Consider the following 285,865-nt stretch of genomic DNA (forward strand, 5'->3'; position numbering starts at 1 on the left):
CTTCCACCATGATTGTGAGGCCTCCCCAGCCACATGGAGCTGTGAGTCCAATAAACCCCTTTCTTTGGTAAATTGCCTAGTCTCCGGTATGTCTTTATCAGCAGGTGAAAATGGACTAATACATCTTGCTTCTAGGCAAGCAAGAGAGGCATTTATACTCCCTCCTGGACCAGTCATTGGATGTAGGATGCCTTTGGGAAGGGGACTTGATCTTGGGCAAAGCAACATTCTTCAGCTGAGCTGGGGTGGCGAGTGCCTCAGTCTCTGAAGTAGGGGATTCTGAGAGACTATCACAGTATCCTCCACAGAGTATGTCTTCATACCGATGGGCAGGCTTTCCCCATGCATTTTAAATGTTAGCCTCTTGCCAGTTTTAGACATTGTGAATATCTTCTTTCAGTCTATCATTAGCCTGTTAGCTTTCTCTTAGTGTCATTTCTTTTTTTTCTTTGAGACAGAGTCTCGCTCTTTCACCAGGCACCAGGCTGGAGTGCAGTGGTACCGTCTTGGCTCACTGCAACCACCACCTCCTGGCTTCAAGCAGTTCTCCTGACTCAGCCTCCCCAGTAGCTGGGACTACAGACACGCGCTACCACACCCAGCTAATTTTTGTATTTTAGTAGAGAAGGAGTTTCACTGTGTTGGCCAGGATGGTCTCAATCTCTTGACCTCGTGATCCACCCGCCTCACCCTCCCAAAGTGCTGGGATTACAGGCGTGAGCCACTGCACCTGGCCAGTGTCATTTCTTGGAACAGAATTCTTTAATTTTGATGTAACTAAATTAATAAATTTTCCTCCTTAAGGATTTGCGCTTTGACAGTTTTGTTTAAAAGATCCATCTCCAGAAGGATGTGGTGGCTCATGCATGTAATCCCAGCACTTTGCAAGGCCGAGGTGGGTGGATCACTTGAGGTCAGGAGTTCTGAGACCAGCCTGACCAACATGGTGAAACCCCATCACTACTAAAATACAAAAATTAGCGAAGTATGGTGACCAGTGCCTGTAATCTCAGCTCCTTGGGAGGCTGAGGCAGGAGAATCCCTTGATTCCAGGAGGCAGAGGTTGCAGTGAGCTCAGAGCAGGCCTCTGCACTCCAGCTTGGGTGACAGAGGGAGACTCCGTCTCAAAAAACAAAACAAAAAAATCCGTCTCCATTCTCTAGGCCATAAAGGTATCCTCCTATGTTAATCCTTGCTCTGAATATATATTTATCTTTCACGTTTAGGTCTTTAATCCTTCTGGAGGTCACTCTAAATGTGGATATTAGCCAATTTTCTTCCCTTTTCCTGTTATGAACCAGTTTCCTCTACTTGTCTTCAACTCTCTGCTCTCTGGTTTCTGCTTCTACCACTGTCTTAAGATACTACATCTGCAGAGAATTGCACCCTCTTCATATTCCTATTCCACAGCTTTAAAAAAAATTCTCCTTCACCTCTCCCCGTCTGCAGCATGGGGCACATTCAACCATCTCCCTTTCTTATAGCTCTGTGTGCAGCGCCCTTTCTGAACTTATTATCCTTGTTTGCTTTTTCTCCTTTTATCTCTTCCTCCTCTTTCATCCCTGGGCCTTTCCCAGCTTAACTTTCTCTTGCAGCTCCTAACAATCGGTATAATTTAAGACGATGCTTGTCTCTTTTCATCCCTCAAAACTCCACCCTCTCTGAGAAATCCTCAAGATTTCCGTCCCTCTAGGTGGGTGACTTCCCTATGAGTAAGTCCAGCCGTGACCTCTCTTGTGAATGCTGGTGACCGAGCAGTCTGGGGTTCACAGGAAAATTAAGCAGAAGATGGCCAGGCACAGTGGCTCACACCTGTAATCTCAGCACACTGGGAGGCCGAGATGGGATGATTGTTTGAGCCCAAGAGTTCGAGACCAGCCTGGGCAACAAAGTGAGACCCAGTTTCTATAAAAAAAATTATCCAGCTGTGGTGGTGGATGCCTGTAGTGCCAGCTACATGTGGGACTGAGGCAGGAGGATCACTTGAACCCAGGAGGTTGAGGCTGCAGTGAGCCAAGATCCCAAGATTGTGCCATTGCTCTACTGCCTGGGCAACAGAGTGAAACTCTGTCCCAAAATTTAAATAAATAAATAAATAAATAAATAAATAAATAAATAAATAAATAAATTTAGAAGAGTTTAATGGAAGAAAGGAATTTCCCATCTACCCCGTTCCCTAACACATACTCCATTATCAACATCCCCCACCAGAGCAGTATATACGCTACAGCTGATGAATCCATATTGACACATCATTATCACTCAAAGTCCAGAGTTCACATTTGGGTTCACTCTTGATGCTGTGCGTTCTGCGGATTTGGACAAATGTATAATGATGGCCAGATGCGGTGGCTCATGCTTGTAATCCCAACACTTTGGGAGGCCAAAGTGGGTGGATCACTTGAGCCCAGGAGTTTGAGACCAGCCTGGACAACATGGCGAAATCCTGCCTCTACAAAAACCACAAAAATTGGCAGGGCGTGGTGGTGCATGCCTGTAATCCCAGCTGCTTGGGAGGCTGAGGCTAGAGAATCGCTGAAACCCAGGAGGCAGAGGTTGCGGTGAGCCGAGATCACATCACTGCACTCTAGCCTGGGCAACAGAAACTCTGTCCCCGCCCCCAAAAATGTATAATGACATGTACCCCCCATAAAAGTATCATATAGAATATTTTCACTGTCCTAAAATCTTCCGTGCTCTGCCTATTTTTCCCTTCCTCCCTGCAACACCTGAACACCACTGATCTTTATACTGCCTCTCTCATTTTTTTTTTTTTTTTTTTTTTTTTTGAGACAGAGTCTCACTCTGTCACCCAGGCTGGAGTGCAGGCAGTGGTGCAGTCTTGGCTTACTGCAACCTCCGCCTCCAGGGGGTTCAAGCAATTCTTCCTGTCTCAGCCTTTCGAGTAGCTGGGATTACAGGTGCCCGCCACCACGCCTGGCTAATTTTTGTATTTTTTAGTAAAGATGGGGTTTCGCCATGTTGGCCAGGCTGGTCTTGGACTCCTGACCTCAGGTGATCCGCCCACCTCGGCCTCCCAAAATGCTGGAATTACCGGGGTGAGCCACTGCGCCCGGCCCGCCTCTGTGGTTTTTGCCTTTTCTAGAACATCATATCGTTGAAGTCATATACCATGCAACCTATGCAGATTGGCTTCTTTCATTTAGCAATATGCATTTAAGCTTCTTGCATTCAGCTTTAAGCTAAAGACAGATGTGTGTGAGCCCTCAGGATAAACGGTCCCTATTAGGAGCATCCTGTACAGCCAAAGGGGAAAGTCAGGCTGAATATCTTATTAATCCACACAGCATCCCTAAGCATCTGTGAAATAGGTGGAGAGAACTGCAGCTGTCTTTTCTTTACAGATAAAGAATTTGAAGGGCCGGGTGCCATGGCTCATGCCTATAATCCCAGCACTTTGGGAGGCTGAGGCAGGCAGATCACCTGAGGTTCAGAGCTCAAGACCAGCCTGACCAATATGGTGAAACCCTGTCTCTAAAATAATAATAATAATAATAATAATTTTTAAAAAAGAATTTGAATTATCAGCCCGGTGTGGTGGCTCACGCTTGTAATCCCAGCCCTTTGTGAGGCCGAGGTGGGCAGATCATGAGGTCAGGAGTTGGAAACCAGCCTGACCAACGTAGTGAAACCCCATCTCTAATAAAAATGCAAAAATTAGCCGGGCGTAGTGGTACGTGACTGTGTACAATCCCAGCTTCTCGGGAGGCTGAGGCAGGAGAATCGCTTGAACCTGGGAGGCAGAGGTTGCAGTGAGCTGAGATCGCATCACTGCACTCCAGCCTGGGCAACAGAGCAAGACTCAGTCTCAAAAAAAAAAAAAATTTGAAGTACCAGGCACCATCGCAAGAACATCAAATGAGTACTTCCTATAGCTTTACAGTTTACAAAGGCTCAGAACTCAGGCTTTCATGAAGGGGGCTTACTCTTAACTAGAGATGGCCATGGAGGAAAGAGCATCAGGCTGTCCAACCACCACAATCCCTTGAAATGACCTGAGCAGCATATTTAAGTCAGTGTAGGGGTGAGATTTAAAGTTGCCACAAAAGACCTGGATTGGTGGCTCATGCCTATAATTGATGGCTCATGCATCACTTGAGGTCAGAGGTTCAAAACCAGCCTGGTCAACTCGTGAAACCCCGTCTCTACTAAAACCAAAAAATTAGCCGGGCATGGTGGCACGTGCCTGTAGTCTCAGCTACTCTGGAAGCCGAGGCAGGAGAATTGCTTGAACCCGGGAGGCAGAGGTTGCAGTGAGCCAAGATTGCACCACTGCACTCCAGTCTGGGTAACAGAGTGAGATTTCATCTCAAAAAAATTGAGAAAAAAAGAAAAAAGTTGCCACAAACATCCCCAGCTTGTCTCTGGAATCCTCCCAGACTACCTCCGTGTTTTTCCACCCTGCTACCCCTTGTTCATAAATTTCTTGGTTCTCAGCTGTCTTTGTCTTGGCTTTACATTATGGTTTCTGTCCTCCACCCATGTCTTTGCTGGATGGTCTGCTGGGCTTGACTCATTCTTCTGGCTCTCAACAACCATATGGATCCACGCCACTGCCTTTGGTTTCTGTTCTTCAATCCCCCACATTGCTCCCAGAGGGAAGAAGTAGTTCATCTGTGGGATCCACTTGTGTGTCATCTCACCTCTCACCAGGACCATGAGGGGCGTGGTGACCTGCCAGTTTCAAGACGGCAGAATAAAGGCATTTCTGCTACTGTCTTTAAAAATCACCCCAAAATAAGCAGTGCAATAAATTTAAAAAGTATTGTTTAGGAAATCAGATGACAACAGCAGCCCCGATCATACTAGTTGGAGAGGGAAAGGACAGAGCATACCAGATGGTTCTGATAATGGTGGATTGTAGGGTATTTAGACTAGACCTTGAAAATGGAGAGTTCTTCAGTGTTTCTGTATTCCCAGAGCTTAGAATAGAACCTGGCCAAATCAAGTTCTCATCAAATACTTGTTGAGTGAATTACATCATTATATATATTTATATCCTGTAACAGTTATCAGCACATGAAAACATTTTACTATAAGGAGAACCGTTAGCAATGTTTGCTACATTGCGGGGCTTCCGTTCTTTCTCTCGGAGAGAGGACCCTTCTACAACAACAGACTGAGGAATAGAACTCTGACCAACACCTTTGCCCTGATGGTCAACATTTCATTGCTTCGATTTTTAAAAAAAATTCACAAAATCTGCTCTTTCATTGGCTCCGTTTTAGTAGTTCATTATTTTAACGTGAACTTGGCTCTTATGGAGGTCAGGACTTGATAATTACATTCAGCCCTTTGCAATTATTGGTAAGAAACCAGGTAAGAAACCACTGACATTTAATATTTAATTGTTTTTGATCAGCATTAATTAATCACAGATGCGCACCAGATTCCCATTTAATTAAATACTCTTGGGAACATATTGTGAGCTCAGGGATTCTAACCACATCAAAAAATAAATGCTCAACTTTAAAACTTGGACCCCAGAGACCCAGGCATCCATGGAGAGGAAATTCCAGATGTCTAGCATTCTCCCTTTTCTTAGAAATTAACCTCCTACTTCTAGCCCTCTGGAATCAAAAGTCTCGGCATTTCTTTTTTCTTTGTGTGTGTGTGTATGTGTGTGTGTGTGTGCGTGCGTGCGTGCGTGTGTGTGTGTTTTGAGACAGTCTCCCTCTTTCACCATGGCTGGAGTGCGGTAGTGCGATCTCGGCTCACTGCAGCCTCTGCCTCCTGGGTTCAAGTGATTCTCCTGCCTCAGCTTCCAGAGCAGCTAGGATTACAGGCACTCGTCACCAAGCCCGACTGATTTTTGTAGTTTTAGTAGAGATGGGGTGACACCATGTTGGCCAGGCTGGTCTCAAACTCCTGACCTCAAGTGATCCGCCTGCCTGAGCCTCCCAAAGTGCCGGGATTACAGACGTGAGCCACCGCACCCAGCCAGTCTCAGCGTTTCTGTTGGAAACTCCCAGGAGGCACTCATCTCCTCTCTTTTCTTGCATCATCAGTTTTACGCTCTTTACTGAATCATTCCCATCCACATACAAACATGAGCAAGTTCTCTTATTCTAAAAAACCCACTGCCAAGCCCACCCCTTCTCAAGCTATTGCCCTTTTTCTTTGTCCCTTTTTGGAGATAAAAAGATTGTGCTCACTTACAGTCCAGTCCCTCTCCTCCTAGTCTCTCTCAAACACACTGCTTTAGGGGTTTGGCTCCAACTATTCCACGGAGACCATCCTTGTCAATGTCACTAAAATTACTTCCCTGATGTTAAAAACCAATGGTCACTTCTCCACCCTCTTTCATTTGGCCGAATTAATCATGTTGTCTTTCTTGAAACACTTACTTCATTTGGCTTCCAGGAAACCATGTTTTCTTGGTTTTCCTCCCATCCATGTTCATTCCTTCTCATTTTTCTTTGCTGATTTACCCTGATCTCCCTAGCCTCTAAATGTTAGGTGGTTTTAGCAATGCTTTTAACTCCCATTTGACCTCCCTGTTTACTCTGCATTTCCACTTGAATGTTGACTTAACCTGGGTTCCTTAGACATCAGAGCCTGAGGCAAAGCTTACAGCACTCTTACTCTACTAGAGAAGAGCTAGAGAAAAGGAAATAAGGCAGGGAGTGAGGGAAAGTAAACACGAGGTGGTGCATTGTTCAGCTAGCCAAAGATTCACAAGAAAACACAGCGAGTTGCTTGGTCACATGGGAACACCTCCAGAGAGGCGGTGGAACCACAACACCTCAATGCTGCCTCTTGGGAAGGAGAAAGTTTATTTCTGGCCTGAAGAACAAAGTGGAATTCATCTGTTAACTCCTCCTCTCTTGTCTTTCAATGTTAAAAGTTTACCTCTGCACTTCTCATTTGTGTTCTTTGGTCTCTTTGGGCTGCATTGGGATGATAGCTCCCTCAGCCCTGGTTTAGAATTTAATCGGGGCTCAGAAGTGGTGCGAGGAACTGTAGCCTTGGCTGTCTAATCCCCAGAGCTTTTGGAGTTCCTGTTGCTGCTCACGATAGGGGCAAGCTGGAGCCTGGCATTCAGCCTGGGAGAGACTGAGGCAGTCTTCGATCTCAGCATAGGAGGCACTTGACTGTGCTGGCCAGGGCTCTTCTTTGAGTAAACAGTCAAGGGAGGGTCCAGGCTTGGGGCAGGAGAGAGGATTGAGAAAATAAGGGGCAACATATAAGCTGGGTCTAACCGGCATCTCTGAACTTAACCTACCCAAAATTGAACCGACTCCAACCTCTCCCATCCAAACTTCTTTCTCCTACTTTTTCCATCTCAGTGTCAACTCCGTCCTTCCATTGTCTCACACCAATGTATCAGCAAATCCTATCTCAAACCTCACATCCAATGTATCAGCAAATCCTATCAGCTCTACCTTCAAAATATATCGGCCAGGCGCGGTGGCTCAAGCCTGTAATCCCAGCACTTTGGGAAGCCGAGGCGGGTGGATCACGAGGTCGAGAGATCAAGACCATCCTGGTCAACATGGTGAAACCCCGTCTCTACTAAAAATACAAAAAATTAGCTGGGCATGGTGGCGCGTGCCTGTAATCCCAGCTACTCAGGAGGCTGAGGCAGGAGAATTGCCTGAACCCAGGAGGCGGAGGTTGCAGTGAGCCGAGATCGTGCCATTGCACTCCAGCCTGGGTAACAAGAGCGAAACTCCGTCTAAAAATATATATATATATATATATATATATATCCAGAAGCCAACCTCTCCTTGCCACCTCCTTTCCCATCATTCTTGGATCATTACAAGGGTCTTCTCTCTGGCTCTCTTGCCCTTGCCCCCAGCATTCTATTTTCAATGCCATGGTCAGAGTAGTTCTTGTAAAAAAAATAAATGAATAAATAAGACAGATGGTGCCATTCCTCCCCTTGAAACCCTCTAGGGCCTTCCCATCTCACTTACAGTGAAACCAAAGTCTTTGCCATGGCCTACAAGGCCCTACACTATCTGAATCCACCACACCTCTAACTTTATTTCCTGCTGTGTGCTCTGTCCATCCACTGTGCCTCTAAAAGGCCAAGCAGGCTCCCGCCCCAGGGCCATTGTGCTTGTTCTGCTCTGCGCCTGCAAGACTCTCTCTCCAGTTACCAACAAGGCTTCTTTCCTTAATCCTTCCAAGCCCTTAACCCCTATGCTTGTCTCCGTCTCCGTCTCCGTCTCCGTCTCCCCGTCTCCCCGTCTCTCCGTCTCTCCGTCTCTCCGTCTCTCCGTCTCTCCGTCTCTCCGTCTCTCCGTCTCCATCTCCGTCTCTCCGACTCCGTCTCCGTCTCCTTCTTTTGGTTGAGACAAAGTCTCCCTCTGTTGCCCCAATGGTACAATCTTGGCTCACTGCAACCTCCACCTCCCAGACTCAAGCAATTCCCCTGCCTCAGCCTCCCGAGTAGCTGAGGCTACAGGCGCACGCCACCACACCTGGCTACTTTTCTGGGTTTTTAGTAAAGACAGGTCTTCACCATGTAAACCAGGCTGGTCTCGAACTCCTGACTTCAGGTGATCTGCCCACCTCAGTCTCCCAAAGTGCTGGAATTACAGGCATGAGTCATCACAACCGGCCCTTGACTGCTTCTTATCATCCAGAAAAAAGCTCAATGGAAGAAGAAGAAGCTGAAGGATGGAAAAGAGAATGAAAATAGGAAGGAAAGAGTAATCTCTTCAGGAGCTTATTGGAAAGCCCAAAGCTTTCCAGAAACAGTTTCACCAAGAAGGAGACTTTATGTGTGGGAGAGTAGCAAAAGAGATGAGAAGAAAGTGAAAGCATTCTTAAAAGTTGAGGAGCTGGGGTGTTTATTCTATGAGTGCAGGTTATCCAACTGAGAATCAAAGTTAGTTCACTCAAATTTCCACTGAAAAATGTCTTCCAACTAGGGCCTCTGGATCAGTGGTAGTTCTGGTGGTCTAAACATGTTCTTGAAAGAAGCAAGAGACATCAGGATTGACGAAGGAGCAATAAAGCTTGGAAAGATATTTGTCTCTGTGAAGAATGTTCCAGGTCCTTTCAGGAAGATGAGGGGAGAAGGTGATCTTTCTCAGAGTCACTGCTTGAGAGCCTATGCATCCCATGATGTGGCAACTGGGGCTGAAAATGGGATTTCAAGACCAACCCAACAGGAAGAACAGGGGAAGGTCTGAGTTGTCTTTTGGTGCCCTTGGGTCAGATCTACCTGGCTCAACCTTTCCAAGCTTTTGATAACCAGTATTACAAGGTCAAGGAGGTCGGCGAATGTGGGTGCCACTGCCCTCTGCTGGAAGGACTGGCATCCTCCCAAGACCTATATTTGGCTCTTGGTCAATGGGTCTTTACCTTTGGATTTGGGTCCCTTTGAGAAGCTGAATAAAGTGATGGAGTCAAAGAAAAAAGACATGCATTCTTATATAAGATTTGCACGGAGTTTCAGGGATTCATGGACAGACCCTCTGAAACCCATCCATCCACCTCCCAGGTAGAGCTGTGGCTTTAGAAGCAGATAGACCTAAGTGCCACTTCAGAACCGAGATACGTACTCTTCCTCTGTAAGACAGAAAAGAAATCAAGAAGAGGCTACCCAACCTGTTTCTTGCCAAAAATGCCTTTTCCCCTATTTGAACCCCATGTTTAGAAATATTTTCTAGGTATAGAGCAGCAGTGCATAGCTGTAGTCTCAGCACTTTAGGAGGCTGAATTGGGATGATTGGGAAGGCTGGGAATTCAAGACTAGCCTGGGCAACAAAGTGAAACCCTGTCTCTACAAAAAAATACAAAATTAGCCATGTATGATGGTGGGCACCTGTAGTCTCAACTACTCAGGAGCCTGAGGAGGGAGGATCCCTTAAGCCCAGGAAATTGAGGCTGCAATGAGCTGAGAATGTGCTACTGCACTCCAGCCTGGGAAGTAGAGTCAGACTCTATCTCAAAAAATACACACACACACACACACACACACACACACACACACACACATATATATATTTATATATTGAAAAATAAAATACATATTCTTTATGGAGTGCAGTGGCACAATTTTGGCTCACTGCAACCTCCTGGGTTCAAGTGATTCTCCTGCCTCAGCCACCTGAGTAGCTGGGACTACAGGCACACACCACCACACCTGCCTAATTTTCGTATTTTTAATAGAGATGGGGTTTCACCACCTTGGCCAGGCTGGTCTCAAACTCCTGACCTCAAGTGATCCACCCATCTCGGCCTCCCAAAGTACTAGGATTACTGGTGTGAGCCATCATGCCTGGCCACTCTAATTTTTATTTATTTATTTTTACGCCTTTGGATATGATTTCTTTTTTTTTTTCTTTTTTTTTTTTTTTTTTGAGATGGAGTCTTGCTGTGTCACCCCAGCTGGAGTGCAGTGGTGCGATCTCAGCTCACTGCAACCTCTGCCTCCCGGGTTCAAGCGATTCTCTTGCCTCAGCCTCCTGAGTAGCTGGGACTACAGGCAGGGGCCACCACGTCTGGCTAATTTTTTTATTTTTTAAATTTTTAGCAGAGATGGGGTTTTGCCATGTTATCCAGGATGGTCTCCATCTCCTGACCTTGTGATCCACCTACCTTGGCCTCCCGAAGTTCTGGGATTACAGGCGTGAGTCTCCGCCCCTGCCCATATGTATGTATTTATTTTGAGAGATGAAGTCCTGCTGTGTCACAGGCTGGAGTGCAGTAGTTATTCACAGGTGTGATCGCAGTTCCCTACAGCCTCAGACTCCTGGGATCAAGCAATTCTCCTGTCTCTCAGCATCCTGAGTTGCTAGGACTACAGGCATATGCCACCGTGGCTGGCATTCCAATTTGTTGTTGTTGAGACAGTGCATTGTTCTATCACCCAGGCTGGAGTGCAATGGTGCGGTCACAGAACACTGCAGCTCCGACCTCCTAGGCTCAAGCGATCCTTCCACCTCAGCCTCCTGCATAGCATGGGCCACAATGCCCAGCTAATGCTTTTTATTTTTTGTAGAGATGAAGTTTCTCATGTTGCCCAGGCTGGTCTTGGATTCCTGGGCTCAAGCAATCCATCCACCTTGGCCTCTCAAACAGCTGGGATTACAGGCATAAGCCACTGAGCCCAGCTTCTAATTTTTTTTTTTTCTTTTTTTCTTCTTTTTTGAGATAGAGTCTTGCTCTGTCGCCCAGGCTGGAGTGCAGTGGTGTGATCTCTGCGCACTGCAACCTCCACTTCCCAGGTTCAAGTAGTTCTCCTGACTCAGCCTCCCAAGCAGCTGGTACTATAGGGGCATGCCACCACACCCAGCTAATTTTTGCATTTTTCGTAGAGAGAAGGTTTCACCATGTTGACCAGGATGGTCTGGAACTCCTGACCTCAAGTTATCCACCTACTTCGGCCTCCCAAAGTTCTGGGATTGCAAGCATGAGCCACTGAGCCTAGCTTCTAATTTTAATTAACCCACTTTGGTTCTCACTCTCAAGCTTGTCTCCTACACTGGGACCTTCTGGCCTCAAAAGTAAGGCCATGTGAGAACATAGAACATCAGTTGAAGCTCAGCACAGTGGCTCATGCCTGTAATCCCAGCACTTTGGGAGGCAGAGGTGGGCAGATCGCTTGAGGTCAGGAGTTCGAGACCAGCCTGGTCAACATGGTAAAACCTCATCTCTACTAAAAATACAAAAATTATTGGCCGGGTGCGGTGGCTCAAGCCTGTAATCCGAGCACTTTGGGAGGCCGAGGCGGGTGGATCACGAGGTCAAGAGATTGAGACCATCCTGGTGAACATGGTGAAACCCCGTCTCTACTAAAAATACAAAACATTAGCTGGGCATGGTGGCACGTGCCTGTAATCCCAGCTACTCAGGAGGCTGAGGCAGGAGAATTGCTTGAACTCAGGAGGCGGAGGTTGCGGTGAGCCGAGATCGTGCCATTGCACTCCAGCCTGGGTAACAAGAGCGAAACTCTGTCTCAAAAAAAAAAAAAAAAAAAAAAAAAAAACAAAAATTAGCCAGGCATGGTGATGTGTGTCTATAATCCCAGCTACTCAGGAGGCTGAGGCAAGAGAATTGCTTGAACCCAGGAGTCAGAGGCTGTAGTGAGCCAAGATCACACCACTGCATTCCAGCCTGGGTGACAAAGCAAGACTGTCTCAAAAAAACAAAACAAAATGAAAACACATCAGTTGAAGAACACTGAATACCTGCCATGGCTAATACTAAAGTTGTCAAAAAAAGATATAATTTCTGCTCTCAATTCATTCATTCAAGAAATATTGATTAAATGCCTACAATATACCAGACACTTCAAGGAACTAAGAATATAATGATAACAGAACTGATGAAGTCCCTGCCTTCATGGAGTTTACAGTCTGGTGGGAGAAACAGGGGGTGTGGGAGGAGTAACAAATAGAAGTGATAATTGCAAATTGTGATATGCAACGTGAAGAAAACTGAAGAGAGGGACTAGGGAGGGAATGGGGCAGGGAAGGGACCTCTCATAGATGTAGCATGCAGGGTCCTGGTGGGAAACAGGTGGCACGTTCAAACTGGGAAGTGTTTATTCCTGAAGGGCATGGGAGAAGAAAAATAAATACATGTATTAATAGATAATTAAAAATACAAATGAAATGGAGGAGAGGCAGGGCACAGTGGCTCACACTTATAATCCCGGCACTTTGGGAGGCTGAGGCAGGAGGATTATTTGAGTCTAGGAATTTGAGACCAGCCTGGGCAAGATAGTGAGACCCAGTCTCTATAAAAAATAAAAATAAGTGGCTTTTGGTGGTGGCTTGCACCTATGGTCCCAGCTACTCAGAAGGCTGAAGTGGGAGGATCACTTGAGTCAGGGATGTTGAGGTGCAGTGTCAGTGAGCCAAGATTGCACCACTGCACTCCAGTCTGGGTGATAGAGTGAGACCCTGTCTCGATAGATAGATAGATAGATAGATAGATAGATAGATAGATAGATAGATGATAGATAGATAGATAGATTCACAGATACATAGATAGGTACATAGATAGGCCAGGTGTGGTGGCTCACACCTGTAATTCCAGCACTTTGGGAGGCCAAGGTGGGCAGATCAACTGAGGTCAGGAGTTCAAGACCAGACTGGCCAATATGGTGAAACCCTGTCTCTACTAATAATTCAAACAATATTAGCTAGGCATGGTGGTGCACACCTGTAGTCCCAGCTACTTGGGAGGCTGAGGCAGGAGAATCGCTTGATCCCAGGAGGCGGAGGTTGCAGTGAGCCAAGATTTTGCCACTGCACTTCAGCCTGGGCAATAAAGAGTGAAACTCCATTTAAAAAAATAAATAAATAAATAAATAAATTAAAGAGAAAAATGGATGAGAGTTTAATCAAAGGGCTATGTACAAGCAACGAGGAATGGTGCAGTATCCTGGGGAGCCCTTCCTAGCCTGAGGCTTGAGGGTCCAAGGGGAGGCAGCAAGCACAGCCATGTGTCACTTAAACATGGGGACACAGGCTGAGAAACGTGCTGTTAGGCGGTTTTGTCATCATGCAGACATCAGGAAGCGTACTTCACGTACTTCACGGGAGAGCCTACTACACACCGACGCTATGTGGGTCAGCCTATGGCTCCTAGGCTACAAACCTGTACAGCACGTTACTGTACTGAACACTGCAGGTAATTGTAACACAATGGTAAGTGTGTATGCAAACATATTTAAACATGGAAAAAGTACAGTAAAAATACAGGTTTGTTTTTTTTTTTTTGGAGAGAGAGTCTCACTTTGTCACCCAGGCTGGAGTGCAGTGGCACCATCTCCACTTGCTGCAACCTCTACCTCTTGGGTTCAAGCGATTCTCCTGCCTCAGCTTCCCGAATAGCTGGGATTATAGGCATGGACCACCACGACGAGCTAATTTTTGTATTTTTAATAGAGATGGGGTTTCACTGTGTTGACCATGCTGGTGACCTCAGGTGATCCACCCACCTCTGCCTCCCAAAGTGCTGGGATTACAGGGGTGAGCCACCACACCCAGCCATAAACATATATAAATATAGAAAGAGTGCAGTAAAAATACAGCATTATAATCTTATGGAACTTGATAGAAATATTATTATGTGGTGCATGACTCACTATACAAGAATATAAAGAGGCTGGGCTTGGTGGCTTATGCCTGTAACCCCGGCATTCTGGAAGGCTGAGGCAGGAGGATCACTTGAGCCCAGCTTGGGCAATGTGATAAAACCTGGTCTGTACAAAAAAAAAAAAAAAAAAAAAAAAAGGCAGGTGTGGTGGCTAATGCCTGTAATCCCAGCTACTTGGGAGTCTGAGGTGGGAGAAGTGTTTGAGCCTGGGAGACAGAGGTTGCCGTGAGCCAAGATCATGCCACTGCACTCCAGCCTGGGCAACAGAGTGAGACTCTGACAAAAAAAAAAAAAAAAAAAAAAAAAAAAAAAGAGGCCGGGTGCTGTGGTGGCTAATGCCTATAATCCCAGCACTTTGGGAGGTTAAGGCGGGCAGATCACAAGGTCAGGAGTTTGAGACCAGCCTAGCCAACATCATGAAACCCTGTCTCTACTAAAAATACAAAAATTAGCTGGGCATGGTGGCAGGTGCCTATAATCCCAGCTACTCAGGAGGCTGAGGCAGGAGAATTGCTGGAATCTAGAAGGCAGAGGTTGCAGTGAGCCAAGATCGTGCCACTGCACTCCAGCCTGGGAACACAGTGAGACTCCATCTCAAAAAACAAACAAACGAACAAAAAATGAACAAACAAAAAAGAATCGAAAGAGATGAGTCCACAGAAAGGCCCACATGACAAGACAGGAGTGGCCACATGTACAGAACAGGCAGTTTACAGCGGGGTATGGACTGGGCTGCAATTCTCATGATCTCCAGTCCAGCGTGCTCCCTGCTGTATTAGTTCTCTCAAGATGTTATAACAAAGGACCACAAACTGGGTGGTTTTGAAACAACAGAAATATAGTGTTTCTCAGTTCCGAAGGCTGGAAGGCCAAAGTCAAGGTGTCAGGAGGACTGATTCCTTTTGGGGGCTCAAAGTTAGCATCTGTTCCATGCCTTTCTCCCAGCGCCTGGTGCTTGCTGGCGATCTGTGGTCTTCTGTGGCTTATAGCTGCATAAGCCAAATGTCTGCCTGTGTTGTCACATGGCCATCTTCCCCGTGTCTGTTTCTGTGTCTCTTCTCTTCTTATAGGGACACTAGTCTTTTTGGTTTAGTGTGCATCTCACTTTAGTATGAGCTAATCTGTTTGTTTGTTTGTTTGTTTTGAGACAGGGTCTCACTGTCGCCAGGCTGGAGTGCAGTGGTGCAATCTTAGCTCACTGCAACCTTTGCCTCCTAGGCTCAAGTGATCCTCCCACCTCAGCCTCCCAAGAAGCTAGGACTACAGGCGTGCACTCCCATGCCTGGCTAATTTAAAAAATTTTTTGTACAAACAAGGTCTCACTATATTTCCCAGGCTGGTCCCAAACTCCTGGACTCAAGCAATCCTCCCACTTTGGCCTCCTAAAGTGCTGGGATTATAGGTGTAAGCCACAGCACCTGGCCTAATTTTAACTAATTACATTTTTTTTTTTTTGAGATGGAGTTTTGCTTTTATCATCCAGGATGGAGTACAGTGGTATGATCTCGGCTCACTACAACCTCTGCCTCCTGGGTTCACACAATTCTCCTGCCTCAGTCTCCCTAGTAGTTGGAATTACAGGTACCTGCCACCAAGCCCAGTGAATTTTTGTATTTTTAGTAGAGATAGAATTTCACCATGTTGGCCAGGCTGGTCTCGAACTCCTGACCTCTGGTGATCTGCCTGCCTTGGCCTCTCAAAGTGCTGGGATTACAGGAATGAGCCGCCATGCACCAACTAATTACGTTTTCGACAACCCTATATCCAAATGAGGTACCATTGTGAGGTTCTAGGAAGGACACAAATTTGGGGGGACACTATTTAACCGAGCACACCTACTTCAAGTTGACAAGGCATTACATTAGCAAAATGTCTCCATCATCTTCCCTTCTCTTTCAGGGCCCCTTTGATTTGATTGGAATTCCCCAGTCCTGCTATATTATATATTCAGAGTACATGACTAGTGGCTCACTTACAGGAAAGAGCAAGGATTAATGAGATACTACTGCACACTCACCAGACTGGCAACAATGCTGAAGCCATTACAAACCAACTGTTGGCGAGGACGTGGAGTTACAGGAATAGTCAGTCGTACACTGTTGGGGATGATATAAACTGGTACAATCACTTTGGGATAAAATTTGGCCATATTGAGGGAAGCTGAAGGTATGCACACCCTATCACCCTCCTGACTTATATATTCTATAAAAATATATGCCAATTGGCCCAGGCATGGTAGCTCACACCTATAATCCCAGCACTCTGGGAGGCTGAGAATGGTGGATCCCTTGAGCCCAGGAATTTGAGACCAGCCTGAGCAACATAGCAAAACCACGTTTCCACAAAAAAATACAAAATTAGCTGGGCAGGGTGGCATGCACCACCTGTGGTCCCAGCTACTTGGGAGGCTGAGGTAGAAGGATTGCCTGAGCCTGACGGGTCGAGGCTGCAGCGAGCCTGCTATTCTACTGCACTGCAGCCTGGGTAACAGAGTGAGACCCTGTATATGTATATATCAATGCCAGTGTGTATCAGGATATACATACAAGAATGAGAAGACGTGTTGGCAATAGTCTCAAGCTAAGACCAGGCACGGTGGCTCACACCTGTAATCCCAGCACTTTGGGAGGCCCAGGTGGGCGCATCACTTGAGGTCAGGAATTTGAGACCAGCCTGGCCAACATGGCTAAACCCTGTCCCGATTAAAAATACAAACATTAGCTGGATGTGGTGGTGGATGCCTATAGTCTGTGCTACTTAGGAGCCTGAGGCAGGAGAATCGCCTGGATTCAGGAAGCAGAGGTTGCAGTGAGCTGAGGTCATGCCACTGCATTCCAGCCTGGGCAACAGAGGGAGATTTGGTCTCAAAGGAAAAAAAATAGTTTCAAGCTGGAAACAACCCAAGTATCCATGGACAGCAGAATAATTACATTGTGGACAGAATATAATGAAATATGATATAGCAATGAAAAATGATGAACTATAGTTCCATACAAAAGCATGGATACTGATGAGGAAGATAAACTGAATACCACCACATATAGATGATATGATTTCATTTAAGCAAAGTTCAGAATTAGGCAAAATTAAGCGCTCTCTCTCTCTCTCAATATACATATAAAATTATTTTATATATAAAATAAATATTTATTTATTTATTTGGAGATGGAGTTTTGCTTTGTCACCCAGGCTGGAGTAGAGTGGTGTGATCTTGGCTCACTGCAACCTCTGCCTCCTGGGTTCAAGCGATTCTCCTGCCTCAGCCTTCCAAGTGGTTGAGACTATAGGCGCATGCCACCATGCCGGGCTAATTTTTTGTATTTTCAGTAGAGACAGTGTTTTCACTGTGTTAGCCAGGATGGTTTCAATCTCCTGACCTGGTGATTCTCCTGCCTCAGCCTCCCAAAGTGCTGGGATTACAGGAGTGAGCCACCATGCCCTGCCATTTATACTATATTGCTTAAGGATATATAACCAGGTAGTAACACTTCAAGAAAAACAAGCAAATGGTTAATATGAAACTCAAGATATACCAGGTGCGGTGGCTTACTTCTATAATCCCAGCACTTTGGGAGGCTGAAATAGGAGGATCACTTGAGCCCAGGAGTTCATGACCAGCCTGGGCAATAAAGCAGGCCCTGTCTCTACAAAAAGTAAAAAGCAGAAAATTAGCCAGGCATGCTGACACGTGCCTGTAGCCCCAGCTACTTGGGAGTTGGAGGTGGGAGGCTTGAGCCCTCAAGGTCGAGGCTACAGTGAGCCTTGATTGTACCATTGCACTCCAACCTGGGCAACAGAGTGATACCCTATCTGGAAAAAAAAAAAAAAAGTCAAGATAGTGGTTACGCTATCCTCCCTTGCAATAAGGGAGCAGTTTGGATCTGGCGAAGAACACACAGAGAAAGGGCTTCTGGGGTGCTAGTAATGTTCATTTTACATCAATTTTTGAAGATGTATTTATGTTTTTTATCACTTTTCTTTTGATACAAGGTCTTGCGCTGTTGCTCAGGCTGAAGTGCAGTGGTGTGATCATAGCTCACTCTAGCCTTGAACTCCTTTACTCAAGGAATCCTCTGGACTCAGCCTCCCGAGTAGCTAAGACTACAGCCACCTGCCACCACACCCAACTAATTTTTAATTAATTAATTAATTTTATTTTTTTGAGGCAGGGTCTCACTCTGTCACCCAGGCAGGAATGCTGTGATGCAATCAGGGCTCATTGCAGCCTCAACCTCCTGGGTTCAAGCTATCCTTGTGCCTCATTTTTTGATTTTTTTTTTGTAGAGACGAGGGCTGGTTTCGAACTCCTGGACTCAAGCAATCCTCCTGCCTTGGCCTCCCAAAGTGTTGGGATCACAAGCATAAGTCACCATGCCTGGCCATGTTTTCAGCACTTTTCTGAATGTTTGGAATATTTCATATATACACATACATTAAAAAGGGGAGGGGGTCCCTGGGCTTTGGAACCAAACAAAGCAGTTATATAGTAGATTTTGACTCTGAACATATTCCTGAAGGAACAACATGATATAGTACCCCTCCTGGAAAAAGAAGAAATGAAATACAACAACAAAAAAAATGTGACTCTTCTTTAAGAAAAGGATTAGGGTTTTCTTTTCTTTCTCCTTTTCCTTTTCCTTCTTCTTATTCCTCCTCCTTCTTTTTTTTTTTTTTTTTTTTTTCTTTTTTTCAGACAGGGTCTTGCTCTATCATCCAGGCTGGAATGCTGTGGCTTGATCACAGCTCACTACAACCTTGACCTCCTGGGCTCAAGTGATCCTCCTGCCTCAGCCTCCCAACTAGCTGGGACTCCAGGTGTGCACCACCACACTCAGCTATATGTTTTTATAATTTGTAGAGATAGAGTCTCCCTATGTAGCCCAGGGTAGTCTTAAACTTCTGAGCTCAAGTGATCCTCCCACCTTGGCCTCCCAAAGTGCTCAGATTACAGGCATGAGCCACTGCACCCAGCCGAAGAAATTAGTTTTTAATTGAAGAGAACCCATGAAAAAAGTCACTGGCATCTAAAAGACCTGTATTTATCCAGGTGCTGAGGTATAGAACATTCTAATTAAGCGATATTAATGAAGTTGAATTTACAACCTAGTAAACTAAACAAAGAGTTTATGTTTAGTTGATTAACCAGTTGAGACTAAAGTCTAGGCTATTTATGTAACAGTTTTTGGTTTTTTATTTTTCTTCAATACAGTGTAAAAAGATGTTGGCTCTCTTGCTATTACAGGAGTCTGTCTTTACTCATTTGAAATGTAAACTTCTATCTTTGTGAAACCTGTTCCAGACAATTAAGAGAAGTGTTATAATAATAATGAATTACAAGAATTCCAGTTAGGAGCCAAGCACTATTTTAGGCAGTTTGTAGTTACTGAAGAAGTTTGGGCTAGGCGCGGTAGCTCATGCCTATAACCTTAACGCTTTGGAACGCTGAGGTGAGAAGACGGCTGGAGCCCAGGAGTTTGAGACCAGCCTGGGCAACATGGTGAAACCCTATCTTTACAAAACATACAAAAATCAGCCAGGTGTGGTGGCATGCACTTGTAGTCCCAGGTACTTGGGAGGCTGATGTAGAAGACCGCTTGAGCCTGAGAGGTGGAGCTTGCAAGATTACACCACTGCATTCTGACAGAGAGAGACTCTGTCTCTAACAAAGGGCCAGGTGGTATGTGCCTATAGTCCTAACTACCTGGGAGGCTGAAGTGGGAGGATTGCTTGAGCCCAGGAGTTTGGGGCTGCGGTGACCTATGATTGTGTCACTGCACTCCAGCCTGAGCAACAGAATGAGGTTTTGTCTCTAAATAACATAAACAAATAAAATACTTTGACATGTCACTCTCTTGTCTGCGTATTTTCTCATCTTTATTATATTAAATACCACGAGGTCATACTGACACTTACAATTCCAATCCAACAGCTCAGAGTTCTTTCTAGCTTTCCTCCTTTTCATGTTTGTAATCCCAGCAATGAGAAACATATTTTTAATCATTCTGAATGTAACTAAAAAAAAATTTAATAACTAAGAGGCCTATAATGAGTGTATTGCTGGTTTTTTAAAAAAAGTATTTTTCCCCACTTGTATTAATCTTTGTTCTTCAAGGTGTATAAAAACTCCAGAGTTTTCATTCATTTTATTCATTCAACCAACAAATATTTATCAAGCAATCACTATATGTGTGATAATGTTGTAGGGCTAGGGACACAGCAGTGAACATAACATTGTATTGGGGAATGAATGGTGGGAAAAGAGAATAATAGAGAGAAGGTTAGGAAATGGGGAAGCTGGGATCTGCACCCAGAGAGCCTGGCTCCAGATTCATGCTATCACATCTGCCTCCGATTGCTTTTGCAATTTGCTCTCTACCTTCTGCAAGAGTTTACAACTCTCTTGAATCCAATAAAAATGTCTTTGTCAGTTTTAAATCGACACAATGCAGAGCCTCGTGCATCTTCTGTGTTGCTTAACTTCTCGGAGACTCAGTTTCCAAATCTGAAAATGAAGAGACTAATCTCAACCTGCTGTGAGGATAAATGAAATTATGCGAAGAGCCTGGAGCTATTTATGACACATCATATGTATTCTTTATTTATTTAGAGAAAGAGTCTTGCTCTGTCGCCTAGGCTGGAGTGCAGTGGCACCATCATGGCTCATTACAGCCTTGACCTCCTGGGCTCAAGTGATCCTCCCACCTTAGCTTCCCAAAGTGGATTACAGGCATGAGCCATTACACCCAGCCATGTTATAGGTATTTTGGTGAAGTTTATTTTCCTTTTCTTTCTTTCTTTCTTTTTTTTTTTTTTTTTTTTTTTTTTTGAGACGAAGTCTTACTCTGTCATCCAGGCTGGAGTGCAGTAGTGTGATCTCAGCTCACTACAGCCTCCACCTCCGGGGTTCAAGCAATTCTCCAGTCTCAGCCTCCGGAATAGCTGGGATTTCAGGTACACACCACCATGCCCAGATAATTTTTGTATTAGTAGAGATGGGTTTTCACCCTGTTGGCCAGGCTGGTCTCAAACTCCTGACCTCAGGTGATCTGCCTGCCTCAGCCTCCCAAAGTGCTGGGATTACAAGGGTGAGCCACTATGCCCAGCCTTCCTTTTCTTTTTCAATACAAATGTTACACTATACAGTTTACCCAGAAAAGGGACTTTTTCTCTTTCTGATTCACTAAATCATTTGTTGATATATTTATTCATTTTTATGTCCATCCAACAAGTATTTATTGAGAATCCAGCATATACCAAGCTCTCTGCTAAGCATTAGGGCTACAGAAATGGCACAGCCTCCGTTCTCAATTTGCTCACAGCCAAAATCCAAAAGACACGCAAATAATTACAATTATTAAAATAAAAAATAATTATTAAAAACACAAATCATCTGGTAAGTAGCTCTGATGAGAATTAGGAGAAGGGGCCAGACGTGGTGGTTCCTGCCTGTAATCCTAGCACTCTGGGAGGACAAAGCAGGAGGACGGCTTGAGCCCAGGAGTTCGAGACCAGCCTGGGCAGCATAGCAAAACCCCACCTCTCTAAAAAAGAAAAAGCAAACAAAAATTTAAGAAATAAGAGTAATTGGGCCAGGTGCAATGACTCACACCTGTAATTCCCGCACTTTGGGAGGCCGAGGCAGGCATATTACCTGAGGTCAGGAGTTCGAGACCGGCCCGGCCAACATGGCAAAATGCCATCTCTACTAAAAATACAAAAATTAACTGGGTGTGGTGGCACGTCCCTGTAATCCCAACTACTCTAGTGACTGAGACAGGAGAATCGCGCTTGAACCTGGGAGGCAGAGGTTGCAGGGAGCTGAGATTGCGCCACTGCACTCCAGCCTGGGTGATAGAGCGAGACTCAGTCTCAAAAAAAAAAAAAAAAAAATAATAATAATAAAAAAGAGAACTAGGAGAATGGAGGTCATAGAAGAAGTTATCTTGAAGGAAGAGACTGTCCTAGCAAAGTCTCGTGCAACAGAGTTTTGCTGTTAAATTTGCAAATAATAAATAGTTAAACAGCACCTGTAATCCCAGTACTTTGGGAGGCCGAGGTGGGCGGATAACTTGAGGTCAGGAATTTGAGACCAGCCTGGCGAATATGACAAAACCCCATCTCTACTAAAAAAATACAAAAAGTTAGCTGGGTGTGGTGGTGGGAGCCTGTAATCCCAATTGCTTGTGAGGCTGAGGCAGGAGAATTGCTTGAACCCAGGAGGCGGAGGTTGCAGTGAGCCAAAATAGAGCTACTGCACTCCAGCCTGGGCGGCAGAGTGCAACTCTGTCTCAAAAATAAACAAATAAATAGGTGAATGAATTCAATTCAGTTCAACAAATATTTCATAGAAGACCTTACTGTCCAAAGCAGGGTGCTCTGACTGGAAGTGTGAAGACGAAGGGGCAAATTCTAGCAGATAACATCTGTAGCCAGATGTTTCAGTACTAGGTAGAGAATTCAATGTGGGTAGGCAGACTAGTGGGAAAATGAAAAGAGGGAGGCAGCTCTAAGCTCTACCTGAGTAGGCTTCCTAGAATCAGTGCAGTGTTGAAGCTTGAATAGATCCAGTGTGTGCATGGGAGCCATTGACAGCTTTTTTTTTTCTTTCTTTCTTTTTTTTTTTTTTTAGATAAAGAGTCTCATTCTGAGGCCCAGGCTGGAGTGCAGTGGCATGAACATGGTTCAATGTAGCCTCCACTTCCTGGCTCAAGTGATCCTCCCACCTCAGCCTCCCAAGTAGCTGAGACTAAAGGCACACACCACTATACCTGGCTAATTTTAATTTTTTTTTGGTAGAGACAGGGGTCTCACTATGCTGCCTAAGCTGGTCTTGAACTACTGGCCTCAAGCAATCCTCCCACCTCAGCATCCCAGAATGTTGGGATTACAGGTGTGAGCCACTGCTCCTGGCCCTCATTGACGGCTTCTAATCAGAGGCATAACATGGCCAGATTTATATTTGTTGGTAGGATGGAAGACTAAAATCAATGACACTGGCCAGTAGGCTGGATATATATACACTTCTCTCTCGACAGCTGTGGGCATTTGGTTCCAGGATCTTGCAGTTACCAAAATTCAGGATGCTTAAGTCCCATATATAAAATGGTGTAGTATTTGCATATAACCTACACACATGCTTCCATATCCTTTTAAACAATTTTTTTTTTTTAAGAGATGAAGTCGATCTCCTAGTCTCAAGCAATCCTGGAATCTCAGTCTCTCAAGTAGCTGGGACTACAGGCGTGTGCCATTGCGCTGGATCCCATATACTTTAAATCATCTCTAGATTACTTACAATATTTAACACAACGTAAATGCTACATAAATCGTTGTACTGTATTTTAAATTCTTAATTATTTTTTATTTGATTAAAAAGTATTTCTGGTCCATGGTTGGTTAAATCCATGGATGCGAAACCCACAGATACAGAGGGCACCCTGTGTGTGTGTGTGTAAATATATACATGGATAGGAAGCCTGAGGTAGACGTTTTACCTGGAGGTATAATTTGGTAGTGTTTGCAATTACTCAGGGAGAGTCTGCAGGGTGAAAAAAGAATTGACGGCAGCTTAGGAACTAACACTCCTTAAACAGCTGACAGAGAAAAAGCCGCCCTGGAGGAAACCGAAAGACAACAACAGAGGTGGGGAGAAGGAAAGTGCGGGGTTATGCGAATGAAATGAATAGAGGAGGAGCGAGGGCGGATCCAGAGGGAGGGACAATTATGTGGAATGCTGCACGGAGGTCAAAAAAAGCGTCTATTTGATTTGGCGGCAGGTGACCTTGGCCAGAGCAGATGCGGTGTTAGTGGTGCAGGCGGGAATTCCGATGCAAAAAAACAGTGAATGAATGAGTAGGGAAAGTGAAGGTGAGTACGTTAATGAATGAATAAATCAAGCACTGTGCCCTCTGTTGCCCGGGGGATTTCCTGCCCGGGGGACTGGGCCAATGCCGCGCGTTGGTGTGGAGGAAAGGGCTGGACAGGGCTCGGGGTGATGCCTAGGAAACTGTCAGCCTCGCAATTCTGAGGCTCAGCCCCAAGGTCAGGGTCACCTCGAGCCTCCAAAGGCGACTCGTCACCCTGACGACCAACTGAAAAAAAAACAAAAAAACCGGAAGAGAGTGAAACAGCGAATTATCTCGCGATATCTGGAGCATCCGCGCCGGCCTTCCCGGCCTGGAACTTGTTTCCAGCTCTCGCGAGACTTGCGGGAGTGAGAGCGCGGGGGCAGGTTGAGAGGAAAGCTGGAGGTGCTGGTGGGGAACATGTCGGAGTCGGAGCTCGGCAGGAAGTGGGACCGGTGCCTGGCGGATGCGGTCGTGAAGATAGGTAAGGGGCTTCTCGCCCCGGCACGCCCGGCCGGTTTCCGAGCTGCCGGCTCCAGGCTGAGCTGCCCAGGAGGGCTGAAGGGAAGCCTCACGGGAGGTCAGGCCACCCGGCCTGTTCCGGCCCCTCCGGCCGAGGCGAGCCGCCCAAACCCCGGCGGGAGGTCACTCGGGCGGCGGGCACAGGCCCTAGGAGCCGGGGCAGCCGCCCTGGTGGGAGTGGTGGGGGTGGAGTTGCAGCCCCGAGGAGGTGGTCGGGGTTGGCAGGTGGGTCGCAGAGCTCTTGAATGGAAGACAGTGTCGGGGCACACTCTCGTGCCAGAGCCTCGGGGTTCTCCTCCCGGGGGCTGCCTCCCCTGGCACGCGGCGGGGAACCGGCTCCGGAGCCCACGCTGACCCCCGGCGGAAACCAAAGTGCCTTCTGGAGAAGGTCACCTGGAGCGTTTCATAGACACCGCCAGGCCCTGATGCGAGTAGCTGTCATTCCCGACCTGTCACCTGTTTTATTTGCATCAGAGTAGTCTGGGGCCTGGACTTAGAGACAGAGGGATGACGATCTGGAATGAGAACTGCGCCGGGAAGTAAGCAGTTGTTCACGTTCAGTCCTTAATGGAACTCTGCGTGGTCCTTTAACACGTGCTCAGTGACGGCACAAATTATGAAGTCACTGTATGGCGGGGAGGAGAGAGGAAACTCGTTTATTGAGCGTATATTGTCTTCGTTGTGCGAAATAATCTTTTCACAGGTTGTGAAATGGAGAGTCAGGTGAAGGAATTTGCCCACAGTCACATCTAACAAATGGCAAAATTAGGGATTTAACCCCACTTTTTTGGGGTCAAGTCCCATGCTCCTTCTTCAATACTATATTTTTATTATCCAAATGTGATATTTTTGTGTGGTAATCTTAGGGTATTTAAGAGGATTTAGGATTGTGTCTTTGAATGAATATATTGAGAAATAAGATTGCAAACTCCATGAAAGCAGGGATGTTTTCTGATTTCGTCACTGCTGCATCCCGGCCCCTAAAAGAGTGCTTAATAAAAATTGTAGAGTGAGTCAATAAATGAAACAGTTTATCACTTACCATTTCACCTCTGAATTCAGCACTTACCAGTCAAAATTGCCCATGATTTGGGCATGTTATTTAACGTTTCTGTGCCTGTTTCCTATTGGGAAGTTGGCAGTAATAATTATCACTGTGTCAGAGTGTTGGAAGGATTAAATGAGTTAGTTTGTGTAAAGGCTTGAATATGGATCACTTAGGTGTGGGTTATTTTGAAAGCAGCTAAACCGTCACTTTTGTTTTGTTACTGTTAACAGACTGCAGTGCAGAGAGAAGACTTAACACCTAGATATGAAATGACCAAAGTAATTACTAGACGATATCATGTAGTTAAGAATGGGGTTTGAGCTGGGTGAAGTAATCCCAGCACTTTGGGAGGCTGAGGCGGGCAGATCATTTGAGATCAGGAGTTGGAGACCAGCCTGGGCAGCAAAGTGACACCCTTCTTTTAACAAAAAGAAAAAGGAGGAGCTTTGGAGGTAGACAGAGCTGGGTTCAAATCATCCACTCTCTCTCTCTTTTGCCCATCCTTACTATTTTTGTAGCTTTGGGTAAGGTCTCTTTCTCAACTGTGAAATGGTAATAAAAAGAGACTTAACTAAAAGCATTAGAAAAAGTAAAGGACAGAAAAATACACAAGCTACTTAGTACAGTGCCCGGCACTTTATGTATTCAGTAAATGGTAGTCATAATAACTGGGTTTTTTACGTTTTGTATGTATTTTATTTATATTTATTTTAAATTTTTATTATTTTTTTAAATAGAGGCAGGGTCTCCCTATGTTGCCCCAGGTTGGTCTCTTAACTTCTGGGCTCAAGTGATCCTCCTGCCTCAGCTTCCCAAAATGCTGGGAATACAGACACGAGCCACTGCGCCAGACTCATAATAGTTGTTATTTATTTTTATTTTTTGAAATAGGGTCTCACTCTGTCACTCAGGCTGGAGTGCAGTGGTGGGATCTTGGCTCATAGGAACCTCCATTTCCTTGGGCTCAAATGATCCTCTCATCTCAGCCTCCCAACTAGCTGGGACTGCAATGTGCACCACCATGCTCAGTTAATTTTCGTATTTTTTTGGTAGAGATGGTGTTTTGCCATGGTTCTCAGACTGGTCTCAAACTTCTGATCTGTCTCCTCAGCCTCTGCCCTCCCTGTGCTGGGATTACAAGCCTGAATCACTGCACCCAGCCAGTAGTTGTTGACATTAATATTGTTGTGCCACTCAAGACCACATGAGGCAGTAAATAGTGTCACACTGTCTCCCGTGAGTGGAACATTGGTAGGGATGTGGCATATACATGTGGAGTAAGTAAATGAGGCAAGGTAATATATGATTTCAGTTATAAGTTAAAATGAGTGATTCAGACTCTTTTGCTGTAGGGTTGAATATTAAGTGAGTGGAGGGATGGGCTCAAGTCATTCAGTAAGAGTGTGGAAGGGCCTTCAACTGACCTTTGTAGAATGGCTTGGGATTGAGTAGTCAGGATGGAAGAAGAACTGGAGCAAAGGCCAAGTTGGATTTTTATGAGGAGTAAATCGAAGTGCAGAGGGGCTAAATAGCCAGAAGTGGAGGAGCCAGGCTTAGAACCCACGCATCCTAATTTCAGTGCAAAGAGGGCTGATTTAGGTGGAGTCAGAACTGTGAAATGTCTTAGAGAGCTTCCATTTTATCTTAGAGGTGTTTGAGTTGCCTGTTGACTTTTTCACATGCATTCTGCATGTCAGCACCTCTGCCTTAAAAATTTCCTTCCAGGGCTCACTAGGCATAGGCTAGTGGGGAATCGTGGGATGGTTTCAAGCAACAAATATTTATTGAGCTATGCGTCAAGTCAGTGGGCAAATAGAGAAGCTTAAGGCATTTCACCGCCCTCAACAGAATTGATGTGATGTATTAGGTTGCCATTAAAAAAAAACCAAAAAACAGCAAAGACTGCAATTACTTTTGTGCCAACCTAGTAAATGAAATTTTGGTATGATTGTTCTGGCAGAATGAATTTGGAGTGTAGAAAACTAGTGGTACTGTGATTGTGAGGTGATAAAGGTCTGACCTGTTAGGCTGGAATAAATGGGTATATTTGAGAAATTTCAAACTTTTTTTCCTATCTGTGAAATAAGGGAGTTGTCCTGTTGGTGATGGCCTGAGAGAGGGCAGAAGAGAGAAGAGGCAGGGGAGGCTTTAGTCTGAGTGGTCTTTGAGACCATGAAGGTGGATGCTCTTCTACAGTGAGTGTATTGCTTCCTGTTTTCTCTAGATAGTGAGGTTCTGGAACTCTTTAAACCTCTTTGGCTGCTTGCTTTTCTGGTATTTCAAAAGAGAGATGGAGACTCAGGGAATGGCAGCCTATCCTAAGATAGATAAGAGGTTTGGTGGAAGAGACAGACAGGAAGAAAAGGCCAATGCAGGCTTTCAGCTCCATCTTAATAATTTCATTGTGGGTTTTGTTGTTGTTTTTAAGACAGGGTCTCACTCCGTCACCCAGGGGAGTACAGTGATGCCATCATGGCTCACCACAGCCTTAACCACCAGGGCTCAGGTGATCCTCCCACCTCAACCTCCTGAGTAGCTAGTCTATAGATATGCACCACCACACCCATCAAATTTTTATATTTTTTATAGAGATAGGATTTTACCATGTTTCTCAGGCTGGTCTTGAACTCAGGGTCCAAGCAATCTACCTACCTTGGACTCCCAGCATGCTGGTATTACAGGCATGAGCCACCACACCTGGTCCATCTTGATAATTTCATACTCTGGCTTGGCAGAGGCTGAAGGGAAGGCCATGGTGAATGGACAGCAACTTCTCTGAGTCCTTCACTGTTTGGTTGTCTTATACCTAAAGTGTTTTGCTTCCAGGGTTCACCAGGGTTATTTTCCTACCAGTTTGCTGTAAGATGACCATTATAATCACTTATGTTTAGCATAGATATTGTATAGCTGAGTTAAATAGCTTTCTTAAGCATTTACTTTAGGCGCTGGTTCTTTAAAAAAGTATTCTTCAAGGATCTTTTCACCTGAGGCTTGAATAATATCTTAATAGAAAGTTATCATATGATTTTGTCCTGTAGGAAGAGATACATTTATTTATAAATATCCTTGCCCCCATTACTACCTTAAGAAAAACAATTCTAGGCCAGGTGCAGTGGCTCATGCCTGTAATCCCAGCACTTTGGGAGTCTGTGATAGGAAGATCTCTTGAGTCCAAGAGGTGGAGACCAGCATGGGCAACATGGTTAGATCCCATCACTGCAAAAAATATATATATTAGCCGGGTGTGGTGGCATATACCTGTGTACCAGCCACTTGGGAGGCTGAGGTGGGAGGATCACTCGAGCCTAGAGGTTGAGGCTGCAGTGGGCTGTGATCACACCACTGCTCATTCCAGTCTGGATGACAGAGCAAGACCGTATCTCAAAAAAAAAAAAAAAAAAAAAAAAAGACAAAAGCAGTTCTATTTTACCTGTCAATTCAGGTTTTAAAGTATCTATTTATTTTGTATCAAATAGTGTGGACAAATAGGTGATTTCTAGTATGGTTTGACCTGATAAATTAAGCCAGTGGATCCAAAAACAACAGCAAAAATTAAAATCCGTATTGCCCTCTTCTTGGAAGGGAGCTCTGAGTGATGGGCACAGTGCGCCCTTATTTGTTCCACATCTGCTTTTCTTTTTCCTTTCTTTCAGCCCTTGGTCCTTTCTTTTCCTTTATTCCTGTCATATTTTAACCCTTCTTTTTGACCTCTGTCCTTGTTCCTGCCACTGCCAGCGCATGCATTGATTGCCTAGTTCATCTATAGAAGTTTGACATTGATAGGTCTTTTTTCCTTAGTAACCCTGTTAGCATTTAAGAAATTCCTAGGTTTCCTATTTATTGTTTATCACATTTTTCTTAATAGCATGTTTCACCATTTGAAATTTGTAATTGGTTTCTTTACTTGAGTGTTCCTCCTCCGTGGAATGTAAACATCCTAAGAACCAGAGGCTGTCTTGTTCACTGTTGATCGGCTAACTGCTGGTTTAGAGGAAGAAATTATTGTTAAATGAATGACATGTATTGCTGAGAATTTTGTAGACTGTTCTCTGCGCATATTTGCTACTTAGCGTGTGTTTATTTTTATTTTTTATTTTATTTTTTATAAATGATAAGGAGTTTCTCCATGTTAGCTGGTCTTGAACTCCCAATCTCAGGTGATCCACCCACCTCGGCCTCCCAAAGTGCTGGGATTACAGGCGTGAGCCACCACGCCCAGCCTCAGTGTGTGTTTATTAACTGAATGAATTAATATTTAATTCAAAAAATCCCAGTAAAGTAGATTTCTGCCAGTTCACATGTTTGATCATGTATCGTTGTGTTCTTGGGACTTATACCAACTTTTAATTTCATCTGGGAATGTAAATTACTGTCAGTAGATCTTAATAATAAAGTAGTATTAAAAATGTTGGGGAGTAGTCAACTGAGAAACATAAACCAGAGAGCACTTTGTATTTAAAAAAGTAGAGGGATGATGTTGGTTTAAGTGGTAGTGCCAAAGTCTCATTGCAGGAAATTAAAAAGGAGTGAAGAATATTACCTTTTATGAATGGCATGTTCCGTTAGTTTTATGTGAATGCGTCATTAATGGGTTTTGCTTATTTTATGGATTTACTTTTAAGTTTTATCAGATTTATTGAATGTTCTGGCTTTCTTTCTTCACTCAGTTCAAGAGCTGTGGTATTTATTTTCCTTGTATGTATGGGTAATTTGTCTTTGTACCCATGAGCATGAATAAGTCACACATTTCTTGTTAGTGAGACGAGAAGACATAGTGTCTTATCAACATAGGAGAGTTAATAGTTCTGGTCTCCACAGAGCTGATGTCCTCAGCTTGGGCTTGTCACCCTGGACTGGATGGGAAGTTACGTCTGTTTTCAATTTCCCAAGGAAAATAAGATTTTAGGAGATGAGAAAAGTCACAGACTTCCAGGGGCTGCTTCCCTGTGGTTTGAGAATTTATGAGCCCCACAAGTGTGGGTCGCAGAAGCCCTGTCAGAAGCCCTGTCATTGCCCTCAGAGTCCTGGTACAACTTACTCTTGAATGCCGAAGGCTAGTACTGGCAGGCTGTGTACCTCTTGACCAAGTTAATGTTGCTTGTGTGACAGCAGCCAGGCCTCACACTATGGATTTGCCAGAGGATGCTTTGAGGACAATCTGATTCCAGTACTTTGTGGATTCATACGGAGGTCCTGGGAATCCCTAATGGGACTTGGAAAGCTTTAAAATTGGCTATGTCTCTTTTCCCATTGTTTTGCTCCAATGTGAGACCAGAGTAAGGAATATCTAGTCTTACCAATCCACGTATTACCCTGGAATTCTAGTTTATTCTAAAAGAAGTCAGGTTATGTGGCAGTTCTGTGTTTTAGCATTTGAAGAAATTCATTGAATGGTAAGCTAAAGAGTGACACAGTTGAATTTTTGATGTCAGAAAAATCATTGATGAGAATGAATCAGAGGACTAGCTAGGATGAAGGCAGGGAGGAGATGTCATGGTGGAGGGAAACTCCCAAAGCGATGAGAGTTTCCTGAAACAGGCTGTCCTGGCAAGCCAGGTGTGTCAAGCACAACAGTGTTTTCCATTATCTTAGTAGCAAGGAAAACAGCAAGCCATGGACATTTCCAGGCAGCCCCTAGAATGTATTGTTCAGTGAACCGTGGCAGCATACACAGGCATTTTTTTTTCTTTTCCTCATTTTTTTTCATTAGAAATAAATGTACCAGTAAATACCTCTCAGCCTCAGTTTTCTTATCAATAAAATGATAGTACTTGCCCCAGAGGGTTGTTGCAAGTGAGGATAAAATGAGATAATCTCTTTAGAGCAGTTAAGACATTCCCTGTACTTAATAAATATTAACTGGAAGCTGGGTGCAGTGGCTCACGTCTGTAATCCCAACACTTTGGGAGGCCAGGAGTTTGAGACCAGCCTGGCCAACATGGCGAAACCGTCTCTACTAGACATACAAAAAATTAGCTGAGTGTGGTGGTGCACACCTGTAATCCCAGCCACTCGAGAGGCTGAGGCATGAAAATTGCTGGAACCCGGAAGGTGGAGGTTGCAGTGAGCTGACATTGCTCCACTGCACTCCAGCCTGGGCAACAGATCAAGACTCTGTCACAAACAAATAAATAAAAACTGGAGGCTGTAGCTGAAGAGTAGAGCTAAAAGAGCTAAAATAATTAACACATTTACCCTGATCTTGGCTATTGTGGGTTATAGGTGCGTTTTACTGTGGGTCTTGGCTATTGTGGGTCTGACAATCAGTATTCAAGTTTGTATATATAATAGTAATCATTAGTGTATACTTCTTGAAACAATTTAATACCAGGTGTTTTGCCTTGGCAGGGGGTGGCATGCAGGTAAATAGGCAGTGGCCCTACCCTGGAGGGGCTTATTACCTTGAGAAACCTGAAAAGGATGAAGGACATTTGAGCCCCATTTGGGAGAATTTGTAGACATTTAATAGATGGAGTAGGTGGGGGAGGGTGTTTCAAGCTTTGGAAGTGTCCCAGAAGAGAGGGATACTTTGGTCCCTTCTGGGAATGATGAGAATGACCATCACTTGTGGAGCACTTAGCTGCATGCCAGACACAGTGCTAAACATGTTATATTTTACATCATTATCTCATATCGTTGTAAGGTATTTTCTCCATTTTACAATGGAAGTTCACAGTGGCAGAATCCCTCCTTTAGGATCACAGGCTACAGCTGCAAGGGTAGGAAGGTGAACCCCATTCTTGTAGCTATCACATGTTAATGCAGGAGATTTCATCTATCCTTTAGGGGCTAAAAGACTTATGTGGGGAGGGGCAAAAGATGAGGCAGGAAAGGCAGAAGGGGTGCAGGAAGTTACGGAGATTCTTTAAACTACTTTGTTGAGATATATTTCATGCCATAAATTTTCCTATTTAAAATGTACAATTTTAGTTTATTGACCAAATTGTGTAATTATCATCACAATCTAATTTTAGAATATGTTTAGCTTCCCCCCAAAAAAACACTGGACACAGTTGCTCCTGTTTCCAAATTCTCACTCCTACTTTAGTCCCAGGCAACCACCAATCTACTTTTTGTCTCTGTGGAATTTCCTGTTCTGGACATTTTACCTAAATAGAATTATATAATATGGAGTCTTTTGTATCTGGCTTCTTTCACTTAGGTAATGTTTTCAGTATTCATCCATGTTGTAGCATTTGTCTGCTTTTGTTACCAAATAATGTTGTGTGGTATATTTGTACTACATTTTGTTTATCCATTTGTCAGTTGGCGGACATTTCGTTTGTTTACACTTTTTAATTTTATGAATAATGCTGCTGCCATCAAGTGTACATGTTTTTGTTTTGTTTTGAGATGGGATCTGTATTGCCCAGGCTAGTCTCAAATTCCTGGACTCAAATGATCCTCCTGCCTCAGCCCCCTGAGTAGCTCAGATTACAGGTGCACGACACAGTGCCCAGCCCTCCAATTTTTAGGTGGCCGTGTTTTCATTTCTCTTGGATATATACCTAGGAGTGGAATTGCTCGGTTGTGTGGTAACTCTGTGTTTAGCCTTTGAAGAAATTCACTGAATGGTAAGCTGAAAAGTGACATGGTTGAATTTCTGATTTCAGAAAGATCACTGAAGTGACGAGAATGAATCAGAGAGTGCTAGGATGTGAGGGCAGAGAGACAGTTCAGTATATTATTGCAAAATCTTTCCAAAGATGAGATGATCAAATGAGGAGAAGCATGAGCTAAGATGAGAGCAGCAGGAGTGGAAAAGAGAGAGATAATGGTGCTAATACAGAGGTTGTATTTCTAGAACTTGAAATGCAGGCTCAGGAGTGGGAGGAGCCTGGTGATGCCAAGCCTACATAAATGAGCATGGTGTTGCTTTTGACAAATAGGAGAGGCAAGGGGGGTAGTAAAATTCTGTAGTTTCTTGATTTCTGGTATGTCTTGAGATAGGCCACTAATTATATGCAGCTCAGTTAAGAGAGACGAAAGTTACTGGTTTGTCATGTATTCGTCTTCATGAAAAGAAAGGATTTGGCCTTGCTTCTTCCTTGTTAAGAAAGTACATGTGGGCGGGGCGCAGTGGCTCAAGCCTGTAATCCCAGCGCTTTGGGAGGCCGAGGCGGCTGGATCACGAGGTCGAGAGATCAAGACCATCCTGGTCAACACGGTGAAACCCCGTCTCTACTAAAAATCTAAAAAATTAGCTGGGCATGGTGGCGCGTGCCTGTAATCCCAGCTACTCAGGAGGCTGAGGCAGGAGAATTGCCTGAACCCAGGAGGCGGAGGTTGCGGTGAGCCGAGATCGCGCCATTGCACTCCAGCCTGGGTAACAAGAGCGAAACTCTGTCTCAAAAAAAAAAAAAAAAAAAAAAAGAAAGAAAGTACATGTCGTGGCTCACACCTGTAATCCCAGCACTTTGGGAGCCTGAGGTGGGTGGGCCACCTGAGTTCAGGAGTTTGAGACCAGCCTTGCTAACGTGGTGAAACCCCATTTCTAGTAAAAATATAAAAATTAGCTGGGTGTGGTGGTACATGCCTGTAATCCCAGCAACTCGAGAGGCTGAGGCTGGATTGTTGCTTAAACCTGGGAAGGGGAGGTTGCAGTGAGCTGAGATTGTGCCATTGCACTCCAACCTGGGCAACCGAGTGAAACTATGTCTCAAAAAAAAAAAAAAGAAAATAGGACAGTAAAAGACTTAGCAACCGACTTGCCTTAGAATTAGAATTAACCAGCAGATTTTGTGTATTCATTCGATAAGCAAGTATAGTGAAATCGCTTGAAGCCATTTTAGTGTTTAAAAAATACTAAGAGAAACCATTGAATAGTCATGGAAAAAGAAAGCAAATTATTGTTTTTCTTTAAGTATCAGTTCATCTGATAGATGTGGGTTACCACAAAGCATTGGTGGCTCACCAAAAATTGCCTGTTGGTAACCTGTGTTTGCAAACTGATACCTCTCTATTTCATGAAGTGATATCAATTAGGTTATACTTAAATACTTCAAAGGCCTTTGGTTGTTTATTGGTTTGGTTTTAAATTAGTACATGTTAATTGTTGAATTGGGTAGCGACATTTTGTTTGCTTTATGTATATTTAAACAATGTGACCAAAAATACTTTTTCCATTTGCAGCAGCAATGTGAATAATGGAACATCATGACCTTCTAGAGAAGTAATTTCTGTTCTTATTATAGAATAATGTAATTTAGCACTATATGGAACTTGAAAACATACTTAAATTTTTGTTCTGGCTGTGGTTTTATGCTTTCCTAAAATGTGGCCTGTAACAGTTTATTAGTAAATATGTTGAATTGCTTTCTTTGGCAAGTGCATGTCGGTATTGAATCCAAGTGAAAACACAAATATTTACTTATAAAAGTCGTTTGGTGTAGTAATATTTTTACTATGGCCACTGACCCACTAGTGAAATGTTAGGGCATTGCTAGATTGGATCCTGTTTATTTAAAGGCCAAGAGAAGGAGAGAAAGAGAAAGCTAACATTAATTGAATGCCTATTAATGTACCATCATATATGGTACACTGTTACCTCTTTTTTGCTTTCCCAGCAACTCAGGAAGTTTGTATTTTCTCTGTTTTTCCAGCAAGAAAAGTAATGCTCAAAGAAGTTTATAGAAATTGAGAAAGTGATTTCTAAATCTCTGAAAATGTAACAATCCAAAATAGCCAAAGCAATTTTTAAAAAGAAACAAGGCTGAGATTCTTTTTTTTCTTTTTTGAGATGGAGTCTTGCTCTGTCGCCCAGGCTGGAGTGCAATGGTATGATCCTGGTTCACTACAACCTCTGCCTTCTAGGTTCAAGTAATTCTGCCTCAGCCTCCTGAGTAGCTGGGATTAAATGTGCGCACCACCATACCCTGCTAACTTTTTAGTTGAGATGAGGTTTCGCCATGTTGGCTGGGCTGGTCTTGAACTCCTAATGTCAGGTGATCTGCTCGCCTCAGCCTCCCAAAGTGCTGGGATTACAGGCTTGAGCCACTGCACCTGGCTGAGATTTTTATATTAGCTGATTTTAAGACTTACAGTGAAACTACAGGACAATGTTGAAGAGATGCACATATAAATCAGCAGACTAGGATGAAGTCCAGAAACAGACCCATAAATATATAGTCAATTCATTTTTGACAAGGCAGTTTAATGGAGAAGGAAAATCTTTTCAACAAACCATGCCAAAACAACTAGGTATCCATATAAAGAAAAAAATGAGCCTCACTAAAAAGGATCATAGGCCTAAATATAAAAACTAAAACTATAAAATCTCTAAGAGAAAATCCTTTATGACCTTGGGGTCCAAAAAGATTTTGGGGGATACAAGTGGGGTGCAGTGTCTCACACCTGTAATCCCAGAACTTTGGGAGGCTGAGGCAGGCGGATTATGGGGTCAGGAGTTTGAGACCAGCCTGGCCAACGTAGTGAAACCCCATCTCTACTAAAAATACAAAAATTAGCTGGGCATGGTGGCGCATACCTGTAGTCCCAGCTACTTGGGAGGCTGAGGCAGGAGAATTACTTGAACCTGGGAGGTGGAGGTTGTGGTGAGCCGAGATTGTACCACTGTACTCCAACCTGGCCACAGAGTAAGACTCCGTTTCAAAAAAAAAAATTGGGGGGGGGGGATACAAAAAGTAAAAGTTTTAAAGAAAAAACTGATATGCTGGATTTGATAAAAATAAAAACCTTTGCTATTTGAACGGCACCATTAAGAGAACAAAAAGACAAGCCACAGAATGGGAGAAAATATTTGTAGTACATATATCTAATAGAGGGCTTAGAATACATATAAAGATCTCTTAATTTTAATTTTTCTTTTTTTTTTTTTTTTTTGTTGGTAGACTCAGGGTCTCACTATATTGCCCAGGCTGCTACTTCTGGTCTCATGCAATCCTCCTGCCCCAGCCTCCCAAAATTTTGCAATTAAGATGTGAGCCACTGCTCCCAGCTTTTTTTTTTTTTTTTTGGAAATAGAATCTCATTCTGTTGTTCTAGCTGGAGTGTGTTGGCACAGTCACAGCTCACTGCAGCCTCAGCCTCCCACTTCAGCTTCCTAAGTAGCTGGTACTACAGGTGCATGCTACCACATCAGGTCAATAAATAATAATAAATTTAATCATAAGAAGTCAACACATTGGTAAAATTATACCAGTGGCAGATAAGCACACAAAGAAATACTTATCATCAGTGGCTGTTAGGGAATTTCAAGTTAAAATCATGAGGTAAACCTACATACCCATTAAAATGGCTAATGTTTCTTTTTTCTTTTCAGACCGAGTCTCGCTCTGTTGCCCAGGCTGGAATGTAGTGGCTCGATCTTGGCTTACTGCAACCTCTGTCTCACTCGTTCAAGCACTTCTAACTGTTTGACAGTTTCTTATAAAGTTAAGCATATGATATAGCCATTCATAGCAGCTTTATTTGTAAGAGTTAAAAACTGGAAACAACTCAGATATCCATCAGTTGGTTAATGGAAAAACAAAATGTGGACAGTCTTTAAAAATCAGTAATAAAAGGAAACCAACTACTGTTACATACAACATGGATGCATTTCAGAATCATTTTGTTGAGTGATAGCAGCTGGACACAAAGGAATATATACTGTGTGATTTCATTTACATATAAATTACTAGGAAATACAAACTAGTCTAATGAAGTAAAGGAAAGGGGGTAAAAACAGAATAAATAGAATGACTAAAGAAAGCATAGCCCAGCCAGGCACTGTGACTCATGCCTGTAATCCCAGCACTTTGGGAGGCCAAGGTGGGTGGATCACGAGGTCAAGAGATAGAGGCCATCCTGGCCAACATGGTGAAGCCCTATCTCTACTAAAAATACAAAAATTACCTGGGTGTGGTGGTGCGTACCTGTAGTCCCAGGTACTCGGGAGGCTGACGCAGAAGAATTGCTTGAACCCGGGAGTCAGAGGTTGCAGTTGCGCCACTGTACTCCAGCCTGGCGACAGAGCAAGACTGTCTCAAAAAAAAAGCATAGCTCATAATTCTTAGGTCTTGTAAACTTGTCATTTTTTAAAAAATAGAAAGTAGAGAATGTTTTAAAATGCTCTTTAGGTAGATAGCACGAAAGAAACAAGAAAGAAAGGATAAATGAGTACAAATCAGAAAAAATGTTGGAGGTTCTAGATAAATGAGGAAGTGGTCTAAGAAAGCAAATCGAAGCCACCCCTTTGCCCCTACCACCACTGTTTTGTTTGTTTGTTTTTGAGACAAGGCCTTATTCTGTTGTCCAGGCTGAAGTACAGTGGCGCAGTCGTGGCTCACTGCAACCTCTGCCTCCCGGGCTCAAGTGATCCTACTGCCTCAGCCTCCTAAACAGCTGGGATTATAGGCTTGCAGCACCACCATGCCCAGCTAGCAGATTGACCTTAATGGATACTGAGAGATGAGGTGTATTTGGGAGAAATTGAAATCCAGTGCTTTTACTTCAATTTTCTTTTCTTTTTTCTTTCTTTTTTTTTTTTTTTTAAGATGGGGTTTCACCATGATGGCCAGGCTGGTCTTGAACTCCTGACCTCAGGTGATTCACCCACCTCGGCATCCCAAAGTTCTAGGATTACAGGTGTGAGCCACCTCGCCTGGCCCTACTTCAGTTTTCTTTATCCAACCTAAGCCATTAGGATGGTTAGGATAATTTACAATTATCGTAGCACTCTGACATAATTGTCGACAGATTTGTAGACTTACCTTACTTTGACAAATGTTTACAAGTTAGAACAAATGTTTCTGATTGTTTGTCAGAACCTGCACATATAAACCACTCAGAATTCCTGTTTGATAGATTTTAAATGATTAACTAAAGCAAATGATTTAAGCAACATAATTTACTTTTTACAGGAAAGTAGTCTTAAGAAAGCTACTAGTTTCTTGGCATCATTTCAAATGACTAAATTGAAATTCATTTGCTGTAGGAATTTTTTTCTTTCTTTGTTTCTTTCTTTCTTTTTTTTGAGACAAGGTCTCACTCTGTCACCCAGGCTGTACGGCTAGAGTGCAGTGGCACCTTCTTGGCTTACTGTAACCTCCACCCCCCAGGTTTGAGCAATTCGCCTGCCTCAGTCTCCCAAACAGTTGGTATTACAGGTGCCCACCACCATGCTGGCTAATTCTTTTGTATTTTTAATAGAAACAGGGTTTAGTGTTTCACCATGGTGGCCAGGCTGGTCTCAAATTCCTGACCTCAAGTGATTCCCCCCGCCTCAGCCTCCCAAAGTGCTGGGATTATAGGCATGAGCCACTGCTCCCAGTCAGAAATTTTTATTTCTTTACTATTTCAGGATAGACCTGTATGTGAAAAACCATGAGCTTGTGAGCTCATAAATATCCTATTCTGATTAGAAGCAAAAATATATTACTGTTTCAATCTCATATTTTGTCTTGACACTAAAACAAATTCTACTAATTCTGTGTATTTCCAGAAAATATTATGAAGAACTTACCTTTCTCTTTATTACAGCTGCCACTTGATTTTTTTTTTTCTTTTTGAGACAGGATCTTACTCTGTCACCCAGGCTGGAGTGCAGTGGCACAATCCCATCTCACTGCAGCCTTGACCTCCTAGATTCCAGCAACCTCCTGCCTTGCCTTCTCAAAATGCTGGGATTACAGGTGTGAGCCACCATATCTGGCTTCAACTTGAAATTTACTTTAGCTTATAACTTTTACTTTAGAAGATGTTTTTAGGCCAGATGCGGTGGCCCACACCTGTAATACCAGCTCTTTGGAAGGCCAAGGTGGGCAGATCACTTGAGGTCAGGAGTTCAAGACCAGCCTGGCCAACATGGTGAAATTCTAAATCCTGTCTCTACTAAAAATACAAAAATTAGCCGGGCATGGTGGCATACGCCTGTAGTCCCAGCTACTCGGGAGGCTGAGGCAGGAGAATCACTTGAACAGGGAGGCAGAGGTTGCAGTGAGTTGAGATTGTGCCGCACTCCAGCCTGGCGACAGAGCAAGACTACATCTCAGAAGAAAAAGGTGTCTTTTTCTTCACTCAGTTTATGAAAGCTAAATTTTTGGTTTTCTAATGCATGCATGTCCAGGGATTTGGAGAGGGGTTTTTTGGTTTTGTTTTGTTTTGTTTTTTGATACGGAGTCTCGCTCTGTCGCCCAGGCTGGAGTGAAGTGGTGTGATCTTGACTCACTGCAACCTCCACCTTCTGAGTTCAAACTATTCTTCTGCCTCAACCTCCTGAGTAGCTGAGATTATAGGTGTGCGCCACCATACCCGGCTAATTTTTTGTATTTTTTAGTACAGATGGGGTTTCACCATGTTGGTCAGGCTGATCTCAAACCCCTGACCTCATGAGCCACCATGCCCAGCCCAGAGAGGTTTTTTTATGGGGTTTGGTAGAGTAGTGCAGCCTTTAAGAAAGACTAGCCAGTCATGGTGGCTTACGCCTGTATTCCCAGCACTTTGGGAGGCCAAGAAGGCAGGTGGATCACTTGAGATCAGGAGTTCAAGACCAGTCTGGCCAACATGGTGAAACCCTGTCTCCATTAAAAATACAAAAATTAGCTGGGTGGGAGGCACACGCTTATAATCCCACCTACTTAATTGGGAGGCTGAGGCCTGAGAATCACTTTAACCCAGGAGACGTAGGTTGTAGTGTGCCAAGATCACACCACTGCACTCCAACCTGGGCAACACAGTGACACTCTGTCTCAAAAAAGTAAGATTCTAGAGTGCCACTGTACTATCATATCAGCTAGGTGCTGCTTTCTGACCTTACTGTCCTTGCTAGATGTTAGCAGGCTCTCAGCCTGAAATTCAGGCACATTCTTTCGACACCTTTTCAAATGCTGACTTGGGATATCATCATTTCTATCAACATATCTTAAATGCAGAAACGTGGGTATACTTAAAAATATTTGACTGCCTTTTCTGTTTATCTTCGTCCATGAGGCTTCCCAATATACTCTTTCCTATGGATCCCTGACCTACGCATTGTCATTAAGTGTGGTCATTTCCCCTTCTCAGAAGTTTCTAGTCCTGGTCAGGCCCTTGCTTTTACCTCTACTGGTTGTCTTCTATACCATCTCTTTCATTTCTGCCTATGATGGAATACAGGAAAGGTGGAGGGAGGGATGTTCAGAGGCCACAGGATACACGGTGGTACCATTTCCAGTCAGATGATCTGAGAAGAGTCTGAAGTCTGCACCCTAGCTCCCACTTGCCATTGCTTTGGGGATTCAGAAGCCAACTGATGTTTTCCTCTCTGATGGAGGCTTCTTCAGATTTGGACTCATTGCTGCCAGAGTGAACTGCATAAAGTACACATGTGATGCATAGCTTCTCTATTTAATTCCCTCTGTTGCTTCCTTATTGCTTACAGGGTAGAGGCCACAATCCTTAGCATGGATGACGTAAAAAGTTGTCTTGCTGTATCTCCTACCTCACACTTGATAATTTGGCAGCAAGGAGCTTGTAGCTCCTATCTGTTGCCACCTTCCCTCCCTCTTCCTTCTCTAACCCTCCAGGACAGTTTGGACATCCTCCGTAGTGTTCCTTGTACATCTGTTTCTGTCATTGTACCTTGTACTTTGTGGGTCTAATTATCAGTTGGTTCCAACACTAGAACGGTGACCTTAGTGTAAGAGCTTAATCGTTCCCTAGGGTTCAGCATAGTGCCTGACACACAGTAGGTACACAGTTTGTGTAATTAAGGAAATGTCCACACATAGCGTTGGCCAGAAGGAAGTTTGGAAGATGTTTAGTTTTCCTGTGGTAGGTTTAAAATTTATTATAATAGCTTCACGTGTCTGTGAGGAGGCCGTACTGGGAGCAGTATAGCGCGGGGATGAGGCATCATGCCTCTGGAGTCGGGCTGCCTGGGCTCATGTCTCAGATGCCTGATCTGAGGCAAGTGATTTCACCTTTCTGTGCCTCAGTATCTCTGAAAATGGGGCTTATAAAGTAAGTTTACTGTGAAGATTAGATGAGAAAATTTAATCCTTGAGTGTGCTTAGTGATTGCTATTCCCTTTATTTACTATTCCAAGAAACAATGTAGATGATATTTTATTAATTTATTTATTAATTTATTTTTGAGGCAGAGTCCTGCTCTGTCACCCAGGCTGCAGTGCAGTGGCATGATCTCAGCTCACTGCGACCTTTGCCTCCCGGGTTCAAGAATCAAGTTATATTTTAGGTTAAGGGAATTTAGTGTTAAAAGATTATCTGATGTCTGTTATAAATAGCATCAGTGTTTTTTAATTATCCAGGTAGAACTTCTCAGCTTTTTTCTTTGACAGTCTTCTCCCACTGACCTCACCTTATAAAAAAGCCCAGATAAACACATAACACACACATACCCCCCCATACACACACTCTCACTCTCACACACACACTTTCACACACAGATTCACTCTCCTCTCTCTTAGACACGCACGCACACACACACACACACACACTCTCTCTCTCTCTCTCTCTCTCTCTCTCTCTCTCAATCTCTTAATTGTTAAGTCCTATAAATTCTACCAACAAAATGCTCTTCCTTTCCAGGCAATCCTACATACCTTAGAAGAATCTTCCTAGAGCAGAGCTTCAGTCATGTCACTCCTCCTAAAACACTCTTTAGGGAAGCCCACTGCTGACTGAATGAAGTGCTGCAGACTCAGCTTCTGGTGTCTCCTGCAGAATGGCCCAAGATTCCTTTGTAGCCTCCTTTCCTGCTGTCCTCCAGGATGTGCCTCCTGCTTCGGCTTGATTGGGCCACTCATTTACCTGCACAGCCCTGCTTTTCTGCCACTGAGTGGATTGTGTTCCTGTCCCCGCAAACTGGCTGTTAAATGTCTGCCCTTCCTCTGAGACAACTCAAATGACACCTTCTTCTTGAAGACTTGAAAAAAAATAAATCTTCTTAGCCAAAAGTGTTCCCATCCTCCTTCTCTGAACCCACAGAACACTGTCCTCTCATGCACTGAGGTTTTTGCTTTTGGTAAGTTTTTTGGGTAAAATGGGCTTCTGACTTCTTAAACTTCTTGATCACAGGCTCCCCAGGGAAGAGACTGTCTTGTTTTCTCTCTGACCCTTGCTGAAGCCAGTACTCTTGCCCTTTAGTGCTCAGTAAATATTTGGACTTTTGGTTTGTTCTTGAAATGTTTTTTGTGGGGGAAGAAGATGAATCACAGTTACTATGTGCAATTTACTGTTCTTCCAGGTGTTTTACACATCTCATGTGGTTTCATCCTCACTATTCCCCAGTTAGAGATGGGTACTGTTAGTATTATTCTTTGCCATATGCAGAAACTGACACATAGAGAAGTACTGAGAAACACAGATAGTGAATAATCTAACAGTATTCACAATGGTTTCAACCTGTCCCAAATCCACATAATCTCAGAACTGAAGAATAATCATTGTACAACACTTGCCTTTTTCTTTTTTTTTCCAAGACAGGGTCTCACTCTGTTGCCCAGGTTGGAGTACAGTGGCACAATCAGGGCTCACTGCAGCCTTGACTTCCCAGGCTCAAGTGACCCTCCCACCTCAGCATCCCCTGATGGGACTACAGGCGTTCGCCACCACGCCCTGCTAAACTTCCCATTTTGCAAAGTATAAACACTCTGTACTGGACTGATACTCTCCAAGGATAAAGGAAATCTTCCCCAGTGCCTTTTACTTAATAAATGTTAATCAAGTCAATGTGTGTAAGGGAAATACATTATTGGTACTGTTTCTCCATTGAATTTTTTTTTTTTTTTTTTTTTTTTTTTTTTTTTTTTTTTTTTGAGATGGAGTTTTGTTCTTGTTGCCCAGGCTGGAGTGCAGTGGCGCAATCTTGGCTCATCGCAACCTCCACCTCCCAGGTTCAAGTGATTCTCCTGCCTCAGCCTCTAGAGTAGCTGGGATTACCATGTGCCACCACACCCGGCTAATTTTCTATTTTTAGTAGAGACGGGGTTTCTCCATGTTGGTCAGGCTAGTTTCGAACTCCTGACCTCAGGTGATCCACCCGCCTCGACCTCCAAAAGTGCTGGGATTACAGGTGTGAGCCACCACACCCAGCCACTCTCCATTGACTTTTTGACTTGAATCATAGGAATAGGCAGCAACAAAATAGCTATAATGATGTATACATAGAATAGAATGAATCCCCGATTCTTCTATTTAATTTTACAAAGATGAGAATCCACTTACTGGTGGCATGGATGAGGAGGAGCTTGAGATGTAGGAGATATTAGGGGAAAAGAGACTCCATATACCCTTTTCAGCAGTTTATAGGCCTCAGCCCACTTGGATTCATTGTATCTCCAGCCAGTGCACAGAGGGGAGGAAATATTTTCTGCTTGATTTGTTGACTGTTTCTCATTGATTTTAAGTAATTCAGGTTTTTGTTACCACTTCTATAAGTCAACCATTTGTAGTTTCTGTTCCTTGAGGAGCTGCAGAGTAACAGTCATGAATTAACCAAGGATAGTGTTAAAAATCCAGAGAAACACATTGTTGTCATATGTAATGAGAGACAGTCCTCTTGCTGCTCTGCTGACCTCTCCATGAGGTCTACCTTTGTGTAGGAAAGAGCCATGACTTAGAGTCAGACAACCTGGGTTTGAATTCTACTTTTTATAGGTTTTCATAAGGTTTCATCATAATATGAGGTTTCCATAATAAGCTTTCTAATGTGGTACACTACCTGACACTACATATGTTAATATCTCTAAAGCACAATCCCCCCAACAAATGTGATGTCTTTTATTGTGTTTATCTAACCTTAACAATTTTGTATCTTTTTTTCTCAGCTTCCCTTTAATAATCTTCAGAGCTTCTTCTCATTTTCCTACATACTGTACTCACATGTGCATTAACTAATTATATTTCAGTAAAATGTCTCCAACTATGTTTCTTGTTGTATCCGTTCTTGGAAATTGTATGGCTGTCAGAATTCTGAACGTTGAACTAAGAGCTATACACACTCATTTAAAAGGACCCCTTTTTGAGTTTGGCTTTTCTTGAGCCAGAGCACATAAGTAATGACTCCACAGTTACCTTTCATATCTTTGTTTATTTCCATTGCCTGGTTTGTTTGCTTGTTCTAATCAGAATCCTGGTAACTGATGTCCACCGGAGAAATCCCTGCAGATGTTCCAGCCCCTATCTAGTCCACATAGCTACAGGAAGAGTAGGGTCTTGTAAAATAGTCATCTTCTTAGTATGTTTCCTAAATACCCAGTGGCAATGTTGACTTTTAAGAAGCTGATTAATACAGACTAAATTTACCATCTCTGGGTCTTTGGTCTGGCACACTTTCTTGGTTAATTCACATGACTTGGCATTTAGATGTGGACACCTGGGACAGTCTGTCTTTTCCTCAAAGGATTAAGTAACACAGTTTGAAGCTGACTTAAAACCATTTTTTCCCCCTTATTAATGGGGCCCTGAGCATCTTTCATAAATCGGGATTTATGTGTCTTGGAAATGTAATTCTCACTAAACAAAGTTCCAAGAGTATTTTCTTTTTTCTTTTTTTCTTTTTTTTTTTTTTTTGAGACGGAGTTTCACTCTTGTTACCCAGGCTGGAGTGCAATGGCGCGATCTTGGCTCACCGCAACCTCCGCCTCCCGGGTTCAGGCAATTCTCCTGCCTCAGCCTCCTGAGTAGCTGGGATTACAGGCACATGCCACCATGCCCAGCTAATTTTTTGTATTTTTTTTTTAGTAGAGACGGAGTTTCACCATGTTGACCAGGATGGTCTCGATCTCCTGACCTCGTGATCCACCCGCCTCGGCCTCCCAAAGTGCTGGGATTACAGGCTTGAGCCACCGCGCCCGGCCTCCAAGAGTATTTTCTATAAAAGCACGTTCTTGTTTGTTCTGTCACAACACATGCATTTGGTGATTGTAATAGCGTTGACAGAAACATGATTGAACAGGAAGCATGCCCATTATAAATAGGTCAATTTGATATAAATTCATGTTCAAAGCACAAATACAGCTTTATTAGACACAAGACAACTCAAGGAAAATACTGATTACATTTTAAAGCAAAATGGTCTAGTTCGGCAGTAAGTCTGAAAGGATCGTCTATTAAAAAAATTATACACACACACCGAAAAATTGCTTAAGTTGATGAAATATAGTCAGCTGTGCAAAGGGTAGGAAAAAACCTATTCTGATTTTCAGCTGTGGCTCATCCACAGTGTGATCCTACGCAGCCAGTGAGTTGTATTTTAATAAAGGATTAGCTATTATAGTATACTTTTTTTTTTTTTTTTTTTGAGACGGAGTTTTGCTCTTGTTACCCAGGCTGGAGTGCAATGGTGGGAACTCAGCTCCCCGCAACCTCCGCCTCCTGGGTTCAAGCAATTTTCCTGCCTCAGCCTCCCTAGTAGCTGGGGCTACAGGCACGTGCCACCATGCCCAGCTAATTTTTGTATTTTTAGTAAAGACAGGGTTTCACCTTGTTGACCAGGATGGTCTCGATCTCTTGACCTCATGATTCCTCCACCTCGGCCTCCCAAAGTGCTGGGATTATAGGTGTGAACCACTGTGCCTGGCCCTGCTTTTTTTTTTTTTTTTTTTTTTAAAGCAAGGTCTCTGTTGCCCAGGCTGGAGTATAGTGGTATCATCATGGCTCACTGCAGCCTCAGACTCCCAGGATAAAGTGATCCTCCCATCCAAGCCTCCTTAGTAGCTGGGAGCACAGGCATGCACCATCATGCCTGGCTGATTTTTATTTATTATTATTATGTTTTGTTATTGTTGTTTGTAGAGATACAGTCTCATTATGTTGCCTTGGCTGGTTTCAAACTCCTGGGCTCAAGTGATCTTCCCACCTCAGCCTCCTAATGTGCTGGGATTACAGGCATGAGCTGCTGCACACGGCCTATATTAAGCTTCTGACATTTTCTATCAGGGCAGTGGCAGAACTTTCTTCCATTTAGTGAGTTCCATCTTAGACACTATTAGAGACTTTCCATTTTTCTAATATAGCAACACTGTAAGGTCATTTTCACTCTACAGATGAACAGGTTGAGGCTGGGCAGGGTTGACTCAGAGCTGACTTGTAGGGCCTGGAGCAGCGGTTTGGGCCCAGCCTGTCTTACTGTGGCATCAGTGCTCTGGCCACTCACTCAGTAGGAGAGTATATCCTGCATTTTTTTGGAAATTAGATCTTCTCTTTCAGACATGTAAGAATGAAGAATTGACTTGCACAAGGCTTCTAGGATCTTAAAGACTAGTAATTCCTATAGCTCCTTTTATTTGTGAACTGCCAGTGAATATGGTACTTAAGTTTTTGATTTTTGCTCATGCATCTTGACATAAGTTACACAAAATAAAATGGAGTTATTTTGCTATTTTAATCTTTTAGACGTACATTAAAATTTAGCACTGATGACTATACCTTAGGCTTATGAATATAGGAACCTTGTTTAAAATGTTATGTGTAAGCTGAAGTGAGGTCTTAATAATTGCCATAGGTTATTGATAGATCAAATAGTTCTATAGTCTTTTTTCCCCTGTGATCTTTTATAGACATGTTTGAGTTTCTGTATTTTTTTTTTCCTCTGTTCCTATTCAGTGAGTTGTTCTTCCTTCATTGAAAGTCCATAGGCAATTGCAGAGTTGGTTGTACAGGAGCATATATGACCACAACTTGTTCTATTAGGGGCTAACATCCAAAATACATTGCTACCCAAAGACTGCAATCAGATTTTATAGCCTGCTTGTTAATTCCTGCTGATTATGTTTGCTTCTAATTATATGCAGTGAAGTAAAGCTTTATGATTAGTGGCATGGTGAGAACAAAGATTTTTCTAAGTATAAAGTTGCATTGAGCAACTAGAAATTGTCCATAACTGTAATGGCCAACAACATACGTTTTCCCCCCTTTTCTTACCAAAAGGTGGCTTAAGGTGTACTGTGCCTCCATTGGTTGTTCTCCTTTTCAATTTGTAAAATTATCTTAGGCATAAGGTAAGGCCTTGTATTTTATGTATCTTATCAGTATTCTATATATAGTTCATGGGCGCAGAGTTCTCTGTTCTTTTTATTGCTAAAATAGCATCTGATGAAATGTTAAGGAATTGCTCCTTAAAAATGTAAGTTTATCTACTAGCTGGTTTTATGATGTTCTGTCAGGCACTAAGCATGCATTAAATTGCATGGTTAGATTGATTCGGAGTAATTTCATTTTAGAGGAATATGTGCCAATTCTTTTTCTTCTCCAAAAGACATGGTTTTAGAGCATGGCCCTGTGCCTAATGTTAATTCCATAAGGCTCCTTTGTTGTGTTCCCCACCCCCCACCACACGCCCGCAACTGGTCTTTGCCATGAAGAAGATGTGTACCTATAATCAGGCATTTCTTTACTTTAGGGTTATTTGTCATTTCAGACAGCATGGACTTTTGAGAACAGGCTTAAGTTGGGGAAGGCAAAGTTACATAAACTGTATTCATTGTTAAATATTTGCTTCCAGGGAGGGTGAAAAATACTTTGTACTTTTTCCTTTGGCTTTTTTCCTTCAAAAGAGCTTGTCATGCAACAACAACAGAAAGTGGCCAAGGGCAGAGAAAACTCTTCTCTCCTCCATGTTGGTTTGTTTTTATTGTAAGACAAACCTTTCATGTTTTATTGTTACGAAGTTTAAACCTGGCCTAGAGGTGCCAATCTTTAGTGGAAACAGCTGCAGAGTTGGTGTCCCCTGATCAGGTGGGACTTCTTTGAAGCAACATGTTGCCTTTTAAAAGAGAATTGTGCATGTGAGAACTTGAATCTGTAAAACTCATCAGCGGTTCTACCATTGTTTATCTTTTAAGTAACTGAGATAGCTAACTTTAAGTAAAACATTGCAATTAAAAATTTTTCTGAATTATTTTTTTCTGAAGAGAATAGTCTTATTACTTTTTGTCTTTTAAATATAGAAATGAGGGAAAAATCACCCTTAAGAATTGAAGATATAGTAACCTAGTTAGTTAAACTGGGCTGCTAAGACCATAGAGCACATTTCTTTGATAACTCCTTTTTGCTGGACTGAACTGTGATTTTTATTTCATATTTATACTTGCAGGTAAATGCCTATAATAGGAGCAAAACTGGGTAGTTGGGCATATTTCTGAATTCTAGAGATTGAAGATTTTCTACATGATATTGATTGATGTGGAAGCATTGCTCATCTTTTTGATTGAGTGATACTGTTAGCAGTGGAGTCGGCATCATTCTTGGTCTACTGCTAGGAAAAGTTGAGCACATCAGAGAGCTTTTTCTCCTTGGGGGAAAATAGAAGAGACAGGCGTGGAGTCAGAGGGACAAGAAAAATGCTGAAATATTTTCCTTTGGGGCTTTTGATTTCTTTGCCAAAAAAATTGCCTCCAGATGGAGAAGAGCAAAAGCTCTGATTGTAAGCCATTATGTTTTTACTGGCCTATCTCCTCATCCCATTGCCTGGTTTGGAATCTGTAAGCCAGTCCAAATCCTTTACCTCATTTTCTAGTACCGAAATTCTGTCTTACTCATCTTACAGCTGCAAGGAATGAGACAGGTCGCCTTAAAGTTGAACCCTGTGCCATTTTATAAACCAAGCAACAGCAGAGTCTTGCCAAGGTATCAATATCAATGGCTTCCATGTCTCTGAGGTTCTTGAATCACACCTACCAGGTTGACTTCTTATGTCTGTGACTTGTGCGGTAGGATTAGTCTGGGAATGAATCTGAACAGGCCCTTTTGGCTTTGTGAAGACTTGTTACTACCCGGGTTGTCTAGCATTCTGAGCTATATGGGGAGCACAGTCATGTTTTGGCTGTTATTTCACTGGCAGTATAACATTCCAATTTCCCTTGAGGGGTAGTAATCATTTAGGGGTTGAAACTGTAGAGGAATCCAACGTCTGGACATGGTGGGTACAGTGGCATTGGAGTCTGACAGACTTGAGCCCAGATCACTGTTCTGCAACTAACTAAACAGTATTCTTGGGCAAGTCACTTTCTTTATCTGAGGCTCTGGAGGGACGTCTTTCTCTTCTGTCTAGAGGTTCTGGCTTGTTTGATCGCACAGGCTTTAGGAATTGTTCTGGATCTCTGCTTTTTATCCTCCTCAAAAAAGTAGCCATCACTCCAAGTGCCAAGGTGACAAAGGGAGCTTCCTGTTGACACTATCTCACATTTTGGCTGTGGTATCCCTCTTTGAGGTTGGTAGGAGAGCGCAGGGTGCTGGAGGCTACTTGCTAGTATAGAGAGGGTTGACTCTAGAGCAGTCTCCTGGCTTGTTCCCCTGCCCCACACCCTGCAACTTGTCTAGACAGAATAGGGAGTCAAGTGTTTATTTCCTGCTGGGCAGGAGAACCAAAGGCATCTATACAACCTCTGACAAATAAAGACAGTTAGAAATTAGAAAATTAATTCTCTGCCAAATTATGAAAAAATCTGTTTTATAATGTTTACATTTAAGCAGTGTTAATGTTATCGTTGTGAAGTTACTGTTATGAGATTTGTCATTTTTTTTCTCTTTGTAGGTACTGGTTTTGGATTAGGAATTGTTTTCTCACTTACCTTCTTTAAAAGTAAGTGTGACTCTTACTGTCTTTTCAACACGGTGTTGTAGTGTATACGTGTATGTAGTAGGGACGCTTCCAGGGGACACACTGGAACCCATCCATTTATGGGGTTAGGTAGACCATTATAAAATGAGTTAGATAAAGAATGTGGACTTGAAAGAGGTCAGAATGGGTCAGGCAGCTCCAGTATTCCCCCTGGGCACTGAGGCAGGGAGCCTGTTATCCTAAATATGATATCATTGCAGAAGCCCGTACTTGATGCCAGTGAGTCATTTGGCCAAGTCTACATGCTCAACTATTTCTAATTAATTGTAGTTTTTTCTAGAGGAATTGAAAATGCAAATCCTGTTGTTAATAGAAACAAGTAGACCAGAAGTACACATACTTCTTGATCAAAAATTCTCCTAAGAAAAAGGCAGGCAATATTCTTTTCATTCTGTGGAAGAACCTCTGAAGTTTGGATATTGAATAGATGCCAAAGGGATCATTTTGACCTCTTCCCATGAAGAACTAGTGGGAAATACTTGACTAGAGAATCATACTTAACACATAATGCTGGTATGAAAGAATCATGTACAGAGTGGCTTAAGTAAACCCCATGACTTACTATTATAATCAAAATATGTAAATATTGGGAAAATGCTTACATCTTTTTAGAATTCATGCATCTTATGGCTATGAAATTAGTTAAAACGAGCAGATGATTAGAACTGATATAAAAAAGTTAAAAGGTTTATCTACTGTTTTAATATTTTACTAATTTTCCTCAAACTTACCAGCATAGGCATTTAACAAATATTTGCTAAATTAAGAACTTTACTAAGTTATACCTCCTCATTTTTGGGGCTATTAATGAAACATTGATAAAAATGTATGGTTATTATAGTCATTAATATGATGCATGTTGAGTATTTATTGAACCCTAAGTGAAATGTATTTAAGAGGATGGGGAGCTTTATCTTCTCTTAATAGTTCCCTATTGGGATTTTCCCTTTTCTGCTCACTAGGAAGAATGTGGCCATTAGCCTTCGGTTCTGGCATGGGATTAGGAATGGCTTACTCCAACTGTCAGCATGATTTCCAGGCTCCATATCTCCTACACGGAAAATATGTCAAAGTATGTACAGAATATATATTTCTCTTTCTTTCAGAAGAAAAGGAGATTTCTCCTGAGCCCCTGAAGAATTCTTTAGACTGTGTGTAATGAGTAAACCATGTGTTGCATTGTGGCACCACTCAGATACTAATTGCTCTTTGGCCTTCAGTGATGTCATCACTGCTTTGGTGCTAAAGTCTCCCCTGTGCCTTCAGATGCATATGTGCATTCAGATATATACTCATATGCTAGCCGATTGGAATTAGGGAACCTGCTTGAACGTGTATCATCAATGGTAAGGTAGATTGTGTTAACTATCTGTAAGTAGCACTTTTTGTTTAAGATATCAGAGTGCCCTGTAGACATCTCACATGTACTTAAGCTAAACACAAAGACTTCCAGAACTCAGCCATGATTCTGCTTTTTATTAGTTTTTTTTTTTTTTTTTTTTGAGATGGAGTCTTGCTTTGTCACCCAGGCTGGAGTGCAGTGGCGCCATCTCGGCTCACTGCAACCTCCACCTCCTGGGTTCAAGCTTCCCAAGTAGCTGGGATTACAGGTGCCCACCACCATGCCTGGGTAATTTTTGTACGTTAGTAGTCACCACGTTGGCCAGGCTGTGATTCTGCATTTTAATTGAAGAAGGCAGTCTTGTGTGTAAGTCTCACATGATTCTGCCGAAGTCCTGTCTTCAGCTGGATTTTATTTTATTTTATTTATTTACTTGGAACAGAGTATCACTCTACTGCCAAGGCTGGAATGGAGTGGCATGATCTTGGCTCACTGCAGCCTTGGCAAGTAGCTGGGATTATGGGCATGCGCCACCATGCCCAGCTAATTTTTGTATTTTAGTAGATACAGGGTTTCACCATGTTGGCCAGGCTAGTCTCGAACTCCTGACCTCAGGTTATCTGCCCACCTCAGCCTCCCAAAGTGCTGGGATTACAGGTAGGAGCCACCTCGCCCAGCCTTCAGGTGGATTTTTAATGCTGCACACAAGCTGAAAACTTCTTACCCACGCCTCCAAAGGGAATAGGGCAGCAGGCTTCCTCAGGGCTTCATATGTTGCCGTCTTTCCCTTTGCCTTACTTGATGATTAGTTACTATGGGATTTAAGTGACAGGATCATGGGAAGCTGGATGCTCAAGGACAGAGTTGGCACTTATTTTGTATTCCCAGGGCCTAAAACAAAATAATCACTCAAATAAATGTCAAATGAGTGAATGAAGTCAATTATTCTATTAGAGGTAAGTGCTGATGCCCTCAGGCTTCCTAAGGCATATAGCCTTTGCAGCAGCAGCACCCTTTTTGGTGAACAGCTTCACATTCCCTGCATGCACAGAACCCTCAGCTTTTCAAGTGACTTGTGAACAGGGCAGCAGCAGGACTAGTGGAAAGGGCACAGAAGCCAGGAGACCTGCGTTCAAGCCAGTCACTTGCTTCTTGTGTGATCTTAAGTCGTTTCACTTCTGAGCTTCCATTTTCCTCCGTAAAATGAGGGTAATAATTTCTACCTACAGTGTTGTTGTGAGAATTAGACACGAAAATGTTTTTAAGCTGTGAGGTGCTAAATACACAGAAACATTGGTGGTTATAGATAAGGCCAGCCCAAAAAGGGTGATTGACTTGTCTATTGTTCCACTGTAATAACAAGTAGAGTGGAAAATGTGGTACAAATGCATGTCCCAATTCTAGTCAGGAGTTGTTGCCACAAGGGCCACCAAATCTCAAGTAGCAATATCCTGCCACAGCCCTGCACCTGCCATTTTAGAACCTGCTCACACCGTCAGCTGCCTGCAGCCAGCTCATGTGTGCTGGACTGATGGGAGCAGGGGAGCCATCTCTGCACCAAAGCAAGAGTGAGGTCATCACCAGGGACAGTGCAAGGAGAGGCGCAGCTGTGTGGCATCGAAGCCAGCAGCCCGCCTTTTCCACCCCTCCCTGGCTCCTCACTTTCCTGGCACCAGAGCTGATTGTGGAGAGAACCAAAAGGAGCAGAGAGAGAAGCTTCAGGTCTTTTGCTTAAAACATTTCCATTGTTCCAAACTGTGTTGTCAGGGGTAATGGCTCAGGGGTGATTATATGCATATTATGTATTTAATGGCTGGGAGTTACTGTGGAAAATATTGTTCCATTTTTTACATTTGTGTGTCCTGCTCCAAATGGCCTTGTAACTTTATCTGAACTTGAGTCTGTGCCTCGATGTTGTCATCCTCTGCTCCCTGAAAAATGGAGCAAAATCCCAACTTGGGCTTATTCAATGCAGTCCTATTATGATAAGTGCTTCTTGAGTCCCTGATCTGCCCCCAAAACCATCCTGCTTGCTTTATCTTTAATAATCTTTCCCTCTGGACCCCTCAGTGGATTTGTGAGAGGTGTCACTGTCCTCATTCAGCTGATGAGAAAGCAGACTCTGTGTTTTGTTTTTTTAAGAGATGAGGTTTCTCCATGTTGGCCAGTCTGATTTCGAACTCCTGACCTCAGGTGATCCGCCCACCTTGACCTCCCAAAGTGCTGGGATTACAGGCGTGAGCCACTGTGCCCGGCTGAGAAAGCAGACTCTTAACCAGGGTTGAGAAACTTGGCAAGGCCCTGTAGTTCGCAGGCTGATTAGAACCGTGCTCTCCCCACTCCCCTGAGATGCCTTAGACAGGTTTTAGGAATTGTTATCCAGCTCATGGTGGTTTGGCCTGTTCCATTCATTTCCTACTCTTCTCCCTGTAAGATTGGGACTTGGGGGGCACTCTTAGGTGGGGTGTACATAGTCCTGATGTGATACAGTTTTAACGTAACACTGTGATCAGGTTTTGGCCTCTGGCCCTTTGGGTCTGACCTGACATAGCAGAGAGGGTTGTCAGAATGCCGTCTGACTCGCTGTCTGCCGAGTTTTAAGTTGAGTGTCCTTGCTTTACAGGAGCAGGAGCAGTGACTTCACCTGAGAACATCCCAGTGGGAGGACAAGAGATACCATGTTTATTCCTCAGGAATACTGAAGTGCCCTGGAGTAAGCTGCCATTCTTCTGTAACAATGTTATCAGTGATGCTTCAAACTCCAGCACCTGGTTATGTATTTGAAACCAAGTCTGTTTCTTGTTTTGTATTTTCTCTCTGGAAATTGTAAGGAGGTGGTCTTAAATAAATTAAACAAAAATAGGAAGTCCGCTGCCTGGCCTTTGTTTCTTCGGCTTTGGTCTCTGAGCATGAGGAGGACTGTGCGTGAACTGCCAGCAGCTGGAGCCGCCTGCTCACAGCCTCTCTGAGAACCCCCTGAAAGCAATCATTGGGTATTCCTTCCCACTTCCCCCTCATGCATAGTTTTCAGAACTCCTTCCACCTCGTACATCAGAAGTTGAAGATTGCTGCCGCCTGGCCTGATGGAGATGACTGATGTCTTAAGGCGCCTTTCCTTCTGTGGCAGCTCTTCGTGTGTTCTCACCTGGGACCTGGCAGGGCACATCTCAGCTGCGCCTACTGCGAGGAGGTCACACTGCTGCTGTATTAGCAGGGGAGGAAACCTGGCTGTGTGGATGGCCCACTCCATTGATACCAAGTCCTGCAGCTTCGTAGAGCTTTATACAGTTCAAGCTTCAGCTCTGGAGGGCGGAGGAAAGCTCATGGCTCACCCACCTGGCTGGAGGGGCCCGTTTGGGGTTGATTTTATCTTCGTGCAGCAGCTGAGGTTTGAGGACAAAAGGGCCACTTCTAATGTCCCTCTGAGTTTGTTCCTTTGGTTTCACTTGAACCAGGAATGCTAGATGCAAAAGTCATTTCAGCAATTTCTTCAGACAACGTACGGAACCCCAGAGCTCAGCCTTTCTTATTTCTTTTTCCTTATCATAGAATTAAGATAGGCAGGCCCCCATCCCACTTGCCCCTGTATCCTGTAGATGTTGATTGAGCATCTACTATACGATAGGCACTGTTGTAAGCAGCAGAGATTAAATGGATAAAAAGACAGGCTTCTGCCTTTGAGGAGCTTAGAGTCTGACAGAAAGACAGACATGCAAACGAAACTCTGAAGTGTTCTAACGGAGAAGAGAGGTGTGGCCAAAGTACACTGAGAACAAAGGAAAAGGAGCAGCTACGTCTTCTTAGGATGGCCCCACAGGCGATGGAATACCTGCACTGAGACTTGAAGTTGACTGGGGAATCCCGGACAGAAGGAGGGTAGCCTCTGTGCTGGCTCAGGATCACGTAATGTGTGTTATAGCTGGGAAACCGCAAGCAGTTCAGCATAGCCAGGGTGTGCAGAGGCAGGGGAGAGGCGTGAAGGGGGAGGCTGGGCAATAGGGTACAACTCATGTCTGCCTCCAGTTCTGGAACACTGATTAGACCTTAGTTTTTTTTAAAGAGATTTTTTAGAAATAATTTTATTTACAGAAAATTCACAGAGGATTGATAAAATGTCATGAATATAATTATGTTTGCAATAATTAGCAGAATCAGAGCAGATTAATATATAAGGTCACATGGTATATTAGTAATACAAACTAAAGATTAGACTTTAGTTCTTTTTTTTGAGACGGAGTTTCACTCTTGTTACCTAGTCTGGAGTGCAATGGCGTGATCTAGGCTCACCACAACCTCCACCTCAAGCAATTCTCCTGCCTCAGCCTCCCAAGTAGCTAGGATTAAAAGTACTATAGGAAGTATATTCAGGGTAGCAAATGCCCTCTTTCATCCTCCCCACTCCCTTTTCCAGAAAGGTCTGCTAGGCTCTGCCCTACAAACTGTCCAGGCTTCTCTCCTCTCGGCTTGTTTTCATCTTTGGATCATGTGAAGTCCAAAGATGGTCTTAGCCCTAGTCTGGAAGTCATGGCTATAGCCACTTGGCTTGCCATAGCCACATGGCTGTTTTTCACTTGGTCCTCTTCATTCCATGATTAAGACAACCCATGTAATTAAAAGAAAAATAAGGTGCAACCTGTTTCATCCCTTGCACTTGTTTTCTCCCTATTTGCTTTAAAAGTATTTTCCTGGCTGGGCAGAGTGGTTCACACCTGTAATTCCAGCACTTCGGAAGTCCGAGGCAGATGGATCACGAGGTCAAGAAATCAAGACCATTCTGGCCAACGTGGGTGGTCAGCAAACCGAGGAAACAGAGAAACCCTGTCTCTAATAAAAATAAAAAAATTAACTGGGCATGGTGGCACACACCTGGAATGCCAGCTATTCAAGAGGCTGAGGCAGGAGAATTGATTGAACCCGGGAGGTGGAGGTTGCAGTGAGCCGAGATCATGCCACTGCACTCCAGTCTGGCGACAGAGAGACTCTCTCTCAAAAAAAAAAAAAAAAAAAAAAAAAAGTATTTTCCTTCCCCAACTTTTCTGTCATTTTTCCATGAACAAGGTGGCCACAAATTCCCTAGACGTGTTAGCAAAATATGGAGTGGAGAGGGACATTGGAATCAAACTTCTCTATCTCATTAGCTGCTAGGTTTTAGACATTTATTTGGATGGACTTTGGCACCTTGGAAGCACCACTGAAGTGCCCTGGGAAATGGGTCAGCTCTCTGAGGGAATAGTTCTCGACTGAGGCCAGTCTATGGAAGCACTGGCCACTTGCTGTAGTTCTAGAGTGCTTTGTATTCCTGCCTTGTAGCCCTTAGCGGAAGCTGGCCAGAAGCACACTTGATCTTGTCCCCACTCCCTGCCCCCATTTCAGATCAACCTTCAGAAAGTCCCAGCTGGTTGGCAAAGGCAAACATTCTGTGTTACTCTGAAGTTTCATTAGTAATTCAAGTCTTCTGGGGCCCTGTTCCCTTGTGGGCTTGTGCAACTGACTTTGTTTCTTGTCTGCCTTTCTGGAACCAAATCCAAGGAAATTCATGGGATTGGGGAGAGTGATGGGAACCCAGCAGGGCACAGGATGCTAGGATGAAACTGTGGCGCCCCAAATGTGGGCTGCTCTGCCAACATACATAAATACATACAGTCTGAGCTTGACACTGTATAATTTGGCCCAGAACAATATGTATTTTGAGCTCATTTAGGTGAATGACTTTGGAATTCCAAGTACCCACTGGGGAAGCCTTTATCAGGCTGCGTTTGCCTTATGCAGAAGTATGCCTTTGTTCTGAGAAATGGCCTCAGAACACACTCTGTTGAGCTGTCTCCTTTAGTGAGTGTCATCCTCTCCATTTCGAAAGATCCCAGATTCAGACTTGAAGTCCTGCTTGTAGAAAATGCAGGGGTTGGGAATGGAGGAGATGACTGTGTTGGTTTGCTTTTAGTTTTCCCAAACCTCACTGTTTACATTTTTGAAAAATGTAACCAAGCCATAATTGCATTTTACTTGTCGTGGTTCGATCTGACTGTATTGTTGAAGGACTATTTTTGAACCTGTCCAAATAAACTCTGCAAAGTATTTCCACAAGGATATGACTCCATGGCACTTGGACAGCCTTCATCCTGAATGGTACTGAGACACAAATGGTTTCCTGTTGCATGCTTTCTAATTCCCCAAATGCAAACGGGGTGGAAGAGAGAAAGTGGAAATTCTAAGTACCGAAAGGAATGTTAAATTTAGAATAATAAGCTCATCTGGAAGCTATCACCACTTTTTTCTTTAAGTGCGCTGCAAGCATTGCTTCCCCTTGGACACCAAAGCTTGGTATTGGGTAAAGACAGACTTGGACAGGAGCAGGGGAGAAGCCCCATGTCTAATGAGGGCCTCTGTGTGGAGCAAGAGTGAGAGTCAGTGACAACTGCTCCTGCTGTCAAGTGCCTGGACGAGAGGAACCAAGGGAGGGACAGGGCTGTAAAAACAGCAAGGGTGTAAGATTTGGAGTCAGGAGAGTGGATCTAAGTTCCTACTCTACCACTCACTTGCCATGGGACCACAGGAAGTTTCCTTAACCTAAGGGGTTGTTGCAGGCTTGGCCCAGTGGCTAACACCTATAACCCCAGCACTTTCGGGGGGCCGAGGCAGGTGGATTGCTTGAGCCCAGGAGTTCTACACCAGCCTGGGCAACATAGTATGATCCCATCTCTACAAAAAACGCAAGTATTAGCCAGGCATGGTGGAAAACACCTATAGTCCCAGCTACTTGGGAGACTGAGGAGGGAAGATTACTTGAGCCCAGGAGGTTGAGGCTGCAGTGAGCTGTGATCATGCCACTACACGCCAGCCTCGGCGACAGAACGAGACTCTGTCTTCAAACAAAAAACCACACACACACACAAACACACACACGCAGAGTTATTTACTGAGCACATGGTCTTGGAGGGAAGAAGGGGAAAAGACACTGAAGAAAGAGAACTCAAGGAGCTTCCACCTGGGTTGCATAGAACTATTACTGAGCATTTGCATTCAGCATAATCGGCTTCAATTGTTTGACCCTCACTTAAGCAGTTCAGAGCCAGAAGGTGGAGGTGGAGGAAGATGTCAAGAATTCTTGAAGGAGGTGTGAGCAGGGTGATGAATCTTTAATAGGGAAGAAATTGGGGCTAGAAAAAAAGAGCTCATTATCAACTGTCAATCAAGTAAGTCATCTTTATTCCTGGTCTATCCAGTTTGAAATAGGCAGAACATATATCATGAGGCTTAATTTTTACAAGCCTATGATAGAAGTACTATTATCCTCATTTTAAAGATGAAGAAACAGATTTTGGAAGGGCAAATTAACTTGCCCAAGGACAAGTAGGTGAGACGATGCAGGTGTAATTTGAATCTGATTCCGGAGGCCAGACTCTTACCTACTTTCTATGCTGGTCAAAAATCTGTTTGAAGTGGAGGGTCATTTCAAAGGAAAGCAGTTTGATACAGTTTAAACCTGATTTGAGATACTTACACTAGTTAAAATGGATCGGAGCCAGTTTCATTGAGTTTAAGTTAGTAAGAATAAGTTGATCCAATTAGAAGTCAGCTGTATTTGTTTAAAAAAGTAATTCTGGCCAGGCCCGGTGGCTCACGCCTGTAATCCCAGCACTTCGGGAGGCCGAGGCAGGTGGATCACCTGAGGTCGGGAGTTCAAGACCATCCTGACCAACACGGAGAACCTTCATTTCAAAAAAAAAAAAAAAAAAAAAAATACAAAAAGTTAGCCAGGCATGGTGGCACATGCCTATAGTCCCAGCTACTTGGGAGGCTGAGGCAAAAGAATCGCTTGAATTAGGAGGCAGAGGTTGTGGTGAGCCGAGATCGCATCATTGCTCTCCAGCCTGATGACAGAGTGAGACTCTGTCTAAAAAAAAAAAATAATAATAAAAAAAATAATTCCTATGTCTATTAATCAGAAACATAATTGTCACTCAGACCTTTGGGTTACTGATGAGTTTGGCTAAGTCCTTACAAATGTAATAAAGCATCATGACATTTTATTTGCTTACACATCTTAAAATCTATACACTTTTCAATTAGATAATTAGACTTCTTTTTCTTTTTTTCCTTTTTTTTTTTTTTTAAGACAGGGTCTTACTCTGTTGCCCATGTTAGAGTGCAGTGGTGCAATTTTGGCTCACTGCAGCCTTGACGTCCAGGGCTCAGGTGATCCTTCCACCTCAGCCTCCTGAGTAGCTGGGACTACAGGTGCACCCCACCACACTAGGCTAGTTTTGTTTTTTGGGTTTTTTTTTTTTTTTAGACATGGGGTTTCACCACGTTGCCCAGGCTGGTCTTGAACTTCTGGGCTCAAGCAATCCACCTGCCTCAGCCTCCCAAAGTGCTGGGATTTCAGGCATGAACCACTATGCCTGGCCCTGAATTTACTATTTCTTATTATGTGACATTCTATGAGAAATAACTTTCCCTTCTCCCTCATCTATTTAGTCGTTTATCTATATCAATATGGACTCATGGATTCTCATTTTATTCAATTTATTACAATCCATTATTATTAATATTTATTACTCAAATTGTATAGATTTGTCCAGCAGGATCTCTTTCAAATGGGTGTCTGTATCCCTTTGACATATCCACTCCATTCTTGGAACACGAGCTATCACAGACTCTCCATGTATTTGCCCTACCCTAGCCTTGAAATCAGCAATTTCTCCAATTCCTTTTGGTGGGAAGCGGTAGTTAGAAACCAGGCTCTCTAGGTGTGCTCGTTGCTGTTGCTTAGACACACCAATAACTTTGTCCACCTTATAGCCGACAAAGCTACAAAATACGCGAGTCTACGTGTGCGTGTGTATGTGACCTTGATTTCACGCTATCTTAAGTCTAAAACCGAGGGTTTAATTTAGCCTTCCTGCCATCCGTATTTGTAACTCCCTTATCTAACAGTGAGACATGTGGCTCTAGGGATTTGATTTTGAAGGAGCAGTATCTATAAATGAGGTCTCCTTGGCTTCTGTGTGTGTGTGTAAGAGTATAAATGTGCTGTGATTCCCCTCCAGTCTCGGTCTTTGTCTGTCTGCACGTGTATGTGTCTTCCTGTTTCCCATCACTCTTTTCCTTCTAGCTTTTCTGCTGTCTGTATCTCTGATTGTGATCAAGACCTAAAGTACCTTTTTTTTTTTTTTTTTTTTTTTTTGAGACAGAGTCTCTTGTTCTGTCCCCCAGGCTGGAGTACAGTGTCACAATCTCGGCTCACAGCAACCTCCACCTCCCAGGTTCAAGCGATTCTCCTGCCTCAGCCTCCTAAATAGCTAGGATTACAGGCTCCCACCACCATGCCCAGCTAATTTTTGTATTTTTAGTAGAAATGGGGTTTCGCCATGTTGCCCAGGCTGGTCTTCAACTCCCAACCTCAGGTAATCTGCCCACCTTGGCCTCCCAAAGTGATGGGATTACAGACGTGAGCCACCGTGCCCGGCCTAGAGTATATTTTTATTATAATAGTTATGGAGTAGTTTTATTCTATTTTTCAGTTAGGTAGTTGAGTTTAATGTTTTCTATATTTTTATTTTTATTAGTTGTTATAAGTAATGTTTGCTATATTTTTAAAGCCCTTAAATCAACTTGCTTTTTAAGTGGGTGGCTCTGACTGACTGATCATTCCATGGGTCAGTGACTTTCAATCAGAAGAAAGGCTTCCCCAAATTCTTACTATAGAGCACGCACTGTTCCCATCTGAGCTTCCCTGGGTCACTGTGTAATCATGAGAAAGTCACTTGATCTCTCTGGGCCTCATTGTAAGATGGTTGTAATGACCCCTATCCCTTCCTTCCACGTGGTCCAGATGTGAGGTCAGGCACCCTGTGCTTGAGGAGAGAAGTAAAATAACCAGATAAAGAGTTCATTTTGTAATGTAATCAATTATATAATAAATTATGATGGAAAGAATAATCTCCCATCTAAGTGGGAGTATATCCATTATAGTATCACGTGATAGGCTCTTCATACCACAGAAATTAAAGACTCGTCACTGTTCCAGACGTGACCTCCTCTTCTCCCCATGGAAGCAGACTTCATGGATAAAACTCAAATTCTACTTGGTTTACAGGAGAAGTCCTCCTGTCAAGGAATAAAAAAATGATTATAGATCTTCTCTTCATCAGTTTGGATATGTCTCTTGAAGACTAGGAGATAAAGTTACAGAAGGTAATGCTAGAATTTGTCAGTCAGGAGCCACATCTATTAGGGTTTCCTGAAACCTCCACCTGGGCCCCCAAAACCAACCATAAAACTTCTTTCTGGTCTGGACCTGTTATCTGTAAAGCCTCAGTTTGATTGAGGGTGGGGAGCCTTGAGGGATTTCTTTGACCTTGCCAGAATCTCTGCAAGTCTTCCAACTGGACTTCCGGCTTTCAATCTCTCCCTCTCCTACCAGTCTTGGCAATATTTTAGGCACGTTGTTTTCTGCTCAGAAATTTTCAGTGACTCCCCGATGGGCACAGAATATAGGTCTCAATTTCTTTTCCTTTTTTTTTTTTTTTTGTTGAGACGGAGTCTTGCTCTGTCGCCCAGGCTGGAGTGCAGTGGCGTGATCTTGGTTCACTGGAACCTCTGCCTCCTGGGTTGAAGCGATTCTCCTGCCTAAGCCTCCCGAATAGCTGGGACTACAGGCACGCCACCATGCCCAGCTAGTTTTTGTATTTTTAGTAGAGACAGAGTTTCACGATGTTGGCCAAGATGGTCTGGATTTCTTGACCTTGTGATCTGCCCACCTTGGCCTCCCAAAGTGCTTGGATTACAGGCGTGAGCCACTGCGTCCGGCCGTAGGTCCCAATTTCTTAGCGTAGTCTTCGAAGCCATTTAACTCCTATTTCTACCTCACCCCATGTGGAGCAGGAAGAGGCTAAGAGCAGGAGGCTCTGGAGTCAGATGTGTGGGTTTTGAATTCCAATTCTTCCGCTTATTAGCTGTGGGTTCTTGGAAGTTGTTTACTCTGTCAATGCCTTAGTTTCCTCATCCACAAATGGGAACAACCATAATAATACCTGCCTCAAAAGGTTATTACCTGCATGAGAATTAATTAATATTTGAAAAGCCCCTTCATCAGTAACTGACATATACTAATGTTAGACCATTGCCCCCCTCCACATTCTTTTTAATGGAGTCTCCACATGGCAGCCAGTGTTAAACATAAGTTGGATTATGTAATTTCTCTGCTCAGAATTCTCCAATGGCTTCTCATCCCATTTGGAGAAAAAGTCAAAGTCAATACAGTGGACCGCAGGACTCTGCAAGACCTGGCCCTCTTGGTATGTCTCTGACCTTGACCCCCACCCACCCCTCCCTTGCTCCTCTGTCCCAGTCCTCCTGTCGCTGCTGTTCCTGCACACACGGGCCCATTCCCAACCCTGGGCCTTTGTACTTGTTCTTCTCTGCATAGACCTCTCCTCCCCTAGAGATCCATCCATGCAACCTGCTTCTTTGTCTCCTCCAAGTCTTGGCTCAGATGTCACCTCTGCCAGGCATGGTGGCATGTGCTTGTAATCTCAGCACTTTGGGAGGCTGAGGTGGGAAGATCACTTGAGCCCAGGAGTTTGAGACCAGCCTCGGCAACACAGGGAGAGATCCTGTCACTACCAAAAATACAGAAATTAGCTGGGTGTGGTGGCATGCGCCTATAATCCCAGCTACTCAGGAGGCCAAGACCAGAAGATTAGTTGAGCCCAGGAGGTCAAGACCAGCCTGGACAACATGACGAAACCCCATCTCCACAAAACATACAAAAATTAGCCACGCCTGGTGGCACGCACCTGTAGTTTCAGCTACTGGGTGTGGAGTCCGGGGAGGCTGAGATGGGAGGATCGCTTGGGTTGCAGTGAGCCAAGATTGCCCCACTGCATGCACTCCAGCCTGGGCAACAAAGTGAGATCCTGTCTCAAAAGTAAAAAAAGAATGTTGTCTCCCCAGGGAGATCTTCCCTGAACACTTCGGTTTTTCTAACCCTCCCCCTGTCTTGACACACGCAGACCCTAACTCCCTTTCCTGCTTTCTTTTTCTCTGTGGGATTGTATTTACCTATTTTGTTTGTCTGTGTTCTCCCACTAGAACGTAAACTCCCTGAAGGCAGAGAGTTTCATTGGTTTTGTTCACTGCGTTATCCTTAGCACCTACACAGAGCCTGACACAGGCAGGCACTCAGTAAGCATTTGCTGAGTAACTGAATATTCGTATATTAACTCTATTTCAATCAAACTACATATTGATTTATGAAACACCCCTTACGTAGGGGTGACGACTGCATTCAAACAAGGAAGTTCCATTTCTTAGCATGGGCTGCTTTCTTGATGTGCCCAAGTCTTGCTCATATCTTGAGCCCCTGCTCAAATCCCACCTTTTCCAGCAATCCTGTTCTTTTTCCCTTTTTCTTTTTCTTCCTCATCTTTTTTTTTTTTTTTTTTTTTTTTCTTTTTTTGAGACAGAGTCTTGCTCTGTCACCCAGGCTGCAGTGCAGTGGTGCAGTCTTGGCTCACTGCAACCTTCCTGTCCTGGGTTCAAGTGATTTTCTTGCCTCAGCCTCCCAAATAGCTGAAACTATAGGCGCACACCACCATAACCAGCTAATTTTTTTTTTTTGTGTGTGTGTATTTTTATTAGAGACGAGGTTTCACCATGTTGGCCAGGCTGGTCTTGAACTCCTGACTGCAAGTGATCCTCCCGCCTTGGCCTCCCGAAGTGCTGGGATTACAGATGTGAGCCACTGTGCCGGCCCAGCAAGACTTTTCTAGCCACGCCAGCCCCCTGGGAGTTCTTCCTTCTCTGAGCCCCCACGGCTCACATGCCTGGGCACCCTCCTTGTCAATAAGCCTGCCCTTTGCTGATTCATATGCCCGCCCTTCTCCCTTAAAGGGCAGCTCTTAGGCCTTTTCCTGTCTCTAGTACCTTGCACTGTGTTGAATGCTTAGCAAGTAGTCTAAAAAACACTGTTGCTTTAGTCAAAAATTTTTAGGAGGCAAGTAACACATTCCTTCGAGTCAGCTTGAGATTGTGAGATCCTTAAGAAGCTCACAGAATCCAAGGTGAAGAAGAACACTGAGGGGGCATTGGCAAGAACCAAGCCCTCGTCAGCTCCTACAGCAGCAAGTTCTCAAGAATTCTGCCCTAATGGGTTGCAGTTGTCCCATATGGTCCCTATGCCTCTCAGTTCAGAAAGATAGCTTGATAGGCCCAGCCTGGGTCAGGCATCCTCTCTGGTCCAATCACCTTTGTTTAAAATTTTTTTGTGGAGCAGGGTCTCACTAGGTTGTATAGGCTGGTTTTGAACTCCTGACCTCAAAGTGATCTTCCTACCTCAGCCTCCCAAAGTGCTGAAATTACAGGCATGAGCCACTGTGCCAGGCCTTGATTTCTCTTCTTGATTTTTGCTCTCTCACCCTACCTACAAATAGTGTTTTTATTTATTTATTTATTGAGATAGGGTCTTGCTCTATCACCCAGGCTAGAGTGCAATGGTAAGATCATAGCTCACTGCAGCCTCAAATTCCTGGGTTCAAGTGATCCTCCAACCTCAGCCTCCCAAGTAGCTGGGACTACAGGTACATGATGCCACATCTGGCTAACTTAAAATTTTTTTGAGACATTTTTGCTCTTGTTGCCCAGGCTGGAATACAATGGCGTGATCTCGGCTCACCACAACCTCTGCCTCCCAGGTTCAAGTGATTCTCCTGCATCAGCCTTCCAAGTAGGTGGGATTACATGTGTGTGCCACCATGCCTGGCTAATTTTTGTACTTTTAGTAGAACTGGGGTTTCTCCATGTTGGTCAGGCTGTTCTCAAACTCCCAGGTGATGCAACCGCCTCGGCCTCCCAAAGTGCTGGGATTACAGGCATGAGCCACTGCACCTGGCCAATTTTTTAAATTTTGTTGTAGAGACAGGGTCTTGCTATGTTGCCCAGGCTGGTCTCAAACTTTTGGACTCAAGTGATCCTCCTGCCTCAACCTTCCAAAGTGCTGGGATTATAGATATGAGCCACTGTACCTGGCCCTACAAAGAATATTTTACATTTTTCCATGGGGCCAATGAACCATGGAGTCCTTGGGGCCTCGTTCCTGCTCTCCCATCCAGGCCAAGGCCCTCTGTAGCCCTTGAGAGGACAGACTCCAAACTGCAGAACCCATAGCGCATGGCCACCTTTTCCTTCTGCGTCTTCTTCTTCTTTTTTTTTTTTTTTTGAGACGGAGTTTCGCTCTTGTTACCCAGGCTGGAGTGCAATGGCATGATCTTGGCTCACCGCAACCTCCGCCTCCTGGGTTCAGGCAATTCTCCTGCCTCAGCCTCCTGAGTAGCTGGGATTACAGGCACGCGCCACCATGCCCAGCTAATTTTTTGTATTTTTAGTAGAGACGGGGTTTCACCATGTTGACTAGGATGGTCTCGATCTCTTGACCTCATGATCCACCCACCTCGGCCTCCCAAAGTGCTGAGATTATAGGCTTGAGCCACCGTGCCCTGCTCCTTCTGCGTCTTCTAGGCCCAAGATGGGGCCCGAGGCTTCCTGAGCAAGGAGGAAGAGGCTAGAGGACACAGCCCAGAGGGGTGGGCGAAAAATCAGAACACCTGATTCTGGTCCTGGATCTTCCGCTGACTTGCTGAGTGGACTTGGGCAAATCCTTTTTTCCTCTATGAGAAAGGATAATATGGCCAGGTGTCGTGGCTCATGCCTATAATCCCAGCACTTTGGGAGGCCAAGGTGGGAAGATTGCCTGAGGTCAGGAGTTTGAGACCAGCCTGGCCAACATGGCAAAAACCTGTCTCTACTAAAAATACAAAAATTAGCTGGGTGTGGTGGCATGCACCTGTAGTCCCAGCTATTCAGGAGGAGGCTGAGGTGGGAGGACCGCTTGAGCCTGGGAAGCGGAGGTTGCAGTGAGCAGAGATTGTGCCTCTGCACTCCAGCCTGAGTGATAGAGAATCCACCTCAAAACAAAAACAAAAACAAAAACAAAAAACCCACCATAGTAACTGCCAGTTCCTGAGAGCCAAGCATGTGCCAGGCTCTGTGCCTCACATTCACGTCTCTTAGTGAATCCTGGGGATTGGTCCTATTACAATTCCTGTTTTCCAGACGAGGAAACTGAGGCTCAAGAGGTGCAATACTGGAGTAAGGTGAGAACGCTTTGTGCTGAATCCTGGATTTGATCCAGAGCATCTGACTCCAGCGCCTTTTCTGAACTATATATATGAAACCTCCCTGAAATAGCTTTCATTTTATGGAGCACGTGCTGTTTTCCAGGAACTGTGCCGAGCGCTTTGCGTCCATTTATCTTCTTGAATCCTGGCTCCATCTCATCATAATCTCACCTTAAATGTCACCTCGTTGCAATGTTTTCTGTGGCTTCTCAGTAAGTTCATGTCCCCCCACCACATCGCCCACTCTTAGTTCCTTCATAACACCTTTTCTCCTTTTTTTCTTTTAAATTATTATTATTATTATTATTATTATTTTTCAAGATGGAATCTCATTCCATCACCCAGGCTGGAGCGATCTGGGGTGATCTCAGTTCACTGCAAACTTCGCCTCCCAGGTTCAAGCAATTCTCCTGCCTCAGCCTCCTGAGTAGCTGGGATTACAAGCATGTACCACCACGCCAGGCTAAGTTTTGTATTTGTAGTAGAGATGGGGTTTCACCATGTTGGCCAGGGTGGTCTTGAACGCCTGACCTCAAATGATCCACCCACCTCAGCCTCTTAAAGAGCTGGGATTACAGGCGTGAGCCACCATCTTGGGCCAACAGTTCTGTTTTTTTTTTTTTTTTTTTTAGCTGGAGTCTTGCTCTGGTTGCCCAGGCTACAGTGCAATGGTGTGATCTTGACTCACTGCAACCTCCGCCTCCTTGGTTCAAATGATTCTCCTGCCTCAGCCTCCTGAGTAGCTGGGATTACAGGCATGCGCAACCATGCCTGGCTAATTTTGCATTTTTAGTAGAGTCAGGGTTTCTCCATGTTGGCCAGGCTGGTCTTGAACTCCCAACCTCAGGTGATCCATCCACCTTGGCCTCCGAAAGTGCTGGGATTACAGGTGTGAGCCACTGCACCTGGCTCCTTTAAATAAATATTAAACAACTGAACCTGGAACCTTCGTAACACATTATGTGAGACCCACTCATCTGTTTGTTACACAGTCTGCCTCCCTGTGGCAGAACGTAAACTCCTTGGAGGCTGGGACCTTATTGGTCTAGTCTCTTGAGTCCTCAATACCTCTGTGCATGTCTGGCACATCATAGGAACAATAAATATTTGTTGGATAAATGAATGAATCCCAACAACAAATCTAATCTCTGGGAGTACACAGAACTACGAACTGCATTTCATAGATAAGGAAACCAAGGCCCAGGTGTGAAACAACTTTCTCAGGGTCAGAGGGCGATGCAGTAAAAATTTAAACCCTGGGCCTCCCCTGATGAGTCGGAAGGGCTCCTCCCAGCTCCAAACCTGGAAATGTGAATGCTCTTGTCTTTATCGTAAAAAGAGAGGGACTGTGTAGCAACCCTCTGATTCAATGGGCTGGACTGGGAAGGCAGGCCTTTTGCTGGTTTTCATTCTCTTGCTCCAGCGAGAGTGCAGAGGTTTGGACCCCTGTCGAGGCCAGACTGACAGGATTAGAGGAAACAGCTGGCCTGAGCCCGTGCCCTGCAAGAGGGAGCTCACATTCACAGACTCTGGGAGAGAGCAGCTCCCCACTGCTCAGTCACATTCCAGGTCGGTCATTTTCCTGAGCCCAGATGTTTGCTAATGAGCGGGGGAGAGGGGCTTTCAGCCCTGAGCCCCAGCTCTGGGCCCCATGTTACCTCGGCCCCAAGAGGCTGGCTCAGGGCCAGGAGGCTCTGGCCTTGGGCCCATGCCCTGTGCCAGCCAGGCCTGTAGGGGCAGCTGGAACACTACTGCCAACCAGGTGCATCTGCTGGAGCTGCGAGACTCTGACATGACAGGTTCTGCCTTTCCTGCTGGGGCCCCACCACCCTGGATCTCATCATCAGAGCAACATCCCGGCTGCAGCCTGACGGGGAGATGCACTGGGGCAGCTGAGAGGGTAGAGGGGGTGTGGTGTGCACAGAAACATGGACTTTGGTGTTGACAGGTCTGAGCTCAAGTCGAGGCTTTGTCAATCACTAGCAGTGTAGTCTTGAGCAGGTCGTGACACTTTCTGGTGCCTTGATTTTTCTCACCTGTAAAATGGGAACAATGATGGGACTGTAGTAAGGATTAGAGATGAAGCAGACGGAGTGCCTAGTATCATGCCTGGCACAAAATGTAGCTATGGATAGACATTATTACCAAGTGACCTACTAGGCCCCCTGCCCACACGGTAGCTTTCCTGTAGTTATCAGCAAACAGATGGTGACTCAACTCCAAACCCTCTGTCCCTGATTAGGGGGTTGGTGTTCTTGAATGTCCCCGTGTTTGAGAGATGGTGGGCTGCCCCGTGGAGGGCACTGGCTGGAAGTTGCGACTTCTACTCCTGGCTCTGTGTGTAATCTGACAAGCTCATCAGGCTCCACAATTAGCTTTCTGCAGTGTGGGAGTGGATTCTTTCAAGATACAGAACTCCACTTTCCATACTGCTCAGGGTATGCGTGAAAGATGGTGGTGGTAACCTTTGGCTGTAAAACGGTAAACATTTCCTACGTGCCTACTGTGTACAGTGCAGTGAGGGTGGTTTCTGCAGTACATGGTACATGGCTATCCAACAGACATTAGCTGGCATGGCCTCTTACTGTGTGACTTTAGGTGAGTTACTTAACCTCTCTCTAGACCTTCTTTTTTTTCACTTTTTTTTTTTTTTTTTTTTTTTTTGAGACAAGGCCTTGCTGGAGTGACAAGTTCATTAGGCTCCACAATTAGCTTTCTGTAACATCACCCAGGCTCGAGTACAGTGGCACAGTCATAGCTCACTGCAGCTTCAAACTCTTGGGCTCAAGTGATCTTCCTGCCTCGGGATTTTTTTTTCACTTTTATTATTTATTTTACTTTATTTATTTATTTTTTTTGAGATGGAGTCTCACTCTGTTGCCCAGGCTGGAGTGCAGTGGTGCTACCTCAGCTCATTGCAACCTCCGCCTCCCAGGTTCAAGTGATTCTCCTGCCTCAGCCTCCCAAGTAGCTGGGACTACAGGCACACGCCACCACGCCTGGCTAATTTTTGTATTTTTAGTAGAGACAGGGTTTCACCATATTGGCCAGGCTGGTCTAAAACTCCTGACCCCAAGTGATCCTCTTCACTCGCCCTCCCAAAGTGCTGGATTACAGGCATGAGCCACCGCGCCCAGCACTTTTAAAATAAGAGACAATACTTACCTCACAGGTTTATTTTGAGAGTAGTGAGGGCTGGCAATGGGATGAGGCACATGGTAAGGTGCTCAACACACGTGAACTATTATAACGGTTATAGTAGTTACCATTAAGAGAAGACCTATCTGTGCTACATCAGTGGGGGATAATAATTACTTTATTCGCTGGGCATGGTGCCTTGAACCATTGCATTTCAACCAGGGCGACAAGAGCAAAACGGTGTCATAATAATAATAATAACGTCATTCAACCAAATACATTGTACATCTCACCTGGCCTGCCCATAAGCACTGGAGATACTGAAATAAACACATGATTCCTGCCCTCAAGGTCTAATGGAGGAAAGAGATGTACACAGCTATTCTAGAGGGAAATTGACAAGAACAGAAGTTCCTATCCCGCGCTCCAGGATCACACTGGAGGAGGGAGATGCTCCCAGAAGGTCTTGGGAAGGTTTTCCAACCTGGTGCTGGAAAAAACATTTGCCAGGAGTCGAAAGGAGGGGAAGGGAATTCCGGGCAGAGGGAAAGGTGCAGGCAACAGCTAGGAGGCACAGATGCAGGCTGGTGTGGAGGGTGCGGGTAGGCTGGAGTACACCAGGGAGTTCCCAGCAGGCCACTAGGAGCCACGCAGGATGCTTGGCAACCACATGAGTCAGATGACCAGGGCTGCGTCCATCTGGAAGTTTCCAGCCAAGGTGGGTAAAGCACATGGACACAGGTAACTATGCTGTAAAGCAAAATCCCCGAGTCCCACAATCGTGTCCCACATGGTGTCCCTGGGCCACCACTTTTCAGTAGCAAGTTATTTTCTCACCCCGTTGTTAAGCATACAGAGTAGAGAAGGCGCCGCCGCAACCCACCCAAGTGCCCACTGATTGGATGGGAACCCCTGAGGTGAGGCTGGACGCTGGGGCCAGGCGCTCCGCTCTTCCCAGGAGCCAGAGAAGTGAGTCCATTTGCTGCCGTTCTGGTTCCTAATAGTCCCTGGGGCTTCTCGGGATGCTTAAGCCAAGTGCCTGGAGCCGACTGGAGGTCGAGAGCGACACTACGATGACACTGGGCGAGGCCGAGCAACCCAGGCTACCAACAGCACGAACTTGAACCGGGTCGAAAGCCGGAGCGGACTGGATGGGGTGCACCACAGAACTGCGGAGTGAGGACGGACTCCCGGTGCGGGACGCGGCGGGCTGGAGCGCCCCACTCTCGGAGCAAGTCTGCAGTGCCCGGTGCCCACAAAAAGGACACCTCCATCTTTGTCACCCCGAGGCATGGCACGGCCTGACAGTCCAGGCTCGGGAAAAGTCGGGCGGAGAGAGTGGAAGCGCAGAGACACCCAGGGAGGGCTCTTGAGAACGGGCCGGGGCTCCCGGCGGGCTGCCGTGGCCCTCGGGCGCCGGCCAGGCGTCCAGGCAGCCCCACGCGCCGTCGGAGCGCGCCGAAGCCCGACCCGGGGCGGGCAGAAGGCGGCGAGACGGCCCGGGGCCCCGGCGCCCCCTCCTGCGCACCCGGAGGGAGAGGCCGCGCGCGCCCGCCCGCTCTTTCTGCGCGCGGCCCTCCCCGCTGCCCCCGCCCTCGCGCCCTGTTTGGAGGGAGCCACCCTGACGTCGGAGCCGCTCCCCCGCGCCGCGCGCCCGCCCGGGGCCGCAGACGGCGCGCAGCGCAGCCCAGCCGAGCCTCGCGGGGCCGCCCCCAGCCCTGCCGGCCGCCTCGCCGAGCCTCCCGGGGCGCCCGGGCCCGCGACCCCCGCACCCAGCTCCGCAGTAGCCGGCGGGCGCGCGCGGTAAGTCCCGCCCGGGCCGGTACGCGGGCACCCGGCTTCCAGAGGCTTCGGCGGCGGGGGCAGCACCGCGCCCCCGGCCCAGAGCTGCGGCCCCGGGCGCGTCCGGCGGCCGCGGACAACTGGCGGAGGCACCGCCGCCGAGCCCGGGAGCCCTGGGGGGCCCGGCGGGCGCCTCCGGACGCCGGCTCTGGGGACGTGGGCGCGGCACGGGGTGGCCGGGGGGCACCGCCGCGCCCGGAGCCCGTCCCCAGACTCGCCCCGTGGTTCCGTTGCTCTCTCGGAGTTTCCGCGGCCGGGAGAGAGAGGGAGCGAGGGAGGGAGATGCGTGGCCGGGCAGGGGCCGGGGCTCGGCCGCCGGGCTCGCGTGTCCCCCGGCCGTGCCCGGGCCTCGCCGCGCCGAGCCTCTCGGCTCTGGACGTTTCCGCCTCCTGCGGCCCCCTCGGCTTCGGTCCCTACGTCTGTGTGTCTGTTTCTCCTTCGCTCCGTTTCCGCCGCTCACTCTCCCCGGGTCTGCCCGGTCTCTTTCCGTTCCCCGCCCGCCTGCCTCCGTGTTCGGCCGCCCGCGTTTGTGTCTCTGCCTCTCGCTTTTCTCTCCCTCCCTCTGTCTCTGCGCTGTCCTCTGTGGGGTTCTCGCCGTGTGTCTGCGCGTCTCCCTGACCCCCCGCCCTCGATCCAGACAATCCCCCCAGTGTCGGAGGCTCGCCCTCCCCCAGCGGGGTTCACGAATAGTTTCCTAGACCGGGTGCGCCAAGCCCTCCCCCTGCCTCCCGCTGGCCCCGGGGCCTGGCCCGGGTCATCTCCCTGGAATTGAGTCTGGGGCAGGGAGAGCCAGCCTTTCCCGGGGCTCAGTTTCCTTTAAGAATTCCACCCCCGCGAGGTCGGCTGGACGACAGGCCCTGCTTCGGGCCACCTGCCCGGCCCGTTCCCAGGGCGGGGCGATTCTGGTCTTTTACAAGCGGCGGCAGAGGGGGCAGCCGCCTGCCTTGGCGTGACCAGAGGTTGGCGGGCATCAAGGAGGAAGGCCACACTTCAGGCTTTCAGAGGCCCTCGCTCCCCCAGCTGGACGCCACCAGTCTGTTACTAGGGGCACCCCTGGAAAACAGAGGTCAGGGCTGGAGGCCAAAGACCGGACGCTGGCCGGGCATGGAGGAGGGGAAGCAATTTGTCAACAAGGAGCCCCTCACCCTTTGTTACTGCAGAATGGGGCCTCCCGAGACTCCCCCAGATGCTGGGGCTGTTTGGGCGTGGTTTGCCCTGAGTTGGGGCCAAAGAAAAGACGAGGCTGCCGCGTTTCCTCGGTGACCCCCACCCCTCTCCACCCACCCCTGCAAACTGGACTTCTCTCTCCTGGGGCCTGTGTTTTGGAGGGGTGGACAGGGTGTTCTGCCTTGGCCAGGAATATGGCCTCAATATTTTAAAGTGAAATTTCAGGCTGAGTTTAGCTGCTTCCCCCCACCCCCAACCCCAAGGGTCGGAGGCTGGCGGAACGGGCAGGGTTGATGGTGAGGTCTGTAGTGGGACTTCTGCTGAGCAGATGTGCAGCCCGGCCCTGCAGCAGCTCATTAGTATGGATTTGTTTTGGAGACTGTTTTTGGTCTGCGGGCAGGAGGGTCTGCGGTAAGGAGGGCCATGGCCTGGGATGGGGGGCTGGCACAGAGGTGGCCAGGGCTGGAAGGTGTAGGCAGGCCTGGGTGGCACCGGCTCGGCCCTGTGTGTCCGCCCCCTGGACAGCTGATTCATGCTCTGCCTGGCCAGAGCCTCCCCAGTGCTGAAGGAAGGAAGGAAGCCACCCTGCAGTGAGATGGGGTCGTGGAATCACAGTGGCCTTAAGCAGTATGCTGGAGCCAGGCTCCTCCCTGGGGGATCTGCTGAAATGGGCGTTCCCAGGCCAGGCTGCCCATTTTACGCTTGCAAACATGAAGCTTAGGGAGGGAGCACAAAGGGTCAGTGGCCCGAGCTATAACCATTGGACTCTCCTGACTCCAGGCACACAGAGAGCCAATGTATGAGCTTTGGCCAGAATGCATCCTCAAACCCCAGGGTGAGCCCAGAAACCCCATCTGGCTGACCAGAGCCGGGGCCCTACCTGAGTGAGCAGGGAGCCCAGGTGTGACACTGCCTTGCCCCTTCACAGAGGAACATTTTCAGTTGCACCATTCAAGGAAGTCCCTGTGCTCATTCCAAGACCTGGAGCAATTGCCCCGCCCTTGCCAAGCCCCAAGCCTAGGGCTGCAGGCCAGCCGCCCTCCACACCCTCTGCGCCCAGCAGCATGCTCAGCCTGGTGGCAGGGCAGAGCCTGTTTTCTTCAAGTTGGATTCTGGAGGAGGCTGGTGTCTCCAGGACCCTGTCTTAGAGTCTGCGTGGGATCTTCCTCCCAGTTCCTGCCCTGGCAGGGAATCATATTGGGCAGCCCTTGACAGTTTGTAAAATCCATTCCCAGCTGTCATCTCACTTGCTTGAGTTTCACCTTGAGATTTTCCCTAAATCCAGTTTCACTGGGGCAGATGCAGCCCAGACTGAAATAGCCTCAGGACCCACCCAGGATCCTGTGGGAGTGAAGGGCAGAAGGGAGCAGGCAGAGACCCAGGGAGGGTAAGAAGCCAGGGAGGGTCAGAGGCCCAAGCTAGCACTGAAGGCGACATGGACTGAGAAATTAACTATGATGGACTGTCTCTCCAGAGGTTTCCATGTATTCTTCGGTTTAATTTTCACAGCTGTCCTGTGAACTGGATATTAGCACTATCCCCACTTTGGCAGATGAGGAAACTGAAGAACAGAAAGGTTAAAATGGGGCCAAGTGATCCCAGTGCTTTGGGAGGCTGAAGTGGGAGTTCAAGACCAGCCTGGGCAACAAAGGGAGACCTCTTCTCTACAAAAAATACCAAAAATTAGCTAGGTATGGTGATGTGCGTCTGTACTACCCAGCTACTCGGGAGGCTGAGGTGGGAGGATTGCTTGAGCCCCAGAATTTGAGGCTGCAGTGAGCTGGGATGGTGACAGCACATTCCATCCTGGGCAGCAGAGTGATAGCCTGTTATAAACAAAAACATACAAATAAAGAGAAAGATTAGGATGACTGAGCTAAGATTTGGAGCCGAGTCTGTCATAATTGCGGAGAATGGAGGAGGAGGACCAGACCGTGCCCTTAGTGTGGGGGGAGAGGAGAGGTAGGAGAGGCAGGGAAGGGGGAGCGTCTGGTGTGAAAGCCACCAGCCACAAAGGCTGCGTGCTTGTGTGTGTGTGGAGCGCAGTGTCACGTGAATGCTGAGCCCACAGGTAGTATCGTCCATCCCCATCAGCTGGGTCCAAGTGTGGGAATGTTCCCAGAGGAAGTTCTGGAAGCAGGAGGTGAAGACGGGGAGGGAGAGCCCGCCTTTCCACCATGGATTCACCAGGCCTGCCCTCCGTGGCTCTGCACTGACTGATTGCTGGAACGGGTAACAGGAAAGGTCTGGTTGTGTGTGTGTGTGTGTGTGTAAGAGAGAGAAAGAGAGCAGGTACTTGGGCAGATGAGCATTTTTGTATGTATATAGGCACACTTGCGTATGTATGTGTGTGTGTTGTGTTTTCATAGGGGCACAGGTGGTTTGGGGTATGCCTGCTTTTGAGTGCGTGTGTGGGTCTGGGGTGAGTGGATATACTCTACCCTGAAAATTCTGGTATATCTGGCCTTGAGCGACCCTGAATATTCAGACTTAACCCAAAAGAGGAATTGGGGAGGATGGTTCACTTGTTATACTAAAGCTGATCCGCTCTACAAAGGGTTTTGCGGTGGGCAGGAGTCAGGAGGAGGTGTTCCTTGAAATCTAGGCTGCTCTTGTGTATTTAAGGGGCATTTCGGATGCCTTTCCAGGTCCTAGAATCCAGGCAGTGGTGGCCGGGCGCGGTGGCTCACGCCTATAATCCCAGCACTTTGGGAGGCTGAGGCGGGTGGATCACGAGGTCAAGAGATCGAGACCATCCTGGTCAACATGGTGAAACCCCGTCTCTACTAAAAATAATACAAAAAATTAGCTGGGCATGGTGGCGCGTACCTGTAATCCCAGCTACTCAGGAGGCTGAAGCAAGAGAATTGCCTGAACCCAGGAGGCGGAGGTTGCAGTGAGCCGAGATCGAGCCATTGCACTCCAGCCCGGGTAACAAGAGTGAAACTCCGTCTCAAAAAAAAAAAAAAAAAGAATCCAGGCAGTGGGGCTGGGGGCGTGCCAGCAGCAGTGCTGTTAATCAAGGCCCCTTTCCTGGGGGCTGGGAGGCTGTTGCTCCTGGCCTGGCTGGGTCTTGGAGTCCCGTCGCGAGCATATTCAGGTACCCAGGCCATGCCTCAGATGTGGGGGGGGTCACACGAGGAGGGCCGGGTCTGGCGTCTTCAGTTTTGGCAGGCATTTCCGAAAAGGGGCTCTGCAGGCCTGACCCCGAAGCTGGCCTTGCTGGGGACCCTCTGGACCAAGGCTTCCAGGAAAGCAGCTAGGGTAGGGCTGCTGTGTATGTTCTCTGCCCTCTTCCCCAGAGTGGGAGCTATGGGTAGGTCACTTCCTGGGCCCGTGCCTCAGTTTCCACAGTGCCAAAATGGGTCTGCTGCTGTCACCTCCCAGGGAACTTCCTTTCTGTGTGGGTGGCAGCTCAGAATGTACCAGGCATTTGCAGGGGGCTGCTGAGGAAGTGGAGGGCTTGGATTTGGGAGTGGTGGGTAGTGGGTTGGGAAGAAGGCACTCACCTGTGCTGAGGACACCTCCTTCAAAGCCCCACAGCGCCCCTGGGAGGAAGGATAGTGTCACACATACCTTTACCAGGGCTCCAAGAGCCAGGGTCGGTCATGGCTACCAGATGGTCGGCTAGGGAGTCGGGAGTGGGATTTGAATTCTGGTCTATGGAGCCCCCAAGCTTCCAGCCCAGGCAGTGGCTGAACACCAGGGCGCTAACAAGAATGAGAGGCATAGTCAGCTGGGGCAGTGGCATGAGCTCCAGGCCTCGTCCTGACTCCCGATTCCATCCTTTCTTGCTTCTTTCTCTTCTGTCAACCTTTCTCCTGCAAGGGTGGCTGGGGCTTAACCTGCTACTGTCCAGGTTCAAATCCTGATTCTCCTGTTTCCTAACGGTGTAAGTCCAAGCACATTTCTTAGCCTCTCTGTGCTTCAGTTTCTGCATCTAAAAATGGAGGAAAGAATAGGATTAGGCAGTTGTTGCAGGACAGAATAAATTACTATCCGGGCCAGGTGTGGTGGCTCACACCTGTAATCCCAGCACTTTGGGAGGCCGAGGTGGGCTGATCACCTGAGGTCAGGAGTTCAAGATCAGCCTGACCAACATGGTGAAACCCTGTCTCTACTAAAAATACAAACCTAGCTGGGCATGGTGGCGTATGCCTGTAATCCCAGCTACTCGGGAGGCTGAGGCAGGAGAATTGCTTAAACCTGGGAGGCAGAGGTTGCTGTGAGCCAACATTGTGCCATTACCTTCCAGCCTGGGCAACAAGAGCAATACTCCGTCTCAAAAAACAAAAAATTCATACCCAGTCACACACCGCGTAATGATGAACCACATACACGATGGTGCTGCCATAAAATTATTATTATTATTATTCTGAGTTGGAGTCTCACTCTGTCCCCCAGGCTGGAGTGCAGTGGTACCTGTAGCTGGGACTACAGGGGTGCACCACCACACCTGGTTAGTTTTTGTATTTTTAGTAGAGATGGGGTTTCACCATGTTGGCCAGGTTGATCTTGAACTGACCTCAAGTGATATGCTCACCTTGACCTCCCAAAATGTTGGGATTACAGGCCTGAGCCACTGTGCCTCGCCTCCCATGGGATTATAATACCATATTTTTACTACACCTTTTCTTTCTTTCTTTCATAATGATACCATGAAAGATGGTACGATCCTGGCTCACTGCAGCCTCAACCTCCCAGGCCGTAGTGATCCTCTTACCTCAGCCTCCCAAGTAGCTGGGACCACAGGCACATGACAGTACACTTGGCTAGTTTTTAAAATTTTTATAGAGATGGGATTGCCTTTTGTTGCCCAGGCTAGTCTTGACCTCCTGAGCTCAAGCAATTCTCCCACCTTGGCCTCCCAAAGTGCTGGGATTATAGGTGTGAGTCACCATGCTTAGCCTACTCTACATTTTCTATGTTCAGATGTCACTCACCATTGTGTTGCAGTGGCCTGCAGTGTTCAGTACAGTCACCTGTGGTCCAGGTTTGTAGCCTAGGAGCAATAGGCTATGCCAAATAGCCTAGGTATGAGTAGGCTAGACTCTTCAGGTTTGAGTCCACTCTATGATGCTCACAGACCGACAGAGTCACCTAATGGTACATTTCTCAGAGTGCATCCCCATGGCTAAGTGACGCATGATTGTAATTGCGCTTATATTTAATTCAGAGTTAAGAATCTCTGTTCTCCTCCTGAGAGCCATCTCTTACTGTCCCGACTCAAAACAACTGCCTCCTGTTTACCCACATCCCTGGACCTCCCCTCAGGGGAGTGCCCGGGTGGGCATAGGGTCTGGGGCCTCAGCTCCCTGCCCTCCTAGAAGCGACCCCTGCCCTCCGAGAAGTGAGTGAGTGAGTATGGAACTTCAGGGAGCTGAACAGCCCAGGGCAGGGCATTGCTTTGCCTGACTTGCCGGAGGCCTTGGGACAGCTCCCTTGCAGAGCAGGGGGATTTGGCCTGGGACATCTCCAACTTCCCTTCCTGCCCTTGCTTTCGGGGAGTCCTGTGACTTGTTGTGTGACCGTTAGGGTGGGAGGAAGGGTTGAGAATCTGGGTGAGGCTCTCAAGGCTCAGGAAGGAAAGTACGATGGATGGCTGTTTAAAAAAAAGAAAATAGCTGAGTTGCTGCGTGAAAAAACAAAAAAGCATAAACCAACAAAAAAGAGAACCTGCTAGCTAAGAGCCCACCCCACCAGTGGGGGGCAGCCTGGGCTCTTTGGGGCTGGGCAGGCGGGCTGGAGGAGGTAGGCGTGTCTGGATGGCAGCCGTGTGGGAGAGACTTCACCTGGCGTCCTCGCTGTCTTCTGTTCCGGCCCAGCCTTGGCTCTGATACTGGCCCAGCCTTTCCTGTGATGCTCTGGGGGTTAGAGAGCGGACCTTAGTGGGTGCCTCCTTGATGCTGAATACCTTCATTTCCTCTTCCCAGTGCTTCTCCAGGGAAGGCACAATGCTCCCATATTAGGGTTGAGAAAGCTTGGTTCTGAGGAGTGAACTTATTTCTGGGAGTCACACAGCTCTTAAGGGGTGGGGGCTGCAGTTCAAATATTGGGAACTGCAGGGTCCACGCTTCTGGTTGGGGGGCGGTGCCCGTAGAGAATGCTGGAGCTCCACGCTGCTGGCCCGGGGAGGCCGTGGCCCCAGCGCCCTGCCAGTGCCTGTTGGGTTGGGTTACTGCACCCCTCTGTGGGCACAGCTGGCCCTGTGGTGCACTCAGCTGTGCACTGGCAAGGGTGGAAGGGAAGGAGGGACCTTCCACCTTAGTTCATCTCATTTTCTCCTAATCTCTGCCCCAGCCTGACCCTGATAACCAGTTCCTGGTCTCTGGGCCTCCTCCCCAAATTCCCCTTACTCCGTCTCCCAGTAAGCCTTCATTAGCCTCAGCTGCAGTCTCAACACTCGCTTCAGCCTGGTCCTGACCCACAGCCCCAGTTGTGACCTCTCCTCGTTCCGGGTGCTCATCCCGACCTCCCTCCCTCTGTTGGATCCTCCCTTTCTGCTTTCCTCCCTTCCTTTCTCTTTTCTTTCCTGTCCTTCCCCCCCCCCCCCTTTCCCTTTCCACAGGTTCTTGCTCTGTCACCCAGCCTGGAGTGCAGGGGCACAGTCACGGCTCACTGCAGCCTCAAGCTCCTGGTCTCAAGCCTTCCTCCCGTCTCAGCCTCCCACATAGCTGGGCTACAGGTGCACATCACAACGCCTGGCTATTTTATTTTATTTTTTTTTAGAGACCAGGTCTCACTTTGCTGCCCAGGCTAGTCTTGAGCTCCTGAGCTTAAGCAATCCTCCTGCTTTGGCCTCCCAAAGTGTTGAGATTACAAGTGTGAGCCATGATGCCTGGCCCAGGCTACTTTCATTACAACCCCAGTCCCAATTCCACATCCACAGCACTTCCTGCCCTAGGCACCTCCTTGCGTCCTGTGACCCATTGTTCCTGAGGAAGCAAGGTGGGGTCAGATTCAGGAGGACAAGAGTCCCTGGACCTCTCCAAGGGCCTAGGGGGCCAGTCCAGCCCAGAGAGGACCCAGGGAGTCCTGGCCTTAAAGGGACCTGCAGGGCCTTTCAGGTATGCTGTGGGTAGACCCTGACTCAGGACTCAGGAAGCCTCCTGCATGCCAGGCTTGTTGAAAAATTCATCAGGTTGCCAGTTAGGAAGGAATCCATTCTATTTTGTTAGGATGTGGTTGTACTGGAAACATGGGCTTTGTCAGTGAGACCGGAAATGCGTGGGTGAGAGCCTTGTGACAGGAACTCATCTGGGATGGTGTGTGGTGGGGCAGCCTGTCCAGCCTCACTTCCAGCTGCCCTTCCTCCCCAGGGGGCTGGGAGTGGGGCTCATCCCAGCATTGGGGTCCCCTGAGATGGAGACCTGCAGGAGAGGGGCAGGAGCTGGGGGAGCATGCTGGATGGGGAGCAGAGTGCCAGGGGGGTGGTTACAGCCCTTGCAGGAGCCATGCCCAGCCAGCCCTCCTTGAGACCCCTGCTCCCCAGACACGTTATAAGGTACTTGGCCCTGGGCCCAGCGCAGTGGCTCACACTTGTAATCCCAGCACTTTCGGAGGCTGAGGTGGGCAGATCACTTGAGGTCAGGAGTTCCAGATCAGCCTGGCCAACATGGTGAAACCCCATATTTACTAAAAATACAAAAGTTAGCTGGATGTGGTGATGAGTGCCTGTAATTCCAGCTACTCTGGAGGCTGAGGCAGCAGAATCGTTTGCACCTGGAGGCGGAGTTTGCAGTGAGCCTAGATCACATCACTGCACCCCAGCCTGGGTGACAGAGTGAGATCTGTCTAAAAAAAAAAAAAAAAAAATAGATGAATAAATAAAAATAAAATAATAAACTACCTGGCTCTGCCATCCCCACGGTCCATAGTAGGATTGTCCTCAATGGGATGCCCAGTCCCAAGCCACCTGACTCCTGGTGCTGGGCTTTTATGGAGCCAGTGGGACCAGGACCTATCCCTCCTGATTCAGCCTTACTTTATCTTTTACAGGGACTGTCCCTAAATAAAGAATGCTTGACCGAGTACAGAGCTGCTGAGGAAGCCTGATCGAAATGCAGACTCCTCCCCACCCTAAAACTTTTAGTCCAGGAATCCCCAGGGAATTCTGATCATTTGCCATGTTTGGGAACCATGGGCTGGGTCACTGTACTCACTTTAAGGTTGTGAGGAAACAGGCCTGAGTGTCCCGGTCACAGGCACATGTGGATACATGCCCCTTCTCCACTCTCCTGTCCTCTGTGGGTTAGGGGGTCTCCTCAAAGAAGGGACTACCCTCATCTCTGAATCTCTCTGAAGCCTCCCTCCCCTGTGCTTTTTGCAGTGGGTGAAACTCGCTGGCGTGTCTCCAAGCAGAATCCTTTGACACACACTGCCCTGCAGCACCACCTTTTGGCAGATCCTGGTATTGTTTTAGTATCTCACTCCATCCTGTAGCGGGGCAATTTGCAAATAGCCAGGTGCTTGGCTTTGATTGGCTCCCGCTTGACTCCAGATGGGGCTGGGGGTAGTGATCTGCGTGGACTTGTGGATTCGAGTTTCTGGTGAGGCATCTTAGCAAGCAATACTGGCCGGGCGTGGTGGCTCACGCCTGTAATCCCAACACTTTTGGGAGGCCGAGGTGGGCAGATCACGAGGTCAAGAGATTGAGACCATCCTGGCCAACATGGTGAAACCCCGTCTCTACTAAAAATACAAAAATTAGCTGGGCGTGGTGGCACGTGCCTGTAGTCCCAGCTGCTAGGGAGGCTGAGGCAGGAGAATTGCTTGAACCTGGGAGGCAGAGGTTGCAGTGAGCCGAGATTGTGCCACTGCACTCCAGCCTGGCACCTGGCGACAGAGTGAGACTCTGTCTCAAAAAAAAAAAAAAAAAAAAAAAAGCAAGCAAGCAATACTGTCTGGTTCAGGGTCAGTTTTTTTTTTTTTCGTGAGCTCTGGCCAGCCTGGGTGGCCCACGAAGTCACTGCAGGCCAGGTGCGGTGGCTCTCGCCTGTAATCCCAGCACTTTGGAAGGCTGAGGCAGGAAGATCACTTGAGCCCCAGGAGTTTGAGACCAGCCTGGGCAACATAGTGAAATCTGTCTTTACAAAAATTAGCCGGGCACGGTGGTGGACACCTGTATTCCCAGCTACCCGAGAGGCTGAGTTGGGAGGATCACCTGAGCCAGGGAAGTCGAGACTGCAGTGAGCCATGATCATGCCACCGCATTCCAGCCTGGGTGACCGAGTGAGATCTTTTCTCAAAAAACAAAAACAAAAATCACAGCAATGCAAAAGTTAAGGCTAACTTTTCAAACGTCAGAATCCTGACAGCCGTTGCAGCAGCTTTCCAGGAGACGTGGTGTGTGGCCAGCCCCTCGAGGGCTGTGTGGATGACTTTTTGTGCGTTTTCCTGGATGACCCACAGGGTCAAAGGGAGAAAGGTAGCAGTTGTTCAACACTTGACACGTGCTTGAACACTTCGTGACTGCAATCCTTCGCTGTGTAGTGGCACCATCTCCCCTTTTTAGATGAGGAAACCAAGGCACCAAGATAAAAAGTAACTTGCTCAAGGCAACATAGGAGGTTATAAAACCAATAAACACATAGGGAATGTGCCTATCTGCTAGGCTGATTTAATATCTCTTTTGACCTTCCAGATACCCATCTGATGTAGGTACCACTCCCAGCTCCAGTTGTAGGATTCAGAGTGGAGAAATAACTTGTCCAAAGTCGTACTTGGTTAGTAAGTAGGAGGGCTGGGGTTGTGCCGTGGAGTCAGATGCCAGAGCCCGTGCTGTAACACCACTGCCAAGCCCCGTCCCCCGGGCCCTGCTGTGCCTCAGGTGGCACCTGTGCTCTGTTCCAGGGCTCTGGAGGCCACGGGCATGATGCTTCGGGTCCTGGTGGGGGCTGTCCTCCCTGCCATGCTGCTGGCTGCCCCACCGCCCATCAACAAGCTGGCACTGTTCCCGGACAAGAGTGCCTGGTGCGAAGCCAAGAACATCACCCAGATCGTGGGACACAGTGGCTGTGAGGCCAAGTCCATCCAGAACAGGTGGGACCCAAGGGGTAGGTGGGGGGATGCGGATGGGGGCCCAAGGAGGGAGAAAGAGGGACCAGGGCTGCCCATCCCTGCCTCCCCAACAGTGACACACATGGTGCCCTCTCCTCCCACAGGGCGTGCCTAGGACAGTGCTTCAGCTACAGCGTCCCCAACACCTTCCCACAGTCCACAGAGTCCCTGGTTCACTGTGACTCCTGCATGCCAGCCCAGTCCATGTGGGAGATTGTGAGTACTGCCGGCTTGCCCCACCCAGCCTTGGCCCAGAGCCTTCCCTGGCCTTGGCCTTTCTCCCCAGCCTTCTGCATTCCAGCAGGTGGCCACAGTGGTGTAGCAAGGCTCCACTGTGTGCAGGGTAAAGGGCTGGGAGTACAGACGTGGGCCCCCCACAGGATGGCTCAGAAGTTTGACACCAACTTGTACATGGACAGGGATCTTCCCGAAGCTCCATTCTGATGCCTCTCATGGGCTGAAGTTCTTTCAAGGGCTTCCTGTTGTTACAGGATGAGACCAAAGTCTTTGCCCTGCCTCAAGAGCCTGGCATGGCCTGGCTCAGTGGCCTTTCCAGCCTCCTCCTGCTTCCTGCCCTCCTCACTAGCTTGTCACTTGACACAGCTGCCTCCGCTCAGTCCCTTGCCCCTGCTTTGCTCACTTGTACCCCAAGGCCCTTGCCCCTGTCCTTTACCCTGCTTGGAACACCTTCTTGCCCCTCCTCCTTACCTAGTTCACTTCTATTCACTGTTCTGCTCTTGTCCCAGGCAGCATTTGCTCAGGGCCCCTTTCCAGGCCCCCTGACTGGGTCACACCCCTGCACCGTTGGCTCTCAGAGCACAGCGTGCCTCCGCTTTAAGCACCTGTCACATCTGCAGTCTTCCACCTGCATTCGGGTGATTTTGACAGGTCTCTCTGCCCTGCTAGACTCTGATTTCCTTGGGGGAAATGTGTCTCTGTGTCCTCAGAGCTGGCACAGGGTAGGCACTCTGTGGAAGGGAGGGAGGAAGAGAAGAACGGAGGGAGAAGGAAAGAAGGTACTTAGGTGGGTGATGATAGGGGCAGAGTAAGAGGCAGATGGGGTTCCTGTAGCGCGATGCTCAGCTGGGCTGGGGCTCTGGGGTGGGGCTCTTTTGAGGAGGTAAAGTCTGAGCTCAGATTCAAAGGCACAGTTGGGGGCAGGTGGTAGTGGGGTGGGTTCCTTCCAGGCAAAGGAACAGCATGTGCAAAGCCCTGAGGCAGAGCTAAAGCACAGAATGGTTGAGAGTGGCACAGGGCCAGGGGTCGGGAGGCCAGCCAGCCGGCAGCACCCGAAGGCCCTGGGTGGCCTTAGTGAGGGGTCAGGGTTTGTCTCCAAGTGCAGGGGGATGGGGACAGTGAGGGGATTTTCGCAGGGGTGGGCCACACTGGATTTCCCTGTGGCTGCTGGTGGGGACTGGGTGGGAAGGTAGCAGGTCTGATGTGAGGAGACAACTCTGGTGGCTTGTGCATGGTTCAATTTCCCCCTCCCCATGGGACCCTGGAGCTAACTGGGGCATCACAGGTGGGCTCTGGGGTTCTTGGTCCCATGAGGAGGTATTACCCTAGGGGCTTCCTCCCCAGGCCTCTGGAAGCATCCCTGCTCTTCTTTCTTTCCCTCTGCAGGTGACGCTGGAGTGCCCAGGCCACGAGGAGGTGCCCAGGGTGGACAAGTTGGTGGAGAAGATCCTGCACTGTAGCTGCCAGGCCTGCGGCAAGGAGCCCAGTCACGAGGGGCTGAGTGTCTATGTGCAGGGCGAGGATGGGCTGGGCTCCCAGCCCGGTGCCCACCCTCACCCCCATCCCCACCCCCACCCTGGCGGGCAGACCCCTGAGCCCGAGGACCCCCCTCGGGCCCCCCACACGGAGGAAGAGGGGGCTGAGGACTGAGGCCCCCCGACTCTTCCTCCCCTCTCATCCCCCTGTGGAGTGTTGGGTCTCACCTTCCGGGGAGGAGTCCGGGGAGAGGCTGAAGCCCCCCTTTGGCACTGGATGGACTTGGATTCAGACTCGGACTTGGAATGCTGCCTGGTTGCCGTGGAGATCTGAAGGGGAGGGGTTGGAGGCAAGCTGCACAATTTAATATATTCAAGAGTGGGGGGAGGAAGCAGAGGTCTTCAGGGCTCTTTTTTGGGGGTGTCTCTTCCTGTCTGGCTTCTAGAGATGAACCTGTGGGAGAGGGAGGAAGTTGGCTGAGCCGCTGAGTCGGGGGAAGGCCATCCAAGATGGCATGAACCAGGGTAAGGTGTGTGGGGGTGCAGATGGTCCTGCTGAGGTTCGGGGCCTAGGGTGAGCATCTTGCAAGCCTCAGCCTTGAGGGAGGGGCTGGGCTAGAAAGATCGCTGGCAGAAACAGGAGGGTCCAGCCCCACGGGCTTCCCCCAAGGCCGCTCACCCCACTCCCCATCCCCAGAGAAGCACGGCCCCAATGGCACTGAAGTGGCCCTTCCTCAGCGGAGGGGTTTGGGAGTCAGGCCTGGGCAGGACCCTGCTGACTTACGGTGCTGGAGCTGGGTGCCAGGCTCTCTGGGCCTTTCTCTGGCTTCCTTGGCTTGCCTGGTGGGGGAGGGAGAGGAGAGGAAGGAGTCTTCCAAGGCCAGAGGGAGGGGGATGACCCCCCAGACAATCCCTGAAGATGCGTATCCCCTTCCTCTCCCTGTTAGAAACGTTAGTGCATCCCCACTGTCCCCCAAGTTTTAGGCCCCCCTCTCCCAGGGATGCTCTTTCTAAATATCGGATGGGTATGAGAGTGAGGGGTTACTTCCCTTGCCCCAAGGTTCCAGAGGCCCTGGGTAGGTTGGGCTTGGGCTGAGCCTCGAGGAACTCCAGGACGAGGACGATGGCCAGCTTTCGTGGACGGCCAGGGTTCACTCGGGCTCTCTCTAGCTCCCCAGTTCTGCCCGCCTCCTGCCTCCCAGCTGCACTTTAACCCTAGATGGGTGGGGACCTGCGGGGAGGGGCAGGGCAGACAGGCCGTGAAGAAAGCCCCTCTGTGCCCAGAACTGCCTGCGTCTGCTCTTCTGTGCCAGCCCACCGCCTCCTGCCTGGGGTGTCCCGGCCCTCCCGGCTGTTGCGACCCGGGCTTCTGGAGCTTGTCACCATTGGACAGTCTCCCTGACGGACCCTCAGTCTTCTCATGAATAAATTCCTTCAACGCCCGTGTTCTCCTGCTTACTGACCGGCTCTGCCGATGCAGGTTTTCTGCAGGTGCTGGCCGTGAGGCCCGGGGGAGCGGGGCCTGGGCCCAGGCAGGGGATGCTGAGCAGACCTGCCAGCCCCTGCAGCACTTGTCTCTGCATCCTGGTCGCCCTGTCCCCGTCCTGCCCTGTGTACCCTGGCCCCCGATCCTCCGTCTCCTTAGCTCCTGCCGCTTTCCTAGGGTGCCAGTTTCTGGCCTCACATACACCTTGGGTGGGCCTCCAGAACCAGACTTGGTGGATTTTGACCTGTCTCCTGGGCTTGCCTCGTGCCATCTCTCTTCACCCACACAATGGCGTAGCATCAGCCCTCGCCTGGGCTTGGCCTGCCTGGGCCCTGGGAGTTGGGGAAATGGACAAAAGGATTGGTTTTACAGGGCCGGGCGCGCTGGCTCACGCCTGTAGTCTCAGCACTTTGGGAGGCCAGGGCGGGTGGATCACTTGAGGTCAGGAGTTCAAGACCAGCCTGGCCAACATGGTGAAACCCTGTCTTAAAAATTTTTTCTTTTTTTTTTAAAGATTAAAAAAAAGTCTGGGTTACAAATTAATATATAAAGCTGGTTCCTGTGCTGGGTCCTCACCCAGTCCAACCACCTCCTAGTGATGTGGATATTGTCCTCATTTTATAGATCAGGCATCTGAGGTGCAGACGCTGGCAATTTTCCCAGAGTCATGTGTTGAAGAAATGTCACCAACAGGACTTGAACCCAGGCATCGGTCCAGTGCCCACACCAAGCTTGGGGACACCAGCACTCATTTATCATTCAGCAAGTCCATCGTAGGACATTTCACATTTGTTTATTTTTTTTGAGACAGAGTCTCGCTGGAGTGCAGTGGCTTGATCTCGGCTCACTGCAACCTCTGCCTCCTGTGTGCAAGCGATTCTCCTGCTTCAGCCTTCAAATAGCTGGGATTACAGGCACCTGCCACCAGGCCCAGCCAATTTTTGTATTTTTAGTAGACACAGGGTTTCACCATGTTGGCCAGGCTGGTCTCAAACTCTTGTTCTCATGTGATCTGTCCACCTTGGCCTCCCAAAGTGCTGGGATTACACCACCCCCGGCCCTCATTTGTTCTACAGGGTGGGAAATGAGGGCTCTGGAAGCACAGGTGACTCATATAAGCTCACAGTTCCCTTGATTCCTGGCGTCACACCACACCTAATGGCAGCACAGTCTTGGGCAGGACCTGCCTCCGTCGTGTGTCTGGAACAAAGCTGGGTATACATTCATAGGTACATAAAAGAAATAAGGGCTGGATGCTGTGGCTCGTGCCTGTAACCCCAGCACTTTGAGAGGCCAATGCAGGAGTATTGCCTGAGCAACAAAAAGTGAGATCCTGTCTCTATAAAAAATGAAAAAAATTAGCCAGGTGTGGTGGCATGTGTCTGCAGTCCCAGCTACATGGGAAGTTGAGGTGGGAGGTTTGCTTGATCCCTGGAGGTTGAGGCTGCAGTGGGTCATGTTCATGTCACTGCACTCTAGCCTGGGTAATAAAGTGAGACCCTGTCAAAAAAAAAAAAAAAAAAAAAAAAAAAAAAAAAAAAGGAAAGGAAGGGGCAGGGGAAGGGTAGGAGGGGAGGGCAGGGCAGGGCAGGGCAGGGCAACTTAAAAGGGTCTGTTGGAAATAGGAAGGTGGGTTGGTCTGGCTGGTGCAGCCAGGAATGCCAGCCAGAGTTCAGACTTCATTCCCTTTGCACTGAGGCACCCTGGAGGTGTCTGTGCAAAGCTGGGTTTCAAGAGACTAAGCTGGGTTGGAGGGAGATGTTGAGGCCATCAGGGGTGACTGCAAGTGTGCAGGCGGCAGAGGATGGGGCCGGTGAGGTCGTTAAATGGGGTTGGAGAGGTGGGGCTGTGAGAGGCGCTGCTGATTGGATGTGGGAACCCAGCGAGAGGGAGGAGCCTGGCTTGAGAGACATCAATTGAGAAGCGTCCCTAGTCGTGCCAGCTTTCGGGGATGGAGGGTATTGCATCCTCTCCCAATGAGGGGAGACCAAGTCTTTCCAAGGGATTAGTACTGATAGCAGCACAGACAGCAACGCAGACCCTTCTCTTTCCACTTTTCCTGTATGGAGCCAGCTTTCAGCTGGTTTTCTTCCTCTGCTCCCAGCCTTTGAGGAGATCGAGTCTGCTTGGGTTCAAATCCTAGCTGGATCACTTCCTGATTACAGACTTGAGCGAGTCACATAAGATCTCCGAGGCTCAGGTTTCCTATGTGCAAAATGGGGAATAATAGTCATACTCCTCTCACTCTTAGGGTCGCAGTGAACATTACGAGTCAACACACATGCAGAGCTTGGAACACGCCTGGCCTTAGTAAGACCTCAGTGGATGTCGGCTGTTATTATGACTGAGAATGAATGATTGGCCCATGCTGCAGGCGGTCACGCTGATAGTTTTGTACATTTATTCATTAATTGATCAGATATTTATTGAAAGCCTAATACATGCCAGCGATCCAGCTGTGAACCGGACAGACAGGTCCCTGCCTTCAGGAAGTTTACCCAGTTGGTCATTGCCTCCTGGCACAGAGCAGCTTTGGTCAGGCCAGGCAACTTCCTTGGGGGCCTCGATTTCTCTCTCTGTGTCATGAGGAGCTTGCCCCAGTTCTCTGTGTACTGACAGGCATGGATGTCTGGAGCTGACGACTCCTTAAAACAGCTGTTCCATAGTGACACCTGCTATCTCCTCTGGGCAGGAACCCCTCCTGGCTAGAAGTAATCAAGCGAAAGCTGAGGATTCTTGAAAGTCCCTCTTGGCCAGGCACAGTGGCTCATGCCTGTAATCCCAGCACTTTGGGAGGCTGAGGCAGGTGGATCATGAGGTCAGAAGTTTGAGACCAGCCTGGCTAACACAGTGAAACCCTGTCTCTACTAAAAATACAAAAAAAAATTAGCAGGGCATGGTGGCAAGCGTCTGTATTCCCAGCTACTCCAGAGGCTGAGGCAGGAGAATCGCTTGAATCCTGGAGGTGGAGGTTGCAGTGAGCCAAGATCACACCACTGCACTCTAGCCTGGGTGACAGAGTGAGACTGTCTCAGAAAAAAAAAAAAAAAAAAAAAAAAAGTCCCTCTTTACCCTGAAATGTTAAGAGGTCTAGGACTTCATTATTTCATGACCCAAATGACAGTTATAGGAGCACACATATGAAGCGTTTGTAAAGGTCTCAGCGAGGTGTGGGGCTCATGCCTGTAACTCTAGTGCTTTGAGAGGCTGAGACAGGAGGATCACAGGATCACTTGAGGCCAGGAGTTTGAGACCAGCCTGGGCAATACGAGAAGACCTTGTCTCTACAAAAAAACAAAAAATGTAGCTGGGTGTGGTAGTGCACACCTCTAGTCCTAGCCACTTGGGGAAGATAGCTTGAACAGAGGAACGCGGGGTTAAAGTGAGCTATGATAGCATCACTGCCTCCAACCTGGGCCACAGAGCGAGACTCGTCACTAAAAAAGAAAAAAAAAAAAATTAAAGTTCAAGATAATAAGAGTATGGCCACAAGGTGGCACCATGACCCTGGCCCAATCTTAAAAACCTTAAATGAAGCCAGGTGCGTGGCTCATGCCTGTAATCCCAGCACTTTGGGAGGTGGAGGTGGGTGGATCACGAGGTCAGGAGTTCGAGACCAGCCTGGCCAATATGGTGAAACTCTGTCTCTACTAAAAATACAAAAATTAGCTGGGCGTGGTGGCGTGCGCCTATAATCCCAGCTACTCCGGAGGCTGAGGCAGGAGAATCGCTTGAACCCAGGAGGCGGAGGTTCCAGTGAGCTGATATTGTCCCATTGCACTCCAGCCTGGGTGACAGAGTGAGACGCCATCTCAAAAAAAATTTTTTTAAAAAAATGTTAGTACCACCATATTATAATAAACATCAGTGGATCCATCACCCAGAATGAACAAATGTCAAAGTTATTGCTGGGTTTCCTTTAGTTGTTTGTCTGTTTGAGATGGGTTCTCACTGTCACCCAGGTTGAAGTTCAGTGGCTATTCACAGGTGTGATCATAGCTCACTGCAGCCGTGAACTCTTGGGCTCAAGCAATCATCCCACCTAAGTCTCACAAGTAGCCAAAACTAGAGTCGTGCACAACCACGCTTGGCTAATGTTTAAGTCTTTTTTAAAAATAAAAGATACCAAGTATTGTGGGAAAAGTGAAAGGAGAAAGACTAATATTCTAAGCACTACATACAGGTTTTTACGAAGCAAACATTTATCAGGCGAAACTGTTTACTCATCCCAGTCACATCTCCACTGCCTTGTTTTCATAGCAGCAGAGTATTTCAGAGGCTTTGCACAACCTCACAGAGCAAGTGGCAGACTCTGGATGATGAACTCAGGTTGCTGAACTCCAAAATTCTTCCACACAGCACCTCTCAGGGTGACAGTCGTCCATGTCAGGAATCCCTGGGCTTAAGGAATAAGCACAGAGCTGAATGTATTATCATTGTACAGATGGGAACACTAAGGCCAAGAGCTAGCCCTTTGTTTATTTTTGTTTTTGAGATGCAGTTTCGCTCTTTTTACCGAGGCTGGAGTGCAGTGGCACAACCTCGGCTCACTGCAACCTCCGTCTCCTGGGTTCAAGTGATTCTCCTGCCTCAGCCTCCTGAGTAGCTTGGATTACTCCACTACACCTGGCTAATTTTTATTTTAGTAGAAACAGGGTTTCACTATGTTGACCAGGCTGGTCTTGAACTCCTGATCTCAGGTGATCCCCAAAGTGCTGGGATTACAGGCGTGAGCCACCACACCTGGCCACCTAGTGTTAACGTAGTACCAAAGACACAGATTACATCAGTGTCATTTCATCCCCTCAGCAACTCTGTGAGGTGGTTGCTGTATTGTTCTGCTAACTATTGCAGAAGAGAAAAATGTGACTTGAAGAGATGGAGCCACTGGCCCTGGATCCCAGAGCTGGGATGGAGCTGGGGTCCCAATCCAGGTCCTTTTGACTCTCTGCCCAGGCTTGGTGTACTACACCCTGTTCCTTGGGGTCATGGCAGAAATTGTCACAGTGGTGCAGTGTGGTGGCAAGGAGGAAGGACAGGCCCCCTCTTCTGCTTAAAAGATGTGCCTATGGGCAAGACTGAGGCTCTGAGCACCAAACAGCAGCTTAGAGTTGTCGGTGGGGCGGGGGTGGTGGCGTGCTGGAGGCTGTGAGGTACCTGCGGGGAGGTTTCTGACCATCTGTAATGGGTTCTCTTTGCCATGGGCATCAAGCAGATCTGGGTTTCGGTTCCCACTTCACCACTTGTTGCTGGTAATCTGGGGCAAGGCCCTTGGCCTCTCTGAAGCCCAGTTTTTTTTTTTTTTTTTTTTTTTTTTGAGACGGAGTCTCACTCTGTTGTCCAGGCTGGAGTGCAGTACCACAATCTCGACTCACTGCAACCTCTGCCTCCCGGGTTCAAGCAACTCTCGTGCCTCAGCCTCAGGATTACAGGCTTATGCCACCACTCCCCGCTAAATTTTGTATTTTTAGCGGAGATGGGGTTTCACCATGTTGGTCAGGCTGGTCTTGAACGCCTGACCTCAGGTGATCCCCCTGCATCGGCCTCCCAAAGTGCTGGGATTACCTGAGTCAGCCACTGTGCCTGGCTGAACCACAGTTTAACATCTACCTCTCAGTATTCTTGTAGGGGTCTGAATAAACTGGAGGAGTAGGAATCATAGAACAAAGCCCCTGGGGACATAACAGCAGCCTTCAATGTGGAAAGGATTATTTTTCTGTTTCTGTGAAGGAAAAATGATCCCTCACCCCATTCTCTTTATACTGCATTTTCTTCTTTCTGTTTTTTGGAGTCTTGCTCTGTCACCCAGGCTGGAGTGCAGTGGCTCTGTCTCTGCTCACTGCAACCTCTGCCTCCCAGGTTCAAGCAATTCAAGAGAACTGAATTCTCTTCCTTTTGCCGAGTGGCTGGGACTACAGGCACCCACGACCATGCCCGGTGAGTTTTTGTATTTTTGATAGAAATGGGTTTCACTGTGTTGGTCAGGCTGGTCTCCAAATCCTGACCTCAGGTGATTCGCCGGCCTTGGCCTCCCAAAGTGCTGGGATTACAGGTGTGAGCTGCTCCTGGCTGACTTTGCATGTTGATTATGTATTTATTTTCTGTTTCCTTCCACCAGAATGTAAACTCCATGGAGGTGCAGATCTATTTTGACCACTGTAGTGTCCTGATGGGTCAAAACAGTGCCTGACATCTAGTGGGTGCTCCATAAATATCTGTTGAATGAGTGAATGAATGGAGTCCACAGTATCAACCTGCACAGTAGGGTTAGGCAGAGACTCTTAGCCAGAGGGGAGAGATACAGAGGGAGGCCACACCCAGGGGACACCACAGCCCACGCCTCTGCCTGCAGTGACTCTAACCCACCTGACCTGGGTATTCTCAAATCTGTTCATGCTCTTTTAGACTAGGAGTGCCACCAGCTCAGGGACTTCATCCACAGTACCTGGCCTCTTCGGGGATCGGGAGGGTTTCTGCAGAAAAGACCCGGGGGGAAGGTTAGCCTCTTGCTTAAACTAGCGGGGAAGAATGCCCAGAATTACTAACCCTCCTTTTTTTTTTTTTTTTTTTCTTTTTTGTAAAAAAGAATGCTATTTTACAGATATAGCAACTGAGGCCCAGAGGGGTGTAAGGCGATTTGTCCAATATTGTCCAACTCCTGGCTCCCCTGAATGCCCGGTGACCCCGCTGTGAGTGGACAGGCACGCATCAGTGAGCAAGCAGTCCATGGATAAAGGCAGGTCACAACCCCCTGTTCCGAGTTCTGTCTGCGCCGCCGCCCCGTTTGGGCTGGGAGGGGCATCCGGGGGTATGGGGGCTGCCACAGCCGGGTAGGCAACCTCGCGCAGTTGGAGCGCTCGGATCTTCGGCCCACAGGCCCGGGGTACCGGGAACCCGCCCGCCTGCAGGGCCCGGGCTCGGCTCTCCCCGCCCACCGCGAGGCGGGGCGCACGTTCCGCGGCGCGGGGACCGCGCGCTCCAGGCTGCACCCTGCCGCTCTTCCACGCGTGAGGGCCCCTCGCGGCGTCTCCCGGGCTCGGGAGCCCCTGGCCCGCCTCCCGCCCGGCCAGCGGCCGCCTCTTCCTTTTGCAGCACCGCGGCGCTTGCCGCAGTCGCAGGCGGCGAAGCAGCCCGATCGCCCCAGGTACCAGTGAGGGCGGGAGGCGGAGGCGACCCTGCGGCCGGGTGGGGAGGGGGGCGCCGCGCGGCTGCTGCCCTCCTCTGCCCGCGAGGCCTGGCGGCCCCAGCGAACCCGCGTGCTGCACTGGCCGTGTGCGCCAGATCCCGGTGCGCCAGATCCTGAGACCTGCCTTTCCCCGGGGGTCTTTGCTCCCGCCCCTAGGCCGCCACCCTGCGTACCCGCCCTGGCGCCCAAACGCCCACCAACCGCGGGGAGCCTGCTCCTGCCCGAGAGCGCTCATTCAACCCCAGCTCTCACCTCCCAAGCTCTGCCCCTGGCCGGACTCCCCTCCCCTATCTTGCCGCCAGCCCCCTTCAGGAGGCTCTGCTCCCACCCCACGGCGCCCAGGCTTCCTCCTGCCTCTTCCTTTAGGGGCCTCGGCTCATCGGGTGCCCCTCCCCAAACTTCCAACTAGTTTGCTCCAGGTGTCCCTGCCCTACCCCCGAGGGCGCCCCAATAGTCACTCTGCGCCCTGCTGTGGTCGCTGCCCGCTGACCTAGCGGGACCCAGCGCCTCCGCCCACGTCCCCAGACCCACCTCCCCCGGGGGGCGTGGTGAGTCGTGGTCTGTTCTCACTGACAGTGCCTGTCCCGTCTGTGCTTCGCCGCGCCCCGCGCCTGCCTTCCCGCCACCCGATCACGCCCTCGCCCTCGACCCCCGGTCCCCATGGTCCCAGAGCCGGGCCCCACCGCCAACAGCACCCCGGCCTGGGACGCAGGGCTGCCGTCTGCCCCGGGGGGTAGCGGCTGGGTGGCGGCCGCGCTGTGCGTGGTCATCGCGCTGACGGCGGCGGCCAACTCGCTGCTGATCGCGCTCATCTGCACTCAGCCCGCGCTGCGCAACACGTCCAACTTCTTCCTGGTGTCGCTCTTCACGTCCGACCTGATGGTGGGGCTGGTGGTGATGCCGCCCGCCATGCTGAACGCGCTGTACGGGCGCTGGGTGCTGGCGCGCGGCCTCTGCTTGCTCTGGACCGCCTTCGACGTGATGTGCTGCAGCGCCTCCATCCTCAACCTCTGCCTCATCAGCCTGGACCGCTACCTGCTCATCCTCTCGCCGCTGCGCTACAAGCTGCGCATGACGCCCCCGCGCGCCCTGGCGCTCGTCCTGGGCGCCTGGAGCCTCGCCGCGCTCGCCTCCTTCTTGCCCCTGCTGCTGGGCTGGCATGAGCTGGGACACGCGCGGCCACCCGTCCCGGGCCAGTGCCGTCTGCTGGCCAGCCTGCCCTTCGTCCTCGTGGCGTCGGGCCTCACCTTCTTCCTGCCCTCGGGTGCCATATGCTTCACCTACTGCAGGATCTTGCTGGCTGCCCGCAAGCAGGCCGTGCAGGTGGCCTCCCTCACCACCGGCATGGCCAGCCAGGCCTCGGAGACGCTGCAGGTACGCGGGATGCGCAGGGAGACCCGGGCTGTGGGATGGAGAGGGATGAGCAGTCCAGCAGTCCCTGGGGATCCCCTGGGCACCTCCACTTAGCACACATTTGCTCATGGTCCTGCGTGGCTGTTGTGAGCGCCCACCTTTCTTCTGAACTCCATACTCAGTGCCTGACCCACCTACCACAGGATAGCTCCCTCAGGATGAGGGGCAGGCTTCTCCGAGGTACCGTGTACAACCGGAAATTTATGATGGCCCAACTCTCCATCTTTGCCTGGTAGCATCGTCGCGCTGGGTTCTTTTGTTGTTGTTGTTGTTGTTGTTATTGTTGTTTTTTAAGAGACAGGGTCTTGCTCTGTCACCCTGACTGGAGGGCTGGAATGCAGTGGCGTGATCATAGCTCACTGCAGCCTAGATACGATCACAGCTCATTTCAGCCTGGAGAGCTGGAATCATAGCTCACTGAACTCTAGGCTCAAGTGATCCTCCTGTCTCGGCCTCCCAAAGTTCTGGGGTTACAGGAGTCCCTGGGTTCTTAAAAAGGAGCATTTCACAAGCTTCAGGCATTCAAGAACTGCCTGGGATATCTACCTTACTGCCTCTCCCACCACCACCTCCACATGCACTTAGCACTTCATTTATTTATTTATTAGACACAGGGCCTCACTAGTTGCCCAGGCTGGTCTTGAGTTACTGGGCTCAAGCAATTCTCCTGCTTCAGCCTCCCGGGTAGTTGGGAATTGCCAGTTGCCCCTCTGCCTGGCTTTCTTAGCATTTTCTTTAAATCATCTCTTTAATCTTTTTACTTCCATTAATTTGTTTAGAAAGAAAACTTCGTATCTCTTCTAGAAATGGAAGATCTGTATCCCTTGCTATAAATAGAAGGCGATCACAAACACTACTTCAGTGAAGTTGAAGAAGCCCCGCCCCTGTCCCGGAAGTGCAGCTTGGTGAGGTTGAGGTGTTGAGCCTAGGGCTTGCTTTCTCTTTGTAGCATGCTAGAAGGTATTACAAACATGGCAGCATCAACGTGGGACTTACTCTTGATGCACCTAGAAGAGCTGGAAGAGAGCTGTAAAGGGCCGACGTGCTCACTCTGTGATTCATTCATTTTATGGCGTGTCCCTTTACCATCTAAAATAGTCTCCATTCCCACACTTCAGGAAGTTCTGCTCTCGTGACTAAGGATGTGAGAAGTTGGCTGGTCTGGGTGAAGCTGGGGCGGAAGAGATCAGGATTCCTGGTTCCAGCAGTGCCAGTACCACACAGATTTTCTTTCCATGAATCTCACTGGCTGGTACTAGGATAGAATCTGTGTCTGTGGCCTTGGAACCTGGGCAGGAGTCTCCCAGGTGCTGACAGCCGCAGCCCCACGATCTGTGAACACTCACTCTACACCAGGCACTGCAATAAGCTTATTAACCCCCAAACACCCAATGAGGCAAGTCCTACCATCACCCCTGTTAGACAGGTGAGGAATCTAAGGCTCGGAGAGAGTGGGGGTTACTTGCCCAAGATTGCACAGCTGGTAAGTGAGGTTCAAACCTGGATCTGGCTGGGGCCATCGTTCTGTGCTGGTGTGCTGCCTGTGGGCAGTGATGCTCTGGAAATCTGTGTTCAGAGACCCCACACCTTGCCCCCTTTCTTCTCTGTGCCTTCTGGTCGCCTCCATTTGTTCCTCCTGATCCACCTCAGCGGTGGCATCCTTGGGCCTCAGTCCTTGAAGCATCTCATCCTTTTTCCACATTTGCTCCTTATCTTGTCTCATAACTGAGAATACCACCCACGCGCTGATGACTTCCTACCCGGGCTGCTTCCTTGACGCGTCCCCAGCAGAACTCCGGATTTTCCAGACCCCAGACCTAGTTGCCCCATAGTCTTCCTCATATCACGTAATGGCAAGCCCATTCTTCCGGTTGCTCAGGCCAGTGGTGTTGGAGGCAGCCTGTGTACCTCTCTGCTTCTCACCGGCCCTGGCCACTCCTCATCGCTCCGCTGCCACTCCCCTGGACTGAGCCCCTTCATCTGCTGCCTGGGTTATTGCAGCCGGTGCTAGTTACTCCTAGAGATGATTTAAAGAAAATACTAAGAAAGCCAGGCATGGGGGTGAGCGCCTACAATTCCAGCTACTAGGGAGCTCGAGGAGTTAGTTGCTCCTGACTTCCTTTTTTTGGTTTGTTTTTGAGACAGAGTCTTACTCTGTCACCTAGGCTGGAGTGAAGTGGCATGATCTTGGCTCACTGCAACCTCGGCCTCTTGGATTCAAGTGATTCTCATGCCTCAGCCTCCTAAGTAGCTGGAATTACAGGCACGTGCCACCATGCCTGGCTAATTTTTGTATGTTTAACAGAGATGGGATTTTGCCATGTTGGCCAGGCTGGTCTCGAACTCCTGACCTCAAGTGATTTGCCCGCCTCTGCCTCCCAAAGTGCTGGGATTCCAGGTGTGAGCCACCGTGCGGGATCCTAACTGACTTCCCGATTCCATTCTTGCTCTTTCAACCTTCCACCGTGGCCCCAACGATCGCTTTGTAATGCAGTTCCTGCCGAGTCATTCCTCTGCTCTGGTGGCCCTGTGTCTCATGTCACCTGGCCCTCTGCCCTACCTGGCCTCCTCTCCTTCTGTAATCCCCCGTTTCCTCTCTTTCAGCCACACTAGCTTCCTTACTGTTCCTTGAACGCACCAAGCACATTCTGCCTCACTTGTGGTTCCTTCTGCCTGGGGTGCCCTTTCTTCGGTCTCCCTCCGATTCTCCCCCAATTTCCATCATGTCCTTCCAGTCTCTGTTCAATTGCCTCCCCTAATCCCTCTCTCAAGAGTAGCACCTGCCACCCTCCTGAGGTCCTCTGCGGTCCTCTTTCCCTAAGATTTCTCTCGGCAGCACCTCCTACCCCGTGACGTGTTCTGTGCCAACCATTTTATTTACTGTTTGCTTATTTCCCTCTTCTAGAATGTAAACTCTGTGAGGGTGGGAACTTGTCTTTCTGTTTTCTTTTCTTTTCTTTTTTTTTTTTTTTTGGCGGGAGGGAGTCTCACTCTGTCACCCAGGCTACAGTGCAGGGGCGTGATCTCAGCTCACCATAACCTCTGCCTCCCAGGTTCAAGCAATTCTCCTGCCTCAGCCTCCCAAACAGCTGGGACTACAGGTGCATGCCACCACGTCGGGCTAATTATTTGTTTTTTAGTAGAGACGGGGTTTCACTGTGTTGCTCAGGCTGATCTTGAACTCCTGAGCTCAGGCAATCCACCTGCGTTGGCCTCCTGAAGTGCTAGGATTACAGGCGTGAGCCACTGCGCCTGGCCTGTTTTCCACTGTGGTCCCAGGACTTAGGGGCACTTGGCACATCGTAGGTGCTCAGTACGTATTTATGGAAGGAATGGAGTGAACACAGTGCTTCAGGGAGCCTGGGGCTCCACACCTGTTCAGCTGGTTGCCTGTTTTCTCATGCCTTTCAGAGTCAGTTCTTGAGTGTGACAGTCCTGAGCTTTTTATCCTGTGAATTCATTTGCTTGGTGACATGTGTTGACACCTGCTTTGTGCAGCAGCTGTTCTAGGCTGTGGATGTGGTGGTGAATGAAACCGACAGCACCTGCCCTCTTGAAATCTGTTCTAGTTGTGGGGACAAACACTAATCATCAAACCCTATCACGATGAGGATTACAAGCTTATAAGAGGGGTGCCTCACCCGGCACATGTTCAGTTTATTTTTCACTTCGTTTGTTTGAAGATGAAAGCAAAGCACTCCCACGGAGCCCTGAAGTGAAAGGCTGGAGGAGTCTTCATGGGCCGTTTAGGCCAGCGCCTTACCTCTAAGGCAGATGACCCAGGGGCCTCTCAAGCCAGAAATGTGTCTGTTCTAATCCCCCCACTTTCTGGAAAGCACATTCTTTTGGTTTGAACGTGACATGTACAAACCCTGCCTCTGTTCCTGCTTTCAAAACCGCTCGGCTCCTAAGCAAGCCTCTTGCAGGCCCGTTTTCCTGATTGCTTGGAGAACGGCCTGCATTTTGGGGATTTGCTTCTGGGATGCTGCCCTCTTGGGTCACTGCCCCTTCCTCCCTACCAGAGCTGGCCTGGAGGTGGAGGCCCCTCAATGTTTGAAGCTAAAGGAAGTGATGAGAATGAATCAGATGGGTGCCTTGGACCTCTTCCCTTTTCCTTGCCCAGCCCCACTTAGCCTTGGCTTCCCACTCCAGTCCAGCCTCCAGCTTCCCTGCAAAGGGAAGGGAGCTGGGCATAGGTCCCGAGGCCCTAGTTCCTCTGGGGTCGCAACGTGAGAGCTGGTCAGCCTTGAGCATTTCATCTCGCCACATGTCTATTTATGGAAACAGGCTTTTAAAAGGCCACTGATTGGCTTAGGGGTTTCTACCAGGTCTTCCCAGTACCTCAGGGCTGGGAGGAAGGGGTCCTGCTTAGCCCTGGGGCTGGGAATGCAGGCTGGGGATGGAGGAAGGGCTGTGGGGCGGAGTGAGATGCTGCCAGGGCAGGGGAGCGTGCATGTTGGGAGCGGGCTGGAAGATGGGTCCTGGATATGGGTGGCACTCAGCCACCCTTGGGAGAGTCTGGAGGGTCCAAGGTGTTAGAGACAGTTTCAGAGATGCAGCGTGGGCCATCAGCTTGAGGGAGAGCAGCAGGAGAGGCCCAGCCTCTTTCTCTTCCTGGCAGGATTTCTGGGTCTCTGTGGCCCATAACCTCAAACCATCTCTGCACCTCACCTTCCTCCCTACTCCCACCCACCCTTCTCTCCTTCAGTTCCCATGGCTTCCTTCTGTGCACCCCGTCTTCCCCTCCCCCTCTCTGCTCCCATCAATTTCTCCTGCTTTTCCTCCTCCCCCTCCTTTTTCACCCTCCCTCACCCAACTAAGCATCATTCCGTCTTAATGATCCATCTTCCCTTCCATCTCTGCCTTTCCTCCTCAGAGGAGGAGGCTGTGATCACAGAAATATCTGTGAGGGGGAGGAGGAGGCCGAGTCAGGAAGAGGCTGGCAGAGTGACATTGCTCGGCATGGCAGGCTTGGCTGCTGCTCAGAGCCAGGCAGCCTGGTGCAGCCAGAGCTGGAGCAGGAGCTTGTGGGTCTGGCTGGTCAGGGTTCAAGCCCTGCCTCTTTTCCCTCACAGTTAGATGACACTGGGTAAGGCATTTTACCTCCTTATGCTCCACGGGTCATGACATCTATCACACAAGGCTGTCTGAAGAGTCAATTAGATAATATACACAAAATACCAGGGACATAGTAAGTGCTCAACAAATTTCAGCTAGGCAGTGACTCACACCTGTAATTCCAACACTTTGGGAGGCCAAGGCAGGAGGATCATTTGAAGTCAGGAGTTTGAGACCAGCCTGGGAAACAGTGAGATCCCATCTCTAAAAAATATATATAAAAAATTAGCCCGGCCCAGTGGCATATACCTGCAGTTAAAACTACTCAAGGAGGCTGAGGTGAGAGGATTGCTTGAGCCCAGGAGTTTGAGGCTGCAGTGAGGTATGGTCAAGCTACTGCATTTCAGCCCAGGTAACAGAGCAAGACCCTATCTTTAAAACAACAACAACAGTTAGTTGTTTGTGCCTCTGTTTTCCTGTTGTTGGCAAAATACATGCTTCTGGGGAGCTCACCCCTTTGACCCTTTCTAGAGAAGAAAAATCACTGCTGTCAGCGGCACCATCACCATCATTATCAAACAGCTGAGCCAGAGAATAATGATAAACAGCAACAATGATAGCTAACACGTCTATGGTGCTTCCTATGCGCCAGGACTGTTCTAACTTTCCGTATATTATTTTATTTAATCCTTAGTATAATCCCATGAGGCAGATGCTGTTATAATGCCATTTTACAGGAGAGAAAGTTGAGGCATAGACAGGTGAAGTAACTCAGCTAGTTTGTAACAGAGCCAGGGTGTGAAACCAGGCAGTCAGCCTCCAGAGTGTCTTGTAACTCTCCCACTATGATCAGATGATGGTAAAAAAATGAATTGCCTAAAGGAATATATAAATGCACTTTAAAAATTCAATCACATAGATGAAGGAAAATACCCCCAAATTCTAGCCAATCACCTTTCACTTCCAGAGACATGCATCAATTTAGGATATATCCTTCTAGGTCTTTTTTGGTTTTCCTGTTAGGACAGGGTGTCACTCTGTCACCCAGGCTGGAGTGCAGTGGTACAACCACGGCTCACTGCAGCCTTGACCTCTTCTGACTCAGTTGATTCTCCCATCTCAGCCTCCTGAACAGCTGGGACTACAGGCGTGCACCACCATGCCTGGCTAATTTTTGTAGCTTTGTAGAGATGGGGTTTCACCACGTTGCCTAGGCTGGTCTTGAACTCCTGGACTCAAGCAATCCACCTGCCTTAGCCTCCCAAAGTGCTAGGACTATAGGTGTGAGCCTCTGCACCTGGCCCTTCTGGGCCCTCTTTTTCTGTGGGCTTATGTATTTATACAGGTCCCTAAAAAGCCTTAGTGCTTTCTGTTGCATATTGCTTTTCAAACAAGTGGAATCATTCTGTATCTATTACTGTGCAACCTGCTATTATAATTTAATAATCATGGAGATCTTTTCATTTGACCGATTCTTTCTTTTAAAACATCAGTGTAGTATTCTGTGGTGGGAAGTCACTGTGGTTTATTTAAAACACTCTCTTTTTGTTTTTCGCCAACACGCCTGGCTAATTTTTGTATTTTTAGTAGAGATAGAGTTTCACCATGTTGGCCAGGCTGGTCTCGAACTACTGACTTCAAGTGATCTACCCACCTTGGCCTCTCAAAGTGCTGGGGTTACAGGGGTGAGCCACTGTGCCCAGCCTAAACCCCTCTTCGTTTGATGGACATTTAGGCTGTTTTCAATTTTTTTCCCCTCATGAGTAGTGCTGTGGGACACATTCTTGGATCAAGAGAGGAGACATGAACGTAGGTGTTGGCTGGAAGCTGTCTGTGGGATTGCTGGCTGGAAGGGCACTGTATTGTCCTTCAGCTGCCCTCTGACACTGACACAGAAGGGAGATGCAAACGACGACCTGGCCCCGTGGGGCTGGGAGGGGTTACAGGGGAGAGAGAATCGGAAGGGCGACGCCAGCATCAGCCAGATCACTGGGTGTGGACCGGCGGTTGCCATTGGCTTCTGCTCCATGAGGGCCTCTTGGTGACAGCGGTGGGGTTTCTCTAACCCCACCCTGACTGGGCCCATGGATGCCATCTCCAAATGTGGAAGCAGCATGGTGAAGTGGGCAGAGTGGAGTTCCTGGGGCCAGAAATGACGGAATCCCCAACTCAGTTCTTATCTGCTGTGTGACTTCTGGAAAGTCATTTTGCCTCTCCGAGCCTCGGTTGTCTCACTGGCAAGATGAGGACGACAATGCCTACCTCTCATAAAGATGGAATGAGCTAATGAATATCAAATGCTGATGTGTAATAAGTGCTAGAGAAATGGGGATGATAACATTGATTTGGGGCCACTCGGGTTTTGGTTGGGAGCCTTGTACTGGCACAGTGTGACCTTGGGAAGGGTAGTGTGTCCTCTACCCATTCTGAGCCTCGGTTTCCTTCTCCCTTTTCTCTTGCCTGTGTTCTTGAGTCAACTCTCTGGAAAGCAGGAGAAAGAAAAACCCAGAGCTGTTTCCAGGGAGACTAGAGAGTTAATCTCAGTTCATCTTCACCCCCTTCTCTGGAGCTCCTTCCCCCAGTGACTGACCTGAGCTATCCCCCCAGTGCCTCAGTTTCCCCATGTCCTAGAGCTCTGATAAGATCAGGGCTGCCTCCTGTCCCCTGCTCTCCCCAGGTCACTAGGGTCAGAGCGACGCCTGGATGAGACAGTGTCTCCTCCCTCTCCATGATGTCTATTCCCACTGATGGCAGCAACTTGAAGGTGTGGCAGGTCTTAGGAGATTCTTTTGGGGAAGCGGGAGCCTCTTCCTCCAGGTTGACGATGGTGTAGTCACAAAAGCCATATAAAGTTCGCTCTGGAGGAGAGAAAACTAGAAGAGGAGAGAGAAGAGTAAAATCTTCTTTTAATGCCTCGCTAACTTGGAATAACTTTGAGGAAGACTTGTGTATGACGGGGTGGAGGCAGAGGACAGCATCCTCTAGTCTTAGCATCTGAGCTGCAGCGTGGTGAGTCAGAACATTTGTCTTGGCATCTGTGCTGCTTTGGGGAGGCCAGAGCTGCTGGCAGAAGGACAGGGCCCCCAACTGTGCTCAAAATCACCCCAACCTCACAACACATATCACTGAACCAGTATCATGGCTACCAGGTATTTAACGCCTACTCAACCTCAGACACTGTGCATGCATTTATTATCCATAGCCTCACAGCAACGCCGTAAGCTGAGTATCATTTCTCCCATTTTACAGATGTGGAAACAGAGGCTCTCTCAAGATCACAGAGCGAGTAAGTGGTAGAGGCATGATTTGAAGCCAGATCACCTGTCTTAAAAGCCCAGCTTTTGCCTCTGTACAACGCTGTCTCACCAAGACAGAAGGGAGAAATCAAGGCCTTTGTTATAAATTTGTATCACCATATTTCATGTGAATAAACACATGGAGGGGTGGGGGTTACAGTGTGCTTCATCTCCCAGCCCCAGCGACCTCCTTGCTATTTTAGAATTAGAATTCCATTTCCTATGAAGACAGCATGTAGTTGGGGTTTCAGCACCATGGACAAGACACCAACTCTGGAGGCCTGGGAAGAGGAGGGGCTGGAAGGAGAGGGCATGCACAGCAGAGTGAGGTGGGGTGCTGGCTTTGGTGCTCCCTGGAGTTGCCACATCTTGGCTTTGCTTCCTCCGCCTTCCCATCTGCAGAAGGTTGCCTGGGAATCTGGCTCCGCTCCTGCCTCCTTCCGACCTTCTCATCTCCCTACACCCAACCCACCTCTGGCCTCACTCAGCAGGGCTCTCATACAATTTAGGAACTGGGCAAATCCCAGTGCCGGGAAAATCCCTGGCTGTAAAAGCCCAGATGTGTTCCCAGACAGCACACATACCCTTTGCGTAGCTCATGATGAATTGTGCACACCGCTGCACATGGGTATTAAATAGTAAATAGAAGTGGACCTGATTTTGTGTAAATCTAAAATGAAAACCCACATTGATTACAAAAACACATGGTTTAGAGGAGGGCTTCACATCCCAGCCTTCACGGATTCCTAGGGATTTCATGGTGGAAACCTAGAGACTTCAAGGTCATTTCTGAACCTTCTGGAAGTGTGGAATGTTGTTTTCATGTCTGTGTGTGTGTATAAAAATTTATAAGCCTTTTATTTTCTGGGGAAAGTTGTTTTGTTTTGTTTTGTTTTTTAGATTTCGTTAGCATTTCAAAGGGCCCATGAAGTTTAAAAAGTTACGAGCACCACTGGGTGAAAGAATTATCCAGCTCAGAGAGCCCTTTCATTATTTGGGATTGTGGGGACCAGTTTGCAAAGTCAAATTCTAACCTCCCTGTGCCCATGTCTTTCTTTCAGTGGCTGCTGGGAAGTAGCTTCTATCTCCTCCTGCCTCCTACCCTCTCCTCTTCCTGTTCACTTTTGAGAGTGGAGTTGCCTGCCAGTTCGCAGTATCATTGAGTTGTAAAATGCCAAGGTCACCAGCATCCTTAGGAATCTATATTTAGTTGCAAACATTTGTTTTGTGCACACATTCTCAAAAAAGCCTTTCTATTTTGTGGGGCTCAAGAGTAATTGCCCATTGCTCCCAAATATGAAGAGCATCCACATATAAAGCAATTGCCAAGCTCTGGACAGTAACAGGTCGTCTTGTTCAACTGCAATTGATTTCTTTCTTTTTCCTTTTATTTTTTTCATGACGGAGTCTTACTCTGTTCCCCAGACTTGGAGTGCAGTGATTTCGGCTCACTGCAACCTCGACCTCCTGGGTTCAAGCAATTCTCCTGCCTCAGCCTCCTGAATAGCTGGGATTACAAATGCCTGCCACCACGCCTTGCTAATTTTTGTATTTTTAGTAGAGGCAAGGTTTTACTGTGTTGGCCAGGCTCGAACTCCTGACCTTAAGTGATCCGCCTGCCTTAGCCTCCCAAAGCGCGGAGATTACAGGCATGAGCCACTGCATCTGGCCATCTGCAATTGATTTCTATAGTGCCAAAGGCTTTGGAAGGTGTTGGGCTCATTGTAATGTGTGTGTTGGTCTGTGTCACGTATTGTCTTTGCAGGGATGGCTGTTCTTCTGAACCATCTGATTTGTGTTTCAGGTAGTGTTGTTCTGTCTCACTGTACTTCCTAGAGCTCCTTATGAAATTCTGGGTCAGAGTCAGGGAGTGTGAAACCAGGATCAGGGCTCAGTTTAGGTCCAAGGTTAAGGTTTGGTTTGAGAACTTGGTTATTATAGGGCCTATGATAGGTGTCAGGGTTCAGTGGGGGACCAAGATCAGGGCTTAGTTTATTGCTGATGTCAGGGCTTGGCCTGAAGTCAGGCTCAGAGCTCAGTTTAGGACTCTAGTTGGGGTTCAGTCAAGGAACAGGGCTCAGTTTAATCCTGGTACTAGGCTCAGTCTAGAATTAAGGTTGAAGCTCAGTTTGTGGCTAGGATCAGGGTCAGATGGGGGCTCTTTCTCAACTGACTCATGTGGACTTACTTTCCACAGGTGCCCAGGACCCCACGCCCAGGGGTGGAGTCGGCTGACAGCAGGCGCCTGGCCACCAAACACAGCAGGAAGGCCCTGAAGGCCAGCCTGACGCTGGGCATCCTGCTGGGCATGTTCTTTGTGACCTGGCTGCCCTTCTTTGTGGCCAACATAGTCCAGGTAATGTCACAGCAAGGGGCAGGTGAGTCCAGCCCTTGTAGAAGAGGCCCTGGGTCCCAGCCCGGCAAGAGGGCAGGAGAGGGCAGGCTGCTCTTGTGGTGCGTGCGTGTGTCTGCTCCATCCGTGCTGGGAAGGGAGGCCTGGGTCCCTGCCCTGGGACCAGGCATGACACATCCCATCCCCTCAGGCCGTGTGCGACTGCATCTCTCCAGGCCTCTTCGATGTCCTCACGTGGCTGGGTTACTGTAACAGCACCATGAACCCCATCATCTACCCTCTCTTCATGCGGGACTTCAAGCGGGCACTGGGCAGGTTCCTGCCGTGTCCACGCTGTCCCCGGGAGCGCCAGGCCAGCCTGGCCTCACCGTCACTGCGCACCTCTCACAGTGGCCCCCGGCCCGGCCTGAGCCTACAGCAGGTGCTGCCGCTGCCCCTGCCGCCTGACTCAGACTCAGACTCAGATGCAGGCTCAGGTGGCTCCTCAGGCCTGCAGCTCACAGCCCAGCTACTGCTTCCTGGTGAAGCCACCCGGGACGCCCTGCTGCCCACCAGGACCACTGCTGCCAACAACTTCTTCAACATCAACCCTGTGGAGCCCGAGCTGCGGCTGCATCCACTCGGCACCCCCACGAACTGACCCGGGCTTGGGACTGGCCAGTGGGGAGCTGGATTGAGCAGAACCCAGACTCCGAGGCCTTGGGCCAGCTCTTGGTTAAGACCAGGAGGCTGCAGGTTTCCTAGGAGCCTTCTGAGCTCCAGCAGGGGGTGCACCGAGCCAGCCCTTGGGGCCCACTCCAGGCCCCGCACATTCAGGGATCAGAGCTGACTCATACTGTGTTCTGAAAGATGATCCACTCTTGGGTGAAACGTGTGTGTGGAGGATGCGCTGGGGGACTCTGGATGTTAGGGAGAAGGACCTCTTGGTTCAGGGTAAGATGAAAACAATCATGCCCTTTGCCCATTCTGTCAGGCTGGATGGGAAGGAATGCCCCCACCTGCAGGCAGGGATTAGTGCTAGGCTGAACCCCTCGCTACTCACAGCATAGTCTATGGACAATCAGCATTGCCATCACCTTTTGGGAGTTTGTGAAAAATGCACATCTCTGCCCCTGCCCAGACCTGCTGAGTCAGAACTGCATGTTACTAGGATCCCAGATGAATCACGTGCCCATTACAGTTGGAGATGGTCTAGCTTAATCTTCAACCCTGAGAATGATTTGCTGGACAGTTTTTGAACCTGCCAGTCCCCACACCCTGGGATATATGTGGCAGCAGCTGCATCTGGGAGGTAGGCAGGCATCTATTTGGGCCTCTGCCACCTCTGCTCTGGGGCCTGACACAGGTTACTTCGCCTCTCCGAGTCTCAGTTATCCCATATGTAAGACAGAGTCATGATGTCTACCTTGCAGGGTTGTCTTGAGAATTAAGACAATGTGTGCCCAGCACCCAGTACATGGTCAGTTAAGTGGTACGTTCTGTTGTTATGACCCCTGGCTATCCAGGCCCCTGGCCTCTCTGGCTGTGGGTCGGGGTAGGGGGGCGCTGTTTGTTCCCATTTTTCTTTTTCCATTTTCCTCCCCCTCTTCAGCTCCGGCCCAGGCTCCCACAGCCTGACTCTGGTTTCCCAACTCCCTGTTTTGTCTGCTGGGTAGGGACCCCATCTCTCAGGGACCCTCCCAGCTCCCAAGCTGCTGCTTTACCTCTCCTGGGGGCAAAAGGGGCAGGTGGCAGTTTCTTTTGCAGCCTCAGGGACTGGTTTTCCTTGATCCTGGGGGGGGGGGGGTCCTTGGACCTAGAAGGGGACAACTGATGGGAATAAACCCAGCCCCTCGCCCCACCTCCCTTGGCCTTCCCTGGGGTCAGCGAGAGAAATGGGAGTGGTGGCTACTTGGGTCAGCAGAGCAGAGTCGAAGAAGAGCTGTCCCTGGTGTGGGGTGGGGGCCACAAGGCAGGCAGGTAGACTCTGGCACAGGGGCCTTGTTTTCTGGGGGCAGGGAGTTTGGGAACTCTTGATCTCCACAGTTTACCTGCCATAGGTTCCTTTTCAGCTCTGCCTCCCCAAGTTTTGCCAACACAAACTCCCAGGGGGTCCTCCATGGCTGGCCTGGCGCTCTCCATGGTGCTGATGAGACACAACTCTGGCCCTGGCCGCAGGCCACAGAGGGGCCACGGTGCTTGTGGGGCTTCCCCTGTTCCCCAGACCTGCCCAAGGGGACTCTCAATAAAGTCTAGCTGAAGGCCATGGCTGTTGTGTGGACTGGATTCAACTGGGGAGCCACTCGGGGCTTGAGAAGCAGCTGGTGTAGTGGGAGAAGGCCTGGGTGTGGGTGTCCTAGGCTCTGCTCCAGATTCTGCCCCTTCGATTTGGGACCCCAGCAAAATCTTTCCCCTTTCAGAGCCTCCATTTCCCATGTGTGACATGAGCAGTTTGGTTTAAAACTAACAAGATTGTATAAACATTTGTTTTTAAAATTTGTGTGTGTGTGTGTGTGTGTTTTTTTAAGACAGAGTTTCACTCTTGTTACCCAGGCTGGAGTGCAATGGCGCGATCTCGGCTCACCGCAGCCTCTGCCTCCTGGGTTCAGGCAATTCGCCTGCCTCAGCCTCCCGAGTAGATTACAGGCACGCACCACCATGCCCAGTTAATTTTTTTTTGTATTTTTAGTAGAGACGGGGTTTCACCATGTTGACCGGGTTGGTCTCGATCTCTTGACCTCGTGATCCACCTGCCTCGGCCTCCCAAAGTGCTGGGATTACAGGCTTGAGCCACCGCATCCAGCTAAATTTGTGTTTTAAGAGTCAGAGTTGACCAGGCACAGTGGCTCACACCTGTAATACTGGCACTTTGGGAGGCTGAGGAAGGTGGATCACCTGAGGTCAGAAGTTCAAGACCAGCCTAGTCAACATAGTGAAACCCCATCTCTACTAAAATTACAAAAAATTATCCAGGCATGGTGGCAGGTGTCTGTAATCCCAGCTACTTGGCAGGCTGAGGCAGGAGCATCGCTTGAACCCGGGAGGCAGTGGTTGCAGTGAGCTGAGACTGTGCCCTTGCACTCCAGCCTGGGTAACAAGAATCCATCTAAAAAAAAAACCAAAAAACTGCACTCCAGTCTGGGTGACGGAGCGAGATTCTGTTTCAAAAAAGGAAAGGAAAGGAAAGGAAAAGAAAAAAGGTGTGAAAAAAAAAAAAAGAGTCTGAGTCTCACTCTGTCACCCAGGCTGGAGCGCTGCAGCACAATCATAGCTCACTGCAGCTTTGAACTCCTGGGCTCAGGCAATCCTCCTGCCTCAGCCTCTTGAGTGTTGACTGTGGCTACTTTTTTTTATTTTAATTTTTTTTGTAGAGACCAGGTTTCACTATGTTGCCCAGGCTGATTTCCAATTCCCAGTCTCAAGCGATCCTCCCACTTTGGCCTCCCAAAGTGCTGGGATTACAGGCATAAGCCACAAATGTGTGTCGAATGAACAAATGAATCCACATACACCTGAGCAGTGATCTGGCTCCAGTGTTCCACGACTCTTAATTCCTGCTGCCCTTCTCCCACCTTCCCCAGAGTGTCCATACTTCCTCTGCCTGGACCTTGATTTCTCCATCTGCACAATAGGGGCGCATTATCTCTGGCCTTGTCATTCAGGGACCATGAGAGGAACAAAGAGGAAGGGTCTCATGGATGCAGGCCCAGTGGCTTGGGGCTTGGCTCCATCACTGACCAGCTGTACGGGCTTCAGCAGTTTACCTTATTTCTCTGAGCCTCAGTTTCCCCAAATATAAAACGAAGATAATAATAGTCTGACCTCATAACACGTAGCCACTTGGCATGTGGTACAAGCTCAAGAAGTGGTAGTTTATTATGATCATTTATTGCTGTTGTTATCCCCTCTGTTCCTGCTACAGGATATTCTTTCCCAGTAAACTTCATTCTTGTCCCCAAGCCTGGTTCACAGCTATCCTGAATGCAATTCCGCAAGCACTCACCATGCTTTGTCACAGAGCTACCATGGTGCATGTTGGGGGACCACACACATCGTGTCTGTGTGACTAATGTCCCTGGAGTTGTGCAGTGCGCAGCCTGCGTGGCTGTATGGGGCAGATCTGACTGGATCTCCTAAGAGCAGGAGTGAGCTGTCCACTTTTACCTGTGCCTGCTCTGTTGCTGCTAGTTGCTGGTGCCTGTCAGCTGGTGGGCAGCCCTGGAGTGTGGATAGAAGAGCCGGCATGCACCTGGTTTCACTTAGTCCAGGCGAGAGGTGGCGTGGGAGCCTTTGGCCCTAGAGAGCCCTCTGGACCTCCCGATGGACAGCCAGACTCTAAAGCTGGGACAAGTATAGAAAGCCCACAGTTGGTTTCCAGTCCTGGGACTCTTAACTTGGGCTTGGCTGACTCTGCAGGTCTCTGAGGAGGGGGTGACTGCTCCCTGCTGAGGCTCCTCTGGAGACAGGCAGCTTCCCCAGGGTGGGCATGTTCTCTCCTCCAAACTCCCCTTCCTTCCATTTCCTTTGCCTTTCAGTTCCAATTCCTTCAAATTAGGAAAGAGGCCCATGGAAACCCCGCACCTCCAGAGCTCCTGGGAGGAAGCTGAGCGTATGAGATAGCTGCATATGTAGATCAGGGAAGACAGCTCAGGTCTCCCGCTGGGGGTCAGTCCAGCCCCGGGCTGGGGCCCTGGGTCTTGCAGGCACAATTGGGGCAGCCCAGTGAGTTGGGGTCCATGTCATGGCTGCAGATGTTAGGGCTTTCAGGGCTGGCAGCAGCAGGAAGGGAGGTCCCTTCAGACTGGTCCAGCCCCGCCGGCACCTGGGCTTGGCTGGGGTCCATGGACATGGCCAATTTGAAGGCATCTCTGGATGTGGGACCCTGGGTTTGCCCAACCTCATGGGTGGTCTCGCCTGATGAAGGGGCGGCTGCTGACTGGTGAGGCTCCTCGGGGGGCAGGCAGCCTGGGGCCAGCGAGAGCCCCTTCTCTTCCCAGCCTGGCTTGGTATGGATGCCCACGGCCTTCAGGATGGCGTCCATCTGCTTGGCATAGTCCAGGTGGCCACTTACCTGCAGGAGACAGTGAGAGAGGGCCAATGATGGGTGTGTGGAGCCCAGTCCTCCCCAGGGACCCCAGCCAAACTTCTGGGTCTCAGCCTTGCAAATAAAGACAAAGGATGTTTCTCTAAAAAATCTGGATCCTCTGGGGGCAGGAAGGAATCTCCTGATAAGCAAAAAGGTGGGATAGAAGCTCTCATTCTTTACATGAAATTTTTTTTTTTTTTTGAGATAGGGCTTCACTCTGTTGCCCAGGCTGGAGTGCCAAGGAACGATCTCAGCTCACTGCCATTTATACCTCCAGGGTTCAAGTGATCCTCCTGCCTCAGCCTCCTGAGTAGCTGGGATTATAGGCATGTGCCACCATGCCACTAACTTTTTGTATCTTTAGTGGAAAAGGGGTTTTGCCATGTTGGCCAGACTGGTCTCGAACTCCTAGCCTCAAGTGACCCAGCGACCTCAGCCTCCCAAAGTGCTGGGATTACAGGTATGAGCCACCGTGACCGGCAGCTTTTTTTTTTTTTTTTTTTTTTTTTTAAGGATGGGCTTTTTGTCAAAATAGCATGAGAAAAAAAGAAAAAGAAAAAGAAAAACAAAAACAAAAAAAGAGAGAGAGAGAGAGAGAATTCTCTTTCTCTCATCCGGGCTGGAGTGTAGTAGTACAATCATAGCCCACTGTAGCCTTGACCTTCTGGGCTCTAATAATCCTCCCACCTCAGCCTCCAAAGTAGCTGGGACTACACGTGCATGCCACCATGCCTGGCTAAGTTTTAAATTTTCTGTAGTGATGGGGTCTCCTATGTTGCCCAGGTCTCGAACTCTTGGACTCAAGCAATCCTGCTACCTCAGCCTCCCAAAGGGATTACAGGCCTGAGCCACTGCGCCCAGCCCATACCTGCAGCGCTAGGCTACCCCAGAAGGGCTCTGCTGCTCACTAGTCGTGACACCTTGGTCAGGGTCCTCTACCCCTCTGGCTCTCAGTTGCCTCCACTGTAAAAAGCGGAACACCAGGGTAGCGTCACTAGAGGTTGGCTGTGAGGATTTTCCCTGGAAAAGTCCCCAAATTGGAAAGAAAGCTATGGCACAGACTACAAAGTACTGGCTACAACTCACTCTCCTGTTTCTCCTTTAGTCACAAGGATCCAAATTTATAGCTGGGCACACACCCCAGGCTTCCTTGCAGCTAGGAATAGCATTGTGAGTAGTTTTGGCCCATGAATTGAAGCAGTAGTGTTATGTGGTATTCCTTGGAATTCTCTTTAAGAGGAGAAATGCACTTCTTCCCTTGTATTCTCTTTCCTGCTGGCTGGAATTCAGACAAGATGGCCAGAGCTTGAGCAGCCATCTTGGGCCATGAGTCAGCCCACTAAGGAAGGCAGAACAAGCAGCAAGAGGGAAATTTGGTCCCTGAAGACTGTGGAGTGGCATGCCAGCCCTAAATGGCTTATTCTGGTTTCTTTTATGTGACAGAATCAACCCTTGTGTATTTAAGACAATTAGGCCAGGCACAGTGGCTCACCCTTATAATCCCAGCACTTTGGGAGGCCGAGGTGGCAGAATCACTTGAGCCCAGGAGTTTGAGACCAGCCTTGGCAGCATGGAGAAACCCTGTCTGTATAAAACATACCAAAATTAGCTGGGCATAGGGGCATGTGCCTGTAATCCCAGTGACTAGGTAGGCTGGGGTGGGAGGATTGCTTGAGCCTGGGAGGTGGAGGCTGCAGTGAGCCGCGGTTATGCCACTACACTATACTTTGGGTGACAGAGCAAGACCCAGAAAAAACAAAAACCCAAACAAAAAACATTAGCAGGGCCTCTGTTCTATGGGCCTGCATCTTAACTAAGACAAAGGCCAAGAACTCAGAAGTGGCCACCCCCTTTGTCAGTCATGTGTCCGTCCCACTTTTGTGCTGGGATGTGTTGGTGAGTGACAAGTAGGGGTGTGACTGAAATGCGTGATGCCTAGCTGTAATAATGGACAATGCCTGACACATAGTAGGTCCTTCATACATTGCACCAAATCAGCTTATTACACGTACTCCTTTGATAGGTGTCGGCTGCTAATTGTAGATGAAGAAATTGAGCCACAGAGAGGTAAAGCGACTTACCCAGGGTTATACGGCTGGAACACCTCAAGGATGACTGAAATCCAGGCCTGTTTCTAAAGCCTTTTCTCTTTAGAGAAAATCAGCTGGGGAAGGGATGTTAAAAATCATCCTCGTTTTACAGAGAACAGCAAAGTCCAGAGTGGTGGTTTGCTTTATGACACACAGCGCATGAGCAGCAAAGCCAGGTGCTGAGCTTGAGATGCTGCAGAAGCTGCTCGGATCTGCCCCTGAAAGGGAGCCTCGCGTTCTCCCAGGCCAGTCGAGGGGGCCTGCTTTGGTGCCAAAGACGCACACAAGACCAAACTTTCCTTTAAGGCTGAAGGGGAAGGCTTTCTTTTAAAAAAAGGATGGGAAAAACACCGGGAAGGCTTTTGTTGGGAATCTCAGAAAACAGCACAAAGACACTGCTGGTAATATCTGCATTTCCATTTGAATCACAAATCACACTGCGCTATTCAGATGATTTCTCAAAGACACAAAAAGACAATTCCCTGTACAGTTTTCTTATTTTCTCACCACTGGAATCTGCCTACCTCTCGCTCCTTCCCTCATAAATGCTTTTAAACAGATTCCAGTGAAAACACACACATGTATTCACACTTCTAAGTGACTTCCTGGTCCCTGGGTTCAGGGTGGCTGCCAAGGCAGAGCCAGAGCCCCTGGGTGGCAGGACGCATATTTAGTGGCCGCAGGGCCCGAGAAGGAACCTAAGTTTGGACTTTCTGAGAAACTGGGGTGCCAGCCTTGGCTCTGTCTCTTACTAGTAACGGGGCCAGTCCTCACAATCTCCAGAACCACAGCTTCCCCATCTGTAAAATGAGAGTCATGACCTTGAATGATTGCTGCAAGGAGTTCAAGGGCCTGGCACTTCAGGGGAGCTCAGGGAATGCTATCTTTTGATATTATGTTCCTATATGATCCAAAACACTATTTTTTTTAAATTTCTTTTTTTGAGACGGAGTCTCACTGTGTTGCCAGGCTGGAGTACAATGGCATGATCTTGCCTCACTGAAACCTCTGCCTCCCAGGTTCAAGCTATTTTCTTGCCTCAGCCTCCCAAGTAGCTAGGATTACAGATGTGCGCCACCACGCCTGGCTAATTTTTATATTTTTAGTAGAGACAGGGTTTCACCATGTTGGCCAGGCTGGTCTCGAACTCCCAACCTCAGGTGATCCACCCACCTCGGCCTCCCAAAGTGCTAGGATCACAGGCGTGAGCCACTGCACCTAGCTTTTTAAATTTTAAATGTAGAGATGGGGTCTTTATTGTCCAGGTTGATCTCAAACTCCTGGGCTTGAGAGATCCTCGTGCTTCAGCCTCCTACAGTGCTGAGACTACAGGCATGAGCCACCATGCCCTGCCCCAAACACCTGCACAGAGACATTATGCAATTTGAGTTAGTGATACCTACCTAAAGGAGTTGGCAGGAAGAAATAATACAAACCACGAAGCACAGTGCCTGGCACACAGCAGATTCTCTGTATATAAGAGTTCCCTTACCTTAGTTTCCTAGAAGTGAGGGATGGAGAGTAGGGAGTTAGCTAGGCTGATCCATTTGGGAGCCCCAGATGGCCGCTTAAGCTCCAGCCATCACGTCTGAATTCCATCCAGCAGAAACCTCAGACCCACAGGGATGAACGATAACTGCCTCTCTAAGGACAAACAAGAACTGCCTCCTTACACCTTTTTAATGTTGTAGAGGACTAGGGCCAGTGCTGGGTAGGAACAGGCCAGGAAGGAAGGGAGGTGTTTGTAGCCACTGGCTGCAGCTGATACCAGATGGAAATTCCACTGAGCGCTATCCTAGAACACACAGCTCTAGCCCTCCTTGACTACAAGTTGGTCCGAGTCTCAGGCAACCCTAGTCACCGAGCCACCCCTCTGCAAAGCCCCAGGGGAGCAGTTGCTAGGCAGAGGTCCAGTTTTACAGTTAGCTGGAGAGATGAGAGAAGAGGGGTGAGGTGGGTTGGGAAAGAGCTTCTTAGCACCAGAAAGTTCTGGCGTCACTGATACTGGGTGAAGATTCAGCCCCTGACTGTCTCCCAGGCTGTCTTGATTGAATCTGCCAGCTGCCTGGTTACACACTGGATGTGACGGGCGTGCAGAAGCCTTCCATGGCTTCCCGTGCTGGCAGGGGCCTCTGTGGATACCCTGTGATGGCACCTGTCATCATCACGTGCTCATGAGGTTGCGTTCTCTGACAAACTGTGAGTGCGGGGGAGCAGGGACCACTTCTCACTCACCTCTGTGCCCCACAGCCAGCCCCGTGCATCGTGGGAGCTCAGTGGTGACCAAATCCCCACAGGTACGGATCGGGCCCAGCCCTTCCTCTTTCTGCCTCACAAGACACCCCAACTTACCCAATCAGAAGCTGCTATCACCCACCTCTGCCTGCCCCGGTGACTCCTTCCAAGCCCATCAGGCCCCTTTGGGTGCTTTCACCTCTTGGACCTCAATTTCCTCATGTGTAAAATGGGGCTAATAAAGATACCTATACCATGTGGGCTGGCTGTGTGGCTTTGAGGAGATAATACACGTAACAGGCTTACTGGCGCAGGGTTAGAGGTCACTACCAGAAGCCTCAGAGCTGTGTGAATGGAGGCAGTACCCAGGGAGTGGTTAAGAGCCCAGGTTCAGCTGGCTTTCCCACTGAATACCATGCCATGATGCTGCCTGCAGCCTCAGTTTCCACATCTGTACAACAGGTTACTATAACTATGCAGGACCTCTTTGAGGATCAAATGACTGATCCCCATAAAGCATGTGAGCTGTTGGCTACTGTGGTTATTATCGAGTGCCGACTTCGTGCCAAGCCTTTTGCCAAGTTCTAGGCCACCTGGCATTTCCTTTGGGACATGAAGAGTCTTGCTGTGGGCCGGGTCTCTGCACCCCAGAGCCTCACGAGTTGGTCCCTGGAGTGGCAAATCCCCCACCCACTGTAACCCAGTTCCTACAAGGAGAAACTGAAGGGCAGGAGGGCAGCTTCATTCACCCCGGAGGGGGATGTTCACAAAGGGCCCTGCCGCGTGGTTGCCCCAGCGGGGACGGGTCCTGCAGGTCTCTGTTGGGAGCAGAGGGTGGCCAGCGCTTTCCCTAATGGCAGTAGTGAAACGTCCCTTGCCAGCAACTTCTCCAGCAAAGCGTTTTCAAGGAAAACAGGAGGCCGCACAAAGGCAGTGCTAATTACCTCTAATTACTCAGAAGAGGAAAACACTGCTTTTGGTGACGTGCGCCTAATGTGATAAAGAGCTATTACGAGGCAGGAGCTGGGAAGCTGCCACAAAACGGTCTGAGGAGGGAGTGCAGTCTCCAAAGCTGCTGGTCCCACAGGCAAATGAACTGGAGGTGGTGGCAGGGGCAGGCCAGGAGCGACCACGATCAAAGGAGGACCCACTGTGTGTCAAGCATCTTACATGCACTGCCCTGAAAGTTGGGCATTTCCACCATTTCCTAGATGAGGACACAGACACAGAGAGGTTAAGTAACTGGCCCAAGGTCACACAGCCAGTAAACCAGAGGCAGAGCCAGGATTCTAAGCCAGGCCTCTCTGGTGCCAAAGGCTGTGCTCTTCCGACCGTATTCCACTCCCAGTAGAAATCAGATCTTGCAAAGGCTTTGCAGCATTAAGAGCTACTTTCTTCTGCAGATGCCTTTTATCTCTGATTCTTCTGGCAAAGGGAGACTCCTGGGGTGCTGAGGTGCAAAGTCCCTGCTCCCCTTCACCCCACTCATGGTACAGGGACCTTGAATAGGACACAGAGCCCTGGACACAGGTCAGGAGGCATCAGTTCTGAGTCCTGTTGATACTGACAGGATGCAGCCAAATGCCTAGGCAGAGAGGGGCGGGGCACTGCTGAAACCCCACCTGCAAGCCAAAAAAACAGGCTGAAGGCTGAACTGCTGATCCCAGATGAAAACCGCAACCCAGAGTGAGAACTTCTGTTGCTGTTTGCCCACCCTATTCTGAGCACATAAAAGCCCCGAGCTCAGCACACTGGGGTGGTGGGGGCGTTCCTGCCTTTGGGTAGGGGAACCACCCCCACATCTCCTCTCCACAGAAAGCTGTTTCATCACTCAATAAAACTCCCGGCCTTGCCTACTCTTCAATTGTCAGCGTATCCTCATTCTTCTCAGATGCTGGACAAGAGCTCGGGACCCACCAAGTGCGGGTACCCAGAAGGGCTGTCACACTGGGCTTCTGCTTCCGCCCTCACCAGCAGAGGACAGCTGCCCCATACGATGGAGCCAGGGGCGGACTGAGCTGTTAATACATCACCATTCACTGGGCCGTGGATGGTGGAGCTAAAACAGCTAATTAGCATACTAACACCCGCTCTGGGGCTTCAGGGTTGTGGGTACTGGGGCCTGGGTGTTGCCATATTCCCCTCGAGCAACATGCCTGGTCTGGCCACAGGCCCCGCGTGGAGCTTGCTTCTGTGTTGGTGCTTGGAGTGGTCAGCCAGACCCCGCACTTGCTAGTTCACATGCTCCCTCCTGCAAGGGGCTGTGTGTGGCGGGCCGAGTAGATGGGAGGCCCCTGCTGCAAGTGTGGCAAAGGGGCTGAGAGAAAAATCCTGTGTCACTGTGGTTTGCTGGCCTTGCGTCTCAGCTGACTTCATTCCCACAGGGACGTGGGGAGCACAGCTTCCAACCTGGGTTCAGAGTCCAAACCTACAACTCTGGCTATGACTCCATGCTCCTGAGTCTCAGTTTCCCAATCTGTGATTTGGGAATACTTAATACCTCCTCCAGGGAGTTGTGAGGTTTACAGCATGTTTGCCAAGTCTATCTGGGATAAAGTTGGTCTGAAAAGCTTCCTGTGGCTCCAGGACAGATGCCCATACCTGTCTTGTGGAAGACTCTAACTAGGAGAAACCAGTTTTATAAACGGATGAGTCTAGAAACGCCTCTTTCTCTACCCCAGCTCCCAGTTAGGAAAGTTAGGAAGGCACAGGGTGGCTTCATTTATGTTCCTCCAGTGGGTTAGGAATTGTGTCTTAAGGCCCTGGGAGTTGTTATTTTTTTTTTTTTGACATGGAGTCTAGCTCTGTCGCCCAGGCTGGAGTGCAGAGGCGCCATCTTGGCTCACTGCAACCTCCGCCTCCCTAGTTCAAGCGATTCTCCTGCCTCAGCCTCCTGAGTAGCTGGGATTACAAGTGTGCAGCACCACATCTGGCTAACTTTTTGTATTTTATTAGAGATGGGGTTTCACCATATTGGCCAGGCTAGTCTCGAACTCCTGACTTTGTGATTTGCCTGCCTCAGCCTCCCAAAGTGCTGGGGTTACAGGTGTGAGCCACCGTGGCTGCCAAGGCCCTGGGAGTTTACGGGTGAAGAAACAAGTAAGAATGAATTGGCCCCAGTGACCTGGTGTCAGGCTGAGTGAGAGGCCTGGGTGACCTCTGGGCAGGGACATGGCTGATAGACTTCATGGGCAGCAGCAGCAACTGGTGAAGTTTTGATTTTGTTTTTTTGTGGGAGAATTCCCCCATGTTATCAAATGCTCAGTCAAGTCTCAAAAAACATGCAGCCCAAGGTGAGCCACCCTGGGGTGGCAGGGGTGGGTCAGGGGCCTAGCTTCATCGGCCATGGAGATGCAGTGGCAGAGTGGTCAGAACAGGCAGCTGCTGATGCTGAACAGGGAAGCCAGAGTGCCCCTCAAACCAGGGGACTTTTAGATGCCTCGAAAGGAGTCTAGTCTGTATTCAGTGCTCAAACTACCATTAGTGGAAACTGGGTGATACGGTTTAGCTGTGTCCCCACTCAAATCTCAAGTTGAATTGTATTCCCATAAACCCCATGTGTTGTGGGAGGGACCCGGTAGAAGATAATGGAACCATGGGGGTGGTTTCCGCCATACTGTTGTCGTGGTAGTGAATAAGTCTCCTGAGATCTGATGGCTTTATAAGGGGAAATCTCTTGTGCTTGGCTCTCATTCTCTCTTGTCTGCCACCATGTGAGACGTGCCTTTCATCTTCCACCATGATTGTGAGGCCTCCCCAGCTACGTGGAACTGTGAGTCCATTCAACCTCTTTTTCTTTATAAATTACTCAGTCTCGGGTATGTCTTTATCAGCAGTGTGAAAACGGACTAATACACGAATAACACTTGATAAATGGCAGCCAACAACAGAATAACCACAAACCAGAGATTCTGTTCCCAGGGCCCCCTGACCTTGCAAGGGGTTGTCTGGGCTGAAGTTGGCCTGTGCTTGTAGTTACAGCTTATTCCTGCCCACCCCCGTCCTCGCCTCCTGTGGGGCACTTCTCCCACTGTTTCTCATCCCTGCCTGGGCTGGGGCTACGTTCTTTGGCTTCAGACCTGGGTTCGAGTCCTGCTTTGCCATGTTCCAGCAGTGTGACCCTGGAATGTCTCTAAGCCTCAGTGACCTTGTCTGCACAATGGGGACAGTAGCGACTGTAAAAGGCTTAGGGCAGGCTGGGAGCAGTGGCTCACACCTGTAATCCTAGCACTCTGGGAGGCTGAGGAAGGTGGGTCACCTGAGATCAGGAGTTTGAGAACAGCCTGACTAACATGGTGAAACCCTGCCCTTATTAAAAATACCAAAAAAAAAAAAAAAAAAAAAAATTAGCTGGGCGTGGTGGTGAGAGCCTGTAATCCCAGCTACTAGGGAGGCCTAGGCAGGAGGATTGCTTGAACTTGAACCTGGGAGGTGGAGGTTGCAGTAAGCCGAGATCATGCCACTGCACTCCAGCCTGGGCAACAGAGTGAGATCCCATCTCAAAAAAGAAAAAAAAAGAAAGAAAAGAAAAATTCAAGTGGGGCTTGTGTGGCTGCCCAGCAGGTGCCCTCCCACCCCATTCCCTGCAAGAATTCTTTCTGACCATCTGCCCCTGCACTCCAGCCTAGTTTTAGCTGCATGGGAACCTTCAGGGAGTATGTTTAAAATGTGGACTTACGGCTCTGCCCCTAGAGACTGATGTAGAAGTTTTGGGTAGTGGGACCCTGGGCTCTGCATTTTAAAGACATTTCCCAGATGCCCCGCTCTGCATCCCATCCTTCCACAGTCTGGCAGGTGGGTGCCTCTGCTTTTGATCTAGCCTAAAGCCCTCCACCTGTGTCCTCTGCTTGCTCCAGCTGCTTCTGGCGGAGACACACAGTCCTGACTAGTGAGCTGAGATGGGGCTGTTGGGGAGCCCTTGGTAGGGGGGACTCAGGAGTGGGGAATGGCAGAATTACAGGAGCAAGAGTGAGGGCTCTGGAGGTTCAAAGCTGGTCCTGGTCCTGTTCATTGCTAATTGTGTATCTGTGTGTTTTTTTGTTTTTTAGAGACAGGGTTGTGCTCTGACGTCCAGGCTGCAGTGTGGTGGCATGATCACGGCTCACTGCAGCCTCGATCTCCTAGGCTCAAGTGATCCTCCCACCTCAGCCTCCCGAGAAGCTGGGAGTATAGGCACATGCCACCACAACCAGCTAATTTAATTTTTTTTTTTTTTAAATAGAGATGGGGTTTTGCCATGTTGTCCAGGCTGGTCTCAAATTCCTGGGCTCAAGGATCTGCCCTCCTGGGTCTCTCAAAGTGCCAGGGTTACAGGCATGAGCCAGTGCCCTTGACTCCGAATGAATTCTTATGATCTCTCTCCTGTGGCAGGGGGCCACTGTCTCCATGGGACAGGGGTGGCTGGGCTGGAGTGACTAAGCAAACACAAAGCCCCAGGAGGGACAGGCCGACACTCACCACGGAGGTCAGGTCCACGTTCTCCACCCTTCTGTCCTGCAGCAGCACGGGCTGTAGGCCGGCGACGCGGAGCTGCACCGAGGATGTGCGGTACACGAAACTCAGCAGCCAGTCTCCCCTGCGGGAGGGCAGAGAAGTGTGCAAACGTTAGCACCACCAGCCTCGGACAGCTCCAGGACAGGATGGGTGAGGCTGCCTCCTGGGAGGCCTGGCGGGTCTGGAGCTTCTGCGGGAGAACAGGGCCCCTGATTGCAAGGTGGGGATGGTGACAGTGGAAGCAACAGCTGATGCTTTTGGAGCCTGGCCTGGGGGCCAGGCATGGTGCCTAGGGTTTTGCACACACCAGGTAGCTCCATGAAGGCTGTCTGCTTTGTTCCCAGCTGGGTCTCCAGAGCTAAGAACAGTGTCTGGTGTGCAATAGAGGAATATCTGCTGAATGAATGAATGAGGAATCTGGATTAAAGTTCTCAAAAAGTCAGCATGTGGCTCAGGAGAGCTGCTCCCAGCTCGGGAAAGGTGGCTTGTTCAGGGCTCCCTGGAAACAGAAAGGCAGAGAAGGTCCACCTGTGAAGAGGGGAGGAGCTCTGGGGTCTAGGTGACCCATCTGTGGGCTGGAGGGACCAGCCTGGCCTTCCTAGGACGGGCTCTGCCCAGGCTGCACGTCCTCCCTGCCCTCAGCCATCAGAGGAGGCGAGGGTGGTTGTCTCGGCAGTCACAGCGCCACGAACATTCCTCTGCTGTCAGAGGTGCTGTGACCCCCACTCCCTGAACCTGCCCCCAGCCAAACACTGCCCCTATGCTACCCAGAGGAAATGACCTTGGACCCTCTGCTGCCCATTTCTTCAGGTGCAATGAGCACTGTCTACAGAGGACGTGGTCTGAGGGGCCCCTCGAGGCAGCCTTCCCTTGTAAACCCTTCAACTGTCTTGGGATGTAGCTGGGCCATCCCAGAGCCACGCCCTTAGCCTTGCTGCCCAGCAAGTCTGAGCACAGGCAAGCTTCTGTTCTCCCCTCAGCAACCCAGACTCAGATCCAACTCAGCGCATCCTGCTGTCTCTTATTTGGACTAATTCTGACTCTGGTTTGCACGGTGTTATTTTTGCACATTTGATCTGAAAGAAGGACCCTCCCTCACTGCAGGGGGGTAAGAATGGCTGAGAGGTAGGAGGCCGGGGCTGGAGTCCCAGTGGCCCTGTTTATGCGCCCTGCTGTGTGACCACAGACAAGTCCCCCACCTGTGTAGGATGCAAAGGGTGGTAGTGCTCTCTGGGCCTCTCCAAGTTCTGACCCTCTGTGGTCTCTGAGCATGTGGGTTCATGAATAGGTACTACTGTGAAAACCCCTAGGAGGCCTGGGTTCCTGAGTTGAAGGGTCCTCTACAGACTCTCCTTTTGTGTCCCAAAATGAGCTCACCCATCCCTAACTCCTTCCCCACTGTCATATGCCCAGTCCTTTAAGTAGAAACCAATGTCTTGGGTGCCTCCTCTCCACGGCCAAATTATCAGAGTTCCCTCAATTCTTCTTCCCCTCTCCCCTCCAATACCTGTCCCTTCTGCTCCAGCCCTGAGAGCAGGCAATCCTCCCTCCCCACACCATGGATGAATGCAACGGCCTCCTCACCCGGCTCCCTGCTCCTGGCCTCACTTACCTTGAGCCACTGGGGCCTTTCTAAAACACCCATCTGACCACCGCCCCCCCTTAGAAGCAGACCATGGCTCTCCATTGCGTATGGGCTTTCTCATCTAGAAAATTCCTTCACTCTCTCCAGAGAATAATGCTTTCAGGTCCCGATGATCATCGTAATATCGAGCGCCCAAGAAAAACTGTCTAAGAATGGACGGTTGCAGGGCACAGTGGCTCATGCCTGTAATCCCAGAACTTTGGGAGGCTGAGGTGGGAGGATTGAGGATTGCTTGGGCCCAGGCGTTTGAGACCAGCCTAGGCAACATAGGGAGACCTCATCTCTACAAAACACACAAAAATTAGCTGTGAGTGGTGGTGTGTGCCTCTGGTCCCAGCTACTTGGGAGGCTGAGGCAGGAGGATCACCTAAGCCCAAGGTGGTTGGGGCTGCAGTGAGCCATGATTGTGCCACTGCACTTCAGCCCGGGCAACAGAGTGAGACCTTGTCTCAAAAAAAAAAAAAAAAAAAAAAAACAAAAAACCGGATGGCTAGAGGGAAAAAAAGAGAAATCAGTGCAAGTTGTTTTATTGAACTTTTCCTAAGAATCCAGTGTATCAAATACTGGATATGAGGATGGTCGGGAAATGTTGCAATACAGCTGGGTATAAATGCGCAAAGACAGCGTCATCCCTCCAAAATTATTTCTGTTGTAATTATGACAACATTTTAGTTAACATGTGAATTACATGTATTTATACTCACATAGGATGTAGGGACGGAGCAGGAACACAGGTTAGAAGGTTCTGTACCCTCTCACTGTGCTGAGCAAACCAGGAGCCTTCATTGGCATTTAAGACCTTCTCCACCCAGCTCTCGACCACACAGAGCCAGGTTCAATTCCCCCCTTGTCAATTAGGAGCTGTGTGACCTTGGACAGGTTGCTTGACCTTTCTAAGCCTCAGTCTCGTCAGGGTATCTTAGTTCCCAGTGTTGGTGGGAGCGTTAACTGAGGTGGTACATGTTACACACAGGTGCTCTGGGCCTCAGGCATGGCTAGGAGTGCCTGTGCTGGGCCTGTGTGTGCTGGGCCGCCTCTCTCTGGCTCAGTCTGCACTTCCAGCCTTTGATGAGTTTTTATATCCACCCTTTCAAAATTCACCTTGGACATCCCCTTCTCCAGGGAGTGCCTCTGGGCCTCTCCAACCAATACCATCTATTTCTTTTTTGAGATAGGGTCTCGCCCTGTTGTCCAGGCTGGAGTGCAGTGGCACAGTCTTGCCTCATTACAGCCCCTGCCTCCTGGGCTCAAGCCATCCTCCCACTTCAGCCTCCCAAGTTGCTGGGACTACAGGCGTGAGCCACCATGCCTGGGTCACTTTTTTTTTTTTTTTTTTTTTGAGACATAGTCTCACTCTGTTGCCCAGGCTGGAGTGCAGTGGCACGATCTTACCTCATTGCAACCTCCGTCTCCTGAGCTCAAGCCATCCTCCCACCTCAGCTTCCCAAATAGCTGGGACTACAGGTGTGCACCATCATGCCTGCTAATTTTTATATTTTTTTTTTGTAGAGACAGGGTTTTGCCATGTTGTTCAGGGGGGTCTTGAACTCCTTTCTGGGCTCAAGCGATCCTCCTGCCTCGGCCTCCCAAAGTGCGGGGATTAGAGGTGCAAGCCACTGTGCCTGGCCTCCATCCAGAATGATTATTTGTTCACCCCTTGTGTGGCTGGTACTTGTTTCTTTTATGCTGTTTGCTACATATCCTCCTGTGTTTCCCCTTTTAGAGAAAGGCAGAGAGCTCCCCGAGGGCAGGCCTGTGACTTAGCCATCCCTGTATCCTCAGCTGAACTGGGAACTCGCTGCTGCTCTCTCCCAGGCCCTCCAGGCGAAGCTGATGTGCAAACCTCAGGCTGAACCACTGCCGCCTGCTGAAGGCAGACGCGACTCACCCACCAGGCCTGCAGGCAGGGGTCCTCCCTGCTCCTTATTCTGTCATCCCTCCACACGTGGCACCTTGTGGGACCCTAGGCGAGCCACTTGCTTCTCTCTGAGCTTCACTTCTTCAGGGATGTGACAGGCAGCAGTGCTATCACCCCAGCTAGCTTCCAGAAGGTTCCTGAATAGCCCAGGTAAGTGAGTGGATTTACAAAGAGCTTTATTAATGTCAATTACACATGAGTAAACTTGTGTAGTTGGGTGGTGTTGGCCTGAATCCCCTTCCCTCTCTCCCCCCACATGTAAGTTCACAGGAACCAAAAGGTCTTTGGAGGCCAAGAATCTGAACTCCTGGCTGGCGCTTAATTTAACCAAGAAACTACAGTTGTTTTGAGCTACGCTCTCTCCCCTTCCCTCCTTCCCTTTCTTCTTTCTGCTCCTCCTCCTCCTTGCTCTCCATAGAGAGGTGCCCTGGGTCTCATAAAATAATTGAAAACCGAGTGTATGCGCCTCAGTTCTCAGCAGAACAGATGGGTTTAATAAGATTTTGCTGAGTTCCCACTGCACACATGCAATTTTAATTCTTTCCCTTTGCTGTTTATAAAAAGTACTAAAAAATCATGTGCTAGGTGAGTATGCCAAGTAATAAACATGATAACTGTTGTCATTTAACACCTACTAAGGTGGGCACCTACTAAGTGCCAGTTCTGCTTCATAATGTCATTTAATCTTCCCAGGACTTCTGTACAGGAGGGACTATTATTCTTATTTTATAGGTGGGGACACTGAATTCAGGGAAGTTGTTTGTCTAAACACACTCAAAAGGTAAATGGCAGAGGCAAGATTTTTTTTTTTTTTTTAAATTTTGAGCGGAGTCTCACTCTGTCACCAGACTGGAGTGCAGTGGCACGATCTCAGCTCACTGCAACCTCGGCTTCCCGAGAACAAGTGATTCCTCTGCCTCAGCCTCCCAAGTAGCTGGGACTACAGGCATGCACCATCAGGCCCAGCTAATTTTTTCGTATTTTAATAGAGACGAGTTTTCACCATGTAGGCCAGGATGGTCTCCATCTTCTGACCTCGTGATCCACCCGCCTTGGCCTCCCGAAGTGCTGGGATTACAGGTGTGAGCCACCGTGCCCAGCCTCAGAGGCCGGATTTTAACCTAGGACTGCCTCACATCAAAGTCTTTGTCCATTCCTTTTTCTTTTTCTTGATTTTTATGTATATTTTTTGAGATGGAGTCTTGCTCTTGTTGCCCAGGCTGGAGTACAGTGGTGCGATCTTGGCTCACTGCAACTTCCGCCGCCCAGGTTCAAGTGATTGTCCTGCCTCAGCCTCCTACCACACTGCCTGGCCCAAGGTTTGTGCTCTCTGAGGTTTGCTGAATGAATATCCCAAGTGATTGATGATGGTGATTGAAAAAAATGGGAACATTACCTGTCATTCACAAAGTATGTATGTACCATGCACACACATACACACATATGAAGATGGACAATCGTGCACATGTGCAGGTACATACATACAAACACGCACACACGTGCAGCTCTGTAAATCCTTCAAGCATTATCACAGCTCTGAGGACAGTTGCTACCTGTATCCCTCTATCCCTCTTTTACTGATGGAGAAACGAAGGCAGGCATTAGAACCCAGGCCTGTGTGCTTCCAAATCATGAGCCTTAAGCATCGCTGCTCTGAAAACACCTTCGCTTCATCCAGAGGCTGGATGCATGGGGCTTCTTCTTAGGTTAGTCTTAAGAGGGCTCAGTTTTGGGTTTCGTCCTCCCTCCTGCCCCAAAGTCTGGGTCACAACTTTGGCTGAAACCCCGCATGACCTCCTTCTTAAACCCCAAACAAGGGTTGCTTCCTTTCCAGCCCCACAGCCGCCAGCCTCCGCGGGCCCCCTCCTCTGTTTGGATAGAGCCTCCTGTTCTAGGAGCCTGCCCTGCCTCCAAGGCAGCGCTCAGAAAGCTCAGCCTAAGCCCCCAGCCCCTTCCTTCACTGCCATAGACTAACATAGAAGCCCTCTAGGGCTTGCTCAAAGACCTCCCAATCTTTGTTGTTCTGTCTGTGACCCACTCACCCATGTCCCTTCCCCCAGCTCCAACCAGGTCAAGCCTCCCCAGCCTCTCCAGTCATCCTGCTGCTCTCAGGCCTGATGAAAGAACATCTCAGCATCCGCCCGCTGTCTATCATCCTAGTGGAGAGATGCTGCCCAGATCAGATCACCTGGCCTGGGCCTGCTCCTCACAGGGCTGGTACCCGACCGGTTCCTGGGATCTTCCAGGACACGGATTAGGTCTCAAATATATATCTCCAACAGAGGGCCTGGGCGTACTAAGCGCTCAGTAAGCACCTTCACCTCCCCGCGGGCACGAGGTTTGGACAGACCTGCAGTAGCCGTTGATGATCCTCCCAGACACCACCTTCCGGAAAACCTCCCAGTGCTTGGCTTCTCCCTCCACAGGTGCACCCAGCAGGACCACGTCCTCGATGATCCCTTGGCAATCTGGCGAAAGAGTCCAGAAAAGGCCATCAGTGTCCCTGGCCACAGAGGGTGCTAGGAGGGACTATCCAGCAGCAATGGAGGAGACAAATGTCTCGCACATACACATGCACACACGTGAACAAGGACAACCATGTGCATATGTGCACGCACACACATGCAAACACGCAAACACAAGCATGAACACGCATGGAGGCTGCTGCCTACTGAGTTTCAGGCCTTGAGTCAAGCCCCTTACATGCCTAATCTATTCATTCAAAGCTTCATCATCCCTGTTTTATTTATTTATTTATTTATTTTTTGAGACAGCGTCTCGCTCTGTTGCCCAGGTTGGAGTGCAGTGGGGTGATCTCAGCTCACTGCAACCTCTGCCTCCCAGGTTCAAGTGATTCTCCTGCCTCAGCTTCCCGAATAGCTGAGATTACAGGCATGTAACACCACACCTGATTAATTTTTTGTATGTTTAGTAGAGATGGTGTTTCCCAGTGTTGGCCAGGCTGTTCTCGAACTCCGACCTCAGGTGATCCTCACACCTTGCTGGGATTACAGGTGTGAGCCACCACGCCTGGCTTCATTATCACTATTTTAGAGTTAAGGAAAACCAAAGCCATCTGCAAGATCACATGGCTAAGTTCCAGCACAGCCTGAGCTGGAACCCAGGTCTCTCCACCATCCACGAAGCTTACACTAGCCGTGGACTATGAATGGATGTCTTCCTTCAGAAGAGACTACCAGGCTCTGCACCATCTTGCATGCCAGGCGGAAGACACCGGTACCTTCCTCTGCAAAAGGGTCCCAGGGATCTGTGCAGACTGGGTGGGAGGAGGGGGGTAAAGAGGAGATGGTGTGAATAGGTCCTGGGATCAGAGAGTGCATTCGTCAGCTGCATCAAGCTAATGATTCAGGAGCTCTTTCAGGTCAGGGCTATTCAAAGTGCAATCTGGGCTAGGGGTGGTGGCTCACCTAGGGTTGGTACCCCCAGCATTTTGGGAAGGTGAAGCATAAGGATCACTTCAGCCCAGGAATTCAAGACCAGCTTAGGCAACATAGTGAGATCCCTGTCTTTACAAAAGAAAAGAAAAAAAAAAAAAAAAAAAAAAGGCTGGGGCTGGGTGCAGTGGTTTACGCCTGCGATCCCAGCATTTTGGGAAGCCAAGGCAGGTGGGTCACTTAAGGCCAGGATTTAGAGATCAGCCTTGCCAGCATGGCAAAACCCCATCTCTACTAAAAATATAAAAGTTAGCTGGGTTTGGTGGCGGAAGCCGGTAATCCCAGCTATTTGGGAAGCTGAGGCATGAAAATTGCTGGAACCCAGGAGGCAGAAGTTGCAGTGAGCCGAGACTGGGGCACTACACTCCAGCCTGGGCCACAAAGTGAGAATCCGCCACAAAAAAAAAAAAAAAAAAAAATTAGCTGGGCATGGTGGTGCACACCTGTAGTCACAGCTACTTGGGAAGCTGAGGCAGGGAGATGGCTTGAGCCCAGGAGTTTGAGGCCACAATGAACTATGATCACACCACTGCACACCAGCCTGGGTGACAAAGCCGGACCTGGTCTCAAAACAAACAAGCAAATAAACACCAAAGTGCAATCCAATTGTTCTGTAGGTCAGAAATAGAGAAGCAGCCTGTCTTTTTAAATCCTGCTGCGGGTTAGAAACCAGTAGTTCCCAGATGGGCGTGTGGACCAGGCTCCAAGAAATGCTGCTCTGGACAAATGAGGTGCAAAGGCAGCCCTCATCCAGTCTCTGTCCCGTTCTCTGCTTTATTTTTCTCTTTGTCATAGATCACTGTTGATCTTCTGTCTCCTCCTCTAACACGGAGGTTCAATGAGGGCAGGGACTCCAATCAGTGCCTTATTCACGGCAGTGTGGCAGGGCCCAGAACAGCACCCGGTACAGATTTGGTGCTCAATAAAGATTTGAATGAATGAATGAATCAGTGAATAAACATCTCTCTCTAGCAGAAAAACCAGTTTACGGGCTTTGGCATCAGGTTCAAATCCCAGCTTAGCCATTTCTGAGCTATGTGACTTGAACCAAATCGGGTAGTTTCTCCAAGCTTAAAAGAGGATGATGATGCTGGCGTTATAAGGTCTTTATGAGGATTAAGTCACATGGGAAAAACCCCAGCACAGTGAATGCACAGTGGGAGTTCGTGCCCCCACTGGCCTGCCTGGCCCCCTGCCTCCCCCTTGTGCCTCTTTTCTTTTCTTTTTGAGATGCAGTCTCACTCTCGCCTAGGCTGGAGTGCAGTGGCACAATCTTGGCTCACTGCAACCTGCAACTTCCACCTCCCAGGTTCAAGCCATCCCCTGCCTCAACCTCCCACGTAGCTACAGGCATGCATCACCACGCCTGGCTATTTTTTTTTTTTTAATTTTTAGTAGGGATGGGATTTTTTTGGCCAGGCTGGTCTCAAACTCCTGACCTCAGGTGATCTGCCCGCCTTGGCCTCCCAAAGTGTTGGGATTACAGGTATGAGCCACTGCACCTGGCTGGCTCTTCCTTATGGTCTGTGTTCCCTCACACACTGGGAAGCCCCATACTCAATTCATTTTTGGAAAATGTGCTTGGCTGGGGCAGCTTTGACCAGCTCTGCTACTCTTTTGCTGAGTGACACAGGACTGGCGGCTTCCTCTCTCTGGGCTCCAGTTTCTAACCACAGTGGTTTTCCATTCGGGCTTCCACGTCAGAGTTGGTCTGAATACAGAGCTCCAGGCCAACAAGAGTTTGAAAACCCTCGTACCAAGTTATCTGAGTTCGTCTCTGGCTCTGAGGTTAAAAGACTCCATGGCACAGAATTCTGATTTCACTCCTTTTGTTTCCAGGATGATGATAATCTGGCAGAAGAATTTACTTCAGTAAGCCGACAGTTTGTGGTGAACAGCAAGGATGGCTCAGATACCCTCCAACATAAGGGATATTTCAGGTGCTTTCGTTGATGGCAAGGCTGTTGCTAAAAAGGTCCTTAGAGATCAACACGATTTCCCTTGGAAGACGAGGAAACAGGCTCAGAGAGGGGATGGGGCTTGCCCAAGGTCACACCGCCAGTGAGAAAAATAAGCCTGGGACCAGAACCCAGACTGCACCCAGAGCTGTTGGCCTTTCTCTCTGCTGTCTGCAGTAACAACGTGCACAGTGATCATACGCGGGTTATCGTTGCTCCCACAGTGCCAAATGGTGTAGACCCAGGGCTAACCATGAGCTCAGCAGCTTTCTCTGGGGGCCAGCCATTCAGGGCCCCTTCTCTGCCAAGCAGAGTCCTTCCTGCTAAGAGCTGGGACTGCTTTTCAAGCCTTGGTGCTGCTGCTGCCTGCGGGGCTGGGACCCCTTGTGGCCAGCGGCAGTAATAGCAGCATTCCTGAGCCATAGTCGGAATCCAGGGACAAGCTGTCAGGAAAACCTAAAAACGGAGTTGCCTGTGACTTTAAACTGAGACTTGTAGTAGAACCGCATAAAATAGTCCTGAGAATGGGTGCAGTGGCTCACGCCTGTAATCCCAGAACTTTGGGAGGCTGAAGCGGGTGGATGACTTGAGGTCAAGAGTTCGAGACCAGCCTGGTCAACACAGCGAAACCCTGCCTCTACTAAAAATACAAAAAATTAGCTGGACGTGGTGGCAGGCACCTCTAATCCCTGCTACCAGGGAGGCTGAGGCAGGAGAATTGCTTGAACCCAGGAGGCAGAGGTTGCAGTGAGCCAAGATCACGCCATTGCACTCCAGTCTGGGTGACAAGAGCAAAACTCGTCAAAAAAAAAAAAAAAAAAAAAAAAAAAAAAAAAAAAAAAAGTCCTGAGCACAGCCAATCAAACTGGCAACACATTTACCCATCTCTGAAGCTGGACAGGCTGCTGCCAAGCTGGGACCCTCCCCTTTTTCTCCTTAGACAGTTGCCATGCCCAGATGTACCCTTAGATTTTAAAGATTTGCTCCCTGCATGGCTGCAGACCTGGAGATAAGCTACATGGCAGGCTCTCAGTAATGCATGTTGTTAGCTAAGGGTGGTTGGCAATAATCACCTTAGATTGGGGTGTTCAATCTTTTGGCTTCCATTTGCCATGCTGGAAGAATTGTCTTGAGCCACATGTAAAATACACTAACAATAGCTGATGAGCTAAAAAAAAAAAAAAAATTGCAAAAAAAATCTCATGCCAGGCACGGTGGCTCACACCTGTAATCCACCATTTTGTGGGGCCGAGGCAGGTGGATCACAAGGTCAGGAGTTCAAGACCAGCCTGGCCAACATGGTGAAACCCATCTCTACTAAACATACAAAAATTAGCTGGGCATGGTGGTGGGCACCTGCAATCCCAGCTAATTAGGAGGCTGAGGCAGAGAATTGCTTGAACCCAGGAGGCGGAGGTTGCAGTGAGCTGAGATCTTGCCATTGCACTCCAGCCTGGGTGACAGAGCAAGACTCTATTTAAAAAAAAAAAAAATCTTACAATGTTTTGAGAAAGTTTACTAGTTTGTGTTGAGCTGCATTCAAAGCCATCCTAGGTGCATGCGGCCAGCACGCCGCTGGTTGGACAAGCTTGCTTTAGACCCACCCAAGGTAGATGTGGATAGGAGGTCAGAGCCCATTACTACCTGACAGTTCCTAGAATGGAAACCTATTGGAAAAAGATGATACTGGCTACTGTCATAGCTGCTGGAAAAAAAAAAAAAAGTCAAAATCCACTGTTTGGTTCAAAACTGTATAACACTAGAAGACTTCAGCATTCTGGTAAACTACAAAAAATCCTCACTCAGATATCGCTTAATTTAATTTAATTTAATTTTTTTGAGACAGAATCTCCCTATGTTGCCCAGGCTAGAGTGCTGTGGTGCAATCATGGCTCACTGCAGCCTCAGCCCCATGAGCTCAAGTGATTCTCCTACCTCTGCCTCCCAAGTAGCTGGGACTACAGGTGACCATCACCATGCCTGGCTGATTTTTTTTTTGAGACGGAGTTTTGCTCTTGTTACCCAGGCTGGAGTGCAGTGGCGCGATCTTGGCTCACTGCAACCTCCGCCTCCTGGGTTCAGGCAATTCTCCTGCCTCAGCCTCCTGAGTAGCTGGGATTACAGGCACGTGCCACCATGCCCAGCTAATTTTTTGTATTTTTAGTAGAGATGGGGTTTCACCATGTTGACCAGGATGGTCTTGATCTCTTGACCTCGTGATCCACCTGCCTCGGCCTCCCAAAGTGCTGGGATTACAGGCATGAGCCGCCACGCCCGGCCGACTGGCTGATTTTTTAAATTTAATGGAGATGAGGTCTTGCTAGGTTGCCCAGGCTGGTCTCAAACTCCTGGGCTCAGATAATCCTCCTGCCTTAGCCTCCTAAAGTGTTGGGATCTACAGGAGTGAGCCACCGCATCTGGCATGGGTACCACTTGTAGTGTCAAGCAAGTCCCTTCTATGGGGACAGAAAATCCTTCAGATCATAATGTGGATTCAGTGTAGAATGCCCCCAGTTTTCAAGAGAAAGAAACTGGGATTTAAACATTTTAATAATAATGGATATGAGGAGATGTCACTGCCCTTTTACTGCAGGGACAACGAGTGTTTGCTGAAACATGTTTGGGATTTGTTCCTGCTGCTATCATCAGCTCTTCTTCTTGTGAATTTTTAAGACATTAAGAGAGTCCTATATAGCTTTAGGAATATTAAGACTTTTTTTTTTTTTTTTTTTTTTTTTGAGATGGAGTCTTGCTCTGTTGTCGGACTGGACTGCAGTGGCAACCTCTGCCTCCTGGGTTCAAGTGATTCTCCTGCCTCAGCCTCCTGAGGAGCTGGGACTATATGTGCGTGCCACCACACCCAGCCCATTTTTTGTATTTTAGTAGAGACAGGGTTTCACTGTGTTTGCCAGGATGGTCTCGATCTCTTGACCTCGTGACCCGCCTGCCTTGGCTTCCCAAAGTGTTGGGATTACAGGTGTGAGCCACCACATCCTGCCTAGAAATATTCAGACTTTTTATGTAAAAGAGGGCAGGGATTAAGTTCAAGTTCTGGAGTCGAGTCATAGACATTATGCTTGCATTTCCCATTTTTAAACAGTTCTCGTGAAGTTATTAATATCCTAGTTTTACTGTTACAGCCGAAGGCCTTTCATCCTATTATAACTTTGGCATTAAGGCGGTTCCAAACCTGCAGTAGCTGGAAAAGCTTCTTCAGTCATGTCTTTACCCTTCTGCTCCTAGAACTCATTGTCATTCACGTGTGCCGTGAAAGAAAAATGTTTCATTCCAATATTTTCTTTGCTTCTACCTCTTATTGCTATTTTTAACACAGGAGCCCAGCTGATCCCTTTAAATTGGAAGTCATAGGCATGAGCTGTCTTTTTGGGGTGATGGAAAGGTTCTACAATTGGGTTGTGGTGGCAATTGCACAACTCTGTATATTTCCTAAAAATCATTAAATTGTACATTTAAAATGGGTGGGTCTTGTGGTATATAAATTACACTGCAGTCAAGTCAGATCACATCACCTTTGTGCTTAAAACCCCCCCAGGGGAACCATCTCTCACAGATTCAAAATTAAAGTCATTGCAATGGCCTGGAAGCCCTGTCTGACCTTCCCTTCATACTCTGTGCTCCAGCCACACTGGCCTTGCTGTTCCTTCTTTGAAATGGTTTGGATGTTTGTCCCTTCCAGATTTCTTGGTGAAACGTGATGGGCCTGATGGGAGGTGTTTGGGTCATGGGGGTGGATCCTTCATACATGCCTTGCTGCCCCCCTCTTGGTGATGAGTGAGATCTCACTCTATTAGTTCATGAAAGATCTGCTTATTTAGAGTCTGGCAGCCAGGCATGGTGGCTCACACCTGTAATCCCAGCACTTTGTGAGGCTTAGGTGGGTGGATTGCTTGAGGCCAGGAGTTTGAGACCAGCCTGGCCAACATGGCGAAACCTGTCTCTGCTAAAAACACAAAAGTTAGCCCAGCGTGGTGGTGCATGCCTGTAATCCCAGCTTCTTGGGAAGCTGAGGCATGAGAATTGCTTGAACCTGGGAGGCGGAGGTTGCTATGAGCCAAGATCGCACCACTGTACTCCAGCCTGGGTGACAGAGTGAAACTGCCTAAAAAAGAAAAAAAAAGTGCCTGGCATCTCCCTACTCTTTCCTGCTCCCGCTCTCACCATGTGACATGCCAGCTCCCCGTCTGCTGTCCGCCGTGAGTAGAAGCTTCCTGCGGCCTCACATGAAACAGATGCTGATGCCATGCTTCCTGCAGTCTGTGGAATGGTGGGCCAAATCAATGGCCCAGCCCCAGGTATTCCTTTACAGCAACACAAAACGGACTAGCACAGTCTCTCGTGTGGCTCCTCTCTTGGACATCCACCTGCCCCCTCCCTCACCTACCTACTCTCTGCTTGTCACCCACAAGGGTGGGACAACACAATCTTCCATCCCTGCCAGCTGCCCCATCCCCTTTCTCTGCTTTCTTTTTCTCCATAGTATTTAACACTGTCTGACTTAAAACCTTATTTATTATTCTTTTATTTCTTTCTTTAAAATTATACAGCATCTTCAACTGAAATCCTTTTCTTTTTTTTTTGAGACTGAGTCTCACTCTGTTGCCCAGGCTAGAGTGCAATGGCACGATCTTGGCTCACTGCAACATCCACCTCCTGGGTTCAACCAATTCTCCTGCTCAGCCTCCTGAGTAGCTGGGATTACAGGCACCCACCACCATGCCCAGCCTAATTTTTGTATTTTTAGTAGAGACAGGTTTTCATCATATTGGCCAGGTTGGTCTCAAACTCCTGACCTTTATCCACACATCTCAGCCTCCCAAAGTGCTGGGATTACAGGCATGAGTTACCATGCCTGTCATTTTTAAATCAATTTCTTTTTAAAATCTTATTGATAGTCTGTCTTCCACTAGAACATGAACTCTTCAAGGGCTGTGATTATTGTCTTCTGAGCTCACTATTGAATCTGCAGTACCTAAAACGATGGTTAAACATGTCCCAATTTACTTTTCTTATTTAAAAATTTTTAACTGTGGTAAAATAAACATAATATGAAATTTCCCATATTACCCATTTTTTTTTTTAAAGGCAGGATCTCACTCTGTTGCCCAGGCTGGAGTGCAGTGGTACAATCATAGCTCGCTGCAGCCTCTACCTCCTGGGCTCAAGTGATCCTCCCACCTTAACCTCCTGAGTAGCTGGGACCACAGGTGTGTGCCACCACGCCTAGCTAATTTTTTGTAGAGATGGGGTTTCACTCTGTTACCCAGGCTGGACTTGAACTCCTGGGCTCAAGCGATCCACCTGCCTCAGCCTCCCAAAGTGCTGAGATTCCAGGAGTCAGCCACTGTGCCTGGCCTTCTGTGCCCACCCTTAACTTGTTTTTTTTTTTTTGAGATGGAGTCTCGCTCTGTTGCCCATGCTGGAGTTTAGTGGCACGATCTTGGCTCACTCCAACCAATCACTTCAAGTGATTCTCCTGGCTCAGCCTCCCTAGTAACTGGGATTGCAGGCATCTGCCACCAGGCCTGGCTGATTTTTGTATTTTTAGTAGAGATGGGGTTTCACCATGTTGGTCAGGCTGCTCTCAAACTCCTAACCTCAGGTGATCCACTGGCCTCGGCCTCCCAAAGTGCTGGGATTACAGGGGTGAGCCACCGAGCCCGCCCTTAACCATTTTTGAGTGCACAGTTCAGTATACCCCCAATGGTCTGCAACTATCCTCATTGAATTTGGTCAATCAGAATTAAAAACGCTTTTTTATCACTTTAAAAAGTTTCAATTTTTTTTTGGCTGGGTGCAGTGGCTTACACCTGTAATCCCTGCACTTTGGGAGGCCAAAGCAGGTGGATCACTTGAGGTCAGGAGATTGAGACCAACCTGGCCAATATGGCAAAACTCTGTCTCTACTAAAAATACAAAAAATTAGCTGAGTGTGGTGGTGTATGCCTGTAGTGCCAGCTACTCAGGAGACTGAGGCAAGAGAATCACTTGAACCCAGGAGATGGAGGTTGCAGTGAGCCAAGATTACATCACTGCATTCCAGCCTGGGTGATCCAGTGAGACTCAGTCTCAAAAAAAAAAAAAAAAAAAAAAAAAGCTTCATTTCTAAAATTTAGCTTTCTGATTCTGTGCTTGTGCCTTGAACACTTTCACAACAATTTTCTGCTCCTTGATGAGGAAAGCATGCTTGATCCTGTCACGAACACATTTAGCACACACACAACCACCACGGACCCTGCTGATGTGTTTTTTGTTTTGGGCAATCTCATAAGAACTTCAGGTCTCACAGCATGAACCCCTCAAAGTCTGCCTGGGCATATGCCACAAGCAGGTTTAGGTGCACTCCCAGCCTTCTTAGTCATATTAGTCTGTTTTCATGCTGCTATAAAGACCCACCTGAGACTGAGCAATTTATGAAGAAAAGAGGTTTCTTTGTGTGTGTGTGTGTGTGTGTGTGTGTGTGTGTGTGTGTGTGTGTAGTAAAGAGGTTTCATTGACTCACAGTTCCTCAGTTTAAAAAAAACAATTAATTAATTATTTTTAGAGATGGGGGGTTGCTATGTTGCCCAGGTTGGAGTGCAGTGGCTAGTCACAGGCGTGATCCTACTACTGATCAGCACGGGAGTTCTGACCTGCTCCGTTTCCGACCTGGGTCAGTTCACCCCTCCTTAGGCAGCCTGGTGGTCCCCTGCACCCTAGAGGTTACCATATTGATGCCGAAATTAGTGTGGACACGCAATCAGCATAGCGCACTACAGCCCAGAACTCCTGGGCTCAAGCGATCCTCCCACCTCAGCCTCCTGAGTAGCTGGGACTATAGGCACACACCACCACACCCCGCATGACTGGGGGGCCTCAGGAAATTTACAATCATGGCAAAAGGCAAAAGGGAAGCAAGCTTGTCTTCCCATGGTGGAGCAGAAGAGCGAGAGAAGGGGAAGTGCGACACACTTTTAAGCAGCCAGATCTCATGAGAACTCACTCAGTATCACGAGAACAGCATGGGGAAATCTGTCACTATCATCCAGTCATCAATTGCCTCCCATCAGGCCTCTCCTTCAACATATGGTGATTTCAACGCCACATGAGATTTGGGTGGGGATACAGAGCCAAACCATATCACTGGCATTAGGGTCTACTCTAGGGGTTCGGGACAGCCTAGTTTTGTTAGAGGCTATTGTAGGGAAGCCTACGATTGTACTGTCACATGCTGGGACCATTCTGAATGCTTCCAGATAACATCCCCAGAAGAGGAAAAAGAAAGACTTTGTGAGTTCAAAGGTCAAGGCCCCCCAGAATTTATATAATTCAGTTTATATCTTGTCAATTGCTCTTGTCATGTTTTCGGCAGCTCACACTGGACTCTCGAGATGACACTTTACCACTTGGTACCCCTAAAAGTCTGGAAACTATCTTAGCTTTTCAAAAAAAAAAAAAAAAAAAGACCCGAGAGCTGAGAATGGACAGCTTCGTCACAGCAGCAAACTTCAGCTCACACTATAGCCTTGGTCTTGAAAATTGTGTTTAAGGTTTTTGTAAAATGAAACATTCCTAAAATGCACCAAGTGGGGCCTGCCCTTCCGAAGAGCCTCATGGAGACCGCTTTTGGACAGTGGGAGCCTTCGCCAGTGGGGATGAGGGGAGGGTCCCGGCTTCACCTTGTCATTTCCCCCTTTCCATGCAGTGGGATTCCTTAAAGCGAGGCGAACTCTCTCCGAGCTTTCCTGTTATCCCAGGGCCGGCTCCTTTAGCTGCCACTCAGAAATCTCATCAAACAGCTGGGAAGGCAGCACCGCCCACTCCCACGTGCCTGTCATGCTGTCAATAATGAGATTCTTCTGGGCTGCAAAGACCAAAGGATCTCAAGTCCAAGAAGCAAAAGAGAAGGATTTTCTCCCTCCTGGCGGGGGTTCGCCTGTGCAGCGAGTGATAAGGGAGAAAACCAAGGAGGAAGTTATCTGCGGGTCCAGAAAAGAGACCTGGAAGGAAGCTCTATGAACTGCACGAACACACACGAAATCCATTCCAAAGATACGTGCATGCACGTGATAGACACACAGAGAGGAGGAACAGAAGGAAGGGGGGCCAAGAAAGGTGAAAGGGCGGCTTTGACTGTACCCCCAAGCTCCACAGTGGACTGAGGTTCACACTATACAGAATCGCTTATAGGAGTCCATTTGGACATAGATCAGGATTTGGGATGAATTCTTTCAGGGAATGATTAAGCCTTCATCTTTCCTCTTTGATTCCCATCTCTTTTATTCGGCCATGCAAAGTGATAAGGCTATTACTAACATCCTGCGGGGGTGGGGGGGCCCTGGAAATTAATCCACACCGCCTGACCTCCCCTCCTTCTCCCCTCCCCTCGCCCCAGGGGAACTAAAGCCGGGTTTATCTGACGATAGAGCAACCGGTGGATACAATTCCATGCAAGGGAAATAAATCACATCACATGTCATGTCTTCTGTCTGCTATCATGGAGATGAAAGAGCCAGCTGACCAAGTGACAGTCTGTTCCGCATTTCAGCTGGTACCTAGTGACAGCCCAGACATAATTTTCAGCCAAGTGGGAGTTTGAGGACTCAAGGGTCAGGATGTTTAAATGTATCTTTGTGAGCACATTGACAAACTCTTTTGCCTTGGTTTTATCTTGCACATCACAGGTTGCACATCACATGTTGGCCTATCTTCATAGGGGCAGGAAATGACATTGGAGATTTTTCTGCAAAGGTTTTTTTTTTTTTTTTTTTTTTTTTTTTTTGGTTTTGTTTTGTTTTTAAACAAAGCTCAGCAATTCTATTTTTAAAAATGTATTTTATTTTATTTTTTATATTTTGAGACAGGGTCTTACTCTGTTGCCCAGGCTGGAGTGCAACTGTTGCCATCATAGCTCACCACAGCCTTGACCTCCCAGGCTCAAGTGATCCTCCTGCCCGAGTAGCTGGGACTACAGGTGTGTGTCACCATACCCCAGTTTTTTTTTTTTTTTGGATTTTTAGTAGAGATGGGATCTTGCTATGTTGCCCAGGCTGGTCTCGAACTTCTGAGCTCAAGCAATCTGCCTGCCTCAGCCTCTCAAAGTGCTGGGATTCCACCGCACCCAGCTAGAATTCCATTTCTTAATCCTCCTCCTCCTCCTCCTACCATCATCATCTCAGCTTACTTCAGGCTAGGCTTGGTCTAAGTGCTTCATACATCAATTATTTCCTTTACTCCTCACAATGATCCTAGGGGCTAAGCTTGACTACTTCCATTTAATGATGGGAAGCCTAGCCTCAGAGACGCCAAGGTCACATAGTGAGTAAGTGGCACGGTAATTCGGTTATTCCTGCATGTGCCCTCCTACTCTCCTGTTCCACTTCCCTTTGCAATCAAAACCTCCAACCAAAATATGTCTTCTGACAACTGACATCTTTCAAAATTGTGTATCAAAGTCAGAACACACACACACACCTGTGAAGATGAACATTTCCGACTTTGTTGATTCAACAGATACACTAGCAGGCTAGAATTTGCTAAAAGATTAATATCCCAACGTATAGACCAGGCCAAGGGTATGTGGCCTTTTGCTTTGGTAATCTCAAGCACATGTGCCAAAGCAGAGGTGGGTGAACAGACACCGCTGTGAAAAAGAACAGGGGTCATGTGAGACACGACACTCTTTCTTTTTTCTATCTTTTCTTTTTTTTTTTTTTTGAGATGGAGTCTCGTACTGTTGCCTAGGCTGGAGTGCAGTGGTATGATCTTGGCTCACAGCAACCTCTGTCTGCCAGGTTCAAGCATTTCTCCTGCCTCAGCCTCCCAAGTAGCTGGGATTGCAGGAGCCCTGCAACACACCCGAATAATTTTTTTGTATTTTTAGCAGAGATGGGGTTTCAGTATGTTGGCCAGGCTGGTCTTGAACTCCTGACCTTGTGATCCATCCGCCTTGCCTCCCAAAGTGCTGAGATTGCAGGCATAAGCCATCGCGCCCGGCCAATAAGACACATTTCTAGTTTTTGATGGAGAGTTAGGCAATTGGCCCACATCCTGCTATGGGGACTCAATTTTCCCATAAGAAAGATGAGTTTGAATTAACAATGGAACTTAGAGAAATATAGCTGCCGGTAAGCTGCAGGCGGTGAGCCAGTATAGAACAAGAAGTTTCATTATACATGTACCAGGCATGCCTCATTTCATTGCGGTTTGCTTTACTGCACTTCACAGATAGTATGTGTTTTACAAATTGAAGGTTTGTGGCAACCCTACTTCAACAAAGTCTGTTGGTGCTATTTTTCCCACACTCTGTGATCACTGGAGCAGCACTTTTAATTTCCTTCAAGAAGCTTTCCTTTGCATTCACAATTTGGCTGTCTGATGCCAGAGGCCTGGCTTTCGGTTTGCTGTGCTTTCGACATGCCTTCCTTCCTCAGCTTAATCATTTCTAGCTTTTGATTTAAAGTGAGAAATGTGTGTTGCTTCCTTTCATTTGAACACTTAGAGGTCACTGAAGGGAGATTTATTTATTCATTTTTCAGACAGGGTCTTGCTCTGTCACCCAGGCTGGAGTGCAATGGTGCAATCATGGCTCACTGCAGCCTCGACCTCCCAGACTCAAGTGATTCTCCCACCTCAGCCTCCTGAGAAGCTGGATTACAGACATACACCACCATGCCGGGCTCGGTTTTTGCTATTTTTTGGTAGAGATGGGGTTTTACCATGTGGGCCTGTGCCTCCCAAAGTGCTGGGACTACAGGCATGAGCCACCTGGCCCAGCCATCCATCATGCAGGGTTATTAATTGGCCCAATTTCCATACTGCTGTGTCTCAGGGAATAGGAAGGCTGGAGGAGAGGGAGAGAGGTGGGGAACAGCCAGTTGGTAGAGTATCAGAACACACACACCATTTAGTGGGTCCACTGTCTTAGATGGATGATGTTTGTGGTGCCCCAAAACAATTACAATATTGACATCAAAGATCACTGATCATCATAACAGACACAATAATAATAAAAAAGGGTTGGCCAAGCATTGTGGCTCATGCCTGTAATCTCAGTGCTTTGGGAGGCCGAGGTGGGAGGATCAGGAGGTCAGGAGTTTGAGACCAGCCTGGCCAACATAGCGAAACCCTGTCTCTACTAAAAATACAAAAAAAATTAGCCAGGTGTGGTGGCACATGCCTGTAATCCCAGCTACTCAGGAGGCTGAGGAAGGAGAATCACTTGAATCGGGGAGGCAGAGGTTGCAGTGAGCGGGGGGAGACCGCATCACTGCACTCCAGCCTGGGCAACAGAGCGAGACTCTGTCCCTGCCGAAAATAATAATAATTAAAAGGCTTGAAATATTGTGAGAATTACCAAATGTGTCACAGAGGTGCAAAGTGAGCACAGGTAATAATGAAAAGGTTTGAAATACAGCAAGAATTATCAAAATGTGACATAGGGACATAGAAGGCCGCATGTCTTCTACCAGTTAGCTACCGCTGTATAACAAACCATCCCAGAAGTCAGTGGCCTAAAATAATCTGTGATTATTTCCCATGAGCCTCCAAGTTGGCTGGGCAGTTCTGCTAAAATCCTCCAGGCATGGCTGATCCCACTGGGTGCACTCATGTGTCTGCAGCCGGCTGGTGGGTAGGCTGAGGCTGGCTGGGATGACCCAGCTTTGTTCATCCCCCAGGAGCTAACCTGGACCCATTCTTATGGTGAGGCTCTAGAAGAGAGTGGAATTCATGTGAAAGGCCTTCTGAGGCCTAGGTTTGAAAATAGCACGATATGGGCTGGGTGTGGTGGCTCACACCTGTAATCCCCATACTTTGGGTGGCTGAGGTGGGTGGATCATGAGGTCAAGAGTTTGAGACCAGCCTGATCAACATGGTGAAACCCTGTCTCTACTAAAAATACAAAAACTAGCTGGGCATGGTGGCTCATGCCTGTAATCCTGGCTACTCAGGAGGCTGAGGCAGGAGGATTGCTTGAACTCAGGAAGTGGAGGTTGCAGTGAGCCGAGATTGTGCCACTTCACTCCAGCCTGGTGACAGAGCGAGACTCTGTCTCAAAATTAAAAAAAAAAAAAAAGGCATGGTGCGATTTCCTGTGCCTTCTATGGGCCAAGGCCAGCCCAGATTCAAGGGGTGGGGAAACAGACTACACTTCTTGATGGGAGGGGTTCAAGGTCACATTGTAAATACAGGATACAGGCAGGGGTGGGGAATTATGGGCATTTTGCCATCACTCTACCACAGATGTTTACAATATGTCTGAAACACTGCAACATACTGCTGGCTCACCTGCAATAGGCAACAGGTTAAATCCCTGAAGACACTAGTGCAGAATGAATCTTTCTTCAAATTCTCACCCAGGGAGAAGGGGAAGGGGCGGGGAGAACACTAGGAATGATGCCAGGCCGTTGGCAAGTGGCTGGTTTTGGGGGATGTGGTTTTGGGAGTCCTGAGCTATGGCAGGATCCGCATAAAGAACTGGAGGAGTGAGCCCAGGTAGAATCCTTCAGGCAAGATCAAGGTGGGCATGGTGGTATGCGCCAGTGGTCTCAGTTACTCAGGAGGTTGAGGCCGGAGGATGGCTTGAGCCCAGGAGTTCAGGCTGTAGTGAGCTACGGTTGTACCACTACACTCCAGCCTGGGTGATGGAGTGAAAGCCTGTCTCTTTTTTTTGTTTGAGACAGTTTCCTCTTGTTGCCTAGGCTGGAGTGCAGTGGCACGATCTCAGCTCACTGCAACTTCCACCTCCTGGGTTCAAGCGATTCTCCTGCCTCAGCCTCCTGAGTAGCTGGGACCACAGTCGTGTGCCACCGCGCCCGGCTAATTTTTGTATTTTAGTAGAGATGGGGTCTCACCATGTTGGCCAGGATGGTCTTGATCTCCTGACCTCATGATGTGCCCACCTCAGCTTTCCAAAATGCTGAGATTATAGGCATGAGCCACTGCACCTGGCCAACCCTGTCTCTTAGAAAAGAAAAGAAAGAAAAGACAACAGAAAAGAAAATAAAAGAAAAAAGAAAAGAAAAGAAAAAAACCCATGCTCTTTGAAGCTCAGAGATTAACTCGGAAAAATTCTCAGGCAATAAATTATCTCTGTCCCCTATTCTCTCTTTTTTTTTTTTTGGATTTCTATAAGCAAATATCAAACCTTAATTTATTTCCTATTTTCTATCTATCTCTTCCATGATGCATTGTGGTTCATTATCATTATTATTATTGTTATTATTTTTGAGAGAGTCTCTCTCCGTCACCCAGACTGGAGTGCAGTGGTGTGATCTCAGCTCATTGCAACCTCCACCTCCCAGGTTCAAGTGATTCTTACGCCTCAACCTCCCAAGGAGCTGGGATTACAGGCATGCACCACCACATCCAACTAATTTTTGTATTTTTATTTGAAATGGGTTTTCACCATGTTGGTCAGGGTGGTCTCAAACTCCTGGCTTCGACTGATCCACCCAGCTTAGCCTCCCAAAGTGCTGGGATTACAGGTGTGAGGCATCACACCCAGCCGGTTCATTATTTTTCTCTTTAGTTTTGTCTAACCCACTTCAATTTATCCAGTACTCATTGCAATGATTTTTTTTTTATTTCTAAAAGTTACATTTGATTTATTCTCAGATCTCCCTGTTTTTCGATGTTTCGTTCCTTCCACTTATTTTCAAAGTTTTAATCTATATCTTTAAAAACTGTAACATACTTAGGGGGTGTTCAGGGAGAAGTCTCTTCCCACCTGAGATCACACCTGGTGGGAATGAGGACTGCCTGATCACTGTTCCCTCTGTGCTCTGAACAGGTCCTGGAATGTCATGGCATAGGTCCCAGGAGACATTTGCTGGCTGATGGATAAATTAACTACATCAAATGAAAATACGACTAGTAAAGATTCAAGTCAGAACCTGAGTCCAGGTCTCTGGCTACAGTCACTGGCCCTTCCCAGCATGCCCCTTCCTGCCTCTGGATTTTGGGTATTGCCAGTCCTGGGCCCTCCAGCCTCCCTCCTGCCTCCAAGCCTCTCGAGGCTGACCTGTCCTTCAAAGCCTGCCCTCTCCTCTCTGGCACCTTCCCTGCCTTCCGGAAGGAAAGGCTCCTCCTTAGAACTGCTGCTGCCCTTAAAGTCTAGGCCCTTGAGATGGGGCATTTGGTTCTGTTATTCACCTGTTTGAAGGATGGCATCTTATTTTCTTAACTAGGTTGTAGGCTCTTTGAGGGCAGCAAGCTTGTCAGAGGAGGCAGCATAAAAGAAGGGTTAATAGGAAATGGTTTTGACATATATGAATTAGAATCCCAGGTGTGCTGGTGACTGGCCATGTGCCCTTGGAGAAGTCAGCTAACCTCCCTAGGCTTCAGGTTTCCCATTTTTAAAAATAGAAAATGGGCTAGGCATGGTGGCTCATGCCGATAATCCCAGCACTTTGGGAGGCCAAGACGGGCGGATCACCTGAGGTCAGAAGTTGGAAACTAGCCTGGCCAACATGGTGAAACGCCGTCTCTACTAAAAATACAAAAAAATTAGCCAGATGTGGTGGTGGGCACTTGTAATCCCAGCTACTCAGGAGACTGAGGCAGGAGAATTGCTTGAACTTGGGAGGCAGAGGTTGCAGTGAGCTGATATCATACCACTGCACTCCAGCCTGGGCGACAGAGTGAGACTCCATCTCCAAAAACATAAAATAAAATAAAATAAAAATAAAAACAGAAAATGAAGCCAGGCGCAGTGTCTCACACCTGTTATCCCAGCCCTTTGGGAGGTTGAGGTGGGAGGATCACTTGAGGTCAGGAGTTTGAGATTAGCCAAGGCAACATAGCAAGGCCCTATCTCTATAAAAAAACTAAAAAACTAGCCATGTGAAAAAAAAAAAAAAAAGACGTTAAAAATGCTGAAACACAGGAAAACGGGACGTTAAAAAACAAATCAGCTTTGTGTGGTGGCATGTGCCTGTGTTCCCAGCTATTTGGGAGGCCGCAGTGGGAGGCATTTGAGCCCAGGAGTTCAAGACTGCAATGAGCTATGATGGTGCCACTGCACTCCAGCCTGGGTGACAGAGTGAGACCCTGTCTTTAAAGAAAAAAAAAAAAGGAGAGAGAGAGAAAATGCAACACCTGTTTGCCAGTGTAATAATGCCCACACCTTCCAAGGTGACTGGGAAGAAGAATGAGACAGACTCTGTTCCTGTCTGGCACACAATAGGTGCTTGATACGCACCAGCTCCCTGTTGTGTTTCTTATTTTGGGGAGGAGCAGGTGTTCTCCATTAAATTTCTGCCAAGGAAGGCAGCGGCACTAACTAGAAACCATGCTTCCCATTTCTCCCTGAGCCTGCCATCCAGGTATACAACAACAATCCCATGAAGCAACTGCTAAATATACTTCATGTAAAACCACTCAAATGAAAATCCAACTTGAGACTCGCCATCTAATTCCAGCTTCCAAGTACCCTGGTGCTCATCGAAGCGGAAGAGATGATTAGCTTCCATCTGGGTTCTGAAGAAGTCCCCGCTGTGGCCTTCGTGACACATCTCTATTCAATCAGGCAGGTACCTCATCAAGATCATTCCCAACCACGACACTCTCCTCACAGTCCAGGTTTGAACACTTCAGCCCTGACCTTTCCAGCTAGCCTAAGGCAGAGACATCCGAGGTTCCGCTAGCTAATTACATCTGAACTTGAGTTCAGTTTTCAAAAGGAGAGGTTGCATGCATTATAGGTGCAGCTGGCATCACTACATCCCCTCACAGACAGGGGAAATACACAGTCAACTTTTTCTGTTTTTCCTTTGATTGCTGAGAAGCTAGTAGCTCAGTTACAACACTGGATAATAACAGATAAATATAGTAACAACAGTAATAAAATAGCGGCTACTGGATGCCTATTACTTGTGAGCCATTCTGCTAAGTGCTTTATTTATTTATTTATTTACTTAGAGACAGGGTCCCCCTCTGTCACCCGGGCTGGAGTGCAGCGGTGCGATCATAGCTTGCTGCAATCTTGAGCTCCTGGTCTCAGCCGATCCTTTGGACTCAGCCTCCCAAGTAGCTGGGACTACAGATGTACACCACCCTATCTGGCTAATTAAAAATAATTCTTTTTGGCTGGGCAAGGTGGCTCACACCTCTAATCCCAGCACTGAGGTGGACAGATCCCTTGAGGTCAGGAGTTTGAGACCAGCCTGGCTAACATGGTGAAAGCCTGTCCCTACTAAAAATACAAAATTAGCTGGATGTGGTGGCAGGCAACTGCAGTCCCAGCTACTTGGGAGGCTGAGGCAGGAGAATAGTTTGAACCCAGGAGGCGGAGGTTGCAGTGAGCTGACATCATGCCACTGCACTCCAGCCTGGGTGACAGAGCGAGACTCCTTCTCAAAAAAAAAAAAAAAAAAAAAAGTTTTGTTTTTGGTAGAGATGGAGTTGCGTTTTGTTGTACAGGCTGTCCACACTCCTAGGCTCAAGTGACCAATGCTCTTGCCTTGGCCTCCCAAGGCTCTGGGATTACAAGCATGAACCACTACATCTGGCTCTGTTTACATCTTGAAATTTTATTTATTTATTTAATAGAGACAGGGGTCTTACTATGTTGGCCATGGTGGCCTTGAACTTCTGACCTCAAGCAGTCCTCCCACCTCAGCCTTCCAAAGTGCTGGGATTAAGTGCATGAGCCACCACGCCTGGCTCCACTTAATCCTTTTAATTGTCCTATGAAGAAAATATTACTAGACCCATTTCTCAGGCGAGAGGACTGAGGCATAGAGACTCAGCACATGGGGTTTGTTTGCTCAGCTGGTAAGTGGTGGAACTGGAATTCTGATCCAGGCCTGGCTGCAGGGTCCGAGTGCCTTCTGCTCAGGGCCTGCCCCACCTTGCACTGGATCTTTCCAATGGGCTTAGAGCTCCTGTTTGTATTTCTGTTTTTCTGGGTCCTGATGTTTTGTATTTGCCCATAAGTTGTTGCTTCAGTGGCTGTATTTCCCAAAATGCCTGAAAATCTTTTGGGGAAAAATAATGGGGCTTTGCATAAATAAATAAATGGGTGTCTAAGGAAACGAATCAACAGAAGATAGAAAAATAAAGAACAATGAAGGCCTAGTAGAAACCTGGAAGGTCAGAGTTCACACATGAACACCCTGTGGTGGGGTGGCAAAGACAGGGTCCCCAAAACTCAGGGTCTGTCATTAAATCACAGGTCCTGCGTATACACTGACCCACAGGCAGAAACATTTTTATCTCCTGCTCTGCAAAAAAAAATGGGCCTGGCAATTTTCTAAAAGACAAGTTTTGAAAACACTGACAATGCAGGATTGATAATCAGGGAATCTTAGATACAGGGGGGAAAAACCAGTTTCCATTACACAGTGCTGGGAACTGAGAAGATTTTGTTTTGTTTTGTTTTGTTTTTTGAGTTGGAGTCTCACTCTGTTGCCCAGGCTGGAGTGCAGCAGCACAGTCCTGGCTCTCTGCAACCTCTGTCTCCTGGGTTGGAGCAATTCTCCTACCTCAGCCTTCCGAGTTGCTGGGATTACAGGCATGCGCCACCATGGCTGGCTCATTTTTGTATTTTTAGTAGAAATGAGGTTTTGCCATGTTGGCCAGGCTGGTCTCGAACTCCTGAGCTCAGGTGATCCACCCACACGCCTCCCAGAGTGCTGGGATTACAGGCGTGAGCTACCACGCCCGTCCGAACTGACATGATTAATTAACATGTAAGTTAATGAGACTTTGGGGTGTTTTCTTCTCCAGTTGGAATTCCTTCCAACCTCAGAGGAAAGTTCCTTTGCTGTAGAGGATCTGGATTCTTCTGTTGTTGTTATGTACTGAGACTCATACATGAGACCTGTTTATGCAAAGTTCTGACTGAAGCGGAGGCCTGGGAGGGGAGGAAACTGAGAATGGTCCCCAGAGAGGGGATCTCCTTCTGAGACTCAGACAGCCATCAGGGCCCACTGTGGGGGCCAGGAAAAATATACTCCTGCAGAACATTCTCTCCATACACCTGTGCTCATCACAGAAACTTCGGCAGAGAATTTGTTTCCCTGGAGCTTAGGCAGCGAGTGTGGACACGTGCTCCATCTGCTTGAGAGTGGCAGTTACTAGTGGACCTTGAGGAAGCAGCCTTCAGTGTTCAACACTGTCTCCTGTGAGTTTTCTTAATGGGACTGCTCAGCTCTGGGCGCAAAATAGATAAAATTATATTTAGTGGCTGGGCGCAGTGGCTCATGCCTGTAATCCTAGCACTTGGATGGATCACTTGAGCTCAGGAGTTCGAGACCAGTCTGGGCAACGTGGCGAAACCCTGTCTCTACAAAAAATGCAAAAATGAGCCGGACATGGGGGCAAGTGCCTGTAGTCCCAGCTTCTCAGGAGGCTGAGGTGGGAGAATGGCTTGAGCCTAGGGGACGGCGGAGGTTGCAGTGAGCTGAAATTGTGCCACTGCAGTCCAGCCTGGGTGGCAGAGGGAGACCCTGTCTCAAACCAAACCAAACCAAACCAAACCAAACCAAACATGTACACACATGTATGTGCACACACACACACACACACACACACACACACACACACAAGTTTTGGAAAAGTCCAGGACCAAATCTAGAGACATGCTGATCTTCCAGGTACTTCTACCCTTGGGACTCTATCTGAGGGGCCAGCGGCTTCCCTGGACATGCCTCATCTCTCTGCATATTCGAACACCAGTAACGTTAACAGATTCTCTGGGCAGGGCCTGATGTGTCACAATTTAGCAGCAACTCACTCTCAGATAAAATTGATCAGCCCTCTAAATTCCTGACTTACTACCCTTGGCAGAGTAGTAAGTTTCCTGTTACTAGAAGCAACTAAGCAGAGGTAGTAGACAGATGGACGATGTCAAGGGGATCCTGCACAGTGTGGATGTTTGTTTGAACCAGATGATTTCAAACGTCTGTTGGAACCCTAAGTCTAGGAGTCCACAGTCTCGTGTTCATGGGACAAAAGAATGAAATGACGCTCAGCACATTGGCTCTGATATATTCTAGCAGCGCCTTCTTCAGGAGAGAATGAGCCTTCATTCAGGCTCTACACTGCTGAATGAAGACACCTGCAGGCAGGCTGGCTCAGCTCAGTGTCTTGCCAATCTCATGGACAGGGCCATGGGGCACAGGCGATATATAATCTGTTGAGTCAATTCCCTTCAAAGCCTTTGGATGCAGAGGAGAATAAATGCATGAATAACCCGAAGCGGCAATTGATTTCCTGCGGCCATTTCTTGGCTCAACCAGCTACTGTGAGTCAGTTGGAATCGAATTTGCTTTCCAACTACTTAATATTTTAAAGACTTTAAAAAGCAAATATATAGAAAAGATGAATGCCCCCTTGTGATCTGGGCCGAGTCCCGAAGTGACTGCTCAGATGCTGGCTGTTCCTGGCAGCGGGCACCACCTCCCTGCCTCTGCCACATGCTGGGGCCAGAAATACCCTTGGTTAGGGGGTCAGTCACTCCCAAAGCAAATTCATGCCTTAGGCTGAGACATGGACTGTTGCTGGAGGGGGACTGTTGATTGCTGGGAATTCTGACTATGCTGGTTTCTGCCCAAAGGCACAACCATTTGGCAGGTGCATCTTTTGTCTTGGTTTCAAGTGGGCAGAATCATTGCACAGGCTGTGTGTGTGCCAGACGATCAAACTTGATGGACAGTCTGGAACGAAGCGGGTTGAGCACAGCTCAGTCACTGGGAAGTTTGGGCAACAGATCAAACAGCTGGGCCAGGCCTTGGGGGCTGAGGAGTCCACTTTGCCAAGGCAGTTTGAGCCTTCAAGCATGGTCCTGTGCAAGCAACATTCACGGCAGCCTTCAAGCATGGTCCTGTGCAAGCAACATTCACGGCAAGCTTCATGGCTGCCTTCATGTCCCTTATGAGTGAATCAGCTCCTAACGTGTACTGGGCACCTCTACCTGCCAAGGCCTCAGCCAGGAGCTGGTGATACCGAGGGGACAAAACAGACAGTGCCTGGTGACCGTGAGCATGCGTTTTCCCTTTCAGCTGGCCACAATCTAGCAGGGCAGAGAGGCCTGCGGGCAGATGCATCGTAACCCAACATGGTGAGCCTGGAAACGAAGATGGGCAAAGCACCCAGAGGGTGCAGGGAGGCAGCTGGACACAGTGCCGTGACCCGAGTGTGGGTGATGGCTCTGGGTGTGAAGCCCGGCTCGGCCACCTTCCTGCTCTGACTCTGGAAAAATCCCTTCAGCTCTCTGAGTCTCAGTCTCCTTTTATCTGTGATTCTCCTTATATCTGTGTAAAATGGCTGAATAGGCTGGGTACAGTGGCTCAGGCCTGTAATCCCAGCACTTCAGGAGGCCGAAGTGAGTGGATCACGAGGTCAAGAGTTCAAGACCAGCCTGACTAAGATGGTGAAACCCCGTCTCTACTAAAAATACAAAAAATTAGCCGGGCGTGGAGGCAGACGCCTGTAATCCCAGCTACTCAGAAGATTGAGGCAGAGAATTGCTTGAACCTGGGAGGTGGAGGTTGCAGTGAGCCGAGATTGTGCCACTGCACTCCAGCCTGGGTGACAGAACAAAACTCCGCCTCTAAATAAATAAATAAATAAATAAATAAATAAAGGCTGAATAATACCTCACAAGGATGCTGTAAGGATCAGAGTGAACAAGACCGTTGCCATCAGCAGTGGCATGAATGTCCCATCCCGCTGTGATGAGTGCCCACACCAAAGGCAAATCCCCACTTTGTTCTCTGAGATAACACAAAAATAATAGGGACATCTTGCCTAGTCTTGCGCCCCAAATAAATGGACATTTCCCATAAGCTGCTGATTTCTTAATGAGAACAGCTTTGTCCCTAGTGTGTGGAATGCTGATGTCTGAAGACACTGTAGGCCCGTGAGGCTGGCTTCAGTGATTTCATGAGAAAATGGCTGTTTTTCCCAAGAACAGGCTAATGAAAACTCAGTAACCTTGGTGATTGTGAGTGTGTGTATGTTTCCCTTTAAGTTCCTGGCGTCTCTGTGTGTGTTTATTACGATGAGCCAGGTCTTTTGAAATCTGACCAGTTTACACCTTTTTTGCAAGAAGCAACTTTTCTATCAATGCATGTTTCCAAGCCCGAGTCTTCCTGCCACGTGGAGCATGGAGGAGGGGATTTTTGAGCCGTGGCCTGAAGGACTGTCTGAGCAGCTCCATGTAGGGACGGGTGGGTGACTGGGGAGAATTCTAGGCAGTAAGAACAGGTGTATAGGGATGGGATGCCTAGACTCGAGGAAACAAGAATTGCCCTGAGCCCCCAGGTTTCCTTCTTGTACCCAGGAGAGCTCTGGGTGTGACTCTAGGAAGTGCAGTTGATGGTAATCTCTGACTTGCAACCAAAAAAATCCTAAAGACCTACCTAGGTAAATCGCTTTGCCTCACACTGAGCCTCTGCTTCCTTAGCTGTGAAATGGAGACAGTGATCCTGACCTTAGGTGGCTACAAGGATTGGAGATTGAGTCATGAATAAGAACATGGGGCACTTTGAGGGGCCAAGGTGGGCAGATCACTTGAGGTCTGGAGTTCTAGACCAGCCTGATCAACAGGGTGAAACCCCGTCTCTACTAAAAACATACAAAAATTAGCCAAGTGTGGTGGCAGGCACCTGTAATCCCAGCTACTTGGGAGGCTGAGGCAGGAGAATCGCTTGAAGCCGGGAGGTGGAGGTTGCAGTGAGCCAAGATATTGCCATTGTACTCCAGCCTGGGCTACAGAGCAAGACTGTCTCAAAAAAAACCACATAGGGCCAGCCATGGTGGCTCACGCCTGTAATCCCAGCACTTTAGGAGGTCAAGGCAGGTGGATCACGAGGTCAGGAGTTTGAGACCAGCCTGGTGAATATGGTAAAACTCCGCCTCTACTTTTATACAAAAATTAGCAGGATGCGGTGGCTCACACCTAAATCTCAGCACTTTAGGAGGCTGAGGTGGGTAGATCACTTGAGGTCAGCAGTTCCAAACCAGCCTGGCCAATGTGGTGAAACCCCCTCTCTACTAAAAACACAAAAATTAGCTGGGTGTGGTGGCATGCACCTGTGGTTCCAGTTACTCAGGAGGCTGAGGCAGATTAGCTTAAACCCGAGAAGTGGAGGTTGCAGTGAGCTGAGATTGCACCGGGTCATCCACTGTAGATCCACATTCCAGCTTCATCATGCTAGTCCTGTAACCATGCACTAGTTACTTTACCTCTGTAAGCCTTAGTTTCCTCATCTGTAAAATGGGGATAATTAAAACCCCAGAGGATTGTTTTGAGAATTAAATAAGGCATGTGAAGTGTTTAGCTGTGCCTGGCACATAATAAGTGCTCAGCAAGGCTCCCAGCCTCCTCTGATCCTCCCACACCTCCAGGCAGGCGGTCTGGGTTTGCAGAAACCAATAACTGTGACCTACCCAGAGGAGAAGAAGGAGGATGAAGATAGGGAACCAACTGATCTTACAAGCAGGTAGTAGGAATCTCAGTAAATGCCAGTTGAATTTGGGCCTGTTTCTGTCTGAAGAGACAATTCCTTAGCTACATGACGCACTCAAAATACTCATCCAGAAAGCCAGGGATTCCCATGGGAAATCAGCCCTTCCCCCTCCTCCTGGGCACATCTGAACATGTGGGGGGACTGCTCTGAGAATCTGAATAACAGTTGAGAAAAATCTCCCCAGATGCCTTACAGATCTCTAGGATGACGCATGGTAGAGCGGGGTTCAGCCCTGGATGGGTTTCTGCAAACCCAAACTGAATGCCTGGAGACGTGGGAGCAGCAGAGGAGGCTGGAGCCTTGCTGAGCATGTGCCTCTGCGTCCTGGTGGGCCGGCTTCTGTGACTCCTGTTTCCTAAGCCAAGTGCTCTCAAGTTTGGAGTGGTAGAGATGATGGTCTCTATGTTAGGACAGGACATGCAGACAAAGGGATGTCCGCGCCACCCAGGGGGCTGGCCTTGAATCTGGTATGGAACAGCAGTAAGCCCCCTTTACCAAGCACCAACTAAGCGCCAGGTGCTCCATGGGATGACTGACACGCACCACTGCTGATCCCCACACCACTCTGCCAGACCTGAACCCATGTTTTTGAGAGGGTAGTTTTTTCCACCTAAGCTCTGTGAGGTTGGTGCTCTATCTATTAGCTGTCAACTCCCTAAAGCCTAGCCTAGTGCTTAGCACACAGTAGGTGCTTAACAAATATGAGCTAGTGGAGTGAATTTGATCTTGATAATTCTCTGCTTAAAAGGTCTCATCTGGGATACTGCTTTGATTGAAAACATCCAACCAGAAGGGGATGAAATAAGGTAAGAAAAAAAAAAATAGGAGCTCTGCTAAAAATAGAACTACCATTCATTCCATTAATCCCATTAAAGGGCATATATACCCAAAGGAATAGAAATCATTATATCATAAAAAGACATGCATCTGTATGTTCACTGCAGCACTATTCACAAGAGAAAAGACATGGAATAAATCTAAATGCCCATCCATGGTACACTGGATAAAGAAAATGTGGTACATATGTACCATGGAATACTATGCAGCCATAAAAATGAATGAGATCATGTTCTCTGCAGGAGTATGGATGGAATTGGAAGCCATTATCCTTAGCAAATGAACGCAGGTACAGAAAATCATATAGCATACACGCTGTCATTTATAAGTGGGAGCTGAATGATGAGAATTCATAAACGCAAAGAGGAGAGCAGCAGACACTGGTGCTAACTTGAAGGTGGAGGATGAGAGGATGAGAGGAGGTAAAGGATCAGAAAAAGTGACTATTGAGTACTAGGCTTAGTACTTGGGTGATGAAATAATCTGCATAACAAACCCCTGTGACACGAGTTTACCTGTATAACAAACCTGCATATATACCCCTGAACCTAAAATAAAAGTTGATTTTGTTTGTTTGTTTGTTTGTTTTTAAGGAGGAGCTCTGGAGTTGGAAAAAGATATGTCAAAATCCTCATTCTAGGGCGAGCTATTCCACTTTTCTCTAAATCCACTCTCCTCATCTGAAACTGGAGGCAGAGCTACCAGCTCCATGGGGTGATTATGAGGGTGGAAGGGATACGTAAAACTGTGCAAGAAATGGGCAGAGAGCTAGGCCTTCCCAGATGGTGGCTACTGCTTTGCTACTATTGCAATGACTATGATGATTATGTCATTCACATTTATGCGCAGCTCTGAGTTACGAGGCATTTTCACCAGGTCATCTCCTCTCACTCTCTGGGCACTGGGCATGTTCTGAGGCCAAGTGCTGTCAAGGACCCCAGAGCTTTGGCTGGGATCTGCCTGGGCCCTGCTTCCTGCCAGGTTGGACCCAGGCCTCTGTACTGGCCTTGGCTCTGTTGCTTTGCTGGGTACTGTGCTGGGCGTCATTCCGACCTCTGCCTGCGTGAAGGCCCCTTGGCTAAGCTCCTGGCCTCCCGGGCACCATCATCTCACCCAAGCACCCTCAGAGCCTGCCCCACTCTGCCTTTCCATCAAGGTGTACTTCTGTTCTCCAAGCAGGGGAAGAAAGGAATGGTCCTGTTTTTCAGATAAGGACACAGTCTTCGTGATAATGGTGCCTTGGCTGAGATCTTAGCTAAGGATTAGTTACAGAGGCCTGAATCCAGCTAAGGCCTTCTGGCTGCTAATTGACTATGAAGTTCTAGTTTGTGTTCAGGAGATAGAAGCTGCCATTTAGTGGTATCCTTATGGAATATGAGACCCCATAGTAGATATAAGAGTAAGTTGTGGGGATAGTTAGTAGGTACAAGTAGTTAGAAAGAGTGAATACGACCTAGTATTTGATAGCACAACAGGGTGACTACAGTCAATTATATATATATATATATATATATATATATATATATATATATATATATATTTTTTTTTTTTTTTTTTTTTGAGACAGAGTCTCACTGTGTCACCCAGGCTGGAGTTCCGTGGTCCAGTCTCGGCTCACTGCAACCTCCGCCTCTTGGGTTCAAGTGATTCTTGTGCCTCTGCCTCCTAAGTAGTGGAGATTACAGGCACGCCCCACCACGCTCGGCTAATTTTTGTAGTTTTAGTAGACACAGGGTTTTGCCATGTTGCCCAGGCTGGTCTCAAACTCCTGGCCTCAAGTGATCTGCTCACCTTGGCCTACCAAAGTGCTGGGATTATAGGTGTGAGCCATGGTGGCCAGCCCATAATAATTTAATTTTACATTTAAAAGTAACTAAAAGAGGCTGGGTGTGGTGGCTCACACCATTTTGGGAGGCTGAGGCAGGCAGATCACCTGAGGTCTGGAGTTCGGGACCAGCCTGGCCAACATGGTGAAAGCCTGTCTCTACTAAAAATACAAAAATTAGCTGGGTGTGGTGGTGGGCATCTGTAATTCCAGCTACTCCAGAGGCTGAGGCATGAGAATTGCTTGAACCCAGAGGCTGAGATCGCGCCACTGCGCTCCAGCCAGGGTGACAGAGGGAGACTCTGTCTCAAAAACAAAAACAAAAACAAAAAAAACCCCAAAAACTTAAGAGTATAATTTTATTGTTTGTAATACAAAGGATAAAAGCTTGAGGATGGATACCCCATTTTCCATGATGTCATCATTATGCATTGCATGCTTGTATCAAAAGATCCCACACATCCCATAAATACATACACCTACTATGTACCCATACCCATACACACAAACACCACAAACAAAAAAATTGTGCCTACTTCATTGGCTGCTGTGAGAATTAAACAAAACGATGTCAGTAAAAACACTTAGCAAAGAGAGAAAAAAAGGATAAGCTGTATGCTGTTTATCAAATAGCTCTAGCTCTCTGTCTCTGAGCACATAGTAGGAAGACATTTACTGGCCCCTCCTTTATGTGAAGAATGTCTCCATGCCTGGCTTTGGCCAATGAAGTGTTTGTAAAAGTTACATTTGTTACTTCTGTGTGAAGGTGCTTTAAGGGCCAGTGCATAACTCACCACATTCTCTGTCTCTTACTGAGGAACCATACATTGATATGGAGCTCCCTCGACCTCGGTGTCTACAACAACCAGGGTTCCCCTGGCTACCAAGATAGCATGAGTGAGAAATGAACCTTTGTTGTACCACACCTCTGCAATATTGGAGATGTTTGTCACTGCAGCATAACCCAGGCTGTCCTGACTGATACACCGTGAATGTTGATAACATTCAACTTCAAGTTCTGTTTACTTATAGAGCATGTACTCTCTGTTGGCTTTATTCCAGGTACGGGAGGCACAGAAGTGAGTCAGACACAATCCCTGCCCTCAGGAGGCTTGTAGTCTCAACACTCATTTGAAAGGAAGCTGACCACACTGAGCTAGAGGGAAGGGCAGGCCAGGCTGTAAGGGGCACCTTGGGAAGGGTGGCAATCCCTAGAGGAGCCACCCCTGGGATTTGCAGAATCACCCTAAAAGGGAGAGGAAGCTGTGAAGACAGTTAATTCTACAGGCAGCTTTTCCTGGGGAGGGGGGTTAGGAGGGACGAGTATGTTAGGGGCAGTGGAGAGGGGAGGCTGGTTAAAGGATTATGTGCTCTGGGTGACTGTGGGATTTACTGCTCCATTTCCTTACTAGCTCTCAAGGGACTCCAGAAAACAATTAGTGGATTCACATGCATTACAGTAATTCCTCTTTTATATCCCTTAACTCAGATAATGACAGCTATCCTGCAATTAGGAGAGGGTCTTCTCAGTGTGCAGATGAATTGGGTGTTACACAGCAGGGCTGCCTGAAACCAGGCAGTGGAGCTGGGAGGAATTCCATGTGAAACAGCAGCCCTGGGCAAAGGGTGAAGTATTCACTGACAGTCTTGACCATGTGGAGATGTGGACATGCTCCATTGATAATACAAGGCAAGGACCTGGGAGGGGAATTGTTGAGGAAAAGGGTAGATAGGAGACCGTGTGGCCATGGGAAGGGACGGGAACTGGAGGCCCTGACCCTGGGGAGGTCAATTTTTCCTCAACGAGGTCTAGGGTCCATGCCATCCATGAGGGAGGTGTTGCTATCATATTACATGCCTACTCCCATTTATTAACAGTTTCTAGGAAATGATCAATGCTCAGTGAGTATTTCTGGATTCTCACTATAGGCCAGCATTTATATGCCCTATTGCCTAAACACAATCCTCCTAAAAAAAAAAAAAAAAAAAAAAAAAAACCACCTGATGTAGATACTATTAACGGCTGTGTCTCACGTAAGCGTTCAGAGAGGTTACGTGACTGGCTTCACGGTGGGTTTGGAATTCAAACCAGAAGCCTGACTCCAGAGCTCACATACTTGTTGCAACTAAGCTGGCAGCTTCTCAGCGGGGAAGAGCCGTGTGACCCATCATTTGTGACGGCAGAGGCCTGCTCCTTGCTGCGTCCTGCTGGGCCAGGCCCCGAGTGCGAGTGCATTGTTGTGGTCACAAGTATGTCCTTATGTCCCTGTTTTGGTTTGTTCTGCCTTGTGCTTTGTGGGGTGGGTTAAGGCAGACTGGCAAGAAGGACTCTGCTCCGGTCCCCACCAGCTTCCTTGGCCTCAGGTCCCCAAACGGGGGAGGTCAGACTCCAGTGCTTGGCTCTCGAGACCAGGACCTTTCTGTTCCCCTCTGCAGGTGGGTGGTGTTTTGTTTAAAACTCCCCACTTCTGTGAACCATCAGGGGTTCCTTTACCCTCTGGAAAGAAAAAGGAAAACGGGATATAAATGGCTTTGAGACCCAGCATGAGAGAGCTCTTCCTTCCACCTGGAGTTGCTGTGAAGGCCGATGGGGGCAGTGGGGGTTTTAAACTGAGCAGGGCCTGTGCACCCACCTACATGGGAGGAGCCGCCTTCTGTTCCACAGAGAGAGCCGGCCACGTGTCTATGAATGGTGTGCACAGCTGCTGCTCACATTTGGCATAAGCCATGGCCAACTAAGGGACAGACCCCTCTCATTGTGGCTTTTACTCTGTCGCCAGGCTGGAGTGCAGTGGCATGATCATGGCTCACTGCATCCTTAACCTCCTGGGCTCAAGTGGTCCTCCTGCCTCAACCTCCCAAGTAGCTGGGACTACATGCATGTGCCACCATGCCTAGCTAATTTTAAAATTTTTTGTAGAGGCAAATTATGTTGCCCAGGCTGGTCTTGAACACCTGGGCTCAAGCAAGCAATTCTCCCATCTCAGCCTCCAAAAGTTCTGGGATTACAGGCATGAGCCGCTGGACCTGGTTTCAATGTGTTCTTGACCAAGGTCAAGGCAGAGGATAACCAGCGTGCTTTCTCATCTCCTGTCTAGATGAGGAATGAGACAGGGATGGGAAGTTATGACATAAGGGGGAAACGATCAGGCTGATTAATAATAAAGACTATGGGGCCCAGGCATGGTGGCTCATGCCTGTAATCCCAGTGCTGTGGGAGGCTGAGGCAGGAGGATCCCTTGAGACCAGGAGTTTGAGACCAGCCTGGACAATATAGGGAGGCCCTGTCTTTAAAAAAGTAAAGACCGGGGTTAGAGTTTTCTGGGCCCAAATTCTTCCTTCTGAAGGTGACGAAAGGGGGCAAATGCCAGCTGTACTTTTGTCCACTGGGTTCATCTTGGAGTCAGATTCCTATCAAATTCTTGTCATTTGGAAAGCGTTGGGTCTTAGTTTCTTCTACTTCTTTTAAAATGTAGAAGTTTTCTTTTTTTCTTTCTTTTCTTTTCCTGTTTTGCGGACTAACTGCTCATCTGTCAATATAGAGGTTTCCCAGGCCGGGCGCGGTGGCTCATGCCTGTAATCCCAGCACTTTGGGAGGCCGAGGCAGGCAGATTACTTGAGGTCAGGAGTTCAAGACAAGACTGGCCAACATGGTGAAACCCCGTCTCTACTAAAAATACAAAAAATGAGCTGGGTGTGGTGGCGGGCACCTGTGATCCCAGCTACTCGGGAGGCTGAGGCAGAAGAATTGCTTAAATCTGGGAGGCAGAGGTTGCAGTGAGCTGAGATTGTACCACTGCACTCCAGCCTGGGCAACAAGAGCAAAAAAAAAAAAAAAAACAAAAAAGTTTTCTAAATAAAATGTTGAAGACCTGTGGTGCCCATATTAAAAGGACTCCCTTCTACTCTCAAATGTTTGTCATTATCTGTGCTAAGCACTGAGGACACGCGTGGCTGAGCAGGGCAGGCACTGCCCCGACACAGAATTGATTCCTCCACTTGGCTCATGGGTCATGTGTCCATCAAGTACCTCGTATGTGCCAGGCACTGTGATAGGCTCAGGATATAGTGACAAGGAGAAACAGGACCCCTGGCCACCTTCGCCCTGTTTGTGGGCTGGGCTGTATACCAGAATTGCCCAGGGGAACTATTTCCAAAATAGGGGTGCCTGATCCCTTCCATGTAAGGGCTTCATGTATGTGTTTAGGGAAAAGAATGGCCACCTGGTGCTGATGTGTGCCTCTAGGTGACAGTTACCAGTGGACTGGACAGACAGACGAGCAAGCAGGGGGATCTAACAGGGAGAGAGACCACCGCTGGGAAGGATGTTCAGGGAAGAATGGAGTGTGGCTTGGAGAGACAGTCTAGAGTACGGGTGAAGACCACACAATCTCCAGCCAGAATGCCTTTTCTGCCACCTCCTAGATGTGTGATTCGGGCAAATCCCTAAGCTCGGTACGTCTTTTTCCTCCTCTGTAAAATGGATGTGATAACAGTGCCGACCTCACAGAGCTGTTGGAAGGACTTCATGAAATAATACATAAGATGAGCTTAGAAGTGTGTCTGGTGCCTTGAAAACACAGTGTGCCACACAGTGTGTGCTGCTGCAGCTACTGCTGCTACTATTACTAATACTATCTTTATTACTGGAGGGAAAGCTCCAGACACAGTGAGACCTGAGAAATGAGTAGGAATCACCTAGAAAAGGAGATGGGGAGGACGGACCAAGAGGAAACAGTCTGGAAATAGAGCTTGGTCGGCTGGAGCCGGGCATGTGAGGCGGAGAGAGGCGGGGAAGATGCTGAAGGCAGATCACGAGTGCGGCCCCGTGAGTCATGCTGGGACATCTGCACTGGTTTAGAGAAGGGTGGGGACGTTAGAAGCCCTTGGGGTCTGCCGAGTTGCTGCGGTGTGTGTGCAGATGCGTGTATGAATGTGGGCAGGTGTGTGCGTGTGTTTGCACGTGTGTGTGTGTGTGTGTGTGTGAACTGTAAGATGCTCATACCTGTACCCCCTCAGGTCCTCCTTGGCAGGGTCCACTCCGTGACTCATTCACTCCACAGTTTAAAGACCTCAGCCTTTTCCCCAGCGTTGAAACAGTTGTTCCCAACTCCTTAGCCTGGCGCAGTGCCAGGCTCCCCACCCCCCCGACCTGTTAGCATTTCCCACCACCCCACCTGGGGGGCCTCTTACGTAGGCTGCAGAGACACCAGATGCCACCATTTCTAGACACTCCTGAGAGCCTTTTGCCAGTGCTGTCCGACCCTCTGGGAGGCCTTGCCCTAGTCCAGCTGCCCTCTGCCAAATACAGCATGGTGATTAGGAGTGAAGGCTCCAGAGCAAGACTCGCTGGACCTGAATCCTGGCTCTGGCACTTAGGATTCTTGTCGCTTCACTTCCCAGCCTAGTGTTCCAGTCTGAAGCAGGGAGACTGGCGGTTCCTCCCTCCTAGGGCTGCAGTGAGGAAGGAATGGGTTAATACTTGCAAGTGGTCAGAACAGAGCCTGGCACTCAGTGGGTCTGCACTAGCTTGTGCGCACAGCAGCATGTGCCTGATTCCCTTGCCTGAAGTCCAGCCCCTCCATCTTCCCGGGCACTGTGCTGGGCACTGGTGAGGCGGCGGGGCTCAAGGCAGACCCTGCCTACCTGGAGTTCACGTCCAATGTGGGACTGGAGAGCAGACACAAAATGATAAGTTCTGACCTCTACACAACACTCGCCATGGTTCCCTGTGCACAACAGGTTCTCAGGTTGGAATTCAGAGGACATTTACTGAGGGGCCCAAAGTGGGGCCAGGAACTTACACACTCATCATGTCATCCCCCCTCACGATCCTTTGCAGTAAGTGTACAAAGCCCATATCCTTTGAGGAAGTGGAGGCCCAGAGAGGCTAAGTGACTAGCCCAAGGTCCCACAGCTAGTCAGTGGCAAAGCTGGGAGCCAAATCCAGGTCTGCCTAATACAAAAACCCAGATTCTCACCCGTGGGCCATGAGGATCCAGGGGTGGGAACAGCAAGCAGGATAGATGCTGGAAGGAAGCTGCTTTGGGAAACATCCCCCAAAAGCCTGTAGTGCAGGAACTTCCCAGTATCATACTAACCAGCCCTGTCACCAAGAGGCCGCCTGCCTCCCTCCTCCCTCTTGCCAGTTTCCAGCCTCACATTCTGGGGACAGCTGATAGGCAACTTAACTTCCGGTTACCACGGCCAAATGGTTAATGGCAATTAATTCAATTTGTTTGGCAGGGGAATTAAAGGCTTGGCTGTACTAACGATCTAAACTTGGCATTTATGCTAACTGGAGGAAGAGACATGCCTTCTCCTCTAAATGAAGAATTGGTTCTATCAATAAGACTACATCTCTCTAGGTAATGTGCCCGACAGATACATGGTTTGCTGCCAGGGTGGAGGGAAAGATGACAAGGAAAGAAGCAGAATGATGACAGCACAGAGGCAGCTTTTCAAAGGCTTCCCTGGGAGAAGCGGATCTGGAGAGCAGGGAGGAGTCTGCATTGGCTGACAGCCAGCACCGATGGCCAGACACACGAGTGAGGTCCACCTGGACCTTCTGGGTGTTCTGGCTCTGTCTACAACTGCATGCCTAAGCCCAGGCAAGAAAAGAGAACTGTCGTGTCAACTCATGGACCTGTGAGAAATGGTCAGTCACTGCTGCTTTGGGCCACCATGTCTGGAGAGGCTGTTTTTCAGCAACAAATAACAATCACGGTGGAAGGCAAAGGAGAAGCAAAGGCATGTCTTACATGGCGGCAGACAAGAGTGTGTGCAGGGGAACTGCCCTTTATAAAACCATCAGATCTCATGAGACTTATTCACTATCATGGGACTGGCATGGGAAGAACCTGCCCCCATGATTCAGTGACCTCCCACCGGGTCCCTCCTATGACATGTGGGGATTATGGGAGCTACAGTTCAAGATGAGATTTGGGTGAGGACACAGCCAAACCATATTAAGCTCCAACCCTTCTCTCCCATCCATCCTCCACTCCCGGGTTCAGCGGTTTCTCTCTGAGTTCCTTCTCTTGCCTTCAGAGGCCTGCCCCTGCTATGTTCCACTGAGATGAGGTGAGCCCATGTCCCAGGAGCAGTGAACCACTCCAAGTGCCCCAGGCTCGGCAACTCACTCCCCCAACCAGCCCTCCCAGGCAGCCCCTGCTGACACATCTGTCCAAAACCAGCATTCTGCCCTGGAGACCTCACCTACCCAAGGCCGGAAGCAGTGGCCCTCAAGCTTTTTAACTGCCTCGCACAGAAAGGATGACACTGGAGGCAGGACACACTCCCAAAGGTGTCTGTTTCTGGTTGAATGGTGAACCCCCAGAAGATATGTCCACCTAGAACCTGTGAATGCAACCTTCTCTGGTAAAAGGGTCTTTGCAGATATAATCAAGTACATGATCTTGAGATGGGATCATCCTGGATGAGAGTGGGCCCTACATCCAATGACTCTGTCCTTATGAGAGAAGAGAAGAGGAAAGGCAGAGACTGGAGTGACGTGAGTACAAGCCAAGGAACGCTAAGGACTGCCGGCAGCCACGCGAAGCTGGAAGAGACAGGAAAAAATCCTCCGCAAGAGCCTTCAGCGGGAACATGGGCCTGCCAACACCTTCATTTTTAACTTCTTGTCCTCTTCATTCGCTCTTGAGAAAGTGCCTCAGAACACCAGCCAGTGTCATCATTACAGCACAGTCCATCTTGCATCGACTCTAATTTACATACAAAAAAATCATTCTCCAAACAGTTTGATGACAATTTTTCTGGATTTTTAAACTATTTTTAACATTTAACTATTATTTCTAAGGACTGGGAACACATTTTGCAAGGCTCGTGGTCCCTGGCCCAGAACTTCGGTCCCACGGAATAAGCTTGTGGAGGGTTTCCGTCTGTGACAATAATCCATGCTCACCTTTCTCCTGAGCCATCTCCTGCAGACAGAAGTAGATGACTCTGGCACCCAGGCTGAAGCCGATCAAGGTGACAGGCCGCCGGCCCTGAAGGAAAAAAGGACACAGGTGTCTGGAGGGAATACAGCTGGTTCTAGCAAAACATCAGGCCAGAGGAGGGCAGCCTGTGCACATTCCTTACCACCTGCTTCTCATCTAATGAATCATGCACGTGCTGTTCCGGTCCCTGAGCTCTGATGTCTTAATCAGCAGAGTCAGGACCCTCATTTATGCAGGAGTCCACCTGTCGCTGGAATTGGCTTCCTCCAAGGCCAAGAGGCAGCCCCCGGCTGGGTTAATTCCCTTTCATCTCAAACCATTATCCAGTCACTGTCTCATCTGTCCCAGGAGACAGGGCTAGTCAATTACAAGAGCAACTTCCCTTGGACTGATCTGCCTTCTGGCAAATGGCTGCAGGGCTGCAGGAACCCCTTCTGGAGCTGGGGAGATTAGACAGAAGGCACCCCGGGTGTGAGGGGTAAAAAGGCAAAGAGTGACAAGGAGGGGACAACTGTTCCGTTTCTAGATAGGAAGGTGGGGCACAAGATATTGGTTCTAAGTGACAAGATAAAGTAGTAAGTCAAATGGAAAGAGGAATCTTCTGACTCAAGGACTTGTAGAAAAGGCAACTCATTATGTGAAGACTCTAAAGAAAATGAAAGTTATCTCAGGGCATTTGGGTACAGGCTTACATGGAAGGAGAGGAGGGGAGTGGTTGAGTTCTGGAGGCCCAGCCTGATTTTACCAGTCTATTCCTTTTCCTTGGTTTTGTGCCAATACACGTATTCCACACCCCCACACCACTCCACTTACTACACTAGAAAATCCTCTGTTAAACAGTTTGAATCTTGCAGGAGCTTTGTGCCAACCCTGCTGGCCGCTGCCCGTCATCCGTTCTCCCCTTCGTCCTTTAGTAATAGAATTCCTGAGCGGGACTGGACACGTAGCCACCTGGCCAAGGATGAAGTTTCCCTGACTCCTCTGTAGCTTGGGGTGGTCACAGGGCTGAGGCTCAGCCAAAGGACTGAAGGCAAGCAAAAGCAGTGACTTCCAGGCATACTCCTCATCCCTAGTGTCCTACCTCCCACTGCCTGAAACGCACACGTAACGCTGGAAGATCTGTCTTGGACAAGAGAGAAGCACAGCTGGGCGCCGTGGCTCATGCCTGTAATCCCAGCACTTTGGGAGGCCAAGGCGGGAGGCTCACTTGAGGTCAGGAGTTCCAGACCAGCCTGGCCAACATGGTGAAAGCCCAACTCTATTAAAGATACAAAAATTAGCCAGGCGTGGTGGCAGGCACCTGTAGTCCTAGCTATTTGGGAGGCTGAGGCAGGAGAATCACTTGGACCTGGGAGGTGGAGGTTGCAGTGAGCTGAGATCACACTACTATACTGAAGCATGGGTGACAAAAGTGAGACTCTGTCTCAAAAGAGAGAGAGAGAGAGAGAGAGAGAGAGAGAGAGAGAGAGAGAGAGAAAAGCCCAGTGTGCTCAGGAGGAGAGGCCACAAGAGTGAAGGAAGCTGGGCTCCCAATATTACGAAGCTGCCCATGTGGGAGACAGAATAACACCTGCCCATGGATGTCTTCACCCTAATCCCTGGAACCTGTGAATGTTGCCTTGTATAGCAAAGGGTCTTTCTGTTTGTTTGTTGAGATGTAGTCTTGCTCTGCTGCCCAGGCTGAATGAAGTGCAGTGGCACAATCTCGACTCACTGCAACCTCCACCTCCCGGGCTCAAGCAAGTCTCCTGCCTCAGCCTCCCCAGTAGCTGGGACTGCAGGTGCCCGCCACCACACTCAGCTAATTTTATTTTCATTTTTAGTAGAGACAGGACTTTACCATGTTGGCCAAGCTGTTCTTGAACTCCTGACCTCAAATGATCCACCTGCCTTGGCCTCCCAAAGTGCTGGGATTATAGGCATGAGCCAGCACCTGGCCTATTTATTTATTTTTGAGACAGAGTCTCACTGTTGCCCAGGCTAGAGTGCAGTGGCATGATCTGGGATCACTGCAACCTCTGCCTCCCAGGTCAAGTGAGTCTTCTGCCTCAGCCACTGGAGTAGCTGGGATTACAGGTACACACCACCTTGCCCAGCTGATTTTTATATTTTTAGTAGAGACAGGGTTTCACCATGTTGGCCAGACTGGTCTCAAGCTCCTGACCTCAGGTGATCCGCCTACCTTGCCCTTCCAAAGTGCTGGGATTACAGGCATGAACCACTGTGCCCAGCTGGACCTTTGCTATTTATTTGAGGTAGGGTCCTGCTCTGTCACCCAGGCTGGGGTGCAGTGATGCGGTCACAGCTTATTGCAGCTTTCACCTCCTGAAGTCCAGTGATCCTCCCACCTCAGCCTCCCAAACAGCTGGGACTACAGGTATAAACCACCACACCCAGCTAATTTCTGCATTTTTTTGTGGAGACAGGGTTTATTTTGTTGCCCAGGCTGGTCTTGAATTCTTGGACTCAAGCAATCTGCCCACCTTGGCCTCCCAAAGTGCTAGGATTACAGGCGTGAACCACCTCGCCCACCAGGCCGACAAAAGTTTTTTTCCGATGTGATTAAGTTACAGGTCTTTAGATGGGGAGATTATTCTGGATTATCTGGGAGGAACCAAGGTAATCACAAGGGTCCCTATAAGAGGGAGGCAGGAGTCAGATAGAAGGTGATGTGATGATCAAAACTGAGGAACAGAGAGAAGGATTTCAGAGTGTTACACTGCTGGCTTTAATGGTGAAGGAATTGGGCCTTTGGAAGCTGGCATAGGCAGGGAAAGGGGAGCCTCCCTAAGGCATGCATTTTTGCCTTCTGACCTCCAGAGCTGTAAAATAGTAAATTTGTTTTCAGCTGGTAAATTTGCGGTAATTTGTTACAGTGGCAGTAGGAAACTAACACATCACCTGGCCCCAGATGCTGACACTCAGGCTGTTACTTGGGGGAGAACAAACTTCTATCTCATCTAAGCCAAAGTCACTTTGGCCTTTGCCTTAGTCAAGCCTGCCAAAGGACTTTGCTATGTCTTTTGACAAAGACACAGGGATTTTGAAGGGGGTGGCCAGTTTCTCAAGCAATTTACCTGCAGGGCAGAAACTGCTAATTATCATCCCTCAATATCCATCCTCTTTTTCTTTTTTTTTAAAAACAGAGTCGTGCCGTTGCCCAGGCTGGAGTGCAGTGGCTCGATCTCGGCTCACAGCAACCTGTACCTCCCGGGTTCTTGCAATTCTCCTGCCTCAGCCTCCGGAGTAGCTGGGACTACGGGTGCACGCTGCCACACCTGGCTAATTTTTTTTTTTTTTTTTTTTGTATTTTAGTAGAGACGGGGTTTCACCACGTTATCCAGACTGGTCTTGAACTCCTGAGCTCAGGCAATCTGCCCGCCTCAGCCTTCCGAAGTGCTGGGATTACAGGCGTGAGCCACCACACCTGGCCTCATCCTCCCTTTTTTTCTATATATAGTAACTGAATTCCAGCTGGGTTCATTGTCACTCAGAATAAGGACTGTATTTCCCAGCTGCTGTGGCAGTTAGGAATGGTCATGTGACTAGGCTCTGGCTAGCAAGACATCAACTGAAATGTTGTGAGGTTTGCTGTTTCTTCTTCAGTTCTTCCCTTCTCCTGCTCCTTGGAGCTCAGATGATGTCATCTCGGATACAAGGTCAAGACCACAGAGCAACAAGGTAGCAGGAACCTGGGTCTCTGCTCCACAGCAGCCTATTAGACAACCTTGCTAGACTTCTCCAGGAAAATAAACTTCTACCTTGTTTAAGCCGCTGTTATTCTGGGTTTTCTCCCACTTGTAGCCAAAACAAGTCCTGACAATGCAGTCATTTCTGGTACTATTTCTCAAGCTTTGGTCTCCATTCATTCAAGTTTACTTTGAAGGGGATGGTTTTATTCTCTTGGTAAGTACCTCTTTTATGATGATTTCTCTTTCTAACCATTTTACACGGTATTTAGAACACCGAAGATGAACTCACAAAGTAGCTTTACACTTCTGGGAAGGAACACCAGGCCACCAGCATGTGGGAATTCCATTTGTGGCCAGCTGAGACCCCTGGACTCATTCACTTTACTGGCTTCATTGCAAACCGAGTCAGAGATTTCCACTGAAACATTGCCCAAATGAGCCCGATTATCCTAAACTCTTGAATGAAGAGCTGACACACGGGAGCCACTTCTGCTTCTGCCAGAGTCCCCCCAGACTTGTTCCTACCTGGAGATGCCCCTGTTATTCCGTCCTCACCTACATACCTGCTAGAGCTGCAGAGTCTTTAATTCTTACTGTTCATCCTGGGACACATTCATTACTTGAACTGGAGTTCACTTCCCCAAAACCACTGGGTTGCCTCCAAGCGGCCTTGCCGCTAAGGCTGATGTCTGTGCACAAGTCAGCCCCTGACTTCCCCTTGTGCCCTGTGCCACCCCGCAAGTACCTGCTGCCGGGAGAGCAGGATGTGGGCCAGGTGCTTGCCAACTTCTGCTGATCGATGGAGACACACCCCCCAGGGGTTGTCGATGACATTGGCGACAGTGAGGAGTGAGGCCGGCCAGGTCAGGGCAGCCACAATGCCTGGGGAGGTGAGATAGCAGGGATGAAGGGAATGGCTCCCATCCTAGGGTCCTACTAGGGAAGTGACTGGCCAACAGATGCTCAAATGAATGCATGCAGTCTCTAACTTGGACCTGCAAGCTTGCCGAGTATTGCCAAAATGCCGAACAGCAAAAAAATCTGAAATACGAATTTCCGATAGACGGATTTAATGCCTTCTGCTCAAGCCCTTGTCATGTGTGAGATCCCAAAGATGGCCCCAATTCATCTCCACACCCTGGACCCTTCTACTTTGTCTCATAACTCTGCAGTGGGGCCCCCTGCCCTGCCCACCCCCTCTAGACTCAGCCACGTGACTTGCTTTTGTCAAAGAGAGTAGTAGATGTGAGGCTTGAAATGGACTTGTGCATCAGGGCTAGCCTCTCGGGTTCCTATCACTGATGTGGGCTAGCCTGCTCATCCCAGGAGGATGAGAGACAAATGGAGCAGAGCCGAGCTGCCCCAGGCAAGGCTGGCATTGATCAGTGGATGGTCGGCTGACCCACAGGCCCAGATAAGATCCACCAACTCCAGCCTCCTGAGCTACTACAGTAAACACCCCGTGGTGTTTTGGGGTGGCCTGTCACACAGCAATAGCTAACTGACAGATCATGTGATTGGCTGTTTATCTGTCTTCTTTCTATAGGTATCATAAACTTCTCCCAGACAGGAATGTGGCCTTAACCTCTCTCTGCGTTCCTAGGGTCCAGCATGGTGTGTGCCCAGCGGGCATGCAATACTATGGTACCGCTGTGGGATGAAGGCAGTGAGGACGTTGTTGTTGGGGGGCAGAGGGGAAGCTTACCAGACAACACTGTGTACTTCAGGGCCTCCTGGGCCACCACGTTGGCGAGCCCACTAAGGATGGTCTCCAGGGCGTTGCCGAGCTCCATCAGGTACTTGGCCTCCCAGGCCAGGCAGTACTGCTCGCGGCTATGGGCCAGCGCCGCCCACGGGGCACTGAAGGTGCCTAGGGGAGATCACAGGTAGCTGAAGTCTCTATTGTCTGTGGCAGAGGATGCCCCACCCACTACCCCAGAGAAGCAGCAACAGGACCACTCACTCTTGTGCGGAAGACAAGAGGCCCACTCCCTATCAATGAGTGGCCACTGACAGCAGAGCTACTGGAGCTCTGTGTGGCCCAGTGAGTCAGCAGGCTGGGGCTCGAATCCCAGCTCCTGCATTCACTAGAAGCCGGGTGCCCTTGGGTACATCACTATCCCACCTTGAGCCTTACTTTGCTTCTATGTGAAATGGGGAGATGGTTTATCTCCCTGCCTAGGGTAGGTGTAAGAATGAAGTATGTTTGCACTATGATATATGTAAAGGGTTATTTTCTCTCACGCTGAAATAATTCGGGCATTAAGTTGCTCATGACATACAATGAGAGCACACAGCGGGACAAGCAGCATGGTGCTGTGAGCCTGCAGCCTCGTGATTTGACAAACGTGGCCTGGGAGATGGTTAGACATTTGAGGAAGAGGTGTTTGAGCCCGGCTCTGTCCTGATCTTGCTGGTTCATCCAATTTTTCTGAGCCTTATTTTTCTCACGGAGGAAATGTAAATATCAAATGACCCATGGAAGGAGGATGAGATGGTACCACTGTGGCAACTGATGCCAAGTCAGAAAGTATGACCATGACAACTGCCTCCCTCTTCCCCTCCTTCCTTGCCCACCTGGCCGCCTTCAGGATAGGAGCACAGAGGGGCCCCCAATCTGGCCCCCATGCATTTCTGCCTGTGGCCCAAGTGACTTTTCTTTTCTGACAAGAGTTCTGCTCTTGTCGCCCAGGCTGGAGTGCAGTGCTGCCATCTCCGCTCACTGCAACCTCCGCCTCCTGGCTTCAAGTGATTTTCCTGCCTTGGCCTCCTGAGTAGCTGGGATTACAGGTGCCTGCCACCACACCTGGCTAATTTTTTTGTATTTTTAGTACAGACAGTGTTTCATCACGTTTGCCAGGTTGGTCTCGAACTCCTGACCTCAAGTGATCCACCCGCCTCAGCCTCCCAAACTGCTGGGATTACAGGCGTGAACCACCACACCTGGCGCAAGTGACCTCTTCAAAACACAAAGCTTCTCCCACTCTTGCCTAAAACCCTTCATCAGCTCCCGGATCGGACATCAGTTCCCCTAGATCACTACCACTTGTCCTTGAGATTCCAGTCCAATTGCCTCTTCCATGGGGAAGCCTCCTGGCTCCTCTGACAAGTCAAATGTACCCTCCACTTTTCCCCATAAGATCTTATCACAGACTGTAATTATACGCTATTTTTGCATCCTCTGACGTGTGCCTTTCCTATAGTCTGCTTTGCCAAGCACTGTATTCCCAAAGCCTGGGGATGTGACGCACGGTGAGTGCTCATTAAACATGATGTGGGAATGGAGGGGTAGAGCCAGCTTCCCGGGGCCTGTAGGTTCTCAGCATCAACCTCAGGCCTTCACCTGCCTGCCCCAAAGCTCATCCTTAGCTGCAAGGTGCCACATCTACACAAAGACAACTCTGCAGCTGCTCCCCTCCCTCTGTGGGGACCCTGTCTCAGCTCTGCAACAACTTGGGGATCAATTGCCTCTAACTATGGATAAGGTGACAGCCCCTAGAGAGGAGACAGGTACAGGATGGGGGGGAGCATGGGCTTGATACCGGCCTGGGTTCCGAACCCAGCTTCATGGCTTCTGCTGCTGTGACCCACAGCAAGGCACAGTGCCCTTCTGACCCTTGGTTTCCACATTGGTAAGGATGAAATAATGCCATTTGACTCACAGGTGTAGTGGGGATCACATGAGCTGCTGCTTAAAAGCTGTTGTATAAACTGTAAAGTGCTGTACTGCATTGTGTTGTCCCGTGGCCAAGAATATGGGCTGTGGAGCCAGACAGAAGCGGGTGAATCCTGTCCCTGCCCCTGACTAGCTGGGTGACCCTGAGCACCCCTTATGAGCCTCAGTTTCCTCATCTGGAAAATGGGAGTGTGAATGACACCCACTTCCCTGGACTGAAGTGAGGAGCTAAGTGAGCCAGTGCATACAAAGGGCTTGGTCTGTAAAAAGTGGTTGGCTACAAAGTTTTTATCTTTATTGTACATAATCATGATTAATAAAGGGGTGGGCCAAAGAAAGTCCAGTTATGCCTATCACATGGAAAAGCAACCCTGTGATGATAAGGCTTCTTTTCCTGGCTCTCAAGGAGGTAGGAGTATGTGATTTTTTTTTTTTCCTTCTGAAACTTTACCTAGCTTGGTTATATTTCTTTTACCCAGCCCTCTACCTGGGTGCCACACCACATCAGACTGCTGGAGATCAAAGACTTTCCTCATCCCCAAATGACCTTGACCTTTAACCTGGGTCAAACCGAACATATTGGGGCAAAATGAAGAAAGGGGTTTGCTTTCCATGCTGAGCAGACTTGCAAATTCCTTTACCTGGACTCTTGCTCTTGCTCCTTCCTGCAGCACGGTAAAATGCAAACAAATGAAAAGAAACCCTGGACATTGCATCAGGAGACCTAGCTTTGAATTCTGCAGGGTTCCTTTAGGGATCCTCTTGTGACAGATCAGGGTCAGAACAGCCCCACCTTGGAGGGTGGAAGTGAGGTTTCTAGGAGGTAACCATACCAAGTTCCTACTGTGCTGGTAAAATGCCAGACTCAGGGTAGGCGTGAACCCGGCGCTCACTGAACATCAAGTGACCTCTGTGCGGGGTGGGGCCTGGCAGTCACACACCAATAAGACCCTGGTGCCTGGTGACACCTCTAAGTATTTCTCACTGGGCTTTCTTCTATGCAGTTTGGCAGATCTGCAGCTTCTGCCCTCAGGTCAGAGACTTGGGAACCCAGGAGGCTCTGGGCAGGCGTGCCTGAGTGGCCAGGTTGGGGCATTTAGGATTCCCGTGCCCACCCTGCTCTTTCTCTAAGGCATGCACTGTTTGTTGAGCCTCTTGCTGGGCACTTGCAGAGGTGAGTCAGGTACAAGTGGACCATAGTGTGAGTCCTCAATGTCACCCTGGCTAGAATCCCCAAAATATGCATGTTCAACTTAGAACAGCCAAGGGGACTAATGTTTGTGTCACAACTAGACACCACGGGATGTCCACACATTTCCTAGCTTAATCTTTGCAGCATCCTGAAAAGGTAGCAATAATTTTGTCCAATTGTAGCAATGAAGTAGCTGAGATACAGAGAAGTTAAGTAACTTGCTGAGGTCACATAGCCAACCCATACTGATACAACTCACATGCTTCAAGTCCTTTGCTATCTTCTACTTGCTCTGAGGACAGATTCAAGCTTCTCACCACAGCTCACATGCTCCTATGTTGTCTTGCTCCACCCACACTCCTGCCTTCTGGCTGCCTGCTGCAGCCATCCTGTGTTCTCTTGGTTCTTTCAGATCGCTGGGCCTTTGCACATGCTGTCCCTTTGCTTGGAATACACTTTCTGCTCCTGCTTTATTGGGCTAACTCGCAGCCAGCCCTTAGCCTAAAAGTCACTTCCTTCAGAACCTTCCTCAGAAACACCCTGTGCTTCCCTTACTGTGCCATCCATAAAGCTCCCATTTAGTTACTCTGTCTGTCTTCTATCGCAGGTGGTATGTTCCATGGGAGTAGAGGTCATGGTTGTGCTGCTCACCACTAAATTCCTAGGGCCTGGTTCAGTGTATGACACATAGTAAGTATAGCACTCTGCAAATACTGCTAGATGGACAGATAGGTGGATGGGTGGATGGGTGGATGGATGGATAGATGGGTGAGTAGATGGATGGATGGATAGGCAGATAGTTGGACGGATAGGTGGGTGGGTAGATGGGTAGATGGACAGGTGGGTGGGTGGATTAGTAGACAAGTAGAAGGGTAGATGGATGGATGGATAGACAGGTAGAAGAATGGGTAGGTGGATGGGTGGGTACATGGATAGATAAGTAGAAGTGTGGATGGATGAGTTGATGGATGGGTGGACAGGTGGGTGGGCGATGGGTGGATAGGTAGAAGGGTAAATGGATGAATGAATGAGTGGGTGGGTGGATGGACAGATAGGTAGAAGGGTGGATGGATAAATGGATGGGTGGGTACATGGATAGACAGAAGTGTGGATGGATACATGGGTTGATGGGTGGGTAGACAGGTTGGGGGCAATAGGTGGATAGGTAGAAAAGTGGATGGATGGATGTATAGACAGAAGGGTGAAAGGATGAGTTGGTGGATGGGGGGGTGGGTGGATGGGTAGATAGGTAGAAGGGTGGGTGGATAAATGGGTGGGTGGGTGGATGGATAGATAGGTAGAAGGGTGGAAGGATGGGTGGACAGGTGGGTGGGTGGATGGGTGGACAGGTAGAAGGGTGAATGGATAAATGGATGGGTGGGTAGATGGACAGATAGGTAGAAGGGTGGATGGATGGATAGGTGGGTGGATGGATGGATAGGTAGGTGGATGGATAGTTAGGTAGAAGTGTGGATGAATGGATGGGCTGATGGGTGGGTGGACAGGTGGGTGGGCAGATGGGTGGATAGGTAGAAGGATGGATGGACAAATGGATGGGTGGGTAGATGGACAGATAGGTAGAAGTGTGGATGGATGGATGGGTTGATGGGTAGGTGGACAGGTGGGTGGGAGGATGGGTAGATAGGTAGAAGAGTAGATGGATGGATGGATAGATAGAAGGGTGGATAAATAGGTGGGTAGATGGATGAACAGGTGGGTGGCAGATGGTTGGATAGGTAGAAGGGTGGATGGATGGGTGGGTGGATGGACAGGTGGGTGAGTGACTGGGTAGGTGAAAAGATGGAGGGAGAGATGATGGGCAGGTAGATAGATATGAGATGAAGTCGCCTCACCTCTCTGAGCCTCAGTTTCTTCCTCTGCGAAATGGGGCTCCCTATACCTGCTCCCTGGAGACGTGCACAGCCAAAAACTTAGCTCTGGGTCTGGCCTAGCCCACCACTGCCCACCCTCCTCCACTCTGGTCCTCCCGGTACTCACGGTATTTGCCAGATGCAAGCCACCCGGTGATGGCAATGGTGATGTGCAGCTGCCTGCCCTCTGTCAGAGGCAGGAATGTGAACTCTTCAATGGCTCCCACTCGCTTCTTCATCTTGTATCCTAAAGACCCAGATTCGAGAAAGAGAATGGAGGTGACTGGGGCCCCGGGGAACATCAGGGTGGCTGTCTGTGCTCACACACGCACACAGTAAGCGCCATCTGTGTGCCCTACCCCTGGAAAAACACATTTTGTATTTGAACTCATTAAGGTAGGTTCCATTATTGTCCCTGATGACAGACGAAAGCAAGAAGCTGCCGAGGCCGGCCAGCCCCCGCGTGGTAGAGCTGCTTTCGACCTCAGAGCCCAGGCTCTTACCCATCGCTCCGTTCTGATTCTGTTTCTTTTCTCCTGCCCACACATTGCAGGGGTAGAACATGCTCCACTTAGTAAGAGCGAATCAAATGGACCAAGAGTAGAACACGCTCCACTTAGTAAGAGTGAATCAAATGGACCAAGAGTCTCAGCAGGGGAGCAACACTCGTCTTGGGGAGTTGAACCGGAATGTCTGTGTGTGATGGGGTGGCAGGGAGTGGAAGAGGGGCTGCTATTGACACGTACCACTTGGAAAAACTCCGACCAGGTGATGCTGGTGAGGGAAATGTAGCCACGTTCTCTCTAAACACAAGGAAGCCCAAGCATGGATACTTCTGGATGGTGGAAGCAGGCTCAATTAGAGCCTTTTTCAGTGAAGTACACATAAGGTACATGGGGAAAAAACCAGCTTCTCAAACTTGGCCCTTACCCTGACCCACACAAGCTCTAAGGAAGGCTGGGACCCAGAGTGAGAAAAGCCACATCTCCTCTGTCTCCCAGGGAGCCACTGCTGGTGAGAATCCAGGCATGTCCTTTTAGGAACTGGGCCATCCTGGCTGAAAATTCCTCTGAACCCATCATCATTCCTTTTGAACCTTACCCGTCAGGCCAGCTCCAGCAGCACCGAAGAGCGAGGTCATGACGGCTATGCCAGCTGCTGAGCCCAGAGCTGCTGCTCCGGCGCTGCCAATAATCGTTGCTGCTCCAGCGGCAACAAGGGGTGCAGCTAGACCTCCGGTCACACCTGTGGGAAAAGCAGCAGTTTCAAGTGGGAGTAAAAATGTGGCCGGATGAGTTCTTACCCCTCAGCTACCTACTGCCTGGCATGGAAGCTCCTGACAGTGCGGAGGAGCATACTGACTACTCACTGGCACCCACCACACGCCAGGGGCCACCTCCCAGCTGAGCCCCTGTGCTCTCTACTCTCACCCACAGTCTGGCATCACTGCTCTGTCTGCAAAACCCAGACCCGTGCCACCGTCTCCAGCTGGACTCACCAATCACCGTTCCGCCTCCGACAGTCGCCAGGCCTATCAGGAGATAACGCTTCCATTTCCTCCGGTTTTCTTTCTTTTTTCGGGAGGACTCGGCCATTCTGAGGGAGAAAGGCTGGTCTTTAGGGCCAACTGTGCCCAGGATCCCTTAAGACATCCCCACCACACCAACCCTCAAACAGAGGCCCATGCTGGGTAGGTATTCTGCCACTCAGAGTAAGGCACCAAAGTCACCCTGAGCCCACTGAAAGCCGAAAACTTTCTAAAACCCAGCCAGGGAATCTCAGTACATGGGATGTGCTACTTACCCAATGGATCCATCCTAACAGGGTTGCAATTTGAATAATAAAAAGACAAAAAAAAATAATAATAGCAAGAGAAGCACAAAAAGGATCTTTAAGCAGATGGACCCAGAAGTACAGAACAGAATCACGGACTCCATCACCTCCCTCCTCCCCTCCTTTCCTCCCCACCCTGCCATCTGATCCCACCTCCCTCCAGGACACTTGGAAATCAGTTTCCTTCAGAATCACCATTGTGAAGATGGGAGACCGTGGCCCCATAGCAATAGCTAGACTTGTTCAGATTTGGAATTTAAATGCTAGAAAATCTAGCAAAAGGAAAACATTTAGAGTGAACTGGGGTCAGGTGAACCCTGAGAACTGCTGTTATGAGCACTCGAGAGTCATGAAGCCCAATTTTCTTACTCGACATTCAGCCCTTGGCCCCTTTGCTGAGGGTGGGACAGACAGGTTATTAAGTGGGAACTCTGAACTGAGGTTGGAGTCTGAACCACAACTCAGTGTGGAGTGATAGCAAAGCATGGTGATAATCAAAGAATAAAATCGTTAATCTTTATTGAGGGCTTCTTGTATCTCAGCCACTGGGCTTTGCACTTCACAGGGTTTATCCTATCCTAAGAAGCAGTATGGTCATAGTGCCTGTATTTTCAACGAATTAAGGGGTAACAGTCACCACCTCCCCAGGGACTGATTGAATCCAGTCATAGATTATCTGTAAAGCATTTAGCACAGCCGTGGGCACACTGCAAGTGCTCGGTGTGACCAGGGATGATGTCACATGATACTGCACCTCCCCAAATCTCAGTTTCCTCTTTTCTGAAAAGGCAGATACTATTTTTTGCCTCATAAAGTTGTTGGTTTGTAAGGATTAAATGCATTTCTTTTCGTTCATTCAATCAATAAAATTTTATTAAGAATGGATGGTGTGCTGTGCTTTTGTATCTCCATGAGCAGAAAAATGTGCGTGCTCAACCAGTACCTGTTTCCTTCCCATCTCTCTCCTCGAGATCCATACATTTTACTGAGAAATAGCTTCTTCTCCAGTCATCTAAGAGAAATGGGATTTGGCCAGGTACGGTGGTGGCTCGTGCCTGTAATCCCAACACTTTGGGAGGCCGAGACAGGCAGATCACCTGAGGTCAGGAGTTTGAGACCAGCCTGGCCAATGTGATGAAACCCTGTCTCTACCAAAAACACAAAAATTAGGTGTGGGGTCATGCACTTGTATCCCAGCTACTTGGGAGGCTGAGGCAGGAAAATTACTTGAATCCAGGAGGTGGAGGTTACAGTAAGCTGAGATTGTGCCACTGCACTCCAGCTTGGGCAACAGAGTGAGACTCTGTCTCAAAAATAATAAAATAAAATAAAATAAAATAAATGAAATGGGACTTGAGTTGGGCATCTGGGGACCTACTGTGCTTTTTCGTTCCCTGACAGCTCACTCAACAAACTTTTTTCCTAAGCATCTCCTGGGTAAAGCCCAGTGCTTCTCGGTCACTTCATTACACTGAAGCAGAAACCAATAGTAAAAATCTCTGTGCACATGATGGATGCTGGTTTTCCACGACTGAAATTCATGTCATCAGTGGTGCGGGATGAGGCTGAACCACGTGCATCTAGCACAGTGGGAGGCAGGAGGGCCATTAACATTGAGGGTTCTTTCTCTTTTTTTTTTTTAAGATGGAGTTTCACTCTTGTTGCCCAGGCTGGAGTGCAATGGCATGATCTTGGCTCACCACAACCTCCACCTCCCAGGTTCGTAATTCTCCTGCCTCAGCCTCCAGAATAGCTGGTATTACAGGTATGTGCCACCATGTCCGGCTAATTTTGTATTTTTAGTAGAGATGGGGTTTCTCCATGTTGGTCAGGCTGGTCTTGAACTCCCGACCTCAGGTGATCTGCCCGCCTTGGCCTCCCAAAGTGCTGAGATTACAGGTGTGAGCCACTGCGCCTGGCCAAGATTGAGGGTTCTAATGTCAGGATTCAGGCTCTGTGGATGTAGGCATGCATCCGAGCTCTGCTGTTGTAGCTGTATCACCATTCACCACATATTCAGTTATCCCTCTCTACATAAAGATTATGCATGCCTGCCCGGTCAAACTGAGCGGTCACATGACCAGCTTTAGCCAATAAAATGTAGGTGGAGGTGATATGTGTTACTTCTGGCAGAATCTTTTTTCTTTCTTTTTTTGAGACAAGATCTGGCTCTGTCGCCCAGGCTGGAGTGCTATGGAGGAATCTTGGCTCATGCAACCTCCACTTCTCAGGTTCAAGTGATCCTCCTGTCTCAGCCTCCCAAGTAGCTGGGATTATAGGTACATGCCACCATGCTTAGCTAATTTTTGTATTTTTTGTAGAGATGGGGTTTTGCCATATTGCCCAGGCTGGTCTCAAACTCCTGGGCTCAAGTGATCCATCTGCCTCAGCCTCCCAAAGTGTTGGGACTACAGGTGTGAGCCACAGTGCCTGGACAACTGGCAGAATTTTTAAAGCCAGTGCAGGAAAGTGACTCATCTTCTTTCTCTCTGCCCTGAGACCAGCAATGATCTAGATGGGGTCACTCTGTCAGCCTGGGACCCAGAACCAAGGCAATGTGAATTCAAGCCACATTGATATGAATCCAGCCACAGTGTGAATCCAGCCGATCTGCAATGGACACGCAGTATGAACAAGAAATATGCCTTTAATCCTGTAAGCTGCTGAGACTTATTTGGAGGTGACTTCTTATGGCACCAAAACCTAATCTATCCCTGCCATGGACAGAACCGCTTAATAACTTTGTGACTATGCACAAATTACTTGTTATATCTGAGTTTCCTCAACCAACAAATGGGGATAACAATAGTACTGAATTGGCAGGGGTATTGTGAGGGCTAAATGAGATGGAGATACTGAGACATAGTGACTAGCCCCCTATAAGTATTTCATATGTTTATTGCTATCATCACTCTTTTCATTATTATTGCAATAATTCCCTCCTAAACACAGGCTAAGGATATACTTTGACCCTTAACTGCCTTGACCCATAATTGATAACTCTTAATTCAGTTCAAAGTGGAAGGCTGGAGATTATTGATTTTCAGCAGAGTTCAAGGCCGAAGAGAAAAATTCAAGCTGCTGACGATATACGATGAGAATGTGCAACCAGGCAAGCAGCGTGGCGCTGAGTCAGCGGCATCTTGATTCGACAAACACGGCCTGGAAATAGTCTGGACATTTGGCGAAGAGCTGTTTGAGCTCAGCTCTGCCATGAACTCGCTGGGTCATCTAATTTTTCTGAGTCTTGATTTTTCTCGCTTAGGAAATGTAAATATCAAATGACCCACGGATGGATGATGAGATGGCACCACTGCAGTGGCCAATGCCATGTATTAATAGAAAAATATAAGCATGACTATTTGCCTCCGTCTCCTCTTCCCTCCTTGCCCACCTGGCTGTCTTCAGGACACTGTCACCTCTCCCCAGTGTGACACTCACACCCTCTGTGTCCTGACCCCTGTCTCCCCCTCTATCTTCAATTCTCATCACTCCCTCACTTCCACATCACCCTTGGGAAATACTGAGCTGCCTCCAGCCACCTTCTGGCTCCTGGCCATCAAGGACCTTCCCACCTTCCTGTGACAAGTTCAACATTACTCAACCTTCCGGAGTCAGCTGAGGTGGGACACATCCTCCAGGAAGACTGTCCAAAACCCCAAGGTTGCTCAGATGCCCTGACTCTGGGGCCCCTGACCTTCTGTGCCACATTGTCCTGGAATTCTACACCAGTGATTTTCAGAGGGAAGGCATCAGAATCACCAGGGGGTAACTGTTAAAAACACAGCTTCCTGGAGCAGAACCTCTGGGTGTAAGGATGAAAATTCTGTATCAGTAACAAGCTCATCCTCCAGGGATTCTGCTCTAACTCAAGTTTGAAATTTGCTGAGCTAAGTTCTCTCAGAGCACAGACCAAGCCATTTCCAATTCCCCACCCTCAGCAGCTGGCCCTGGGCTTGGAAACTAGAGAGCACTCAGGAAATCTTTCTTTCTTTCTTTTTTAAATTTATTTTTTGAGACGGAGTTTCGCTCTTGTTACCCAGGCTGGAGTGCAATGGCGCGATCTCGGCTCACTGCAACCTCCGCCTCCTGGGTTCAGGCAATTCTCCGGCCTCAGCCCCCCGAGTAGCTGGGATTACAGGCACGCACCACCATGCCCAGCTAATTTTTTGTATTTTTAGTAGAGACGGGGTTTCACCATGTTGGCCAGGATGGTCTCGATCTCCTGACCTTGAGATCCACCCGCCTTGACCTCCCAAAGTGCTGGGACTACAGGCGTGAGCCACCATGCCCGGCCAGGAAATCTTTCTTGTAAAGAGCCTAATTATTCCAACAGGATTGAAGGTGACCACCTTGCTCCAGCGATATACTCCCCAACTCACTGTCTACATCTCTGAAAATCAGAGAGGTACAGAAGGGACATGTTAGCTAAATAAAAATACCTAGGCTGGGTATGGTGGCTCATGCCTGTAATCCTAGCACTTTGGGAGGCTGAGGTGGGAGGATTCCTTGAGCCTAGGAGTTTCAGACTAGCCTGGGCAATAGGACGAAATCCTGTCCCTACAAAAATAAAAAAATTAGCTGGGCATGGTGGTGCACACCTGTAGTCCACACTATTTGGAATGCTGAAGTGGGAGGATCGCTTGAGCCCGTGAGGTTGAGGCTGCAGTGAGTGTGATCATGCCACTGCACTCCAGTCTGTGACAGAGTAAGACTCTGTCTCCCTACCTCCCCCGAGAAAAGTTTATAAGCATTTGTGGATTGGAAAAGAAGATATTTTCCCTAAAGTTACTTGGCTAAGGTCCTCTCCTAATGTTCAGCTGAATGGCCAATTTATTTCCCTGATAATTTCAGTATTTGCACATTTTTAAATAATTGTTTTGTACATAAAATAGCTTTCCCAGGCATCATTCACTACTGCAGCACTTCACTCTTGCAATTACTTCAGTTGTCTGAATCTCAATACTGAAAGCAAAAGGGAGATGTTTGCACTGAGTCACCTTTACAGTGCGTCCTTCCTTTTCCTTGGAAGTGAAAACTCAGAGAACAACTCTAAATCTGAGTGACAGCCTTGCTCTCATCACTGACTGCCCGCTGATTAGACACGATGGCACCCCACGCCGTCGCACAATCGCGGTCATGCTGAAAAGACAGAAGCCAACCTGAGTTGCCATTTCCATGTCAGCTGCCCAAAGACAAAGGCTGAAACCACGTACAGATTTGGGCCAAATCTCAGGCTGAAGCCAGATACCTCCTGAAGAGCAAGACGCCCGCAATGCCCATCTATCTCATAGATCCACAGATCAGTCTTACTCTCTGCCATCTTATCTCCCATGAAAGGGTGTTTCCTGTCCTTATCTTCACCATCACCTTCTGTTTTTAAATCACCTTTTCATATTGACAGATAGAGAGAGCTTATCACTGACAGGTCTATAGACACCTTCCTAGTAAAAGTCTGGATGGCCTCATAAAATACGTATCTTTCCTGTTTTCTTCAGAATTAAGGAGAAACCCTGCTGCTGTCAGCCAGGCCTTGAAGGACACAGTGAGGGCCATTCAGAGTGGACATCGTGGTTGAATCAGATGCTGCTGGCCAGCTGTGTGGCCTTGGCTGAGTTATGCCACCTCTCTGACTTCATTTTTTTGTGTGTGAAACGCTTGGGGAGCTGTTATGAGGATCGAATGAGACAGCCTTTCGCGTCTGCATCTAGTAGGCATTCAAGAGAAATCTGATGCTGCCAATGTTCTTATGATATGAGTGGTATCTTTTTTTATTTTTAATTTTCATTTTAATTATTCTGAGACAGAGTTTCATTCTTGTTGCCCAGGCTGGAGTGCAATGGTGTGATTTTGGCTCACTGTAACCTCCGCCTCCTGGGTTCAAGCGATTCTCCTGCCTCAGCCTCCCGAGTAGCTGGGATTATAGGCACCTGCCATCACACCCAGCTAATTTTTGTATTTTTAGTAGAGATGGGGTTTCACCATGTTGGTCAGGCTGGTCTGGAACTCCTGACCTCAGGTGATCCACCTGCTTCAGCCTTCCAAAGTGCTGGGATTATAGGTGTGAGCCATCGCGCGGGGCCTATGTGAGCAGTATCAACTCCAGCAGCGCATTAGCTTATAACTGCTGAGAATCTATTATGTGCCAAGCATGGGTCCCAGGTTTGATATGTGTTAAGTAATTTAATCCTCTCAACAACTCTATGATGTCGATACCACCATTATCTTCCTGTGAGACATAAAGAAATGAGGGACAGAGAGGAGAAGTGAAGTCTCTAAACAAGTGAGAGAAGCCGGGTAGCCTTAGGGCTCAGATGGGGAGCCAGGAGCAGAGGGGAGGTACATCATACTCTAGACCCCAGCTGCAAACAGTTGCCTTGGTGTGCCCAGTGATGAGCTCACCTCCCAGAAACACAAAACCTTACAGTTAAAAGAAATCTACATAGCATTCAATCCCCTAATTGTTTATGTAAAAAAATGTAAATGGGTGCTGGTGTCCAGGGAGGGAAAGCCATGTGCCCAAGGCCACACAGAAAGTTGGTAGCAGAATCAAACTGAGAGCCAGGTCTCCTGGCTGAACAGTTGCTGTGCCTTCCCTGGGTCTCAGATCCTTCCAGAGACCACAGAATCCAAGATGTCTCCAAAAACAATTAACAATAATGTGTTAATTAACATAAACAATTACATTTGTGAAGCTTTTTTCTGGGGAAAGGGTCTATACATGGACTACAATAGGGCCTATAATAATCTATAAAACGGTCTATAATGACACGATTAGAACAGTACTGTTAACAACAGCAAATAATATTTATGGACTAGTTACTCTGTCCCAGGAAACACTTTGAATATATATGAACTCATTTGGGCCCCTCAAGAACCCTGTGAAGAGGGTGCTACTCTTATCCCCATTTTGCAGGTGAGGAAGTTGAAGCTCAGAGAAGTTAAATAATGGCCAAGCTCGTGTGGCTGGTTAAGTGGCAGAACTGGCCTGTGTTAGACCTTCTGGTTTCTGTCTTCCCTGATCTGGCATGACTGGTATTATCAGAACAAATTGCTCCGGGTAATATGTTTCTCTCTGATAACAAGACTTCCAAATAATAACCGAGAGTTCCTTAATTTCGAGGCATGAAAGATCCTATAAATTTCTGACATATCCAAAGAACCTAAGAAGCCCTCGTGATCATGGTAATGGGCATGGATCCAGGTATTTCTATACTGACACAACTCTGGGAGTCAAAGCTAGTACATTTACAGGTTATTTCAACAAATCAAGTTTCCTCCTTTCTCAAAGAAATAACCCTTTCCTTTGCTCCACAAACTCTAGCATGAGGGTGACTCTGGGTCTCAATTTGCTTTAGGATTAAGTTCCCAGGTGGACTGAACTGGTGTAACCTGGCTGGTCAAAGAACACCACAGCAGCTGAAAACAAAACCCAGAGCTGGGAGACGTGCCTGCTACCAGGAATCTATGAATAGGCTGTGACTGAAATTGATTTATTGCTCTGGGATTAGATCCTGTATAAGGTGTTCTGCAAAGAGCTGAGCTCTGGCCAAGTTACCAGGATTATTTCCTTCTACACACTCTTGACCATATAGAGACAGCAAAGCAACTCTCCAACTGATGGCTCCGGGACATGCTGGGGAAGGAGAGGACTCATGTTTACCGAGCACTTGCTGTGTGCCAGCCCTGGGCTATGCATTTTACAATACGCAGACATTCATTCTCCCCAGTGACCCTGGGAGGGCACTATCCTTATTCCTGTTTCACAGAGAAGAACGTTGTAGCTTAGAAAGGCAAGCAAGGCCACACACCCAGTATCAAAATAGTGGACGGGTGTCAGAGACAGAAGTTGAATCCAGGTCAATTGTGCTCATGAACCAGGTGTTGCAAGAGCCTGAGGTGGAACAGGGTGTCAGGGCCCCAGGATGTTAAACTCACAGATTCAAGGACCTTAGCAATCATTCATTTCCTTCTTTTATTTATTTATTTATTTTTTTTGAGATGGAGTCTCGCTCAGTCGCCCAAGCTGGAGTGCAGTGGCGTGATCTTGGCTTACTGCAACCACAGTTTCCCAGGTTCAAGTCATTCTCCCAAGTAGCTGTGATTGCAGGCACCCACCATCATGCCCAGCTAATTTTTATATTTTAGTAGAGACAGGGTTTCACCACGTCAGCCAGGCTGGTCTTGAACTCCTGACCTCAGGTGATCCGCCTGCCTCGGTCTCCCAAAGTGCTAGGATTACAGGGATGAACCACCGCACCTGGCCATCTTTCCCTTTTTTTTTTTTTTTGAGACGGAGTCTCACTCTGTCACCCATACCGTTTTGCAGTGGCACAATCTTGGTTCACTGCAACATCTGCCTTCCAGGTTCAAGCGATTCTCCTGCCTCAGCCTCCCAAGTAGCTGGGACTACAGGTGCACACCACCATGCTTGGCTAATTTTTGTATTTTTAGTAGAGTTGGGGTTTCATCATGTTGGCTAGGCTGGTCTCGAACTCCTGACCTCAAGTGATCCACCCGCGTTGGCCTCCCAAAGTGCTGGGGTTATAGGCGTAAGCCACCATCCCCCACCCATTTCATATTTCCTTCTTGCAAATGAGGTCAGAGGCCCAGAGAGGGCAAGTAGCTGGCTAAGGCCACATAGTGAGTCAGGGCTACAGCTGTGACTCTGTCCACGGTTCCTCCCACCTCACTGCACCATCTCTTAAAAGGAGAAGGGGACTCTGTTATCTACAAAGTGCACTCAAGTGGAAATCCTTGGATACTGATGGGTGTCGCGGGACTTTCTTACTCAGATTCCTCCTCTTTGATTTCCTTCAGGCTTTCCAGGAATGTCTCTTCAAGGACATCCAGCTCCTCCAAAGGCGCCCGGAACAGGGAGGTCATGTGGCAAACGAGGACTCGGGCCCGGGCATCATAGTGTCCTTGAAAGACAGAAACAACACCAGGAAAGAATCAGTATAGGTTTCTTTTGTTGTTGTTGTTTCGTTTTTGAGATGGAGTTTTGCTCTTGTTGCCCAGACTGGAGTGCAATGGCGTGATCTCGGCTCACTGCAACCTCCACCTCCTGGGTTCAAGCGATTCTCCTGCCTCAGCCTCCCATGTGGCTGGGATCACAGGCACGTGCTACCACACCTGGCTAATTTTGTATTTTTAGTAGAGATCGGGTTTCACCATGTTGGTTAGGTTGTTCTCAAACTCCTGATCTCAGGTGATCCACCTGCCTCGGCCTCCCAAAGTGTTGGGATTATAGGTGTGAGCCACCATGCTTAGCCCAGTTTAGGTTTTAAACATAGTGATGTCAGCAGTTGAACTGATAAAACTCCAACAACGGAAACATCCTAAATGCACAAACCCATTGGAGCCAGTCAATGAAAAAAATGACACAGCTGTCTGGACAAAATATTACACAACCATTAAAATATTCAGCAAAAGCAAGGTGGGACTGGGTGCGGTAGCTCATGCCTGTAATCCCAGCACTGTGGGAGGCTGAGGCAGGCAGATCATAAGGTCAAGAGATGGAGACCATCCTGGCTAACATGGTGAAACCCTGTCTCTACTACAAAAATACAAAAATTAGCTGGGCGTGGTGGCACGCACCTGTAGTCCCAGCTACTCAGGAGGCTGAGGGAGGAGAATTGCTTGAACCTGGGAGGTAGAGGTTGCAGTGAGCCAGGATTGTGCCACTGCACACCTGGTGACAGAGCGAGACTCTGTCTCCAAAAAAAAAAAAAAAGAAAGAAAAGAAAAAAGGAAGGTGGTATGTCTCATCAGGCAAATAAGCAAAGATCAGTTTTTAAAATTTCACAGCTGTGAAAGAGATGATAAAAATGGGTGCTCTAAGACGTTGCTGGTGGAAGTGTGTCCTGGTGTAAACTTTCTAGAGGGCAACTGGATAATATGTATCAAAAACTTTTAAAAAAGTACATCCCCTTTGCCCCAGGAATTCCATTTCTGGAATTCTAATCTTAAAAAAACAACCATAAATGTAGATGACATTAAGTAAATAAAGGCACTACTGCTGTATTTATAATATGAAACTGGAAACAACTTGGAGATTTCCAACATCAGGAAATTAGTTAAATAAACTAACCACACCCATCCAGCTGAAAATCATGGGGCCATAAAAAAATGATTCTCAAGGAAAGTATGTAATAACTTTCAAAAATAAATTCTTAGCCAGAAGACTTTATGGCTAAGAGAATTTATGGCTAAGTGGTGGTGTGTGCCTATAATCTCAGCTACTTAGGAAGCTGAGGCAGGAGGATCGATTGAGCCCAGGAGCTCGAGACTAGCCTGGGCAACATAGCAAGACCCCATCTCAATAAGAAGAAGAAGAAAAAAGAGACAGTTCTGTTTGGATATTACACATAAAGAAAAAAGGGAAAATAAATGCTTATACAATGAAACAAATTTTTTAATGGATAGAAGATTGACTTGATAATATGTCACAGGGTCCCAACTAAGAAACAAATGAAAAACAAATACTGCACAGGAAAAAAAAAAGTGAGGGGCGGCCAGGCGAGGTGGCTCACACCTGTAATCCCAGCACTCTGGGATGCTGAGGTGAGTGGATCACTTGAAGCCAGGAGATCCAGACCAGTCTGGCCAACATGGCGAAATTCCATCTCTACTAAAAACATAAAAATTAGCCGGGCATGGCGGTGGGTGCCTGTAATTCCAGCAATTTGGGAAGCCGAGGCGTGAGTCACCACACCCGGCTGGCATTCAAATTTAGTATCTTACAGTTCTGAAGGCCAGGTATTCTAAAATCAGTGTTAGCAAGGAGGGAATCTGTTTTCTTGCTTTTCCCAGCCTGCTTTCCTTGGCTTGCGGCCCCTCCTTCCGATCACTCCGACCTCTGCTCCCATGGTCGAGTCTCCTGCTCTTATAAAGACCCTGTGATTGCACTGGGGACTATCTGGGAAGTCCAACATAGTCTCCCCATTCCAAGACACTTAAAGTAATCACACTTGCAAAGTCCCTTTTCCCATGTAGGGTAACATATGCATAGGTGCCGGGGATTAGGGTGTGAACATCTTTGGGGGCCATTATTTTATCACTTAACCCTTGACCTGGCTCAACCATCACCTCCTCTCTGAACCCTCTCCGCATCGCTCCCTCTTTTGGCGGGGTCTGTGGTCATGTACACAGGCCTCTCTCTCAGTATCTTCCCCATTTGACTGTATTCATCATATCTTACTCGACTGTAAGCTTAGTCATCTGTTTTTCCAACCCCTGTACCTCCCTGGGACGTGGCACTTAGCAAGAACTCAAAAAATGTTTACACAATGAATGAACCAATGAATAAACTCTTCTGACTTTGAGGTCAAATTCTTTGTGACTCAACTACCATGAGAGGCTTCCCAATGGAATCTTTTTGACAGAGAAAGTTGCAAGGACCTGGCATTCAGCTATTCTGTACCCATCTGCCCTGTGTGCCCCGGCCCTGTGAAGACATGAGTTATCTAAAACTCGAATTCCCCAGTCCAGCTGCCTATCAGCATGACCTGAGAAGCTTGCCAAAAATAGGGTTTCCTGAGTTCTGGTAGAAGGGACCCTCCTTTCCCTGACCTCATGTTTCCACGTGAGAAGCTATTCAATATGATGCAGCCCCTGAAGTCTTGAAGTTTGAGGTTTCAGCTTCTGCAAAAGAAATCAGTTCCCACCCTGACCCAGGGTCCCCAGAGTGCAACATGGTCTCTTGGGGCTGCCCTGCTATCTCCTGGGATGAGGAGCTGTCTATGTGCTGGGGACAGATACCGCATGCTGTGTCTTGGGGTTATTAGGTTCAGTAAACTTCCATGGAAAAAAAGGAGCTCCTTGCTTCCCCATAGGAGCAAAGACTATTTCACCCAGGTGATAATAGGGTTGTAGAAACCAAGCTTTGGCCGCAGTGATTAATTGGTGGCAATTAAAATTAATTGCTAATACATACTCCATTGGTCAAGGCTACAGTGATTCATCTCCTAGCATGCAGACTGCCGGGTGTATGTGTGATTAGCATTCCTGCGGCAATCTCAGGCACGGGTCTTGGTATCTCAGCCTCGTGTAAAGGTCATTTCAAAGACTTAGTGGCTAGGATGCTAGTCTTGGAGCCGGGGTTTGTATTTTTAAGGCGTCTTCCTTCTGGAGGCTCTAGGAGCAAATCTCTTTTAGAAGGCAGTAGGGAGGGAGCACAAGTCCTGGGCTACCCAGGATATTGACATTCTCTGGCCTAGGCTCTACTGCCAACTTGCCAGGGGGCCAACTTGCTCCTTGAGATCCTGTCCCAGTAAAAGGTGCCCCATAGGCCAGGCATACTGGCTCATGCCTATAATTCCAGCACTTTGGGAGGCCGAGGTGGGTAGATCACTTGAGGTCTGGAGTTCAAGACCAGCATGGCCAGTATGGTGAACCCTTTCTGTACTACAAAATACAAAAATCAGCTGGGTGTGGTGGTGCACCTTTGTATTCCCAGTTACTTGGAAGGTTGAGGCAGCAGAATTGCTTGAACCTGGGAGGCAGAGGTTGCAGTGAGCCAAGGTCACGCCACTGCACTCCAGCCTGGGCAACAGAGGGAGACTTCATCTCAAAAAAAAAACAAAAAAAAAAAACGTGCCCCATCCACCCTGGGGCTCAGACCATAAGTTCTTAGTTCCTGTTTCCCTGTCCCAACATCCAACCCACCAGCTGATGCTGACAGCTGTACCTCCAGGACATATCCTGGGTCTGACCACTTCACTCTATCTCCACCGCTCTCCAGCCACAGCTGTCTCGCCGCTCTCTCATCTTTCACTCTTGCCTCCACACTCCATTTGCCAAACAGCAGCCACTGAGCTTCTTTAAAGTCACCAATCCGATCGTGTCCTCTCTCTGGCTTAGAGCTCGCTGACACCTCCCCAGTGCACTCAGAATTAAGTCCACATTTCTTTCCATGCTCTGTAAGACCACACATTATCTAGCCCCTTCCTGCTACCCTCTCCTACCTCACCTTCTACCTGTCCCTGCTTCGGGCAAGAAGCCAAGCTCAGGGCTGCCTCAGGGCCTTTGCATTTGCTGTTCTCGATATCTGGGAAGCTCCTTCCCAGATCTCTGCTCAGCCGCTCTTTCCCATCACTCAGGTCTCCAATATCACCTCCTTAGAGAAGCCAGCGGCTCCTGAATTAGAATAGCTCAGCCCCCCAGTCACCCCGTCTCCATTAGCCCATTTCCCTGTATAGGTTTATTGTCTGGCTCTCCCATCGGAATGCCTGTCCCACAAGGGCAGGGACCTTTGCCTTGTTCCTTGCTGTTCTCCCAGGGCCTGAGACAATGCCTGGAAGTTAGTAGGTGCACAGTTAAGATGTGTTGAATCATTAGCTGACAGAAGATCTCCCTTTCCTGCCAGGGTTCTGTGCTGTGTCCACCTGCCCCGGCACACAGAAGACCTTTCCCTGCCTCCCACCTCCACCTGAGTCTCCCTCTCCCTCTCTGGTACCCTCTGAGTCCTGCTCCTCCAGGGGACTAAGGGAGAGTAGATTATTGGGTTAACGCCTCTCTCCTCCCAGTGGGGTCTTCTCTTACAGTGGTGAATTATCCTCAAATGTCATTGTCTTTTTTTTTTTTTTTTTTTTTTTTTTAAAGAAATGGAGGTTTTACTATGTTGCACAGGCTGGCCTCAAACTCCTAGCCTCAAGCAGTTCTCTCGCCTTGGCCTCCCAAGTAGCTTGGACTATAGGTGCATGCCACAAATGTCAGAGGCTTTACAATGCCTGGCACTGAGTGATGAACGTATCTTCTAGATATTTTCTAGATATCTAGAAGATACGTTCATCACTCAGTTCTTTCTGCAAATGTCACCTTCTTAGAGAAGCCCTCCCTGACAGTCTACTGCTTCCTAATCTCTTATTATGAGTTATTTCTTCTTATCTTTTTTTTTTTTTTTTTGAGACAGGGTCTCACTGTCACCCAGGCTGGAGCGCAGTGGCACGATCTTGGCTCACTGCAGCCTCAAACTCCCAAGCTCAAGTGATTTTCCACCTCAGCCTCCTGAGTAGCTGGGAGTACAGGCATGTGCTTCCCTGCTCAGATAATTTATGTGTATATATATATATATATATCCAGCAATCCACCCACCTTTGCCTACCAAAGTGCATGGTGGGATTACAGGCATGAGCCACCATACCCAGCCAGTTCTTCTTATCACCATTTAAAACAACTATATATAGTCTGTATTTGCCTGTTTGTCTCCTCTTGTTCTAGAATATAAAATACAAGCTCCAAACCCACTGTGCATCCCTAGCTCCTCAGCCCATGCCAAAAACAAAGCAGAGCTTCAATCATCTTTGTATGCAAGAATGGAGTATTTGTAGAAATGAATGAATGACTCAGCGGGTGGACCTCAACTGGGGGAGATCCAAATGGCGGGACAGTTCTGCTGGATGAAACGTGTAGCCCCTTTTGGCAGACACATCCTATGATCAATAATCCTATTAATCTGGAAGCGTCATTTACCGACTACTCCTCTGGATCAGATTCTGCACTACACTCTGCACGTATTGGCTTATTGAATCCTTATGACCCTCGGAAGTGGCAGGTGCTTTAGAAACTCCATCTTCTCAAAGAGGAAAGTGAGGTGCAGAGCGCTTAGGCCACTGCCTCAGGTCCACCCAGTCAGTGAGTCGTAAAGTGGCAGCCTGGCTCAGAGGCTGAACACCTGACTGCCTCCCCTTTCCCACACCGTGACGTGGGAAGCAGGGGCATGAGCTAACAGAACACTGTCCTCCAGCCACACACCTCTCTCCCAAGCCCACCCATGCTTCCAGCCTGTGCTCCTTCCTCCTGGTCTCCTTCTAAGTTTGGGTAAGCCTGTGATCTCCCTCAGACCGTGAGAGTGGGTGCTGCGAGATCCCCCCAGCTGTTACTGAGAGCTGCGTAGATTCCAGTCCGGTGTCTGGGCTCGGGGTTTTGGACCCTAGGGGCTGGTCTCCTGAGGTCCTTTCCAGCTCAGAGATCTGAGGGTCAGCCTCAGGGTACCTGTTCCTCCTCACAAGGAGAGACCTTCAAAAATCCAAGGTCAAACGGACTTGAAACAGCCCTACAGCAACAGGGCCATGTGGAGATTTGAGACTCACAGTGGGACAGTGGTTCTTAGCGTTTGGGGAACATAAAGGTCCCAGGGAGCTTGTGGAATTTCAGTGTCCTCTGTCCCACCTGCAGGAGGTCTGGGGTGGGGCTTAGGAATCTGTACTTTTAACAACACTCCCGCTCCCAGTGATTCTGAAGCAGGTGATTGCTGCCCCAAGAAACAGAGCAGTGGGCTCCCCTCCTGCAAATGAGCTCTTCCCAGTCTGAGATGGTCTGGATGTGCTCATGCCTGTAGGTCTGGATGTGCTCATGCTTCTCCTGCCACCTCTTCAGGGGAGGGAACCCAGCATCCTGAGCAGCAGGCCTCATGGAAGGAGCTTACATTTGTGATTTCGAATCCTCCAAATGGTCCTAGGAGGTTGTCACTAGGATGCGGCATTTTGCACATGAGGAAAGAATAGGTAATAAGAAACTTTCTCAAAGTCACACAGTTTAGAGAGTGCTGGAGCTTGGATTATAATCCAAATTATCTGATGCTAACATTGCTGCTCCTTCCACAGTGACTGTCTTTTAAAGGCAAATCCCCTCCTCTTGAGTGAGTTTGCTGTCCTAGGACAATCCCGTTTGGCCAGTTGTGAATCCTGTATTCTATTCACATGGGGTATACACGCAGTCTCAGGGGCAGCCCTAGGTCATGGGCCACAGGTGCACCTAAAAGTTACATTATCACCGTAGAACAGTTCTTTGGAAAGTTGGGGGATTGAGGAGGGTGACCCAGGGATCTCGGCTCTGCCACCAGAGGGCAGGAGTGTGCCTGCCAGCCACCCAAAACTGCAGGATTAGCCCTCGTGCCCACCCCAGACACACAACCACATACTGTGGGAGCCCCCGGAAGGGGCTGGTCCCCCTGCTTCAGGAAGAGCAAGGGGCATGTCCGGAGCCAGGCTGTGTGTTCACGACAGGACTCCTTCACCCGCCCCAGCATCTCTCCATACAGAAGCAACTGCGTTCCGTACTGCATCACCTAACACTCTTATGCCTCAAAGGACAGCAGCACCCGGGACTTGGCCCTAAATGCCCGTGGCACCTGCAAGTTTTGATAACCCTGACCCTTCCCACATTTTCAAATCCCCCAAATAAGGAGCGGGGAGGGGGTAAGACAGGGGGGCTGAACAGCCTCCTGTTGAAAGGCATTGAACCAGCCTGTTCCCAGCAATGGCTCCATCTCTGAGCATGAAGGCAGGGCTGGTGGGTCGGGATTGACCTCATACATGCTGGGAGAGCCCACACCTTTGGGAAAAGATCATGGTCAATCCCCGCCCTTTGGGGGCTACCCTCCAGACCAAAGCGAAGGAACCCAGAAGCAGAAACTTCAGCGTTTGTCACACAGACCTGGGTTTAAACCTTGATCTGAGTTCCTACTAGCTGAATGGCTTCAGTAAGTCTCTTAACCCCTCTAAGCCTCTGTTTCCTCATCTGCCAAAGAGGAAATAAGAATATCTTTTTCTTTTTTTTTTCTGAGATGGAGTCTTGCCCTGTCACCCAGGCTGGAGTGCAGTGGCACGATCTCATCTCACTGAAACCTCCGTCTCCTGGGTCCAAGTGATTCTTGTGCCTCAGCCTCCCAAGTAGCTGGTATCACAGGCACCCGCCACCATGCCTGGTTAATTTTTGTATTTTTAGTAGAGATGTGGTTTCCCCATGTTGCCTAGGCTGGTCTCAAACTCTTGACATCAAGTGATCTGCCCATCTCGACCTCCCAAGTGTTGGGAATACAGGCATGAGCCGCCGTGCCTGGTCAAGAGTATCTTTTTGATCTGGCTTTTGTTGAGGTCAATAAGAGGGTGGATGTGGTAAGCTTGGCTGGCACCTGGGACACAGGAAACGCCTGACACAGGGTGGCTGATATTACTTTATGGGAAATTGCCATGTGTCCTCCATCCTGTACCTGCTAAGAAACCACTCTCTGAGCCAGGGTGCCAGGGCAAGGCTGTGGGCTGCTGTGCCAGGGCAGGGGCCCTTTTCCCCTCTTCTCCCTGGGTCCTAGGACATACCTCACAGATCGTACTAATACAACTGCTTACCTGCCCACCACACTGCTATCCATTTACCAACTTTTACTTTATTTATTTGTTTATTTATTTTTGAGATGAAGTTTTGCTCTTTTTGCCCAGGCTGGAGTGCAGTGGCACCATCTCAGCTCACCGCAAACTCTGCCTCCTGGGTTCAAGTGATTCTCCTGCCTTAGCCTCCTGAGTAGCTGGGATTAAAGGCATGTGCCACCACACCCGGCTAATTTTGTATTTTCAGTAAAGACAAAGTTTCTCCATGTTGGTCAGGCCAGTCTCGAACTCCTGACCTCAGGTGATCTGCCCGCCTCGGCCTCCCAAAGTGCTCGGATTACAGGCGTGAGCTACCATGCCCAGCCCAATTTACCAACTTTTCTAATTACATACCTTTTCTAGAATATTTATTACATAGTCCCGTTCTCACCCTCAATGAATTTTTTCCATATAAAGAAGAAGTCACATGGTATTTCAGTCCCATACACCCTATCCATTGCTGAGCACTGGGTTCAAGCCCTGTTGTGCGCCCAGGGTCCCCACTTTGAGAGGCTGAGCCTGGCTGCAGAGCCCTCACAGGGCAGTTTAACTCGGGATGTCTTGGGGTTGATTCCTGCCTTTTGTCCTCACAGCTTAGGACGATTAAGGGCTTTAAGGCAGCCACAAGCTTACTTCAAGATCAGTAGTCTTGGAGCAGAGGGGAGAGAGGAGGGGCTGCTTCTGAGACCCTCCCATCTCCACCTTCTCGGATGCAGGAGCAGTAAGATCGGCTGCTCCTCTGGTTCCTGCCGCATGGGCACCTGCCCTTCGTTCAGGCCTTATCCACCCTCTTAAAGTCAGCTGCAGGGGTGAGGTCCCCACTTATCCCCATGTGGGAAGCAGAACAGCAGGTAAGAGGAGAACTCAGGAGCCACAAGCCTGGTTGGAATCCTAACTCCTCACTCTCCAGCTTGGGCAGGCTATTTCATTCTCTGCTGTAGTTTCCTCTGCTGTAAAATGGGAACAGTAAGAGCATCTACCTCCAAGGGTCCTTGCGGGGCTTAAATGAATTGGTTCCCATAAAGCAAGCACTGAGCTTAGCGCCAGGCACACAGCAGGCACTCAATAAACATCTGCTATTAGGATTACTCCCAGTGCCTCGCCTGGGGCCGGGCACACACAGCAGGTGTCAGTTCTTATTCATGGAATGGATGGACCCGGCTGTTTGGATATGGATAATAAACTGTATGACTCTCAAGGATGCTGATGGAGAACCCAGCAGCCAGGTGACAATACCTGCATTTACCACAGCTCCAGCCTTTCTGATTCATCAGGGAGGCAAGGTTTGCAATCCAGTAATAAATACCAGGCCAGAAAGTAGAGCCAAGTCTACGGTAGAGAGGGCCGTGGCTCAAGCGCAGCTCATGCCTACTATAGTTCCACGGCCTCGAGGTGATCCTCCCTTTGGATTCAGAGATCAGAGGGCAAAACTCATGACACAGTTGAAGTCTCCCAGGGACCAATACAGAGTTCACGGTGAGAAACACTTGGCCTTAAATGGAGTTTTGAAGCTGACTTTGAAATGTAATCCTGAGCTACTCACTTAACCTGCTGAGCCTTCATTTTCTTCCCTGTTAGAGCGGGTAACAGTACCAGCCACAGAGGCAGATCTGACCATCATAGAGTCTGCAATAACTCACAACCTGTGTAAGCAGCCTAGAAGGGCAACCAGAAGAACTTAGGAAGATCACTAAACGCAAATAAGCCAGCGCCACCTGAGATGGACACATTTTCAGTTTTGCCTCCTAGAGGACATCTGGCAATGTCCGGGGACATTCTGGTCATCACAACTCAGGAATGTCTGCTGGCACCTGGTGGGTAGAGGCCAGGGATGCGGCTAAACAGCCTGTGTCACACAGGGCAGTCCCCCGAAACAGAATGACCCAGCCCCAAGCGTCAATAGAGTGGGGGTTGAGAGTTGTCAGCTCAGATTTAGTTTGACTTTCATCATGTAAAAGACTTATTTTTTCAGTTGTGTGGGCAAAGTGTGTCATGGGTTGCTACTAGGTGAGCAGAAGGAAATGATTAGCACACGTACAAAATCCTACCCAGCTGTCAATAAAGCATCGTTCGGTGACTAAGATCCCAAAACTCTCAGTAAAGGTCAACCTTCCAGGAAGTTCTGAGAAATGCAGCTTTTCATGCTGATTTCCTGGGCTGACTCCATGACTAATCAGCCCGTCTCACACCCAGGGAGAAATCCAGCAGCACAGAGAGCCTCCTCCTCTGCCCCCGTCAATCTCTGCAGAAGGAAGACATTCAGCAAACCACGCTGCTCAGCATTGAAGCTCATTCTCCAAAGAAGGATCGCCCACCCATCCTTCCATTGCTCCCTCCATTCTTCCCTCCATCCAACAAATACTAAGGTCCACCATGTGCCCGTCCTCTGTGTTGCACTTGATGGGATGCAATGGTGAACAGCTCCAACAAGGGCACTGCCCTCATGGAGCTTGGAGGGAAGGATCTGGACAACTGGCGCATCCACAACACCAACCTTTTCCTTACAAGACCCGTGTAAGGATCTTGACATGACTTACAAGATCATGTTCTTAGAACCCTAGACAGTTTAAAAAATCATGTTTTTATGGAACATTTGGCTCTTGTCCCTTACTTGCACTTAAATTGCAGTTCAGAGAGGTTAAGCGACTTGATCAAGGTTACATGCAAGAGTCTCAGAGACAGGATGAAAATCCAGGTTCCCCGACTCCAGGGTTATCCCATTTCACCATGGCCACCATCACCCCAGCAACACTCATGGCCTGCGCCCTGCCTGCCAGCTCCGCGCTGGGACTCTACACAGATTCGCTCACGTGATCCTCACTGCCACCCTTTAAGGTAGAGACCACTGTTACTCCCCTGGACACCTGGGGAAACCAAAGCACACAGACATTCAGTAACTTGCCAAGGTGGGGCTTGAATTGTAATACAATCGACACCCAAAATGCTCCTGATTCTTGGTCCCTGGCTATTTGTGAGAACAGATAAAGAGGTTAGACATGAACTGTCAGCAAGCTACTTCCCTCTCTGAGCCTCAGTTTCCCCATCTACATAAGAGGGTGGTCTAGGTGATTTGAGGGTCTACCTCTGACCTCTGTGGACCTTTGGAGCCCTGGCACCTGCTCCCACTGGGTCCCAGTGTGCCACTAAAGCCATTCCTGTTACCTGCTGGTGCCTGGTGAGGCTGTCAGATAAACCAAAGGCATCTCCCAGACATTATCGAAGCCTGGTTTATTTAGATATGAGGTATTATTAAATTCCCATGGGGATGCCTCAATTCCCCAATCCCTGAGGGTAAAATCTGCCAAGGTTTTGACTAACAGCAGTTGTTTTAGAATGCCCAGCTCTGCCACTTACTAGCTTAGGCAACGACTTCACTGCTGTGAGCCTCGGTTTGCTCATCTGCAAAGTGGGAACGCCTACATTTAAAGGACAGTTGTGAAGATGAAATGAAACAGTGATTGAAAACAGCCAGGTAGGGTCACCAGCATTTACTGGTGCTTAATAAGTGGTGGTTATTCTCAATGGGAATTTAAAAGGTGCTGCTGGTTTAGATGTCGCCTATGATGAGAACATGCCTGGGTGGGCATAAGGCACCACACAATGACATAAGACAGGCTGTTTTAAGCTCACTCAATTCTTCTGCCAGAGCCAGCTCCAAGGTCAAACACAGCAGAGAAGTGTCAGTGGAGGTGTCTTAGGTGCCCGAGATGGTTTGTGGTTTGCAGGGGTTGGGTACAGAAAGAGGTGGCGGGATGCACATGACTCTCTGGGTGAGGAAAGAGACAAAGTCAGATTCCGGGCCAAGGCGGCTTCTCCTTCTACATGATGAAGAGCAATGAGAGAAAGGGAGGGCTGGAGGCCTGCTTCTGACTCCCAGTCCACCTCTGCCACTGTGTGTCCCCAAAGACTTTCCTTCCCCTCTCTGGGCCTCAGTCTCTCCACCTGTGAAAATGAGGATAGCTGGGCACGGTGGCTCACGCCTGTAATCTCAGCACTTTGGGAGGCAGAGGTGGGTGGACCACTTGAGGTCAGGAGTTTGAGACCAGCCTGGCTGACATGGTGAAACCCCCGTCTATACTAAAAATACAAAAATTAGCCGGGTGTGATGGTGCATACCTGTAATCCCAGCTACTCAGGAGGCTGAGACAGAAGAATCGCTTGAACCTGGAAGGCAGAGGTTGTAGTGAGCCAAGATCATGCCACTGTACTCTGCCCTGGGGGACAAGAGTGAAATTTGATCTCAAAAAAAAAAAAAAAAAAAAAAAAAAAAAAAATCACCCAAGTTGACCTTGATGTGTGAGATTTAGGTCTGCAAGATGGAAGCAACAGCCTTTACCACCTCACTGGAGGATGAGAGATGAACCCCAGCGCAAGCCCTTAGCCCATGTCTGCTGTGCAGCCAGGACTCGGCACGTGGTGGCTTTGCCATTACACTTATTCCAATATTAAATTCTATGTGCTGAGCTGCTGCCCTGCTGTCCAGCAACCCAAGTCTCAGACCACTGTGCAGCCCAGCCTTTCTCTCCAAGGGAGTCCAGGAAGATCCAATAATATCACTCTTCCCTCGCTTCTGTTAAAAACAAATAAAGTGATATAATCTCTCTGTGATGAAATATATGACAAATCCTGAGACTGCCTGGCCCTAGAAATGTAAGCTGCAGGGGGTGCAGACAGAAAACGCCCCAAACTCGGAGTCCATGACCGAGCAGTGTTCTCAGGCCAACCCCGCCACTCCCTTGGGTGCCACTTGGCTGCCTCTGCTAAACAAAGTATCACCAAAGGCCTCACCTGCCTGAAAGCAGAGGCTGGCCCAGTCACCCGTGGAGAGCCCTTTCGGCTCCATGATATGGAGTTAAAATGCTCTGTTTGGATACAGTAGGCCCAAATATACCCTTTGGGGGTTGAGCCTTAGAGCACCGCTCCTCTGAGTAGAAAGCACATGGGAATCGCCTGGGTTTCAGGCAGATCCCAATCAGTGAGTCTGGGCGGGGGCTGAGATTCTGCATTCCAAGCTCCCGGCGGTGCTGATGCTGCTGGGTCCATGGACCACACTGAGAGTAGCAAAGGCTTAGAGGTCTTTTTTAAAAAACAGTAGGTCAGGCACGGTGTCTCATGGCTGTAATCCCAGCACTTTGGGAGGTTGAGGTGGGCGGGTCACCTGAGGTTGGGAGTTGGAGACCAGCCTGACCAACATGAAGAAACCCCGTCTCTACTAAAAATACAAAATTAGCTGGGTATGGTCATGCATGCCTGTAATCCCAGTTACTCGGGAGGCTGAGGCAGGAGAATCACTTGAATCCAGGAGGTGGAGGTTGTGGTGAGCCGAGATCGTGCCATTGCACTCCAGCCTGGACAACAAGAGTAAAACTCTGTCTCAAAACAAAAACAAAAACAAAAACAAAAAGCAGTGAAGAAAATTTATTCTGCTCATAACAAGAATCCCCAAGGTAGGGTGACCTGTGTGCCCCGCCACCCTGGCAGACACTGACTGCGCTAAACACATGTGTACGACCAAGCACGCATGAGAAAGCAGTTCATCCGCCTGCTGCGTGGGCTTGAGAAAGTCTCAGTGGCGCGTGCCTGTAGTCCCAGCTACTCGGGAGGCTGAGGTGGGAGGATCGCTTGAGCCCAGGAGTTCAGGGCTGTAGTGCGCTATGCCGATCGGGTGGCTGTACTAAGTTCAGCATCAATATGGTGACCTCCCGGGAATGGGGGACCACCAGGTTGCCTAAGGAGGGGTGAACCGGTCCAGGTCGGAAACGGACAGGTCAAAACTCCCGTGCTGATCAGTAGTGGGATCGCGCCTGTGAATAGCCACTGCACTCCAGCCTGGGCAACATAGAGAGACCCCATCTATAAAAAAAAATTAAAAAAATAAAATAAAATAAAAAAGAAAGTCTCAGCACGCTACTCTTTTAAAGTCTCTGACTGCCACCATCCCTGAAAGGGTCATTGGAGATGAACACTAGGACACCTGAGACAGAGTCCCTGTCCCCTTGCAGCTGGCACCAGACAACCAGAATCCCAGGACTGAGACGTGACTTCTGAGCCCTCTCTGTTCTATCCTCTGTACTTGGTCTGCAGCAGTTACGCAGTCTGAAGAAGGGTTCCGGGGGCAGCCCTTTGCCCCTACTCTCTCTGCTCACCTTGCTGAGTCCGGGCATCCGCATACCTGCCCAGGTGAAACCCATCCCACTCTCTCGCCCAGGCTTTCAACTGGCCCAAAGCCTGCCTGCTGCCTTGCTGACCTTCCCCTGTGGCTCCTTCCTGCTGTGAAGTTTTGCTCTTCCTCCTCCTCCTTCCACTAGGAGGGTTCCAGTAGGGAGCCAGGCAAAAGTTTCCCTATTACAGGGTTTGGAGGATGCTGGGGATTTCTTCTATGCTGTGTCTCCTCCCTGTTTGCCATCAGACTAAACATCAGAGGCCACTGCAGCAAAGCTTCTCCCCAGGTTAGGGAACAGAAGAAGCCACTTACGTAGTCATAGGGGAGTGCTGGCAGAGAAGAACCGGTGGGAAGAGGTTGGATGGGAGCTGCAGGGGTGGGAAGGGGCTCAGGAGGCAGCCTGTGTAGTGGCTTAATGCAAACATCCTGGAGTGGTATAGAGCAGTGGTCCCCAACCTTTTTGGCACTAGGGATCAGTTTTGTGGAAGACGGTTTTACCATGGACCAGTGTGGGGGTTGGGGGAATGGTTTTGGGATGATCAAAGTGCATTACATTTATCGTGTGCTTTATTTCTATTATTACTGCACTGCAATATATAATGAAATCATGATCCAACTCACCAAAATGTAGAATCAGTGGGAGCCCTGAGCTTGTTTTCCTGCAACTAGATGGTCCCATCTTGGGGTGATGGGAGACAGTGATAGAACACCAGGTATTAGATTCTCATAAGGAGCACGCAGCCTAGATCCCTTGTGTGCGCAGTTCACAATAGAGTTGGCGCTCCCATGAGAATCTAATGCCTCCGCTGATCTGAGAGGAGGTGGAGTCTAGGCTGTCGAGCAGCGATGGGGAGCGGCTGTAAATACAGATGAAACTGTTCGCTTTGCCCACCTCTCACTTCCTGCTTTTGTGACCCAGTTCCTAACAGGCCATGAACTGGTACCAGTCGGTGGCCTCGGGGACTGAGGAATCCTGGTATAGAGGGCTGAATGGTGCCCCCTACCCCAAAAAGATACATCTGTGTCCCAGAACCTATGTATGTGACCTTATTTGGAAAAAGAGTCTTTGCAGATATAATTAAGTTTAAAATCTTGAGATGAGATTGCCCTACATAAGAGTCCTCATAAAAGATACAGAGAGGAGAGGAAAGGGGGAAGGATGAGGCCATAGGAAGATGAAGACAAAGACTGAAGTGAGCCAGGTGCTGTGGCTCACAACTGTAATCCCAGCACATTGGGAGGCTGAGGCGGGTGGATCACAAGGTCAGGAGTTGGAGACCAGCTTAGCCAATATGGTGAAACCCCGTCTCTACTAAAAATACAAAAATTAGCCAGAGTATAGTGGTGGACATATGTAGTCTCAGCTACTAGGGAGGCTGAGGCAGGAGAATCGCTTGAACCTGGGAGACGGAGATTGCAGTGGGCGAGAGTGAGACTCCATCTCAAAAAAAAAAAAAAAAACAACCAAACAAAACCAATCAACTAACCACACAAACAAAAATGACTGAAGTGAGGCAGCCACAAGCCAAGGCACATCTGGAGCCATCAGAAGCTGGAAGAGGCACAGAGCGTTCTCCCCTGGGGCCTTCAGAAGGGCTGTGATCCTGCTGACACCTTGATTCCAGACTCCTGGCCAACAGCACTGTGAGGAAAGAGATTTCTGTTGCTGTTAGCTGCCTGGTTTGTGGGAATTTGTTACAGCAGCCCTGAGAAACCAACACAGGTGGAGTCCTGTGCTGCCATGTACTGAGCAACCTTGGGTAAATTGCCTGACCTCTCTGAACTGACTTCCTGATCCACAAGATGGGGCCATCAGCTCTAGTTCATTAATTCACTCAACAGATATTTACCAAGTGTGTGTGATGTGCCAGGTGCTGGGTCAGGCCCTGGAAGTAAACAAAACCAGACATAGATCCTGCCCAAATGGTGCCCTGTGGTCTGGTGGGATGCCAGTTACCAATCCAAGAATCACGTAATTAGGGGCACAGCTGTGACAATGGTCAACGTGGTGCCTGGAGAGTGTGCAAGTCAGGAGACCCAGAAGGCTTCTTTTGGGAGGTGATGACTGAGCAGAGGGACGAAGGAAAAGTCAAAAGTAAGTAGGCAAAGAGGGGCAAGAGGAGATTTCCAGCCAGAGGCAGGGTGTGTGCAAAGATGCTGCTGTGCACAAAGCACACGGGCTCAGGGGTTCGTGCAAAGCCACAAAGCACACATGCTCCGGCGTGCATGTTAAAGCTGCAAAGCCCACATGCCCCGGGGTGCATGTTAAAGCCGCAAAGCGCACATGCCCCGGGGTGCATGTTAAAACCGCAAAGCACACATGCCCCGGGGTGCATGTTAAAGCCGCAAAGCACACATGCCCTGGGGTGCGTGTTAAAGTTGCAAAGCACACATGCCCCGGGGTGCGTGTTAAAGCCGCAAAGCACACATGCCCCGGGGTGCGTGTTAAAGCCGCAAAGCCCACATGCCCCGGGGTGCGTGTTAAAGCCGCAAAGCCCACATGCTCAGGGAGCTGCTGGAGGCAGAGCTCCACTGCAGGGGACTGAAAGCAGAGGTGAGGCTGGAACAGGACAGGGGCCCACCCACTAGGGCCTGAGAATCACACCAGAGGGGCTGATTTTTGATCCTGAGTGCAGAGGGAGCCACTTTGAGGCAGTCAGCAGGGAGGTGGCACGGTCAGGCGGGGCCTTTGAAAAGAACAGTGGGAAGCCGGGCGCGGTGGCTCACGCCTGTAATCCCAGCACTTTGGGAGGCCGAGGCGGGTGGATCACGAGGTCAAGAGATCGAGACCATCCTGATCAACATGGTGAAACCCCGTCTCTACTAAAAATACAAAAAATTAGCTGGGCATGGTGGCGCATGCCTGTAATCCCAGCTACTCAGGAGGCTGAGGCAGGAGAACTGCCTGAACCCAGGAGGCGGAGGTTGCGGTGAGCCGAGATCGCGCCATTGCACTCCAGCCCGGGTAACAAGGGCGAAACTCCGTCTCAAAAGAAAAGAAAAGAAAAGAACACTGTTTTCTTCCACATGGTGAAACCCCACCTCTAGCTGCAGAGTGGGGAGAAACTGCTGGCCAGAGTGGTGGCAGGAAGGCCAGAGAGCAGGCCCAGATGTTATCCAGGAGGGGTGACAGTGGCTCAGACCAGGGGCCTGTGTGGAGATGGGAAGGAACCAGAGTCAATAGCTACTTAAGAGGTAAAACCACAGGCCTGTTGCGAGGAGTAAGTGAAATAAACTCAGAGAAGCACCAAGCAGTCCTGGCATGAACGAAGGGCTCACCAGCTCACCAATGACTTGAGGTTCCATTTCCTTCCTGAAGTCAAAAAGCCACGGGGGACCCGGCCCCAGGTGGCGGCACCTGTCACTAGCTTCTAGAGCCAAGGGTGAAGATGGGAACTCAGCATTTAGAGAGCGTAGAAAATCAACTTACCATCCTTGAGTGAGAAGCTCAGAAGGTCCTGAGGGAAAAGTAACAGGCATCAGTAACAAAGCTGATCTACAATCAGCCCACTTGTTTGACAAACATTGACTCTTACCAAGTGGTAGAACAAGACAGACAAAAAGCCACTGCCCTAGATTCTAGAGTTGAGCCAGATAATAAACAGTCAAGCAAAGAAAGAAAAAAATATGGGAAGACTTCAGAGAGCGAGGTAAGGAGGGGAAGGGGCTATTTTAAATCCATGTGCTTTCCCCACCAACAGTCTGTGTCACACGCTTCTATCTGCTTTAACTGCAGGCAGAGCTGGTAAGTGACAGGCTCAGGGGCACACAGCAAAGCTGCAGCTTCTGAAAAGAGGCGCCACAGCTTAGGAGAATGCGGGCTCTGAAGTCACACTACCAATGTTCAAATCCTGGCCCTGCCACTTATCAGCTGTGTGACCTTGGGCAAGTTACGGAACCTCTTTGTGTCTATGTTTTCTCAACTATGAAATGGGGATGGTCTTACTACTCACCTCATGAGGTCACTTTGAGATTTAGATGAGTTAGTTTTTGAAAAGGCACTAGCACATAATAAGCACGGTGTGCACATTAAGTCAAGAGTAAATATTCAACAATGATAATTCAACATCAGCTATGATCATGATATGATATTATGATGACTTATTTTATCTTCCAATTGCTCCCCACCACTAGATGTGACTTTTAGGCTGACACGAAAAGAAAATGATTTGTTCTGCTGTCTGTAGCAGCCGCCACCAGGTGTTGAGTGTACCTGAATGATCAACATCGGGTTGTCCTTCAAGATGGGGTCCTTCAGTAAAATCTGAACAAACACATCTGCTCCTTCACCTCCCAGGCCACTTGCAAAAGCAGTCATGGTTGGCAAGACGGCTTCAGACAACTCCAGCCACTTCACCAGGCCTGCCATGAACTCTGTGCAGAAGGAGCTGAAAGGAAGACGTGGCTTAGTTCCCATGATCCTCGGAGCTCAGCCACTGGGAAGTGTAGATTAGTTGTGGTCCCGGATGTGAATGGCTGGCACACGCATGACTTAGTGGCTGTGATCCCTCAAACACAGAGACAGTCAAAGACCTCATCGTGGGTGATGTGTATTTTTTTTCTTTTGAGATGTAGTCTTGCTCTGTTGCCCAGGCTGGAGTACAACAGCACAATCTCAGCCCACTGCAACCTCTGCCTCCCGGGTTCAAGCTATTTTTCTGCCTCAACTTCCCAAGTAGCTGGGACTACAGGTGCTTGCCACCTTACCCAGCTATTTTTTGTATTTTTAGTACAGACAGAGTTTCACCATGTTGGTCAGGCTGGTCTTGAACTCCTGACCTCAGGTGATCCACCCACCTCTGCCTCCCAAAGTGCTGGGATTACAGGTGTGAGCCACCACGCCTGGTCCGGGTGATATGGATATTGGTTTTTTTCTCTCACCAAAACATTTATCAAAGAGGCTGTAAGCAACAAGGGCAATGGATGGTGACTGGTTGCATGCCCTGGGCCTGGGCTGTGCCAGGGGCTCAGGAATAAAGATGACAAAACCTGGCATCTGAGGAAGCTCACAGCAGGGTGGACCCTCAAGTAACCAAGTGAGCCTAGTACCGTGTGGTACCCTAGGACAGAGGTGGGGAGCAGACAGTGCAGCCCACAGACAGAGCCCTGAATCCACCTGTAGAGGTGATGGCAGCCACCAGAAAAGGCTTCCCAGAGAAGGCCATCTGCTCCCCTGGACGTCACCAAGGATGTGCTCTCTGGAAAACACTGGCTGCTGCGGAATTGGAAGAAGTGAAGGGAAGAGTGCCCTCCACGTGCACTGCCACCGCCGGTCTCTGTCCACAGTGGGCATTTGAGTGCAGTCCCACAGGGGCCCCCAGGGGAGGATGGATGGGGATGCTCTAGGGGAGAAGGAGGCCTTTGAGCTGAGACACAGAGGTGGGGAGCCCAGAGCATTTGGGGGGACAATGGCAGAGTCCACACCAGACTTCTGACACAGCCACCTCTGTGGAGCAGGTATGAGCCGGGTGGCAGGTGGGCCAGGGGATGTGGGCCAGGAGGGTCACTTAAGAGGCGATGATACCACTCCCTGGAAAAGGCTGACACCCAGATGCCAGGTCTGTCTCCAAAACCAGAGTCCCAGCCTGCGTCAAACTGCACTGCCTTGGGACTCCAGCACTGGGTTCTGTAGGGCATACGTGGACTCAGGCCTCTCAGAAACAAGCAGAGCTTCCAGGTGATAGGGGCAATGTCAGGAGCCCCTTGCCCTTCACTACGTGGCCCAGCTATCACATTCCTTAGAGTGGGGCCTGGGCCTTGATGGAAGTGTTGAGGAACCTGGGATCAAATCCTAGCCTCGGCTGGGCACAGTGGCTCATGCCTGTAATCCCAGCATTTTGGGAAGTGGAGCCAGGTGGATGACCTGAGATCAGGAGTTCAAGACCAGCCTGGCCAACATGGTGAAACCCCATCTCTACTAAAAGTATAAAAATTGGCTGGGCATGGTGGTGTGTGTCTGTAGTCCCAGCTACATGGGAGGCTGAGGCACGAGAATTGCTTGAACCCGGAGGCAGAGGTGGCAGTGAGCTGAGATCGCACCACTGCACTCTAGCCTGGGTGACAGAGCAAGACTCTGTTTCAAAAATAAATAAAAATAAAATAAATAAAATAAATTCTGGCCTCACCACTGCTATGGTGGGTTCCTGGGAAGCTGCCCTGAAATAGAGATGATGAAGGTTGCCCTTGGAATCAACACCTCGAGGAGGGAAGGGAGGAAGCAGGGCTGGGCAGAGGGAGCAGCTGAGCCGTGATATGGTCTCGAGGGAGGTCTCAGCACACCCTGCAGGGAGTTCCAAAGATGGGATAACCCTTCGGAACTGCCCCCAGCGGGGCGAGAGGGCCGGGGCTTTACAGCTGTGCCAGTTACTGGATGCCCAGGGAGGGGGCAGAACCTCGGGCAAGGGGACTCCCGTCAGCTGAGGCAGGCCCAAAAAGGTACAGACAGCTCAGAGCTGTGCAGGCAGCCTTGCCAGCCGCTGGGGGCGAAAGTCCTTCATTCTTGAAGGGGAATCTGAGCAGAGAGCATCTTAGGAACGTGTAATAACCTCTCTGTGCCTCCGTGTCCTTATCTGCCAAATGGGTTCAAAAGACCAATTTCATAAGTTTGGTTGAGGATGAAGTGAGATGATAAATATTAAGCACCCAAAGTAAGCTTGGTGTGTAGTAGATGCTCAACTAATGTTAGCTGGCATCATTATTTTTATTTACAAGGCAACAGAGGGAGGCGGTGGAGGATGAAGTTGAGTCGGACTCTGAAGTTCAACCACCTGGGGGAGTCCTGGTTCCCCTAGAAACCGGCTTTGTGTCCTCACTTTACTTCTCAGCTTCATTTCCCTCTGAGATAACATGTGGATAATAACAAGACCTGCCTCACAGGTGAGTTGGGAAGATTAAATGGCATCGTAACACTGTCTGGCACCAGTAAACTCTGGATAAATATTAGCTACTGCTACCACGATGATTATAATTTTCCCCACTGCAATTTACTGGGATTACCTTGGGGTGGTAATGCAGTATGTATTACATATGTATTACTTACACACGGCGCACCTGGGCTGCTGGGTTTTTTTGTTTGGTTGGTTGGTTTTGAGACAGAGTTTCCCTCTTGTTGCCCAGGCTAGAGTGCAATGACATGATCTCGGCTCACTGCATCCTCTGCCTCCCAGGTTCAAGCCACTCTCCTGCCTCAGCCTCCTAAGTTGCTGGGATTACAAATGTGTGCTGTCATGCCCATCTAATTTTGTATTTTTAGTAGAGACAAGGTGTAAGTGATTCTCCTGTGTCAGCCTCCTGATTAGCTGGGGTTACAGGCATGCACCACCATGCCCTTGCAAATTTTGTATTTTTTGTAGAGACGGGGTTTCTCCAAGTCGGTCAGGCTGGTCTCAAACTCCCAACCTCAGGTGATCAGCCTGCCTTGGCCCCCCAAAGTGCTGGGATTACAGGCATGAGCCACCTCGCCCGCCCCCCTCTAGAATTTTTTAAGGTCTAAACCCATGCTCTTAACAGTTCTGCTATTCTGACTCCTAATATGTGATTTAAACACACACACAGGAGATACTGTCAATGATAGACAAGAAATAGAACAATGTCATCCTTTTGCTCCCATGGTCTCCTGTTCAAACCCATCACAGCACTCACTCATCTGTATCTGTCCGCTGCTACAATCAGCCACCTGGGTGCCCCCACCTAGATGTAAGCACCTTGAGGGCAGGAGCTGGGCCTTGCTTGTCTTTGTTTCCTCCACAGGGCCATGTGCTTCACCCAGCACACAGTACTCAACAAATGTATGTTTCATGAATGAATGAATATTATCTTATCCCCTCCTGGACAGTGTCCTACTTGATTGGGGGATGGTATCTGTCTCATTCACATTTACCGTCCATGTACTTTAAATCATACCTGGCATACAGTAGGTGCACAAAAAATGCTTGGGAAAGGTATAAATGAGTGAATAACTGAATGAGGGGGTGTCTTATCCCTGCTACCAGATTGTGAGTGTCTTAGAGCAACAGTCCCCAGCCTTTTTGACACCAGAGACTGGTTTCAAGGAAGACCATTGTTCCACGGACCTGGCACAGGTAGTGTTCAGGATGAATCTGTTCCACCTCAGATCATCAAGCATTAGATTCTTAGAAGGAGCGTGCAACCCAGATTCTTCACATGCACAGTTCACGACAGGGTTTGAGCTTCTATGAGAATCTAATGCCACCGCAACTCAACCTCTCTGCACTTAGATTTCTTCGCCTACAGATGGGACTGTCCAGTATCTACCTGGAAGAGCCACGTCAGTAGCAAAGGACAGCCCATGTGGCTTAGAATTCATAAAACACAGAATCAGAGGCAGAGGTCAGGCGGTGATGCTTGCTTGCCCACTGCTCACCTCCTGCTGTGTAGCCAGGTTCCTAACAGGCTACAGATGGGTACTGGCCCACGGCCTGGCGGTTGGAGACCCCTGCCTTAGAGGGGAGGACAATGACTTGCCCCTCTCTGCATCGCCCTGTAGTGCCTGGCAGGCTGCTGGGCTCTCCGTAATTGTTCCCCTGAAGAAGCATGACCTTCCCTCTGTGAGAAAGAAGAACGCACCTGTGCTCAGGTTCAGAAAATAGCTGGGACAGGGAGATGCCACAGAGGGCGGCATAGGCAAAGCGGTTGGCCTCAGTCAGCTCCCGGCCTGTGGGTAGGTATGGCTCTCCCTCTGCAGTGGACTCAGCTACCGGGGGATACTGAGGCAGCCTCTGACATGGCCTGTTCCGTGTGGCCATTGCAGCCCCTGCAGGAGGAAAATCTCAGTGAGAAATGCTTCCGGAGGTAGGCAAAGGTTACTTAAGCACGACATAGAACTTACAAACTGTAAAAGGTTGATAAAGTGGGCATCATTAAAATGAAGAACTTCTTTTCATCACCTTTAAGAGAGTGAAAACACATTAGAAACCAGGATGGTGGGAGGGATCTTCAGTATGTCTCTCCACAGAGGTTTCTATACACAGTATAGCAACAACTCTAATGAAGTCATTAAGAAAAAGAAATGGGGCAGACGCAGTGGCTCACGCCTGCAATCCTAGCACTTGGGAGGCCGAGGTGGGTGGATCACAAGGTCAAGAGATCGACACCATCCTGGCCAACATGATGAAATCCTGTCTCTACTAAAATACACAAATTAGCTGGGTGTGGTGGCGTGCACCTATAGTCCCAGCTACTCAGGAGGCTGAGGCAGGAGAATCACTCGAACCCGGGAGGTGGAGGTTGCAGTGAGTCGAGATCATGCCACTGTACTCCAGCCTGGGTGACAGAGCAAGACTCCATCTAAAAAAGAAAAAGAAAAAGAAAAACAAGCATATGTAAAAAAGGGCAAAAGACTTGAAGAGATACTTCATAAAAGGTAGTCCTCAGGCCCGGCATGGCGGCTGACACCTCTAATCCCAGTGCTTTTATACGCTGAGGTAGAAGGGTTGAGTGAGCCCAGGAGTTCAAGATCAGCCAGGGTAACATAGTGAGATTCCATCTCTACAGAAAAATAAAATAAAAGAATGAGCTGGGCATGGTGGCACATGCCTGTAGTTCCAGCGACTTAGGAGGGTAAGGTGAGAGGATCACTTGAGCTAAGGAGTTTGAAGCTGCAATGAGCTATGATCATTGCACTCCAGTCTGGGCTACAGAAGGGCTACAGAATGAAACCCTGTATCTAAAAAAAAAAAAAAAGATAGCCCAATAGCCAGCAAGTATGAAAAGATGTTCCAACATTATTAGTCATCAGAGAAATGGAAATTAAAATCCTAATGAGACACTACCACTCACCTATCAGAATAGCTAAAACTAAAAAGAAAATGGTTTGACAACATCCACTAAAGCTAAACGTCTGTCTTCCTTATGCTTTGGCAATTCCACTCCTGAGAAATGAGGACTTATGTCACCAAAAGACACATGCATGAGTGCTCACAGCAACTTCATTCACAGTAGTCCTAAACTGGCAACAACCCACAGGTCTATCACAGTAGAATGCGTAAATGGTCATATTCACACTGTGAAACATCACACAGCAATGAAAAAAGAATGAACTACGGCAAACCACAACAACGTGGATGAATCTCAGACAAAGTGATACACAGAAAGCCATTCACAAGAGAGTACCTACCACGGGATTCCCTTTATGTGAAACTGAAGAAGGGTGATGGAAGTCAGACGAGGGGTTACACGTGGGAGGGAGTATTAGCTCAGAGGGGTGCGAAGGTTTCTGGGTGAAGGAGACATTCTCTATCTTGACCTGGGTGGTCGTTATATGGGTCTAAATATATTTTAAAATTCCCTGAGCTGTATAGTTAAGATTTATGCACTTTGTGCACGGTATACCTCAAAGGAAGGAAGGAAGAAGGAAAAAACAGAGGAAAGTATCCCTCTGTTCTCCCTCCATCTTTTCCTTCCTTCCCAGGGGGAGAAGAGAAAGGGAGGAGAAAAGGAGGAAGAGGAGGGAAGAGAGGAGGAGAGAGGGGACAAGCTGAGCAGGCATCCAAGAAGCGGAAAGATCCCTGGGAGCCACCAGAAAGGGTACCGGGAAGGGTGCCAGCCTCAACTACCGGGCATCAAGGATATGAATGCAGGCTTAGGACCAGACAGACCCAGGTGTGAAAACAAGCACCGCCACTTAGTAGATATGGGACCCTGGGCAACTTAAACTCTCTGTACTTAGATTTCTTCACCTACAGATGGGACCATCCTGTATCTACCCAGAAGAGTTGCGTCAGTAGCAAAAGACACAGCCCGTGTGGCTTAGTATTCATAAAGTGCTTAGAACGGAGCCTGGCGCAGGGTTCATGCTATATAAACACTTGTTTAAAAAGTAAATGCATAAAACGATCAACAAACAAATAAATAAAATGTTTGGTACAATGCCTGGCATATAGCAAAGGTTTAATAATAACAAGACCTAACATTACGGAGGTATTACTGGGTGCGGGGCACTGGGGCTGCAATTTTAACGTGCATTGTCTCAGTGGACGCTATGAGGCAGGTAGGACTGGAATATTCAGTTTGCAAATCAGGACAGAGGCTCAGAGAAGTAACTGGGCTGCACTCACACAGCCACTCAATGGCAGGCAGACAGAGCCCAAAGGTAGAACTGCTGGCCACCGGCTCTGTTTTAAGTATTCATCACCTGGCCAGGAGCCTTCAAGTCTAAAAACTACACTTCATACTGTTCTTGGTTCCTAAGTTTGTTCCCATCTAGTTGAGCAACAAACATTTTGTTCTCAAAATATTACTTCTGTAGAGGCGTTCTTTAAAAGTCTGTCCACAACAAGTATTTCATTAGTTTTCAAAACAACCCTGAGGTAGTTAAAAGCAACAAACCAACACTTTTGCAATGTTTGCAAAGCATTTTCCAATCCATTTAATTCTTTTTTTTTTTTTTTTTGTATTTTTAGTAGAGATGAGGTTTCACCATTTTGGCCAGACTGGTCCTGAACTCATGACCTCAGGTGAACCATCCACCTTGGCCTTAATTCTTTTAATGTCAAAGTGCTGAGATTACAGGCATGAGCCACCACACCCAACCTTAATTCTTTCTCTTTCTTTTTTTTTTTGAGACAGTGTCTCAACTCACACTGTTGCCAGGCTGGAATGCAATGGCGTGATCTTGGCTCACTGCAGTCTCTGCCTCCCGGGTTCAAGCAATTCTCCTGCCTCAGCCTCCTGAGTAGCTGGGACTACAGGGGTGCAGCACTACATCTGGCTAACTTTTGTATTTTAGTAGAAACAGGGTTTCACCATGTTGGCCAGGATGGTCTCGATCTACTGATCTTGTGATCTGCTTGCCTTGGCCTCCTAAAGTGCTAGGATTACAGGTGTGAGTCACCATGCCCAGCCCTCAATCCATTTAATTCTTACAACTACCGTGTAAAGTAGGGCATGAACCATTATGAGTCCCTCTTACAACCAAGGAACGGGCTCAGAAAGGCCAACCAATTTCCCCAAAGTTACACCATAAATGATGAGATCCAAATCAGACGTTTGATTCCAAACCTGGAGCTCTTTCCTCTACACCAGCACAGGGATCTTCTTTCCTCTGTTTCAGATGGAGAAATGAAGGCCCAGAGAGGTTAAGTCACCTTGCCCAAAGTCACCCAGCAAGACTGTCCTCAGTGGTTGCTCCAGGAATCCACATTTGAGAATCGCAGCAAATTTCCCTGGCTCAGAGGGTCAGTGCAGAACGTGGTGATGGAGACAGGGGGAACAGCATAAACCACGAACCGAGGGCAGTGCCAAGGGAAGCACTAGTCTGATGTCAGCAGGTCAGAAATTTCCACTACATTCAATCAACTCCACGTGCCACCTGGAGGCTGTGTTAATTGCACCTATTGCACAGAAGAGCCCAAGGTAGTATTTTATTGGGCTGGTGTTTGGGGAGCCCCACACCAGTTCTTAGCTCAACAATAAACAGCCTTCTGATAAGAGAAGGGTGAGCTGGCCTGCTTCTAACCACAGGGTATGAAGATGTGTCTAAATGCTAAGCTCAGGCCAGGCACAGTGGCTCACGCCTGTAATCCTAGCACTTTGGGAGGCTGAGTTGGGTGGATCACTTGAGTTCGGGAATTTGAGACCAGTCTGGCCAACACAGTGAAACCCTGTCTTTATGAAAATACAAAAATTAGTGGCCAGGTACAGTGGCTCACACCTGTAATCCCAGCAGTTTGGAAGGACAAGGCAGGCGGATCACTTGAGGTCAGGAGTTCGACAACAGCCTGGCCAACATGGTGAAACCCTGTCTCTACCAAAAATACAAAAATTAGCTGAGTGTGGTGGTGTGTGCCTATAATCCCAGCTGCCCGGGAGGCTGAGGCAAGAGAATCAATCACCTGAATCTGCGAGATGGAGATTCTAGTGAGCTGAGATTGCGCCACTGCACTCCAGCCTAGGTAACAGAGCAAGACTGCATCTCAAAAACAAACAAACAAACAAACAAACAAAAAAGGCTAAACTCAGACCAAACTCATTCATTCATTCAACACAATTCCTCCTGATCCCCCACAGTGCATCTTCTATATAGTGGTCTCAGTGGCCTTTTTGTCACACAGACCAGTCACGTCACTAGCTTGCTTAACAGTCTGCAAAGGCCTCCCATTACATCAGGATAAATCCCAATCCTGGTATGATGGCCTAAGAAGGGCGTCCAATCTTTTGGCTTCCCTGGCCCACAGTGGAAGAAGAATTGGTTTGGGCCTTACATAAAATACACTAACACTAACGATAGTTGATGAGTTTAAAAAAAATTGCAAAAAAACCTCGTAAGGTTTTAAGAAAGTTTATGAATTTGTGTTGAGCCACATTCAAAGCCGTCCTGGGCCGTATGCAGCCCACAGGCCGAAGACTGCACAAACTTAAAAGTCCCGTGCAGTCCGGCGGCTGCCTGCCACTGAACTCCGTCTCATGTCCCCACAACGGTCTTGTTCACTCTACTATAGCCACACCGGCTGTCCTTCTGCTCGCTCCCTCCAGGCCTTTGCACCTGCCATTCTCCCTGCCAGGAACACCCTTCCCTGACCGTCACATCATTCTGGCCTCAGCCCAGAGGTGACCTCCTCGGAGAGATCTTCCCTGACCACCCGGGCTAAAGTATTATGTTGGTGCAAAAGTAATTGTGGTTTTTGCACTGTAATAGCAAGACCCACAATTACTTTTGTACTAGCCTATCTCATCTCTGCCTTCTATCCCAGCACCCTGTTCTATTTTTATCACACTCATTCTTATCTAAAATAATGGTTTTTTAACTTATTTGTTTACCCGTGTATACAAATAGTATAGAAACTTTCTGAGGCAGTTCCCTGGTTGTTTTTTCACTGTTGCATCCCCAGCTTTCTGGACAGGCCCTGGCTCACCGCAGGCATCCTGGAAATGCTTGCTGGATGAATGGAGAAGGGGCTAGGAGGTGGGAAGCCCTATTCTGGGCCTTGGGGCAGATCAGAGGACAAAAAGGACAAGTTCTCTGCTCTTAAGGGGCTTACATTCTGGTGCAAGACAGGCAATAATATGCCAATACATAATGACAAAGTGATCTAAATTGGTCAAGATCACAGAGCTAACAAGCGGTAGAACCAAGACACACTCAGGAGGTCTGGCTGCCGAATCCATGCCCTGGCAGCCCTCAACATCAAAGTAAGCATCCGTTCAGGAAGTGGTCAGGGGGAGGAAGAGTTAGGCAGGGTGAGGGGATATGAAGTGACGGGGTGAAGCGGGGCAGCCTACTATATGTGGATGAAAGGTGTCATTCCAGCAGAGGCCTGCAGAAGTCACAGGATGGGTGGAGAGGTATTCCTTAGAGGAAACAGTGTGGTAGTAGAGACGGACAAGTAATCAGACAGTGGTGGTGGGTGCGGTGGCTCACGCCTGTAATCCTAGAGCTTTTGGAGGCCAAGGCAGGAGGACTGCAGGAGCCTGGGCAACAAAGCGACCCCGTCTCTACAAAAATAATAAAAATTTAAAAATTAGCCAGGCATGGTGGAGCATGGCTGTGGTCCTAGCGACTCAAGAGGCTGAGATAGGAGGATCGCTTAAGCCCAGGAGTCTGAGGAAGTTGAGGCTGCAGTAAGCCATGATCACACTATTGCACTCCAGCCTGGTGACAGGGCAAGAAGATCCTGCCTCTCAAACAAAACAAAACAAAACAAAACAAAACAAAACCCCAGAAAACGCAGACGACAACAGCCCATGTGATAAACACTGGGATGGGGAAAGCATGAGAGACAGAGGGATCAACCCTGAACCCAGCACTGGCTCCCTGGAGAATGTGAGGGTACAGCTGAGACCTGAACAAGGAGTGAATCAGACAGGGGTGGGGTGGGCATGTCTTTGGCAAAGGGAACAGCACGTGTCAAGACCCAGAGGTGGCGGAGAAATGCTTCTGAAGAACCAAAAAGATGTTTGGTGCAGCTGGGACTTGGATAACGGGTGGGCATGAAGAAATGAGGGGGGAATGGAAGCTGCCAAGGGCTGCCCCCAGCATGGCCAAGTTCGTCTAGCTAAGGAGGTAGGCTTCCTTGTAAAGGCAATGGCCGTGCGGAAGGCCAAATGAGGGCGCATGGAACCTCTTGGTACTATATTTGCAACTTCCTGTGACCTTATAATTATTTTAAAATAAAAAGCTAAAAAAAAAAAATGACTAGTGGCTGGGTGCTGTGGCTCATGCCTATAATCCCAGCACCGTGGGAGGCCAAGGCAAGTGGATCACCTGAGGTCGGGAGTTCGAGACCACCCTGATCAACATGGAGAAACCCCCGTCTCTGTTAAAAATACAAAAAAAATTTAGCCAGGCGTGGTGGCGTATGCCTGTAATGCCAGCTACTTGGGAGGCTGAGGCAGGAGAATCGCTTGAACCCGGCAGGTGGAGGTTTCGATGAGCCAAGATCACGCCATTGCACTCCAGCCTGGGCAACGAGAGTAAAACTCTGTCTCAAAAAAAAAAAAAAAAAAAAAAAGAGTAGTGGAAAACCTCTATAGAATTTTTAAAATCTTTTCTTGAGGCGAAACTAAATTAAAAATTAATACTGACCTGTTAATGGGTTAATGAATCTAATAAACACATATTAGCCCTATTACAGTGGTGACTAAGACACATAAAGACCCTCCCCCCACCCACCCCCACCATTGAGGAGATTATAGACAAGGTAAACTCAGAAAGAAGACCATTTTAAACAATTACAAGGGGCTTCTGAAGGAAGAGAAACCTTTAATACTTACTCAGATTTCAAGAAACAACCGTGGGCCTCCCCTCTCTCTGTCTGAGACAGGCTGTTCAGGTTCTGGATGGTTCTTCAGAGAAATATGCAAATTGCCCTGCAGAAGCAAACCAGAAAAACCAGCCTGTGGGTCCACAGAGTGTGGGATCTGGGGGAAGCTACAGCAGAGGGAGCTGGCTGCTCAGCTGAAGCTCAGAGGAGCCTGGCACTACCCCTTCGCTCCCCTGGGTCCCTGCCCTGAGTGTTTTTCCACCTGGGATGTTCTTCTGAGCAGGGCAGTAGGGCAGGCAGCTACCATCGCTGAACACTCACATGCGCCCGGCACAGCCCCGCCACTTCCCATGGATTGTCTCATTTAATGCCCTTGTTCAACTCTTTGTACCCTGAGCTGTGGTCACTGCGTCCGGCTCCTCGGCAGGCACCCAGTCGCCTCCACTTCTGTACGTCTGTACCTGGTGCCCAACCACAGTGGGCGCTCAGGAAATGCCAGTTATGCGAACCGAGGAATGAACTAGCTTTTAGGCTTAAGCAAAAGCTAGATTTGCCGATTTTTCTCCTTAAAGGCACTCCTGTTCTCACATGCCAGCGGAGCATCAGATAGGTAAGGGAGATGGAGGAAGGGCCAAGCATCTGGAATTACCCAAAGGAGGTCTCAGGACCCAAAACCTGGGTGTCCCAAAGCTTCAGATAATTTGAGCCTCATCCTTAGTGCCATTTTATTTTTCTTTCTCTTTTTTTTTTGAGACAGTTTTGCTCTGTTGCCCAGGCTGGAGTGCAGTGATGCAATCTCAGCTCACTGCAACCTCTGCCTCCCAGGTTCAAGCGATTCTCGTGCCTCAGCCTCCCGAGCAGCTGGGATTACAGGCACGTACCACCATGCCTGGCTAATTGTTCGTATTTTTTAGTAGAAACAGGGTTTCGCCATGTGGCCCAGCTGGTCTCGAACTCCGGAGCTCAGGCAATCTGCCTGCTTCAGCCTCCCAAAGTGCTAGGATTACAGGCATGAGCCACTGTGCGCAGCCCTTAGTGCCATTTTCAATGCCAGTGAAAATAATATTTTTTTTACCTCTTTAAGCTTCAATAGAGTTTTATTAAGTTATCAGTGGGAATGCTCTTCTCCTAGATGATGCCTTCCTCCAGGGCATGAGAATGTACCTGTACTGTGTCTAAAAATGGAATATTCATACTATGAGTCTAATCATGTTAAAGCAATGTAGAGGAGAAAAATGACTGGAAGAACATCCTTGAAAATTATCTGAATTACCATTCAGAGATATCAGAGACTTTTCTGCATTTTCCCAAAACCTGCTGCCATAAATTTGCATTGCTTCTGAACTCTCTAGAAGGTTATTTTGTGCTTATCTCTTTCCGTAGAGAGGGTACTGTTAGGACACGCACCAGGATGCTGGCAGTGGCTAACTCCAGGTGGGCAGGAGCCCAGATTGGATTCTGCATGATTTTAATTTTTTCTTTATATATCTGTGTTTTATGAATTATTGACAATAAGTATTGATTTTGAGATTGGAAAAAATAATTTTTAAATTACAACACGCTGCACTGGAGCCAGCTCATACCAGTTAGTGACAATCAGTTCTGGGCTTCTCCTTCCAACCCTGTGTCCAGTGACACTGGTGGCCCGAAATTGGCATGTTAGGGATGTTTACATCACAGAAATTGGCAAATGCTACCAATCAGGGATAATTTTATTCTAGAGAGGTGGTAGACCAGCATTCCACCAAATATACAATATGACTCTAGTTATGTTTTTAAAACATGTTTCAGCTGGGTGCGGTGGCTCACACCTGTAATCCTAGCACTTTGGGAGGCTCATGCAGGTGGATCACCTGAGGTGAGGAGTTTGAGACCAGCCTGGCCAACATGGGGAAACCCCGTCTCTACTAAAAATACAAAAATTAGCTGGGCGTAGTGGTGCATGCTTCTAATCCCAGCTACTTGGGAGGCTGAGGCAGGAGAACTGCTTGAACCCAGGAGGCAGAGATTGCAGTGAGCTGAGATTGCACCACTGCACTCCAGCCTAGGCAACAGAGCGAGACTCTGTCTCAAAAAAAATAAAATAAAAATAAAAATAAAACATGTTTCACAGAACAAAAAGATCAGAAGGAAATATATCAAAATGTTTATGATCATTGTCTTTTGGTTGGTGGGGCTGATAGACTAGAGGTGATTGATTTTTGTTCTTTCTGTTTTTCTGTATTTTTGGCATCTCTGAGCTTATTGGTGCTTTTATAATATATATGTTAAAAAAAACTTTTAATTAGAAACAATTCTGCCTTTTGATCCTTACAAGGGGAGTGTTTTATCTCAGGAAGTCCTGGCCCAATGTGGCCCACCAGCCAAGCCAGTGGGGCTGAGTTCACACTTAAGTTCTATACATTTGACTAATAGGTCTTGTTGGTAAGAAAAGGAGGCGGGTACAGTGACTCACACCGGTAATCCAGCACTTTGGAAGGCTGAAGCAGGTGGATCTCTTGAGCCCAGGAGTTCGAGACCAGCCTGGGCAACATGGCAAAACCCCATCTCTAAAACAAATACAAAAATTAGCCAGGCGTGATGGTGAGCACCTGTATGTAGTCCCAGCTAGTCGGGAGGCCGAGGTGGGAGGATCACTTGAGCCCTGGGGGTTGAGGCTGCAATAAGCCGAGATCCTGCCACTGCACCACTCCAGCCTGGGTGACAATAGAATGAGACCCTGCCGAAAAAAAAAAAAAAAAAAGGAAAAAGAAAAAAAAGAGATTCCCTATTTAATAAATGATGCTGGGAGAACTGGCTAGCCATATGCAGAAAACTGAAACTGGACCCCTTCCTTACACCTTATAAAAAAATTAACTGAAGATGGATTAAAGACTTATAAGTAAAACCCAAAACTATAAAAACCCTAGAAGAAAATCTAGGCAACACCATTCAGGACATATGCATGGGCACAGACGTCATAACTAAATCACCAAAAGTAATTGCAACAAAAGTGAAAACTGACAAATGGGATCTGATTAAACTAAAGAGTTTCTGCACAGCAAAAGGAACTATCATAAGAGCAAACAGGCAATCTACGGAGTGGGAGAAAGACTTTGCAATCTATCTATCTGATAAAGGTCTATTATCAATACAAGGAACTTAAACGAATTTACACGAAAAAAAAACCAACCAACTCCATTAAGAAGTGGGCAAAGGACATGAACAGACACTTCTCCAAAGAAGACATTCATGTGGCCAAGAAACGTGGAAAAAAGCTCAACATCACTGATCATTAGAGAATGCAAATCAAAACCACAATGAGATACCATCTCACATGAGTCAGAATGGCGATTATTAAAAAGTCAGGAAACAACAGATGCTGGTGAGGCTGCAGAGAAAGAGGAATGCTTTTACACTGTTGGTGGGAATGTAAATTAGTTCAACCATTGTGGAAGATGGTGTGGCAATTCCTCAAAGATCTAGAACCAGAAATACCATCTGACCCAGCAATCTCATTACTGGGCATACACCCAAAGGAATGTAAATTATTCTATTACAAAGATACCTACATGTGTGTGTTCATTGCAGCACTACTCAAAATGGCAAAGACATGGAATCAACCCAAATGCCCATCAATGATAGACTGGATTAAAAAAAAGTGGTACATATACACTGTGGAATACTATGCAGCCATAAAAAGAAATGAGATCATGTCCTTTGCAGGGATATGGAGGAGCTAGGAGCCATTATCCTCAGCAAACTAATGCAGGAACAGAAAACCAAACACCACATGTTCTCATTTACCGGGGTTTCTGTTCCTGCATTAGTTGAACAATGAGGACACATGGACACTCGAAGGGGAACGACACACACTGGGGCCTGTCAGCGAGTGGTGTGTGGGAAGGGAGAACATGAGGAAAAACAGTGAATGCATGCTGGGCTCAGTACCTAGATGATGGGTTGCTAGGTGCAGCAAACCATCATGGCACGTGTTTACCTATGTAACAAAACTGCACGTCCTGTACATGTATCCCAGAACTTAAAATTACAATTTTAAAGAAAGAAAATAAAAAGAAATGGACAAGGGTTGGTGGGACAGACAGGGCAATTCCCAACTTCTCAGCTCTCCGTGACGCTGGAATGAGGGAGCCCATGGTTCCAACTCTATGGATTGTCCAATAGGACAGGACGGGCCCCAAACTATTCCAGCTGCACAAGTGTGGGGGCAGCTGTGGGGTGGGAGATGTGCCACCTGCTGTCCTGGTCCTTGGGGGCTTCTACCCCTTGATCTGATTTAGGATCAGGATCCAGTCCAAGGTAAAACTGGATCTCAAGTGCGTCTGAGAAGTTACACTGATTCCAAGAAAGTGCTGGATTCCTGTGACAGAAAAAACCCTTTCTGTCAGGACCAGCAATATTTCTGTACCCTGGGGTCACCTAAGATACACAAGGCTGCTCCAGCAGCACCCTGGGCTCAGGAGTCTCTGACAGAAGGAGGAGCTCCCAGCTCCTAAGGGTCTTGTCCTGGGTACTGTGAAGACACGAAATGATAAGGCTTGGCTGTGTCCCCACCCAAATCTCACCTTGAATTATAGCTCCCACAATTCCCACATGTTGTGGGAGGGACCTGGTGAGAGGTAACTGAATTGTGGGAGTGGGTCTTTCCTGTGTTGTTCTCGTGGTAGTGAATAAGTCTCATGAGACATGATGGTCTTATAAGGGGAAAACCCTTTTCACCTGGTTCTCACTTCTCTCTTGTCTGCCATCGTGAAAGACGTGCCTTTCACCTTCGTCATTGTGAGGCCTCCCCAATAACATGGAACTATGAGTCCAGTTTTCTTTATAAATTATCTATTCTCAGGTATGCCTTTATCAGCAGCATGAAAATAGAATAATACACCCAGGAACTCCAAGAAAGATCCAGAAGAGGATGAGCTCTCCAGGGAAACAACAGATACACAGCGAGAACAACAGGGCAAACCCATGCCTGCAGCTCAGCTGCACAGCCCAGACCCGGGATGGACAGGGGTCATTCTAGAGTGGGACCTCGTTTTGATGCCCTATGATTACGGCTTATATCTAGCCAGTCACATCATCTATCACCAAAGAAAACACTGACTGGGTCATTTTTGTCAGTAGCGGGGGTTGAGAGACATTCCATAAATATCTGACCTTAGCTCCACAAGCACCCACAGTGGGCACCCAGTGAATATTTGTTGACTGATGCCATAAACAATACCATTGGATTTCTTCTTGGAGAGATGAAAAATTCTTCAGAGTTTTTTTCACTTTAGTCAGCACCAAGGAGAAACTCAAATATGGTCAATACCGTAATCTTTGAAAATCCCTTAAATTGTCCTTAAAACTCCACGACCTGAGCCTTTAGAGGACCACATGTGATAATGAACTTTTGTTTTTCTTTACATGCAAGCCAGCTGTGGCCTTTTTATTCCCCTTGGAGCAGTCAGTGAAGCTCAAGGTCAAATATTTTTTTCTTTTTTTTTGAGACAGTCCCACTCTGTCGCCCAGGCTGGAGTGCAATGGTGTGATCTTGGCTCACTGCAACCTCCGCCTCCTGGGTTCAAGCAAATCTTCTGCCTCAGTCTTCACAATAGCCAAGAGTTGGAAGCAACCCAAATGCCCATCTACAGATGAATAGATTAACAAAATATGATATATATACACAGTGGAACATTATTCAGTCTTAAAAAAGGAAGAAAATTCTGACACGTTACAACATGAATGAACTTTGAGAAGTTATGAAATAAGGCAGTCACAAAAAGATAAATGCTGTACAATTCCACTTATGTGAGGTATGAGGAGTAGTCAAATTCATAGAGACAGAAAGTAGAATGAATGGTGGTTGCCAGGGGGCTGTGGGAAGGAGGAGCAGGGGAGGGAGGTCATTGCTTAATGGATGTGGAGTTTCTGATCTGCCAGTTGGAAAGTTCTGGAGATTTGTTGCACAATGATGTGAATATACTTGATATTACTGAACTACACACTTAAAATGGTTAAGATAATTAGTTTCATGTATGTGTATTTTATCACAATTTTTACATTAAAAAAATTAGGGCTGATGCAGCAGCTCACGCCTGTAATCCCAGCGCTTTGGGAGGCCGAGGCAGGTGGATCACCTGAGGTCAGGAGTTCGAGACCAGCCTGACCAACATGGCGAAACCCCGTCTCTACTAAAAATACAAAAATTAGCTGGGCATGGTGGCGGGCACCTGTACTCCCAGCTACTTGAGAGGCTGAGGCTGAAGAATCACTTAAACCCAGGAGGCAGAGGTTGCAGTGAGCCAAGATTGCACCACTGCACTCCAGCCTAGGTGACAAGAGCAAAACTCTGTCCCAAAAAGTAAATAAAAAATAAATTAAAAGTTAAAGAACATTAAAAATTTTTTTTTTTTAAATTTCAAACATTTAAAAATCATGCCAGACATGGTGGCTCATGCCTGTAATCCCAGCACTCCGGAGGCCGAGACGGGTAGATCACGAGGTCAGGAGTTTAAGACCAGGCTGGCCAACATAGTGAAAACCCATCTCTACTAAAAACACAAAAAAATTAGCCAGGCATGGTGGTGGGCACCTGTAATCCCAGCTACTGGGGAGGCTGAGGCAGAAGAATCACTTGAACCTGGGAGGTGGAGGTTGCAGTGTGCTGAGATTGCGCCACTCCAGCCTGGGTGACAGTACAAGACTCCGTCTCAAAAAAAAAAAAACAACAAAAAAATCACAATAGTAAATACTTGGCACATGTTAGCCACGTGTCTCCCCTTTCCAAACATCATCTCATTTTCTCTCAACAATCCTACAAGGTGGGTGCTATTACCACCCCTCCACAGATGGAGACACAGAGGCCCTGAGAATTGAAGGTCAAGGTCACTGGACAAGGAATGTATTTGAACTTGTGCCTGGGTCTTAGCCCACAGGCAGTCACCTTCACGATGATGCTATTCCACTTCTCTTTGGTCTGGTTTGCACCCTGGGGTGGCCAAAGATTTCCAACACAACTTGAAAACCAGCAAATTAGATGAATCTGACAGCTCGCATCTATGCACAGGCTCACATCCCACTTGTGAGCCCCAAGCAGCTGTGGACAAGCCTAACCTGCCTTTCCCAGTTGGTTTTCTTTCACTGCCTGCTTCCAGCTCACCCTCAGCTAAACTGCACTCACCTGCTTCCAGCCCACCCTGGGATCCCACCTCAGGCAGGCCTCAGCTCAGGCTGTTCTCTCGATCTGTGCCTCCCTGTCCAAATGGTGCCCTTTTCCAAAAGCACACTTTAATAATAAAATCAGCTTAGATTTTCTGGGGCCTACTTCCATGATCGCATTTCAGCTTCCCAACAACTTTATGAAGAGGAGACGATCACTGTTCCCATTTTACAGATGAGAAAACTGAGACCCACAGAAGCAAAGGTCACACAGCTGGCAAGTCCTAGGATGCTCCTTCCAGGCCTATGTGACCTCAAACTCCAAGTCCTTCTCCACTTTACTAAGGTGGGGTGTCAGGGGTTGCCATGTGCTTTCCTAGATTTGTCCAGCGAATGTGAGACCTGCCACCTCTGAAGCCCCATAGACTTCATCTGGGCCCCTCCACCTCTTCTTGGACATAATGGCCAGTTACCAATGTGTCTGTCTCCCTGACCAGGAGGGTCAGGGTGAGACTGGATGAAGCCCAGGGCACCAGGGCTTCTCAATTAATATTTTGGTTATTCATTCCAATTTAAAACGGCCAGCCCGTCCACTCCCGCCTCCAACCCGACCCGTTGTGATTTTTACCAAATTGATCACCACCTGAAAATGTATTATAGGTTTATTTATGGTCTGTCTCCCTTACTAGAGGAAGCACCATGAACATAGTGGCTTCTGGGTCATGTTCCCTGAGGTATCCTAGGACAGCACCTGGCAGAGCAGGGGCTCACTCCCTGTGTGCTGAATAAAACAACCCACAACTGAGAAATGACTTCAGCAGATTTTTTTGAAGGATAAAAAAGTGAGGTCCCCAATGTGCTCAAGACGTCCTCCCTACAGGGGGGTCATTCCTGAGCACCTACTAAGCAAACTTAGCTCTGGTACTGGAGGTCACAGGGGTTATAGTCAGGGTGGTGTACAGGGTACAGGCAGGAATGAATCCCAGCAATGAGTGTATAATTCCACCCTGAACTTAACCTCTGACATACCAGTAGAAGTCTTGTGGCCTGGGGCATTTGGAATAAAAGCCTGAGTAGGGCTAAAATTTGAAGAATGAGGCTGGGCATGGTGGCTCATACCTCTAATCCCAGCACTTTGGGAGGTCAAGGTGGGTGGATCATGAGGCCAGGAATCTGAGACCAGCCTGACCAACATGGTGAAACCCTGTCTCTACTAAAAATAAAAAATTAGCCAGGCATGGTGGCACACACATCCGTAATCCCAGCTATTTAGAAGGCTGAGGCAGGAGAATCACTTGAACCCAGAGGGAGAAGTTACAGTGAACCAAGATCGCACTGTTGCACTCCAGCCTGGGCAACAGAGAGAGCAAGACTCAGTCTCAAAAAAAAAAAAAAAAAAAAGGCTGGGTGCGGTGGCTCTTGCTTGCAATCCAGCACTTTGGGAGGCCGAGGTGGGTAGATCACTTGAGGCCAGGAGTTTGAGACCAACCTAGCCAACATGGTAAAAGTCTGTCTCTACTAAAAATATACAAAATTAGCCGGGCATGGTGGCAGGCACCTGTAATCCCAGCTACTCAGGAGAATGAGGCAGGAGAATCACTTGAACCCAAGAGGCGGAGGTTGCAGTGCGTGGAGATCACGCCATTGCATTCCAGCCTGGGCAACAAGAGTGAGACTCAGTCTCAAAAAAAAAAAAAAAAAAATTTGAAGAGTGAGAAGATGTTGCCTGGGAAAAGGGAGGCAAGGGGTCAGGGTGGACTGGAAGAGCAGGTGCAAAGTTCCCAAGGAGGGAGCATGGGGTGCCTGGGTACAGAGGGCTGTTGATAAGTGGTCACAGATACAGCTGGAGGTGTCAGCCAGGGGACAGGGGTGCACACAGCCTTCTGGTCCACGTAAAAAAAAGTTTGCTCTTTTCCCTAAGAAAATGGGAAGCCAGAGCATGGTTTTAGGCAGAGGGTGGTACGATGATCTCAGAGCAGCTTGAAGCAGAGGTTGGCTAAGTGGAAAAGGGACTGGATTCCACTCTCACCCCTTCTGCCTGCTGTCACACATTCCAGAGAGCCAGTTCCCCACCCCTCATCAGCCGTCCCAGTTTATAATGTACAACACTGTTTATAAAACACACAGGCCAAAAGAGAACACAGTGAGAAGCCACCCACTGACACTTCTCAGGTCCCACATTAGCCAGCCCGGGTGGCTGATCCAGCCTTTGCAGCCCAGTGGCACCAGAGTAGCGAGAGATGGTTTGAGCCTTATGAGGAATTCTCCAGATTCCAGCCTTTACGGGAGCTACACGCTGAGCTATGACAACCTAATCAGTCAGCTGTACCTGTCCAACTCCTCCTTGGGCCTTAGGCCTAAAAGTATAGTCTCCCAAAAAGTATAAAGTGTCAGACACTGCAATGGGCCTCTTATGGCTTCAGCTCCTTTAGTTCTCACGACAACCTTGGCGATGGGTATATTACAAATGAATACACAGAGGCACAGAGTGGTCATTTAACTTGCCTGATCACTCAGTTACAAAGCTGCAACGCTAGCACCTGAGCCCATCTCTATCTGACACTGCACACGAGGCTGCAGGGGTCAGAAAAACGGAAATGCTGACGGTGACACGAGCATCCCAGTGGTGCTGGGCAGGGAGCCTTAGCCTCCTGGCCTGGAGCCCAGCCACTTCCATCTCTGCCTCTTACATTTCTTTATTAGGAATCATAATAGTAATTATCAACAGAGTCACCAGACCTCTAAATAAACACACCCTTGCTTATGCTTGATTAGGTAAGGCCTCAGACGTAGCTCACATCATTTATGAAGCGGCTTCATCCACACTATGACAGTATGGTCCCCATGTTGTGTGATAGAGAGACAGAGGCCCAGAGAGGTAGAGTGACATACCCAAGGTCACACAGCAAGGCAGTGGCAGTACCAGTTTTCCAGCCCAGGTCTCCAGGTTCTGCAGTTAAAGGAATGCTTTGGAACACTCATTACCCGCCTACCCCTGCCCCCCAAATCCTTGGCGGTGGGAAAGCTCAGGCTGGCAGAAGCATTTTCAAGGAGGCCCATGGCCCAAAGGGCTTGAGGCCACTCTAATACCGCTCTCTTCTGCTGTCTTCACGCACTTCACAGTTGGGGAGACACCAGTGGTCTCCCCTGTGCCCAGCCCTCCCTCCCCAGGCTGAAGGGGAGTGTACTTCCTGAGGGCAGGGCTCATTTTGTTCACTGCTGTATCCTCAATGCCTAAAGAATGCACACAGTAGGTGCTCAGCAAATATTTGGTGAATGAACCGATGCATGTTCCCAAAGCTTAAAATGGAGTTTCATATTTTCTGCAATGAAATTAACACTGACTCAGGAAAAAGAGGGCTCCTGAGCTGACTCCGACTTCGAGTTAGATAGTACTCTGGGATTCTGGCCTGGCCCTGCTCCTAACTCCCTGTGCGACCCCAGGGAAGGGCTGGGCTGGTCAGGGCAAAGGCACTGTGGAGGCCAACTCTGTGCCAAGAACTGCGGCAGGCTCTCCAGGCAGGTAGCCCAGGTTTTTTATCTCTTGCTTCCTAGTTGTGTGGTCTTGGGGAAGTTACTTCACCTCGCTGAGCCTCAGTTTACCCAGTTGTAAAATCCACTCAAAAGTCAGCAGCCATAATTCTTCCCTCCTGTAACTTCAGGGAGAAGACATGGCCTCCTTGTAACATGAGGGGCCTGAGATTTTCTCCAGAGGCTCTCCAAGCCCCCCTGGAATTCTCTGTTTGAGAGTCTGCGGGGAGACGGCGTGGGGGTGGGGCGGGAAAGGGGTCCTGGAGGCCTTCCTGACGGGGGCGTGGAGGGGCCACGTGGGGCAAGGGGAAGGGCAGCGACCCCTTGTGACCTTGGGCAAGCCCCCTTCCTCTCTGACCCTGACCAGCGTCCCCCTTCGTCAAGGGAGCGGCTGGGTGACCTCTAACAACTCGGAGGAGCCGGGGGCCTGGGTCCCCCGAGTGGTCCGCCCGGCCTCAGTTTCCCCGATCGCCGCCCCACAAGATTTCTAAAGGCACTTCCGGCTCTGAAAACAACCGCTAGCAGGCGGCCTGGGCTCCTGGCAGGCAGCGCGGGGAAGCGCCCGCTGCTTCCTGGTGGGTCCGGTGCCCGGGGCGGAGGGCGGGGCGCGGGGCAAAGGGCCACGGGGCCGGCCCAGGCTCCGGGTGCCCCGCGTGGGGCCGGCGGGGAGTGGCCCGGCAGGGTGTGCGCCTCCGCGGCCTGGCGGCCCCGGGGCCCCCTTACCTGGAGGCGGCGGCAGCAGCGGCGGCGACGAAGGCGAAGACAGAGGCGGCGAAACCGGCTCGGGCTCCTCCTGCCCGGCCCCTCCCCTCCCCTCCCCTCCCCGCCGCGTCCGGGTCCCGGCCGGTCCCGCCGCCTGCCCTGAGCGCGCCTGGTGGCCGCCGGCCGGGCGGAGCACTCGGGAGCGCGGCGCGGGGGCGCGGGGCCTTCCGCGCTCGGACTCGCGAGCTGCAGGTCCCGACCCGGCCCCTCCAGCCTCCGCCACCCACCGCGACAGGGGCGCTGGCCTCTGCAGGTGACCGGCGGCGCCACCTGTGTGTGTGGCTCCGTTCACCCTCCAGGAAGCAGCGAGGCGGCGCGGCGGAGGGGGGCCCTGCATGCAGGCTGCTACTTGGCAGAAACTGCCCACCAAGGACTCGGCCCGAGAGTGGCGTGCCCTAAAGCCACGGGGATGGAAGTCTTCAAAAATGTCCAATGTTAACAAAGAACCAGCCACAGGAACTCCCTTCCCGCGCGTATATGCAGCACTTTTAGTTTGCAAAGTGTTCAGATATCCAAGTTCTTCCTGATTCTTCTTTCATTTTCCCTAACCCTAAGTTTGGCCCTGTCTCAGGGCCTCCGGAGGCTCCCGCGCCTGGGACTCTGCCTTCAGACCTCCCTTTTCCCCAGTCCATTTCCCGCTTTCCATTCTGGTCTCCTCCCGGGATGGCGTCTGAGAGTCTCCCCTGACCACCCAGCACAGTCATTGAACATATTTACTGAGCACCTACTATGCGCCAGTTACTGTTCTAAGGGCTGTGGGATCATGCACCAGGCTTCCAGTCCTGTTCTATTTTAATCATAGCCGTTTATCACTCTGAAATTATTTTGTTCATTTTTCTGTTTGCTAGTTTATGTTCTGCCTCTCCAACTTTTTTTTTTTTTTTTTTGAGACAGAGTTTCGATCGTTGCCCAGGCTGGAGTGCAATGGTGCTGTCTCAGCTCACTGCAACCTCAGGCTCCAGGATTCAAGCGATTCTCCTGCCTCAGTCCCCCCCAGTAGCTGGGATTACAGGAACTGGCCACCACGCCCAGCTAATTTTTGTATTTTTAGTAGAGTTGGGGTTTCTCCATGTTGGCTAGGCTGGTCTCGAATTCCTGACCTCAGATGATCCGCCTGCCTCAGCCTCCCAAAATGCTGGGATTACAGGTGTGAGCCACCGTGCCCAGCCCCAACTAGCCTTTAAAAGCTCTGGGGGTGGGTGGGTTTCAGCTCCCTTGCTATCTGCTGTATGCCCAGCTCCAGGGACTGTACCTGGCACTCTCAGGTGCTCAACAGAAGCACTTAATGAATGGATCTCTTTCCCCTAGCAACCCTGTGAAATTTCATCACACCTATTCTACAGGAGAGGAAGCTGAGGCTCAGGTCCAGACAGTGCAGAAATCACAGAGGTAATGAGTGCCAGGGCTAGAGCATGAATCATCGTGGCTTCAGAGGCTGTTGCTCCTTCTCCCAGTGAAGACAGTCTAGGGCTATGGGAGGAAAAGGTACCGACGTGAGTCAGAGACCAGCATCCCAGCTCAGAGCCTGGGACTCAGGCACCTTGTGGAATGTTCCATCCTCCATCTGCTTATCTCCCCACTGGCCCATCAGGACCAAGAAAAGCAGCTCTACCCACCCATGAGGTTATTGTGAAGGTCAAATGGGTCAATCATGTGCAGGCTTTAGGGGAATAAGGGGTTCTATCTGTCAGTCCCTTCCAGCCAGATGGGCTTTGTGGGACCAGGCACCGCTCTGCGTGCCTCCGCTTTGCCCTGTTTCTAATCTGGTTAGAGACCTTGTGTTGAACACACTTGTCTTTGGATATTGGATCTTGTTTAGCCATTGCCCAGCACCCGAGCCTCACCCTGGTCACCCCCACCGCACACAGGCCCACATCCCATCATTGAGGGTAGGAGAGATGGAGAAAATACGTTTACCTCGTTTGGTGCATGCTTTTGAGATTTTTTTAAGTTTGGTATTGGACACTGAAGAATTTAGTTTCTTCTAAGTAACTCTCCCCCAAGGAATGTTTAAGGAGTCGTGGGAAGGGAAGCCTTCTGATGAACCATTGACTAATTCAACTGGGAGGTGCGGAGTGGCTGGTGGGGTTCTAGACACCGAGGATATAGCAGGGGAAAGAACCGAAGTGTTTCCAGCAAAATCACGGAGCTTACATTCTGCTTTGGGGGATGGGTAGAGGGAGATGGACAGTAAACAAACTGATTTTATTATTATTATTTTGCAATGAGACAGATTCTCGCTCTGTTGTCTAGGCTGGAGTGCAGTGGCACAATCTCAGTTCACTGCAACCTCCACCACCTGGGTTCAAGCAATTCTCATGCCTCAGCCTCCCAAGTAGCTGGGATTACAGGCTTGTACCACCATGCCTGGCTGCTTCTTATTAGTAGTAGTAGTAGTAATAGTAGAGATGGGTTTCATATGTCGGCCAGGCTGGTCTTGAGCTCCTGACCTCAGGTGATCTGCCTGCCTCAGCCTGTCAGAATGCTGGGATTACAGGCGTGAGCCACGGCGCCCAGTCAGCAAACTGATTTTAATTTGTTTTACAGAAAAAGTAAAGCAGGGAAGTCATGCTGTAGAAGATGAAGCAGTCAGGGAACCCCTGCGGGCCATCTTTGAGGAGGTTATCAGATTACAGGGCAGAGGGTTCAAGGTAGACCCAACAACTGCAAAGGTCTTGAGGTCAGAGTGTGGTTGACCTTTATAATGGAGAGTGCTGGGGGAGAGTCCTGGATGAGATGAGGTCAGACAGGTAGTGGGGGCCATATCACTGTGAGCTTTTCAGAAATGCTGATGAGGGCTGGGTGCCCTGGCTCACACCTGCAATCCCGGCACTTCGGGAGACCAAAACGGGTGAGTCGCTTTAGCCCAGGAGTTTGAGACCAGTCTGGGCAACATGGTGAAATCCCGTCTCTACAAAAAATACAAAAGTTATCAGGGCATAGTAGGGCAAGACTGTAGTCCCAGCTCCTTGGAGGGTGGAGGTTGCAGTGAGCCATGTTTGCGCCACTGCCCTCCAGCCTGGGCAACAGAGGGAAACTGTCTCAAAATTAAAAAAAAAAAGAAAAAAAAAAAAAAGCTGATGCTTAGACCTAGGGTTGCCAGATTTAGCAAATCAAATCAAAACAAAGGACTCTCTGATACATTTCAGTTCCAGATAGACAATGAATAATTGTTTAATATGAGTATGTCCCAATACTGCACAGGATAGGCTTATGTTAAACAATTACTTATTGTGTATCTGAAATTTAAGTATAGCTGGATGTCCTGTATTTTATCTGGCAACCCTATTTGGGCACTGCTCTCAGAGATTCTGATTCCATTGGTCTGGGATCTGGCCAGGCATAGATGTTGTTCAGAAGCCCATAGGTATTTCTTTTCTTTAAAAACAAAACAAAATCAAAAAACCAAAATACCTGCCTGGGAACGATGGCTCATGCCTTTAATCCCAGCACTTTGGAAGACCAAGGCGGGCGGATCACCTGAGGTCAGGAGTTCAAGACCGGCCTGGCCAACATGGAGAAACCCCGTCTCTACCAAAAATTTAAAAAATAAATAAAAAAATAAAAAATAGCCAGGTGTGGTGGTGGGTGCCTGAACCTGAGAAGCAGAGGTTGCAGTGAGCGGAGATGGCACCACTGCACTCCAGCCTGGGCAAAAAAGCAAGACTCCATATCAAAAAATAATTAAAAAAAAACTTTTAAGAAAGGTTTTAGGTTTAGGGGTACATCCATGGCTCCTGACCCTGTGCAGTTTTGTTATATAGGTAAACTCGTGCCACAGGATTTCGTTGTACAGATTTCATCACCCAGGCATTAAACCCAGTACCCAGTAGTTGTTTTTTCTGCTCCTCTCCTTCTTCCCAACCTCCACCCTCAAGTAGGTCCCCAGCATCTATTGTTCCCTTTTTTGTGTTCATGAGTTCTCATCATTCAGTTCCCACTTATAAGTGAGAACATGCAGTATTTGGTTTTCTGTTGCTGCATTCGTTTGCAAAGGATAATAGCCTCCAGCTCCGTCCATATTCCTGCAGAAGAGGTGATCTCATTCTTTTTCATGGCTGCATAGTATTTCATGGTATATACGTCACACATTTTCTTTATCCAGTCTGTCATTGATGGACATTTAGGTTGATTCTGTGTCTTTGCTATTGGCCCACAGGTATTTCAAATGTTTGATCAGGGTCAGGAGCCACTGATGTAGGGTCGTCTACTCAGGGCTGTGGATGAAGAGTTGTTGAGTGTTGGAGGCAGTGAACTGATATGATCTCACCTTTTAAAAGGATCCCATTGGCTGTTGTGTGGAGGGCAGAGAGACAGGAGTGGACAGAGGCAGCTGGTTAGAAAGCTATTGCAATAGTCCAGGCCAGAAAGAGGCCTGTATTCATTGTGTACCTACTATGGGTAGGCACAAGAGTGTATAATGGAAACAGAGGTTACTGGGCCCTCTGTGGGCCCTACCCCGTTTAGAATTCTCAGGGATGTGGGAACCTATGAATTTGTATTTTTAATATGCTCCCCTAGTGATTTTGATGATCAGTCAGGTTTGGAACAACTAAACTATTGAATTTAATTTTTGTAGAAGTTCTAGAAATCACCATGAATACTGCTTAGGGATCACTGTCCCTGTTACTGGCTCCGTGTGTCTTCCACACATACCTTATATCCTTCAACCCTATGCACTATATGTGATGATTAGCCCTATTTCTCAAAGGAAGGAACTGAGGCCCAGAGAGGTTAAATAACTTGGCCAGGATCACCGAGCTAAAAGGTGGCAGAGTCAGGATTTGAACTGGGGTCTGACTGACTCTGCTATCCTGTCCTTGATATTTACACCTATTTAGATGAGATGTGGATAATGGATCCTCAATTGGAGAAGCCTGCTTTGCTATGTCCCGCTGATGTTTCTCCTCCTAGGACCGACTTGAGGCCCGGCCTGGCCTGGGTGTTTGTTGAGTGGAACTGAATTCTAGGGAGGCTGTCACTGAAGGCAGCCCATATCCTTTTTCATAGAGGATCCCTATGATGCTGTTGTGCTGAACTTGAGACCGAATGAGCCAAAAGGCCATTTATGGTCGTTTCTTTCCTTACCACACTCAGAAATAAACTGAGCTCTCCTGCAGAGGAATCGGACACTCCCTTAGAGGAAGGCCAGGGTGGAGGTTGCTAAGGACGATGTGTGGTTACCATGGATGTGACATTGCTGAGCAATCTGTGTTTCCAAGCCATCTTTGACCCAAATAACTGAATAACTTTATGTTAATTGGACCATCAACTGGAATTGGCAGAGCTAAGTGTTGGGGGTTTGGAGTGAAAGCCATTTGGGTTAATATTTCCCCTTACTGTTTTCTTTTCTTTTTTCTTTCTTTCCCTTTTTTTTTCTTCTGAGACTAAGTCTTGCTTTGTCATCCAGGCTGGAGCGCAGTGGCACAATCTCGGCTCACTGCACCCTCTGCCTCCTGGGTTCAAATAATTCTCTTGCCTCAGCCTCCCGAGTAGCTAGGATTACAGGCATGTGCCACCACATGCTAATTTTTGTATTTTTAATAGAGATGGGGTTTTGCCATGTTGGCCAGGCTGGCCTCCAACTCCTGACCTCAAGTGATCTGCTCACGTTGGCCTCCCAAAGTGCTGAGATGACAGACGTGAGCCACCGTGCCCAGCCACCCCTCACTGCTTTCATATGTTAGGTAATAATTATGTAGTTTCCTGCCATATTTCTTGCACAGAGGCTTGAGTCATGACCTCTACCTGCTTCTTATCTAAGAACGCTTTGCACTTGCACCCAGTCTGACATTTTCTAGTGTGTGAGAACTATATCACTGGTGGTACATGAGGTACCTCTAGCTGGTACATGAACGTGCATTAAATCACCTTGAATTACACGGTAAGAAAGCAATTCCCTTCAACCCTTATTCTGTTGGGATTGTTTGACGCTATTGAATCTTCGGAACTCCTCTAACATTTGCCAATCTTTGGTGTTTATTAATTAATTAATTTATTTATTTATTTTTGAGACGGAGTCTCGCTCTGTCACTCAGGCTAGAGTGCAGTGGCGCGATCTCAGCTTGCTGCAACCTCCGCCTCCTGGACTCAAGCGATTCTCCTGCCTCAGCCTCCTGAGTAGCTAGGATTACAGGCACATGCCACCAGGCTAATTTTTGTATTTTTAGTAGAGACGGGGTTTCACCATGTTGGTCAGGCTGGTCTCGAACTCCTGACCTCGCGATCCGCCCACCTCGGCCTCCCAAAGTGCTGGGATTACAGGTGTCAGCCACCACACCGGGCCTAATCTTTGGTTTTTGATGTAGGAAAATAGGCCTCAGCTCAAAATCTCGCTTTAGATAGCATCAGAGCTATCTAAAATGTTGAGTTAGGATTTCATTATGTTGTTTATTTATTTAGTAAACCTTTTATTTTGGAAGGATTTTAGATGGACAGAAAAGTTGCAAAGAGAGTTACAGAGTTCTTATCTAAGAACCATCTAACTTTCACCCTGTTTTTCCCCAGTGTTAGCATCTTATATAAACAAATGGTACATTTGTCAAGACAAAGAAACTGGTATTGGGTATCAGTACTTATTGTTAACTAAAGTATGGAACTTATCCGTTTTTCCATTAATGTCCTTCTACTGTCCCAGAATCCAATCTAGAACACTACATTGCATTCAGTATTATTTATTTATTTATCGAGACAGGGTCTTGCTCTGTTGCCCAGGGTGGAATGCAGTGGCACAATCACAGCTCACTGCAGCCTCAACTTCCTGGGCTCAAACGATCCTCCTGCATCAGCCTCCTGAGTAGCTGGGACTACAGGTGCACACCACCACACCAACTTATTTTTATATTTTTTGTAGAGACAGAGTCTCCCTGTGTTGCCAAGGCTCGTCTCAAATTTCTGGACTTAAGTGATCCTCCCATCTCATCCTCCCAAAGTGTTGGGATTACAGATGTGAGCCACCCTGTCTGGCCAGGATAACTTAATTAAGGAATGCTGGAGGCGGGCGGGGAGAAGTCAGGCCCAGTATTAAGAAGAAGGCAGGTCCAGGAGGCCTTACTAAGGAGGGTGTGATTTACCTTGAGGGCAAGGAAGAACCACCAAAGAGTTTTGTTTTTTGTTTTTTTTAAATTGCACTTTAGGTTTTGGGGCATGCAGGATTGTTGCATAGGTACACACATGGCTGTGTGATTTGCTGCCTTCCTCCCCTTCACCTATATCTGGCGTTTCTCCCCATGCTATCTCTCCCCAATTCCCCACCCCCCACTGACGCTCCCCCATTTCCCCCCAAACAAGGCTGAAATTTGTTCTTTTCCGAAGGCCCCTTGCTGGCTGCAGTGTGGAGAATGAATTTACTGCAGGGCAAAGCTGGAGGCAGTAGTGATCAACAGGTCTAGATGACGACTTTCTCTCCAGGGCAATTCACAAAGCTCTGAAACCCTCAGTGCAGCAAATGTGGACAGAGCAGGCATCTCAGCATAAGACTGGACACCAGAGTCTCAGACCAAGCTCTTAGACTCTATGGTATTATTATATTAAGTGTAACTTTTTAAAAGCTATGATGTATGTACAGAAAAAGCACATAGAAGATGTAAGCACTGTTTACAAATAATTATAAAGTAAACACCCACCTGTGTAATTACCACCTAAGTCAAAAACAGAACAGGCCAGGCAGTAGCTCATGCCTGCAATCCCAGCCCTTTGGGAGGCTGAGGCAGGAGGATCCCTTCAGCCCAGGGGTTCAAGACCAACCTGGACAACACAGGACACAGCAAGACCTTACAAAAATGAAAAAAAAAAAAATTAGTTGGGTGTGGTGGTGCACAACTGTAGTCCCAGCTACTTGGGAGGCTGAGGCAGGAAGATCACTTGAGCCTGGGATTTCAGGGACACAGTGAGCTATGATCGTACACTATAGTCCAGCCTGGGTGACAAAGCAATACCCTGTCTCAAAGAAAAAAAAAAACAGAACATTACCAACATTACCAGCATCCCAGAAGTCTCTCCCTAGTCAGAACCTGCTTCTCCTCCAGAAATACTCTCTTACGTTATTATTCAAGTTTCCTTCAATTTTTTTACTTTAGTCAATATGGGTAGATCTTGTTTCCCCAGGTTTTGTGATGGTGATGGGGGTGGGGGTGGTCAGGAGTGTCCCTTAAATTGTACACCTTGCCAGGCAACTGACAGGCTGATGGGATAGGAGGGTGCCCACTCTGTGTTGAGAACTGTGCCAGGTGTGGTACATGTCAGCTCATTGAATTGCTGTAAAATCTGTATCAGGTAGGCCTGATGAGCCTATGTTTCCAAATTCAGGGAAAGCACATACCATACCCAAGGTCACAGACGGCGTAAATGGTAGACGTTGGGTTTTTGTTGTTGTTGTTGTTTGTTTTTGAGACATAGTCTCATCACTCTGGCGCTTAACCTGGAGTGTACTGGCACAATCTTGGTTCACTGCAAGCTTCGCCTCCTGGGTTCCAGCTGTTCTCCTGCCTCAGCCTAGTAACCGGGATTACAGGTGTCTGCCACCATGCCCCACTAATATTTTTGTGTGTATTTTTCACAGAGAGGGGTTTTTGCCATGTTGACCAGGCTGGTCTCAAACTCCTGACCTCAGGTGATCCGCCCACCTTGACCTCCCAAAGTGTTGGGATTATAGATGTGAGCCACTGCGCCTGGCCCTAGAAGTTGGTTTTGACCCCAGGTCTGTCTTGACCAAGACCCCTGTTCTTTCCTTGGCTTATTCTGATGCGGGTAGGGGAAAGTGGGGAAGGACGGGAATGATTCGGGGTGGCAGGGGAACGGGAGGTACGGGGGCTAAAAGGGGGATCTACAGCTAGACTGACCTGCCTGGCTCCGCATCGCAGCCCTGCGGCTCGGGCACATTGCTGACCTTCTCTGACCTTCTCTATGCCTCAGTTTCCTGCCTGAATAGGGGTTTTGTGTTCATTCTACTAGAAGATGTGTAAAATGCCCAGCACAACGAATCCTCACACTTACCTCATGGGGTTGTCGTGAAGAATACCAGAGTTAAGTTTAGTTCAGGGAGCTTTTAGAACAGAACCTGCAGGCAGGAAGTGCTCATGAGCATTGGCCACGAATATTGTTGGTCTTTTTCCTTTGCCTCTCATTCATGGGTGTGCAATGAGCTTCAGTTGCTTTGAAATTGCTGCATCTACAGTGACTTTGCAGACGGTTTTCTTCTGCAGACTGACCCTAGTGATGGGCTCTCGCTGGGTGTCTGGAGAACTACAGATTGTTTCCTCTGGGGATCATGAGGCCAGTGGAGTGGAGGCTAGCTAGCCTCCTCTAACAGTGGCTGACCTGAGCTCCACACCATGTTTCCTGTCTGACCCCACCGGTAGGCAGAGCTAACATGGGCACTGCCCTCCTGGGCCTGATGTCAGGGAAACCTCCCTGCAAAGTCAGGCTGGCTCTTAGGAGGGTGGAGACATGTGGTAGGAGGGCTCCCGACCACCTGACCTGTGGTGTCGCTTCATGTCTGGCATTTTGGAGGGGCTGAGGCCCATGGTGGGATTTTTCAGAAGCCGGGGTCCTGGACAGCTCCTGCATTCATTCAGGGATGTTGGTTGCAAGCAATAGAAACTGATTCAGGCTATCTGAAGAAAAGTCAACTGTAGAGAAGGAACTTGAGGCTTCACTGAATCAACCAGAGGGAAGCACCAGATGTGGGGATGATCTGGTTTGCTGCAGCCACATTCAAAAGCTCATTTCTCCTTGGATCACCGGCTCTAGCTTGGAAGTTCTGGAAAATAGCATCTTATTGCAATAATGTGGATCAGGGGTTAATCACATGGGAACCAGGCTGCACAGCAGGAGGTGAGCAGGAGGCAAGTGAGTGAAGCTTCATCTGTATTTACAATCGCTCCCCATTGCTCGAATTATCACCAGAGCTCCGCCTCCTGTCAGATCAGCAGCCACATTAGATTCTCACGGGAGCATGAACTCTATCGTGAACTGCGCATGTGAGGGATCTAGGCTGCACGCTCCTTATGAGAATCTAATGCCTGATGATCTGTCACTGTCTCCCATCACCCCCAGATGGGACCTTCTGGTTGCAGGAAAACAAGCTCAAGGCTCCCACTGATTCTACATGATGGTGAGTTGTAGAATTATTTCATTATATATTATAATGTAATAATAATAGAAATAAAGTGTACAATAAATGTAATGTGCTTGAATCATCCCTAAACCAACTCCCCGTCCTGCCCCCACTTCCCTCTGTCCACGGAAAAATTGTCTTCCATGAAACTGGTTCCTGGTGCCAAAAAGGTTGGGGATTGCTGATTTAGATCCTGTCACGACCGCAGGTGAAACAGGGTGGTTGCAGGAGGACCAGGGCTCCACTTTGTGTGGTAGTTGCTGGTGGAACTATCCCTTCAACAAGATTAAGCACAGGGTGGTTTCCTTAGAAACGGAAATCAGGGGTGGCTGAATCAGTTCGAAAGAAGAGAAGACAAATGTCCACTGTAGTCCTGTCTTCTTTGAGCAAACAGGCTCTTACAGTGGGTACCTCAGTGTCCTGAAAGAGAAGCTGGCCTGCTTCTCACTGCAGACAGGGATGTGGTCCTGGAGTCAGTCGGGTCAAATTCTAGGACCTCACTCACTGCAACCTCCACCTCCCGAGTTCAAGAAATCCTCCTGCCTCAGCCTCCCGAATAGATGGGACTACAGGCATGTGCCACCATGCTCAGCTAAGTTTTGTATTTTTAGTAGAGACGGGGTTTCACCACGTTGGCTAGAATGGTCTTGATCTCTCGACCTCACCATCTGCCTGCCTTGGCCTCCCAAATTGCTGGGATTACAGGCATGAACCATCGCGCCCGGCCATAATTCAGCAATTCTTAGGCTTCCTGCCTTACTGCACATCCAGGCGGAGATGTGGACTAAGGATCATTCAGGAACTGTGGGCTCTGATTCTTACTCCATCTACAAGGTATTGGGCATTTTGGGGGGTAATCACAGGGCTTCTCTGAGCATTGATTTTTTTCATCCACAAAATGGGAAAAGGAAGTATGACCTAGTTTTGGGAGTCAACCAGACTTGATTTTGAGGCTGACGCTGCTAATTACCTGCCATAAGACTCTGGGAAAGTGACTTAGCTAAACTTGAAGTAGCCTGGTTTGGGGGGCACTGGGCAAGCACAGGCACAGAAGAGGTGCTGTATTGGCTTCCTAAGGTGCCACCTTCCTAAGGTGCCACTGACTGGCTTAATCAACAGAAATGTCTGGTCTCACACCGTTCTGGAGCCTAGGAGTGCAAGTTCAGGGTGTCACTAGGGTCGGTTCCTGCTGAGGGCTGAGATACAATCTGTTCCGGTCCTCTCTCCTAGCTTCTAGTGTTTTCTTGGCAATCTTTGTCATCCTTGGACCTGTAGATGCATCACCCTGATCTCTGCCTCTATCAGGGCCTTTTCCCTGCATTTTCACACTATCTTTTCTCTGTACAGGTGTGTCTGTGTCCAAATGTCCTCTCTTTGTAAAGATACCAGTCATAGTGGATTTGCACCCACCCTAATGACCTTATTTTATCTCAGTTATCTCTGTAAAAACCTGTTTCCAAAGAAAGTCACACCCCGGGGGTTAGGACTCCAACGTATCTTTTTTGGGGAAACACAAGTCCACCCATAACAGGTGCTCAGCATCTATTAATTTCCCTACCTCATTCAATAGGATTGCGTAGCCTGCTCAGTACCTGGCACAGAGCAGAACCTCAAGAAATATTTGTTGAATAAATGAATGGATGGGTTCTAGATTCCATGGTGTGGGTTTTTTGTTGTTCTTTGTTGGTTTGTTTGTCTGAGACTGAATCTTGCTCTGTCACTCAGGCTGGAGTGCAGTGGCACGATCTCAGCTCACTGTAACCTCTGCCTCCTTGGTTCAAGCAATTCTCCTGCCTGAGCTTCCCAAGTAGCTCATATTACAGGTGCATGCCTCCATGCCTGGCTAATTTTTGTATTTTTAGTAGAGACAGGGTTTCACCATGTTAGCCAGGCTGGTCTTGAACTTTTGACCTCAAGTGATCCACCCACCTCAGCCTCCCAAAGTGCTGGCATTACAGAAGTGAGCCACTGTACCCGGCCTCCATGGTGTTTTGAATTCTCTAGTGAGAGAATTCTTCCAGAATTTTGAATTCTCCCAGAGATACACCCTCCCCTACTTTAAAAATATGATTTCAAGATATTCTAATAAAAACATAAAGTTCTTGAGAACACCTCCAGACACATTCAAGAGCCTGAATCTGACTTCTCTTTTTAATGTGCGAGAATTTCTGGGAAAGTTCTTTCTTCCTAGAGTGCCTCTGCTTTGCCACAGATAAAGAATTAATTATTTTAAGAAAGCTTGAAAAACTTCCTCCAGTTATTTGAAAAGGGGTTCTAAAAATGAACAGGAGTCCCCAGCAATAAGTCAGGTGAGGCAAGGAAGTGGTTCTGGGCGGTGGGACAGGTAGTCTCCCACAACCCTCTGTCCCAGGCACCCACTAAATCAGGAAGCTGTCACTGAATGGGAGGATGCCAGCTCTCGTTAATTCTTCAGTCTTAGGGACAGGGACCCACATACCTTGATCACTTATGATGTGCTGGACTGTTCTCTCTGGTACAGCGAAGTAACTCAAAGCCCAAACTCTGGAGTTAAACTCTTGCAGTCTACTCACGGCCCCACCACCATCTCACTGTGTGACCTCAGGCATGTTTCTTCACCTCTCTGTGCTTCAAAGTCATCACTGATAATTTGCGAACAACAGTAGTACCTCCTTCAGAGCCTACGTGATAATGTATGTAATACAATTTGCAGGGTGCGTTTAAATAATGTCAACAATTATTGTTATCATCCTATTGTTGAGGACGCTGCTGGTACTGAGGCTGACAATGGAAAAGGTGAATTCTAGTGCCCAGGTTTATTAAATGTCTGCTCTCATCATATCCGTTAGGACTTTCTAGAACTCAACCCCATCTCTCTGTTTCTTCCTGTCTTCCCCTCTGTAGTGCTCAACTGTGGATTATTTCACTGATTCCCCAGCAAGCCTAGGAGGTATGCATCATAACCTCAGTTTCATGGATAAGAACCTGAGACATAGTGACTCGTGAGTGGAGAACTGGAATTCAAGCCAGGTATGTCTGCCTCTAAGGCTGCTGCATAGGGAGATGGGCCTCATGGGAATGAAATTTGGCCTTTCCCTATAATTTCTCTTCGTCATTAGGACCTCCCCCCTAGGTCATAGGCTCAGATTGGCCTGCCCTGGACAACGCTTCTCATTCGACTGGCTGCCCCCTGCTGGTTGTCAAGCTGAACAGGTCCTAAGAAACCCATTTACCCAAGGAGGTCAAAGATGGCTAATAAAAGCAGTCCCATGACGCTGGATGCTCACCCGGCAGCATCCTGAATCCTCATGTCAGCCCTGGGAGGAGTGTGTCCCCCACCTGCCACTTTACAGGTGGCAAACTAAGGCTCAGAGAAGCTGGGATTACAGGTGCCACCACCATACCCGGTTAAGTTTTTTGTGTTTTTGGTAGAGACGGGGTTTCGCCATGTTGGCCAGGCTGGCCTCAAACTCCTGACCTCAAGTGATCCACCCACCTTGGCCTCCCAGAGTGTTGGGATTCTAGGCATGAGCCACCACACCTAGCCTATCATTCTCTTTTCTTCTCTTTAGTATGGATGACAGATTCTAAAACTCTCTGGCCTCTCTGAGCAGCCGACTGCTAGAATTTGGAGGCTCCCGAAATTAGTTTCTTGTTCTCCATGCACCTCTCAAAAACCCTCAAGTGCTGACCAGATTCCCGCTTATTTTGGAGTTGCACACAAAGGAAGCAGCATCATGAGGCAGAAGGAGCCCCCGGTTCATTCTCAAGGGAGTTCTGGCATCGACTGACTGTGTAACCTCAGGTAGGCGAATTCACCTCTCTGATCCTCAAGCTCCTCCTCTGCAAGAGAAGGATAATACTGGCCTGGACTTCATAAGGCTGTTGTGAAGCTTAACTGGATAGTGCATGTAAAGCAGTTAGTGCAGTACTTGGCACAGAGTAAGTATTGGATAAACAAGTACCCACCGTTATTATGGTAGAAATGGTGCCATTAGCAACTGAACCCTTAGGGGAGGTTTTGATCTTGGTGAAGGGTCTGAGAAATATTACAGATCGAATAGGAGTGGAGGAGTGAGTGGGACGGCATGTTCCTTGCCCATCCCACTGGCAGCTATCCCAAACGGACATGCCCAGGGCCAGCTCAGGCAGTGACCCTCCTCCTCTTGGGAGACAGGGTGTTCTTCAGGCCCACTTGGTCCGGCTTAAAGGCGTGGGTCTGTGCATGCCCACACACTCTCAGCTCCAGTCATCATTAGGGCCAATGGCATGGGTATCAGAGTTGCCCTGAGACACCAGCACTCTTGTGAGGTTTCAAGTCTGTTTCTCATTTATGGGGCCTGTGGAAGGAAATTATGGGTGGCCTCCCAGCCTCTGCTCACCTGCACTCCTACATAAACCCCTGGCTGAAGCTGCCCCTGGCAACCATGGAAAGTCATTTTCTCCAGCTGATGCCTCCCCTGTGTTAAGAAGCAGACATGGTAGAGAGAAGGCACAGAAAACCTTGCAACTCGCAGGGTGAGATGGGAAAGGTGGGGTTATTGGTGAGGACCGTTGCATTTATGGGGCCTCTTATCTTTATGACAGAAGGTCAAATGGGGCTTGAGATGCAATAACCAAGAAAGTAACATCCATAAAGATCTTGTTCTAAAGTGTGGGACTGTGAAATAGATGGGTAGCCGGACTCGCTGTATGTGGACCGCGGTCCTGGTAACCTTGAGATTTGCTGCTAAGTCAGGGCCTGGTGGCTCTGAGTGGGGAAGTAAGAATGCTGGGAGCAATTCCCAAAGCCTGCCCTTTCCACCCCTCCCCAACTCTGCCAGCTAAATGTGGTACTCCCCCTGCAGCTCCAGAAACACCATCCCGTCACATACATGTTGTCTCTCCAACACTAGGGTGGACTCAATGGGGGACCCAAACAACGAGGACATTTGCCAAGGCTGGGATGGGCACGAGATGCTCAGCTGGAGGAAGCAGAGTGGGCTCTTCCCGTGGACTCCAAGCTCCCAGGAGGGAAAATGTGAAACAACTGGAAATGTGAACCAACTGCTGCCCCAAACACACACACACACACACACACACACACACACACACACACACACACCAAAGGAAAACAAGAACATAAACCAGCTACATAAATTGCAAAAAAAAAAAAAAAAAAAAAAAAAATGGAATTCCAGTTCTATTCTACAATAGCATCAATACTGCAATACTTTCATCAAGTTATATAACAAAAGACCAGGAACATTGGAATAAGAGGAACGGGCGCTCCTGCCATCTAGTCGTGTTCAAGTAGTTTGTGTCGCCTCCCCTACCCCCAACAGTTCAGCTATGCTATCACAAGGGCAGGGGCAAGCCTGCCATCCAAGCATGTAATTCTTGACCCAGGATGGCCATCTCGGCTTTGGCTTGCAAGCCCCGCTGGCATGTGACTTCCCAAAGAAGCCAGTCTTAGTCTGTCATCCCTTACCCTGCTCATTGTGGAATTCACGGGGCCCAAGAGCAGAAAGGGCTGCAGGTGCAGCCTCATCAGAGGGGGCTTAGGCAACGGAAGAGATGTGGCTGTGTTTCTGCTCTCTGCAGAAGAGAGTCCTGGAGGAGGGCCAGCAGCTGCCCCGGGTGCTGGGGAGACAGCAGAAGAAGGTGGACATCAGCAGGGCCAGGGCGATGATGAAGGTGAACACCCACCGTAAGACACCAGGGTAGACGAAGGGCCCAATGAGGATGATGAGCAAAGCCAGCAGGAGTAGGTGTGCGGCCAGGCGCCGGGCTGCCACGTGATTGGCACTTAGTTCATCCTGCTCATCCTCTCCCACCAAGCTGGGGTGCCCTGCTGCCAAGGCGGCAGGATCCGCCAGCTCCTGAGGACAGAGCGGTACCTCTGTGCATGGCCGGGCCAGCCGCCCCACCACCGCCTCGTGGTCACGCAGGCTGCAGATGAGGCCCCCGGGAATGGCGGTAACCTTGCGGCACAGCGGGCAGGTGATGGACCAGGTGTTGTCCTGCACACACAGCAGGAGCTTCAGGCAGATGGCGCAGAAGGCATGCTGGCAGGCCAGCAGCTTGGGTGACCGGACACAGCTGTAGGGCTCCCGACACACCAGACACTCCAGGTCGCATTCTGTGGAGCCATGATGATCCACGGCGGGGCCCGCAGCGGTGGTGGTTGTGGTGGCTCCTGCGGAGATGGGCTGGGGCTGCTGTAGGGTCTTGGTGCAGGCCATTGTGGGCATGGGGGCAGGGGGACGCTGTCGCTCAGCACCTGGGCATTGGCGGAGAGTGTTTCACTCTGGGCAGGTGCCTGCTGACAACAGCTGTCTGGCACTCCTCTCTCCCAGAGCTGCCCAGCTTATTTCTTGGCTTACGTTGTCCCTTCAGTTATTGTTATTTACTTTCTCAAAGCCTAGGGTTAATCAGTAACTTGCGGGTCTGGAAACTTTGATTGCCTGATAGGAGGGCAAGGGGGTGGGGCCTAGTGATCCGGACTTTCCTACTGGGGCCGGGTGCGTGGTGGTTGCCCACAGGACGGTGGCTCAAGCTTTGGGATGCATCAGAATCCAACTCTCTCACCCCAACGTCCCTGGTCCCTGAACCTTTTATTTATTTTTGTGATTTAACTTTACTTTTTTTTTTTTTTTTGAGACGGAGGAGTCTCGTTCTGTCACCCAGGTGGGAGTGCAGTGGTGCGATCTCGGCTCACTGGCATCGACAGACCTGCACAGTTCATAGACAGCCCTGTGAGTCGGACCTAGGTGGACCGGGGGAAATCTCGCTTTCTCAGACACAACCTTTTGGATGTCAGGATGAGCTGGAAAAAGTTTGTTTGCGTTTACAGCAGGTGGCCTTGTGAAGAAGAGAGGAGCGGTGAGAACCGTGAATGGAAGGGGGACAAAGCCCAGCCCAACAGAAAAACAAAACCACAAACGGCCACAGGTGTTCAGCACCTGCTACTGTCTTCCTTTCTTTAGAGTAACAGCAGTTGTATTCACGGTTACAGTTGTATGGGCCTCCCATCTGGCCCGGCTATGCATGTCACATACCTGATCATAGGTGTCCTGTTGTGTGCTAGGCATGCGGAGTATCCAGTAGTACTAAGAACAACTCCGGTTTATTTGGGTCTACCCTAAGCTAAGCCCTGTGGCAGGGGTTCCAGCCCCCATTTCCCAGAACCCTGACACAGCCCCATAGGGAAGGGCAGAAAGCAAGGGCAGGGTGTGGTCAGGATAGACTGCTGGCTGCCTGCCATGGGGCCCTCCATGGGGCAGGACCTTGTGGAATCTCCCAGCGTCCAAGGTCTGGTTGAATCGATCTCATCAGTTCTTTTAGATGCAACTGGCCTCAGCCAGGTGACGTAGGCTAACAGGGCTCGTGTGAGACCAGCAGATATTAGCAGCACAGCAGTTAGGAAAACGTGACTCCCTTACCTTGCCCTGAAGGGCAGAGGGTGGGGTGGCCTGTCTACTCCCTCAAACAAATGTCTCATTTGGGCCACTCTGAACCCAGAAGCTCGTGCAAAGGATCCTTTGGTGCTCACGTCACCTGTGGAGGACCACGCAGAGTCCTGTGACTCTGATTCAGCTCTTTCCCTCACCCCAGCAGCTGGTACTTCAGGCCACCCTCTGTGTCCTGGAGTCACCAGCCCCACAGAGGCTCCCCCCTGGGCCCTGTGCCCCTGAAATCCAAATCTCTCACCATCCCATCCCATTTCTTCTCAACCTGTAGCCAGACCACCAGTTATCTCTGTGAAAGGAAAATAAACCCTGGGGTCCCCAAATCACTAAGCCAAAGGGGAAAGTCAAGCTGGGAACTGCTTAGGGCCAACCTGCCTCTCATCTATTCAAAGCCACCCCTCTGCTCCCTGAGACAAAGGCTTCTGTGATTGCCTCCTTTGGAGACGCTAATCAGAAACTCAAAAGAAGGCAACCCTTCTTACCTGGCTATGACCTGGAAGCCCCTCCCCGCTTCAAGTTTCCAGAGGGAACCCAATGTTCATTTTACATATACTGATGGATGTCTCATGTCTCTCTAAAATGTATAACACCCAGCTGTAGCCCGACGCAATGGTTCACACCCATAATCCCAGCACTTTGGGAGTCCAAGGGGGTCGGATCACAAGGTCAGAGTTCGAGACCAGCCTTGGCCAAGATGGTGAAACCCCGTCTCTCCTAAAAATACAAAAATTAGCTGGGCGCAGTGGCACATGCCTGTAATCCCAGCTACTCGGGAGGCTGAGGCAGGAGAACCGCTTGAACCCGGGAGGCAGAGGTTGCAGTGAGCCGAGATCATGCCATTGCACTCCAGCCTGGGTGACAGAGTGAGACTCTCTCTCAAAAAATAAAAAATAAATAAATAAAACAAACGAAAAAACAAGCTGTGCTCTGTCCACCTTGGGCACATATCAGGACCTCCTGAGGCTGTCACTCAACCTTGGCAAAAGAAACTTTCTGAATTAACTGAGACCTGTCTCAGATATTAGGGGTTCACGTCTCTATCACGGTTTTCCACAGATTAACCTGAAGGGACCTCGGATCTAGTCCTGGGAATGTGGTTTTTTCCCCATGCCTCGCATTCTTTCCGCTTTTTTCAGTAACGGTCTTCTGTTTTCCTGTTGGGCAACCACTGCTTCCCACTGTGACTCCGTGTACGCATGGTGAGGGTGATCTCTGGCTCCAGCTCTTTGGAAGTGGGCCACTGGTGCGATTCAGGGCAGGCCAATCAGCGTGCTCTGCTCTGCAGGTTGCAGCCATTGGTTTAGGCATAAGCATGTCATCTAAGCCACTCCCATGAGATTCAATTCTGAAACTTCTGTTGGAGCTCTTGAGAAGTTTCTCTGCTGGGTTTCCAAGTTAGAGGATGTAACCCTGGGGCTGCCAGGACCACAGTGTGCAGAGAACCTGCTCAAGAATAAGGCCAGCACAAAAGAAAAATGAGACAAGAATCAGACAAAGGCCTGATTGCATTATTTGAACACCTAGATCCAGCCACACCTGAAGCTGGACACCTAACATTGGATTTTTCACAGACATTAACCTGTAAAATCCATCCTGATTTTTATTCTTAAGTCAGTTCAAATTAAACTCTGTCTCTTGCAAGTGAAAACTTCTAAGTAACACAGCAATGGATGAAGAAAAAAAGCCTTTGCTTGCTCTCTGACAAAGGGTCAGGCTTTGATGAGACAGCCAGACTTTGTACACTGCCAGGAGTGACCTAACGCCTTTGTTTTAGGATGCTAGAAGAGATTCTATGTTGTGACTTGTATTGCATAATGTTCTTTTCTGTTTGTGAGACTCTAGGATGGATTAGGGATGGGAGGAGAAAAATCTGTTGAGCCACATTCATTTATAATAAGAATAGAAAATCAGGTGGGCCGCACAGTGATGTTAGCTTGGCCAGTGCCCTCTCTTTTCTTTCCTTTTCTCTCTCTTTCTTTCTTTCTTTCTTTCTTTTCTTTCCTTCCTTCCTTCCTTCCTTTCTTTCTGTCTTTCCTTTTTTTTTTTTTTTGAGTTAGAGTCTTGCTCTGTCTTGACTAGGCTAGAGTGCAGTGGCGCCATCTTGGCTCACTGCAACCTCTGCCTCCCAGGTTCAGGTGATTCTCCTGCCTCAGCTTCCTGAGTAGCTGGGACTACAGGCACGCACCACTACACCCGGCTAATTTTGTATTTTTAGTAGAGACAGGGTGTCACCATGTTGGCCAGGCTGGTCTCAAACTCCTGACCTCAGGTGATCCGCCTGCCTCAGCCTCCCAAAGTGCTGGGATTACAGGCATGAGCCACTGCACCCGGCCAGCCAGTGCCCCGCTCTCTAGCCAGCTTAACGGGAAATCAAATCATCAGAAGGTAGCTGAGCAAGGTTGAAATCAGACCACGGGAAGTTATTTGGGGTTAGAGTCTGCAAAATAACCTTTTGACATCATTGGGTAACCACCATTAAGAAAACATATTGGCTGCAACAACGCAAGTATGACAGAAATAGATAAAGTAGAATGTGAAAGTTCATTTTACTACAGCCCCTGAGAAATGGCCACTGTTAACAGAGCATTCCTTCCTGTTGCCCTCCTACCATCTTGGCTTAAAAACAACTTTGTTTTTTTAAAGTGTCTTGCCTAGGCCAGTCGCAGTGGCTCACGCCTGTAATCACGCACTTTGAAAGGCTCATGAGGTTAAGAGATCGAGACCATCCTGGCCAACATGGTGAAACCCCGTCTCTACTAAAAATACAAAAATTAGCTGGGCATGGTGGCATACGCCTGTAGTCCCAGCTATTTGTGAGGCCGAGGCAGGAGAATCACTTGAACCCAGGAGGCAAAGGTTGCGGTGAGCCAAGATCAAGTCACTGCACTCCAGCCTGACGACAGAGCAAGACTCAATCTCCAAAAATAAAAACAGAAAAAGAAAAGTGCCTTGCTTTAGCTATCATCAGCACTGACTCTAGCTGGAAATCTGGCTCCTGTCACTTTACCACGTATGTGAACTTAGGTCAGAATTTCAACCTCACTGAAGCTCAGTTTTAAAATTTGACAAAATAGAGGCTGGACGCAGTGGCCATGTATCATGGCCTGTAATTCCAGCACTTTGGGAAGCAGAGGCAGGTGGATCGCTTGAGCTCAGGAGTTCAAGACTGGCCTGGGCAACAAGGTGGAACCCTGTCTCTACTAAAAATACAAAAAATAGCCACACGTGGTGGCACATACCTGTAATCCCAGCTACTCAGGAGGCTGAGGCAGGAGGAACACTTGAGCCCAGGAGGTGGTGGTTGCAGTGAGCCAAGATCATGCCACTGCACTCCAGCCTGGGTGAAAGAGTGACACCCTGTATTAAAAAAAAAGTAAATAAAATAAAATAAAACGGTGACATTAACACTTGAGGAAATTATGGAAGAGTATTTAAGCCCTCCACCTCTGACTGACTATGACCTGCTCATGAGAGGCTTAGTAATTTATGTACTTTGGGTTGTAACTAACCTGGGTGAAATTAATCTCTTCTGGGGACATGAGATAAGACACTTTGGTGATCTGTTTCACCTGTGCTTCTTCAAGAGGAGTGAATATGGACAGAGTTTGAGGTGTAGCCTAAAGTAGGTCTACCCCAGGGGAAGTAAAAAGTGTCTCTGGAGACTTAAAATTCATCTAGGTTTCACATTCTTCTCCATGTTATATTTGTGTTTACCACAACATTAGAAACCCGAAGCATACATGAATCCTTCCAAATCTCCAAATAAAACCTATTTTTTTAAATGGCTTTACAAATATGAACTCATTAATCTTCAGTAAAACTTTTTTTTTTTTTTTTCATTTGAAGTTTCTTCCATCTTCTGGCTTCTCACAGCCCTGAGGTCATATGGACTCCAGCTTGAGAAGCACAGCCTCATGTGGGGGTGAAATTTCACACCCACCTGCAGGTCGGGCCGCTGGAGCGAGTCCTGTTGAGGGAGATCTACCTTTGAAATCACATGTACTAGGAACCACACACCCCTGTACCCTTGCAAAGACATTTCTGATCTGAATTTTCGGCTTCCCATCAAGTCAGAAAGGAGTCAATGGCAGCACTGTCCTGAGATCAAACTGTCTAATCATCCCTGGCCTCTGTGCTGATCAGCTCACCCTCACCCCACACGCTGGTGGACACAGGAAGCCAGGTCCCAGCCAAACGTCCCGTGGCTCTCCTCTCCTCTCTGCCTTGGGCTGGCTGGCAACCATCTCAGCTCATACTCTCGTCCCAGAATTCCTGCCTCTGTACTCCTTAGAACCAGGCAGGCTCCGTCCCTATTCCCCCCAACCCCGCCTCCCCCATCCCCACCGTGCCTGCACCCCCCACCCCCGACCCCACCTCCCGGGTTCAAGCAATTTTCCTGTCTCAACCTCCTGAGTAGCTGGGACTACAGGCATGTGCCACCATGCCCTGCTAATTTTTTTGTATTTTTAGTGGAGACAGTATTTCACCATGTTGTCCAGGCTGGTCTTGAATTCCTGACCTCAGGTGTTCCACCCACCATGGCCTCCCAAAGAGCTGGGATTACAGGTGGAGCCACCGCACCTGGCCTACACTGTCTTTTTTTTCCCTGTTGTTTAAAAACAATTACATTAAAAAATGTTGATTGTTTCCAGTGGAGGGACCAAAAAAACTGTTGATTGTTTAAAAATGGGATAATCGATGAACAAAAAGAAGACGACATCCGTAATCAGTAATCTCGCAGCCCACAGAGGAGAGTTAATTCTGAATATTTCCTTTTAGACTGCTTTCTTTTTTCTCCCTCCCTCCCTCCCTCCCTCCCTCCCTTCCTTCCTTCCTTCCCTCCTTTCTCTCTCTCTCTCTCTGTCTCTCTCTTTCTCTCTTTCTTTCTATTTTTTTAATGGCATTTCACTCTAGTCGCCCAGGTTGGAGTGCAATGGTGTGATCTTGACTCACCGCAACCTGCACCTCATGGGTTCAAGTGATTTTTCTGTCTCAGCTTCCTGAGTAGCTGGGTTTACAGGATTCCACCACCACACCCAGTTAATTTTTATATTTGTAGTAGATAAGGGATTTCGCCATGTTGGCCAGGCTGGTCTCAAACTCCTGACCTCAAATGATCCATCCACCTCGGCCTCCCAAAGTGCTGGGCTTACAGGTGTGAGTCATTGTGTCCAGCAGCCCTAGAGTTCTTGCCGACATTTCAGATAAAAGGAAAGATGTGAGAATTGAAACGTAAGAGAATTTAGCAGAAGATAAAGACAAAGGCCAGGTGTGGTGGCTCACACCTGTAATCCCAGCACTTTGGAAAGCCAAGACAGATGGATCACTTGAGGTCAGGAGTTCAAGACCAGCCTGACCAACATGGCAAAACCCTGGCTCTACTAAAAATGCAAAAAAAAAAAAAAAAAAAACCAGGCATGGTGGTGCACACCTGTAATCACAGCTACTCAGGAGGCTGAGGCAGGAGAATTGCTTGAACCCAGAAGACAGAGACTGCAGTGAGCCAAGATTGTGCCACTGAACTCCAGCCTGGGTGACAGAGCAAGACTTCGTCTCAAAAAAAAAAAAAAAAAAAAAAAAAAAAAAAAAAGAAAAATACAAGGAAAAGGAGGGGTGGGAGAATGTGTCATCTGAAGACACAAGGGTCAAGCAGAGTGGTTTCAGGACAAGGGGAGGGAGAAGGGTCCGTACATGGCAGTAAGGGAGTAACGAAGACACCTGTCCCGCCTGCAGGCCCAGCAGTGCCAGGGCTGAGAGAGGAAAAGCAGCCTCTGCTGGAGAGGGCGGCAGGCCAGAGTCCCAGGGGGCTGGGCTTCTGTGAGAGCCAGAGAGTGAAGGGGACTCAGGGAAGAAGTCAGCATGTCGGGATTCTTGCCGACAATGGAACTCCAGAGGGCAGCGTGAAGGTTGGCAGAGAGGGACATGGAAGGGGACTGAATAGAACATGACAGAGCCTTCTGGAGAGTCGCAAGCCCAGTGTGAGGAGTGACCGGGAAGGCTGGGGTCCTGAGGTTATTGTGAGGCAGGAGTATTGGGGCAGCAAGGGCTGGGTGTCTGGGGCTCCCTCTATCCCTGAGGATGCATGATCACTTTCATGGTTTGTGGCCAAAGGAGGATTGAGCTCAGGGTGCTGTGCTCCATGTGGACCCCATTGAGAATGTTGCTTCTGGGAGGTGCTGTGACACTGAGCATGGTCCCCTCTTCACCACAGATGACAAGGACAGACCTAGGGCAGGGAGGTCACTGTCCTCCTTCAAGGTTTCTTCTTGACCCTGAATAATACAGAAACTTGGCGTTGACTGAGAAACTCTCATGCGCCAAGCACTATGTTTGGCGCATTTTCCCATACGTTATCTCCAAACGTCATGCAATTCTGTAATGTAGACAATAGTATCCCCTTCCTACAGATGGAGAAATCGAGGCAGGAAGGAAAACAACAGAAGAGCCACGGGGAGTCGCCTCTCACCAATGAGGAGTGAATGACTAACCCATGAAGCACTCAACAAATGGCAGCCTTGCGAGAGCCATGTGGTCAAAATCCACCCAAAGCTAAACCACCTCTGGACTTCTCAGTCACACGAGCCAAGAAATGCCCTTTCTCTGTGGGTTCTGCCAGCTTGAGTGGAATTTTCCAACTCTTATAACCAAAATAAGATTCCTGACACAAACACTATTTTGATCTCCATTAGGCAGGTGAAGAAACAAAATAAGTTGGTTGTTCAAAGACACACAGCTAAGATCTGAACGCAGGTCTGTCCGGCATGCTAGTCTGTTCAAAAGCACCTCCCACCCTCCGCTCAGAGCCCGTAGGCTCAGAACCCTCTCTTATTTCGAGTTGAGTCTCTTTCTCCCAGGGGGACTCTGGAAAGGCCAAGACTGGACATTTTGGGAAAAAAGAGGGGTCAGTTTGGCAACGCCCCATCCTTGGGCTGATTTCACCATAGAGAGCCATTTAATGCATCACAGACCATGCTTGGGAGGATTAACTTTTACACGGTCCAGTGGTCCAGGCCCCAGGTGTGTGCTCCCTGGAATGTGTCAAGCAGAGGACAGAAGTGTTCTCAGAAAGGCACATGCTGTCTTCAAGCTTTCAGATCCGGGACAGCATGAGTTGAAGGGGATGAAAGCCCAGGGATTTAATCTTGAGAAAGCCAGAGGGTGCCGAGTTACACACCCACACTCTCCTGCCGCCTCTGCCTGCTGTCCTGTATTTGCCAATTCTTTCTCTGAGTTTCCCTCCCTCCCTTCCTCTCTTTCTTTTTCTCTCTTTTTCTTTCTTCCTTCCTTCCTTCCTTTCTTTCTTTCTTTTTTCCTTCTTTCTTTCTTTCTTTTTCTTTCTTTCTTTCTTCCTTCCTTCCTTCCTTCCTTCCTTCTTTCTTCTCTCTTTCTTTCTTTCTTTCTTTCTTTCTTTCTTTCTTTCTTTCTTTCTTTCTTTCTTTCTTTCTTTCTTGATAGAGTCTTGCTCTGTCACCCAGGCTGGAGTTCAGTGGCACAATGTGGGCTCACTGCAACTTCTGCCTCCCTGGTTCAAGCGATTCTTCTGCCTCAGCCTCCCGAGTATCTGACACTACAGGCTTGTGCCACCACATCCAGCTGATTTTTGCATTTTTAATAGAGACAGGGTTTCGCCATGGGTCTCAAACTCCTGACCTCAGGTAATCTGCCCCCCTCTAAGCCTAACAAAGTGATGGGATTAAAGGTGAGAGCCACCACACTCAGCCTTCTTTATTTATTTTCTTCTTCTTTGTCTACCTTTCTTCTTTCTACAATTGTTTGTAAAAAAAAAAAAAACACAAGTGAGGCCAGGTGCGGTGGCTCACACCTGTAATCCCAGCATTTGGGAGGCTAAGGCAAGCAAATGACTTGAGGCCAGGAGTTCAAGACCAGCCTGGCCAACATGGCGAAATCCCATCTCTACTAGAAATACAAAAGTAAGCCAAGTATGGTGGCAGGCACCTGTAATCTCAGCTACTCGGGAGGCTGAGGTGCAAGAATCACTTGAACCCAGGAAGCAGAGGTTACAGTGAGCCAAGATCGTGCCACTGCACTCTAACCCAGGTGACAGAGTGAGACTCTGTCCTAAAAAAAAAAAAAAAAAAAAAGGAAAGAAATATATGCAAGTGAAATATAAATACAAAAATAAATCAATAAATCATCAGGCATCAGGAGAGGGTAAATGATAAACTAGGACAGAAAATATACGGCGGGTGTGGTGGCTCATGCCTGTAATCCCAGCACTTTGGAAGGCCAAGGTGGGTGGATCACCTGAGGTCAGGAGTTGGAGACCAGCCTGACCAACATGGAGAAACCCCATCTCTACTAAAAATACAAAATTAGCCAAGCGTGGTGGCACATGCCTGTAATCCCAGCTACTCAGGAGGTGGAGATTGTGGTGAACCGAGATTGCACCATTGCACTCCAGCCTGGGCCACAGAGCAAAATTCCATCAAGAAAGAAAGGGAAGAGAGAGAGAGAGAGAGAGAGAGAGAGAGAAAGAGAAAGAGAGTGAGAGAGTGAGGGAGGGAGGGAGGGAAGGAAGGAAAGAAAGAAGAAAATATAGACTGAGGATGAAGATAGAATGCAGTGCAACATGCCAAATGTGATATTTCACAGTAACTATGGTTGAGCTTCCTGGTGGCCAAAGCAAAAACAGAAAACAGAGTCAATGATGTAGTTCAGAGTACCTGAGTAGTGTGGACAGATACAATCTGCCATCAGAGGAAGCAAAAAACTTTTTCCAATACTTAGCTCCAAAAGAAAATGTTCACATGCTGTGTATAGGTGACACTGAATACTGTCATATCGTGTCCCTGGACACATCCCAGATGCAAATGCAGTAAGAGTTTTCTTAACCCTATTTCCTGGCACATCCTTTGAAGGAAGCTGACAGAATATAACTCAGTGAGAGTGTTTAGAAAGCCCAGAGTCAAATGCAACTTTCGAATGGCTTAGCTTGATCCAACAGCATTTCCTAAATGTTGTTTCTCAGAATCTCAGAGCTGTACACAGCATTAAAAAGCAGTTTGCGGCTGGGTGTGATGGCTCACACCTGTAATCCAAGCACTTTGGAGGCCAGGGCAGGTGGATCACCCAAGGTCAGGAGTTCAAGACCAGCCTGACCAACATGGTGAAACCCCATCTGTTAAAAAAAAAAAAAAAGAAAAAAGAAAAAAAGCAGTTTGTATGAAGAGTTCCATAGGCAAATAAGAATTTAGCTCAACTGAGCGCTGGGCACGGTGGCTCACGCCTGTAATACCAGCACTTTGGGAGGCCGAGGAGGGTGGATCACGAGGTCAAGAGATCGAGACCATCCTGGTCAACATGGTGAAACCCTGTCTCTACTAAAAATACAAAAAATTAGCTGGGCATGGTGGCGCATGCCTGTAATCCCAGCTACTCAGGAGGCTGAGGCAGGAGAATTGCCTGAACCCAGGAGGCAGAGGTTGCAGTGAGCCAAGATCGCGCCATTGTACTTCCAGCCTGCGTAACAAGAGCGAAACTCTGTCTCAAAAAAAAAAAAAAAAAAAAAAAAAAAAAAAAAAAAAGAAACAACAACAACAACAACAAACAAACAGCTCAACTGTTCCTCTAGCTCAGTGTTTCTCAAACTGTGACTCGTCCATCTCTAGTTTTCTGTGAGCTTCTAAAAGGTACTTCTGAAAAAAACTAGGGGTGGGTGGAGAAGAGGGTTCCCTTAAACAAATCAGTTTGAGAAATAATGTATTCTTCATTTTACCTTGGATGTTCACAATGGACATTACAGTATTAAAAGCTTTTAGAAATCCAGCAGTTAAAAAAACCTACTTGATTTTGTTTAAGTCTGACCCTTGTCATCTGTGGTAAAGAGGGGACCACGCTTGGTGTCACAGCACCTCCCAGAAGCAACATTCTCAATGGGGTCCACATGGAGCACAGCACCCTGAGCTCAATCCTCCTTTGGCCACAAACCATGAAAGTGATCATGCATCCTCAGGGATAGAGGGAGCCCCAGACACCCAGCCCTTGCTGCCCCAATACTCCTGCCTCACAATAACCTCAGGACCCCAGCCTTCCCGGTCACTCCTCACACTGGGCTTGCGACTCTCCAGAAGGCTCTGTCATGTTCTATTCAGTCCCCTTCCATGTCCCTCTCTGCCAACCTTCACGCTGCCCTCTGGAGTTCCATTGTCGGCAAGAATCCCGACATGCTGACTTCTTCCCTGAGTCCCCTTCACTCTCTGGCTCTCACAGAAGCCCAGTCCCCTGGGACTCTGGCCTGCCGCCCTCTCCAGCAGAGGCTGCTTTTCCTCTCTCAGCCCTGGCACTGCTGGGCCTGCAGGCGGGACAGGTGTCTTCGTTACTCCCTTACTGCCATGTACGGACCCTTCTCCCTCCCCTTGTCCTGAAACCACTCTGCTTGACTCTTGTGTCTTCGGATGACACATTCTCCCACCCCTCTTTGTCCTTGTGTTTTTCTTCTTTTTTGAGACGAAGTCTTGCTCTGTCACCCAGGCTGGAGTTCAGTGGCACAATCTTGGCTCACTGCAGTCTCTGCCTTCTGGGTTCAAGCAATTCTCCTGCCTCAGCCTCCTGAGTAGCTGTGATTACAGGTGTGCACCACCATGCCTGGTTATTTTTTTATTTTTATTTATTTTTTGCTATGTTTAGTAGAGACAAGGGTTTTGCCATGTTGACCAGGCTGGTCTTGAACTCCGGACCTCAAGTGATCCGTCTGTCCACCTTGGCCTCCCAAAGTGCTGAGATTACAGGTATGAGCCACCACAGCTGGCCTTTGTCCTTGTCTTCTGCTGACTTCTTGCTCATTCTCCCTCATTCTTCCACGGTCTGGACTCCCAGCTCACCGTTGCTTCCTCCCCGACTCCCGCCTTAATTCATGATGATTTCACATGTGGGTGATCTCCAAACCCCAGCCCCTCGGTTCTTCCCTTCCCCACCTCTCCCCACATGATCTTGACCTCCACTCAACCTCAGCCCCTTGCCCCGTGAGCATATTTTGTTTTTACCAATAAGTTGCAGTATCAGTTTCTTTTTTTCTTTTTCTTTTTCTTTTTTTTTTTGAGATGGAGTTTCACACTGTCACCAGGGCACAATCTCGGCTCACTGCAACCTCCGCCTCCCAGGTGCAAGCGATTCTCCTGCCTCAGCCTCCCAGGTCGCTGGGATTACAGGAGTCCGCTGCCAGGCCTGGCTAATTTTTTGTATTTTGTTTAGTAGAGATGGGGTTTCACCATGTTGGCCAGGATGGTCTTACGCTCTTGACCTCGTGATCTGCCCACCTCGGCCTCCCAGAGTGCTGGGATTACAGGTGTTAGCCACTGTGCCCAGCCTGTAATATCAGTTTCATGCATCCAGCTCTCTACCTGCTCCTTCCTAGCCTGCTAGCCCATTCTCTTTAGTCCTCAAACTCTGGCAATCCTTGGACATTGGCACCCCCAGTGTTGTGTGAGAGTTTCATGGCCCCTCATCCCTCAACATCTTCATCCTTTGCCTTCCCCAATATTTAATTATCCCAAATGATACAATCACCAACACTTTGATACAAACCAATTCTCCACACTTTATTTATTATTTTTGAGACAGGACTATTTTTATTATATTATGTATATATATTTTGAGACCAGGTCTTGTTCTGTTGCTGAGGCTAGAGAGGAGTGGTGGATCACAGCTCACTGCAGCCTTGATGTTCTAGGATTAAGTGATCCTCCCATCTCAGCCTCCAGAGTAGCTGGGACTGCAGGTGCGCCACTATGCTAGGAATTTTTTTATTTTTAATTTTTTATAGAGACAGAGTCTCACTGTGTTGCCCAGGCTGGTCTCAAACTTCTGACCTCCACCTCCCACCTCTGCCACCCAAAGTTTTAGGATGATAGATGTGAGCCACTGTGCCTGGTTTGGTCTCACTTGAAAATCTCAACTGGGATCTTCCAATGAGCCTTCAACACTGCTAGGCAAGCACCCACGATGTCCCTAGACCATTCACTGTCCCTTTTCCACTTTGTTTTTTCACACCCTCTGCTCTCCCCTCAAAGCCCCAACCCCTGAGAAGTGACTAGTGAGATAAGAGGAAAAAGATGGTGTTCTGGGAGTCAAATAAAGCACAGAGGTTGCCAGGCACGGTAGCTCACACCTCTAATCTCAGCACTTTGGGAGGCTGAGGCGGGCGGATAATGAGGTCAAGAGTTCAAGACCAGCCTAACCAACATGGTGAAACCCCGTCTCTAATAAAAACACAAAAATTAGCCAGACATGGCAGTGCACACGTGCAGTCCCAGCTACTCGGGAAGCTGAGGCAGGAAAATTGCTTGAACCTTGGAGGTGGAGGTTACAGTAAACCAAGATCTCGACACTGCACTCCAGCCTGAGTGACAGAGTGAGACTCTGTCTCAAAAAAAGAAAAAAGAAAAAAAGAAAAGAGGGAGTGACCGGGCACCATGCCTAGCACTTTGGGAGGCCAAGGTGGGTGGATCACGAGGTCAGGAGATCAAGACCATCCTGGCCAACATGATGAAACCCTGTCTCTACTAAAAATACAAAAAAAAAAAAAAAAAAAAAATTAGCTGGGTGTGGTGGCGTATGCCTGTAATCCCAGCTACTCAGGAGGCTGAGGCATAGGAATTGATTCAACCTAAGAAGTGGAGATTGTAGTGAACTGAGATTGCACCACTGCACTCCAGGCTAGTGACAGAGCGAGATTCTGTCTCCAAAATATAAAAAAGAAAGAAAGGAAGGAGGGAGTGATAAGTAAATCAAGGGCTAAAGATTGCCCATTCAATTTAGCAACATGGAGGAATGGTGGGAATGAAAGCCTGATTTAAAAATTTTAAGAAGAGTACATACCCAGAATTTGTGCATTTCGTTGTATGTAAATTTTGCCTCAAAAGAAAAAAATGTAAACAAATATTGTATAATAGGTAATGACATGCATCCTAAAGAATTTAAGGAGAAGTGTGTTGGTATCTGCAATTTACTTTGAATTGCATAAAAAAATAAGATGAATTGATAAATGGTTAGAGGGATGACCAGCTAAGCAATGAAGCAAGTATAATAGAATATTGATGGTAGAATATGGGCAGTAGATATACTGGTATGCACCATAAACTTCATTTTTTTTTTAGATGGAGTCTAGCTCCATTGAGCAGCCTGGAGTGCAATGGTGCGATCTTGGCTCACTGCAACCTCTGCCTTCTGGGTTCAAGCAATTCTCCTGTCTCAGCCTCCCGAGTAGCTGGGATTACAGGCGTGCGTCACCACACCCAGCCAATTTTTTGTATTTTTTTAGTAGAGAAGGGGTTTCGCTATGTTGGCCAGGATGGTCTCAAGCTCTTGACCTCAGATGATCTGCCTGCTTTGGCCTCCCAAAGTGCTGGGATTACAGGCGTAAGTAACTGCGCCCAGCCAAACTTCTTTTACTTTTATAGTATTTTTCTTCTTTTTTGTTGTGATAAAATACATGTAACAGAAAGTTTATCATTTTGACCATTTTTAAGTGGACAGCTCAGTAGTATTAAATACCTTCAGAATGTTGTGAAATCCTCACCATCATCCATCTCCATACTCTTTTCCATCTTGCAAAACTGAAACTCTACACCCATTAAAGAATAACTTCCCATTCCCCTCCCACCTCCTGGAACCACCACTTTACTTACTGTCTTTTATTTATTTATTTTTGAGATGGAGTTTCGCTCTCATCGCCCAGGCTGGAGTTCAGTGGTGCGATCTCGGCTCACCGCAAACTCTGCCTCCTGGGTTCAAGCAATTCTCCTGCCTCAGCCTCCCAAGTAGCTGGGATTACAGGCGTGCACCACCACGCCTGGCTAATTTTGTATTTTTAGTAGAGACAAGGTTTCTCCATGTTGGTCAGGCTGGTCTTGAACTCCCGACCTAGGTGATCCACTCGCCTCGGTCTCCCAAAGTGCTGGGATTACAGGTGTGAGCCACCGCACCCTGTCCTGTTTATGATTTGACTATTCTGAATGCCTTATATATGTGGAACCATACAGTAATTATCTTTTTTGTGCTTATTCATTTAGCATAACATCCTCAAGTTTCATCCACGTTTCGGCATATCGCAGAATTTCCTTCTGTTTTAAGGCTAACATTCCACTATATGGATATATCACATTTTGCTTTTCTATTCATCTGCCGGGCCCTTAGGCTGCCTCTACATTTTAGCTATTATGAATAATGCTGCTATGAACATGGGTGTACAAACATCTCTGTGGGACCCTGCTGTCAATTCTTTTTTTTTTTTTTTTTTTTTTTTGTGACGGAGTTTTGCTCTTGTTACCCAGGCTGGAGTGCAATGGCGCGATCTCGGCTCACCGCAACCTCCGCCTCCTGGGTTCAGGCAATTCTCCTGCCTCAGCCTCCTGAGTAGCTGGGATTACAGGCACGCGCCACCATGCCCAGCTGATTTTTAGTATTTTTAGTAGAGACGGGGTTTCACCATGTTGACCAGGATGGTCTCGATCTCTTGACCTCGTGATCCACCCGCCTCGGCCTCCCAAAGTGCTGGGATTACAGGCTTGAGCCACCGCGCCCGTCCTCAATTCTTTTGAGTATATACTTAGACATGGGATCGTGGGATTGCTGGATCACATGGTAATTCTATTTCCTTTTTTCCCTTTTTTTAGATTCAGGGTCTTTCTCTGTCCCCCAGGCTGGAGTGCAATGGCACAATCATGGCTCACTGCAATCTCAAACTCCTGGGTTCAAGCCAGCAACCCTCCTCAGCCTCCCAAGATGTTGAGATTACAGGTGTGAATCACCATGCCCAGCAGTAAATTCCATTTTTAATTTTTTTCAAAGGAAACCCCATGCTGTCTTTCATAGCAGTTGTATCATTGTACATTTTTGCCAACAGTGCCCCAAGATCTGGTTTGTTTACATCCTCACAAATAAGCTGCCTTCTGGTTTTTTGATAGCCACCATCCTAATGGGTGCGAGGTGGTGTCCCATTGCAGTTTTAATTTGCATTTCCTTAATGACTGGTGCTTAGTGATTCATTTCCTCCTGACCACCCTCACCACCCCACCCATCAACCCTGGCAGCCTCTCTGATCTTTTTACTGTATTCATAGATTCGCCTTTACCAGAATGTAATATAGTTGGAATCATACACTCTGCAACCTTTTCTGACTGACTTCTTTCACTTGGTAATGTGCATTTTAGGTTTCTCCATGTCTTTTCATGGCTCGATAGTGCATTGCTTTTTAGCACTGAATGATATTTCATTGTTTGGATGTATCACAGTTTATTTATCCATTCACCTGCTAAAGGACATCTTGGTTGTTACCAACTTTTGGCAATTATGAATAAAGCTGAAACAAACATCTGTGTGCAGTTTTGAAGTTTTCAACTCCTTTGAGTAAATATCAAGCAGCATGGTTTCTGGATCACGTAGTAAGAGTACGTGTATGATTTCGCCTTCCTATCAGCCATGAACGAGAGCTTCTGTTGCTTCACATTCTTGTCAGCTTCTGGTGTCAGTGTTTCAGATTTTGGCCATCCTAACAGATGTGTAGTAATATCTCATGTTTTAATTAGCATTTCCTGATGCCATGTGGTGTGGAGTATCTTTTTATTTGCTTATTTGACGACTATAAATGGTGAGGGAGGCATCTTGTTCTGTCACCCAGGCTGGAGTGTGGTGGTGTAATTGTGGCTCACTGCAACCTCAGCCTCCCTGGGTTCAAGTGATTCTCCTGCCTCAGCCTTCTGAGTAGCTGGGATTACAGGAGTGCACCACCACACCTGGCTAATTTTTGAATTTTTAGTAGAGACAGGGTATTGCCATGTTGGCCAGGCTGTTCTCAAACCCCTAACATCAGGTAATCTACCCACCTCAGCCTCCCAAAGTCCTGGGATTACAGGTGTGAGCCACCGTGCCCAGCCTTTTTTTTTTTTTTTTTTTTTTAATTTTAATGAAGTCCAGCTTATCATGATTGCTTTCACTGATTTTGACTCTGTTGTTGTATCTAAAAAACCATGACCACACCCAAGGTCATTTAGGTTTGCTCCTGTATTGTTTTCTAGGAGTTTTACAGTTTTGCATTTTACTTTCAGATCTATGTTCCATTTTGAGTCAATTTTTGTGATAGATGTAACGTCTGTGTCTAGATTCATTTCAACCTTCCCCTTGTCAGTTGATGGCAAGTTCATTCTTCAAGTTGCTCACATGTAAAACCTTGGAGTTGTCCTTGATTCTTCTCTTTCTTTCACACTCAGTAGCCAATTGGTCAGAAATCTAATTGGCTCTATCTTCAGTATATCTCCCGAATCTAATTACTTCTCACCATTGTCACTACTACCCCCCTTATTGGAGCCACTATGATCTCACACCTAGATTATTGGTGATGGCCCCCTCCTGCTACCACCCTTGTCCCCCTACATATTCTCAACTCACCAGACATTAAACAGCAGTCCTTTAAATATAGAAGTAAAGACCTTTGAGAATTCCTCCATAAAAAGCAAGAATAAAATAAGCAAAAATAGTCAGAATCAACTCTTCGGAACTTTAGAAATTAATCAAACACTTGGAGCAATATGGGGAGTGTTTATTCAAGAAAAATGGCTGAATTTTTTTTTTTTTTTCAGACAAAGTCTTCCTCTGTTGCCCAGGCTGGAGTGCACTAGTGCCATATCTGCTCACTACAAACTCTGTCTCCCAGGTTCAAGTGAATTCTCCTGTCTCAGCCTCCTGAGTAGTTGGGATTACAGGCATGCACCACCACACCTGGCTAATTTTTGTATTTTTAGTAGAGATGAGGTTTCACCATGTTGGCCAGGTGGTCTCGAACTCCTGACCTCAGGTGATCCACCCACCTCGGCCTCCCAAAGCGCTGGGATTACAGGCATAAGCTACTGTGCCCAGCCTGAATCTTCATCAGAAGAGCAAGTTCTATGGCATTTTAACTTGTGCTATTTTTATTAACCTCTTTCTAGCACTGTGGCAGTCATGAAAATCAACAGCCCACAATGATGGTAAAAACTGGCAGCCAGGCAGCCACAAGAGGGAAAAACCGGGGTTGGAGCTTTTTCAAAATGCCATTCTCAGAAAACTGTCGTTCTATGCTTTGTGTGGCAGTTCACTGGAAGACACCCCTTGCAACCCCTCCCTTTATTTGTCTTGACTTGGAGCTCACCCAATGTTTAAAGTCTTTTCCCCAGAGGTGTTTGTCAGAAACATTTAGAAGAAATTATTTAACTTTGTGGTTGCCTGAAATAGTGGGTAACAGTGGGTGCAAACAACAGGCTATTTAAAAAACTTGAAAGGAAAAGTATACAGGAAATGAGGTCTTCACAGGGGCTATGAAAAACTCAACATATACCTGGGAATCTAGAAAAGCACACACATGTGTACAGCTGTGAGCATGCCAAGGGCTATGCATATACTCAGGAAAAACCTGGGAAGACCCTATGCCTTTAACTCTGTTTGACCTTGGGGTTCTGCACAGGTAGGAAGTGAGGACTAAGGCAGAGTTTTTAAAGCTATCTGACTGAATGGTGAAAGAATGCCCCAGCACACATACACAGAGCCCCTTGACAAAGATTGGGGAACTTAGACTTTCTTGGTGTTTAACAAAATCTCTGTCCAATTATTGACTGATCGCTAGCTTACCAAGGAAAGGCTTTAGTGACTACATACAACAAAGAATACTGACTTTACAGAATTAGCTCAGAAAAGTCACGAAATAGGCAATAACTGCAATAACAACAGACAGCACCACGAACAGACCCTGGGGAGGGAGGAGAAATCCGCTGCCCAGAATTGTCAGATTATATTGCTTAAAATGTCCAGTTTTTAAACATAAATTTGTGAGACATACAAAGAAACATACACAGGAAAAAAGCAATCACTAGAATTCTTCCCTGAGGAAAGCCCCAGATGTTGGACTTAATAGACAAAGACTTTAAATCAACTATTAAACATATGTTCAAAGGACTAAAGGAAAACAAGTCTAAAGAAATAAAGGACAGTATGAGAACAATGTCTCACCAAGTAGAGATTATTAATATAAAGATAGAAATAATAAAACAACCAGCCAGGTGCAGTGGCTCACACCTGTAATCCTGGCACTTTGGGAGGTCGAGGCAGGTGGATCACAAGGTCAGAAATTCGAGACCAGCCTGGCCAACATGGTGAAATCCAGTCTCTACTAAAAATGCAAAAAAATTAGTTGGGCATGGTGATGCTTGCCTGTAATCCCAGCTACTCGGGAGGCTGAGGCAGGCGAATTGCTTGAACTCAGGAGGTGGAGGTTGCAGTAAGCTGAGATTGTGCCACTGCACTCCAGCCTGGGCGACAGAGAGAGACTGTCTCTCTCTCTGTCACACACACACAAACACACACACGTGCACACACACACACACACACAGAACTAATGAATCAAATAGATATTCTGGTGTTGAAAAGTATAACTAAAATTAATGAGGAATGTTCAACAGCAGATTTGAGCAGGAGGAAGAAAGAATCAGTGACCTTGATGATAGATCAATTGAGATTACCCATTTGGAGAAACAGAAAGACAACAATGAAGAAAAATGAACAGAGCCTCAGAGAGCTATGAGACACCATCACATGTGCCAATATATGCATAAAGAGGGTCCAAGTAGGAAGAAAAAACAGCAGAAAAAATATTTGAAGAAAAATGACTGAAAACTTCCCAAATTTGATGAAAAACTAGAATCTAAATACTCAAAAAGTTCAACGAACTCTAAGAAGGAGAAACTCAAAGAATTCCACATCACCACACATCATAATCAAACTTTCAAAAGACAAGAAGAAAAATCTTGAAAGCAGCAAGAGAGAAGCTACTCATTATGTACAATGGACCTTTAACGCATTTAACAGTTGATATCTCATCAGAAATCATGGAGGCCAGAAAGTAATATAATGTACAGAATATTTAAAGTACAAGGAGAAAAAAGACAGGTCAACCAATAACTCTATATCTAGCACAACTATCTGTTTTTTTTTTTCTTCAAAGCTACTGCAAATCAAAAGCACAACTATCATTCAAAATTGAAGGTGAAATTAAAGCACTCTCGGCCAGGCATGGTGGGTCATGCCAGTAATCCCAGCACTTTGGGAGGTCCAGACAGGTGGATCACCTGAAGTCAGGTGTTCAAGAGCAGCCTGGCCAACGTGGTGAAACCCCATCTCTACTAAAAATACAAAAATTAGCCAGGTATGGTGGCAGGTGCCTATAGTTCCAGCTACTCGGGAGGCTGAGGTAGGAGGATTGCTTGAACCCAGGAGGTGGAAGTTGCAATGAACTGAGATCACACCAATGCACAGCCTGGGTGACAGAGCAAGATTCCATCAAAAAAAAAGAAAAAAAAAAAAAAAGAAAGAAAAAGAAAAGAAAGAAAAGGCTGAGCACAGTGACTCATGCCTGTAATCCCAGCACTTGGGAGGGAGGATCACCTGAGGTGGGTGGATCACCTGAGGTCGAGAGTTCGAGACCAGCCTGACCAACATGGAGAAACGCTGTCTCTACTAAAAACACAAAATTAGCCGGGCATGGTGGTACATGCCTGTAATCCCAGCTACTTGGGAGGCTGAGGCAGGAGAATCGCTTGAACCTGGGAGGCAGAGGTTTCAGTGAGCTGAAATGGTGCCATTTCACTCCAGTCTGGGCGACAGAGTGAGACCTGTCTCAAAAAAAAAAAAAAAAGTAAATGGGGCCAGGCACGATGGCTCAAGCCTGTCATCCCAGCACTTTGGGAGGCTGAGGTGGGTGGATCACCTGAGGTCAGGAGTTCGAAACCAGTCTGGCCAACATGGTGAAACCCCATCTCTACTAAAAATGTAAAAATTAGCTGGGCATGGTGGCAGCATCTGTAATCTCAGCTACTCAGGAGGCTGAGGCAGGAGAATCATTTGAAACTGGGAAGCAGAGGTTGCAGTGAGCTGAGATCACGCCATTGCACCTCAGCCTGGCAGAGAGAGTGACATTCCTTCTCAAGAAAAAAAAAAAAATTGACCAAGAGAAAAAGAGAGAAGACCTAAATTACTAAAACAATGAATGAAAAAGAGAGCCTTATTTCTCGCCTTACAGAAATAAAAGTAATGTGAGGGAATACTATGAACAATTGTATACCAACAAATTAGATAACCTAAATGAAATGGACAATCTCCTAGGAAGACACATATTACCAAACTGACTCAATAAGAAATAAAAAATCTGAACAGATCTGTAACAAGTAAGGTGAGTGAATTAATAATTTTTAAAATTTCATGTAAAAAAAGTCCAAGAGCAGATGGTTTCACTGATGAATTCTATCAAATGTTTGAAGAAGAATTAACACTAATTATTCACAAACTCTTCCAATAGAAGGGGAGAGAATACTTCCCAACTGATATTTCGAGGCCAATATTACTCTAATACTGAAACCAGACAAAGATATCAGAAGAAAAACAAAACAAAGCTATAGACTAATATTCCTGATGAATATAGATGCAAAATTCTTGGAATAAAAGCCAGCAAACCAAATCTAGCAATATATAAAAAGGATTATGCACCATAACAAGGTGGAATTTATTCCAGGAACGCCAAGTTGGTTCAACATACCAAAACTCATTTAATGTGGTACATTATTTTAACAGAAACGGACAAAAACTATATGATCATCTCAATAGCTGCAGAGAAAGTAGCAAAATCCAACACACTTTCAAGATAAAAACACTCAAGACACTGGGCACAGTGGCATGTGCCTGTAGTACCAACTACTCAGGAGGAGGAGAGGGGAGGATTGCTGGAGCCCCAGCGTTCAAGTTCAGCTTGGGCAACGTACGGTGATCCTGCCTCTTCAAAACAAAAGCAAACACAAACAACCAACAGAACCCTCAGGAAACTAGGAATAGAAGGGAACTTTCTAAATCTGATAAAGGGCACCTACCAAAAACCAAAAAAAGCCAGAGCTGAGATCACAATAGTGAAATACTGAAAATGTTCCCCCTAAGAAGAGGAATGAGGTAGGCATGTTCATCACTACCATTTCTTCCTTTCTTTTTCTTTTTCTTTTTCTTTTTTTTTCCACTTGGTTGCCCAGGCTGGCATACAGTGGCGCGATCTCGGCTCACCGCAACCTCTGCCTCCTGGGTTCAAGGGATTCTCTTGCCGCAGCCTCCCGAGTAGCTGGGATTACAGGCACACACCACCACACCTGGCTAATATTTGTATTTTTAGTAGAGACAAGGTTTTGCCATGTTGGTCAGGCTGGTCTCGAACTCCTGATCTGAAGTGATCCATCTGCCTCGGCCTCCCAAAGCGCTGGGATTACAGGAAAGAAGGGGAAGGTGAGGAGGGATAACAAGATCTGGCATTTCTCCCCATGTTATCCCTCCTCACCCTCCCCTTCCTTCCCACCGCCTCCCTCCCCGCTGTCTCTCCCCTATCCCCCCAACTGCCCCCTAGGCGGTCGGATCATGAGATCAGTAGTTCGACACTGGCTTGGCCAATATGGTGAAACCCCATGTCTACTAAAAATACAAAATTATCTGGGTGTGGTGGCATATACCTGTAATCCCAGCTACTCGGGAGGCTGAGGCAGGAGAATCCCTTGAACCTAGGAGGCGGAGGTTTTGGTGAGCCGAGATCCAGCCTGCACTCCAGTCTGGGCAACAAGAGCGAAACTCCATCTCAAAAACAAGAACAAAACAAAACAAACAAACAAACAAAAACAAAAACAACAACAACAAAAAAACTAACTGGCTTTACTTTTGGAGAAATTGTCAAGCTAATCTTAAAATTCATATGGAAATTCAAGGGAGCCAGAGTAGGAAAAGCAATTTGGAAAAAGAAGAATAAAATAGGAGAACTCACACTTCCCAATTTCAAAACTTACCCCAAGGAGCTGAGTGACCAAGACCGTGAGGCACTGGTATGAGACCAGATGTATTGATTAACTAAATAGAGTTGGAAGGTCAGAAATAAGCTCATATCTTTACGGTAACTGATTTTCAACAATGATGCTAACACAATTAAATGAGGGAAAGACTAGCCTTTTCAACAAATGGTGCTAAAATAGCTGGTTATTCACATTGAGAAGAATGAAGTTGGACATAATTTACCAAAATTATCTCAAAATAGATCAAAGCCCTAAATGTAAGAGCTAAAATTGTAACATTCTTAGAAGAAAACATAGGTGTAAATCTTTATGACCTTAGAATAATAAAAGGCTACTTAGATGGGACACATAAAGCACAAGCAACTGAAAAAGTAAAATAAAATGATTTCATCAAAATTAAAAACACTTTTGGGCACAGTGGCTCACTCCTATAATCCTAGCACTTTGGGAGGCCGAGGTGGGTGGATCGCTTGAGCTCGGGAGTTTGAGACCAACTTGGGCAACGTGGTGAAATCCTGTCTCTACCACAAGAAATATAAAAAATTATCCAGGGGTAGTGGTGTGTGCCTGTGATCCCAGCTACTTGAGGCTAAGGTGGGAGGATGGCTTGCTCCCGGGAGGCAAAGTTTGTAGAGAGCTGTGATCGCACCATTCCCTTCCAACCTGAATGACAGAGTGAGACTGTGTCTCCAAAAAAAAAAAAAAACAAAAAAAAAACAACTTTTGTGTTCCAAAGGCACTGTCACAAACGTGAAAAGACAACCCACAGAATAAAAGAAAATAATTGCAAATTCTATATTTGAGTCTAGTATCCAGAATATATAATAAACTCTTACAATTTAACAGTAAAACATAATTAGATCAATTTAAAAATGGGCAAAGAATTTGAACAGACATTTCTCTCAAGAAGATAGGTAAAGGACCAGTAAGCAGGTGAAAAGATGCAACCCCAAACCACGATGAGGTATCACTTCTCACCCATCCGAATAACTATAATTAAAAAGACAGGCAATAACAGATGTTGGGGGAAATGTGGAGAAATTGGAACCCTGGCATCATACATTGTTGGTGGGAAAGTAAAATTATGCAACCACATGATTTGGAAAACATTTTGTTAGCGCCTCAAAAAGCTAAAAATAGAATACCCATATGACTCAGCAATTCCAATCCTAGGTATATACTCAAGAAAACTCAAAACATGTTCATATAAAAACTTGTACATGGATGCTCATGGTAGCATTATTCAGAATAGCTGGAAAGTGGAAACAACCTAAATGTCTATCGACTGATGAAATGGACAAACAAAATGTCATCTATTCACAATGGAATGTTATTCAGCTATAAAATGAACGCAGTATGGATGCGTGCAACAACGTGGTTAAACCTTGGAAACATTGTACTAAGTAACAGAAGGCAGACACAAAAGACCCACACATATGATCCCATTTATAACGTCCAGAATAGGCAAATGCATAGAGTCAGGAAGTAGCCTGGTGGTTGCTGGGGGATTGGTGAATTAGGCTAGAGAGATTCCAGAAGTTATTGCTAATGGGGTTAGGATTCCTTTTTGGGGGATGGAAATATTCTGGAATTAGATAGTGATGATGGTTGCACAATCTTGCAAGTATACTAGAAAATGCCATACTGTATACTTTAAACAGGTGACTTTTATGGTATGCGAATTATGTCTTAACTTTAAAATGGGTCTAATGTTCCACTATTGGAGAAGGACAAGTATGGAAAGGGAGAAATCGCTAAGAAACTCTGGTTCTGAATTGAAATTGGAGCTCTGTGAGTGAACTCAAGGCTTTCAATAGACATGGATAGATACGGAAATAAAGATAGATTCAAATACGTGCACGCAAGTGTGTGTGTACATTCCTTATCACTGTCCTCTGGGACCTGGGAACAGTGACAACAGACATGAGCACAGAACTTGGTTTCTAAATTCCATTCTTGGCTGGGCACGGTGGCTCACACCTGTAATTCCAGCACTTTGGGAGGCTGAGACAGGCAGATCACTTGAGTCCAGGAGTGCAAGACTAGCCTGGCCAACTGGTGAAACCCCATTTCTACTAAAAATACAAAAAATTAGCCAAGTGTGGTGGCATGTGTCCATAGTCCCAGCTACTCAGGAGGCTGAATCAGAAGAATTGCTTGAACCCGGGAGGTGGAGTTTACAGTGAACTGAGATCGTGCTGCTGCACTCCAGCCTAGGCAACAGAGTGAGACTCCATCTCAAAAATAAGTAAATAAATAAGTAAATTCCATTCTCTACCAAGGATTCTATAAAGGAGTCCAAGGAACCAGGACAACTCGGAAAAATGGCTGATTCCAAGGCTACAGTGGAGACGGTACATGGTGAATCTGAAACATGCTGTACTAGAAAGTAAGGAAGGACTTGAATAATTCTGTCCCACTGTTCAAATCAGAGACAATTTGGTGTCAAAATAAGTAATAATAATAATTCACTCAAACTCATGGAGTAAGGTAGAAAACCATGAGTCTATACACATGTAAGTCAGTAAAATAACACATTGAAAATGTCAGGAGAAATAGGATGTTTACACAGTTTCAAAGGACTTCCCTACACAATACTTACTAATTACAAAAGGAAAGAGAATGACATCATAGTCAAAAAGTCAGGCAGACAGAAACTTAGTAATAATGAACATCATAAATAATGGGATGGATCTAAAAATTACTCCATCTAAGAGGATGCAAGGAGAAGAACTCAACATTGCTTCTGCGGCATTCCTGCCAATGATGAAAACCTAAATAAAATCATAAGGAAACATCAGTAAACCCAAATTGAGGGACTTCTATAAATTAATTGGCATGCTGTCTTCAAAAATGTCATGTCCGTGCAAGTCAAGGACAAACTCAGGAACTGCTCGAGGTTTAAGGAATCTAGAGAGACTTTACCGCGAAACACAACATGAGATTCTGAACTGGATCTTTTTACTATAAAGGACATTGTTGGGCCAGGCGTGGTGGCTCACGCCTGTAATCCAAGCACTTTGGAGGCCAAGGCGGGCGGATCATCTGAGGTTGGGAGTTCAATACCAGCCTGACCAACATGGTGAAACCCCATCTTTAAAATAATAATAATAATAATAATAATAATAATAATAATAAAATTTAAAAAAAAAGAAAAAAAAAGAACACTGTTGGGACAGTTGGTGAAACTTGCATGAGGTCTCTGGATTAGATGGTGTTCATGCTAATTTTCTGATTTTTCAGGGTTCCTTGAGATTGTAGGGAATTGTGGAATGTCTGTTTGTAGGAGCTATATACTCCAGTATTTGCGGGTGATGTATCAGGTTGGTAACTTATTCTCAAACGGTTCAGGGATGAAACTTCTTTGTGTCAGTGGTGCACTAAAGTCGGTTATGCTCCACATATTCCAACTCTGCATGCAGTGACCTCCTGCTGGCAGCGTGAAATTGCCTGTAGTGGGAATATTTACACCATGGAAGTTGGCAAATGTTATAATTTCAGCCTTTTTTCCTCTGATAGCCAATTGCTAAACATTCACCAGCACACTGTTCTTTGTACCATCTTTCCAATTTTTTTTTTTAGAAAGAAAAAAAGAATAATAAGAAAAAGAATAAAGAAGAGGAAGAAAGAGAAAGAGGAAGAGGGAGAGAGAATGGGGGCATTGCTTTGTTGCCTGGGCTAGAATGCAGTCTGAATATGGGTATGCCTATAATTGTGCTTAATAATGGAGACATGAAAGAAAATGAGGGAAGAGAATAACAAACTAGGAGCCAACCAACATTTCATTTAAACTTCTAAGTTGATATGATGTGGTACTGATAAGAGTGTATATTTTGTGTAAAGTGGAGAGTTCTATAAATGTTAATTACGTTTACTTGTTCCAGATCTGAGTTCAAGTCCTGGATATCGTTGTTAATTTTCTGTCTCATTGATCTGTCTAATATTAATGTTGAAGTCTCCCACTATTATTGTGTGGGAGTCTAAGTCTATAAGTCTTGTATGTCTGCATATTCCTGTATTGGGTGCGTATATATTTAGGATCTTTAGTTCTTCTTGTTGCGTTGATTCTTTTATCATTATATAATGTCCTTCTTTGCTTCTTTTGATCTTTGTTGCTTTAAAGACTATTTTATCAGAGGCAAAAATTGTAACTTCTGCTTTTTATTTATTTATTTTTGCTCTCTGTTTGGTTGGTAAATCTTTCTCCATCCCTTGTTTTGAGTCTTTGTGTATCCTTGAATGTGAGATAGGTCTGGATGCAGCATACCGATGGGTTTTAGTTTTTTGTCCAAATTGCCTGTCTGTCTTTGAATTGGGGAATTTAGTCAATTTAAATTTAGAATTAATAATGATATATGTGGGTTTAATACTGCCATTTAATATTAGCTGGCTATTTTGCCCATTAGTTAATGTAAATTCTTCATTATATTGATGTTCTTTACTTTTTGGTATTTTTTAGAAAGGCTGATACTGTTTGTTCCTTTCTATGTGTAGTGGTTCTTTCAGAAGCTCTTGTAAAGCAGGCCTGGTGGTGATGAATTCTCTGAGTTTTTCCTTCACTTACGAAGCTTAGTTTGGCTGGATGTGAAATTCTTGGTTGAAAGTTCTTTTCTTTATGGATGTTGAATATTGGTCCCCACTGTCTTCTGGCTTGTAGGGTTTCTGCTGAGAGATCTGCTATAAGTCTGATAGGCTTCCCTTTGTGGGTAACCTGACCTTTCTCTCTGGCTGCCCTTAGTATTTTCTCCTTCATTTCAACCCTGGTGAATCTGACGATTATGTGCTTTGGAGTTGCTCTTCTTGAGGAATATCTCTGTGGTGTTCTCTGTATTACCTGGAGTTGAATATTATCTTGCCTTACTAGGTTGGGAAAATTTTCCTGAATAATATCCTGAAGCGTATTTTCCAGCTTGGATTCATTCTCTTCGTCACATTCAGGTACACCTATCAAGCGTAGATTAGGTCTTTTCACATAGTCCCATATTTCTTGGAGACTTTGCTCGTTCCTTTTTATCCTTTTTTCTCTAATCTTGTCTTCTAGTTTTATTTCATTGAGTTGGTCTTCGACCTCTGATATCCTTTCTTCTGCTTGATCAATTCGGCTGTTAAAACTTGTGCATGGCCGGGCGCAGTGGCTCAAGCCTGTAATCCCAGCACTTTGGGAGGCCAAGGCGGGTGGATCACGAGGTCGAGAGATCGAGACCATCCTGGTCAACATGGTGAAACCCTGTCTCTACCAAAAATACAAAAAACTAGCTGGGTGGGGTGGCGCGTGCCTTTAATCCCAGCTACTCAGGAGGCAGGAGAATTGCCTGAGCCCAGGAGGTGGAGGTTGCATTGAGCCGAGATCGTGCCATTGCACTCCAGCCTGGGTAACAAGAGCGAAACTCCGTCTCAAAAAAAAAAAAAAAAAAAAAAAAAAAAAAAAAAAAAAAAAAACTTGTGCATACTTCACGTAGTTCTCGTATTGTGTTTTTCAGCTCCATCAATTCACTTATTTTCCTCTCTAAATTTTGTATTCTTGTTGACATTTCGTCAAACCTTTTTTCAAAGTTCTTAGTTTCTTTAGATTGGGTTAGAACAAGTTCTTTTAATTCACAGAAGTTTCTTATTATCCACATTTTGAAGCCTGCTTCTGTAATTGGAACACACTCGTTCTCCATCAAGCCTTGTTCCGTTGCTCATGAGGACCTGTGATTCCTTGTAGAGGGAGAGGCGTTCTGATCTTGGGTATTCTCAGCCTTTTTTGACTGTTTTCTTCCCTTCATTGTGGATTTATCCATCTGTGGTCTTTATAATTACCGTCTTTGTAATTGAGTTTCTGAGTGGATGTCCAACTTATTGATTCTCAGCGCCCAAATCTGAGCAATCCACTGCGCCGACTAAATCAGCGGCGTTAAGATTGATGGTGCTAAGCCGGGTGCGGTGGCTCAAGCCTGTAATCCCAGCACTTTGGGAGGCCGAGGCGGGTGGATCACGAGGTCGAGAGATCGAGACCATCCTGGTCAACATGGTGAAACCCCGTCTCTACTAAAAATACAAAAAATTAGCTGGGTATGGTGGCACGTGCCTGTAATCCCAGCTACTCAGGAGGCTGAGGCAGGAGAATTGCTTGAACCCAGGAGGCGGAGGTTGCGGTGAGCCGAGATCGCGCCATTGCACTCCAGCCTGGGTAACAAGAGCGAAACTCCGTCCCCCACCACAAAAAAAAAAAAAAAAAAAAGATTGATGGTGCTTTTCTGACTCTGCACCAAGAACCGACGCTCTGAGGCGCTGGCAAAACCGCCTCGCCGGTCACAAGAGTCGCGCTGGCGACCCGTGGGGCTCCTCTGCTGGGAATCTCCTGGTGTGTGAGCAACAAGAATTCATGTGAAGGTGTGGCATCCTCTCGTTCTTTGCGCTTTCACTGGGAGCTACAATCCTGAGCTGCTAGTGATCATCCATCTTGGATCTCTCTCCCCAAATTTTTAATACATTTGTGATTGTTTCAAAAAATTACTAACTTGGCCAAACATGGTGGCTCATGCCTGTAATCCTAGCACTTTAGGAGGCCGAGGCAGGAGGATTGATTGAGGCCAGGAGATCAAGACCAGCTTGGGCAACATAGTGAGATCCTGTCTCTGTTAAAAATATATTAAACTAAAAGGAGAAAGAAGTTAATAAGTACTACTTTAAGTTAATACATACTACTTTAAACCTTCTTTTAAGCAAGGCTTACAATACATGTATAACAGGCATTTGTGTTTTATAAGTTAAACCTGTTTCTATGCTTTCACTTAATATTCTTTTTTTTTGAGATGGAGTCTCACTTTATTGCCCAGGCTGGAGTGCAGTGGCGCCATCTTGGCTCACCGCAACCTCTGCCTCCCAAGTTCAAGCCATTCTCCTGCCTCAGCCTCCTGAGTAGCTAGGATTACAGACACATACCCCCACGTCTGGCTAATTTTTTGTATTTTTAGTAGAGATGGGGTTTCACCATGTTGGCCAGGCTGATCTCGAACTCCCGATCTCAAGTGATATGCCCACCTTGGCCTCCCAAAGTGCTGGTATTACAGGTGTGAGCCACCACGCCCAGCCCAATTTTGTTTTTTCCTTGAGACAGAGTCTTGCTCTCTTGCCCAGGCTAGAGTGCAATGGCACCATCTCAGCTCATTGCAACCTCTGCCTCCTGGATTCAAGCAATTCTCCTGCCTCAGCTTTCCAAGTAGCTGGGATTACAAGTGCCTGCCATCACACCTGGATGCTTTTTGTATTTTTAGTAGAGACAGGGTTTCACCATGTTGGCCAGGCTGATCTTGAACTCCTGACCTCAGGTGATCCACCCACCTCAGTGTCCCAAGGAGTTGGGATTATAGATGTGAGCCATCGTGCCCAGCCACCCAACCCTATTCTTGATAATCCTGTGAAGTTGAAATTATCACACCCCTTGTAAAGATAAATAAATTGAGACTTGGATAAATTGCCTGGCATATTCCTTGGCATGTAGTAGTTGCTCAGTAAATAACGACTGACCATCTCCAAGGGGAAAAGGCAGATCTCCTACCAGCATTTATGACTCTAAATCACAGATATTCACTTTTTTAAGATAAACTTTTAAACATTAGCTTTAATCACACAAATACTTCATGAATATATATTCGATCATAAAATTTAACATGGTAGGTCAGATGCAGTGGCTCTGTAATCCCAGCACTTTGAGAGGCTTCAGCTCAGAAGTTTGAGACCAGCCTGTGCAACATGGTGAGATCCTGTCTCTCTAAAAAAAATAATAATAAAAAAATTAATGCATTACAGAGAAGCCTAACTTATCCCTTACCACATTTACCAGCTTCTCCAAGGGCCCGGTCCCAGGAGCAGCCTTCCTCACCAGTCCCGTGTTCTCCTCCAGGCCTTTTTGTGCGCATCTGTGGTTTGCTCTGAACCACACTGATGGCAAGTTCATGGCGGCCAGCTTTGACAATCTGGAACAGTAGCGTTTTCCCTGGGAATGAGCTCCACCACCTTCTCCTTTTCTTTTATCCTCAGATTGTTGGCCTTGATTTTTCTTCCCTTTCATAAAAAACACATAAAGTCGGCTGGGCGCGGTGGCTCACGCCTGTAATCCCAGCACTTTGGGAGGCCGAGGCGGGTGGATCACGAGGTCGAGAGATCGAGACCATCCTGGTCAACATGGTGAAACCCTGTCTCTACTAAAAATACAAAAAATAAGCTGGGCATGGTGGCGCACGCCTGTAATCCCAGCCACTCAGGAGGCTGAGGCAGGAGAATTGCCTGAACCCAGGAGGCGGAGGTTGCAGTGAGCCGAGATCGCGCCATTGCAGTCCAGCCTGGGTAACAAGACCGAAACTCCGTCTCAAAAAAAAATGAGAAAAAGTTGGATTCCTAATTCCTACAATATGAAAAAAAGTCCTTATATAGCCTGAAGACCTACCTAGGAAAGATGAAAACTCTAAAGCTATTAGAAGAAAAATGCAAGATCCTATGCTGGACATTTTGACATGAGTATGAGTTTTAAAAACAAGAGTTTGAAACACAAATTTTAGGGGAAAAATTAATGGACTCAGATACATTAAAAATTAGCAATTTTTTATTTTTATATGGAGTCTTACTCTGTCACCCAGGCTGGAGTGCTATGGCATGATCTCAGCTCGCTGCAACCTCCGCCTCCTGGGTTCAAGTGATTTTCCTGGCTCCGCCTCCTGAGTAGCTGGGATTACAGGCACCAGCCACCACACCTGGCTATTTTTTGTATTTTTAGTACAGATGGGGTTTTGCCATATTGGCCAGGCTAGTCTTGAACTCCTGACCTCAGGTGATCCACCCTCCTCAGCCTCCCAAAGTGCTGAGATTATAGGCGTGAGTCACCGTGCCCAGCCTAAAAATTAACATGTTTTTTAAACAAAGGATACCATAATCAAAATTAACAGAGGGGTGAACCAGAGAAGATATTTTCAAGCTAAAACCAATAGGGAATTAATATCTAGAGTTTAGATTCTATGTCTGCACTCTTCAGTATGGTTGCTACCAGCCATATGTAGTATTGAGCTCCTTATAATGACCCAGTCAAAATTGAGATGTACTGAAGTGTAAAACATATAACCAAATTTCAGTGTCTTAGCATGCATAAAGGACTGTAATATATCTAATCATTTTTTTCCTTTTTCCTTTTTTTTTAAAACGGGGTTTCACCACATTGGTTAGGCTGGTCTCGAACTCCTGACCTCAGGTGATCCGCCCGCCTCAGCCACCCAAAGTGCTGTGATTACAGGCGTGAGCCACCATGCCCAGCTATGTATCTAGTAATTTTTTATATTGACTATATGTTGACATGATCGGTAGACACATTAAGTTAAATTCAATACATTTTGTTTTTGTTTTTGTTTTTTTTTAGACAAGTTCTCCTTCTGTCGCCCAGGCTGGAGTTCAGTTTTGCAATCTCAGCTCACTGCGACCTCCACTTCTTGGGCTCAAGCAATCCTCCTGCCTCAGCCCCGCTTTATAGCTGGGACTACAGATGTGAGCCACCATGCCTGGCAAATTTTTGTACTTTTTTTTTTGCAGAGACAGGGCTTCACTATATTGCCCAGGTTGGTCTTAGACTCCTGAACTCAAGCAATCCACCTGCCTCGGACTTCCAAAGTAATAGAATGACAGGCATGTGTCACCATGCCTGGCCAAAATATATTAAAATTAAGTTTATGTCTCTTTTTATGTTGTAAATGTAGCTATTAGAACATTTTTTATTACATATGTGGCTCACATAATATTTCTAATGGACAGCACTGTTCCAGACTATATAAGAAACTCCTAAATATCTGCCAGAAGAAAAAATGGAAATGCAAGAGGAAAATGGACAAAACGTATGAACAGATGATTCACAGAAGGGGAAGCATGAATAGCTAATAAGTATATGAAAAATATTCAATCTCAGCCGGGCGCAGTGGCTCATGCCTGTAATTCCAGCACTTTGGGAGGCTGAGGCAGGTGCATCACCTGAGGCCGGGAGTTTGAGACCAGTCTGACCAACATGGAGAAACCCCGTCTCTACTAAAAAATTATAAAATTACCTGGGTGTAGTGGTGCATGCCTGTAATCCCAGCTACTCAAGACTCTGAGGCAGGAGAATCGCTTGAATCTGGGAGGTGGAAGATTTCGGTGAGCCCAGAACACGCCATTGCACTCCAGCCTGGGTAACAAGAACAAGACTCCGTCCACCTCCCCCCGACACAAAAAGAATATGAATCTCCTGAATAACCACAAGACTACAAACAAATACCATGATGAGATTTACTTGACAGCCAACAAATTGGCAAAACTTAAATATAGTTCCAAATGGTAACAAGCTCATGAAAAAAAGAGGGTCTTCATGTACTGCTGATAGGAGTGGAGAACAGCAAAGCCATTCCTGAGTTATTCCAGTTGTACCAATGAAACTATGTGTGGGTGTGCACAAGGCAGATATTTGGTAGGTGTGTACTAGTACGGCACACCAGTAATGCCTGTCCCAAGTGGTCAGGGCTGCACCTTGATGGTTGTTAATTTTTTTTTTTTTTGAGATAAGAGTCTCGCTCTTGTTGCCCAGGCTGCAGTGCAGTGGCATGATTTCGGCTCACTGCAACCTCTGCCCCCTGAGTTCAAGCGATTCTCCTGCCTCAGGCTCCCAAGTAGCTGGGATTGCAGGCACGCTGCAGGCATGTGCCACCACACGCAGCTAATATTTGTATTTTTGGTAGAGACAGGGTTTCACCATTTTCAGTTGGCCAGGCTGGTCTCAAACTTCTGACCTCAGGTGATCCATCCACCTCGGCCTTCCAAAGTTCCGGGATTACAGGTATGAGCCACTGTGCCTGGCCAGTTGTTAAATATTTTGAATATCACACACATATACCCTATGAAACAGCTGTCCCACTTCTGAGAATGTACCCCAGAGAAACTGTCTCACATACATCTATAAGATAACCAGAGAAATATAAATAACTACGATAACGAGAGATTGACTTGACACTCATCAGATGTGCACACAGTTTAACCCAGAATTGTCTGTGGAACCAGAAGATGGAGGCTAGCTAGGTGTCTGTTAAGTAAAACCTGACCAATAGATTCAATTAACTGTTTTATAAAATCCGCAACTCTTGATCCAGATATGCATGTCACAACATGGAGAGATCTCAAGAAGAAAGTGTTGAAGAAAAAAGTAAGAACAGAATGAGGTTTATTGTATGGTTCTGTTTGTGTGAATTTAAAAAAACACAAAAATTAATACCACACATTTAAAAAAAATTACACATATATCAATATAGACAAATGGAAGATGAGTTAGATCAGGCGTCCCCAAACTACGGCCCGCAGGCCGCATGCGGCCCCCTGAGGCCATTTAACCGGCCTCCCGCCACACTTCAGGAAGGGGCACCTCTTTCATTGGTGGTCAGTGAGAGGAGCACAGTATATGGCGGCCCTCCAACGGTCTGAGGGACAGTGAACTGGCCCCCTGTGTAAAAAGTCTGAGGACGCCTGAGTTAGAGGGACTTAGGTTAAATAGAATCAGTTTGAGTATTTATGGTGGGGACGAAGGGCAGAAGTGGAAATGGAGGGTGAAGTAGAAGAGAAAAAATAAAGCAAAAGAAGGATTGTTTACTCAGGTTGCCATATTTGGCAAATAAAAATATAGGACTCCCAGTTAAGTTTGAATATCAGAAAAAGAACAGATAGCATTTAGTATAAGCATGTCACCACACTTAGACATGTAAGTACGTCTATAATATTGACAGTGGTTAAACAAGTGACTAAATTCAAATTTAACCGGATGCCCGGGATTTTATGTGCCAAGCCTAGACTCAGGACATTGGCAAGCTCTCTCCTCTGCCTGGCTGAGCTGTCCGGGGGGTCATAAGAGTGATACTCATCAGTTCACAGTTATTGCCAGTTTGGACCTGCTTCCCATCGTGGCAGCCCTGCATCGTGACGCTGCCTGCATCTCTCCGATTGGGTCGCTGGATATCAACAGGCTGTCTCCTCATCAGAAGGGCAGTAGGAATCAAGGGTCTCTTGGGCCATTTACAGCAATTACCACACCTTGCCCTGTGTTAAAGACCAGTCTTTAGGATTCCCTGTGAACATTCAGCCCGTTACTTACGTGATATACTGAAGAGCCCCTGGGAAGAAGGGCGAGAACAGGTGAGGGGTGAAATCACAGGCATTACTGCTAGTATGGCTTTGGTTCAAATTCCAGCTCTGCCATATATGAGCTGTCTGGTATTAGGCAATTTATCTCCTGAGCTTCTGTGTTTTCATCCATAAAATCGGAGAAAAAAAATCAAAATTTCACAAGTCTGCTGTGAGGATAAGAAAAAATAAGAAGAATAAAAAAAAGTATATGTACAGGGCACAGTACAACTACTCAATATTTTGTATACATACATACATGTATACATATATATAGCATGTTTTAAAAATATGTATGTAGTGTGTATAGGAAAAAAAACCTTGGAAGGAAATCTAAAATGTTAACAGTGGTTACAAAAATATTAATGAAAGAGATCATTTAAAGTTCTTATCACATGATATTCACTTAATAATTATTAGTTGTCATTTTCTATTACTGTTTCTTGGAGTGGGATCATGAGTAATGGTTTTTTTTTTTTTTATACTTTTTTGTATTTTCCTCACATTTGTTTAGATAAAAGCATCATTATGATTGAACCAACACACATTTGTGGGGTAGCTACCACGTCCTGGGCACCATGTTGGCTGCTTGGCCTAGACCCTGAACAGACAAGGCCATGGTAGGAAATCCAGGCTGAGTTGACAGGATGAGGTCTTCGTGGTCGCCCTTCTTGCTCCTGCTTTTTGTGTTGTAAAATCTGTAGACTACACACAATACATGGGATAAGCAGCATTGCCTCTTGGGGCTCGGTGTCTTTATTCAGGTTTTCATATTATTCTTCACCTTCATACGCCCTCTGTCTTTCCTCTTCACTTACAGAGCACTAGAAAAGGGCATTAAAAGCCACCTAGCACACCCCATCAACCTTAGGGACAGAGAGTCAATCTGTGGCTCCTCTCCTCTCCTCTCCCACACCCACTTCCATTTCTTCTTTCTCATTGATCTGTCTTTCTTCCTTTGTCATCCGACTTCCACTTTCCTCTTGGCTGTACACAGGAGTTTCGAGCTTGTGGTGTCGGAGAAATTTCTGGTTGATGCTTTTCCACCTGCTGGTTTGTTGTGAGCTCTGTGCACTCTTGCTGCAGGGAACCTACCCCCAACCCCTGCGTGGAGGCGTTTACTACCCCTCCACCAAGGCTCTCGCTCTTTAAGAGACAGAATTGGATAGGGTAAAGTACCCTGGACCAAAGGCTAAGAGTCCACAAGTCCAAGTCCCTAAATACCAATAATGCCGACTGAAGTTTATTCTGGGCTTACTTCAGGCTCTGTGTCTTTGGTATCTTTTCTTGCTGATGCCACAGACACCCCGGGAGAATGTCTGAAGAAAGGTGGCTTGACAAAGTAGTTTACTGTAAGTATGGGTGACGGCTAGCAGGGCCAATCACCTGAATCTAATGATTTTCGAAATTGTTTAGCTACAGAAGTACTTTTGGTGATAGTGCTCTTTATGGAACATCATGAAACATGACATACTTTCCTCTGAAGAACAAGTTAATGTGGCTGGGTGAGGTGGCTCACGCCTGCAGTACCAACACTTTGGGAGGCCAAGGTGGGTGGATCAGTTGAGGTCAGGAGTTCAAGACCAGCCTGGCCAACAGGATGAAAACCTGTCTCTACGAAAAATACAAAAATTAGCCGGGCGTGGTGGTGCATGCCAGCTACTTGACTCAGGAGAGGAGTAGGAAAATTGCATGAACCCAGGAGGCAGGGGTTACTGTGAGCCAAAATCTTGCCACTGCACTCCAGCCTGGGTGACAAAGCCTGACTCCATCTCAAAACAAAACAAAAGAACAAACACCAACCAACAAACAAAAAACAAAAAGAACAAACACCAACCAACAAACAAAAAACAACAAAGAACAAGTTAATGCAACAATGTTGTATCTGTGTTCAACTCTGTTTAGAAAACATGGAGGGAGCTGGGTGCAGTGACTCACGCCTGCAATCCCAGCACTTTGGGAGGCTGAGGTGGGTGGATCACCTGAGATCAAGAGATCGCGACCAGCCTAACCAACATGGAGAAACCCCATCTCTACTAAAAATACAAAAATGAGCTGGGCGTGGTGGCGCGCATATGTAGTCCTAGCTATTCCGGAGGCTGAGGCAGGAGAATTGCCTGAACCTTGGAGGCAGAGGTTGCGGTGAGGTGAGATTGCGCCGTTGCGCTCCAACCTGGCAACAGAGCAAGACCTGTCTAAAAAAAGAAAAAAAAAAAAAAAAGAAAGGAAAAGAGAAACTCAACACAGCTCAACACAGAGGTTAGGCTGAGCGTGGCTCTCTGCATTTTCTCTCTAATCTGGGGCTGCTACTTGTTTATTTGTGTAGTCCGTTTTAAGCATTCAACAGATACTATATTTATTGGGGGCTTTTTATGAGTCAGACTCAGCAGACAGATGGAAGGAAATTCTAAAGTCTGGGAAAAAACATCTTTATGTGAGAAAAAATTACAGTTGACAAACATCAGGTACCTTTCTGGGAGTGCTGACATTTAGAAAGAGGTTTCATTTCTTTTTACCTGAAAAGAACAGCTCAATAGTGGAATTTCGGCCAGCATGACATGTCAGGAGAGGAGGTCTATTTGGGGACAGGAATACCCTCCCAAAGTCACTCAAATCATGCAACTGAGGGACCGTTTTCGTTGTCCTGGCAGAGGTCTTTCCAAAGGGTGGGCCCCAGTGCCAAGATGCCATCCAGTTTCAGCTTGAGATAAGATGGTGATGGGGCCCTTGATAGGACTTGACTTTTGTGTAATTCTGCATAAAAGAGAAGAGAGCAGCAGTGGGAAGAACATGACCCAGCAGCGCTTTCCCCATTCATGGCCATCAGGGTGGTGGAGCAGGCGTTTTCAGGTGTGTTCAGATTGCCATGTCAATAAGCACACCAGCCTGCACCTACCCTGTTTCCAGAGAAATCCTCTCCTCTTCCTGGTGTCCTTTGCTCTAGGGTTCAGCTTCCTCGACCATGACTTTGAGTGAGCACAGATCCCACAGAAATCCTCTGCCCTGGACTCTTCCTCTTAATATTCAGAAGCACATCTGTAGGTGGGAAGAAAAGACAGTGGGAAGGAATGACTGACTTCAAAGTGTCCACCCAAAGACCTGTTGCTTCCTAAGCAGGTGGCCATGGCAGATGCTTTACCTTCCCAGGCTTCAGTTTCTTACTCTGAATGTGAAGATAATGATAGAATCTTCAGAGGGTTATCGGAGGATTAAATGAAATCACACATGAAAATACTTTAGCGCAGTGGTAAATGCTTAATTAATAGTAACTTGGATCATTATTCATGCCCTGAAAATTCAGGATATGAGACCAATCAATTCTTAGGGAAACTCATGGGCCTGGCATACACCTGTCTCCCACCACTGGCTTCCTGGAGGCCCAAAGTCTACTTTGCACATTTCTTAGTAGAGAAGGGAAGTGGCTTTATCTGTGGGGTAAAGTCCCCCACTGCAGGAGGGAATTCAGGGGGGTGGAACAGAATGGTGTTGGATTCTGATCTCTGAGGATGACTCACCTGCTTTAGCTCAGAACTTGCTTTTGCAAAATGGGGATAATAAAGCATTTCCCACTTCACTGCCACAACCTTGTCTCCCAATTTATGAGGCTGGCAGGAACTAATTAGCTTGTAAACTGTTGCTGGTCTCCCTTGGAGAAAAACATCTGACAGAGGAGGTGAGGATGGTTACAGTTGTCGGGATTGAAGGTTTCAAAGCAACGCTTCCCAATACTTGAAGTGAAGACTTTGTTATATCTGGATTTAGGCAAGTGTAGGATAGTAACAGTATGGAGCTCAATCTTGGAGAACCAATGGTCCTAGGGTTAACATCTGTGCCTGAATCTATGTGGTAGGATAAATGATTCCCAAGCCCTTGGCCACAAGAAAGTTTTATTCAAAACTTTGTGGTCAGGGCACACGTTCTGTGTTGGACTCTTAGGTTTGAATTGCAGCTCAACTGTTGCTAGCTGTGTGACGTTGGGCCAGTTTGCTAATCTTTCTGAGCCTCAGTTTCCTCATATGTAAGATAGAAGTAATGACAATACCTAACTCAGTATTGTTTCCAGTATTCAATGAGTTTTAAAAATCTAAGGCTTAGGCTGGGCATGGTGGCTCATGCCTATAATTCCAGCACTTTGGGAGGCCAAGGTGGGTGGATCACCTGAGGTCGGGAGTTTGAGACCAGCCTGGCCAACATGGTGAAGCCTCATCTCTGCTAAAAATATAAAATTAGCCCAGCGTGGTGGTGCACGCCTGTAATCCCAGCTACTCGGGAGGCTGAGGCAGAAGAATCACTTGAATCTGGGAGGCAGAGGTTGCAGTGAGCCAAGATCATGCCATTGCACTCCAGCCTGGGCAACGAAAGTGAAACTCCATCTCAAAAAGTAAAGAAAGAATAAAATTCTAAAGCTTGAACAGAATGCTTGACATAGTAACAGCTTGGTAAGTAAGTATTAGCTTTTATTCATCTGTACATCAGCCTATCCATCTATATGAACATAATGTGGACTGAGCAGTGCTGTGTAGAAGTCAGAATCTGGGATTTGAAGCAGTTATAACCTGAGTTCCAATCATGCCTGACTACTCAGAAGTTTTGTGACCTCAGGGCCTTTGTACGTACTGTCCCTCAATTTCTGTATCTAATGGCCAAAAGATGATGATACCTAAATAAGCTGTATAAAATACGAAAACATTTTTAAAGTGTCAAAGAGCCAACAAGACACTGAAGAAGACTGGCTGAGATCTGGGAAAAGACAGGATCTCAGAGAAGATAGCCTAATACTCAAGGCTGTTTTTGTCCAGGAACATTGGCTGATGTTGAATAGGCAGCTAAAAGACTGAGCTGTAATTTTGTCAGCTCAGAGGTCTGAGAGGAAACTAGAGTAGGATTTCGAATCGCATAAAAGGTAGGGATTCTGATAAACCACCCTAATTTTTAGCTGAGAACCAGAAAGCCCATACTTCAGGAGAAAGGGTGAAATGGAAGTAAACCAACTCTAGCTGGGACTGTGGATGGTCTTTGAGTCATCAGGGTGGCCCAGAAGACCTCAATGTTTTGAATTTGATTAAATCATCTAAGACAGTAAGTAGTCTCACGTGTTTGACAGAAGCTAATGACAATCCCCTTTGGAAGAACAGGCCATCATCCTAGGCTTCAAATTGTTTGAATAATTATGTTTTAAAATACAGTATCCAATAAGCAATGAAAGATATCTGGGCACATGAAAAAACAAGACATTTTCTTGTTATGCCTATAATCTCAACACTTTGGGAGGCCGAGGTGGGCGGATCACCTGAGGTCAGGAGTTTCAGACCAGCCTGACCAACATGGTGAAATCCATTTTTACTAAAATACACAAATTAGGCAGGTGCAGTGGCACATGCCTGTAATCCCAGCTACTGGGGAGGCTGAGGCAGGAAAATCACTTGAACCCGGGAGGCAGAGGTTGTAGTGAGCCGAGATGGTGCCATTGCACTCCAGCTTGGGCAACAGAGCAAGACTCCATCTCAAACAAAAACAAAAAAACAAACAAACAAACAAACAAACAAACAAACAAAAAAGACAAGACACCATGAGCAAGAGTCAACAGAAACAGACAGCAGAAACAGATCCATAAAGACTGTTGATAGAATTAACAGAAACCAATAAGAAGATAACCATGCTTACTACATTCAAGGAGATACAAGTCGGAAGATGTTGTCAGAAAGTGGGAAAGTGACAAAAGGTGATAGCATATTTGAAAAAGAACCCAATAGAAATTCCACAACTGAAACATGTAAGAACCAAAACTAAGAATGCAATGGATGGTTTCAATGTTAGATTAGACACAGCTGAAGAAAGAATAGCAACGAACTATACACAGGTCAAAAGACAATCTTTTAAAATAAGGTACGGGGAATTAAAAAGGCAGGAACTGTAGAGGAAGCAAATGAGACGGAATGTCTAACTGAAGATTAATTAGAGTCTCGGAAGGAAAAAGACAATGGAACACAGGCTACGTTTGAAGATAATAACTAAATAAGGTGCCAGAGATGAGAATACATCTCTTCACAGACACAAGAAGCCCAACAATTCTCTTTTGTTTAAAGAAGCCCAAGAATAAACAGGAAGAAATCCACACCTAATAATGAAACTACCCCAGCGATTTACCATTCTTGGAACGTTCTTTCACAATACCCATTCTAGCTAAATCTTATCCAAGGGCACATCTTATCTTACATCTAACGTAAACTAAAATACTTCATGTTTCTCCTCCTCTTCCCAATTCTGAGTTAGGTGGCCCCTCCTCTTTGTTCCAAAAGCATCCTAGGCTTACTTGGATTTTCTAGCAAATCATACATGACATTGGCTCCTTTTTTTTTTTTTTTTTTTTTTTTTTTTTTTTTTTTTTTTTTTTTTTTTTTCCTGAGACAGAGTCTTGCTCTGTTGTCCAGGCTGGAGTGCAGTGATGCATTCTCAGCTCACTGCAACCTTTGCCTCAGTCTCTTGAGTAGCTGGGATTACAGGCACATGATACCGTGCCTGGCTAATTTTTGTATTTTTAGTAGAGATGGGGTTTCGGCATGTTGGCCAGGCTGGTCTTGAACTCCTGAACTCGTGATCTCCCCGCCTCGGCCTCCCAAAGTTCTGGGATTATAGGCTTGAGCCACTGTACTCGGCCCAACATTCTCTCTTTATCTTGGCTCTTACACCAGACTGTGAGCTCTAGGAGGGTAGGGAATGTGTCTTTATTGTGGTTCCCCAGCATCTCAGCATAGAGCCTGGCACACAGAAAAGTACTAGAAAATGTTTGTCCAGGAATGAAAGTTATCTGAATTCTCTGAGCTTCAGTTTTCTCATCTACAAAATAGGGACAATAATACCAATCTTATGCACTCTCTATATGATTGTGAGAATTAAATTAGATGAAGTTTATGTATCAGACATTTCTTGACACAATAATGCTGTATATTTGAACTCCCTAAGCCTCTGTTTTTTTATTTTTTATTTTTTATTTTTTTTTAAATTTGTCCAATGGGATTTGCAGCCAGATGACCTGAGTTCAAATTCTGCTTCTACCACTTACTAGCTATGGACCTCGGGTAAGTTAGCTACCTAAGCATGGAAATCTCAGTTTCCCCACCCAAAAACGGGGGCAGGGAATGATGATGATGATGATGATGATGATGATGATGATGATGATATTTCTAAAAGATATGGCTGTCTACCCAAAACTCATGCTTCCCCTTCCCCCCCACCTGCCTTTTTTTTGTTCATAATACTCATTGGGTCATTTTGTCATGGGCTGAGACAAGCTATCAAGCATGTCATAGTTGACAGTGAGGATTAAATGAACTAAAAGGATGCCCGTTTGTTGAATTCTTATGAGGTGTCATTGGCTGTGTTAGGAGGTTTATATTCATTATCTCATTTTCAAATGGATGAAAACATGAAGCATATAGTTCTTTTCTTCACTCTTAGATACCTGAATATTACAGAGACCTCATCATAGAAGAACTGTTCTGGAGGAAGAGGAAGGAGAAAGAGAAAAGGTGTTTTATGTCCTGGGAGAAGCTCTTGATGTTCAAGCTCTGCTCCAAGCTCTGGGCTGAATTAGAGAGCAATGACTTTGTTGAGCAGGATTACCTCCTCTTGTGTGCTCAGGCAGTTAAAACATTTTTCTGGATGATGCACAAGTCTACAAGGCCATAGGGCCATAGGGACTTTATGTTCCTCTTCCTGTAATCAATAAACTTCCCAGAAATAAATACCCAGTTCAGTAAAAAACATCCCTTTCTAGAAAGACAAGAAGGGGTACGTGGTCAAAATCTCATGAGGCTGATTTGAGAGGATCCAAAGCCCTGTCCTCGGTTGTTTTATGACGGCGACTGCTGGTGCCCTTTTGTGTAGGCATTGTGTGACACACTCGTTTGACTTTTACAACACTTAAAGGTTGTATTAATTCATGTTATGCTAGATGCTAAAGTTTCAGAAACCCTAAAATTTCAGAAGTTTAACATAATAGAAGTTCATTTTTCTCTCACTTGGTCCAATGAAGTTGTTACTGGTCAAGGGATAGTTTTCCTCCACATGGTGACTCAGGGATCCAGTCCTGGCACACATCACTTCTGTTCATGTCCCAGTGGCAGAAGGTGGTCCCATGGCTGCATCTGGGTGCAAGAGAACTGGAAAATGGAACCCAGGTTTGGGTAGCTGCTTTTCAACAACAACTTCACACTGTGGAAGGGGAAGCATGAGTTTTGGGTAGACAGCCATATCTTTTAGAAGAATAATCATTATTATTATCATCATCATCATCATTCCCTGACCCCATTTTTCGGTGGGGAAACTGAGATTTCAATGCTTAGGTAGGTAACTTACCCAAGGTCCATAGCTAGTAAGTGGTAGAAGCAGAATTTGAACTCAGGTCGTCTGGCTGCAAATCCCATGTGCTTGCCACTGTAACCTGATAGCACACAATGATGAATAAGATGTAGTCACAGGTTGGACACAGTGGCTCACACCTGTAATCCCAACACTTTGGGAGGCCGAGGTGGGCATATCACTTGAGGTCAGGAGAGCGAGACAAGCCTGGCTAACACAGTGAAACCCTGTCTCTACTAAGAGTACAAAAAATTAGCTGGGCATGGTGACATGCACCTATAGTACCAGAGTTGAGGCAGTAGAAACACTTGAACCTGGAAGGCAGAGGTTGCAGTGAGCTGAAATCAAGCCGCTGCACTCCAGCCTAAAAAGTGCTTACACAGTCATTGTAAGACAGAGCTTAGATGCCACCTTCAAAAGGAAGCCTTCCCTGCTGTCCTTACCTTCTAGCCATCCAGCACCCATCTGGCAACACACGTGTGTATGTGTGTGTCTTTTTCCAAAAATGGGAACCTTACCTCTTTGCAAACTTCTGCTTTCACTCTGTCTCATACATTCCCACGTGTTTTCTTCATAGTGCTCTCACCATCTGAAATCATACACACATTTGTTTCCTTGTGTGTCGACCATCTCCCCAACTAGAATATGAACACGCTGAAAGCAGGGACCTTTCTCTCTTGTTGGTATGCCAGTACCCATCATAGAATCTGGCATAGAGTAAACGTTTTGTTTACGGCCATACCACCCTGAACGCGCCCGATCTCATCTGATCTCAGAAGCTAAGCAGGGTCGGGCCTGGTTAGTACTTGGATGGGAGACCGCCTGGGAACAACAGGTGCTGTAGGCTTCGAAAAAAAAAGAAAAAGAAAAAAGAAAGTAAATCTTAGATCAATTTTTGTGACATAAATGAGCAGATATATCTGCAAGTGCTGCTGAAGCAGATACATTTGTTTA

The 285,865-nt window shown here is 47.7% G+C and overlaps 5 protein-coding genes and 1 non-coding gene across 17 annotated transcripts; 4 read left to right on the plus strand and 2 right to left on the minus strand.

The window, feature by feature from the left end:
* The first annotated feature begins 24,276 nt into the window (after positions 1 to 24,276).
* On the plus strand, positions 24,277 to 54,153 carry MICOS10 (mitochondrial contact site and cristae organizing system subunit 10). The gene is made up of 4 exons (XM_003934936.4): positions 24,277 to 24,420; positions 49,984 to 50,031; positions 51,033 to 51,142; positions 54,036 to 54,153. Exons 1-4 carry the CDS (start codon positions 24,357 to 24,359, stop codon positions 54,048 to 54,050), a joined length of 237 nt encoding a protein of 78 aa, XP_003934985.1. The 5' UTR covers positions 24,277 to 24,356; the 3' UTR covers positions 54,051 to 54,153.
* Positions 54,154 to 70,661: 16,508 nt separating this feature from the next.
* NBL1 (NBL1, DAN family BMP antagonist) lies at positions 70,662 to 85,951 on the plus strand. 5 transcript variants are annotated; one of them, XM_039473680.2, is made up of 6 exons: positions 71,467 to 71,532; positions 81,068 to 81,148; positions 82,382 to 82,463; positions 82,591 to 82,779; positions 82,902 to 83,013; positions 84,421 to 85,951. In XM_039473680.2, exons 4-6 carry the CDS (start codon positions 82,610 to 82,612, stop codon positions 84,682 to 84,684), a joined length of 546 nt encoding a protein of 181 aa, XP_039329614.1. In that variant the 5' UTR covers positions 71,467 to 71,532; positions 81,068 to 81,148; positions 82,382 to 82,463; positions 82,591 to 82,609; the 3' UTR covers positions 84,685 to 85,951. The 5 variants fall into 5 exon arrangements, 4 of the variants coding, with proteins under 4 accessions (XP_039329613.1, XP_039329614.1, XP_039329615.1 ...); XM_039473681.2 differs by lacking the exon at positions 82,382 to 82,463; XR_012512321.1 differs by lacking the exons at positions 82,902 to 83,013; positions 84,421 to 85,951 and having other exon boundaries at positions 70,662 to 71,532; positions 82,591 to 82,608.
* A 7,021-nt stretch (positions 85,952 to 92,972) lies between these two features.
* Positions 92,973 to 107,825, plus strand: HTR6 (5-hydroxytryptamine receptor 6). The gene is made up of 3 exons (XM_003934929.3): positions 92,973 to 94,555; positions 105,146 to 105,304; positions 105,492 to 107,825. Exons 1-3 carry the CDS (start codon positions 93,842 to 93,844, stop codon positions 105,939 to 105,941), a joined length of 1,323 nt encoding a protein of 440 aa, XP_003934978.1. The 5' UTR covers positions 92,973 to 93,841; the 3' UTR covers positions 105,942 to 107,825.
* A 1,306-nt stretch (positions 107,826 to 109,131) lies between these two features.
* Positions 109,132 to 225,161, minus strand: TMCO4 (transmembrane and coiled-coil domains 4). 8 transcript variants are annotated; one of them, XM_074380172.1, is made up of 16 exons: positions 224,949 to 225,161; positions 213,565 to 213,660; positions 209,854 to 210,185; positions 206,422 to 206,608; positions 202,049 to 202,223; positions 201,266 to 201,293; positions 183,314 to 183,446; positions 174,188 to 174,285; positions 173,791 to 173,934; positions 172,817 to 172,936; positions 167,656 to 167,820; positions 166,696 to 166,832; positions 162,222 to 162,306; positions 126,098 to 126,215; positions 120,149 to 120,266; positions 109,132 to 110,351 (listed from the first exon to the last, which is right to left on the minus strand). In XM_074380172.1, the coding sequence occupies exons 4-16, from the start codon at positions 206,598 to 206,600 to the stop codon at positions 109,947 to 109,949; spliced, it is 1,905 nt and encodes a 634-aa protein (XP_074236273.1). In that variant the 5' UTR covers positions 206,601 to 206,608; positions 209,854 to 210,185; positions 213,565 to 213,660; positions 224,949 to 225,161; the 3' UTR covers positions 109,132 to 109,946. The 8 variants fall into 8 exon arrangements, with proteins under 8 accessions (XP_074236273.1, XP_039330366.2, XP_074236274.1 ...); XM_039474432.2 differs by lacking the exon at positions 209,854 to 210,185 and having other exon boundaries at positions 224,949 to 225,160; XM_074380175.1 differs by lacking the exons at positions 109,132 to 110,351; positions 209,854 to 210,185 and adding an exon at positions 110,889 to 115,898 and having other exon boundaries at positions 224,949 to 225,159.
* Positions 225,162 to 240,252: 15,091 nt separating this feature from the next.
* RNF186 (ring finger protein 186) lies at positions 240,253 to 241,422 on the minus strand. Its single transcript, XM_003934927.4, has one exon. It carries the CDS (start codon positions 241,314 to 241,316, stop codon positions 240,624 to 240,626), a length of 693 nt encoding a protein of 230 aa, XP_003934976.1. The 5' UTR covers positions 241,317 to 241,422; the 3' UTR covers positions 240,253 to 240,623.
* A 44,217-nt stretch (positions 241,423 to 285,639) lies between these two features.
* Positions 285,640 to 285,758, plus strand: LOC120366115 (5S ribosomal RNA). Its single transcript, XR_005580866.1, has one exon. It is a non-coding gene; the product is annotated as a 5S ribosomal RNA (ribosomal RNA).
* The last annotated feature ends 107 nt before the right edge of the window (positions 285,759 to 285,865 follow it).

Source organism: Saimiri boliviensis, chromosome 11, assembly GCF_048565385.1.
Source record: "Saimiri boliviensis isolate mSaiBol1 chromosome 11, mSaiBol1.pri, whole genome shotgun sequence".
NCBI classification, from domain to species: domain Eukaryota; kingdom Metazoa; phylum Chordata; class Mammalia; order Primates; family Cebidae; genus Saimiri; species Saimiri boliviensis.

Excerpts from the sequence above, each read along its gene's own strand:
- MICOS10 (XM_003934936.4), top strand. The coding sequence starts at position 24,357 with ATGTCGGAGTCGGAGCTCGGCAGGAAGTGGGACCGGTGCCTGGCGGAT. Across the intron at positions 24,421-49,983 it reads GGATGCGGTCGTGAAGATAG|GTACTGGTTTTGGATTAGGA; the intron begins GTAAGGGGCTTC and ends TTCTCTTTGTAG. Across the intron at positions 50,032-51,032 it reads CTCACTTACCTTCTTTAAAA|GAAGAATGTGGCCATTAGCC; the intron begins GTAAGTGTGACT and ends TCTGCTCACTAG.
- NBL1 (XM_003934931.4), top strand. The coding sequence starts at position 73,067 with ATGTGCAGCCCGGCCCTGCAGCAGCTCATTAGTATGGATTTGTTTTGG. Across the intron at positions 73,150-82,590 it reads TGCGGGCAGGAGGGTCTGCG|GGCTCTGGAGGCCACGGGCA; the intron begins GTAAGGAGGGCC and ends GCTCTGTTCCAG. Across the intron at positions 82,780-82,901 it reads GCCAAGTCCATCCAGAACAG|GGCGTGCCTAGGACAGTGCT; the intron begins GTGGGACCCAAG and ends CTCCTCCCACAG.
- HTR6 (XM_003934929.3), top strand. The coding sequence starts at position 93,842 with ATGGTCCCAGAGCCGGGCCCCACCGCCAACAGCACCCCGGCCTGGGAC. Across the intron at positions 94,556-105,145 it reads AGGCCTCGGAGACGCTGCAG|GTGCCCAGGACCCCACGCCC; the intron begins GTACGCGGGATG and ends TACTTTCCACAG. Across the intron at positions 105,305-105,491 it reads TTGTGGCCAACATAGTCCAG|GCCGTGTGCGACTGCATCTC; the intron begins GTAATGTCACAG and ends CCATCCCCTCAG.
- TMCO4 (XM_074380173.1), bottom strand. The coding sequence starts at position 206,600 with ATGGCCACACGGAACAGGCCATGTCAGAGGCTGCCTCAGTATCCCCCG. Across the intron at positions 201,294-202,048 it reads ACCCGATGTTGATCATTCAG|GACCTTCTGAGCTTCTCACT; the intron begins GTACACTCAACA and ends CTTTTCCCTCAG. Across the intron at positions 173,935-174,187 it reads CGGAGGCGGAACGGTGATTG|GTGTGACCGGAGGTCTAGCT; the intron begins GTGAGTCCAGCT and ends CTTTTCCCACAG.
- RNF186 (XM_003934927.4), bottom strand. The coding sequence starts at position 241,316 with ATGCCCACAATGGCCTGCACCAAGACCCTACAGCAGCCCCAGCCCATC.